General features: G+C 40.4%; 3 protein-coding genes and 1 pseudogene across 5 annotated transcripts; 3 read left to right on the top strand and 1 right to left on the bottom strand.

Moving 5' to 3' along the window:
* Positions 1-33,750: 33,750 nt before the first annotated feature.
* On the top strand, positions 33,751-42,824 carry ANKRD1 (ankyrin repeat domain 1). The gene is made up of 9 exons (XM_060125400.1): positions 33,751-33,907; positions 34,568-34,747; positions 35,665-35,802; positions 35,930-36,037; positions 37,079-37,177; positions 38,703-38,801; positions 38,944-39,042; positions 39,180-39,278; positions 41,979-42,824. The coding sequence occupies exons 1-9, from the start codon at positions 33,881-33,883 to the stop codon at positions 42,087-42,089; spliced, it is 960 nt and encodes a 319-aa protein (XP_059981383.1). The 5' UTR covers positions 33,751-33,880; the 3' UTR covers positions 42,090-42,824.
* Positions 42,825-58,247: 15,423 nt separating this feature from the next.
* Positions 58,248-86,675, bottom strand: RPP30 (ribonuclease P/MRP subunit p30). Its single transcript, XM_060125401.1, has 11 exons — positions 86,569-86,675; positions 85,017-85,072; positions 84,411-84,467; positions 83,130-83,204; positions 80,177-80,248; positions 71,880-71,969; positions 63,499-63,615; positions 62,920-62,949; positions 62,505-62,542; positions 62,039-62,118; positions 58,248-58,543 (listed from the first exon to the last, which is right to left on the bottom strand). The coding sequence occupies exons 1-11, from the start codon at positions 86,648-86,650 to the stop codon at positions 58,434-58,436; spliced, it is 807 nt and encodes a 268-aa protein (XP_059981384.1). The 5' UTR covers positions 86,651-86,675; the 3' UTR covers positions 58,248-58,433.
* A 14,216-nt stretch (positions 86,676-100,891) lies between these two features.
* HTR7 (5-hydroxytryptamine receptor 7) lies at positions 100,892-194,389 on the top strand. 3 transcript variants are annotated; one of them, XR_009536142.1, is made up of 3 exons: positions 100,892-101,740; positions 184,123-185,141; positions 192,694-192,756. XR_009536142.1 is itself a non-coding variant. In XM_060126575.1 (3 exons), the coding sequence occupies exons 1-3, from the start codon at positions 101,196-101,198 to the stop codon at positions 192,734-192,736; spliced, it is 1,347 nt and encodes a 448-aa protein (XP_059982558.1). In that variant the 5' UTR covers positions 100,892-101,195; the 3' UTR covers positions 192,737-194,389. The 3 variants fall into 3 exon arrangements, 2 of the variants coding, with proteins under 2 accessions (XP_059982558.1, XP_059982559.1); XM_060126575.1 differs by having other exon boundaries at positions 184,123-184,881; positions 192,694-194,389; XM_060126576.1 differs by having other exon boundaries at positions 184,123-184,881; positions 191,981-194,389.
* On the top strand, positions 122,083-123,094 carry LOC132507157 (heterogeneous nuclear ribonucleoprotein A1-like; annotated as a pseudogene).
* Positions 194,390-288,358: the final 93,969 nt, after the last annotated feature.

Raw genomic sequence — 288,358 nt, 5'->3', positions numbered from 1 at the left:
GATCCTGCACACGGCAACGAGGATCCCGGGTGCCGCAGCTGGGAGGACCTGGCATAGCCAAATAAATAAACGAATAAATAAATATTTAAAAAAGAAAGAGCGGGGCTTCCCTGGTGGCGCAGTGGTTGAGAGTCCACCTGCCAATGCAGGGGACACGGGTTCGTGCCCTGGTCTGGGAAGATCCCACATGCCGCAGAGCGGCTGGGCCCGTGAGCCATGGCCGCTGAGCCTGCATATCCGGAGCCTGTGCTCCGCAACGGGAGAGGCCACAGCAGTGAGAGGCCCGCGTATCGCCAAAAAAAAAAAAAAAAAAAAAAAAAAAAAGATCATGTAATGTTTTATTAATTGCCTGCCTGGCACATTTTATAACACTTTTCTCCTTACACTTTGGCTGTGCTCTCTTTGACCGCCTCTTTGTATAAGAACACTTTCTACAAGCAAGAGAGATCAGCTTGTTTCTCTTGCTAAGTTATTCAAAATTAATTTTCTAAAATTATGGATAATTTTGGAACATCTATTTTACCTTCACAACTCCTATTTGGTAATAAAGAAAATTCACTTAAAACTTGATAGGCATAGACTTTGGACTAACCAGAACTGTGGCAATAAGAATTCCCCTTCAAAAATGGACCTCATTTTGAGAGATTTTATGTGGCAGTTTTCATAGCCTTCTACATGTATGGTGGCTTGGAATGACCCATGAGTGGGGTCCATATCATTGCTTATCCAGGTAGATTTTCAGACTGGTGTTCTTGGTCACTTAGTGCCATGACCCGAACAGCTGCCCAGTACTTCTGGGTTCAAATTTTCTGATGTTGAAATATGTCCTAGACATAGTTAAGCCATCCTACTTTTCGGATTTATCCTACAGGTAGATTCTTTCCCTTTCTCTACACTCTATATCTCATCCATCAGTAATTCTTGTAGGCTTTTTCTACAAATTATTGCCCCAATTCAACCCCTCCTACAGCTTCACTCTTCTCCTCTATCCTGAGCCACTGTCCTTCCCCTTATGGACAACTGCCTTAGTCTATGGCCTTGCTGCTAGCTGGCTTTATTCTTACTTCCCTGTCATCGGCTGCCTCTTTTCCTAGCATCTGGAATGAACTTTCTAAAGCACAACTCAGCTCCTATCGCTCTCCTGGTTAAACTTCAAATGGCTTTGGGCTGCACTGGGAATAATACGCAGCTCCCTCAGGGTCCCGCCCATTCTGGCCCTGCCTGTTTCTCTGGGCTCACTTCCCTCCACTCCTCCCCCACCCACCGTGCTCCAGCGGCACTGGCCTAATTCCTGCCACTCCAAACGCACCAAGTTTATTCCCAGCGGGGCCTTTGTACTTGCTGTTCCTCTTCCTTAGAATGTGCTTCCCCAGCTCTGTAAGCTGCCTAAGCTCATCCTTGGACTCAAATTCAGTGGCACCTGTCACGAGGCCTCTCCCATGGCCTTATCTCACATAGCACCCTCCCTCCAGGATTTTACCATTTGCTGCTTCTTTACAGAACTTTTTAGTACAGTTCGTATATTTTAATAAATTTTTCCTTCTTTACTGGAACATTGACACTCAAACTGAGATGCACATTTTATTTTGTAGGTTTAATAAATACCTTTCTAAGGGATGAAGGTATAAAGAGTGAGCTTTAAGGGAGCCTTTTTCCAGAGCCTTAATTTCCATATGACTATTGACTGGCAGAGGAGACATCATGCCAGTCCTCCTTTCCCTACTCTCATCACAACTGTGCTTCTCTGCTTTACATGCCATTCATCCATCCTGAATCTCACAATGGGTATAAAAGTCTGGGGCTTGCAGAAAGGGGCAATTGAAATGGATAGTTTAGAGAAAGTAAATGACTTTAATGATAGGATTTAAAGAATCATTTTCTAAGTATTATGATGTCCAATGCTTTGCTTTCAGCTAAATTAAAGGAGGCCAAGGGACTTCCCTGGTGGTACAGTGGTTAAGAATCCGCCTGCCAGTGCAGGGGACACGGGTTTGAGCCCTGGTCTGGGAAGATCCCACATGCCGCGGAGCCACTAAACCCGTGCGCCACAACTACTGAGCCTGCGCTCTAGAGCCCGTGAGCCACGACGACTGAGCCTGAGTGCCACAACTACTGAAGCTCGCGCACCTAGAGCCCGCGCTCTGCAACAAGAGAAGCCACCCAATGAGAAGCCTGCGAACCGCAACGAAGAGTAGCCCCTGCTCGCCACAACTAGAGAAAAGCCCACGCGCAGCAGCAAAGACCCAAGGCAGCCCAAAATAAAAATAAATAAATTTTTTTAAAAAAAGGAGGCCAAGTAATTTTTTCAAAGATCACTAAAAATTATTTTAACGTGGATCACTGTGATTTTCTAAATAAAACTTAGAATATACAAGAATCATATACATATGAATATATAACATATTATATATTAATTATATATTATATTAATTAGAATTATATAAGAACTTAGAGTCCAAATATAAATAAATATAAGACTACAACTGAGAATATAATTGAGTTGAGAAAACAAAATCCTTTCCATTCCCATCTAATTAGTTATGTGAACCAGGTTTATTAATGCGTATGCTTATAAAAACAAAAAGAAGAAATAGAATTGATGTTGAATTCTGTCTCATTCTATCAGTAAGTAATACTCATCCATGAGTATATGAACTAACTGAAAAAAACCAGTCCCATCTATCTCATTAAGAGGAAGCTATTTCATAAAATGTTATTTCTTATGTTTAATAAGTACTTATTATAATTTGTAATATAGTTATGTTGTTTTGATCAATTATGTATTAATATCTATGTAATGTTAACTGAATCCAGATGAAAATTTTAACACTAAGAATTTTATAGTCACAAGAATAAAAAGAATTTCGATTTACAAAAGTATATTTGTTCAAGATAAATATCAATAAAAGACTTTCAAATATAAAAATATATTACATTAGAATGAAATTCTATGGAAGAAATGAAATGGAAATACAAGGAGGAAAAGGAAGAAGTTAAAATTCGTGCCTATTAGAGATGAACCTGTTCATACATTTTAAAAATGGATAATGGCCATATAAATAAAAAGAGTTGGTTGGGCTGCACCCCGCAGGCCTGTAAGGCCTGTGCTTGCCCAGTTTCAAGACCGAAGAAAGAGCCCGGAGTCAGCAACAGAGACATCCATGGTTTAACGAAGTGGGGGAGCTTACACGTCTGAAGCAAGGTCCTGGAGCGACACCCCACTATGTCAGGTAGGACGTGGTGGCAGTCTTCACTCGCGGGGTGGGGGGGGAGGGGAGGTTACCAGTTATAGGGGAATTGACGTCAGGTGGGCTCATTAGTTACCAGGGAAACCAGTAGAGGGGCACGCCCCTCACGGCCCCTTTGATAAGAACAATCACCAGCTGGGGCCTGGGGCAAGTACCTAGGAAGGTCAGTCATGACTAGGGTGTAGGTGAAGCAGGCACTAGTCAGGCAGGAGATGTACAGAGAGCAAGAGAACAGCCAACTTGAGTGGCCTGACTGTACAGACACACAAAATGCTAAAACCTAGCTTCCAAGATTATATTCAGAGGGTGAAGTGTTATTAGGGATTTTATAGACTTTTCGATCTCAATTGGAGCAGAAAACCTTTATTAGATATACTTCTAGGGTGCAATTATCACACATTCAACTCACATGTGTTAAGAAACACCTGTCACCAAGCAGGGGCTGCCTGCCTTTGAAATCCACAATGCTAGCCACACGGTTAGCACTGCAAATCATAACTACAATGAGGTATCACATCACACCGGTCAGGATGGCCATCATCAAAAGGTCTACAAATAACAAATGCTGGAAATGGTGTGGAGAAAGAAGACCCCTCTTACAATGATGGTGGGAATGTAAATTGATGCAGCCACTATGGAGAACAGTATGGAGGTTCCTTTAAAAACTAAACATAGAACTACCATATGACCCTGCAATCGCACTCCTGGACATATATCTGGAAATAAAACATAATTCAAAAAGATACATGCATCCCTATGTTCACTGCAGCACTATTTACAATAGCCAAGACATGGAAGCAACCTAAATGTCCATCAACAGATGAATGGATAAAGAAGATGTGGTATATTTATACAATGGAATGCTACTTAGTCATAAAAATCAATGAAGTAATGCCATTTGCAGCAACATGGATAGACCTAGAGATTATCATAGTCAATGAAGTAAGCCAGATAAAGCCAAATGTCATATATCACTTATATGTGGAATCTAAAAAAAAAAATGATGAAAATGAAATTATATACAAAACAGAAATAGACCCACAGACATAGAAAACAAACTTATGGTTACCAAAGGGGAAAGGGTGGGTGGGATAAATTAGGAGTTTGGGATTAACATATACACACTATTATATATAAAATAGATAACCAATAAGAACCTACTGTATAGCACAGGAAACTATACTCAATATTTTGTAAAAGCCTATAAGGGAAAAGAATCTGAAAAAGAATAGATATATATGTATGTATAACTGAATCACTTTGCTCTACACTTTGCATTAGTTTCCGTACAGCAGAAACTAACACAACATGGGGACTTCCCTGGGGTCCAGTGGTTAAGACTCTGAGCTTCCATGCAGGGGCATGGGTTCGATCCCTGGTCTGGGAACTAAGATCCCACATGCCACATGGCATGGCCAAAAAAAAAAAAAAAAAAGAAAAGAAAGAAAAAGAAAAAACTAACACAACATTGTAAACAACTATACTTCAATTAAAAAAAATAGCAGCCTCATTTTAAAAAAAAGAAATTCATTAGATTAAAAAACCACAAAAATCCTGTGTCTCTGTCAGATCACAGGCAGGAAGGCTCCTTTAAATCAGGGAGGGATCCCTTCTAGGAAAACTAGAAAGGAAGCCTCCCTCTCCTGGCCCACTCTCTTCTTTGCATAAGACAGAGTTTTATGGCATCAGAGTAAAAATGGCTTTAATAGACAATGATTCATCCATCTAATTACCATAGAATATAAGATGCAGATCAGCTTCCCAAAGCAAAGGAATTGTAACTGGTTTATGGCCCCAAACCATTCAGGCACCTAGAGGTACAGTGTGCAGCTTGTTCATATTAGAGGGGTCACTTTGACCAAGCGTGTTAGCAGAGAGCCATATACAAGACTGGCATCACTCCCCCCACTTTACAGCTGTCCTTGTTGAACTGGGCTTTGGTGTTAGGTCATCAATCCACTTCGCAAGATGTTATGAGAAACAGTCCCATGTAAGTTATTAATGCATTGTTGGATTTATTGTAAGAATATTATTGAGGGTGTGATTCACTGTTTCACACAGCATCTTTACAAGGAGCCGAAGGGGGAAATTCCTTTCAATTTTTATCATCAGGGATAGTAATCTTTCTCCTGAGCATTTGCTTAGTTTTCTTCTTCTGAGTCCTCTACTTAATATTAGTGAGCAGATTCCACCCCTGCTGACTACTATGGAGTTTGAGGTGAGTTCGTGGGCCAGCACTAACAAGGATACTGTGTTCATGGCAAGCATTTTGGTATGTATGCTCACCTTACTACTAGTCTTATTTTTTCTTCTCTATGCTAATTTTTTTTCTCTCTACTTTTCTCATACACTGAATTAATCAGGACCCTCAGCTGAGAGTGGCTAGAAACTCAACTTAATCAAGAAAAAAGGGACTATATTAGGTCTACTAAGAAAACCCACGACTTGGTCTAGCTTTAGCCATGGCTGGAACTAAGAATTCAAAAATTCTCATCAGTGGGGACATCCCTGGTGGTCCAGTGGTTAAGACTGCGCTTCCAACGCAGGGGGCAAGGGTTCGATCCCTGGTTGGGGAACTAGGATCCCACATGCCGAGTGGCATGGCCAAAAAATTTTTTTTAATTTTAAAAATTAAAAAATATTCTCATCAGTACTCAGTCTCTTTCCTTCCATCTCTTAGCTTTGCTCTCTTCTATGGTACCTCTGTTCTCAGGCTCCTGCCTCCCCACCTGGTGGCTCCTGGCACCACCAGGCTTATATCACCCTACAGACAGCAATGCCAGTGGAAGAAGAGCTTCTTTTTCCCCATGATTCCAATAAGATCTCAGGAATTGAGTTTCCATGGGGGACTTGGCCAAGCCCCGGAGACCAGACTCATGGAATTCTCATATTGGCCGGGTATAGGAACTTGTGATGAGATGGTACCAGTTCCACCTGAGAGGTAGATAGTTCTCTCCAAGAAAATGTAGATAAATAAGGATACAATGGATATAGGGCAGGGACTTTCCTGGTGGTCCAGTGGTTAAGACTTCACCTTCCAGTGCAGGGGGTGCAGGTTCAATCCCTGGTTGGGGAGCTAAGATCCCACATGCCTTGTGGCCAAAAGGCCAAAACATAAAACAGAAACAGTATTGTAACAAATTCAGTAATGACTTAAAAACAAAAAAAATGGATATAGGGCAGGCAAAAACCAAAACCCCACAGTAACAATTTATATTAAATTTTATTTTTTAAATGGAAGCTTGTGCACTTTCACAAGTTCCCTCATAGCTTTTTAGAACAAAGTGGGGTATTAATAAATACATGGGAAGTCAAATTGTAATTTGATTACAGTTACAGTTGCTTAGTGAACATGAAATCAGAAGGAGGGGAACTGCATGTATGATTCAAATATTTTATGGCTCCAGGCTCTGGGAGCTGAATCATCTGTCTGTACAACCCGGGACAGACCGGTCACAGCTGAGGGTCAGCGCTGGAGACACATTGCAGGTTCTTTCTTCCTGGTTCGTCCTTTACTAGAGCTACAGTTGTCTGACCATCCTTCTGGGTTATAGTAATACCATTCACTCTATGAAGCTTTAGACAAGTCAGTGGAGACAGAACTGCCCAGCCTTGCAGCTTCAGGCCTGGAAGCCAATCTGTCTTTTGCCTGTCTTTGTATACATCTCATCTCATCCATTATGGACTGACTTTATAGTATAACTCAGAGCTTGGGGGGATGCTGAACTTACTGAACATTTACAAGGGAGGCAAAAGATTCCTCTTTTCTTTTCACAAAATGTTGTGTGCAAGGGGTGGTGGGAGGGCAGCTAGCATGCCCTTAGTTGCTGGTGGTGGGTCAGCCTTTGCCCTCAGATGGCTCACGGCCTTAGGTGCGGAGTGGTAGAGATGGATAAAACAATTACACTGAGTTGTGTGTGGTACTCTTAGTATACAGGAAAGGGTAATTCAAGCAGCTTCTCTAGAAATCGTGGAGGAGGCAGTTCGATTTCTCAGGGGACCAACACTTCCTTGGAATCCTATGGAAGGATGCTGTGTGAATTGACATTAGCTCTTGTAATCCATTGTTATAAGGTTGGCTTGAACCTCCACCATTACCTGCCTCCTATTCTTCAACCTGGAAAGGGGGAGAAATCAGGGATAATAGGCATCCATCATTGTCAGTTAATGCCAGGAAGCTTCACAATTACCCAGAATATGGAGGAGACACTCTCTCTGCTCGATAAGGCCAGATTTTTTTTTCACCAGAAACAGGTCCAAAGTTCTGTTCAGAGAAGGAGTAGGAACTCCTCACCCAGGTTACACTGGAGTGGGTATTAGCGGAGGAAAGTTAGTCTTCTGGCTCGCCAATAGTGTGTGATTTTAGATTATTGAGGAGGAAATTAATGGCAACCTGAAATGGAAATTTCCTCCCCCTCCCCCTCCCCTCCCCTCCCCTCCCCCTCCCCACCTTCCCCCTCCCCTCCCCTCCCCTCCCCTCCCCCTCCCCACCTTCCCCCTCCCCCTCCCCACCTTCCCCCTCCCCTCCCCTCCCCTCCCCTCCCCTCCCCTCCCCCTCCCCCTCCCATTCTCTTCTGCTGCATCCCCCTCCCCTCATCCATGGGACCAGAACTCACACTCCTCCAACCTTAACCTTCCACCCTGGAAGATCAGAGAGAACTGGCTGGAGGAGAAAGAGCTGGAGAAGCGGGAGGGTGTCCACGGGAGAGGCCCTGGGTGCCTGCAGGGTGAGGACTTGCTCCTTTCTGGGGTGCAAGGAAATTAGGAGAAGGGGCAAAGCCAGGAGGACGATGCACAAATAACTCTCCTCTTCACCTCTGCCCTGGCCCCCAGCTTTTGCAGCTCCAGATCTCTGAGGCAATAAGTGAACATTTTAGAAAATAACTGCATAGCTCCTTAACGTCCAATACGTATTTATTTTAGGAAAACGGGGCAGCTAACGAGCAGCAGCAGCTCCCTCTCTGTAGGCCACCAGAAAGCCAGAATCATCTAGCTAGACCACAACTCTGGTCCCAACAGTTTCTACTCCCAAGTAATTCCCTAGAGTCACACGTTGTGGGAGAGAAGAGGAGAGACTGCCAGGTACCTGATTTGAACATTCCTAAAGACCTAAAGACAAAGCTTATTCCTTTTTTTTTTTTTTTTTTTTTTTTTGCGGTACGCGGGCCTCTCACTGTTGTGGCCTCTCCCGTTGCGGAGCACAGGCTCCGGACGCGCAGGCTCAGCGGCCATGGCTCACGGGCCCAGCCGCTCCGCGGCATGTGGGATCTTCCCGGACCGGGGCACGAACCCGTGTCCCCTGCATCAGCAGGCGGACCCTCAACCACTGCACCACCAGGGAAGCCCCCAAAGCTTATTCCTTGATTGTCCTTCTCCCTCTCCCCCCAGCAAAGTAACCAGATTTGATGTCTTGCCCAGAGTGAAATCTTAATAAATGATTATAAATATTTTTTGCCAAAATCAAGAAAATGATAAACATTTATGGAACATAGGCTCCCAGCTTGGCACTGTGTCAACAGTGGTGGAGGAGATAGGATGAAGTATTGTAGGTGATAAACACTGCATCTAAAGAGTTAAAGAATATAACACAAATGACACACCACAAGAAAAACTAACCATTCAAGTCTTTATGAGAAAAACTTAGAGAGGTTAAGTATATTCCCAAGGGCACAGAGCTGGTAAGCCATGGAACCAGCATTCTAGCCCTAAGACATCAAAGCATTTTGCCACCAAAGGCAGCAGCGCAGGAGCTCTGTGCCATTCATCAAACTCCAGGCTCCAGGGAGAAGGTTTTTGAAAAATTAGCGTCAAAGCCTGGGCTAGGATCTGGGCCTGTAACTTTTGGCTCAAATTATTGTGAGGTCTGGAAATTATTTCCAAAAAGAAAGAAAGAAAGAAAGAAAGAAAAATGGCCAAAGATGTCTGAATAATAGGCAAAGTTTCACTTTTTCTTACTGAAGTCTCTTTCTCAAATCTTAACGTGGTTAGCAGGTTCTGACACTGTCACTATTTCTAGCCAAACTTTTTAAATGACATCTTTAACTCAACAGGACAACTGTCTCCAGAATCATGAACTAGGGATGTGGGAGTCTTCAGGCCTTGTTCCCATCTTTCAGGGGTTGAAAGTTTTCTTTTTTAAAAATTAATTAATTAATTTATTTATTTTTGGCAGCGTTGGGTCTTCATTGCTGTGCACGGGCTTTCTCTAGTTGCGATGCACGGGCTTCTCATTTCTGTGGCTTCTCTTGTTGCAGAGCACGGGCTCTAGGTGCGCAGTCTCCAGTAGTTGTGGCACACGAGCTCAGTAGTTGTGGCTTGTGGGCTCTAGAGTGCAGGCTCAGTAGTTGTGGCGCACGGGCTTAGTTGCTCTGCGGCACGTGGGATCTTCCCAGACCAGGGCTCAAACCCATGTCCTTTGCCTTGGCAGGCAGATTCTTAACCACTGTGCCACCAGGGAAGCCCAGGGAGTTGAAAGTCTTCAATCAACTCTCCCTTTCTTGTTATTCAGTGCTTTATCTTTTTTTTTCTGGTGTTCCTCAGGCACCTACAATTTAAGCTTCGTAGGCACTCCTTGGCAGCAAAGGCCATTAAAGCCAGAAGCACAGTAATCAAAACTCAAGACTTAGTTTTATTAAGAAAAAGGCTCACTGAGATATTTGCACTTTGTCGTACACTGTGTCATCAGTTTGTCAACGCTGCCTACACCTCCTCCTCAGTAAAAGGGAAGTACAGGCATATCTCTGTTTTATCGTGCTTTGCTTTGTTACATTTTTTACAAATTGAAGGTTTGTGACAACGCTGCGTTGTCAGATGATGGTTAGCATTTTTTATGACTAAAGTATTTTTAAATTAAGGTATGTGCATTTTTCAGACATAATGCTATTGCATACTTAATAGGCTGCAGCGTAGTGTGAATATAATTTTTATATGCACTGGTAAACCAAAAAATTCATGTGACTTGCTTTATTGTGGTGGTTTGGAATTGAACCCACACTGTCTCTGAGGTCTGCCTGTAGATATGCAGACAGAAGCCGAGATAAAAGGCCATGTGCCTGGATAGCTGGTAAGGAGGACTGCCCCAGCCCCTGGGACCAGTCCCCATGGGGTCTGCTGCCCGGCCTCCCCCTGGGTTCCAGGAGATCCCACGTGTCCTTCCAACAAACCCAACTTGTAGTTTTAAGATCATTTTAATAGTCCTGGACAAAGACATCCCTGCTTGTTCCTTCTCCATTTGTCATTGGACTCCTTTAAGAGATTCTATGAGTTACAGTTGACATCTTTGCCGTGACACTCTAGTTTTATGAGTTTACTTACCAGTATGAAGTACAAGTTACTTGATTTTTGCTTTTATTTAATCAGGACATCTATTTGGCTTAACTCACAATGCAATATAACAGTAAGCCAGAGAGTAATTGGGGATATTTGAGATAGGAAAATATTATCTCAGGTTATAAATCTGAATTCTATCTCTAGTCACAAATTGTGAAGGGGATTTCCAGATAGCTAAAAAAAATGACTGGTTTCTTTTATTTATACAACATCAGCACATTCCATCATCTTAACTCTTAAAAATCTGAGCTGGGAAAACCGGGCAGACTAATTCAACGCTAATTTTACAGGTCAGGAAACTGAGTCTTAGAGAGGTTAAAAGTCCCATTAGGCTGCTTGGCCCAGAGAAAGTTATTTTAGGCCAGAATCTCCACCCCTGGCCTTGACATCGGTGGGAAGTGGCTATTTCCACATCTCTGCTGTTGATAGGAATTTCCCTCATTGCCTTGGGCAGGGACCGCTATTTCTGATGTGTGTCCTTAGGGACAGACAGGGCTCTCTTCATGGCAACAACTCATCCTGTACATCATGGGATGTTGCGAAGTATTGATTAAGGTTTTTTTTTTTTTTTCCCTGCTCCTGAGTTTGCTTTATGGAGCAGAGATAATACTATTGAGATCTTAAGTTCTCAGAGCTCCAATTCAAAGAAAGTCCCATTCTGGCTATAGGACCACTCCTCTCACCTGCTACCACCCACCATCATCACCTGTGCAAGACAGGGCCCCATGGGGAGAAGAGATATAAGAGGGGACTGGAATCTGGAAGGAGGTTCCCTTTGAGAAAATGCATCATTTTCAAAGAGAGGCTGCCCCTCTCTCAGGGAGAAGGTCACCCACCATCTCTCCCTCCAGCTAGGGAAGTGAAGCCCCAGATAACTGTCTAAACTCTGGTGGATAGATTGCCATTTCGATCCCTAGAGATGAAAGTCTGCACTGCCTCTTGAGCTACAGACCCACCCCAGTAGTCTGAGCCCTGGGGAGAGATCAGGAGCAGGCGGGGAGGCAAAGAGGGATAAGAACGCCACCCTCAGGTTCTCATTCCCCTAAAGGCACATAAAACGGAGCCCTCTTGCGCCCAAAGTCTCCAAAGGGTAGATGAGAGTGGGCACCAGAGGGAGAACAGGGCTGCCAGGGACCACCATAGTGAAGGGCACAGAGGTGCTTGCCCCAGAAAAATGGGGGAGCTGCTTGGAGCTGAATAACTGCCCACTGGGGGTCATTGTGTCTAGCACGTGTCCAACCCACAGAGAAGGAGCCGGGATCCAGGGAAGGACCTTGCCTGAGCAGCCATATTCAAAGAGGTCGTCTTGTGGCGTCTTCCATCTCCGTACTCCACGTGGAGGTGCCACCATCCCAATTGCTCAGAGGAAACCCTCGGGGTCATCTCTGACTCTCCTCTTTTCCTCACACTCCACCACTTTCCTCGGGGTCATCTCTGACTCTCCTCTTTTCCTCACACTCCACCACTTTTCCAGCAGAAACATTTGGTTGGTTCTACCTTCAAAACACATCCATGCTCTGATCACCTTTCCTCACTTTTCCTTCTACCATCATCAAGCCACAGTCAAATGTCACCTGTCTTACTGCAATAGCTTTCTAGCTGGTCTCTCTCTCTCTGCAATCAATTCTCATCAGAGTGGCCAGAAGATCCCTGTAAAACTTACATCAAGAGCTGTCACTCCCACCATAACATTTTACCTCCGTGAGAGCAAGGACTCAGTTTTGTCTGCTGCATCCCCAGAACATTACCTGGCACGGTGTTAATATTCAATATGTGAACATTAGATATTGTCAGGTGTTATTAGGCATTATGACTGTTAGCTAATAAGTGAGGCATTATCATACTCCTCATTTGTACAGAAGATGCCTGAAATGGCCCAGGATGAGAACTTGGGTCTTTTACCTCTTAATTCTGTGATCCCTCTGATACATTCTGGGAACTTGACTGCTGCGTTCGAGGCAGGAGCTCCAAGTGGGAAGATTCAGACTCAGGTTTTCCCAGATCTCACAGGTCCCAGCTTTCATTGTTAGAGGCCGGAAACTGTACGTTTCTGTTTCTGTGGTTAGGCTACGGCTGCGTCTCCTGCACAGGATGTCAGTTAACCATGGCAGTACTCAGAAAGCAAACTGATGCAAGGTATTTCTTCTCAGGTTCGTCTCGGAGCAGTTCAATTACCAGTGATGAGGACGCCGAAGGAAGGAATAAACTGTTTTCAGCTGTTTTCAGGCGTTCTCATCTGAATCATAGGCTACCAGTCTGTTGGCATGAAATCCTGAAAATCAGAGATAAGGAAGAAATCCATTGTGAACCGAGGGCATTTAACATAGTTCAGTGGAGACTTTTGGTTCTACTAATTATTTGCTCTCTAGACTGTTAAATATAATTACCTGAAAAATCACAAATGTGCACATGAAAAAAAAAGTTTGAGAAGTTTGGTTTAGATCCTCAATGTTTTGAGAGGTTTTTGGTTTTTTGCTAAAACAGACATGTTTTGTTTTGGCTTCATATTAGAAATTATTTTTCACTTAACTGGAAGTCAGATAAATAAGTGTTTTGGTAATCTATTGCTGTATAACTAGCCACCCTTAGACTTAGTGGTCTAAAATAAGGATTTATTTTCCTGATCCTGCATCAGGGTCAGGTCCTAGCCTTTGCTTGCTTCCTTTGTGCCCACACACCCAGCTGTATTCAGTTGGAGACTCAGCTGTGCTTACTTTTTTTCTATAAAGGGTCAGCTATTAAATATTTTAGGTTTCTATGGTCATATGATCTCTGTCACAAATACTCATGTCTGTTATTATAACACAAAAGAAACAATAGACAATTTGTAAACAAGTAAGTGTGGCTATGTTCTAATAAAGCTTTATTTGTGACTCTAAAATTTGCATTTCATATAATTTTCATGAGTCACAAAATATTCTTCTTTTACTGATATTTTCCAAACACTGGAATGGTTAAAACCATTCTTAGCTCATAGGCTATACAAGAAGAGCTGGGCTCGATTTGGTGCAAGGACTGTAGTTTGCCAACCCCTATTTACAAGGTCTGGGATGGTCTCGCTCATATGCCTGGCAGTTGCTGGCTGTTGTCCGGGGCACCTTGGTTTCCCTCCACAAGGCCTCTTATCCTCGGCTTCGGTTCCTGGCTGTCCCAGGGCTGCATTCCAAGTGGGGGAAGACAGAAGCTACAAGGACTCTTGAGGCCTAGGCTCCAGTCCTCAAATATCAACACCGTTATATTCTCTTAGTCAGAGTAAGTCACAAGTCCTGCTCACACTCAAGGATGAGAGAATAGACTCCACCTCTTGTTGAGAGGAACTGTAAAATATTGTGGCCATATTTTTCACTCTACCATAATGAGTAAATGTTATGGGTTAAATTGTGTCTCCCCAAAATTCAAATGTTGAAGTCTTAACTCCTAGTACCTCAGAATACAACCTCATTTGGAAATAGGGTTGTAGCAGATGTAGGTAGTTAAGTTGAAGTCATATTGGAGTAGGGTAAATCATTGGAGTAGAGTGAGTGACCTTATTTGGAAATAGGGTTTGTAGCAGATATAATTAGCTAAGATGAGGTCAGATTGGAATAGGGGATGGGCCCTAATCCCATATGAAATGTCCTTTATCAAAAGGAAAAATTTAGAGACACACATGCGCATGGGGAGATCGCCATGTGAACATGAAGGCAGAGATCAGGGTGATGTGTCTACAAGCCAAGGAACACCAGATTGTCAGTATGTTAGTTTCCTAGGGCTACTATAACGAAGTACCACAAAGTGGGTGGCTTGAAGAACAGAAATTTATTGTGTCATAGTTCTGCAGGCTAGAAGTCTGAGATCAAGGTTTTGGCAGGGTTGGTTTTTTCTGAGGGCTGTGAGGGGGAATCTGTTCCAGGCCTCTCTCTTTGACTTACAGATGGCTGCCTTCTCCCTGTGTCTTCATGTCCTCTTTCTTTTGTGTGCATCTGTGTCCAAATTTTCCCCTCTTATAAAGATACCAGTCATATTGGATTAGGACCCACCCTAATGACCTCCTTTTAACTTGATTAAATTTATAAAGACCCTACCTCTAAATAAGGTCACATTCTGGGGTACTGAGGGTTAAGATGTCAACATATGGACTTAGGGGGAACATAAATCATCCCATAACAGCCAGTAAAACAACAGAAGCTAGGTGAGAGACATGGAACAGTCTTCCTCAAGACCTTCAGAAGGAACGAATCCTGCTGACACCTTGATCTCAGAATTCTACCTTCCAGAATTGTGAGAAAATAAATTTCTACTGTTTAAGCCACTCTGTTTGTGGTACTTTGTGATGGCAGGCCTAGAAAACTAATACAATAACCATAAGTAAAAGGCAATTTTTCAAGAGCTGAAGCTGCAACTAGAAATCAATGACAGGTTATAACACATTGAAGATCTGAAGTTCAGCACTCAGATGCTTCTATTCAAATCTGCTGACAGATAAAAATATTTCAGAAGTCACTTTGAGGGATTTTACATGTGTTAGTTACAAATACCAAGGGTTGGGAATCTTCACATATCACACTTTTTCAAAATAGAAATTCAGGCAATATTCTTGATCTTAATTTATATTCCTACACAAACATGAAAACATAAATTGAAGCAAACCAACAGTCAAATATCAAAATAGGGCTTCCCTGGTGGCGCAGTGGTTGAGAGTCCGCCTGCCGATACAGGGGACACGGGTTCGTGCCCCGGTCCGGGAAGATCCCACATGCCGCGGAGCGGCTAGGCCCGTGAGCCATGGCTGCTGAGCCTGCGCGTCCGGAGCCTGTGCTCCGCAACGGGAGAGGCCACAACAGTGAGAGGCCCGCGTACCGTAAAAAAAGATTAAAAATAAAAATAAAATAAAAAAATAATTAAAATATTTAGGGATAAAAAGGGGTATTTGATAACAGCTAGTCTAACTTCACTTAATAGCTGAGAAAAATGAAGTTCAAAAAATATGAATGATTTATCTAAATCCAGGAAGTTAGTCAAAGTGTTAGGTCATTTCCTGGGACCCACTATGCAAGAACTGTGATTTTTTTTTTTTTTGCGGTACGCAGGCCTCTCACTGTTGTGGCCTCTCCCGTTGCGGAGCACAGGCTCCGGACGCGCAGGCTCAGCGGCCATGGCTCACGGGCCCAGCCGCTCCGCGGCATGTGGGATCTTCCCGGACCGGGGCACGAACCCGCGTCCCCTGCATCGGCAGGTGGACTCTCAACCACTGCGCCACCAGGGAAGCCCTAAGAACTGTGATTTTTAAATTCTTGACCAAGTGCTCTTTCTGCCAGCCAGCTAGCTCATCTCCTTCTTTTAAATTTAACTGAGAAATGTCATATTGCATAATTTCAGTTTAGGGTTTATATATATTTTTACATATATATTCTCATCTTTGTCCCGAATGATAGGATTTATTATCTCAGTTTTATAGGTGAGAAATGGGAGTTCAAGATCACTCAAGATAACCAATTTGGACTTTCCTGGTGGTCCAGTGGCTAAGAATCTGCACTCCCCATGCAGGAGGCCCAGGTTCAATCTGTCTTCAGGGAACTAGATCCCACATGCCGCAACTAAGAGTACGCGTGCTGCAACGAAGATCCTGCGTGTCACAGTGAAGGCCCAGCACAGCCAAATAAATAAATAAATATTTTTTAAAAAAAGATAACCAATTTAAGTGGACAGAACTTGAACTCAGGTCTTCAGATTCCAAACTCGATCCACTTTCTACTACACTTCAGCTGCCTCCCTAATAATGAATGAAGACATCTCAGAATACAAAGCTAATTGGACCACAGAATCAAGGAAATTAGATCTCACCTTAAGTTGTGAAACCAAAGCTTCACTGTAAAAGCTCTATGAGTCAACTTATTTTTTAAACCAATATTTACTTATAAATATATTTTATATATTTTAAATACATATGTATGAATGTACGTTTATATACATATATATTTCTCAAATTCCTGCCCTAAATTTGGTGACAGGGATATGGATTCTCATTTTGTGGCATGAAAGACGAACTAGCATGGAGCGTATCCCATAGTGGGTGGAGTTTTCAAACACTGTTAACCATCGTCATCATATTGCTGTGTTTCCCATACTGTGAGATGTCACCAGTGTATTCACTCCTCAGTTGACCAGAGCACCCTGGTCCTTGAGCATCTGGGCTAAGAGGGAGCTATCAGTATTTTCTCATTTCTCATAACAGCATTACAGAGTTGGGTTTAGTGAAGAGTGTGGGCTTAGGAACCAGCAGACCTGACTTAGACTCTGGCTCTGCCACTTGCTAGCTGGGTCGATATAGCCTAGTTACTTAATCTCTACAAGCCTCAGGGTCCCCATCTATAAAATGAGGACAGCAACTAGAAGTACTAGCACTGTACTCAGCACATGGTTCTCCAATTTGGTCATCAGTATTTTTCATCTAATGCATATTATTAATTGGAGGGCATAGCTAAGCATTAAAGCAATGGAGGACAGGGAATTGGATGGTGACAGCCACTGGTGTTCATTGCTTAATCACACTGCACACCGTCCAGAGCATTTTTATTTTGGAAATTGTTAGCGTATTTTATCCCTGTTATCAGTTAAGGGGTCAAGTTCCTCTTTCTGCTTTGGCTGCTAGAAAATCAGAACCGAATTAGTGACTTAACCCTAATGGCAGGGCAGGACTGGAAGGCCTGTGGATCTTTGACTCGACTTTTCTTTCTTCTTGATTATCATACTGTTCAGTTTGTATTTTTTTTTCTTATCATAGTTTTCATTTTCCATTGTATCAAATGGCTTCTTATAAACGACTTTAAGTCTTTTGTGGGACAAGGTCAGGCATGTAACTAGGTTACTGAAGAATTTTGACTTGTTGGAGTATAAACATGAAACATTTTGATTTCTTTCAATAGCTGTTCCCAAGTTCCAATTATACTCCATCGAATCATTCTTTAGGCTTTAACAGAAGTTAGGTATATTCCATAACCTTCCTGTCACTTTCTGCTGTTACAATTTAGCCTGATACAGTATAAAATTTCAATCTCTTACGTGGTTCAAAGCTCTATACCTTTCCTCCCCACTTGTCAGGGTGCTAAATATATACCGAGGGAACTATACTCAGTATTTTGTAATACCCTATAAAGGAAAAGAATCTGAAAAAAGTAGATATATCTGTATGTATAACTGAATCACTTTGCTGTACACCTGAAACTAACACAACATCGTAAATCAACTATACTTCAATAAATAAAAGAAAAGAAAGAAAAATAAATATATACACAGAGATTTATTGTGAGAATTGGCTCAGGTGATTATGGAGGCTGACAAGTCCCAAGATCTGCAGTGGCAAGCTGGAGACCCAGGGCAGCTGATGGTATAATTCCAGTCCAAGTCTGAGTCTGAAGGCAGGTGAAGACAGATGGATGTCCCAGCTCAAAAACAGTCAGGCGGAGATCAAATTCTCGCTCACTCAGTCTTTTATTCTATTCAGACCTTCAACGGGTTAGATGAGGGCAATCTGCTTTACTCAGTCTATGGATTCAGATGTTAATCTCATCTAGAAGCACCTTCACAGACACACCCAGAATAATGTTTAACCAAATATCTGAGCACCCTGTGGCCCATCAAGTTGACACATAAAATTAGCCATTGCAAGTGGAGAAGAGGAAGGAAGAAACGGAAAACTTGTCTTCACTTAACTAGTTAAGGTCCTCACCTGTTGCGTTGCTAATTATCCAGTTTATGCCACCCCCTGTTCCCCCCGCTGCTGTGTAACTCCCTGACTAAAACATTTGGCTCCAGCTCCATGTCCTCTGCTCCTGGGCTCTCCTTCCATCTCAGCTCCCACTGAAGGTGGCATAGGCAACACCCTCTTGGTGGGTACTTGCACTGGATAGACAGCCCTCTTAGGTGGAATAACAGCAAGATGGCTCAGGCCCAGCTCCCTGCAGTGCACTGTGTCCAGCTGTCCCATGGGCAGCTCAAGCTCATTGCCAGGCCCAGTGGTGGGCATGCAGCTCCAAGTGGTGGATCATTTCTCTGCACCTTCCACATCTCTCCAATCCTCTTTGATGCAGAGACAGAGGAGCTGGTCTGCTGTGAATATCCAGCTGGGGGAAGGAGATGCCAATCTCCTTTTCATGCTTCCTCAATCTCTATACTCAATTCTCTTGGCACCTGCCCTCCTTACCATGTAACATCTTATTACAGGTATAAATTAATGAATAATATTTAATATTATTAATTTATTGGTGATTTCTGGATATTGGAAATGTCAGATAGGGAGATGCTCTGTGTTTTCCTTCTCATAAATTCTAGCTCTGTTCCTGTTTTATTGAACTATTTCTCTCTGTAATACATTGATCACCAGGCCTACCATATTTACTTTGGTCCAGGTACATTTACTTTACCTTAGTTCATTCAATTCAGTTCCATTTCAGTTAGAATCAACTCAATTCAAATTCTGAGAATTCTCAGAATTTCTGAAGCTGGCCTCCATTTCCTCTTCTGTAAAATTATGGGACTGCACAAAATAGATCAGTGGTGTCATAATTGTGGCAAGTGTGCTGCCAATCCTCATTCTGGTGTCCATGCCGACATGACTAATCAATCGTGACACTTTTTTCTTGCCAAGTCTTAATCCATCCTGAGACTATTTTTCAAAACAACCCTTCAGACTAGTAATGCTCAATTGAGTGTAGTTGGCCCAGGAGAAGCCACTCAAAGGACAAGTGAGATGAACCTTGGCCCAAGTCTTGGCTCTGTCAGTTCCCAGGTATGTGACCTTGAAGAAGTCACTTAACCTCATTGAGTCTTAGTCTCTTTTTCTGTTAAAATGGGAACAATAACCTCTAAATCACTAAATTCTAGAAAAAAATCACCTGAGATAATAGATATCAGGCTTTGCAAATGTATAGGGTTTAACAAAGCTAAATAGTTCTTACTACAATGGTCTCCATAATCTTCCCATCTGGGACATTCATTCCTATTGTGGCTTGGAGCCAATTTTCTCCCAGTAGCTGAACTCCTGATGTCAAGTCTAGCCCTGGGACAGGTATTTAAAAATACAGACTGTAAGGTCAGAAGACCTGGGTTTGAATCCCAGATCGCTGTGTGAACAAACTGCTTTAACTCATCAGGCTCAGTTTCTTCATTGTAAAATAGGGAATATTAATCTTATCTGTATAAAAGGATTATTGTGAGATTTAAATGAGCTAATTAAACATTTATCCCATGATGTGGCATATGGTGAATGCTCAGTAAATGGTAATAAATACGCTGGGTTGAGGGGAAGTTCCCATTACAGTTTAGAATTTGTCCTATAGGTGGGAAGTTTCACACCCTACATAGCCCTTCCACAAGACTTAAGAAAACCTTTCTAATCAACTTCATGAGCCATGAATTTAAGGGAAAGGCTTCCCTGTCTTTCTGATTTGGACTCCTCTTTAAAAAAATAAATCACAAAAGGGAAATACAGAAAAATGAAGCTGTACCCTTGACATACTGCACTATAGCCTATCTCCCCTACCCTTCACTGCAGCTGTGTTCTGCAGCTGAAGTTAGTGCTGTCCATTTTGGTCTTTCTGCAGGTTCTGGAAGGATTCAGTAAAAGTGAAATCCCTAAAATACCATAGACGAATGCTTGATTAAGCAAAGTCCTTTAACAAAAAAGTTATTTCCCCATAGGTTGGTTGAACGTTTGTCCATCAGCCTTTTGCTCAAGGAGGACCTTGGAAAAATACTTCTCAGGTGGGTTAAAGCTCAGGCAAACAAAATTATCCTTTATCCTTCACTCTAAAGAACAAGCAATTGCAGTGTTCTAGAATGTTCCTGGCATTAGCTACAGCAAGAAATGAGAGGAATTCTTGACATTTCAGAACTCTGATGTGGCAATTTCTTTGAACATTCTTTTAAAAGGAGGGTGAATTAAAAAAAATAAAGATCTTTCAATAGTTTCATTGTTGTACCTGAGCATTCCTTATCCAGTGGATTTACTCTAATTATCTAAATGATTCTAAGGAAGACAGTTTCCCCTCCAGTAAGGGCACAGCAAAGTGATCCTTATGGAGACATGAATGTAAATTGCTTTGGGATGGAAAATTGACTGAATTTTAACAAGGGGCTGCTGCCAACAGAGAGCCTCTGATGCCTTTTATAAACCAGGATTTGGCTACATCTCTCTGTCTCCTCTTGATCTCAGGAGCCTGGATGTGAGGTGGGCCAGTGTTTGCGATAGTCCTGAGTTTCCTGAGCACTGTGCAGGGTACAATCACTGCTTGGCTACCATGATCTCAACCCTGACTGAAACCCGTTACCGTATTTGGTCATCCTGAATGCTCACGCCATCAACAGAAAATGCATCATAGCAGCAGGGGCAGCAGCACATCCAGAGCAAAAGGCAAAAGTAAGAAGAGGAGGGAGACAGAGAGAGGAAGAGAGAAGGGCAGACAGCCTATGACTGACAGAAATGCACTGAGCTCCATGAAGAGACACGCAGAGAAAAGAACTACCTACTGGCAGACACACAGCGAATGAAAAGCAGAGGCAGAGAGTTAGGCCAGAGAGAGAGGGGAAAAGAGAAAAGAGAACGCAAGGAATGGAAAGGGAGAGATAGAAATAGGACCCAAATTAATATCTGCCTATCTACCTATAGGTATATACATGTATAGACATACACATATACAAATAAAAATACATATGTGTGCGCGTGTGTTCAATCCATCTACACACCAAAAAACCTTGTTTGTCCATCACCTAGTAGGATTTCCATTCTACATTCCCACAGAGTTTGGAAGTATTTATTGTTTTTTGTGTTTTTTTTGCCACGTGGCATGTGGGATCTTAGTTCCCCAGCCAGGGTCCGAACCCTTGCCCCCTGCCGTGGAAGCACAGAGTCTTAACCACTGGACCTCTAGGGAAGTCCTGGAAGTATTTATTGGATTTGGATGTAGAACATAAGGTACCTGTGAGCTCAACTACATTAATTTTCCCTCAAGTGTTCCTAATTTATTCATTGCCTAATTTACACTTACCAGACAAAATACTATAGATTTGCACTTACTAGTTTTAGGTTTCCTTTAATATCAACTCAAATTGTGTCCCCCTCAAAAGACATCATTTAGAACCTAGGTGCCTAGTCCACAAACAACCTTCACCCTCATCAGCCTCTTGACCCCTTTCCTCCACTGGCCCAAGCCCTGATGGAGAAGATGAGGTTTGTTTAAGAACTGAGCACTTTAGTTCCTTACTTTTCCTTACTTGCTTCTCATCTGTGAGAAGCTCTAAGCTACATCCTCACTCTCTTGCCTAAAACATGGTATATATGAGTTGCAGTAACTGGGTTTCTTTCTGTACGTATTTCCATTTCTGGCAGGAAGGGGTTCAATTTTCTGGCATAAATTCCTTTCCTGGATTCATGCCCACAGTCCTGGAAGAGTTTAGCTATCAATCCTTTAAAGTTTGATTGATTTGTCATTTTCTGATGCTGGAATGAGTTTGTTAGGGGAAATTTATGAACGCATTACCCTAACTGGCAAGGGCCTTGAGTGCTTGAGGATTTCCTGAAGAGACACTCCAAGAACCTTCTGTGGCTTTTTGTTTTTCCTTAGGATGTGGTGTGATCTTCACGGTCTATTTGTTATAATGCTTCCCTGACGTAAAACACTGGTAACGCGTAAATAAGCTCTCCCTGAAATACTTTGAATCTTTCCAATCTGGAAGTCTGAGCTTAAGCTCCCTGCTTTAAATACACTGCATACAAATTATCCACTGGAAGAGACAGCAAGTTCCTATCGAGCCCAAAGAGTACTTTTTACTCAAGTGTACCCGTTCTTAGCATGCCTGAGTACACAGATTTGGTCTTTAGAAATTTTGATGCTATGTTGTTGACTGCATAAAAATAACTATTGGTAGAAATAATTGTTGGATGGTGTTTTGCAACCTTCTTTGTCTCACTTAGTGCTTTTTTGCTTTGAATTTATTTTGTCTGATACTAACATTGCCCCTTCTGCGTATTTTGGTAGCATTTACATGGTATCTCTTTGTCCATCCCTTTATTTTCATTCTCTCAATGTCATCCTGATATAAGTGTGTCTCTTACAAAACAGCAGATAGTTTGGTTCATATTGTTATACCCCATATAAGAGCATCTGTCTTTCAAAAGAGGCATTTAACTCATTCATATTTATTGATTTGGACATATTCCTGCCACTTTATTTCACGTTTACACCTATTCATTTACTGACGTGCTTAGCAAATATTTTCTCTGCTTTCTTGTTGTTTCTCAGATATGGAGTCTTTGTAAATTTGTAAATTGCATTTGAGTTGTGGTTGTAACCATAGTGATGTTGATGAATAATGAAAGTGCCGCTTTTGCTAGCATGCCTTGAAGAAAGAATACTTGTCCTGAAGTTAATGATGTCCGAACTTGGTGAATCTTCCTGAGAGTGATTGCCATCGGGGTCGTGCATAGTTGTGATGGGATTTAACTACAATAAAAGTGCTTTGGACTTGGGGTCAGCCTAGGGTTTGAATTTGCCCCTCATGGTCAACACACACACACACACACACACACACACAAACACACACACATTTGTTATGTGACTGTGGATATTTAATTAACCTCTGCACCCACTAATTTCCTCATCTGTAAAAATCCTGAGATGATTGAGGGGATTAACTCAGGGAACAGCGGTAACATGGGAAAGCACTAGGCTTATTGCAGAGTCTTAACAATGTCTATATAAAAATAAAAACTCCATCTCTCTTGGTTTGTGGTGCATTTCCTTTTCGAAGCTGGGGTCTGGTTGGTATGCAGGAAAAGGAGAAGGCATGTGAGCTATGTTATCTGCTTGTCATCACAAGGGGAGCCAAGTGGCAGGCCATGGATTGAAGCACATCCGGAGCACTGGGGTGGGCCTGGGAATTCCACAGTGAAGACTGTGAGATAAGGAAGTGCCAAGGGGGGAAGCTGCTGAATGGCTTGGGCTTCTGCTGACCAGGGCCAGGGTCTTATGGGATGAGAGATGAGGAGGGAATGTGGCTTCCAGAGCCACCAAATAAGGAAGAATGTCATCTCTCTCCATCTCACCCAAGTGTAAATGTCAGCCACCAGAGCAACTCACCCCACACCATCTCAGGAACCCCAAACGTGGTTTTGAAAGGATCTAGGACAAGCTCTGAGCTAAGTGGTACATTAGGAAACGTTTCTTTTAGTTTTCAATATGCTTTCTCACCTCTCAAATTTTTTTTCTGTTTCTTCTTTTGCAAAACATAATTTACCAAGAGGACAGCTGTCCTTTGAAGGCAGGAGTTGCTTTAAACATCACAAAGCTCCTGTGATCCCAGCCCCCTCCCTGCCCCACCTAGTGTGCTCTGCCCAGGTTGGCGGTTCTGATCTGTCACTCACCCAAACTGCTTCCCCAGGGAGCCACTGGGCTGAGCCTCCAGAGGTCATTTCCTTGCCAAACATTCCTTTTCAGTGAGAGGACGTTTTCATCCCCTGGTAAACAATCCCAGTCCACACAAAGCAGAGAGGGGTGCCTGTCCCTCTTCACGCTCTCCACTCAGTCCTGAGCCCATTCCAACCCCAGAGGCGTCAGTCTGCTCTATAAATTCCTTTGTGAAACCTGAGCGCCTGGGCTCCGAAGGGGAGCAAAGATCTTGGAGGGGTTACAGTTTCCCTCCTCTCTAAAGATCTGCTTGTGTTGGCAGCAGAAGGGGATGTTCTTCCAAACAGGCTCTTCCCTTTCTTATGTGAATTCAGTTCACAAAGCACTGCCAGTCTCCTTCTAAGTGGGAGAGGTAAGATCACCTCCTTTGCAGGTCTACACAGGAAAGAGATGACAGGCCTGGGGGGATTTTCTGAGTTAAGAGGGTCTGAACCTCTTTCTCCAACTGTCGCTATTAGGAGGGACATGGCTCCACTTATGGGAGGTGTAGGGTTGGAGGCTGTGTTCAGCCTGAGCTTCACGTGATTTTTTTTTAAGAAAGAGAGAAAAAAAGAACGAAAGAAGGAAGGGAGGGAGGGAGGAAGGGAGGGAGGGAGGGAGGGAGGAAAGGAGAGGAGGAGGGAGGGAGGGAGGAAGGAAAGAAAGAAAGGAGACAGTAAGAGGATAGAAGAAAGAAGAGAAGGAGAAAGAAAAATAAAGAGAAGGATGGAGACATTTTTAGTGGCAGGACTTTCACTGAGCCCCCTAGTCCCTCACCACCAACTCCTCCATTAACTTCCAGTTCATTTTTTGAATTCATATTGTATCATTTCTTAATATATACGTTTCCTTAACCCCAGAATTTAAAAACAAAGTAGTAAACCATCAACTGGTAGAATCTTAGAAAACTCATCTTTGAAAAACAATGTATTGTTTTGGTGGCATTACAGGAGATAAAACGCAGAAAAGAAGTCAGCTGTGGCTCTCCTGTAAGACTTTCCATTTCCCCATTTCCCCGGGGTCTCCTGGAGCTTGTGGTCCAGGAGGTTTTCCCCTGAGTCCACGGGGTGGCTGAACCCGTGTGTGCCGACGGGTGCTACATTTTAATACTCTCATCAGAAACATCTCCGTGTCATTTCCAGTTGGATCGTGGCGAATGGTGAGAAAGCAGGTCATGGGAAAGCCATTCTGGCTGAGTGACTCTTCTTTCCCCCAACCTTCTACCTAGCTGGCAGCACCAGGCTAGCGCTGGAGCCTCCTGAGGGAGCTCAGAACCAGGCTGACAGGCAGGGCGCTGCTGGGCAGACACGCCTGCTCTCTGGCCTCCATCCAGCCCCCTGAGTCCAGGCTGGGGCCACCTTTTTTGTTTGTTTTTCATTAAACAATGTTTATTGAGTGCCTACTATGTGCCAGGGGCTGCTCTAAAGACTTGCGGAACACCAGTGAGAGAAACAGACAAACATACATTCCTTGCTTCATGGAGCTATGTCCTAAGGTTCCTATTTTACTAAGAGATTTTATTTATTTATTTTAAAATTTTGAAAGGGACAGAAACATTGAAATAGTACAGTGAGCACCTGTATACTCTTCACCTAGATTCAACTGTTAATATTTTAAAGCTGTGCTCTTTTTCTTTCCACCTCTCTCTCTCAACACACAGACACACACACACACACACACACACACTTTTTTTGCTGAACCATTTGAAAGCAGGTATCATGACACCTCGCCCCTAAATAATTCAGAATGTATTTCCTAAGAATAAGGACATTCTCCTATACTACCTCAAAATCATTATTACACACAAGAAAACTATCATCAAGTCAAATACAGTGCCTAAAATACAGCCCAAATTCAGATTTCTTTAATTGGCCCCAAAATGTATTTTATGGCTTTTGTTCTTTAAATTACAGGATCCAACCAAAGTTCACACATCTTGTCTGATTGTTCTGTCCCTTTTGTTTCTTTTACTCTAGAACAACTCCCCACTTCTTTTTTGTTTGGTTTTTCAAGTCATTGACATTTTGAGGAGCCTAAGCTAGTTGTCTTGTTGACTGTCCAACATTCTAGATTTGTTGGAATGTTGCCTCATGATTGGATTCAGGTTAAACATTTTTGGTAAGAATATTACATAAGTGATGCTACTTCTTTTTTTTTTTTTTTTTTTTGTAATACGTGGGCCTCTCACTGTTGTGGCCTCTCCCATTGCGGAGCACAGGCTCCGGACGCGCAGGCTCAGCGGCCATGGCTCACAGGCCTAGCCGCTCCGCGGCATGTGGGATCTTCCCGGACCGGGGCATGAACCTGTGTCCCTTGCATCAGCAGGCGGACTCTCAACCGCTGCGCCACCAGGGAAGCCCCCATCATTCTTTTTGACATGACATATCCCAAATTTGGAGAGCAGGAGCCCTTACAGCCGTTACAGCTGCATCTTTGGGCAAGTTCCCCATACTCCATGAGTACCTCCTTGCTTTCCAGCACAGTGTAGTCTGAGCTCATCTTGTACCTTCTCCATTCCAGACCTGGAATCAGCTATTTCTCCAAGAAACGGGAGCCTATATATATTAAAGTGACCAAGGTATAAACCTCTGTATAGGAGGAGACAAAACATGAAATGATACAGTGTGGGCATTTAAATACTTGGAAGGGAATAGACCACTGAATATCAGCTAGCGTGAAGAAAAATAACCAAGATACTTTTAAGCTGGGGATGGAGTACTGGCCTGGAAGTAGGGAGACCTCGACTTGGATCCTGACTCTGTGTGTGATTTGGGATGAAGTACTTAATCTCTTCTGGTGTCACTTGCTCCACTGTGTTTAATTTGGGGACTGGGCTAGACAGTACTGAAACCCTTTCTATGCTCCAAAATTTGATGTCCTGAAGAGTTTAACAATACATAGTTATAAGAAGGGTTTTGAGCCCATAGAGGGGATTGTTCCTGTAAGATTTCAAGGGCAGAAACTTCACCTTTTAGCTTTTTCTCCTCTTGATCTAACAAAACTCATTGTAAATGTGCTCAATCAATGTTTTTGGTGGTGATGATCTTTCCTGAAGCTAGAATGAAACAAACAGACTGAACTGCCAAGATTTAGGTAAACCATAAAAAAAAAAAAAAAAAAACTATGTTAAAGTGAGAGTTTAAGCATTGGGATGTTTACAAAGGGAGGTTTTAATCTTTAAAATAAGAGGGTCCTACCTGCCTAAACCTGGCCCTTCCTGATGGTCAGCAAATGGACTCAATGAGTGCTCAGTGCTTTTCCTGGCCCTCGAGTTCTCTTCTTCCCAAACTTAAGATGTTTTGCAGCATTTTCTCTTTTATTAGGAAACTCCAAACTACACCAAGAAAAATTTTTTTCTAACACTCCTTAAAGTCAGAAACTGTATTTAAAAAATAATTCTCCTCTGCTTTAATAAATGGACTAGAAAGCTTAAATGGACTTTCTTTCCGTTTGCAGTGACAGAAGCACTTATCTCTCACCCCAAGTGGATGTCCTATGTAATTGAATGTGAAGTAATTCCAAAGTTGCATCAAAATCTTTTCAGAGTGTTACTATGACAATCATACTTCTTTTTTAAAAACCACTTCAATGCAAACTCTCCATCATCCCACTGTCCATTCAGTACAATTTCATCGCATGAAGTAAGCTTAGCTTTTCAGAAAGCTTAGGGGCAGGAGGGGGAGTCATTATGCACTCACATTAGCTGCTTCTTCCACACACCCATTCTTCTCCGAGTGGTAACAGGCAGTCCACTCATCTTTATCACCATCTCAGAATGTTGGTTGTTAAAGGCTCTGCCTTCTTAAGACTGGGAATTAGGACAGAAGCCTAAAAGAGAACACACTGAGGAAATAAAGTCACTGACAGCTCTTCCTGCTTATTGATACCTTTCCTGCACGGACTCTGGCAAAAGCAAGAACCTGGGCAGAGATTCTCAGAGGGGAAGGAGGAGGGAAGGAGCCTTATCAATATCTCGAAGGCCTGGGAAACTTTGGAAAAGCATATTGCCATTTCTTTCATTGGTTTGGGCCCCAGGCTGATCTTGACATTTCTATTCATGTTAACAGAGGGTGTGAGATCTTTATGTTTATCAAGTGGGGCATGTCTTAAAAATGGTTGAAATACACTGGGCAAGTGAAGGCTTTACCGGCCATTTCCTGTTTTAGAGGTTTTGGAGAATCAACTTTGTGGTCTGCAAGTGACCTTCACACGTGAGTGTTGTTTATTTTTATCTTTCGATTCAGTGGTTTTGAGACCTCAATAAAACTTTAGGGGCCCAGAAATCATTTTGTTCAAAGTTCTCCTTTGGTAACTTGAGGAGTTGAAGGGACTTGCTCAACTAGTCCCAGGGCAGAGGCAGGATTAAAAGCCAGGTTCCCTAATTCCTCATCCTACACCCTTCATCCTTTACAACTGCATATATATACAACTGCTGCCTTCCCTGACCCTCCTTGGCTTTGTGCCAGAAGCAGCATATTCTATTGCCTGCAGTTTTCCTTAAATAGCTCAGTAAAACTGAAAACTCCACAAGGGCAGGAGAGTTTGTCTCTTGTGTGCATTGGTATATCTCAGCTCTAAAAAAATGTCTGACACATAGTAGGGCCAAATAAATACTGATGAGTAAATTTTATGTGTGTGTGTGTGTGTTTGTTTCCCATAGTCGTAGTAAAGGCAAAGCCTTTCACAATCAGAATTCTGAGACTGGGATAAGGATGGCTTGACTGCCTTCTACATCTTCAAGGATATACGTATGTATATTTACGTACATATTCATTTAAATCTATACCCTGGAGCAGTGTTCTCAATGCTGGGTGGAAATTAGAATCAACTGGAGAGTTTTTTTTTTTTCCAAGATAATACCTGGATATTAAAGCAAAGATTCAGATTTCATTCACCTGGGTTGAGGTCAGGGCATCAGCACCTTTTAAAAGCTTCACAGACGATTCTAAGATACACCCAGCCTTGGAATCACACCCTAGGAAAGGGCACTTCTGAGGTGCCCTAACTGGGAGGTTACACTTGCTGTGGTTAGTTGGCGTTTGAAAGATGCTAATAAGTTGCTCACACTCCAGAGTAGGTCACCCACTTTAACTATCTTTACCTCTAATTAGTATTAGCAGATTATTTGTTATTTAAGAAAGGAGGATTCAAGATATGTGGTTTGGCTAGAAAAGAATGTAAGACTCCTGCCAGGTGTCAACTAAATATTTAGCCTCACTGTGTGTCAGGCACTTTGCTGTGCCCTTTAGAGTCCTAGGCCTATATTCAGTAATAGGAATTGGTCAGATCTTGTGTTGGGTCATCCACGAAAGGTTCTGTCATCTGATTAGACTAGAAAGTTAGCTGAAATCTACTGCTAGAATGCTTTCCTTTGCCTCAAGTAAACTTTTTGCGCCGGGCACTGTCTTAGGATCTAAATGGCCAGGGGCTGCTTCATTGAGTTTACAGAACAGTCACGTGGCTGTGTGTACCTGTTGGCTGACATGAATCCATACGTGTGGCAGAATTTGGCTGGAGACACAATTTACATAATTTACAACAAGGCACCTGCTGCTGTAAGGTGTGGAAGAGAGACCTACAGCCTTCACCTACATCTACCAAAGGAGGCCGCCGATATCTGCAAAAAGGCAGCTTGTACCGGGTTGCTTACAGCAATGTGCATGCACTTTCTATACAGAGCCCTGGATACAGGAGGACTTTGGTCTTGACTCTGTCCCTTTTTTTTTTTTTTTTTTTGCGGTATGCTCATTGTTGTGGCCTCTCCCATTGTGGAGCACAGGCTCCGGACGCGCAGGCTCAGTGGCCATGGCTCACGGGCCTAGCCGCTCCGCGGCATGTGGGATCTTCCCGGCCCGGGGCACGAACCTGTGTCCCCTGCATCAGCAGGTGGACTCTCAACCACTGCGCCACCAGGGAAGCCCTTGACTCTGTCCTTTGAGAGGAGATAAAGGCAGATGCCACAACCCTGCTCAAAATGTCTCAGTACGTGCGACTTTTCAAATGCAGGTGATTCCATCCCTGGTTGGCAGGGGAGGGGAAACAACCTTGAACCTCATTTGCTTCAGCCTTATGACCTCCCTTTGGTATTTCTGAGTGTGTAACTGAGCCTTGGCTTCCTTGTAGGGATACTTGGGTTCCTAGTTGCACCAAGTCAGCTATTTCACTGAGCCAACAGTGGTGAGTAGCAGCTGGGACTGGGAAGGCAATTAGGAGGGACGGCAAAATGAGCAATTACAGGTGCAACAGCAGAACAATGTGGCTTCCAAGTCAGAATCTGGCTACAGTCCCCCAAGTCCTTCCTTTTAGTATCAAGGTGGGTGCTCTAAGGGCAAGGAGTATTAATAACAATAACATTTTTGTGCTATAAAATACTTTGGATTGTAGCAAATAAAAGGACCATTTTGAAACACAGCCTGAATGTCCATAAATAGGAACATGGTTAAATAAGCAAGGGTATGTCCACACAGAGAAATCCGTATAGTTGTTGAAGATAATGAAACAGACTTAACTGTGCTGTTAGAAGATGATCTCTAAGACAAGGATCAAGTGAAACAAATCAAGTACCGAATCAACACTCAGCAAGATTGCAATTAAGCAACCTTCTCTCTGTGTTGTTTTAATTTTCAACAACATATTTATATATTAGTTACACAGTCAAGAAAATATAGTAAAAAGTCTGAGTAGAAGTATAATATCCTAAAATTTGGAAAGACAAAATTGTCTTTGGAGCTGAGCTGTGGCCCACGAACCCTGGTGGTGTCTGGGCATGTCTCTCAAACCCTGGGGGACAGCAATAGGTGCTTTAGGCCCTGCTTCTCTGCCTCTCACTTTCCTCACCTGTAAACAGGGTTATAAGTCTGGTCTTGTTGAAATGCATAAATCCTGAGGGGAGGGGAAAGGTTCGTCAGGTAACTCTGGCCAAGCTCAGGACTATTCCCCTGCTCATTCCAGCCATAGATAGTTGACACTGGGTTGCTAAATCATTCTAGAACCAACTTGCAGGTCTGTTGTCTTAATTCATCTTGGTAAGGAAAGGTTATACCTAGTTTGAGGTTATGATCAAGCCAAATATACAAATTTCAGAACTTATCCCACTAGGGGAACTTTTATGGGAGGGAAGCTCCTGAAAAACAAGTGACAGAGAACTCTCCTCCAGTTGCAAAGTTTGGTTCTCAATTTTGATGAATAAGAATGATTTGAAAATACAATTTTGTCTGATGTGTTGTTAGGGAGCTAAATGTATCTGGAATTTCTTTCTGAAGAGCAAAATCCTCTCATGTTTTATAATGACAAATTATGATTTTCCTCGTCTGAAGATACCCGAGGATCTGGCCAGCTGGCTCCTTCTCTAAGTTCTGCCCATTCCATCAACCCTTCCTCAAGCGTCATCCTCTGCAAAGTTTTAATACTTCTTGGACTCTCCTGCATACAACCAGTCAGGTTTGAGGGGATGATTAATTGACCAGAGGAAGGAATGGGCTTGGTGTGCCATCCCACCCACTTTCACTTCCAGTTTTTGAGGTGATCTGAACACAGAAGTGCCCTTTAATCAGTTTTGGTTGGGCCCTGAGTGGGTCTAGGTATGAAGCACCATGGGAAATCTGCTCTGGCCTCAGTGATTCTCTGCTTCTGATGGATGGAATCCAAACTCTTCAACCTAGCATCCACCAACTAGCTGTGTGTCTGCAGCCAGTGACAACACATTTCTGTGCCTCAGCATCCTCTCTGCAGAATGAAAGCACTGGTCTTGTTTGAACTCTGAGGGCACTAACAGCTCTGGGATTCTATATCCAAGATGCTTAAACAACACACAACCCTTCCCTCAAAGATATCTCCTAAGGCTCCCCTCAGTTTGGGTCAGGCCTGGAACAAAAAGGCATAACACAAATGGTAGGAAAACCTTAAATGGTCACTTCTTATTTAATGAGACCAATGAAAATGGTTATAGCTGTCTCCACCTCAAAGAAAATGCCAGGAAATTTCCTTTAAGTAAAACCTTTTAGGATAGAACTTTAGGAGACCAGAATAGATAACAGGAGTTATTGCGAGGGTCCCTCTTTGCCAGCACTTTGGTTTTGGGGTGTGTGTGTCAATGTCTCATTCTGAAAGTTCCAGAAAAAAATCAGTTCAAGGGGGAAGAGACTGGCAGCCATGTTTGTTGTGTGGGCACGTTTAAGGGAGTGATAAACACTGGTCAACATAACATCCTAATGAACACATTTGTTCCATTCAGACTCTCACTCCCCCACTCCTTTCTTTTACTAAGAAAAATTAGGTTTTAAATGGCTTTGGAGATAGTAATCTCAGTTTCTCCTTGAACTGTAAAGAGACCTAAGTATTTTCACATAATTAAACACCTCAGAGATGAGAAGCCAGAAACAGAGGTCTTTTCACCCCATCCCAAAGTAAAGCTCCTTGCTCCTCTGGCAACCTGTCTCAAGCATTCATGCACCAGAATTACCTGAGTGCTCTGAAAAATACAGATTCCTAGGACTCACCACAAATCAACTCAGAATGCCTGAGGTGGGGCCCAGGGATATGCATTTATTATTATTATTTTTTACTTACTAATTAACTTTATTTTTTTTCCAGGAATTTTAAATTTCCTTTTTTTTCCCCCCACAACTCACCCACACACACTGTATTTTATTTTTACAAGACAAACAAATTGACACCAAGCATTGTAAATGGATGACCGCAACAAAAGCAACAATGATTGCAATTACCAAACACGAAACACACTCATACTATGTCATAATATTGACATTCAGTCCAGGAATCCTCCACTGTAACAGCTCCTTTACTTTGCAGTGAAAATTGATTTGTATATTTTTTGCCTCTGAGTCCTTGTGGGATATTTTTTTTATTAAAACGGAGAGTCACAAAAATTATAATCATCCTCATCAGTTCACTCAGCCCCATATAATTAATTTTTTTTATCTTGATCTTTTGTTAGCACTTTTATGAATTCATCAGTTTTCCATTGACCAGCTCCCACAGGTTAGTCTTTTATCCACAGCACCTGAGCACTTTGGCTCTATGACCTAATCAAGGTTATATTGTTACTAATAACCAGTCTCATATAACCTATCTTGGGACATTTTGGAAACTTTTTGAATAAAAATTGTTCCAGTAAGCATGCTGTTTAAGAAGACAGTAAGCATGTCATGTGCTAATTATGGCCTGTGACACCATAAAATAAAAGTGCATTACTGAATGCTTTCAATTTCTTATAATGATGGGAAGGTGGCATGTCATGGGGCCTTTTTAGCCCCAGACATCACTCCAGAGAATTCCAAACAGATATAGACAAGGGCAATTAGGACCCGGATCCTTTCCTCTCAGGCTGTTTACCCATGGGAATAGGATGTCCTGAAGCAACACTTCCCTCAAGTGACGTGTCGATAAGTCTGGTTATCAGAAAGATATTATTGGTGGTGTGATACGCAGGGCATTTACATTTTCTTGATAGGGTTAGTCATATGAAAGCTGACAAAGAAGGAAAAGGAGCAGTGGTGTGGTGCAATGTCAACAGACAGCTGTCCCCTGGCTTCCCGATAAATAGGATGACTTGCATTGCTGAGCGGTGTGGTCACTGCCAAAGGAATGGCCCTCTCACATTTCTTCCTGATTCACATATTCAGTGGGGTTACTTGTCATCCCCTCCCTCTCCTGCTTCCCAGACACTGAGTCTGGAATGAAACTTCACCTGCCTCTGAGCTGGCCCCGGGTGGGGGCAGGGGTGTTACTTGGGTTCCCAGGTTGGAAGATTAGCTCACCCGGCCCTAGCTATATAAGCTGATCAGAGCAAGGGGGCTCCCCAGGGCCGACTCAACGTTTCAACCCCCAGGAGGAAAACAGACAGAGGAACTTTAGGTCAACATGATGGTTCTGAAAGTAGAAGAGCTGGTATGTAAAGCACATTATTTCTACGAAGTGAAAAATGGGGCAGCCTTGATTTTTATTTGAAAATTGAAATGCCCTTTTCTTTCTTGCATAATGTGCTGGTACTCTGAAAATGTCATATATGGAAAATGGTTGGTTTATGTGATGAAATAAGTGAAACTGGAAAAAGGGAGCTGGCAGTAATGAATTCTCTACATATTTCCTATCTATTATCTTCTCCTTTGCTTTTATTACTAAAGTGTGTAATCATGTATAGTTACCAAAATGCCTTAGGGGAGAAGTTCTATTGCAAGAATATATGTCTGGAAACTATAACTCAAGGCAAGGGATCATCAACCTAAAATGAAAGAATTTTAAATAATCGGTGGGGATGCGGAGGACAGATTGTGATTTTCCTAGGAGAAATGTGATTAAGTAGATTAAAAGTAGATTTAAACATTTCAACCTAACCTAAACCTTGATTTAACCAAGAGAGGGGGACAAGCATCTGAAGGTTATCCTGGAACACTGCAGCAACTCGTTGCTGCCTGAGATAGGAGAATGTGCTGCAATGGAGGCCACTGTCAGCAGGGAGGGAGGGCTGGGGGCTGCCTGCAGCATCTTCTGTGGAGAATGACCCCAGGACAGGCCTGCTACTTCTGACCCTGCCATCTTCCCTTGTAGGTTACAGGGAAGAAGAATGGCAGTGGGGACGCTGGGGAGTTCCTTCCTGAGGATTTCAGAGATGGAGAGTATGAAGCTACTGTCACTTTAGAGAAGCAAGACGACCTGAAAACACTTCCAGCCCACTTTGTGAGCCTGCGGGAGCAACAGTGGAAAACTGAGAAACAGCGAGAGGCAGAGGTAAGACCCTTCCATGAAATTCATGCGTGGGAGGTTGGGGACGGGGCAGAGGATGGAGGTGCCAGACAGGAAGGAGAAGAGAGAGAAACCAAACAAATGCGACCATTCCAAAGATGTTTCTTTACCAGATTCTAACCTATAAAGAGGCAACTTCTATGTGACAGGTTGCAGAAAATAATTCTTTGGCAAGACTATGACCTCTGGATTCCAAATCAATCACTGTATGTTCTGTGACTGTGTTTTGATTGAAAGACTTGGAAAGAGAAATGTGTCCAGTGAATTTCTGATGTCTTACACTGTCTGGTTAATCCCAAACAAGGGAGCCTTCTTTTTCTTAGTAATGTGGTTTGTGGTCCAAGGATCATTGTTTGACTGTGGCCGCTTTCTGTGTTGACAAAATGTGTTGCTGGGTGAATTTTCATTACTTACTAACCACAGATAAAACATGCATTTGTTAGCTGTAGTCCAGGATAGTCTATTTCATGAGCCCTGCTTAGTGGGCCACCTGAAAGACAATGGCATTGAAATTTTAGAGCTTAAAACTTATTAGTGGAGTCTTCTGGGTAAAAAAAAAAAAAAAAAATTCATGAGCATGATACAAAATTCTACAGAAATCTGGGGTTTGTTTATGGAAATAATTACAAAATCATCACTTAGAGACTAGATCCTATCTCCAGTGAAAAGCTGATGCTATGAGAAAGGAAAGTGAAGATGAAGGCAATTAGCGGAAAAATTTGACCCCTAAGTACTTGAATAAGAAATCACTAAATCCAAGTCAAAGACTTATTATAAATTTTTTATCTTTTTGCGCAAACTGTTCACGTACTTAGCTCAGACCTTGCAGATTCTGTTTTGACACAACCAGAATGCTTGTCAGTAGAACTCACTGTATTTTGAAACATGGATTTCTTTTTTAGCTCAAGAAGAAAAAACTAGAACAAAGATCAAAGCTTGAAAATTTAGAAGACCTTGAAATCATCATTCAACTGAAGAAAAGGAAAAAATACAGGAAAACTAAAGTTCCAGTTGTGAAGGAACCTGAACCCGAAATCATCGTAAGGGCTGCTTGGTTTTGCAGTATTACACCTCGGCATTAGGCTACAGGGGAATAAATATCTGTGGAGGGTGTGATTGAATGTTGGAAAACCCATGGTAACTCTCACACTGTTTTTTCGGCTTTAGACAGAACCTGTGGATGTGCCTAGTTTTCTGAAGGCTGCCCTGGAGAATAAACTGCCAGTAGTAGAAAAATTCTTGTCAGACAAGAACAATCCAGATGTCTGTGATGAGGTAAGGCTTATACAAAGCACTGCAAAATCCAGCTCATTAATTTTGTGTTTCTTATGCCTTGCTGCAGCCTTGCTAATCTAGTGCCAAAAATCAATCCACCTGAAACAGTCTCCCCAGCTGTTGCCACATATGCCAATAGCATAACAGGGGAGTGCAGTGGTCCAAAAAAAGAAAATGCTGGATTAGTGCTAGGGATTGCATTGTTTTTTGCACTCTAATATACTTCTGACTGCTTTTTCAGCTTGTCTTCAATTTTTAGATCTTTGGGATAGACTCTTAATATGGCAGGACCAACGAGTCACCAATGGAGAAATATATTATTAGCATTATCTTTGATTGGACTCAAATACATCAGCTCCACACAGGGAATCTGTAGACTGGAGTTCAAGTGCTAGCTCTATCACTACTGGCCTATTTGATTTTTAGCAGCCAATCTGCATTTTCTGGACCTCAGTTTCCTTATCTGAAAATAGAGGGCATTGGAGTGAAATGCCTAAAAGGTGTTCCAGTACGGTCTATTAATCCATTTATATGAAGCCATTTACCAGAAATCACTAACCCTTTTTGTATCCTTTCCCCCATGAATTGGAATAAGGAATCATTTCTGAAGTTGAATGAAAAATGTCTCCCATTTTCCTAAAAATGAATTGAATGCTTTTTGATATTCAACCTATCAACTGTCCCAGATGGAAGAAAACAGCCTGAACTGCATGGCAAATACTACAGACACCATGAAGGCACAAAATACAAGAAAGGGAAATGTCAGCATTTAGGTAGTTTTGAATCTTTAAGCCCATGTGCCTCGATGTAGACCTCGAAGCACTTAGAAATGTATGTTGCAGGAGGCGCAAATCTCAGTTGCAGAATAATTGTTGTAGACGACAAGTTTAGTAAATTTGACATTTCTAATTCATAAAGAAGCACTCAAGTTTCTATCAGCTAGGTCATCAGAGTCCCCAGCTTCATACTTCTTAGAAAGGATTTATGCTCATTTTTATATGCATCGCTCCCTCTCTCTTTCTTAAATCTCTATTTTGACAGTATAAACGGACAGCTCTTCATAGAGCATGCTTAGAAGGACATTTGGCAATTGTGGAGAAGTTAATAGAAGCTGGAGCCCAGATTGAATTCCGTGATATGGTAAATATATTTCTTTGTTTGGAAGTGAGCCAAAGTAAGTAGACTATATGAAACTTGAGGAAACCTACAATGGAAAAGGGGGCTGACTGTATTGAAAATTGATCTGCAAGAACTAGGCAGAAGCTCGTTTCTCCGTACAAAGGGAAGTTGGGAGATGGGACTAGGTCATGTGGGAAGTATTTTCTACACATACTGAAAGGAGAGGAGTGTTCCAGGGAAACGAAGGAAGTGAGAGCTGCTGGACAGAATTCAATAACCTCATCGAAGACTTGGGTCATTATCAAGTCAGTAGCCTTACTGAGAAGTAACGCAGTCAACACTTGCCTTTCAGCCTCCATGTCCTTCCACCATATGTGGCCGCCTGCTCCTGGCCCCTTGGCTGCCAACAGCATCTCAGAATTCTCTAGCTGCACACCTTATATGATAGATGCTGATTGCCATCTGTGAGATTTGGGGCTAGACTGCATACAAAATGAATTTCATCTACGGAAAGTAGCTGCTATTCAGACCTCAGTAATTCAACCACTGTGATTTCTACACAGACCGGTACACAGCATATTTTACGACCTGAAGATTGAGCTGGGAAAATGCTTTATTTAAATACAGCTCAATTTGACTTTTCAGCAAAGTGGAAAAGGGACTGGAAAAGTCCAAAGGAACTGGCCAAAACTGAACCCAAAAGACGTACACACAGAAAAACAAGGAAAGAAACAAAATATAAAGTTTGTATAGAAAGACACAAAAATTCACGAGCATGGGATTTGGAGGGCCAGGGATATACCAGACTTGCTCCTGTGAGTACGTGCAGTGACCACGAGTGCTGGCGGCCAAGGCGCAGAGGGTGTGCTGGCACAAATGGCAGGGGGCCAGCAAGGGATGAGGAGGAACAACAGGGACAGGGAGAGCTGTCAGATCCAGACGAACATCTTTTGGAAGGGACTACTTTTATTCTGCCAGAAGTTTAAAATACATTTGTCTAGAACTTTTGAGTCTACCTGGCAAAAGCGGTTAAAAGTTCCAGGCAGACTGTGGGTTAGAATATCTCTTCTGCCACTTACTAGCTGTGTTTCCTTGGGCAAGAAACTTGAATATTCGGAGCCTTGTTTTTCTCATCTGCAAAACGAGCACAGAATACCCACTTCATAATGTTGCTGGGAGCATCACTGTGTCTGAAGTACGCGGCACTATGTTGGCACGAGGAAATTCCCAATAAATTGTAGTTCTTATCCTCTTTTAAAAAGATTTATTAGGTTTATTAAGAACCTCCTAACGATGCAAATACGCACATAGATACAGACACAGGAGCGCATACACTCACATTCACACACTTAAGACTTTAGCCAAAACATTAGGCAAGAGCCTTCGACTACAATAGTTACAACTGGCAACCTAGACACGGACAGCCCAGTGTCACCCACGGATGCCCTAGCAAACCTGGCGTTCCTGGGCTTTAGAAACGAAGTACTAATTCCTCTGTCTAGGTTCTTCTTTCACTAACTCCTGTCCTTTTACCTTCCCGGTATAGCTTGAATCCACAGCCATTCACTGGGCAAGCCGCGGAGGAAACCTGGATGTCTTAAAACTGTTGCTGAACAAAGGAGCAAAAATCAGTGCGCGGGATAAGGTATTTCTCCTCCTCCTGTCCCCCTCCTTCTTCCCCTCCTCCACCCTGTCCCTCCTCCACTTCTCCCCTTCACACATGCCTTGGGGTCTGGGCAGCCTTTGTCCTCAAGCCCAGGGACACAGCAGGCTCTTGCATTTTGCAGTTGCTCAGCACGGCGCTGCACGTGGCGGTGAGGACCGGCCACTACGAGTGCGCAGAGCATATCATCGCCTGCGAGGCGGAACTCAACGCCAAGGACCGAGTGAGTAGCCCGGCAGAGTTTGGCCTCCTAAAGCTTCACTCATTTACATATTTGGAATAACTGCCCCAGCCGGGCACCCTTGCGGGACCCACTTCCTAGCCTCAGGCCCACCTTGTCTGTTCACTCTGCTTCTCTAGGAAGGAGATACCCCCCTGCATGACGCCGTGAGGCTGAACCGGTACAAGATGATCAGACTCCTGATCATGTATGGCGCCGACCTCAACATCAAGAACTGTGTAAGTGCTCAAGCAAGGGGCCCTGCTTGCCAGCTTTCTAATGAACAGAAATATGGCTCACAGACTTGAAAAGATTCTTACAACGGTAGTGTTGACATTTCAGGGGTCTCTTGATGGTTTAAATGCCCCTGGTCATTCCCATAAGGACATTGCTGAGTTTGGCAAGGACTCAGATCACCTGGTCAGAGATGGGGAAGCCATCGTGACTGCTATGACCTCGGTGCCTAATATAGCCTGTAGTAATTCTTTAAAAATTTGGCCTTGAAGATAAAAGATGGCCAAACCGCCCACGCTTACAGACATAAGCACAGTCTGCCTTGGCCATCCCTGGCTGAGCAAGGTTTGGGGTAGTCAGGAATAAAGACACCCACCATTGCTGAAGTTGTCAAAAATTCCACAGTGGTCAATGCAACCAAAGGCCAAGGAACTCAAATTAATCAACGTCTAATCCAAGTAATTCTGAATAGTCCTCCCCTCCTTACAGCAGCATGACAGGCTACCACTTTTTCCAGGGGGAGCCATGCTTTTGCCTTTTTTTTTTTTCTTTTTTTTTTTTTCGGTACGCGGGCCTCTCACTGTTGCGGCCTCTCCCGCTGCGGAGCACAGGCTCCGGACGCGCAGGCTCAGCGGCCATGGCTCACGGGCCCAGCCGCTCCGCGGCATGTGGGATCTTCCCGGACCGGGGCACGAACCCGTGTCCCCTGCATCGGCAGGCGGACTCTCAACCACTGCGCCACCAGGGAAGCTCCATTGCCTATATTTTTGAGATAATTTCTGTTCATTCTCCTCTTTGGTTTATCTGCACATCCCTCAAAATACTTTCCTGTATTTAGGCCCTGAAAATGCTTGTATAAGTCCCCTTTATAAGTACGTATTAATTAAGCTTCATCTGTAAGCCAGGGAATGTAACCAAATTTTCCTCATGGTCCCAATCCCCACTCAAGCATCATCTAAGCTTTAAAAATATCACTGGGAGGGGGCTTCCCTGGTGGCACAGTGGTTGAGAGTCCACCTGCCAATTCAGGAGACACGGGTTCGTGCCCCGGTCTGGGAAGATCCCACATGCCGTGGAGCGGCTGGATCCGTGAGCCATGGCCGCTGAGCCTGAGCGTCTGGAGCCTGTGCTCCGCAACGGGAGAGGCCACAACAGTGAGAGACCCGCGTACCGCAAAAAAATAAATAAATAAATAAATAATTTAAACTATCAGAAAGAGTAGATTTAATGAAATCCCCAAGGCTGCAGAAAATATGATTTTTTTTTCAGGCAGTGAGAGACACTACCTGCAGAGATAAATAGCGTACAGATTTGGGGAGACTGTGTAAGTAGCCAGGGAATCACGAGATAAATTTCAATACAGAGGAGTTCGAGGAATTCATGAAAGAATAGCTCCAAATATACAAATAGTGCTCAGGGCTCTGAATTATCAGTAAGACCCCAGCATAAAGGTTCTGGAACTGTTAATGTCACTGACCCAATGGATGGATGTTCCCAAAAAAGACCACTAAGCTATTGGACACCATCTTGAAGGGAACTGGAAACAATACATTACTGTATTGTTGTCCAAAACTCTGTCTTCATGTTTGCTGATGAGTGTCCTCAAGGTGCGATGCTACAAGGTGAGAAGGTCCAGAATGAAGGTTGCAGGGCCACTAACTCAAATCCGCACAGGTTCCAGGCAGATGGCATAGATGACTTACATGGTGGCTGCTGGTGCCATGCACACAGCTTACTTAAAGGTAGCAGCCCTTCCCCAACTCGGCCCATTGCTGCTCCGTGAAACCATGGGAATTGTGCTGCCAGGTCTCCCAGTTTTTTCACAGAGATCACAAATTCAGCTGGGAAATCTCTTAATTTCCAACTGTTGCCAATTAATTCCAGGTTTAAAAAAAATCTAAGCTCTGTTTGGGCCAAAACAGGTCTCTAGCTTTATTTGCATCTCAAAGCTGCCAGTCTGCAGTCTCTGGGATAAAGAGAGACTTCTGAATGAATAGAGATGGAAAATTTTAGGACTTCTCAAATTTAAAGACAAGAGTTGAGAGGTGACACAGTTTTAATTGTTGTAAATATCTTGAGATGTATGCTTAAGGTAAAAAACTTTTGGTCTCAAAAGTTATTTATTCATACATCATTGATATCATCTCCAAGAAAAATAAATTTCCTGGGAGAGACCAATGTAAGTTCCGAGCAGCTGTGAAAAATCTACCCCTTGGAGTGGTACTTGTGTACTTAGGCCAAGGTGTTGAAGCAGCTCATTCTCCTCCAGTTTTTATCAATCAGGAATCATTTTCCAAATTGATAGGAAGTGGTTCTTGTCCAAGAGGGATACTACTACCTCCCCACACCCATTTTGCAGGATACTGGGTAAGTATGGAGGCATTTTTTGAGTTTGAAAATGACTTGGCTTACTCTTGCTGTTTAGTGTCTAGGGACTGGGGATTTTTACCACCACCTGGGATATCCCACAGGAAAGAAAACCATTGCTAATCTGAAATGCCAAAAGCATTCCCGTGAGAAACAGTGAAGGGCTGGTTTGAATATAAACTGCAAATCACTCATAATGGAAAACATAAAACACTTCAATAACATACACCTATCCATTACCTCATTAAATACACACACACACACACACACACACACACGAGATGAATTTATAGACGCCTCCCCCCTGGAAGTCAAATTCCCTCCTCTATTTTGATTAGGCTGGGAAGACCCCGATAGATCTGGTGCTACAGTGGCAGAATGGAACCAAAGCAATATTTGACAGCCTCAAAGAGAACTCCTACAAAGCCTCTCGCATAGAGACATTCTGAGGAAAACGACGATAGAAGCTTCCATTGGCTGCTCTTCACCGCCCCAAAGAGCAACTCATCATGAAAACCAGCTTCTCTTTATCAACTGTTGTAAAGCGGCACCTAATTATGTTTTGAGAAAGCACAGGGACGTAGGTATTGACATTTCCCTTAGTGAAACCCACTCTATTTATTTGTATTTATTACTGTTTATTTATTTATTTACTGTGATACCACCGACATTCAGATCCTTTGTGGTCACCCATTTGGAGAACAAGCTTAGTTTCTATGGGATGCATCAGAGCCTCTTCCCATAGGTAGCCCTTAAACTGTGTTAACCAGAAGTGCTGTCAGTGCCGACTTACGTGTCACCTCGCTCATGGAAGATGTTTCAGGGTGTTTTTGAAAGACAAAGGGGATTATTGCAGCCTTCTTTTCTCCTGAATTTTTCATGCTGAAGTGTGAGGCCATGGAAAGCCTGTAGCGACAGGAAAGGAAACAGAATGAAAGTGATTCTGTGAGGACTGTAAAGCCCGCCATTCGACGCCTGGGCCTGGTCATTCCTACTAGGTCGCACGCTGTACGTACCAAGGTAAAGAGAATGTCTTGAGTGTAAGTGGAAGGAGCGGGCCGCTGGGCCGTGCAGAACTGAATGAGTTCAAAAGAGATGAAAGTAACTGCGAATTGTAAATGTGTAAATGTATATTATGCTGTATGTATATTTTATGTTCATAATAAAAGCAAATCCTAACCCTCTTTCCTCCTTTTAGTGAGAATCATGCAAAAAGGCCATTTAGATGGGGTTTTCTTTGTCTTCCAAGCTTTTCATATTAGGAGTGTCCTGTAGAACCGCACCTCTCAGTATTTAACGTGTACACAGATCACCTGAGGATCTTGTTAAAATTCAGATTCCGATTCCTCCAGTGTGGGTGGGGCCTGAGATTCTGCATTTCTGACAAGCCCCCAGGCGATGCAGAAGTGGTGGTATAGCACAGCCACATTGAGCAGCACAGCTGGGAAAACCATAAAGATACCCAGGAGTTCAAGCTTTTTTGGCCCCAGTGATGGGGAGAAAGAGACCTCTGGTGGGCAAAATGATTACTGCAAGTTAAGGTGTTCCCTTAAGATGTTCCCCTGGGGCTTGACTAATCTGAGGATTAACAGTTATTGTGCACACCCGCGGTAATGGCAAAGCCTGCCCACGAGAAAACACACCTGGCCAATGACTGTTGACCTCCAAGGGGAGCTACTTTGCTGCCACGTGCTGGGCCAGGTGCTATGACCTGTGACGAGAAAACCAAACTGTCCCCGTCCTGCCTTCCTGGAATAGATGAATATTAAAGAAATAATCACAGAAATAAATATACGGTAACAATCTGCAGTAAGTATATAAAGAAGTAAAAAGTACGGAGTGCTGAGAGTCTAAGCTGTGGAGGCCCGTCATTCGATGGGGAGGCCGCGGAGAGGGTTTCTACAAAGACTTCTTTGAGGTGGGAACCTTTCAGGGGAGTCTGAAGGATAAACTGGAGTTACTCAAGCACAGTGTTCAGGCAGCAGAGAGAACACAGAAAAGGGCATGGTTATGGGAAAAGTATGAAGGCCAACATGAAACACTCGCACTAGTACCCCTCCCATAAAACACCCCAGATAGGATAAAACTCATAACCTCTTTGCTATGCCTCTAACACTTTGAGAGGGCATGTAGGCACAGTCCATAACCAGAAGATCCTCCAGTTAGCTGATCGTGGAGTTGTGAGGATGGTTTGAAATATTTTTGTACCTTTTCTATCTAGTCTCTGAACAATCTGTAGAGTCCACCTCCTGGGGGCGTCAGGAGCTTCATTCTCTCTGTTATCTCCCTCTCAATCCCCTTCCGCCACCCCCTGCTCTCCCTTGAGGGTCCTGGCTCTAACCCGTCAGATCCTTAAGGCTTGGGGTCCTTCCATTTCTTCCAAGCACCTACAACATAGGCAGCATCTCCACTGCTGCAATGATGTCTCCCACAGCATAGCTTGGGTGTGTTATTATTTACGTGGCTAAGTTTTCTCTTGATGTCTTCCTCAAATTCCCCTCCCCACAAGAGCTGGAAGTAAGGGGTTAAAACACTTTTGTGTTGCTGTATATAAAGATTTGCACTAGTACAGAGGTAGGGGGCATGAGAATCAACATGGAATAAGTCCCATTATAACAAGGCCAACTCAGTGACCTTTGCTAATGGAAAAGATAAACACTTCAGGCAAAATCTTCAAGTTTCTGTCACACTGGCGGTCAACATTTTTTTTTTTTTTTTCGGTACACGGGCCTCTCACTGTTGCGGCCTCTCCCGTTGCAGAGCACAGGTTCCGGACGCACAGGCTCAGCGGCCATGGCTCACGGGCCTAGTCTCTCCGTGGCATGTGGGATCTTCCCGGACCGGGGCACGAACCCGTGTCCCCTGCATCGGCAGGCGGACTCTCAACCACTGCGCCACCAGGGAAGGCCCTGACGGTCAACTTTTATAAGCTCCCTGTCTTCCCACCTAAGCCAGCTCCCACCTAAGCCAGACCCACAGTCTGCGTCTTGTGTCCTTTTACCAGTGAAGGGAATGTCCCACTGGCCGATGGAGACTCTTGGAAGTTGTTCTAGACTTTCCCTTTGCCTCATCCCTCTTTCAACCAACCACCAAGACTTCTTACCAAGCATACTACCTAAGGGGTGCTGTAATCTGTCCACTTCCTCTCATCCTAGGGGCCACTCCCCTAGTTCAGATCACCACAGCAGCTCCCAGATTACTCAAACGCCCTCAGCTCACTTCCCTCCAGTCTGTTCCTCAAGTTGCAGCCAGGGTGATTTTTCTAAAATGCAAATATGATCAAGTCATTCTCCACTTCAAAACTTTTCAGTGGCTGCCCACTTCTCTCAGGATGAAATAAAAGTGCCTTAACGTTTTCTAAAACTCTTGAAATCTGGCTGCCGTTAACTCTTTATTCTCATCTATTTCTCATTACTTTCCTAGCTAAACAGCAAATTTCAACTCTACTGAATTTTCAGTTTCTTAAAAAATCCAGGCACTAGCTTTTGTTCTCATATATTGTGCCAACTCCCTGGAAGGCTCTTCTTCCCACCCCACTGCATCATTTCTCCTCATTCCTCCCCTTCAGGGTAGCTGTATGTCCTCCAGGAAGCCATCCTTAACTCTTACTAAGACTTTGTTAGTCTCAAGTGTGTTCCTGCTGTACTTTTTTTCTCCATGTCATAACATCTGTCATACTGCCTTTATCCCACAAATGAAAAAATTTCCTCTCCCCTTGAACAAGCAATACATGCTCGTTAAGTATTAAGCCAATTATAGAAATGAATGAAGAAAGCAAACATCACCAATAATCCTAATTTAATGACGCTGATTATTTCTGTGCACATTACGTATGGGCACTGTACATTTAGCTTTATAACTCTTTTCAATTGAACAACTTATTCTAGACATCTTTATAAATGGTAGTCTTATGTTTCAATGTACAATGGATCATTTAACCAATCCTATCATTATTGGACATTCAGGTTGTTTCCATTTTCCCATTTTAGACATTGTTGCAATGAATATTCTTATCCATGCATCCTTTACACCTAACCAGTTATTTCTGAAGAAATACATTTATAGAAATACCTATAAGGTTGGTATCAAATTATCCCTTCCACAATGTTATTGCCTTTCCCCACAATCATGAAAATACTCACTTTATAAATGTTTTATTTTTTCAACCCAATTAGCAAAAGAAAGATATATTTTTGATTATTTTCCCTTGATTACTAAAAAAGTTCAGCATCTTCAGGTTTATTGAGCATTTTTCTGGGCCAATCTTCCTTGCTCAATTTTCTATTAAGTCAGGTTCCCTGGAAGCGGTGCTTGAAATAAGGATTCTTGTGGAAGTGATTTCTTGACAGTGGTCTATAAGGGACTGAGGAAGACAGGACAGGGCAAGAGAAGAAAAGAGGCAAAGACATGGTTTAAGAAGTCTCTCCTAAACCTAATCCCATGGGGAGCTCAGGAGCATAAACTGCACCACAGAGGCCAGAAGGCCAGGCTGTAAGGCCCTGCTCAGGCATTCACCATGGGCCAACCTCCAGGGGAGGGTGAGGATAAACAATTAATATCCAACATCTGCAGCAGCTGGAGAAGGGGTACACCAGCCTGGTAAAAAGGATCTGGGGCTTCCCTGGTGGTGCAGTGGTTGGGAGTCCGCCTGCCGATGCAGGGGACACGGGTTTGTGCCCCAGTCCGGGAAGATCCCACATGCCATGGAGCGGCTGGGCCCATGAGCCATGGCCGCTGAGCCTATGCTCCGCAACGGGAGAGGCCACAATGGTGAGAGGCCCGCATACCGCAAAAAAAAAAAAAAAAAAAAAGGATCTGGATGGACACTAGCAGTATTTGTCATGTTGCATATTTGTTTTTTAAAAGCAATTTCTTTAAAGAAGCATATTCCTCTCTGGAATATGCACTGTAAATGTTCCTTCCTAGTTGTTTGTACTTTTCTAACACTAAATTTTTATAGACAAATTGATCAAGCTTTTATGTTTCCTGGCTTTGGTGACCACGTTTAGGTCTTTTCCAATCCAAGCTTATTTTCTTTTTAAATAATTACCTTTTTCTTTAGTATTTTACACTTTAAAAAAATTTAAATCTTTAATCCACCTAAATTTATTATGTGTGTGTACTGGGTATGAGGTAGGGAATGGACTTGTTTTCCCTAAATGACAGAATAACAGCTGACATTTAGTAGGTACATTCTATATGACAGGTTCTGCTCTGGGCCTTCTACAAATTTTAATCCACTTAACCCTTGCAATAATGCCATAGGGAGAAGAGAAGAAGGAAGTGAGGCACAGAGTGGTTACATCACTTGTCCAAGGTTACAGGTAGTTAAGTACTAGCAAGTTGGAATTTTAACACAGGCAGTGTGTCCACAGTCTTTGCACTTAGCTGTACTGTACTGTGCTGTCCTGCCTCTCCTGCCAGGTAACCAGTTGTTCCAACACCACTTACTGAACAATCCATCATTACTTCCTATAACTGAAGTGTTCCGGACTCCCAGCTCTTTCATTCTTCTATATGAATTTCTGTACCAATTATACACTGTTTTAGTTACTAGAGTTCTGTTGTACTCTGTAATACTCAGCTGTACAAGTGTCTTTCATTGTTTTTCTACAAAATTCCCTAGCTATTCTCAAACTTTTTTCTTTCAAAATAGCAAGCCTAAAAAGAAAACCTATACACAAGCAAACAAAAATACATACAGACACTTTTTTTTGGATTTTGTTAAATTCATAGATTAAATCGGGGGAGAATTTGATGTACCACATCTTCCTTCATGTATTCCAGTCTAATTTCCCACGTCACTTTTATTTAACAGTTTTCCTCACAGAGTCCCATCATTTCTTGGTAATTTATGTCTTTGTGATTAGGGCCACGTTTTTTTTTGTTGTTTTTTTTTTTTTTCCATTTTAAAGTAGACTTGTTTTATTTTTTAAAATTTTTATAAATTTTTTAACATCTTTATTGGAGTATAATTGCTTGACAATGGTGTGTTACTTTCTGCTTTATAACAAAGTGAATCAGTTATACATATACATATATCCCCATATCTCTTCCCTCTTGCACCTCCCTCCCTCCCACCCTCCCTATTCCACCCCTCTAGGTGATCACAAAGCACCGAGCTGATCTCCCTGTGCTATGCAGCTGCTTCCCACTATCTATTTTACATTTGGTAGTGTATGTATGTCCATGCCACTCTCTCACTTTCTCCCAGCTTACCCTTCCCCCTCCTCGTATCCTCAAGTCTGTTCTCTAGTAGGTCTGCGTCTTTATTCCAGTCTTGCCCCTAGGTTCTTCATGACCGTTTTTTTTTTTGTTTTTTAGATTCCATGTATATGTGTTAGCATATGGTATTTTTCTCTTTCTGACTTACTTAACTCTGTATGACAGACTCTAGTCACATCCACCTCACTACAAATGATTCAATTTTGTTTCTTTTTATGGCTGAGTAATATTTCATTGTATATATGTGCCACATCTTCTTTATCCATTCATCTGTCTATGGACACTTAGGTTGCTTCCATGTCTTGGCTATTGTAAATAGAGCTGCAATGAACATTGTGGCACATGACTCTTTTCGAATTATGGTTTTCTCAGGGTATATGCCCAGTAGTGCGATTGCTGGGTTATATGGTAGTTCTATTTTTAGTTTTTTAAGGAACCTCCATACTGTTCTCCATAGTGGCTGTATCAATTTACATTCCCACCAACAGTGCAAGAGGGTTCCCTTTTCTCCACACCCTCTCCAGCATTTATTGTTTGTAGATTTCTTGATGATGGCCATTCTGACTGGTGTGAGATGATGTCACATTGTAGTTTTGATTTGCATTTCTCTAATGATTAATGATGTTGAGCATTCTTTCATGTGCTTGTTGGCAATCTGTATATCATCTTTGGAGAAATGTCTATTTAGGTCTTCTGCCCATTAGGTCTTCTGTCTTTTCTTCGTCTTGTTTATGGTTTCCTTTGCTGTGCAAAAGCTTTTAAGTTTCATTAGGTCCCATTTGTTTTTGTTTTTATTTCCATTTCTCTAGGAGGTGGGTCAAAAAGGACCTTACTGTGATTTATCTCATAGAATGTTCTGCCTATGTTTTCCTCTAGGAGTTTGATAGTGTTTGGCCTTACATTTACGTCTTTAATCCATTTTGAGTGTATTTTTATGTATGGTGTTAGGGAGTGTTCTAATTTCATTCTTTTACATGTAGCTGTCCAGTTTTCCCAACACCACTTATTGAAGAGGCTGTCTTTTCTCCACTGTATATTCCTGCCTCCTTTATCAAAGATAAGGTGGCCATATGTGTGTGGGTTTATCTCTGGGCTTTCTTGATCTATATTTCTGTTTTTATGCCAGTACCATACTGTCTTGATGACTGTAGCTTTGTAGTATAGTCTGAACTCAGGGAGCCTGATACCTCCAGCTCCGTTTTTCTTTCTGAAGATTGCTTTGGCTATTCGGGGTCTTTTGTGTTTCCATAAAAATTGTGAAATTTTTTGTTCTACTTCTGTGAAAAATGCCAGTGGTAGTTTGATAGGGGATTGCATTGAATCTGTAGATTGCTTTGGGTAGTAGAGTCATTTTCACAATGTTCATTCTTCCAATGCAAGAACATGGTATATCTCTCCATTTGTTTGTATTATCTTTAATTTCTTTCATCAGTGTCTTATAATTTTCTGTATACAGGTCTTCTGTCTCGTTAGGAAGGTTTATTCCTATTTTACTTTTGTTGCAGTGGTAAATGGGAGTGTTATCTTAATTTCACTTTCAGATTTTTCATCATTAGTGTATAGGAATGCAAGAGATTTCTGTGCATTAATTTTGTATCCTGCACTTTACCAAATTCATTGATTCATTTTAGTAGTTTTCTGGTAGCATCTTTAGGATTCTCTATGTATAGTATCACGTCATCTGCAAACAGTGACAGCTTTAATTCCTTTCCGATTTGGATTCCTTTGTTTCCTTTTCTCTTCGGACTGCTGTGGCTAAAACTTCCAAAACTATGTTGAATAAGAATGGTGAGAGTGGGCAACCTTGTCCCTTTCCTGACCTTAGAGGAAATGGTTTCAGTCTTTCACTAGTGAGAATGACGGTGGCTGTGGGTTTGTCATATACAGCCTTCATTATGTTGAGGTAAGTTCCCTCTACGCCTACTTTCTGGAGGGCTTTTATCATAAATGGGTGTTGAATTTTGTCGAAAGCTTGCTCTGCATCTATTGAGATGATCATATGGTTTTTCTCCTTCAGTTAATATGGTGTATCACATTGATCGACTTGCACATACTGAAGAATCCTTGCGTTCCTGGGATAAACCCCACTTGATCATGGTGTATGATCCTTTTAATGTGCTGTTGGATTCTGTTTGCTAGTATTTTGCTGAGGATTTTTGCATCTATGTTCATCAGTAATACTGGCTTGTAGTTTTCTTTGTGACATCTTTGGTTTTGGTATCAGGGTGATGGTGGCCTCGTAGAGTGAGTTTGGGAGTGTTCCTCCCTCTGCTACATTTTGGAAGAGGTTGAGAAGGATGGGTGTTAGCTCTTCTCTAAATGTTTGATAGAATTTGCCTGCGAAGCCATCTGGTCCTGGGCTTTTGTTTGTTGGAAGATTTTAATCACAGTTTCAATTTCAGTGCTTGTGATTGGTTTCTTTATATTTTCTATTTCTTCCTTGCTCATTCCAAGGCTGAGCATTTCTAAGAATTTGTCCATTTCTTCCAGATTGTCCATTTTATTGGCATACAGTTGCTTGTAGTAATCTCTTATGATCCTTTGTATTTCTGCAGTGTCAGTTGTTACTTCTCCTTTTTCATTTCTAATTCTATTGATTTGAGTCTTCTCCCTTTTTTTCTTGATGAGTCTGGCTAATGGTTTATCAATTTTGTTTATCTTCTTAAAGAACCAGCTTTTAGTTTTATTGGTCTCTGCTATCATTTCCTTCATTTCTTTTGCATTTATTTCTGATCTGATCTTTATGATTTCTTTCCTTTTGCTAACTTTGGGGTGTTTTTTGTTCTTCCTTCTCTAATTGCTTTAGGTGTAAGGTTAGGTTGTTTATTTGAGATGTTTCTTGTTTCTTAAGGTAGGATTGTATTGCTATAAACTTCCCTCTTACAACTGCTTTTGTTGCATCCCATAGGTTTTGGGTCATCGTGTTTTCATTGTCATTTGTTTCTAGGTATTTTTTGATTTCCTCTTTGATTTCTTCATTGATCTCTTGGTTATTAAGTAGTGTATTGTTTAGCCTCCATGTGTTTGTATTTTTTACAGATGTTTTCCTGTAATTGATATCTAGTCTCATAGCGTTGTGGTTGGAAAAGATACTTGATACGATTTCAATTTTCTTAAATTTACCAAGGCTTGTTTTGTGACCCAAGATATGATCTATCCTCGAGAATGTTCCATGAGCACTTGAGAAGAAAGTGTATTCTGTTGTTGTTGGATGGAATGTCAACTATCAATTAAGTCCATCTAGTTTAATGTATCATTTAACGCTTGTGTTTCCTTATTTATTTTCATTTTGCATGATCTGTTCATTGGTGAAAGTGGGGTGTTAAAGTCCCCTACTATGATTGTGTTACTGTAGATTTCCCCTTTTATGGCTGTTAGTATTTGCCTTATGCATTGAGGTGCTCCTATGTTGGGTGCATAAATATTTACAACTGTTATACCTTCTTCTTGGATTCATCTCTTGATCATTATGTAGTGTCCTTCTTTGTCTCTTGAAATAGTCTTTGTTTTAAAGTCTATTTTGTCTGATATGAGAATTGCTACTCCAGCTTTCTTTTGATTTCCATTTGCATGGAATATCTTTTTCCATCCCCTCACTTCCAGTCTGTATGTGTCCCTAGGTCTGAAGTGGGTCTCTTGTAGACAGCATATATACAGGCCTTGTTTTTGTATCCATTCACCCAGTCTGTGTCTTTTGGTTGGAGCATTTAATGCATTTATATTTAAGGTAATTATCGATATGCACGTTCCTAAGACCATTTTCTTAATTGTTTTGGGTTTGTTATTGTAGGTCTTTTCCTTCTCTTGTGTTTCCTGCCTAGAGAAGTTCCTTTAGCATTTGTTGTAAAGCTGGTTTTGTGGTGCTGAATTCTCTTAGCTTTTGCTCGTCTGTAAAGGTTTTAATTTCTCCAACAAATCTGAATGAGATTCTTGCTGGGTAGAGTAATCTTGGTTGTAGGTTTTTCTCCTTCATCACTTTAAATATGTCCTGCCACTCCCTTCTGGCTTGCAGTTTCTGCTGAAAGATCAGCTGCTAACCTTACGGGGATTCCCTTGTGTGTTATTTGTTGTTTTTCCCTTGCTGCTTTTAATATATTTTGTCTTTAATTTTTTTCAGTTTGATTAATGTGTGTCTTGGTGTGTTTCTCCTTGGATTTATCCTGTATGGGACTCTCTGTGCTTCCTGGACTTGATTATATATTTCCTTTCCCGTATTAGGGAAGTTTTCAACTGTAATCTCTTCAAATATTTTCTCAGTCCCTTTCTTCTTCTCTTCTTCTTCTGGGACCCCTATAATTCGAATGTTGGTGCGTTTAATGTTGTCCCAGAGGTCTCTGAGACTGTCCTCAGTTCTTTTCATTCTTCATTCTGCTCTGCGGTAGTTATTTCCACTATTTTATCTTCCAGGTCACTTATCCGTTGTTCTGCCTCAGTTATTCTGCTACTGATCCCTTCTAAAGAATTTTTAATTTCATTTATTGTGTTGTTCATCACTGTTTGCTCTTTAGTTCTTCTAGGTCCTTGTTAAACGTTTCTTGTATTTTTTCCATTCTCTTTCCAAGATTTTGGACCACCTTTACTATCATTATTCTGAATTCTTTTTCAGGTAGACTGCCTATTTCCTCTTCATTTGTTACGTCTGGTGGGTTTTTACCTTGCTCCTTCATCTGCTATGTGTTTTTCTGTCTTATTTTGCTTAACTTACTGTGTTTGGGGTCTCCTTTTCACAGGCTGCAGGTTCGTAGTTCTTGTTTTTGTTGTCTGTCCCCAGTGGCTAAGGTTGGTTCGGTAGGTTGTGTAGGGTTCCTGGTGGAGGGGACTGGTGCCAGTGTTCTGGTGGATGACGCTGGATCTTGTCTTTCTGGTGGGCAGGTCCACGTCTGGTAGTGTGTTTTGGGGTGTTTGTGGCCTTATTATGATTTTAGGCAGCCTCTCTGCTAATGGGTGGGGTTGTGTTCCTGTCTTGCTAGTTGTTTGGCATAGGGTGTCCAGCACTGTAGCTTGCTGGTCATTGAGTGGAGCTGGGTCTTGACATTGAGATGGATATCTCTGGGAGATTTTCGCCATTTGATATTACGTGGAGATGGGAGGTCTCTGGTGGAACAGTGTCCTGAACTTGGCTCTCCCACCTCAGAGGCACAGGCCTGATGCCTGGCTGGAGAACCAAGCGCCTGTCATCCACACGGCTCAGAATAAAAGGGAGAAAAAGAAAGAAAGAAAGAAAGAAGATAAAATAAAGTTATTAAAATAAAAAATAATTATTAAAAAAAGTTTTTTAAATAAAAAGAAAAGAAAGAAGAGAGCAAGCAAATCAAAAAATAAATCCACCAATGATAACAAGCACTAAAACCTATATTGAAAACAAACAACAAAGGACAGACAGAACCCTAGGACAAATGGTAAAACCAAAGGTATACAGACAAAATCACACATAGAAACATACACACTCACAAAAAGAGGAAAAGGGGAAAAAAATATATCGTTGCTCACAAAGTCCACCTCCTCAACTTGGGATGATCGTTTATTCAGGTATTCCAGATGCAGGTACATAAAGTTGATTGTGCAGATTTAATCTGCTGCTCCTGAGGATGTTGGGAGAAATTTCCCTTTCTCTTCTTTGTTTGCAGAGCTCCCGGGGTTCAGCGTTGGATTTGGACCCGCCTCTGTGTGTAGGTCGCCTGAGTGTGTCTGTTCCTGCCCAGACAGGACAGGGTTAAAGAAGCAGCTGCTTTGGGGGCTCTGGCTCACTCAGGACGGGGGGAGGAAGGGGTACAGAATGTGGGGTGAGCCTGCGGAGGCAGAGGCCAGCATGACGCACCAGCCTGATGCGCGCCATGTGTTCTTCTGGGGAAGCTGTCCCTGGATCACGGGACACTGGCAGTGGTGGGCTGCACAGGCTCCCATGAGGGGAGGTGTGGATAGTGACCTGTGCTTGCACACAGGCTTCTTGGTGGCTACAGTAGCAGCCTTAGCGTATCATGCCCATCTCTGGAGTCTGCACTGATAGCCACGGCTCACGCCTGTCTTTGGAGCTCCTTTAAGCTGTGCTCTTAATCCCCTCTCTTCACGCACCCCGAAACAATGGTCTCTTGCCTCTTTGGCAGCTCCAGACTTTTTCCCAGACTCCCTCCCAGCTAGCTGTGGCACACTAGCCCCCTTCAGGCTGTGTTCACGCAGCCAACCCCAGTCCTTTCCCTGGGATCCGACCTCAAAAGCCCAAGCCTCAGCTCCCAGCCCCTGCCCGTCCCGGCAGGTGAGCAGACAGGCCTCTTGGGCTGGTGAGTGCTGGTCAGCACCGATCCTCTGTGCGGGAATTTCTCTGCTTTGCCCTCCGCACCCCTGTTGCTGTGCTCTCCTCCGTGGCTCCAAAGCTTCCCCCCTCCGTCACCCGCATCTCCACCCATGCAGGGTCTTCCTAGTGTGTGGAAACCTTTCCTCTTTCACAGCTCCCTCCCAATGGTGTAGGTCCTGGCTCCATCCTTTTGTCTGTTTTTCCTTTTTTCTTTTGCACTACCCAGGTACGTGGGGAGTTTCTGGCCTTTTGGGAGGTCTGAGGTCTTCTGCCTGCATTCAGTAGGTGTTCTGTAGGAATTGTTCCACATGTAGATGTATTTCTGATGTATTTGTGGGGAGGAAAGTGATCTCCATGTCTTACTCTGCTGCCATCTTGAAGCTCCTCCCTCAGGGGCATCTTTTAAAATGGTATTTTATAACATGTTATTGTTAATGAAAACTACTGGCTTTTGTATTTATTTTATAATTGACCACTTTGCTGAACTTTTACTGAAGGTAATGTCACCTTGTTGCAACTAAACCAGTTCACGTTCTAACAAAAGCAAACTTTAAAGAAGCCCACTTGCTGTTCTTCACTGGTGGCCAGCCATCATGCCCTCCTATTTTGAATAATAGTATAAGACCTGCTCATAAACAGAAAGCAGGCACAACTGCAAATACATAACAAATGTATTTGAAATACAGGTGCTAAAAAGCACCTGTATTTCTATCCTTTACCCAGTTGCTTTTCTTGAGTTTTTCAAGACTCACATTGTGCCATTAACTTTTCCTCCTTTCTAATATAACACGAAAGACCTCAATATCATACCTGGTACAGTTGGGGCTAAAATATAGTCAGCTGGTTGAAAAAGTAGATCATTGTGGGGCATCAAAAAAAAGTTGAACATACATCCCCTTAAACATTTTAAGTTTAAAATATAAATGTACACTCACGTGCCAATCTTTTAAAGAAAGGTCAAAGCCTATCCTTGGAAGTATGGCTCCACTGATGGGAGATCTACAGTTTGTTGAGTTCCAGTCTCTTTAAAGAAAGAAAAGTGATATTTTATTAGGTTTGATTTGCATAATTAGTAATGTTGAGCATCTTTTCATGTGCCTATTGGCTATCGGTACATCTTCCAAAGATATATTGGATATTTTTCAGATCTTCTGCCCATTTTTATTTTATTCACTTATTTATTTTTGGCTGCGTTGGGTCTTCGTTGCTGCATGTGGGGTTTCTCTAGTTGTGGCAAGCGGGGGCTACTCTTGGTTGCAGTGTATGGGCTTATCATTGTGGTGGCTTCTCTTGCTGTGGAGCATGGACTCTAGGCACGTGAGCTTCAGTAGTTGTGGCACATGGGTTCCGTAGTTGTGGCTCACAGGCTCAGTAGTTGTGGCACATGGGCTTAGTCGTTCTGCAGCATGTGGCACCTTCCCGGACCACGGCTCGAACCCATGTCCCCTGCATTGGCAGGTGGATTCTTAACCACTGCGCCACCAGGGAAGCCCCCTCTGCCCATTTTTAAATTGGGTTGTTTGGTATTTGTTGTTGAGTTGTATGAGTTTTTTATATATTTTGGCTATTAACACCTCATCAGATATATGATTTTAAAGTATCTTCCCATTCAGTAGGTAGTTTTTTTTTTTAACCTGACAAAAACTTTTACACACACACACACACACATGTATATTTCCAGATTCTTTTCCTTTATAGGTTATTACAAAATACTGATTATAGTTCCCTGTGCTATACAGTAGGTCCTTGTTGGTTGTCTGTTCGTTTTGTTGATAGTTTCTTTTGCTGTGCAGCTTTTTAGTTTTGCATTTGTTTCCCTTGCCTGAGGAGATATATGTGGAAAGATAATGCTAATACCTATGTCACGCCCGATAGCCTGTTAGAATGGCTATTATCAAAAAGGCAAGAAATAAGAAATGTTATAGAGAGGATGTCAAGAAAAGGGAACCCTCATGTGCTATTGGTAGGAATGTAAATTGGTCCAGTCACTAAGGAAAACACTATGGAGATTCTTCAAAAAATTAAGAATAGAACTACCATATGATCCAGCTATTCCTCTTCTGGGAATTTATCCAAAGAATATGAAAGCACAAATTCGTAAATATATACATACTCCTATGTTCACTACAGCATTACTTATATAGCCAAGATATGGAAAAAACCTAAATGTCCATCAACAAATGAAAGGATAAAGATGTGGGGGGTGTGTGTGTGTGTATATATATATACACACACACACACACACCCCACATATATAAAATGGAATACTACTCAGCCATAAAGTTAGAGGAAATCTTGCCATTTGTGACACCACTGATGGACCTTGAGGGTATTATGCTAAATGAGATAAGTCAGATAGAGACAAATACTATATGATTTCACTCTTATGTGGGGAAAAAAAAAGAAAAAGAACAAACTAAATGAAACAAACACACAGATAAAGAGAACAGAGTAGTTGTTACCAGAGGGGAAGGAGGGATGGGGGGAAAGCAAATTGGGTAAGGAGTCAACCGTATGGTGATGGATGGAAACTTTTGCTGGCAAGCTGTAATGTACACATGAGTTGAATTATAATGTATACACATAAAACAATGTTATAAACAATGTTACCTCAATTTAAAAAAAAAGAAGAAAAAAGAGAACTTATAAAGACTCTCGTAAAGCAATCCAAGTGCAGAATTTCCACTGGATCTCCTCTAAATCTAGTTGTCTTGCTCACAACTATTTTGACAGTTCTTTTTAATGACTCATCTTTTCCAAACGTTTCAAAAGCATTAATTTTCCAGGGAATTCCTTTTTTTCCCCTCCTGGTTCATCAGTTTTTATAATTTTAAATTAACTTATATTAATTTTACAATGCTAAATACAATGGCATAAACAGACTTGTGAATAAACACACACCTAACTTTTGGTGAATCCAAGTGGGGTGAAGGCAGAAGCAAGCTGGCACTCAAGGAAGTGGCAGACTCTGGGTGTGAGGGCTCAGCAGCAGTGGCCATGAGTTTTATGGAGGGAGTGTAGTAGGCTAATCCATCATATTGCTTAAGAAGAAGTAAAAAATGCTTTATTTTTAGAACCATGATGCTTATTATATATACAATATATAAAGAGAAATGAACATATACACATATGTGTGAAATATTCTTCTATTTGTATTTTGTCAAGGGTTTTTATTCTTGTTTAGTTTTCAAAAATCAGGAGTGGACTTTAAATTTTATCAAATGTCTTACAGGCATCTATTAAGATGATTCTGATTTTTCTCACTTGACCTAGTAATATGATAAAGTGTAGTACATTGAAAAGAACTGAAAAATCCTTACATTTCTAGAATAAATCTCACCTGGTTATGGTATACTCTGTTTTACCAATATCTTATTTAAGGATCTAAATTCATAAGTGAGTTTGGTGTAAAGCTTTCTTTTTAAAATTATCTATTCTCTGACACTCAGAACAGTGTTCATATCTTCATTTAAATGATTTTCTTAATATCAATATAGCATAAATGCAGGTATTTACAAAAAAGGCTACTTCTACTTAATATAATGATCCTGCTATTAAAAAAATTATTTCCAAAGTTGATTGAGTCCAGTGCTTTGAGATTTTTACTATAGCAATTAGAAAAATCAGTATTAGGTTTTCAGGGGCTTCCAACTCAAAGGAATCCTATTTCAAGGATATCACGGAGGTAAGAACCAGCAAACGAAGAGGCCAAGTGTGATTTTACGTGCACTTTTCCTTTCCTTCCGCAAATTTTATAGCAATTCCTTTTAGAAAGGACTTGGACTTGACGATTATAATGAAAGGGAGGCTTAAAGCAAGAGTAGATCAACTAAAAGCCAACCCCTTAACATAAGTTTTAAGAGTCCTCAAAATAACCACTTTTTGAGTAGTAAAATTTAAATAAGCCATGTATATCAAGTAAAGCTGAAAAGCACGAACTTTTAAATGAGCAAGAAACATTTTTAAAGAGTCTCTTGAATATTGAAACATCTTATTCAATTATACCTTCCATTTATCACTTAACGGAAAGGATAAATGAACTAGTCTTTGCTTTTCTCTTAAAATATCTAAATTCTTTACGGGGACAGTCTTTTTTTTTTTTTAAATGCTTTACTAGGTTTTGCTATTTTAATGGCTTAAATATAAGACTGCTTTTATAGACTACCGGTATCTAGCTCCAAGTGAAAATAGTGAATCATACGGAGGTTCCGTTTCTGTTGCGGCTGATGGATTCTCAAAAGGCAGAAGGGAGTGTTGACAGAGACGGTGACTCATTTCAGCTCTCACACTTGGCTTTCTTGCAGGCTGGAACAGAATCATCATCTACTTCTGATGTCCGAGGTTTCTTCACCGTGGAAATAATTCCAAAAGCAGTTTTTCTAGTTTCTATAAGACAAACAGGGAAACCAAAGTGCCTGAAGTTAAGCCATGATTTCAAAAGAGGCGGTTTTAACAAGCATCCCCATGTTACTGTGACTTACAGCATGAGTAAATGATGAAACCATAATAAACTGCTATGAGTGTTGATACCATTTACAGTTCTCACCTTGCCCCACGACCAGCTTCTACAAATATCTATATATTTTTAACATCTAGTTCATTCCAAAGGGACTACCCAAAGGGTAAAACTATATAGGGCAGGTTATCTCTAATGGTCTGTCTGAGGCATCTTAGGTAGCCAGAACCCAAGTTTCAGAGCTTGGTACAACACATGCTTAAAGTGTGGTAGAAACACAAATGAATCAAGACAGCAACTACAACAGTCTGCTTCCCTGGTTGTGTGTGTGCTCACTTCATTTTATAGCACAGACCATTCATTATCTGTGTCCCCCACTAGATCATGATTATACCTCTGAAGAATCAATTGTATGGCCAACATCCAACAATGCCTGGTTATTTAACAGGTGTTTAAGAAATACTTGTTGAGTGAACGAGGAATAACGCACATGGTTATTGATCTCTTATATATTGGTGACAATGAACAAAGAAGAATGGGAATTATTAAAAGTTTAGGTCAGGTTGCTAATAGAGTTCAACTTAAATGTAGCTAACTTCTGCTAAAAATGTACTAAGGGGCCAGGCTCTGTGTCATCTACAGAGGATCTTAGGATGCCTAACACAGTACTTCTTCCTACCACACACTGAGATAGCACATCAGGGGCAAATATAATAGGAATGGAGGCACCACAAGAAGTAACTCTGCCTGGATGAATCAGGAAGATATCATGAAAGAAGTGATGCTAAGAATAGGGAAGAAGGAAAAGGAAAGGAGAGGAAAGTGTTCCTTTGCAAAGGCATAGGGAGAGAGGTAAGAAGAATCTAATATACTTAGGGAACGATATGGCCGGTGTAAAGGAGGAGCATGAAAAAATTAGGGGGAAACGAGGCTGGTACTTGTGAAGGGCCACAGTGCCGTGAAAAGAGATTTAAACTGAGTCCTTAGGAAACAGGGAAGGACTGGGGAGGAGAGAAAGAGAGACCCCTTGGATACAAAGGAGATAAAAATCAAAAGGATTTGATAAACATAAATTTAGTTAAGAATTATTTCTTATTTCATGTACAAAAGTCAATTCTAAAAGTTAAGTATTACCTTCTCATTTATCAGGATTAATTTACCAAGTCTACTAAATCTTTGCCAGTTATTTAAAAGCATTTTAATTTATAAAAGGGACAAAACTGCTCTCAAGGTCATTAAAATACCAACATAATCAGAGAACCTCAAAATAAACAGAAATTGCCCGTGATTTCCAAAAAATGTTACATTTAGAGATGTTTATCACTATGATTATGAGTAAACATCTAAAAATCAGTAGAATGAATAAAAAATATAAAAATTAAATTGTGAAAATCAACACTTTGTAACAAAACTAAATGCATTAGTTTCAAAATTATATTAGTTCCATCTCAGAAATATTTTTTTTTACATCACATGAACATTTACTTCTTAATCTAAGACAACGGATTATAAACCGTTGAAAAACAAGACTTTTATAATTATCAGATAAAGTAACTCTTTTAGATCTTGAACCTCTTTCCTCTGTCCCCTCCCCACAACCTCCTTAGAATTGCTATTCATTGGTTTCTAGAATCCCACAGGACCCATCTAACTGTGATGCCTTGTAGCAAGCCTTCCCATGTAGAAGCCCAGCTACTGCATGTCCCAAGTCTTCTGTTTTCCAGGTATCCATTCCTGCACTGCCTTCAACAATTGCTCTCATGATAAGGTTTTCACAACCTCCAAGAATTAACCATCTTCTGGTAGTGCTTCAGTGCAGTGCTGTCCTTCTTAAATGTGGCACTCAGGGTGATAGAGATGCCAGCCACGACTTATCAGTGCAGAGGATAATGATGACACTTTGAATCTTCCTGCCTCAGAATCTTGTATTTCTTCTAATGTAACCTTAGGCTGAATTTGCAATCCTAGTAGACTGAATTTTGAAACTGCTGTCTCAAATTGATCCCAATGTCAACTAAAGTCAGGGTAATTATAACATCCTGTAGATGTGTTGTTACTTCTGCAGGGACAGCAGGCATACACTAGGACTGTCCTGGGCACAACTAGAATGAATGGGAATGCTAAAGTCCACAAGGCTTCTTTTAGTTTAGCTTCTGTAAAAGCCTAGCTTTATATATAACTTATTTTGAACAGCTGAGTTTTTTGAAGCACAGATCTTCATATTTCTCCCTACTAAATTTTAAAAATTAACTTCCCTTCCTTGTCTCAGTCTGTTTTAAACCACTAATTGTTATCCAAAATCTTGAAGATTCCTTATGTTCATTTAAAATAGACAAAAATAATGGCAGAACTACCAGTGTGAACCAACTGTTCCCTAATTTCAAGAAAATCCTGATAAAGTTTTAATTAATTTGGTCATTCCCAGAGCTTATGTGATGGGTCTAGGCTATGTAATACAACAATCTCAAACTAAAAATGTTGAAAACAAAAGCAAAATCATCTAATTCATGGTAATACAGTAACCAGTTCTACGAAGTGGAAATCAGATCACTAAGATCCAGACGCAATACACAAGCTCTCAATAACCTAACTATTCATATGCTAAATCACCCAGTTTATATGTAGCAACCAATTCTGAAGTTTAACATTCATCTGGGTGATATCAAGTCAATTGCTTCCTGACCACTACCACCAGTGCTAAAAATTACAAAGAGAATGAAGATAAAACAGCAGATGAAAAGTGTAAACTTTTTTCTTTTAAAAAGCCTCATTTTTATTCTCCAAAGTCCTAGCATATCAAACACTTCTAGTTCAATTTTTATCATCTGATGAGTAAGAAATTCAGTGCCTTCAAGTAGTGAAATTAAGGTGAGGAGGAAGATATATATAAATGAAATGTGAGTAAAAAATGTGTAGTCTGTGCATAATTGAACAGGTAAACCAAATATGAGAAAATAAGCACAAGTTGTAATAAATGTGAAAAGTTATGATCTGAGTTTGTTAGCAGGATTTTTAAAAACGTATTTGGTGCTTCTGTGTTCCTCATAACTGGCTTAACATATATTTTTCACCGTTCAGTTCTCTAAAACAGTGATTTTCAGCAGGGAAAGCATGTCCCTATGGAGGAAAAAGGGAGATGAGAAGCCTATCAAAATGCAGGCGGGGACACACGTGCAGAACTGGAAAGAACGCATTCAATACTCATTTCTGGAAGGCAAACTATATTCATTCCACAAACTACTGAAAATAAAGCCTGAAGTAAAGGGCGAGAAAGCACTGATGGGTATGGCTAAACAGGTTCAGAAAAGATCCTAATGGAACTCTGAGGAGCAGGATAATGAAAGTAGATATGGCTCAACTGTTTCACAGAAATGACTGGCTCTTAACATGACCACTCGGTGTTTTTCTTGGAAGGACTTGCTCACCTCCGTGCAGAAGCACCGCTCGGCAGTTGGTGGACACTGCGGCCTTGGCGTCACTTTCCGACAGCCCAAACAGCAACCCTCTGGGGGGTCGTTAAAGATTTCAACCCAGCGTCAGCTGAGGACAGGAGACTAACAAAAACATAACTGACAATGCCAGTTCACCAGAGAGAGGCGCTGAGAGAGACACTTTAATTCTATAGTTCTTACTCCAAATGGAACAGGCATTTGAGAAAAGACTCATTTAACTCTAAGCTTTTATAGAGTCCTTCGTTCCCCCTTTTTCTATTTCACCCTTAATCCAGAAAACAAAAGGATGAAGTTTTCACAACCTGATGTAATTTGGTTTTGAAGCTATTAATTGATAAATTTATAGTAAAAGGTTAAAAAATCTTGTTAAAGTATAACATACCAAATTCCAAATTTCCTAAAAGAAAATTTCAATGACTTCTTACTCAGAAAAGGATACAAGTTTGCCACATCGTATGGGCCTCTTATTTCTAAAGGCTAAAATAAAATGAACAAAAAATAGATATGAAAGAAGTTATTCGTAACATTTCAGTGACTTCATCTGCAGTAAATAGGATGCTTAAGTATCTAAAAACAAGGAAGTCAACTGCATAAGTTTAAGTCCTTATAATTTTGATGGGTTACTTACATTTTTGAAAATATAAAAGATCCCTGAAAAGCATTTTGCAACAATTTAAAGGAAAAACTATTTATATAAACAAACTTTGAAGCCCCAAAGGAATGGAGATAAATTTTACTCTTCAGCAATTACAATGAGCAAATGCAATTAAAAACGAAAACACGCAATAAACCTTTATTACATGACTAATTTAACTTGAAAAGGGAAAAAAAAAAGGACTTAATGCCATACTTACCCTTTCAGCAGCACTAGATATAATTACATTCTACGAAATAGAAAGTAATCAATATTAATCTCAGATAAATGTCAAAAAATTGAAGTCTTATAATACAAATAACCAGTAATCAAGTTTTAACATAAATACCAACTTCTAAAGTTAAGGTAAATAAAGTGAAAGGATGAAAGACCTCATGTCAAACTAAAGGCAGCCTAAAATAAGAAACAGAACAAGAAGCCTTCCCAACAGTTCTTAGAAAAGATGCATTAGTTTAAAAAACTAGTTGAAAAGGTCCTATAACCTTAATTCAACTCAATGATGACAACTGTATCTAGATGATTCTTTCACAGTAGGTAAACGGCCAATTCTTTACTGAAAGATAAAGACTTTCAATATAACTTTCCCCCCTCATATTATTCTTCCTTAGGATATTTTTCTTTCTCTTAAAACTTGCAGAGCTCATTGAAATGGGAGAATTTGTTGCTGTGCATTGAGAACTTTCTGCTTTAAGGATATGGGGTCAGCTTGATAACCCCAGTATATTAATAATAATAAACTGCTAGGTTTGAAAAATATCCTAAAATTATGGAACCATACCTTTCCTTTGCAGACCTGCATCAAATTGAGGGCGTTGGAAATTGTGTACCTTCTCATTGTGGAGTCTTTGATAGCGGGGCTATAGACAAGTTCAAAGCCCACACCTCGGTCAATTGCCTTCACAGGAAATGAAGAAAATAAACTGTTAAAGCTAAACACACACTGTCTTACTTTATTTTCACTGAACTTCCCCCTCATCTCACACCCCTCCCCCGCACTGCCCACCTCCTGCATGTCCAGGTACAGCCTTGAATAAAGGCGGATTTGTGCCCGAATGGCACCATCTACAGGAGAAGAAAACAGATCTGTGGCTCTGTCTCAACAGAGTTTATCTTAGCTGTGGGGAAGCTGACTTTATATAAACAGGAATCATCAAGAGGCTGAGGAGAGCAACGTCCTAGTGGGGTGGCAGAAGGGCTACTACTCCATGAATTATCAAAAGGAAACCGGAGATGTGTTCCTTACACGCAGGATAAACTGTTTGCAAACATAGTAAACCAAGTAATTTGACCCAAGAATGAAGAGACAAAGAAATGAGCTGAAAAACGTCCAAAGAACAGGAGTGGAACGCCTCTCGGGTAAGTCATTTATTATGCATATGTTGAAGGAAGAAACTAACGGGCCACAGTTGAGTGCCATGTGCTAGGCACTGTGCTAAGAGTCTTATGTATTTATTTAACCCCTACAATACCTTTAGAAGGCACTGTGGCAGAGACAGCTAACTGCCCGGCTATCTCTTCTCTTCTCCCCTTTTTCTTTACTAACAGAGCCCCTGATCTTAAATGGGGCTCATGGATGCCTGGCAAAGAAGATGAAAGCAACCTGGGCCCTTGACAATTCTGCCAAGCTTACCATACTAGCTTGGCGTTTTACATGAGAAAAAGAAACTTCTTTCTTATTTAAGATGTTCTTAATAGGCAGGCATCCACAGGTAAGAAAACAGCCTGGAAGAAGTGGCAATGGGATCTACTACACTATGCAGCTTCCCTGATGAGTGATTCAAATCTTCATCCATTCACAACAGATAGGTTTTTAAGCCAGCTGTGTGTGGGAATGGGTGAGCAAAAGCTGACATGGTTCCTCTCTTGTAAGAGCTTCCAGTTTAGTGCAGGAGACCATCAAATAATTACACAAAAATCCAAAACTTCCACTGTGCTAAGTGCCATCAAGAAGTCTGGGAGCGGGTGAGGAAGGACTTAATTAACTAGCAGAGAGGAGCGTCTGCAGAGGGAGGGGGCAGTATGTGAAGAAGCTCCAGGGTTGGAGGAAGCATGTAGCATGTAGAGAAGGTCAAAGGCTGGAGAGGAGAGAATGAGGAGAGCCCTGTGGTGGGAGTGGGGGCTGAAGAGGATAGGAACTGCCAAATGGAGACAGAATTAATCTTAACAGCCACACGAAGCATCTAAGGATTTTAGCATGGAGGGGATAATCAGAGTCAGGACGGCAAAGTCGCTTGGTTTCAGTGGTCTAGCAAAGGAGGAAAAGCAGGCAAAGACCAGGCAGGATGGTCCAAGTCTCTGCCTGGCAAACGATTTTCTATTTATTACCCAGAGGATGAGTTGGGACTGGTCCAGCTGTGACTGCTGGAGGTCTACTCCTGCGTGTTACAAGGACTGGAAAAACCTGTCTTCTTCAGATCTGGCAGTCCACCTTATTTAATTCACATGTACTGGCAGATTCCTTCCACTTGCCCTTCCTGAACAAAGACTTCTTTTCTTCTGCCCCACCCCCCAATCTTCCCTTTCCTTAACTTTTCTGCCTGCCTTGAGGTGCCCAGAATTTATTTTAAATTACCCTATATATATGATATTAGTTTAATTAGCATTTACATGCTATTTTCCACACTGCAACCTCCCCGTCTCCCCTTTTCAGACAACTTTTTCCTGCCTCCAATTCTTTGGCTTGTGTTAATTATATCTGGGAATGATGTCTGTTATGATACTCTTTGTGCCATAAATATATATCTCATTCTCCCTGCCTAACTTGTACACTTGAGAGCTGGTATCATGATACTTCTTTGTAACACAGAACTGTCTTTTATACAAAAAGCATTTAATATATTTATATTCTGAGTGAATAAATAGTAGCTTATGGAAAAGAGGTCATGTGATAATGCTGTTCACTATGGATTAGCCATCACAAAAGAAACCAGGGTTAACTTGGCAAACTGAAATTCACAGATAAACCAAAACATGTCCTTTAAGCGTAGTCTCAACTATCCCCCTGGCTATTTCTCTTACCAAAACTACTAATTAGCCAAAGAGGCTTACTTACAGGTATTTCTTTTCCTCATCCCTCTAGTTGCTGAACTAAAACACAAGTCGGTAGGATGGAGAAGAGGGGACATAAAAGACATGGATGACACACAGAACTAGGTGACCAGGTCCCAAAGAATTCTGGAAAATTTGCTGCCCCCCCTCCTTGGGGACCAGATCAAAATACAAACTCCTTTTTTGGGGGTTGGAGAGGGTTAGATGGACATAATTATCCACTTAATTTTTTTTTAAGAAAAAAGTTCTGATTCTGATCTTAGTACATTAATCAAATTCATTTTCAAGCTGGAAACTCTCAGAGAAACTGAAGATAATGTGCTACTGAAGGCTGTGAACATTTCTTTCATAACACCTTATTTAAAATTTTTAGATAGATGAAATAGACTCATTACCTGAGCTCCTGCTTCTAAGCCCATTTTAATGCAAATTGCCTTAAGCTCATCACCTGATTGTTCCTAACAGCCTTTTCATGAAGAATGCCAGTGCCTGCCTGATTGGCTTTTGTTTGCATCTTTGACCAAAGGTTCTGGAGTATGTAGATGATTTCTTTACTAATGAGAAATAACAGTCATAACGATGCTACAAACCAAGAACAGGTGTGTGATATTTGAAAAGAGATGGTGGTGGTAAAATTCCAAGAACTAAGCAAAGCTTAAGAGAAAGGAGAAAGGAAATAGGGGGTTGATTACTGGGACAATACACAGATTCCCTGTTAATTTCATAAAAATTAGTTCTTTATTGAATTCGAAAGGATGATACTGTTGGTGTCATTCCTGGTTTCATTCTTTGAGATAGGTAACTTGTTCATATGATTCACAAATCAAGTAACATAAGAAAGCAAAAAAGCCTTCACTGTATCTCTGCTCCCACTTGCCCCACCCACACCTCCCATAATCACTTTCACTAACTTCTTGTGTCTTTTTCTAGCGTTTCTTCAGATACAAGCAAATATGAATATATATTATTATTTTTCCTCTCTCTTACCCCAAAGGTAGCCTACTACATTCTGGTTCTGACTTGAAGGGTTTTCCACGTCAGCTCCTAACTTCAGCATTGCTTTACAGCTGCAGAGTACTCCACTGCAGAGGTATGGCATTTACCCAAGCCTCTACTGATAGATTTTGGGTTGTTCCAGTCAATCTATAGCATAAACACTAATTTTTTAGTGTTTTGGGGGATTGCTGGATATTATGGGTTCATTGTTTCCCCCCATAAAAGGTTATGTTGGGGTCCTAATCCTCAGTACCTTAGGATGTAACATTAATTGGCAATAGTGTCATTGCAGATGTAATTAGTTAAGATGAGGCCACACTGGGATAGGGCAGACCCCTCATCCAGTAGGACTGGTGTACTTATAAGATGATGGCCATGTGAAGACAGACAGGGAGAAAGAACATGTTGTAAAGACAGAGGTAGAGATCGGAGTTATGCAGTTGCAAGCTAAGGACCAGCAAAGATTACCAGCAAACCATCAAAAGCTAGGAAGAGACAAAGAAGGACTCCCCTAAGGTTTCAGAGGGACCATAACCCCAATAATGTCCTGATTTCAGACTCCCAGTCTCCAGAACAGTGAGCCAATACACTTCTGTTAGTTTAAGCCACCCCATTTGTGGTACTTTGTTATGGTAGCCCCAGGAAACTAATACACTAGGTCAGAGGGTAAAGCATTTATAATTTTGATAGTGGTTGCCAAATTACCCACTGCCCCATAAGGACTGTTCCAATTACACTGCTACCGTCAAAGTATGAGAATGCCTGCTTTCCCACAGCCTCACAAAAGTGTATCATCAAACTTCTGGATTTGTGCCAATCAGATAGGTGATTTTAACGTGAATTTCTCTTAGCATGATGAATTTAAGCATCTTTTCATTTGTTAAAAGGCCATTTGTATTTCCTTTCCTGTGAAATGTCTTTTCCATATTCTTAATCCATTTTTTTGGATTGATCATCTCTCTCTCTTTTTTTTTTAACCTTATCAATTTCTAGGAGCTCTTTATATATTACAGAGATTAGTCACCTGTCTATGATATAAGTGAAACTATTTCTACCAGTCTGTCATTAGTCCTTTTAACTTTGTTTCTGATGGTTTTTTTTTTTTGGCCACACAGACATTTTTTTGGTAGTGACAGGTTTGCTGGCACTGCTCCAAGTACTGGATCAATAAAGTACTTAACATAGTTAGGTTCACAATATGTGTGATGAAAAATAAAGTTTATAGAGCACTCACACCCAACTCAAGGATATATGGCAAGATTCCTGGAACAACCTCACTGCTTCAGATACTATTTACTGGATTTCTCTCAGTGGGGACTAACTGGACCATGAAGACAGAAATGGATTAGGGTTAAAGGAAATGCTGAGGGGAAAACATCGGAAAGAGAGCATAAAACATACAATCACTGGAAATGGCTCAATAAACTTGAAGTTATTGTTGAATGGCACTAACACTGTAAAAAAAAAATCAAAGGTGAAGATACGTGCTGCTTAAAAAAATTCTTCTCAAAACCTGAATTCATAAAGATCATGTTTTAAAATATGAAATTATTCTGTGCGTAACAAAGAGCTCTGCTGTAAAGTAATTTTAAATAGCATTTCCCAGTGGGAAATGACAGCAGGTTTAGAATCAAAGCTTAAGTACAAATCCCAAGTCAACCTTTGAGAGAGACATGTACCTGTTGTGAGCCACAAACTACCCGAGTCTCAATTCCATCACCTGCATCACAGAGGTAATTCACATCTACACCACCCTAAAGCTGCTGGGCTACAGCAGGTGTGAAAGTGCTTAACCCTTAAAATGCTAAATAATTAGAAGCCATCTGGCTATCCAAGAAGAGGAGTTGAATTCAACTTTTTTGAAACCCAACTATTACATGATAAAATGATTCCCATACAACTTACTTAAGACTCCAGAGGAGGTTTGCAGGAGATTTTAGAGGGAATTAACATAATTGAAATTATGGTGAAATTAAGCATGTGGTGAAAATAACAAAAGGATTGAGAGCTGAAAGTTATACATAAGGAGTGCTTTGGTATGTTGTAGCTCCTGGGCCCTCCTTTATAATCCCAACCTTTTTTTTTTTAATAACTTTGTTGAGGGATCATTGACAAATAGAATGCATATATTTAAAGTCTACAACGTGATGATTTGATATACATATACTCTACACTGTAGAATGATTACTGAGATCAAGATAATTAACACATCCACCACTTGACATAGTTAACCATTTTTTTTGTTTTTTTGTTTTTTTGTGTGTGTGGTGATGGTGGTGAGAGTGCCTAGGATACTCTCTCAACTACTTTTGAGTTACAATACTGGACTGTTAACTACAGTCACCCACGCTGTACGTTAGAGCCTCAGAACTTGTTCTTGTTTTAAGTGAAAATCTATACCCTTTGACGTACAATCCCAATCTTCTGAGCTGATAATTCGCACATGGCTTATGGCCTCTAGGTTAAAGGCTAATGAATTAAATATCTTAATGCTCCTATTTCTCACCACCCCATCCAAATTAAGATACCTATACAACTAGTATTATTTACCCTGAACAATAAGGTGGACACTTTTTATTGTATGCTTCTAGCTTTTAATTTAATTTTAATTAATTTAACTTTTAATTCCAGTTTCTCTTACATGAAAAAGAGGTGAATGAATTAATAGGGACTCTTCTGCTTCCTGACCAATTCACACCGCAGCCTACTTCTACACTAGACGAGGGCTAAAAATAATCCTGCACAGCCTTCCCTCTACTCCATCATCTAGTTTTTATTAAACAACATATGTAAAATGTTCATACCAGATTTTTAAAAAAGCAGACACTGTGTTAAGTACTGCCTATCCCTCTCACTTGTCAAATTTTTACTTTTCAGAATTCTTAAATTGAAAAATGTGGGAATGAAGCCAAAAATATCCATCAAAAAATAGCACCTTCAGGAACTTACAGATGGAATCAGAAGGTGGGCTGTACTAGTGCTGCCGCCTCCAGTGCATCTCCTCCTCACGCTGCCCCAATGCCCCACCCCCCCTCACAGTGAATGCTGCCTGCCAAGCCCTGACAACCAGCTAAGGACTAACGGTTCACAGGATTTGGCTGTGTTCCCCAAGCTGTACCCAGACATGCAAAATTAGACATATACTCATTCAATTGACAGATTTTAGGGAAGACCTCTTATAAGCAAGGTATTTGGGTAATGAAAAAAGGACCATGACACATTTGGTGCTCTCTAGAAGCTCACAATCTGGGTTGGACAGCAGGGCACATTCCTAAGAAACCAATCAAAGGACGAAGCCAAAACAGCCACTGGGCAGCTTATCACTGTTGTGGGACATGAGGAATTATGTGCTGTGCACTGCTGTCCATTCCATGGACTTGGCCTTAGCATCACATGCACTATCTCCTCCCAGCCAAGGACACAGTATCGTATGTGGGTTTACTCAGGCAAAGCCATCTAGAAAATGGCCTTCCTAGTTCATTAAGGTGAAGAGAAAAGCAAAACAGTTGTAAGTTTAAGAGCAACTTAAGGAGGGTGCCATCTACATGGAAAATGGACTGGCAGTGTGAAGCTGGTAAAAAGCTTTGGCAACTTCTAGAGACAGACACTACTAGCTCTGGGGAGCAACAACATGTGAGGCCAGTAAGACTGTCATAACCTTGGGAACTGTGTTAGTTTGAGCCTTTTATCATGGTAGCTGGGGCACATCGGAGATCTCATCTGATGGGGAGTCAACCAGGTCTGTCCCATCCCTGTGTCTGGAGAGCTGAACAGCTTCTCCTTCTTCATTTTACCACTTTTAACAACATATATCTCCAATTCTAAAATGTGATGATTAAGGGTCTTTTTTTTTTAGTGTTTACTTATTTAAGTACCGGCAAGAATGTGGGGAAACAAAGATTTGAGCTTAACCAATATTGTTATATGTTCAGTAGTACTCTCATTATTGATCAGAAAAGAGCTGTTTTATAGTTTGCCCTTTAAATATATAACTTTAAAATTCTGAATACTTTTCAAGTACAGCTTTAGTAGCACACACTTAGGGGTAGAACACAAGCCATCTTAAATTTTTCCACACTGCATTCAATTTTTCCATACCATACAGATCATTTTCTCCTCTCACGGTATCTCCCTACTCTCAGCATCAAGCTAATTCCTTAGCAGTGGAGAGGGAAACAAAAATGGAAGAACTTGTGATTCTACAGAGACAAAAGAATAGGGGAGTTATCTATCCTGAAAAATCCATAAATTTTTAATTTTCCAATTCTGACAGGATTGGGGATGTAATCTAGATTGTCTGTCAAACCTTTTTTCTCCTTCAACAGCACTTCTTGAGAATGGGAGAGAGCTTTGGAAGCCTCTATTCTAAAAAAGCATCCTAACTCCTCCCAGGATCTGGTTGTCAATGCAAATAGTTGACAGCTCTGCCAACCTTACAGCTCCCATTGTGAAACAGTATCACTTTTATGATGGAGTAAGACATAAAAAGGTGTGACAGGTGGAAGATAAGGAGTAGAGGAAAACAAGAGAAATTACGTAGAAAGGTAACGAGAAAAATTCTATAGCAGAGGAAGGAGCACAAGATCTGTTGAATGCATGGTCCCCCTCTTAGGTTATCATAAAGGTAACCCTGGGCTTTTGTGTGAGCCAGCACATTTCAATGCAAATTTTAATTCTGCAGAGACCACGCCTACCGTGCTTTCCAGGCCCTGCCCCCTCCAGTCCCTGCCACCCCACCTTTCCCGTTTGCTGGTGCCTTGGGAACCCTCTCTCTATTTTGCCCTACGCCTTTCTTGGCTGCTCTGTCTCCTTAATGTTCAACATTCAGACTGTAAGTGTCCATCATTATTAGCTATCCTCTTAAGAAATTTCCTTCACAAATTTGAGCTTCTAAGGCCTTTCAAACACATCTTGGTAATTCACTGGATATTTTTTATTTTAAGCTTTCTTTTCTACCTTTAGTCAGCTTAGAAAAAAAATCCTCTTTTTAAGTTGCCTATTTATTACTAGCCTTTGTTTTTTCCCCTCTAAGAACAGCAGTTTCTTCTGCCCCTTTTCCAGTGTGTTTACGCACATGTAGAGATTCACATATAGAATGGAAACTGTGACACTCACCACATTAATAGGGGGTCTTTTGAAGTAAAATGGTAGCTTCTCTGTTACAGTTATGCAGACTAAATCCACATCTAAATGTGTACAAGCAACCTGTCAAGAAGAAAAAAACAGGTAAAGCCAAAAGGAAAATTGGCACATGTTAAGAATGGGGTAGGGTCAAACGTGATACAAAGAAATGTAAATAGATATGGCTCACTCCATAGGCATTACACGGTTCTGTGTTCAAATACATCTGTCCCTTTACAAAGTCAATGCTTAGCCATTCCTTCACATTTGGTTTGAATGGTTTAGCTGTAATCTAGCTGAAGCAGAGTGATATGTCTATAGACCATCTCAACAGAGGGTCTAGAGACCCTCTAATTCATGGTCAGCTACATAAGGAGAAGTTGCTAAGAGAGGCTGAGTTTCTGGAAGGTTACTTCAGATTGTTCTAGAAAAAGGAAACTAACTGCTCTGAAATCCAAGAAAAAATAAATAAATAAGCCAAAAGGAATGTATGCATGGTCCACTTACTCCAGAAATTATTTATTTTTATGCCAGCAATTGGCCCACGCCTGTGGCTCCTATCAGTCTATTGACTGGCCAAAGAAATACATGGCACTACTAATGGCATTTTGTTCAAATGCTAATAGAAACAGAGCATCTCCATAAATGGTCAAAGCAGAGCTGTTATAAATCAAATGACACTGAATGCACTTTTTTCAACTTTTAATTTTCCTTTCCTTTGTTCTCATTTTTGCTATTATTTGTTGATACTCTGCATTTACTTCCAAAAGAGATTTGAAGCTGCTTATAAAAAAAGACATGCAAGATAAAATAAATAGATAAGGAAATGAGGATAAAAGGAAAACCAGGGAAGGAACATAAAGCCAGGGAAAGGTTACTAGCGTAACAGTACAGGCCAAAAGACAGGGCTAGAAGCTGCATACCCGTCTCTCATTTTGCCATTATTTGATTTACAGCAATAAAAGGAATTGGCTGTTTTGTACCATGACAAAAATAAGCCTTACTATCAATGCTGGTGTAAATCCAGGCTGCCAGGGTGGCTGTGCTGGCAAACTAACATCCGTGGCATGGACCAAGAGAAAGGGGTCAAGAGGGGGTGACAATGCCCCACAGGGTCAGCTCGACCTTCAGCAGTGACAGGAATGTCACATCTTATCCTTTGTCTTCAGAATCCCCACTTCAGTCGTTCCTACCCCCACCCCAGGGCTCCAGGAAGCAGGTAGTGATCAGAGGCTGCCTGGTTTTAAGACAGTCATAGTAACTTAGTAAGCCTGGGAAATAAGGCTGGTTTGGCAGAAACACTTGGCTCATAAAGAATCTGCCCCATCCCAACTGCTACAGCTGTCCAACTCATAAAAGAGTCATTGAAAATTCGATAAGAATGGATGAAGTAAAGGTCTGAATAGCAGATAAAACATAAAACACGCTCAGCTTCTGTTTGCCATTTTTAAACTACCAGATTGGCAAAGATCAAAAAGTTTAGCAATATACAGGTGACACAAAAATAAACAAACAGGGACTCACAGGGTCTTTAAATCAGTACAGGGTCTTGAAAAGCATTTCAGCAATAGGTATCAAAATTTTATAAGCACACATCAGCAAATTCCTATACGTATAGGAATGTATCCTACAGAGACTAGAAATGCATTCTATAGCCATATACCTTACAAATGCTTGAGGATATTGGTGAAAGGACGGTCGCTGCAACACCAATCACAAAAGACTAGACACAACTAAACATCCCTCAATTTTACTTATAACAAATTATGGTCCCTTTATGCAAGAGAATATGCTGACTCCTTAAACAGAATGAGGTACCTCTCTAGTGGACATTATGGAACCATCTCCGAGACTGCCAGGTGAAAAAACCATGGTATTAGGAAGGAAGGAAGGAAGGAGAGGAAGAGGAGATTGAAGAAAGGAAGGACTAGGTAAAAATACTTCTAAAAAGAAACACAAGAACTGCTAGCAGTGGCTGCCTCTGGAGAAAAGGGAGAGAGCGTTTTGGGTGGGAGGAAGGTGTATTTTTCAGTGCATACCTCTCTGCACTGTATCAATTCATTACTACAAACACAAATTATTTTTCATTTCAAAAAGCTGATTCATTTCTTAAAAGCCTGTTAAACATTCTTCCCCAGAGTAAAGCTAAATTAGGTTACCTTTTTATTTATGTATTGCTCCTTTCTTCCCTCTTTTATATAACAGTAGCTAATTAAAAAATATCCCTTGTGTTGGTTTAAGTACACGCATTATAATAAACTTTCAGTTACAAAGAATGGCTCCACTTGGCTCCCTCTGATACCTCAGACTTAAAATGTTTCAAACCGAATTCTTTTGTTATTTAGCTTTCTATTAATCCAAATGTTCAACTGATACATTTAGATAACTATAAAATAAGAGCTAATGTTCACACTATAATGAAATGCTTTCTAAATCATTAAAAAGATTAAATTATGTCCAAATATATTTGTGATTAAGAATTTGATTATAGTGGTTTTGGCAGGTTGTATATGAATTCATATCAATTGTTCTTAACCTTTTCTTTGGCCAAGGATTCCTATGAGGATTTAAGGAAGGTATTCCCCAAACTGCACATATGCACACATACATTTATCTTTGATTTTATGGAACAAGCGGAATAAGAGAAGGGGGTTCAGTCTCCCCCAACTCCCCTTCATGGATGTCAGGTTAGTACATTCTAATATTTTATTCAAGGGAGAGCCAGGCTTGCCCAGGGAAAAAAGAGATGCCCGTAAATGGGGCCTCCCAAACTAAACTGTTTTAAGAAAAAAAACCTCCCTGAAGAATTTATTTAAAATGGAGATTACCAGGCCCTACTCTCAGCAGTAAATTCAGTAAGCAGGGTCTAATAACCTGCATTCTAACAAAGTTTCCTGGGAAATCTGACACCAGTGGAGCCAGAGCATACCTTAAGAAGAACTGCCTTGAAAGATACGCCTTTTCAGTAGCCTCAGGTGTTAGCAGCATATACTGCAATAATGCTCTGCAGAGAGTAAGGCATGGATTTTGGAAGCAAGAAGAAAACAGAACTTCTATTTTCATTTATTTTTAATTCCTTCCCTTAAAATGTTTTGTTCAGTGTGTGTATATTATTTCATAAAGCACACTGATATAACGGAGCATGCAAATAATTTTTTTTATTGGAGTATAATTGCTTTACACTGGTGTGTTAGTTTCTGCTTTATAACAAAGTGAATCAGTTATACATATACATATATCCCCATATCTCTTCCCTCTTGCTTCTCCCTCCCTCCCTCCTTCCCTATCCCACCCTTCTAACTGGTCACAAAGCACCGAGCTGATCTTCCTGTGCTATGCGACTGCTTCCCACTAGCTATCTATTTTACATTTGGTAGTGTATATATGTCCATGTCACTCTCTCACTTTGTCCCAGCTTACCCTTCCCCCTCCCCGTGTCAAGTCCATTCTCTAGTAGGTCTGCGTCTTTAACCCTGTCTTGTCCCTAGGTTCTTCATGACTTTTTTTTTTTTAGATTCCATATATGTATGTGTTAGCATACGGTATTTGTTTTTCTCTTTCTGACTTACTTCACTCTGTATGACAGACTCTAGGTCCATCCACCTCACTACAAATAACTCAATTTTGTTTTTTTTTTTAACATCTTTATTGGGGTATAATTGCTTTACAATGGTGTGTTAGTTTCTGCTTTATAACAAAGTGAATCAGTTATACATATACATATGTTCCCATATCTCTTCCCTCTTGCGTCTCTCTCCCTCCCACCCTCCCTATCCCACCCCTCCAGGCTGTCACAAAGCACTGAGCCAATATCCCTGTGCCATGCGGCTGCTTCCCACTAGCTATCTACCTTACTACGTTTGTTAGTGTGTATATGTCCATGACTCTCTCTCGCCCCATCACAGCTCACCCTTCCCCCTCCCCATAACCTCAAGTCCGTTCTCTAGGAGGTCTGCGTCTTTATTCCTGCCTTACCCCTAGGTTCTTCATGACATTTTTTTTTCTTAAATTCCATATATATGTGTTAGCATACGGTATTTGTCTTTTTCTTTCTGACTTACTTCACTGTGTATGACAGACTCTAGGTCTATCCACCTCATTACAAATAGCTCAATTTCATTTCTTTTTATGGCTGAGTAATATTCCATTGTATATATGTGCCACAGCTTCTTTATCCATTCATCCGATGATGGGCACTTAGGTTGTTTCCATCTCCGGGCTATTGTAAATAGAGCTGCAATGAACATTGTGGTACATGACTCTTTTTGAATTATGGTTTTCTCAGGGTATATGCCCAGTAGCGGGATTACTGGGTCATATGGTAGTTCTATTTTTAGTTTTTTAAGGAACCTCCATACTGTCCTCCATAGTGGCTGTATCAATTTACATTCCCACCAACAGTGCAAAAGGGTTCCCCTTTCTCCACACCCTCTCCAGCATTTATTGTTTGTAGATTTTTTGATGATGGCCATTCTGACCGGTGTGAGATGATATCTTATTGTAGTTTTGATTTGCATTTCTCTAATGATTAATGATGTTGAGCATTCTTTCATGTGTTTGTTGGCAATCTGTGTATCTTCTTTCGAGAAATGTCTGTTTAGGTCTTCTGCCCATTTTTGGATTGGGCTGTTTGTTTTTTTGATATTGAGCTGCATAAGCTGCTTGTAAATTTTGGAGATGAATCCTTTGTCAGTTGCTTCATTTGGAAATATTTTCTCCCATTCTGAGGGTTATCTTTTTGTCTTGTTTACAGTTTTCTTTGCTGTGCAAAAGCTTTTAAGTTTCATTAGGTCCCATTAGTTTATTTTTGGTTTTATTTCCATTTCTCTAGGAGGTGGGTCAAAAAGGATCTTGCTGTGATTTATGTTAGAGTGTTCTGCCTATGTTTGCCTCTAAGAGTTTGATAGTGTCTGGCCTTACATTTAGGTCTTTAATCCGTTTTGAGTGTTTTTTTGTGTATGGTGTTAGGGAGTGTTCTAATTTCATTCTTTTACATGTAGCTGTCCAGTTTTCCCAGCACCACTTATTGAAGAGGCTGTCTTTTCTCCACTGTATATTCCTGCCTCCTTTATCAAAGATAAGGTGGCCATATGTGTGTGGGTTTATCTCTGGGCTTTCTATCATGTTCCACTGATCTATATTTCTGTTTTTGTGCCAGTACCATACTGTTTTGATTATTGTAGCTTTGTACTATAGTCTGAAGTCCAGGAGCCTGATTCCTCCAGCTCCGTTTTTCTTTCTCAAGATTGCTTTGGCTATTCGGGGTCTTCTGTGTTTCCATACAAGTTATGAAATTACATGCAAATAATTTAAAAGAAAATAAACATACACATATTGGGGATGTCGGATCACTATTTTTTTTAATTGATACAGTACACACTCAAGGTAATTTGGAGACCATTGGACTAAATAACCTGAATTCTCCTCACCCTGTCTTGTCCTGAATGGGAGTAACAATGGAAAAGAATATGAAGAAGAATATATATGTCTATAACTGATTCACTTTGCTGTACAGAAGAAATTAACATAACATTGTAAATCAACTGTACTTCAATAAAAATTTTAAAAAAAATCCTAAATGGGAATAACTAACTCAGAAGCTCCTGAAACTTCTATGTATCTCTCTCTGCCAAATTCCACCATCACCCCCATCCTAAGAAGCCCCAGCCAATGGAATCTGCTTACAGTCTTTCATCTTTGCCTTATCCCCTGGGGTAACTAATGGAGAAAAAGGATTTATCTATGAGATATCTTCCAGATCCTCTGAGTGGAAAAGAGTATGTTATTTCCCATGGAAACAACTCTATTTAAGGTGGTTAGATTTTATACTACTAATTGTTAACATGTGTATAGGAATGCTTTTATAACTCATTTTGGAGACCTTAGTTACAGAATATCGTATCTACGGACACTTGTTTACATTCTAGATAATCAACTTACAAACCAAACAAATAAAATCACTTAACAGAACATAACCTGTTAAGCAACAAACTGCTTGCATCTGACCCAATTCCAAACCATGATATGCTTACAAAAGCTTTATAATTAAAAGAAAAAAGTCTTTTTAAATTGATTTTCTATATAAAACGGGGAGAATGTCAACTTCAACTGAGTCTTAAAGGATGGGTAAGATTTGGAAAAATAACATGTTCTGATTTTAAAAACTGTTTTCTCTGCAGTCAATTCCAAACAAATACTCTGTCAATTATTTATAGCTTTCTTCCATCTTCCAGAATATTTCTGACTGTTCCACCCATCATCATGAATTATGTGTTCACAGTTTTGAATTAAAACTTGTGAATAATCTGAGAAAAACAAGTAATAAGATAAATTCACTAAATCAAATTATAATGTATTCTAAGACTCCAAAGTCCTATCTCTATGACATAACTACCTTAAGTTTAGAGCAAATCATTGAGCCTAAGTCTCAATTTTCTCTTCTACAAAATGGGGATAATAATAGGCCTTTGTCCCAATTATCCCCAGGATTGTTGTTTTCTCTAATCACCAGTAAATGGCTATGGAAATTTTAAGTTGTATGCTCTTCAAAATCCATTCGAAAAACAAGTGTACAATAAAAAACTGGGTACACTACCAACTTTTAGTCTACAGTATAAATGAGTTGTTAATATTTAATAACAAAACTAAATTGCTGTTTAACAAATTTGGACATACCCATGGTCCATTTTAGGGTTTCAGCACTGAATTAGATCCCCTGTGGAACTTAAAAAAAGATACCCAAACTCAACCCCAAACCTACTGGATCAGAATCTCCAACAGTGGAGATCTGAACGTGCCTGATTTTAAAAGGTTCCACAGGGGTCTCTGATGACTAAGAACTACTCAAGCCTACTCCCCGTTTTTCTGAAATGAAATTCTTGAGAATTACTATAATTGAGCATTTTAGAAAAGGAGTCACCAAAAAACAGGAATTCACAGATAACTTGTACTATTTCTCTGCATTAATATAGTAAGTCCCCTACATACAAACCTTCAAATTACGAACTTTCAAAGATACAAACGTGCCCCTGTATGTCAGCTGTTGTACTGTACTACTGTACTTTTCAAGGTACTGTACTGTAAGATTAAAAATGTTTTCATTTTTTGTGTTTGTTAGTTTTTTATTTATTATTTGTGTGAAAAGTATTATAAATCTATTACAGTACAGTACTATATAGCCGATTGTGTTAGTTGGGTACCTAGGCTAACTTTGTTGGACTTACAAACAAATTGGACTTACGAACAAGCTCTTGGAACAGAGCTCATTCGTATATAGGGTACTTAGTGTATAAACAATTAAGAATTGTTAATGTGCCTTGAAAGTGAAATTTGCCACACACGAGTCTCCTTAATCAGCAACTCCATCTACTGGATAAACTTAGGGAAAATCTTATAATTTTAGAACGGACTTTGCTTAAAAACAAATTATGCTGTAAAAGTAAAACATCAAAGACCAGTGCTTTCTTTCCCCCCCCATAATATCCCTTTAGTGGATACACCTTTGGTAGATGGCTACCTAAATAAAGACAACATTCCAAACTTCTTAAAGGAGCTATACCACACTTTACACAGTAAAACATATTCCTGAAAAACTATATTACATTTGATTTTTTCTTTTCTGTGATCACTTACAATGCCCAGTGTGTTCTGTCTCAAGTTGACAAAATGACCATACACATTAAACAATTTTCCCTCCTGAAAAGTCATAGAAATGGCCATTTGAAAAGGACAAAAGAAATTAAATTCATAAAGGTTCTCTTATACAAAAAGGAATAGTATCAGCAGATGGTTGATTCTGAAGGATTTCTAGAAGACCAAAGGCTGATATGATCATGCTGGCATATGGACCACACCTCAGAGCACACAAACGGGAAAGCTAAAACAGAGAAGGAATCTTCTATGCCACAGTAGAACCTTGCTCCCTTCTTCTGTCACAGGCAGCAGCAAATAGTAAGAAGGGCAGAAACTGAAGCGCTTTTAGAGCTAGAAAAGTGATGGACCATCATTTACCAAAGAGAAGTTTCAAACGAATGAATGAAGCAGAGATAAAGAAACAGAAGAAAACTTGATGGACTCTTTTAATCTCAGCCCATCAAATATCTAGCAGAATAAATAAAACAAAACAAAATATGTCACCCAAATACACCCTTGTGCAATTCCAGAACACCAAGTATAAACGAAAAATCCTCAAAGTTTCCAGATGAGATGATACAGGTCACCTACAAAGGTATAACATCAAACTTCTTATATAAAATAATGAGTACTATTTTCTTTTACTATCTGTTACTTACATGAAAAAGTTTTTCTGTCTTTGGAAAAACTGCAACGATATCATACAGCCGGACTCTTGAAGAAGTTGCTCTCTAATAATATAAAAAGAATGTTATCATACTTATGCAACAACAAATGCATATGGAATTCTGACTAATGTCCTGGCTGCACTTATATTTCAATTGTGTAACACTTCTAATATGCCACTGACATTTCTGCTTTGCTTTGTATGTTGTCAGAAAAGACCTCCTCAGCACATGAGACTCCAGATACCAACTTCCATCCCACCAAGGAGGAAGGAATCATCCTTCCTTCCTTCCCACATTGTTATGCTTTAACTGTGTGCCAAACATTTTGTTTGAGATAGAAAAATCAAATTAGATAGCTGCTGCTCTTACAAGCTAGTGGAGGAGCTTGCCAGAAATTTACTGAGCACCTGCTGTGTGTGGGGCACTGGGGATACAAAATCACTTAAGGCATATGTCTGTTCTCAGTGGAACTCACCATTTTTTGGTGAGATAAGAAATACACGTGACTAAGTGTGATGTGATTAGGTTCACAATGAGAATACTGTTAAATACAAATTAAACTGCTAAGCATGCAAGAAAATACCCGAGAGTCCTAAGACAGAAGAAGAGGAATTTATCCGTTAAAGATTGTTTATAAAAGAAAGTCTCAAACTTATATGTGTATGCATGTGAAAAGGCTGGAAAAATATATATTCAAGAGTACAATCTCTGAGTGATGAGATATGGGATATTTCTTCTTTGCCTGTTGGCACCTTTAAAATTTTTTACCTCTTATTCTGCAAAAAGAAAAGTCATGATAAAAATTAGAGGAGGAAAGAGATAGGTTGAAGAGAAGCAGCAGGTACTGTGCTTGAGCAGGTAAGAAAACCTGCTGGGCAGATGTATGCTGAGACAGGGCAGGCTCCAGGTCTCAGAAAAAGTCAGGATCCAGGACTCTTTGTCCTCTGCTTGCCCACTCCCATCTGGAATGTGGACAAATAGGGGCCACCAGGATGTTCATGATAACAAGAGAAAATCAAACTCTTCGTGACCATAAAAAGTCAGCTCCATTTATGTCTCCCTGGGCTTAGATAACCAGAATGCTGCCTGCAGTTGTATAAAATCCCAAAATTTGGCTTTCTGTAATTTCTTTAGCAATGCTAATGTTAGAAAGGAGGCCAGCCCTTCCTTGATTACTCCTGTTCTATGATAGAGGAGGCCATTCCAGCTAAAGATGCAACAGCTCACCTTCTCAGAGATCTCACTTTCTCTCTCCCTCACTGGACCCATCCCATCAGCACCAGGCATTCTCAAGTCTCCATCTAACCAACAAAATCTAGACAGCAGGTTCTCATCCACCAGCCTCCCTATGCCTTCTGTTCCTCCACAGAAGCAATTTTCTCAAGCAAAGTCAGCAGCACACACTGGCTGCATGTTCTCACGTCCCTATCATTTCCGTGGAAATGGCTTTTACTAAGGCAACCAATGACCTCCACGTCATTAGGAGACTTGCCCATTCAACACATGTTTTAGCCCTTCTCTGACTTAACTACTTAGGCACCTTGATGCTGCTGAGCCTTCTCACATTCCTCGTTGTCCACCTACTTCTCAGACAGTCCTGCCTCAGTCTCTAATCCTAGCTCATCCCTCATCCTTTACTCCACCATTAAATACCGAATTTCCTCAGGGCTCTGTCCTAGACCTTCTCTTCCCACATATTCTTACCAAGAAGTCTCATCCAGTCTCATGATTTCAATTACTCTCTACAGGGTGACCACTTCCAAATCAGTATCTTTAATTAGGGTCCCTCTTCTGAGGGTCACACCTTTTTTTCCAACCCCTCCAGCTCCACTGGAACTCTCACAATAACCCATCACGTCTGAAACATGATGATCTAAACTTACTTCTCTTTCTATGTCCCATCTCAGGAAATGGTACCATCTACTTACCTGGCTGCTCAGGCCAAGGCAGGGAGTCATCACCTTCTATCCAATCAACAAATCCATCCAAATCCTATCAATCCTCCCGTCTCCCCCAGCCCCAGTGCCTCTTAAATCCCCTCCTTTATTCATTCTAATCTATTCTCTATAATGCAAACTTCATAATTGTACTCCCTTGGTTAAAACCTTCAAAGGCTTCTTCTAATTGCTCACCCAGACCCACCTCCCTAACCTCATCCCAGGATAGACAGCTCATCAGGCTCAACTCAACTGGTGTTTCATTTTCCAGAATGCATCATGTTTCTTCTTGGATTCAGGACCTTGCATAATCCATCCTGTCTGTGGAAACATTCTCTCCCTCACTTGGCACCTATAACACTGATTCTTCTGGCCCCTGTTTGAACATCAGCTTCCTCGGTGGGCCTCCTGCTGCACATTCCCAGGACATTCCTTATTTGCTACCTCCCACTTTTTAAACATTCCTCCCATTTTTATTTATTTTTAATTTTTAATTTTTTTGCGATACGCGGGCCTCTCACTGTTGCGGCCTCTCCCGTTGCGGAGCACAGGCTCCGGACGCGCAGGCTCAGCGGCCATGGCTCACGGGCCCAGCTGCTCCGCGGCACGTGGGATCCTTCCGGACTGGGGCACGAACCCGTGTCCCCTGCATCGGCAGGTGGACGCTCAACCACTGCGCCACCAGGGAAGCCCCCCTCCCATTTTTAAAAGGATTGTGTCTGTATTATTCATAGCAATATCCCCAGTACCCACCTATGTCTACTTCATGTAAGTTCAATGAAAACCACTTGCTGAAAGATTCTTTAATTGTGGTATTCTTATACATGTGCCATGAGTAGAAGAGATTCTGTTATACTATGTGAATTCTGAGCTAAGGAAAGCAGTCAAGTGTCACACACTGGGGGTCGGGGGAGATGGAACAATGGGAGGAGTTGGAAAAACAATAGTATTCAGCAGAAATCAATACAACTTACAAGGCCAAGAGAGAAGAAAAACAACTAACCTACCAAAACATTGCAGTGAGATGGATCCGAAACGATAATTGTCAGTCTAGTTAAAATCTTAATTGGTTTTGATTTTCCCTGTAATCAAAAAAGCACAAAATAGAAATGACTGATTTTCCTCCTAAGCAGTGAAAGTACTCATTAAAAGGTACTAACAATAAAAGATAGTGAAGATCAGTAAAACCTAGTCCTCACTCTCAAGGAATTTATAATACAGGTGTACCTAGTTTTATTTTGTTTTGCTTTGTTGTGCTTCACTGATATTGCATTTTTTACAAATTGAAGGGTGGCGGCAACCCTGTGTTGAGCAAGTCTATTGGCGCCATTTTCCAACAGCATTCGCTCACTTCATGTCTCTGTGTCATATTTTGGTAATTCTCCCAGTATTTCACACTTTTTCATTATTTTCATATTTGTTATGGTGATCTATGATCAATGCGAACCGGGGCCCTCGCAATGGAAGTGCCGAGTGCTAACCACTGGACTGCCAGGGAATTCCCTGATCACTGATCTTTGATGGTACTATTGTAATTGTTTTCAGTGAAAAAAACCATACCCATATAAGACATCGAACTTAATCAATTGTTGAAACGACAACAAAGGATTCAGAATATTATATAAACTTAGTTGATAAAGCAATGGCAGGGTATGAGAAGACTAACTCCAATTCTGAAAGATCTGCTGTGGGTAAAATACTATCAAACAGCGTTGCATGCTACAGAGAAATCATAGTGAAAGGAAGAGTCCATTCATGCAGCAAACTCACTGTTGTCTTATTTTAAGAAACTGCCGCAGCCACCCCAACCTTCAGAAACCACCACCCTGATCGGTCAGCAGCCTTCAGCACTGAGGCAAGACCCTCCACAGGCAAAAAGATTACAACTTGCTGAAGACTGAGACGACGGTGAGCATTTTTAAGCAATAAAATATTTTAAAATTAAGGTATATACATTGATTTTTTTTTTTTTAGACATAATGCTACTTCACACTTATTGAACTACAGTACAATGTAAGCGTAAATTAATATGCACCAGGAAACCAAAACATTCGTGTGACTCGTTTTATTGTGGTGGTCTGGAACCAGACCTACAATATCTCTGAGGTATACCTGTACAGCCAGAGAAAAAGAGATGTACATAATGTTTCGTGGAAGAGCTGAGTCTTCATGGAAAGCTAAGACTAGTAGACAGAGGAAGGGGCAGTACAGATTAGAGAACCACATATATCACTGGGCATGTCTGAGCTGGATGAATAAGTACTATGTTTCTTAAACAAAACACTTACCTGTACAATTGGCAAAGTTGTAAAGAGTTCAGAAACAGCTACTGGTTTTTCAATTTCCTACAACAAAGAAGAATATTTTTTTAAAAAAGCTAATTTCTGGCACTCAGAAACACTAAATAAGTTGTGTGTATGTGCATGTGTGTGTTTTTTAATGAAGAAAGCTAAAGCAGAGAAGCAGCTTAGAACACCAATGGATAGGAGGGATGAACAATAGTTGTTAGAATGAAACAATCTGTAAGGAACAGTTGTTGGCCTAAAGGGAGATATACATATTTACTAGTATGTTTGGGAGGGAAATCAATTAGTAATGAGTCCATGACAGTACAATAAAAAAGATTAAATATTGTGATTACAGTTTAATGAATAACAATGCACTTTTAAGAAATTATTGAAAGTTACTTAACATCAAATCAACTTTAAGAATCCTTATACCATGCCCTAGCACTTCACAAAAAACTATCATTTGTACAAATACGCATCAGCTCAACTATTAACATTAAAATAAGATAATGAACAAAGAGCGCTCGTCTGTAGCTTCAATATTACCAATATACACAAAGTAACTATAAATGCTGGTTATTATTAACTTAAGAAATTGTATTTTACCTGTTTCTTTTCCTTAAATTCAACAACATGATTGATGGCAACAACTGAATAGCCCACTGAAAAGAAAAATTGAACATTCTTGTTAAATACAACAACCTCTTTTACACATAAGCTCATCCCAATTCATGTCAAGACTAGAAGGTACTAAGAAGAATGGTTATGGGCTCTGGCGTCAGATGGCCCATTTTCAAATCTATGCATTACTACTTAGAAGTTACTTAACCTTAAGTTTCAAGTTCTTCGTCTGCCAAATGGTGATAATAACAGAACTCACCTTATATGACTGGCAGAATTCAATGAGATAACACACAAAGGATGTTTTAGAACAGTGGCTGGCACAGAGTCAGGGCTTTGTTTGACTTTGGTGGTGTATCATTAGCATTATACCAAAGACACTGCGCAACTCCTTTAAACCATCATTCTCCTTCGTGTCCTTTTGTTCATTTTCATCCCATCACATGTATACTTTTTCACCTTCATTCTTACTCGTTTCTTTTGCTTTTTACCCTTTCTACTTCAAAGGCCCTTTTGCTAAGGAGAAATGTAGTCACGACTCCCTCACACCACTGTCCACATACGCCTCTGAGCTACCCACCAAGAGACTGGGAACTCTTTGAAGCCAGGGCCTTGCTTTATCAGCCTCAACACAGCCTTGTTTTGGACATGTGGACTATCAAAAACATGCCTAAATCATGACTCCAATCTTTAAGTTATTTAAACACCAATGGGAACAACAGGATATTAATATTAAAAGCTAATGCATATTAATGCCAAAATAGTGGTCCCCCCTCTCATTAGTTTGTCCAGTTTCCTTCTTTTCTTCCTCCCTCAATTATTTACTGAGCAACCATTACTTAACAGGCCCTGCAGAAACCTCTTTATTTTTAACTCCCTCTATTCCCACGTAGACATTTTACAGTCTAAGGAAAGAGACAGCAGTCGCGATTAACTCCAGTAATTAAAATGGGGGTCTTAACTCTCAGAGCTTTTGCTTCCCTTGGATTCAAGTATGCGTAACATTCTAGCATTTTGGCCATGCTGCTCCCCTCTCACGCTCCTAGTATGTCCTCCGCCCCCACCAACCCTCCCTCTACATAGTATAATTCAAACACTCGCGACCCCATGTCCCTCCCTCACTTCTCGGACCCATAGGTGCACCAGCTTCCTGCATCTGAGTGTCAGAACACTGTCGTGAGACGCAGAAAGGGGCGATATTAAAAGCACTGACGTAGTAGACTATACTTGGAAGCCCTGGCTTCTGCCATCCATCAGCTGTGGGGCCCTATGCAAATTCCCCGCCCTGTCAGGGCCTCAGTTTCCTCAATTCGCAAGAAATAAGGAGCTAGACTGGGTAACAGCTCCCCAGTGCTTTCGAGTTTCCCGCGCCCAGAATCAGAGCGACACCGCAGGGGCCTCAGCTTCCAGGGACAGCCAGGAGACCCCATGAGACGGGAACGAGGCCCGCCCGGGTCCCTCCCGAGCGTGGCCTGACAGTCTGGGGGGACAGAGAGACTGGGCAGGCACCGCGGCCCGCGAAGCCGGGGAGACTCACAGTGAGCAGCATTCTCCACTAGCCCGCGCAGCGCCTTCAGGTCGGAACCCGCCCGCAGGTCCAAATCCGCAAACGCCGCCATGGCGAAATCACGTGATGGCCGCGCGCCTATCTGCGCAGCCGCCGGGCCCGCCCCCTCGGGCATGCCGGGAATTGCAGTTTACCTGCGCGGTCTGCCCCCGCCCCCGCCCCCCCCGACTCCCGTGGACTAAGATTAGCAGGTTCCTCGCTCGCCTTCAAGTACCGGCAGAAATTAGTGTGTGGGAATCTACAGCCTCACTTCAATCCTTCTTCGTCTTCTTCCGAATGAGAATGTTTGGTTTCTCCCGGAGGAGTTCACATCTTCCACCGTTCCTCCTATGAAATAATGTAGAAAGTGATTCTTTCAAAATGTACGTATACAGCATTTATTGAGCGCCTACCGTGAACCAAACCCGTTTGCTAAGGGCCGGAAACGCTTAAAAAGTAGTAGGGAACCCGTTTTTCTTTCCCTCCCCTAAAATCCATTCCGTTGTTTATAAAATGGACTTAACGGGGAAATGGAGGAACTGACCTAAAAGAGAACTGCCCGAGAAAAAGGTCTTTTTGCCCAATCACAACTGGCGGTGCCACAGCACGCTACTCTTTCTTACAGTCAACGCTCTCAGCCACGAGATGACAGGATTCTCTCTAGGATGAGCGGTTAGCTCCAACGCTGGTTTAGCCAAAAACCGGTTAGGCAAGGAGGGGCAAAATTAAAATGTTTTACAGTTTTCCATCTAAGAAATGTACAATCAAATCCCACACATTTGATGTTTCCACATTTTTGAACTTCGTGTAAGTGAACTCTTCTTAAAGACTGATAAATCAGTGATCCGAGAACATAAAACTGTGGAACTATAGTTTACATCAGTGCTCCTCAAACGTCTGTGATGAAGGGCCAGGTCGCTGCCGCCCCCTGCCCCCCCCCCCAATTCTTCTAGGACCAGTACGTGGTCCATTGTGCATTACCAATGGGCAGATCTGTCCTCAAAAGACTAATCTAACATCTGAACTGCTCTGTACTCAGCTGAATAAGAAGAGTCCACTAACTGGGGGCTTGGGCATCCAGACAATGCCTAATGGCTGTGAAAGTTTCTAAACATTTCCAATTTCTGTGCTAACTTGCCACAAACAATACACAGTCTCTGGTCTATAGGGCCACATCTTGATTTGTACTCCTCTTCATGATTTCTTTCTTGGTCTCAGAAGAGAATTTTAAGAGGGATCTGTCCCATATAATAGCATGTAATTCTCCTTTTGGTTTAATTTAGTAAAGACGAAATCTTTTGCTTTCCCAATACTTGGTATTTCCTGGATAAGAACAGAAGAAAAATGTACTTCTGCAAATAGAACGAAGTCATATAAAGCAAACCCTTTGCTTTTCATCAGAAAACCTGGTGTTAATTTCACAGGTCTTCACCTATGACCACAAAATCTAGATTGGCCAGAAATATGTGTGGTGAAGGTGAATAAGATGACTCATTATTTGATGCCAGCATTAGACTACAAAGAGCTTCTTTCTTTGAAAGTCATGGTGCTGTTGCTGTAAACTGTACCCTTTAGACCTCTTTTCTCATCTTCACCCTGGGCTTCGGTGACAAGGAAGAAAAAGGGCAAGAAGGAAAATGGATGGATAACACTTGAGCACTTTACTGAGGGCGAGTCTGTTTGCTAAGTAATTACCTACATGTCTATTTAATTTTCAAAGCAACTGTGAGTTAAGTCCTGCTTTTTAGCAACATCTGCATTTTACATCTGAGTCATCTAAGGCTTAGTTAATCGTGGTAGACCTACATTTGGATCTGGGTAGTTTGGTTCAGTTCTCACTTGGTGTACTGTCTCCTGGGCAAAGCAAGCAGAGAGGAGAGTTGGAGGATGGGAAGGGAGGAGGGAGAGAAGAAGAGGGAAAGGAAGAAGAGAATGGAGGGCTGGAGGAAGAGGAAAGAGGAAGTAGGGAGGGAGAGGGGAGGAAAGGATGGAGATGGAAGAGGGGAGGAGGGATGGGAAGAGGGAAAAGGGACAATGGCATAGGGGAGAGAAGCAGGGAAGAGGGGTCAGAAGTTGGCCTGGGGGGCTGGGTTCCTAGAGCAGAAAGGATCTGGAGTTAGAAGACCTTGGAAATTTCTGACTGGAAGATAATTGTACTGTATAATTACTCTACAGACTTCCTATCTACTGTCTGATTTAATCCTCACAACCAGCCAATATTGTTATTGTTATTCCTATTATATCAAGTAGGAGTCCTGGGCTCAAAGAGGATGACTCTTCAGTTATTTCCTCTTCCTTAGGGAGCTAAGAAAGAGAAAATGGGCTTTAGCATCCAAGGCCATGTTCCAGCCCTTCTGGGTCTTCCTGAGGGCCTCTCTTGGGCTGGCCCCGCAGTGTCAGTGCATGCTCAGTTGGTCTGTGCCCTTATCCTCTTCTGACTTGGCTCACCCTTCCTGAGGGAGCTGAGAAACACTCCTCTGGGCTTCCTGTCCTCTGTCAGCTTAAGGCTGAGGTGGGGCAAGGCAAGAAAGCAATATTATAACATGACTTGCACAGGTGTGTCAAAAACATCTGGCAGGGTCTTCTCTTCCAGATTGAGGGAGAAGTTTGGGAGATTTGGAGGGGATATGGGACAGTTTCCTGGAGGAGGTGATGCTTGAATTAAATTTTGATGCATGAAATCGAGGAGCAACAAGATGCAGAGGTCTGGCATGTATCCAGAACTGGCATAAATTAGGTGGTACTCAGTAAAAAGTTGCAGATTTAATAAATGAACCCATGACCTCTTGTTTACCTTCATACCCATGTCAACCCAGTTGTAGCACTTTTGGATGTATTCAATTACCTAAACACATGGCCAGAAATTCACTGAACTATGCAGGTGGTAGACTGGCATGATACACCAGCAACCCAAATAAAACACCCCCTCTTGTTCCCAATGATGGAGCACTTACTGGAGCTCCTGTGCTGATCAGAAAAAGATGCCCTTCCTCCGACCAGACTCGCGTTTGCCCCGTTTATCACATGGCTGGTAAGTCTGTACAGTGAATCACCTGCCCAGCTTTTCCCAGGGGCCCTGGTAAAGCATACTAGAGGAGTTAATTGCTAAGTCTAGAACTCAAATGGGACTCCACAGGACATCACCAATTCAAGGAGCCTCTCTCAATAATTCCTCCCTCAGAAACTCCCCTTACTGACCTGATAGCATAAGAATTTGTCCATCTTCTAGGCTGTGAGTATCCCTGCTTGCAATGGTAGGGGTTTTTTTTTTTTAAAGTGCAATTAAGATGAAAGTGAATTTTTTTTATATCTATGTGTCTATCAAAAGTTTGAAAACGAAACACAGGTGAAGAAGTCTAGTGTATTATAAAAATTATCATTGTAAAAATAAGGAGTATTCCTACCTTTTTAAGATGCAAAGTGTGCCTGTGACGAAAGAATACAACTTAAGACGTTATTACGAAAGAAATCAAAAGAACTATGATTGGTATCTGAAAAGATGTGTGATGGAAACGGATGGAAAGAAAAGGGCTAAAATTTCAATATGGTGGTTTTTTAATGCAAGTAAAATAAGTGATTGTATTAGTGTCAGGGTCCTCCAGAGAAATAAAACCAAGAGTGTGTGTGTGTGTGTGTGTGTGTGTGTGTGTGTATGTATATATATATCGTGAGAGACAGAGAGAGACAGAGAGAGAGAGAGAGGAATTTTTAAAAAGAAGCGACTTGTGTGATTTTGGAGGCTGACAAGTCCCAAGACCGGCAGTTGGCAGGCGGGAGATCCAGGAGAGCTGATGGTATAGCTCCAGTCTGAAGGCAGGCAGGCTCAAGATTCAGGAAGAGGTGATATTTCAGTTTGAGTCCACTGAAAGGGGAACACCCCTGACTCAGCTTGAAGGCAGTCAGGCAGGAGGAATCCTCTCCTATTAGAGGGTCAATCCTCTTGTTCTATTCAGGTCTTCAACTGATTGGATGAAGCCCACCTACATTATGGAGGTTAATCTGCTTTACTCAATCTACTGGTTCAAATGCTAATCTCATTCAGAAAAAAACTCAAATACACAGCCAGAATGTTTGACACTTATCTGGGCATCCAGTGGCCCAGTCAAGTTGACAGAACCACTGCAGTGATGCTGCCTTGAATTGTTGTGTATTTTTTTTGCGGGGGGAAGTATAGTTGTTTTACAATGTTGTGTTAGTTTCTACTGTACAGCGAAGTGGAGTTCCCTGTGCTATACAGCAAGTTCTCATCAGTTATCTAGTTTATACATATTAGCGTGTATATGTTAATCCCAATCTCCCAGTTCATCCCACCTCCCCTTTCCCCACTTGGTGTTCATACGTTTGTTCTCTACATGTGTGTCTCTATTTCTGCCTTGCAAACTGGTTCATCTGTACCATTTTTCTAGATTTCACAAATATGTGTTAGTATACGATATTTGTTTTTCTCTTTCTGACTTCACTCTGTATGACAGTCTCTAGGTCCATCCATGTCTCTACAAATGACGCAATTTTGTTCCTTTTTATGGCTGAGTAATAATTCCATTGCATATATGTACCACATCTTCTTCATTCGTCAATGGACATTTAGGTTGCTTCCATGACCTGGCTATTGTAAATAGTGCTGCTATGAACATTGGGGTGCATGTGTCTTTTTGAGTTATGGTTTTCTCTGGGTATATGCCCCGTAGTGGGAAATTGTTGTGTATTAAGTGAAGAAAAAAACTGCTCAGGCAACTAAAACTTCGGTTTCTTTTCCTGAAGACTAGTTTGCAAAGAATATTTATAGAAGGCAAAAGAAAGAACAGGTCCTAAACAGAAACTAGCATTTGCAAACTCTATTCTCAGTATGTTGGAAATATAGCTTAGAACTTGCAGGGTAAATTGCATGAAAAAACTAGGTTATTTCTGGCATTTTCTATTACAGTTGATAAGTAAGTAGATATATAAAAGTTGTGTTGAGAATTTTGATATGACTATATATCTTTTGGAAATGGTGCTCAAACAAGGCACATCATTAGGAAGTGGCTTATTTTTGTGTATGGAGAAAAATTTTGAGCGTTTTAAAGTAGACGTGTTAGAATTGGTAACCATGACTACAGATGGGATTCCTGCAGCGGTCAGTGTTAACATCAGATTCATGAAACATAAGCACAATGTGACATTTTGTCAAGACACAGAATTTTAGCCAATTTATTATACTATAGGCCAGAACCACTTTGAGCTTTAAAACTTAAAATCTATACAAATGATAGCCATCATACTTGACCATGACCCACAGTCTGTGCTCAAAATAGCTGTAGTGCATATAGTGGATGCTGAGAAAATTTTGAACTGCTGAAAGAAATTTACTTATTGATGCTATCAAGGAAAAAATTATCCACCTCGGCTCACCAGTGGAGGCTGGACCAGATTTGCTTCTTTTGTCGATGCTATAACCCCTTTAAATACTCTCTCTTCCCACCTTTTGAAAAAGCATATAAACTGATTTGTTCATATATAGCAAAATTGTGTCTTTGGCAAAATGACCTGGCTAGGAATAATCTAGCTCATTTTTGGCATAGAAACTGGTTTCTAGATGTGAAAATTATGGTCTAACCTCATAGTGCAGCACCAATGTGGAGTTGAAGACTGTGATCCAAAAGATACTAAGATTTAAACCCTGAAACTTTATGGCAATCTGCTTAATTTGCCCTTCTCAATTAATATCACTAATGTGATTAAAAATTACAAAAGGAAGTTTTTCTATTTAAGCACCTACATAATAGCCTCAATTTTGCATCTTGGCCCACAAAACCTAAAATATCTACTATCTGTTGTAAACTACAGAAAACGTTGACTGAACCCTTCGTTATTTTTTTAAGTATTTTGTTCAAGTATAGTTGATTTACAGCTGTAAAATTACAGCTGTGTTAATTTCTGCTGTACAGCAAAGTGATTCAGTTATATATATACATATATAGATGTATATATATATATATATACATTCTTTTTCATATTCTTTTCCATTATGGTTTATCACAGGATATTGAATGTAGTTCCCTGTGCTGTACAGTAGGACCTTGTTTTTAGCTGCTCAACCCTCTTTAAATCAGAGGTCCACAACAGTGTTCAGACCCTGTATTCTACCTCTCAGCTAACCCTAGGGGGGCACTTGAAAATTTGTGTGGGTATGTTTTTTTTTTTTTCGCTTGTCATACTAATTTGTTGTTTTAATCTTATCATTGTCACTATAATTGAGAAGTGAGGTGGTTGACACTAGCTTTTAGTGGGAAGAGGCCAGAAGTGTTAACTATGCTGCAGTGAATGAGAAAGTCTCACACAATGAACACTTGTCCCTCATCTTGTATGACTTTTGAATATCAAGCCAGGCATTCACATGGGGTAGAGCCTGCTTATCACTACCTGAGCCTAGAACCTAAATAGGTTTTACATATAAAAGCACGGCAATTTTTTCACAATTTTTATAGGCACAGAACTTTCTAGGAGTATAACTATTGAGTAAATAGAGGGAAGATTGTACTTTTCTTTGCTTGGAACTATGAGAGTTGGTTGGAACTACATATATAAGAGAACTATAAGAGTTGTTCCCAATTTCAAAAAATTATGTCATTGCAGCAACACTACTTTTGTTATTCGAGTTGACAATGCAGCACACGTGTATCACTATGCATTTACAGCAGTCACATTCATGGTGATTCATATATGTACATATTACCAGACGTACCCACACATACATACATACATACATCATCTTATATGCTATCTGATATATGTTAAGTAAGTAAATATATATATGTATTTAGCCCTTACTTCAAAATATTATGCATAAGTTAGAACTATTGACAATATTCAGTTAGTTATCTTAAGTCTATATTTAAACATTTAAAAAATATAAACATATTTGTTATAAGTAGATATAGGCATCTGCTATATTTTTGATACAGTGGTGCCCAAGCATTCATATACTTAAGTACATATTTATTTATTCTCTCCTCTATCGCTACAAAATATTTTATTTAAAAAAAAGGTGCTGTGGACTGAATGTTTGTGTGCCCCCAAATTCATCTGCTGAAATTCTAACCCCAAATGTAATGGTACTTAGAGATGGGGCCTTTGAGAGATAGTTAGGTCATGAGGGTGGAACCCTCATGATGGGATTAGTGCCCTTATAAGAAGAGACATGAGAAAGCTTGCTTCTTCTCTCTTTGATCTCTGCCATATGAGCACATAGCAAGAAGATGACCACCTGCAAACTGAGAAGAGGGTCCTCACCAGAACCTGACTTCCCAGCTCCAGAACTGTGAGAAATAAATTTCTGTTGTTTAAGACACCCAGTCTTTGGTAATGTGCCATAGCAGTCTGAACTGACTAAAACAGGGGGTTCTGAATCTCATAAGTTGAGAATTTGCCTCAAATATAAAATCCATTGTGCAAAGAATTTATCTGTGTTCAGAAGTATTTTTATTTCTGCACAATAGTCTTTGGTTATAAAAATGAATAAAACTAAATATTGCTTCCAGTTGGAGGAATCAAGGTTGGATTCTGTACTGTAGACAACGATGCAAAATAATAATAATACCTGAAACTAACTCTGTACTTTATTTTGGTTCAGGAAAACAATTTATCAAGTTTCCAGTCTAAATCAAAGGAATAGGGACTTCCCTGGTGGCATAGTGGTTAAGAATCCACCTGCCAATGCAGGGGACACAGGTTCAATCCCTGGTCCAGGAAGATCCCACATGTCATGGAGCAACTAAGCCCTTGTGCCACAACTACTGAGCCTGCGCTCTAGAGCCCACAAGCCACAACTGCTGAGCCCGTGCACCACAATTACTGAAGACCGCGCACCTAGAGCCTGTGTGCTCCGCAGCAGGAGAGGCCACCATGATAAGAAGCCCGAGCACTGCAACGAAAAGTGGCCCCCGCTCGCCACAACTAGAGAAAGGCTGTGCACAGCAATGAAGACCCAACGCAGCCAAAAATAAATACATAAATAAAAACTTTTTTTTAAATTTATAAATCAAAGGAATACTGATTTTTAAAAAATCAATTAAATATTTTTATTTCTCAAGTTGTGCATTTTCAATTTAAAATGTAGTCAATAACATAGTTTCCCAACCTTAGCACTGTTGCCATTTTGGGCCAGATAACCCTTTGTTGTGGGAGGTTGTCCTGTGCCTCTAACTACTGATGCCAGTAGCATCCGTCTGGTTTAATAACAGTAGATGTCTCCACACATTGCCAAATGTATCCCGAAGGGCAAAATCCCAGGCCAGTAATATTTAAGTGTTCATGCCAGGTAATTGTAGGGTCAGTGTCTGATTTTTGGGGAGGGTGGTTTTAGAAAGTGAAAGGAATACATTTCCTGACTATAGGGAAGATGTGGTTTGCTTTTCCTCACGTAGTAGGGACCCTCAAGGAAGCGGGCAGACCTATTGCGGGATGGGTGCTCCGTTCACCGAGGGCCATGGACCCTTAGACTCTGGGTGTACAGCCTCAGTCAAGGTTCCCATGCTCCTGAAGGACACAGGAGCAGCAGTACTGCTTCGTGGGATTATGTGGGCTTAGACAACAGGGAGAAACAGAGCAGCCTTGTGGAATGGTCTGCTTTGGGTACAATACTCCAGGTCCATCAGTGGAACCTCAGGGTAGGGCAGGGGAAGAGGGAGCCACAATAATGACGAGTTGAATTGCCCATCAGATAAATAGGGTGGGGGCTCAGAATCATATTTAATTTTAGAAAAATATGACACTTCTTACAGAGTAAAGTTCATATGTACCTTGCATGGCACACGTGATTCTTTATGATTGGCCCCCAAGAAGTCTACCCTCGCCGTTTCCAATGCATTTTATATGATGCAGTTATGGCAAGTGTTCCACATGTTAATGGACCCCTGTTGGCACTGCACTCCCCTTTGCTCCAGTCTGCTGATGAAACTTCTGCCTGAGGGGAAGTGTTAGCTCTGTGAATTCTTTGGTCTCCCCAGGAAGAGCCAATGCTTCTTTCCTCTGGACTCCCACATATTTGTTTCATACTTATGAGGCTTTTCATATTGCACTGTATCTAGTCTGTCTCTTTCACCAGGTAATGAACACCTGCAGAGTGGAGAATTTTGCCTTATTTTTTCATCCCTAGCACTTAGCACAGTGCCTATTAATATATAGCTGGTACATGTTTATTGAATGACTGGATCAGGGATAGTTTTGCCTGGAAATGGGGACATGAACATAATGGCAATTTTCATATCACATTATTTTGAAGACTGTAGAAGGATTCCTAAAATTCTACAGGGGATTAGAAAATGTAGTATAAGATGCAGCCTATCAATTCTTCAATGAAAGACTTTCTTCTTTCTATTCTACTTATCTTTAAATACCACATGTCCCTCTATCTTCTGCCCAGTTCTCTGCTACTCTTTTGAATAAAACTACTCCAAAAGTTGTATGCCCTCCCAGTTGCTATTTTCTCTCTCCTCATGATCTCTCGAACCCATTCTAGTCTACTTTTATTCCTGCCACTTCACTGGAATAGTTCTTTCCTTACTTGGCATTTGGCCGAGTTCATCAATTTCTTCTCCTTGAAACATCTTCCTCCCTTCCCTTTGAGCATCCAATCTCTCTTGGTTTTCCTCCTAACTCAATGGTCTCTCCTCAGTCTTTGTTGGTCTCTCTTCCTCTCCCCAACCTCAGGATGTTGGAGCATCCTAGGGTTAATTCCTCAGGCTTCTTCTCTATCTGCTCTTCTTCTTGAGAGATCTCCTGAACTTGTATCTGACTATATGACATCTCCACTTGGATGTCCAATAGGGTCTCCAACTTAACGTGTCCTTTTTAAAAAGAACTCCTAAAACAATACCTGGCATGTATTAGATGCTCAATAAATACTGACTCAATCGAGTGAATGCTCATATTATCTGTTTTTCTTTAAGGTGAAGGACTTAAGTTTTCTTTCAATTAGTCCTTCAGATTTGGACCATGGAAGCTGACATTGTCCAATTTGTTCCCTGAAAAGAGCTTTCCATGGAAGTTCTCTCTGTGTGGAATTTGTATGAGGAATAGATTCACCACTAGAGGGTGAGCATGTACCACTTATATTTCGAGAAGGTCACGGTAAGAAAAAATGGAGTAATTAGAAAAATAAGTTAAGTGTTCTTGGATCTATCCATTCTCTGATTTTCTGTTCATATTTTCTTGCTGTTGAGGAAAAATTTTAAAGGATACATTTACTTTGTAAAGAGAATGAACATTTTCTAAATGGAACCAAAGGAAAAAAAAATACATTTTTCTAGTTAGCATTAAGGGAAAATGCAAGTGAAAGTATCACAATTAAAGGACACATATATCTGAATCAAAACAAAACTCACCATTCACTTTTAAGATGAGGAATTATTTTAAATCATGAACGACTCTTGGTTATAGGCATTTTTCTACATTTTGACAAACATTTATTGAGCACCTAGTATGTAGCAGGAATAAGAAAATATCCTTGCCTTTGGGGAGTTCACAGTCTGCTGGAAAAGACAGTCATGTAAACATAAAGCGTAATGCACCAGTAAGTGCTATAATAAAGATGTGTAGAAAGTGTTTTAAGAGCCTTCAGAGCCTAGAAAGGATGAGACTAGCCATGGTGAGGGGGATTTCACAGAGATGGGGCCATTCTTATGTCCCAGACTACCATTTATCCCAACTGGGCCTCCCCATATCTCTGTTGACAGTTGCTAGGATGGGTGTTCTGGCTCTGTGCTACTGCTCTACGACCCAGCTGGTACACAGTGTAGGATTTCGATATTTATATACACTAATCTTAGCACTATACCTATCTAAGCACTGTTTTCCTAGTCTTTTCTCATCCAATTCTGGGGTCAACACCCAGATAATTAGCTTAGTTGAGTGAACCAATAGGGTGTACAAGTAAGTAGCTGAAAAACTTTGGAGAAGTGCAAGAGTAGTCCTGTAGAAAGTCAGCCTCATTGGGCATTGGAAATTACCAGAGCCCCAGTCAGCATGACGTTAGTATGCTTAACTGACCAGTGTGTTGCCAATGAATCCTATGGCATAGAAAGCTTTATTTTCCTTGTGTTTCTTAAATTAAATCTAGACTGTCAGAGTATGCTGGTTTATGGGAAAATAAACTCTCCTAAGCTTATGTCCTCCGGCTGGGTATGTGTGGGCCTGCAGAGATATGATTCAGCACATACCTTTAGATGAGCCAGAGGTGTACCTACAGGAAGAAGAGCTTATAAAAAGACAATAATTCTTTTTTTCTTTTCTTTTCTTTTTTTCTTTTGCGGTACGCGGGCCTCACACTGTTGTGGCCTCTCCCGTTGTGGAACACAGGCTCAGCGGTCATGGATCACGGGCCCAGCCGCTCCGCGGCATGTGGGATCTTCCCGGACCGGGGCACAAACTCGTGTCCCCTGCATCGGCAGGAGGACCCTCAACCACTGCGCCACCAGGGAAGCCCAAGACGATAGTTCTTATTGTAGGATGCGGTTACTCTTCTGTACTCACCCAGAACAGTTTTGAGTGCAGGAGATTGCCAGTTGGAAACCTCAGAAAGCTGTCGTTTCAGGTGCCCTCATTGACAATTTTAGGAAAATGCTGTAATAGGAAATGAGAGTCTACCCAAGGTTTGGTACTTTTTAAAATAGCAGAGTTATTTTTTCAATGAAAGAAATCAAAGGGATTAAAAACTAAAGATGTGATTTGATTTAGATGCCAACCCCTCTCTTATTATCTCCAATATAAGAGCCAGAGTAGGGTGGCAGGGGGAGGGGAAAGGCAGCAACACCTTGATACGGATTTTAAAACCCCAGGAAACCAAGGGCAAAACAACACATTTAGGTGAATGTTTAGGTATTTTTATGAATATTTTGTGAAGCTGTATCTTTAGCTTTTTTGTGTGAGAAAATTGTGGAAAAGGATAAATGAGATTTTAATATTTTTATTAAGATATGATTATTTGTTATTCAATGTTAGAGGGAAACAGAATTCCAAATTGTTCTGTCTGGATTTTGGAATGATACAATGATAGATGAAATTTAAACTCAACATAGCAAGGTAATGCTGCAGAAGCTAAGATTTTCAATAACTGTGTTTATGCACTGTGATAGCTTATAAATTAAAAACCTAGCAACTCTTAGGAAATACACTCAGCCATCACCAGGGATAATATAAGTGACTTCTGTATAAAAAGGGGAGTTTGGACCTGATGCTATATTGCAAATGGAAGAGGAAGTAAATTTGAAAGTAGTATTTTACTGATTATTTGGTGCATTTATATGTCTACAATGAAAAAACAAAAGCAAAAAACATCAGAAGCAGCTATGAAACATAAGTGGGCTGGGTAAGGGCTGACCAGAGTGTAGGGGGCAAATTATATTGACTTTAAACTCAAATAAAAAATATTGCTTTTCAAATTCTTTGTATAATTAATTAATGTGGAATATTACTTAAAAGAGCCAAGACATAAAGTAAGCTGACCCTGATTAGAGTACTCAAGGGGGATAAAAAAATGAGAAAAGTCAAAATGAGTTAAAATAAGTTAAAAAGTTAAAATGAGAAAAGTCCCAAGTAGCTTGTGAAATTTGCCACCTTAAGGAATTTTTAAGAGGCCTTGAGACAATTCTAAACCTCAAAAACCAAAAACCTGAGACGTTTCAATGCAGTCATGAGTGATTTTGGACAAGTCATTAAACTTGTCCCAGCCTCTATTTCCCTCTCTGTATTGCAGGGTGAACAAATGGTTTCTCAGATGCCTTCCAGCTACAAACTAGTTTTCTTTTGTCTGAAATTATGTTTAATACTAACTTAAGTAAGGTTGAAGAAATTTCCTCACCCATCCTCTTAACCATGAAATAGTATTTTTTTGTGGTCTACATGTTACGCTGCACTCTTCCTCTGAATGTGTTGATCTGCTTACCCCAGACAGAGGAGAGCCGCTGACATGTTCACAGTAGTGAAAGAGCTGTCAGCATTGGCCCATGATTTAGGGATTTATTTCTTCTACTTAAAAAATTTTTTTTTGGAATGTGTAGAGGGAAGAATATGAACATAGTAATCAGACAAACCTGGGTTTGAAACCTCTTACTTACCAGCTGATTGCAATAGCAACTGTGTTTCCTTATCTGGAAAAACAGGGCTAACACCCACCCTGAAGAATGAAGAGTGTCACCCAGCACTCACGTCAATATATTTTGAGGTTTCTGTTCCTTTTCTTATTTATGATCCGCTAGGGTCTAACTAGAAAAGAAAACAGATTTGATTATTCTTAGTCTTTAGACTAAAGAAATCACTGCTGGCTTCCGATAAAATCTTTAAACAAAATGGAGTGAAATAAGTCTCACACATAATAAAAATCAGCCACTCTGACAGGGTTTCAATACCAAGGGGATTTTAGGCAATAGGCATTAATTAAATCAACATACACACCCAGGATTCTGCAAAACATTTATAACCGGTCATTTCTTCTCTTACGTGCAAGATTTCCAGAATGCCATGGGAGAATTAACCCTCATTTTAATACATTAAGCACTGAAGTCTGAATGTAAAAGCAGCCAAGGTCTATGTTCAGAGCTGAGAGGCCTGTTTCTAGACGCCTGGAGTGTTGGTCACAATGGGTTTAAGTCCTCTGGAGGTCCCTTCCCCAGAGCCCCCATCTCATTCTAGGTGTCAGGACCCGGGCGTCCCTCCCTCTCCCTTTTCTCCTTCTGAGCTCCCACCCCCACCCCCATTCAGCCGCTTCTCTTTTCTCCATCTTCGCTTTCTCCCATCAGTGGTCAAAATAGGAAACGGAAGTATCTGTTTGTTGCTTGGTGGAGTGCTAAGAAAGGTTTATTTTAAATCAAGATTAAAGAAAAAAAAATCCCTCCCCGGGTTCTTCATTTTGCAATGAGTCCGAGCGTCCACGGGCTCCCTAGTCCTCCCCCACCAAACTGTCGTTCACTAGTGAGGAGGTTCGGGTCTGTCGGAGGGAGTGTGAGCCTCCTGCGGAAGATCCCCGGGCAAAGCGGCTCGGGATTCCGGGAGGCACGTGGAGCACCGCCCCCCGCCCAGTGCCGGGGCGCGCGGGAGAGACGGCGGCCCCTGCCCAGCCGGGGAAACCCGTCCCGGAGCCCGGGGCGGGCGGGCAGCGGCCGGCGGCGGCGGCGGCGGCGGCGGCGGCGGCGACGGGGACGCGGCGCGGTTGCCGCAGGGGAGCGGCGGCGGCGGCGGCGGCGGCGGGCGCGAGGGGCGGGGCGCTCTCCGCAACTTCTGCCGCTGCCTCCCGGGCGCTCTCGGCCGAGCCACTCGGCGTCTGCGAGCGGTACGAGCGGTGCGGTGCGGCCAGCCGAGCCCGGCCCGCCGGCCCCCGATCCCGCGCGTCCCGGGGGTCCGTCGGGTGCTGGAGGCGCCTCCCGCAGGGAGTCCCCGGGTGGCCGCGCTCCCGCGTCGTCCGCTGCTGTTGGGGGACCGGGACGTGCGGGCCGCAAGGCCGAGCCGGGGCGCCCTCCAGCGGACTGCGCGGGCCCCATGGCTGGGCCGAGCGGAGCGGAACCGACGAGGTGAAGCCCCCGGGCCGGCAGCCGGAGCGCGTGGCGGGGGCGCCGGCTCCATGGGCAGCGACGCACGGCGGCACGATGATGGACGTTAACAGCAGCGGCCGCCCGGACCTCTACGGGCACCTCCGCTCTTTTCTCCTGCCAGAGGTGGGACGCGGGCTGCCCGACCTGAGCCCCGACGGTGCCGGCCCGGTCGCGGGCTCCTGGGCGCCGCACCTGCTGCACGGGGTCCCTCAGGTGACGGCCAGCCCCGTGCCCACCTGGGACACACTCCCGGACAATGCCTCCGGCTGCGGGGAGCAGATCAACTACGGCAGAGCCGAGAAAGTTGTGATCGGCTCCATCCTGACGCTCATCACGCTGCTGACGATCGCCGGCAACTGCCTGGTGGTGATCTCTGTGTGCTTCGTCAAGAAGCTCCGCCAGCCCTCCAACTACCTGATCGTGTCCCTGGCGCTGGCCGACCTCTCGGTGGCCGTGGCGGTCATGCCCTTCGTGAGCGTCACCGACCTTATCGGGGGCAAGTGGATCTTTGGCCACTTCTTCTGCAACGTCTTTATCGCCATGGACGTCATGTGCTGCACGGCTTCGATCATGACCCTGTGCGTGATCAGCATCGACAGGTAAGGGCCGGGCTGCCCCGTCCCGGGGTCCGCCTGGGGATGTGCTGGCAGCTCAGCCCCACACACTTGCCTTTCTTGGTCGGATAAACCAGACTCCCCTGCGGGAGGAAGGGCTGCGCTTAACCACCCCCCCCACACACACACACACATCAACCCGACACCAACCAAACAACTTCAGTTACAGCGTAGCCTATATACACCTTTAAAAGAAGAGCTCGAAATGTTCTGGTTTACGGTAGTGAGAATTTTAAGACCAAAGTTAAGAGTATTTTAAGCGTTAGAAGTTCCACCAGGGGGTTCCTTGTCTTGGTTTTCATAAGGAAGGGATTTGATCCTCTCTGAGCCTGACAAATCCTTGCTGTGAGCCTGAAAGAATCAGTTCTTTAAGAAATCAGCGGGAGAAGAGCCACCTTGCTTTCCTGATTGCACAAGCTACTTCTCAGGCCAATAAAAAGACCTAGAATGGCCCCAAAATTGGGGGGTCTACATGTTTTAACGTTGCACCTCTATGATTGCTGATTCTGAGTCACATTCTTTTGGAAGTCTGGTTTTACTGTCTGGCAAGTCTGTCTGTATCCTCCAGGCTTACTGGAGCCTTATTCCCTGTCTGAATGGTTGGTTCTAGCATTTCATCATATCCCTTGGGAATCTTCTCTTGAGAACTCCCCCACTGGAGTAATTGAAACAGAGGCTGACTGTCTGTCAGGGATGCTGAGGGAAAAAATTCCTGTCTTGGATGTCAGATTGGAATAGGAGACCTGCAAGGTTTCTTCAGACTCTAGGATTACAAGATTCTGCAGTGGAGCTAGTCGTTGGTCCTAGAAATATTGTGCAGTTGACAACTTGAAGTACGGTCCTAATGCTCTGGCAACAAAACAACTCTCTGCTTCTCTGGAGACTGAAATAGTAAAACCTTAATATTCACAGCTGGAGTTTTGCTAGTGTTTTAAAACCAGCACAGGCTGGTATCCTGTTGTGTTTAATGATACAGAGAAACAGTTGCTTATTTTCTTAGTGGACCTACAGAACCTTTAAACGTGTAGATCTTACAGCAAAGGAGAAGTAATTGATGCCTCCACACTTAAAATGAGAGTGTCTCAAAGGATGGTGTAGCACAAAACTGAGGTTTTCCTCCTTTTCCTCCCTGTAAACACTGCTATATTGTGTGTGTGGGTTTTTTGTTTGTTTGTTTGTTTTATTTTTTAATATTTAACATGTTGTGCTATTTTACTGCTTGGCCAGGGTTTATAGTTACTGAAGGAAGGGGATATTTTCAGGGAAGAAAATTACATTGTATTTACATTTAGTTAAAGATCTAGATTATTTTAAAAAATTGATCCTGCCATTTTGTATGTTATGTTAGGAGCTTCTAATAGCAAACAAGGAATTATTTTTAAGAGTAAAGCATGAACTGCATACGTGAGAATATTAGCTCCAAACTTGACAGCTGAAGTTCTGAATGACTGTAGTTAAGCATGACCACAGATATGCATTTACAGTCTGACTGCAGTCTGGCTGTGGCAACAGGAACTGGGAGAGTGCACTCAATATACACAGTAAGTATATGCTTGAATTATAAGCGTAAAAATCCGACTGTTCATCCAACGAAAACGGTGCTTCTTGCATGAATGGAGTCCTTTTAAATGGAACTTAGTGTAATAAAGCGAATAACAATTTCTGCTGCAAGTAATGCATTTATAAGCTTTTTTCATTTCATAATTGATAAATGATAAGCAAACAGCACAGTGTGCTAATTTGTCTCCTAGGATGACCAGGTTTGGGTGGGACCACGCTGAGATTCCTGTACATGAGCTAAAGGTTTTCTTTACTCATGATGCACATGTGACTTAGCAGCAGCAGGAACATCTCCAATACAGAGATGAGGTTAATCCTTCTTTTTTTTAACATCTTTATTGGAGTATACTTGCTTTACAATGGTGTGTTAGTTTCTGCTGTATCACAAAGTGAATCAGTTATACATATGCATATATCCCCATATTCCCTCCCTCTTGCATCTCCCTCCCACCCTCCCTATCCCACCCCTCTAGGTGGTCATAAAGCACCAAGCTGATCTCCCTGTGCTATGCAGCTGCTTCCCACTTGCTATCTGTTTTACATTTGGTAGTGTATATATGTCAATGCCACTCTCTCACTTCATTCCAGTCCCAGCTTACCCTTCCCCCCCTTGAGAATGTCCTCAAGTCCATTCTCTACGTCTGCGTCTTTATTCCTGCTCTGCCTCTAGGTTCTTCAGAACCATATTTTTTCTTTTTTTAGATTCCATATATATGTGTTAGCATATGGTATTTGTTTTTCTCTTTCTGACTTACTTCACTCTGTATGACAGACTCTAGGTCCATCCACCTTGGCCAGAGCTTCTAATTTCTTTGTCAACTCTATCCTTACGATTGTCACAAATTGTGTTAACATAGGGATGAAGATTCTGTCTCTTAGTTTTTTTATGAGAATTGCCCCATTGGTGAATTCTGCTTAACAGTTATCTTAGAAGATGAATATGTCATTTATTTAGATAAAATGAAGAATTTATAGCATCGGAAGACACAGATTGCCTTTCTTCCAAGAACACACAGAACTAAAAATGAGAAAAAGGAAAATGCATTTGTTATCGGTTGACTGATAAGGTGCATTATTTCTATTTTTTCTTCAGTTCCATTGTGGAATATGGCCAATGATATAAGAATGTGCTAAGAAAATATGAAAAAAGTTTAATCTTCATTCATTCATTTATCCATTCTCTCTCGGGTACCTAATATGTGTTATGCTATACTTCGTGCAGCGTAAGCAAAGATGAATAATAATATTCTGAGCCCATGCTATGTTACAAGAATTTGGTTACCTGTTGGGCATTTAACCTGTCTAAAATGGAACATTTGATTTTTCTTAACCCCTCCGCACCATGCTGGGATGCTTTTCCAGCCTTTTCCAATGGATTTCATGCCCTTCTTCTTCACAGGCTTCAACACTCTGATCCCCACCGTTTATAGTGACCCATGATCATTGAAAAAGTAGCAGCCATTGGATGGAAACTACTTTGTCTTTCCACCACCAAACGATTTTTCCTGCATCTCTACCCTTTGTATTTCCTTCCAGTTAAAAAACAAGAAGACACTGTATCCCAGCAAAGACCAAACCACCTGCACTTCACATCCTATTCCCTCTCACATTCTGGAGGACTTGGTTTTTCCCTTGAGTCCTCATCTCTTCTTTGCCTTCAGTGTTGCCTCTCAACAGGGTCAAGCTTGATATTCCATTTTTAAGAACTCCTTCTTTGGCTTCACTCCTCCCTCCAGTTACTGCTCCACTTCACAGTTAAGCTGCTCAAAGAACTGTGACCACAACCTGACTTTATTTCCTTACTCCTCAGATAGGTGCGTTTGACCCTCACTAGGTCTGCTGTAATACTTTAACTGGCCTTCCTGATTCCACTTCTGTCCAGTCTTCATCCATTGCCTATGAAGAAGCTAGAATGATCTATTTTTTTAAAAATGGTTTTAAGTGAGATAACATTTCCCTGTAGTGAAATGCACAGATATTAAATGTACATTTTGATGAGTTTTGACAAATGTATGTACCCATGTAACCAACACTCCAAATAAGATATAGAATATTTTGTCATCCCGGAAAGTTTCCTTGTGCCCTTTTTAGAATAATCTTTAAACAATAGAAGTCAAATTATCTTTTATATACAGTTTAAAAACATGCAAAACAGTTCTATATATTGTTTAGGTGAACTGACATAAGGAGTCAAAGTATAAAATAGTTCAGAGGAATGGTGAGCACCAAATTCATGAGAGTAGTTATCTCTGGTGGGGTGGGTGGAGGTGTAATCAGGGAGTAACATACATATCAATGATATCGGTCATACTTTGTTTCTTAATCTTGATGCTTGATACAGTCTTGTTATCCTGCATATAACTTTCTGTACTTACGAAATATATTTTCAAACGATTTTTTGAAATACATACAGAAAAGTGAGCAATCCTAAATGTAGAGCTTGATGCATTTCCACTAAGTGAACCCATGGAGGTAATCTGCAGCTAGATCAAGAAATTGAACGTCACCAACCTCCTAGAGGTCCCCTCTTGCTCTTCTCCAGTTTCTAATACTCCCAAAGATAACCATTGTCCTGACTGTTAGCATCATAGATTATTTTTTCTTGGACAAAACCTCATAAAATGGCATCATATAGTGTGTACTCTTAAATCTGGCATCTTTTGCTCGATAATAATGTCTGCTGTGCGATTCATCCATAGTTTTTAGCCTGTCAACGTTTTATTCATTTATTTTTGCTGAGTAATATTCCATTTAATTTGCTTATCAGTTCACCTGTAGATGGACATTTGCATTGTTTCCATTTTCTATATATCACTAACAGTGCTTCTATAAATATTTATTTATGTCATCCTGTGTACATATTGTCATTCCTTTTGGGTAAATATAACACTGGATTATAAGGTACCTTATTGAATTTTAATTCTATATACCCTCCTGACATCTTTTGTGTTATTGTCATGCATTTTAATCTACATATTTTAAAAACCTATTAGATATTATCTTTATTGTTATTTTAAGCAGTCAGTGTTCATTCTTATTTACCCACATGGTTACCTTTTCCACTGCTCTTTATTTTTTCCTATATTATCATGCCTTCGTCTGGGATCATTTTCTTATGCCTGTTAGACTTTCATTAGCATTTTTTAAAGTGAGGGTTTGCTGGTGACAGATCCTCTCAGTTTTTACTTATCTAAAAATGTCTTAATTTTACTATCATTTTGAATGATATTTTCTCTAAGTATGGAATTCTATGTTTGAGTTTTTGTTCAGCACTTTAAAACATTATTCCATTATCTTCAGGCTTCCATCATTTCTGTTGAAAAATTAGTCATTTACCAACATTGTTGTTACTTCTTTGAAGATAATATGTCTTTTTTCCTCTGGCTGCTTTCAGGATTTTCTTTTTGTCTTTAGTTTTTATACATTTTTCTGTGATGTCCCAAGGTTTGGCATTATTGATTATTTTCTGTTGTTTATTTGCTGTCAACCCTGCTGAGGTTCTTAGTAACTTTTGTATTTGTGTATTGATATCTCTAATCAGTTTGCTAGTATCTCTTTAAATACTTTTACTATCCTCTTCTTTCTTCTTCTATGTCTTCAAAGTTACATAATTTAGATTGTTTTACTTTATCACACATGTATCTTACACTCTTTTCTTTCTTTTCCATTTTATATTTTTCTCTGTTCTTCAGCTTTGAAGAATTTTGACCTACCTTCCAATTTATTAATCATCTCTTCTGCTCTGTTTAATAGGTTGTTTGCTCTTATCTATTGAGTTCTTAATTTTAGAGTACTAGAAATTATATTTGATCTTTATTTTTTATTTTTTGCATTTGATCCTTTTTATTGATTGTAACTCTCTGGTGAAATTCTTTGCCTTTTCACTGAATTTCTCCAACTTGCTATTTTACTTCTGAGCATATTAATCATAGTTAGACTCTTTTTCTACCAACTCTAATATCTGAATCACTTGTGGTTTCTTTGTGTGTGATCTCTCCCCCCCCACCCCACCCTCAGCTCTGGGTTTTGGCTTTGTGTCTTGGCATGCTTAATAAACTTTAATTGTATACTCAACATTTTGTATGAAAAACTGTGGATGTTGTATATGATGTTATTCTACTCCAGAGAAAATAACTTCTAGGCAGGCATATTGGGGGACTGATTATTGTAATCCAGTTAGGGACTTAGCTGACTGTAGGCTTTGTTTTGGTTTTGATAAAGCTGTGTCTGCCACTGGCCAATGCCTCTTTCTAGGGTGTAGCTTTCTTGGAACTTCAGCTAAGAGCATAGGGGGTTCTCAATGACTTCTCCCCTTGGCTAGTTCAGAACTCTGTTTCTTTCTCTCCTTAGCAGTGGGAGACTATCAAAACTCTCACTGAAAGTTTTTTGGGAGAGTTCTCCTTGGCTTCTTAGCCTCCTGCCCTGCACAGCTTCAGAATTCAGCAAATGTCTTGAGGGGAATACCAGCCAAGTGTTGGGCATAGTTTTCTGTTCCTTCCTTCTTATTTGGATTTTGGCATCTCAGGTCTCTAATTTTTGTTTTTCTTTCCTCAAGAGACTACCAAAATTTCTTCTGGTATTTTTGCCTCTTAATAGCATTTCTGTTGAGGCTTTTTGCCTGGATCCTCAGCTCCTTACCCCTCACCTAGTTTAGGCAAATGTCCCAAGGGAAAGAGTGGCTGCAGAATTTTGGCTCATCTCTTTGTGGTTCTCTCATTTCTAGGATTTTGTCCCCTCCACTCCTGGTTTTCTCAAAAACTCTGTTACGCCTTTAGGCAGGGGTGTGTGTGTGTGTGTGTGTGTGTGTGTGTGTGTGTGTGTGTGTGTGTGTGTGTGTGTGTGTGTGTGTGTGTGTGTGTATGTATTTGTGCTTTGTCCAGCTTTTCTAGTTGTTTTCAGCAGAAGCATTGGTCTGAAGCATTAAGCAACCCCATCATAGGTAGAAGTGGATGTGTGCCTGAAAGATTTTAAATGTATGCAGATATAGAAATATAATGATGTAAATTTTGTGCTTAAAACCCTTCATTGGCTTTTCATTTCACTAGGAATACAATTCAAAGACTTTAGCACACCTACAAGGTCCCTGATTTATTCCTCCCTTACTTCCCAACAACATTTTGTACTGTATTTCACCTTGCTTTCCATAGTATAGTCATATTGACCTTTTTCAGTTTCTCCATCATGCCAAATTCTTCCTACATCAGGCCTATTCCATGTAAGCCCACCAACTAATATATTTGCAATACTATGATTTCATGTCTGGAGTTCTGTTCCCTAATACATGTTTTTTTGATCCCAACTTGGATAGCTTAAAAGTGTTAAACCCTCTAAGATGGCAACAATTAAAATGTCTGAAAAATACCAAATATTGGCAAGGATGTAGCGCAGAGGGAACTTTCGTACGTTACTAGTGGGACTGTGAATTGGTGAACTACTTTGAAAATAGTTTGCCATTATCATGTAGTGTTGATGATACATACACCCTATGATTCTGGGATTCTATTATTTTACCACTAGGTATATGTCAGAGAGACTCTTGTCACCAAAAGTCTTGTACAAGAATATTTATAATATCCACAAATTTGAAACTCCCAAACTTGAAATAATATATAAGTGTATCCGTAGTAGAATGGATAAATCAATTGTGGAACATTCACAGAATAGAATACTATTGAGTAGTGGTTACCAAACTTGAGCCTGCATCAGAACTATCTGGAGGACTTATTAAAACACAGATTACTGGACCCCATTCCAAGAGTTTCTGGTTCAGTAAGTCTGGGGTGGAGCCCAATTATTTGCATATTTTCATTTAAACAAATTCCCCAATGATTCTGATGCTCCTGGTTTGGGGACCTTACTTAGAAAACTGTTGCTATATAGCAATGAAAATTGTTGTAGTAAAATGAATCTCACATAGTAATGTAAACAATTTTTTATTATAAAAATTTTGAAACTTATTTAAGAGTCAAGAGTATAGTATAAAGAGCCTAATCTATCCATCGCCTAGCTTCAACAGTGATGAGTTTATGACCACCGTATTCAAAGTATACTTTGCAACTCCTCCTTCCTCACAGTATTTTAACTCAGATGTCAGACATCATGTAATTTCACCCATAAATTCTTTGGGGCCACAAACATAATGCTGAGCAGAAGAAGTGGAGTCCAAAAGAACACATGATTCCAGTCATATAAAAATGAAAGAAACAACATTGTTTAGAGACATACATAAGTGTAAATATCGTAAAGAAAAGGAAGGAAGTATACATCACGAGAACAAGGATAGTAGTTAATTACTTCTGGGTGGGCAGGAGGGGTGCTGTGATCAGAGAGGTGTGCTTTTGAGGTGCTGTAATGTTTTATCTCTTGCCTGTAGAGGTAGTTACATGAGGGTTCACTTTAAAAATTACTATTAAAATATTCATGTATATTTTAGGCACTTTCCTACATATGTATTTTGTTTTACATTAAAGGGACAGAAGTATTTATTTGATGACATCTTGTGAGGTGTATATGGATTTACTTCAGATGTATGGTTAATCTGAGCGGATACAGTTATTGTTTTAATGCTCTCAGCATCCATTAGTTTTTAGCCTCATGTTTGAGGGCAGGGGTCATTTTTGGGTTGTCCACAGTTACAGGAACTCCTGTGGCTAACTTGCAAGAGCCATAATCTTGAGTTCTGACTGGTGTCTGGCTGAAGCCTTGCTTCCTTGTCAGGTGCTATGACTCATTTGCTTCGATGATCGGAGTTCTGCTCTTGGCCTTGATTCTGCTGTGATCAGCAGTGCAGGGTGCATTCTGGTTTCTCTGGATCCCCTTTATCTTTGAAGGAAGTCATTCTTGCTCATCTCTAAAATTAATTTTCAGCTTGTATATACACTTTAAGAGTTGATAGAATCCTCTTCTTTCGGTCTTTTTCTCCATCTTGTCACCTGGGCTGTGAGTATGGTGGCTAGAGCTCTGGCCTTCATCTTGGTCAAGACAGACAACCAGAGCCACACTTGGGAAGGAGAAGCAGTGCACTGGGAGGGTAGCCGGGATTCTGGAGGACTGTGGACGCCACAGGATTGCGGGACTCTGACTTCTTACTGATGGATGAACAGATACCATCATGTTGTCTGTCATAACTGCTAAACCTAAGTGCCAGTTTCTTATCTTATGTGCTTATCCTTCACACCATTGTCCATATACACTTCCTAAAACATCATTGTGAGGTGTCACTGTGTCATTCTCCTTTAGGAATAACAACTGCCATTTTTGAGGGTCTTTTGTGCTACGTAAATTTCTAGAGATTCACATAATATCTCATTTAATCTTCACAACACCTTTGTAAGGGCATTTATTGAGGCCTGTGCTGTCATTGAGGTCGGCTGGCCAAAGGTATAGGAGACAGAGTGTGAACATTTTAAATCCCATTCTGTAGATGAGGAAGTTGAGGGAGCACACACATTGTATGTGGCAGGAACACCATCTGAATCAAAAGCCCATATGTGTTCCTCTACATCATTGTAGCCATTGTCTGCTATATAAAGAGAACATTGTTAAGATAGCATTCAAGGCCTCTTGTGACTTGACGCAGCCTTCTTTATAGCCTCAATCTGACTAATCCCATCATAGGCATCCTCCCTTTTAACAAGATGTCAGAACAGAACTAATGTTCTTACCCCCCAAACTTCTTCCTCTTCCAAGGTTCCCATCCCAATAAGTGGCATCAGCCTGCACCCATTTGCTTTGCTAGACATTTAGGTATCACTTTTGAAACTTTCCACCCAGCCCCCCACTGTCACCAGTGCATCGCCAAGTCCTGCTCACTGTCCCTTCACTTTTCTTCTCCCCAGTCCCAGCGCCAGACACTCAAGCCAAGCCTCTGCCATCTTTCACTTGGACCATGCAAAGTAGCCTCCCAGGGCTTTCGTGTATCTACCCTTGCTGCACATTAATGCAGAGTGTGTAACCTTAGCTGCACGTTAGAATCACCTGGGCAATGCTCGGAGCCCATCTCTAGAGATCCTGATATAATTGGTCTGGGTGGACTTTGGCATCAGTATCTTTGAAAATATCCTCCAGATGACTGGAGAAGCCCTGAGTTAGCATGATCTTGTAGAAATGCAAATGCGATTCTATCCATGGTTCCCAAAGTTTACTTGCACATTAGCATCACCTAGGAATCTTCAAAAAATTCCAAAGCCCATACCCAGGCCATACACAAACCCAACTGATGCACAGTCTCTGGGGGTGAGACTCATGCATTATATTCTGGAAGCTCCCTAGGTTAACCCAACGTGCATACAGGTCTGGGTGCTGCTGAACTATGCTGTTCTCCTCTTCAAACTCTTTAATGGGTTAATGAGTTCCCCTGCTCTTGGGATAAGATCCTAAAATTTTAATATGATTTAAAAGATCTTATAATCTGACTTCTGCCTATCTCACTAGATCAGGGGTTGGCAATTTTTTTCCACAAAGAGCTAGATAGTAAATATTTTAGGCTTGTATGCCATATAGTCTCTGTCGCAGCTCCCCAACTCTGCCACTGTAGTGTGAAAGCGGCTATAGACAATATGTAAATGTACGGGCATGGCTGTGTTCCAGTAAAACTTTATTTATGGCTACTGTAATTTGAATTTCATAAGATTTTCACAATGTTATTAAATATTAGTCTTTTTAATTTTTTTCAACTATTTAAAAATATGAAAACATTCTTAGCTGGTGTGTGTGGGGAGGCTATACAAAAACAGGAAGGGACCAGATTTAACCCTGCTGGAGTTTGCCGACTTCTGCCAAAGATTCTGTTAAAGTCAGTTCAATTCTCTAACTATCATGTAGGTCGTCTCTCTTCCTCCCCTGCCCCCCTTCCCCCCCCCCCATATTCTGGCAACTCTGAGCTTCTTTCTATTCCTTGAGATTTTGCAATTCAGGGACTTCACAAGTCTTTTTATTGCCTACTCCCCACCCCACCTTGCTGACACACTTATGTGCCTCTTGGGCTGGTTCATTCTTATCACTCTTCAGACAGGTCCTCAACTAGATGTTACTGCCTCATGGAAGCATTCCAAGAATCCCCAGACTATCTTAGACAGTCTTATAACTCCCTGCATGTTTTCTTTCTTGCACTGACCTCAATTTGTAATGACTGGTTTGTGAAATTAATTGTAATGGATTCATGATTTGTGGGGTCATCCATACAGCAGGCATGGTAGGACCAGGGTCTCTCTTGTTGGAGACTGAATCCCCAGCCCCCAGCATAGTACTTGGCACATAGTAGGTGTTCAGTTAATCCGTGTGGATTGACTGAGGAAGGAAGGAAGGAAGAGAGGGAAGGTGGGTGCCTCTGATTCCCAAATGTCTGGCCTTGCCTCCCTTTTTTTTTTTTTTTTTACTTTTTTTTTTCTTTGCGGTACGCGGGCCTCTCACTGCCGTGGCCTCTCCCATTGTGGAGCACAGGCTCCGGACGCGCAGGCTCCGCGGCCATGGCTCACGGGCCCAGCCGCTCCGCGGCATGTGGGATCTTCTCAGATCGGGGCATGAACCTGTGTCCCCTGCATCGGCAGGTGAACTCTCAACCACTGCGCCACCAGGGAAGCCCTGGCCTTGCCTTCTTATTCTCCAGCTTCTTATGAAATATTCTTCTTGGTGAAGTTTTTTAGGGAAACCAAATTAGAGTCAGGAGATTGTATAATGAAACAGAAGCAGCGTGGAGGCAATGGGACAGTCCCAAGGGGTCGTCCCATCAAGGCATAGTAGGCTGGTGAGTCACTTTCTGCTCTCCACGTGGGTGAGGAACACTGACATAAACAAAGCCCTAGTGATGCAAAAGATTTAGCAGCTTAGAGCCAGGAGTCAGCTCTTTATTGTCATCATTACTGTGCCATGAAGCAGGGTGAAAAGGCAGGCAAAATGAAGCAAAAATCCCAGATCCTTTTCATTTCAATGAACAAAACATATTTCGACCAAGCTCATGCATCCCAGAAGGAAAGCCATAGGTGTCAGGCATGAAGGAGATACCCAAGTAGGGAAGCACAGTAACTGACAGTCGCAATATCATTTATTGAGCACGTACTATGTGCCGGGCCCAGTGCCACGGGATTTATGTGATGCATCTCATTTCATCCCCATGACCACTCTGTGGTTACTCTCATCCCTGCTACTCCTGCAGGATGAGGAAAGGGAGGCTGAGAGAGGTTAAGTAACTTGCCTAAGAGCACACAGGAGGAAAGCAGTGAATCCTGCTTGGCTGAGGGAAGGTCTGACTCCAGCTCAGAGGGCTGTTGGCTTTGTGAACATCATCTCTGAACCATGTCAAGTGATAAGTGTTTTCTCCTGCTGTTCAGACAGGACAGTGATGATGTTAATAATAATTATTATTATATTCATATCAGTCCGTAGTCTCTTATCTAATATCCTTGGGGCCAGATGTGTTTTGTCACATTTTTCTCTAGTGTTCATCCATGGTATCTCCCACTCCAGTCCATCTGTTAGCTTTGGGGTTATGGTCAAGGTGAGGTCGCTGTGGAATGTTAAGATCCACATCTTCATAGTTTTAAGTTAGATGAGTAGGAGGTCCTAACAAAGAGGCCAAGTGTATATACGTGTGTGTGTGTGTGTGAGAGAGAGAGAGAGAGAGAGAGAGAAGAGGGGTGGAGAGAGGGTTAGGTAGGTGGTGGGGATATGGATGGAGAGAGAGAAAGAGAGGGAGGGGAGGTGAGAGGGGGAGAGAGGATCCATGGGCGAGCAAGCTAGAGGAGATGGTGGGGGTGAGATTTATTTACTAAGCAAACCCTTGTTGTTTGCCTACTGGGTATTGAAGTACTGTGGGGATACAAAGCTGAATAAAGACGCAGCCTCGTCCTCAAGAGGTTATCTAGTTGAGCCTAAATTAAGATTATTTTATTCACACACCAGAAAATTTGGACCTTTAAAAAGTTAGGTTGTACATGTTGCTTTGCAGTCAATCCCTGTGCGATATGACCTTTCTTGAAAGAGTTTATGAGTCATTTAGCTTCTGTTTGCAAACAATTGGCTAGTTTGAGCACTTCCATCAATAAAACCCCCAGTACTCTATGGTCTGTTTTTGAACAGCCTTTCTGTGCCTGGAGAGTTCTTGTTAAGGACTGCTGCAAAACGAGGACTGCTAGGTCAGAGCTAAGCGCTCATGCTTCTGATGTTGCCTGTTGAAGTACAGGATGCCAGCCTCTGGGGGCTGAGCAGCTGTGGGACTTTGGGGGAACAGCTCCAGTGCATCTATTTGGGGAGCTTATTTTTGCCCATTTAGCCAGTTTGTATTCTCACTTTCATCCTGGCCTCTGTTCTGATTCAAATTCTGTATTTCTGGGCATTCTGATAATATTTCCCAATCTTTGAAAGAGAGGCAGCTGGATAGCTTTCTTCCTTCCAAATGGTTCTTTCATGTGGAGCATCAGGCAGAACCGTCCACCTAAAGGGGGCTATCAATATTTATAGCCTATCATGGGGAGACTGAAATGGCATGCTTCAATCCATCTAGAATCAATCCAGCCCAGCTGCCTGAATATTTCAGAATTGTATTTTGGGAGATGTATGTTCTATACGTTAGGTTTGAAAAAGTCTCTGATATTCTCAAGAGAAGTCTTTGCAGATTCTCCCGTTTAATAAACAGATTACCTCACGGTTTTATACTTGATAGTTTTCTGAATACTGCCAGGCTCCTACCACTCTGGCTTCCTTTCTGGGTCACAAAGGTGATAGTCCTTTGTTAGCAATTTCTTATTTTTTTTGTATTTTATTTATTTTTTTATACAGCAGCTTCTTATTAGTTATCCATTTTACACATATTAGTGTATATATGTCAATCCCAATCTCCCAATTGATCACAACACCCCTCCCCCGCTGCTTGCCCCACTTGGTGTCCATATATTTGTTCTCTACATCTGTTTCTCTAATTCTGCCCTGCAAACAAGTTCATCTGTACCATTTTTATAGGTTCCACATATATACGTTAAATACGATATTTGTTTTTCTCTTTCTGACTCACTTCATTCTGTATGACAGTCTGTAGATTCATCCACGTCTCTACAAATAACCCAATTTCATTCCTTTTTATGCCTGAGTAATATTCCATTGTATATATGGACCATGTCTTCTTTATCCATTCATCTGTCAATGGGCATTTAGGCTGCTTCCATGACCTGGCTATTGTAAATAGTGCTGCAATGAACACTGGAGTGCATGTGTCTTTTTGAATTATGGTTTTCTCTCGGTATATGCCCAGTAGTGGGATTGCTGGGTCATATGGTAATTCTATTTTTAGTTTTTTAAGGAACCTCCATACTGTTCTCCATAGTGGCTGTATCAATTTACATTCCCATCTACAGTGCAAGAGGGTTCCCTTTTCTCTACACCCTCCCCAGCATTTCTTGTTTGTAGATTTTTTTATGATGCCCATTCTAACTGGTGTGAGGTGATACCTCATTGTAGTTTTGATTTGCATTTCTCTAATAATTAGTGATGTTGAGCAGCTTTTCATGTGCCTCTTGGCCATCTGTATGACTTCTTTGGAGAAATGTCTATTTAGGTCTTCTGCCCATTTTTGGACTGGGTTGTTGGTTCCTTTAGTATTGAGCTGCATGAGCTGTTTATATATTTTGGAAATTAATCCTTTGTCCATTGATTCGTTTGCAAATATTTTTTTTCTTAATTTTTTTTTTTTTTTTTGCAGTATGCAGGCCTCTCACTCTTGTGGCCTCTCCTGTTGCGGAGCACAGGCTCCGGACGCGCAGGCTCAGTGGCCATGGCTCACAGGCCTAGCCGCTCCATGGAATGTGGGATCTTCCCAGACTGGGGCACAAACCCATGTCCCCTGCATCGCCAGGTGGACTCTCAACCACTGCGCCACCAGGGAAGCCCCGTTTGCAAATATTTTCTTCCATTCTGAGGGTTGTCTTTTCATCTTGTTTGTAGTTTCCTTTGCTTTGCAAAAGCTTTTAAGTTCCATTAGGTCCCATTTGTTTATTTTTGTTTTTATTTCCATTACTCTTGAGGTGGATCAAAAGAGATCTTGCTGTGATTTATGTCGAAGAGTGTTCTTATGTTTTCCTTTAAGAGTTTTATAGTATCCAGTCTTACATTTAGGTCTCTAATCCATTTTGAGTTTATTTCTGTGTATGGTGTTAGGGAGTGTTCTAATTTCATTCTTTTACATGTAGCTGTCCAGTTTTCCCAGCACGACTTATTGAAGAGACTGTCTTTTCTCCATTGTATATCCTTACCTCCTTTGTCATAGATTAGTTGACCATAAGTGCGTGGGTTTATCTCTGGGCTTTCTATCCTGTTCCATTGATCTATATTTCTGTTTTTGTGCCAGTACCATGTTGTTTTGATTGCTGTAACTTTGTAGGATAGTCTGAAGTCAGGGCGTCTGATTCCTCCAACTCCGTTTTTTTCCTTCAAGACTGCTTTGGCTATTCGGGGTCTTTTATGTCTCCATACAAATTTTAAGATTTTTTTGTTCTAGTTCTGTAAAAAATGCCATTGATAATTTGATAGGGATTGCATTGAATTTGTGGATTGCTTTGGGTAGTAGTCATTTTTACAATATTGATTCTTCCAATCCAAGAACATGGTATATCTCTCCATCTGTTTGTATCATCTTTAATTTCTTTCATCAGTGTCTTATAGTTTTCTACATACAGGTCTTTTGTCTCCCTAGGTAGGTTTATTCCTAGGTATTTTATTCTTTCTGTTGCAGTGGTAAATGGGAGTGTTTCCTTAATTTCTCTTTCAGATTTTTCATCATTAGTGTATAGGAATTCAAGAAATTTCTGTACATTAATTTTGTATCCTGCAACTTTACCAAATTCATTGGTTAGCTCTAGTAGTTTTCTGGTGGCATCTTTAGGATTCTCTATGTATAGTATCATGTCATCTGCAAACAGTGACAGTTTTACTTCTTCTTTTGCAATTTGTATTCCTTTTATTTCTTTTTCTTCTCTGATTGCCGTGGCTAGGACTTCCAAAACTATGTTGAATAATAGGGGTGAGAGTGGACATCCTTGTCTTGTTCCTGATCTTAGAGGAAATGTTTTCAGTTTTTCACCACTGAGAATGATGTTTGCTCTGGGTTTGTCGTATATGGCCTTTATTATGTTGAGGTAGGTTCCCTCTATGCCCACTTTCTGGAGAGTTTTTATCATAAATGGGTGTTGAATTTTGTCAAAAGCTTTTTCTGCATTTACTGAGATGATGATATGGTTTTTCTTCTTCAGTTTGTTAATATGGTGTTTCACATTGATTGATTTGCATATATTGAAGAATCCTTGCATCCCTGGGATAAATCCCACTTGATCATGGTGTATGATCCTTTTAATGTGTTGTTGGATTCTGTTTGCTAGTATTTTGTTGATGATTTTTGCATCTATATTCATCAGTGATATTGGTCTGTAATTTTCTTTTCTTGTAGTATCTTTGACTGGTTTTGGTATCAGGGTGATGGGGGCCTCCCAGAATGAGTTTGGGAGTGTTCCTTCCTCTGCAGTTTTTTGCAAGAGTTTGAGAAGGATGGGTGTTAGCTCCTCTCTAAATGTTTGATAGAATTCACCTGTGAAGCCATCTGGTCCTGGACTTTTGTTTGTTGGAAGATTTTTAATCACAGTTTCAATTTCAGTGCTTGTGATTTGTCTGTTCATATTTTCTATTTCTTCCTGGTTCAGTCTTGGAAGGTTATACCTTTCTAAGAATTGTCCATTTCTTCCGGGTTGTCCATTTTATTGCCATAGAGTATTGCCATAGAGTTACTTGTAGTAGTCTCTTAGGATGCTTTGTATTTCTGTGGTGTCTGTTGTAACTTCTCCTTTTTCATTACTGATTTTATTGATTTGAGTCTTCTCCCTCTTTTCTTGATGAGTCTGGCTAATGGTTTATCAATTTTGTTTATCTTCTCAAAGAACCAGGTTTAAGTTTTATTGATCTTTGCTATTGTTTTCTTTGTTTCTATTCATTTATTTCTGCTCTGATCTTTATGATTTCTTTCCTTCTGCTAACTTTGGGTTTTGTTTGTTCTTCTTTCTCTAGTTCCCTTAGGTGTAATGTTAGATTGTTTATTTGAGATTTTTCTTGTTTCTTGAGGTAGGCTTGTATTGCTATAAACTTCCCTCTTAGAACTGCTTTTGCTGCATCCCATACATTTTGGATCATTGTGTTTTCATTGTCATTTGTCTCTAGGTATTTTTTGATATCCTCTTTGAGTTCTTCAGTGATCTCTTGGTTATTTAGTAACATATTGTTTAGCCTCCATGTGTTTGTGTTTGTTACAATTTTTTTCCCTGTAATTGATTTCTAATCTCCTAGCGTTGTGGTCAGAAAAGATGCTTGATATGATTTCAATTTTCTTAAATTTACTGAGGCTTTATTTGTGACCCAAGATGTCATCTATCCTGGAGAATGTTTCATGCACACTTGAGAAGAAAGTGTAATCTGTTGTTTTTGGATGGAATGTCCTATAATTATCAATTAAATCTATCTGGTATGTTGTGTCATTTAAAGCTTGTTTCCTCATTAATTTTCTGTTTGGATGATCTGTCCATTGGTGTAAGTGAGGTGTTAAGGTCCCCCACTATTATTGTGTTACTGTTGATTTCCTCTTTCATAGCTGTTAGCAGTTGCCTTATGTATTGAGGTGCTAATATGTTGGGTGCATATATATTTATAACGGTTACATCTTTTTCTTGGATTGATCCCTTGATCATTATGTAGTGTCCTTCCTTGTCTCTTGTAACATTCTTTATTTTAAAGTCTATTTTATCTGATATGAGTATTGCTACTCCAGCTTTCTTTAGATTTCCATTTTCATGGAATATCTTTTTCCCCTCACTTTCTGTCTGTATGTGTCCCTAGGTCAGAAGTGGGTCTCTTGTAGACAGCATATATATGGATCTTGTTTTTGTATCCATTTAGTGAGCCTCTGTCTTTTGGTTGGAGCATTTAATCCATTCACGTTTAAAGTAATTATTCATATGTATGCTCCTCTTACAATTTTCTTACTTGTTTTGGGTTTATTTTTGTAGGTCCTTTTCTTTTGTGTTTCCCACTTAGAGAAATTTCTTTAGCATTTGCTGTAGAGCTGATTTGGTGGTGCTGAATACCTTAGCTTTTACTTGTCTGTAAAGCTTTTGAGTTCTCCATTGAATCTGAATGAGATCTTTGCCAGGTAGAGTAATCTTGGTTGTAGATTCTTCCCTTTCATCACTTTAAATATGTCATGCCACTCCCTTCTGGCTTGTAGAATTTCTGCTGAGAAATCAGCTGTTAACCTTATGGGAGTTCCCTTGTATGTTATTTGTCGTCTTTCCTTTGCTGCTTTCAGTAATTTTTCTTTGTCTTTAATTTTTGCCAGTGTGATTACTGTGTGTCTCGGTGTGTTTCTCCTTGTGTTTATCCTGTATGGGACTCTCTGTGCTTGGGTGGCTATTTCCTTTCCCATCTTAGGGAAGTTTTCGACTATAATCTCTTCAAATATTTTCTTGGGTCCTTTCTCTGTCTCTTCTCCTTCTGGGACCCCTATAACGCGAATGTTGTTGCGTTTAATGTTGTCCCAGAGGTCTCTTAGTCTGTCTTCATTTCTTTTCATTCTTTTTTCTTTATTCTGTTCTGCAGCAGTGAATTCCACCATTCTGTCTTCCCGGTCACTTATCCATTCTTCTGCCTCACTTATTCTGCTGTTGTTTCCTTCTAGTGTATTTTTAATTTCAGTCATTGTATTGTTCACCTCTGTTTGTTCTTTAATTTGTCTAGGTCTTTGTTAAACATTTCTTGCATCTTCTCGGTCTTTGCCTCCATTCTTTTTGCGAGGTCCTGGATCATCTTTACTATCATTATTCTGAATTCTTTTCTGGAAGGTTGCTTATCTGCACTTCATTTAGTTGTTTTTCTGGGGTTTTACCTTGCTCCTTCATGTGGTACATAGCCCTCTGCCTTTTCATTTTGTCTGTCTTCCTGTGAATGTTAGCAATTTCTTGACAGAAAAATTGCCTTTTCTTATTATGGGAGTCCTAGGGGATTCATCTTTTCACATCTTCAGTGTTTATTGATTACTTAATCTTCATTGGTTACTCTTTTATATCCTCAGCAAAAGCAAATAAGGCCTCTGCTGTCTTGAATCTTACATTCTAGTAAGAATAAATAGGCAAGAAACATATAAACACACACACACACACACACACACACACACACACACACAGAGATTCATTAGTAATAAGTGCCACATGGAGAATTAAAACAGAGTGATGTGTTAGAGTGGTTGATCATGGAAGGCCTGTCTGAGGAGGTGACATATACATCATGATGTAAATAATGTGATGGAGCTGCCTATGTGAAGATCAGGAGGAAGAACATTCCAGGCAAAGGCAGCAGCTGGTGCAAAGGCCTTGGGCCAGTGTGATTGGAGTAGAGAGATCAAAGGAAAGCCCAGAAGGAGATGAGAGTAAAGCAGTGGTCACAACTCATATTGGGATTTGGGACAGGTAAAGAGATTGGATTTTATTCTAAATGCAGTGGAGGCCTTGGAGAGTTTGAAGTCTTGGGTGACATGATCTGGTTTGTAATCTTAATAGTTCCTTGTGGTTACTTTGTGGAGAATGAAATGGAAAGTAGTGTGAGTGAAAGCTGGGAGACCAATGGGAAGGCTTCTGTTGTTGTTGAGATAAAAGATGATTGAGAGGAGTGAAGATGGAGCAAAGTGGAGGAGTTCAAGATACGTCTGGGAGGCACACTGGCAGAACTAACTGATGGATTGGATCTGGGGGGTGAGGGACAGAGAAGAAAAAAGGATGACTATGTGCTTTGGGCTCAAGCAACTCAGTCGATGGTTATGCTGTTGATCAAATAAGAGAGTAGCAGAACTGGTGGTGAAAATCAAGAGTTCTATCTTGGTTTTTTAAAAAAATTTATTTTATTGATATATAGTTGATTTACAATGTTGTATTAATTTCTGCTGTACAGCAAAATAATTCTTATATATATATAATACATACACACACACACACACACACACACACACACATTCTTTTCCATTATGGTTTATCACAGGATATTGAATATAGTTCTCTGTGCTATACAATGGAACTTTGTCGTTTATCCATTCTATATATAATAATTTGTATCTGCTAACCCCAAACTCTCAATCCTTCCCTCCCCCCACCCTTGGCAACCACAAGTCTGTTCTCTATGTCTGTTTTGTAGATAAGTTCATTTGTGTCATATTTTAGATTCCACCTATAAGTGATATCATTTGGTATTTGTCTTTCTCTTTCTGACTTCACTTAGTGTGCTAATCTCTAGGTCCATCCATGTTGCTGCATATGGCATTATTTCATTCTTTTTTATGGCTGACCGCTACATTCCATTGTATATATGTACCACATCTTCTTTATCCATTCATCTGTTGATAGACATTTAGGTTGCTTCCACGTCTTGGCTATTGTGAATAGCGCTGCTGTGAATATAGGGGTGCACGTATCTTTTTGAATTATAATTTTGTCTGGATATATGCCCAGGAGTGGGATTGCTGGATCATGTGGCAACTCTATTTTTAGTTTTTTTTTTGAGGCACTTCCATACTATTCTCCATAATGGCTGCACCAATTTACATTCCTACCAACAGTGTAAGAGGGTTCCCTTTTCTCCACACCCTCTCCAGTATTTGTTATTTGTAGACTTTTTAATGATGGCCATTCTGCTTTCTGCCTGTGGACGCCACCGAGTAAGCATCATTGATGTCTCTCCCCAGCTCCACTGCCGTCATGTCTAAGTCAGAGTCTCCCAAAGAGCCCGAACAGCTGCGGAAGCTCTTCGTCGGAGGTTTGAGCTTTGAAACAAGCGATGAGAGCCTGAGGAGCCATTGTGAGCAGTTGGGAGTGTGCACAGACTGTGTGGTAATGAGGGATCCAAGCACCAGGCACTCCAGAGGCTTTCGGGTTGTCACGTATGCCACTGTGGAGAAGGTGGGTGCGGCCATGAAGGCAAGGCCACACAAGGTGGATGGAAGAGTTGGGGAACCAAAGAGGGCCGTCTCAAGAGAAGATTCTCAAAGACCTGGTGCCCACTTAACTGTGAAAAAGATTTTTGTTGGTGGCATTAAAGAAGACACTGAAGAACATCACCTAAGAGATTATTTTGAACAGTATGGAAGTGATTGAAATCATGACTGACCAAGACAGTGGCAAAAAGAGAGGCTTTGCTTTCGTAACCTTTGATGACCATGACTCCATAGACAGGATTGTCAGTCAGAAATACCACACTGTGAATGGCCACAACTGTGAACTAAGGAAAGCCCTATCTCAGCAAGAGATGGCTAGTGCCTCATCCAGCCAAAGAGGTCGAAGTGGTTCTGGAAGCTTTGGTGGTGGTCGTGGAGGGTTTTTTTGTGGGAATGACAGCTTTGGTCATGGAGGAAACTTCAGTGGTCGAGCTGGCTTTGGTGGCAGCCGCGGTGGTGGTGGCTATGGTGGCAGTGGGGATGGCTATAGGATTTGGTAATGATGGGAGCAATTTTGGAGGTGGTGGAGGCTACAATGATTTTGGCATTTACAATAATCAATCTTCAGATTTTGAACCCATAAAAGGAGGAAACTCTGGAGGCAGAAGTGCTGGCCCCTGTGGTGGTGGAGGTCAGTACTTTGCCAAATCATGAAACCAAGGTGGCTATGGCTGTTCCAGCAGCAGCAGGAGCTATGACAGTGGCAGGAGGTTTTGATTAGCGCCAGGAAACAAAGCTTAGCAGGAGAGGAGAGCCAGAGAAGTGACAGGGAAGCTACAGGTTTGTGAACTCAGTCAAGCACAGTGGTGGCAGGGCCTAGCTGCTACAAAGAAGAAGGCATGTTTTAGACAATACTCGTGTATGGGCAAAAAAACTCGAGGACTGTATTTGTGACTAATTGTGTAACAGGTTATTTTAGTTTCTGTTCTGTGGAAAGTGTAAAGCATTCCAACAAAGGGTCTTAATGTAGATTTTTTTTTTTTTTGCGCCCATGCTGTTGATCGTTAAATGTAATAGTCTGATCATGGTGCTGAATAAATGTGTCTTTTAAAAAAAAAAATGATGGCCATTCTGACTGGTGTGAGGTGATCCCTCATTGTTGTTTTGATTTGCATTTCCAAGAGTTCTATTTTGAATGCTAAGTTTGATATCATTAGACATTTGGATATAAGAGTCTCGGGTTCCAGAGAGAAGTCAGGACTGGAGATACAAATTTGGGCTTCATTGGAAATGATATTTAAAACCATAGGGTGGGGTCCAGCTACCCGTCCTTAGCAAGATAAAATGTTTAGAGGTCAAGAGAAGAGGAAGAGCCAGCAAAGTTTAAAAAGGGATGGGCAGTGAAATAGGAACACCTGGAGAGTGCTAGCACAGAAATTAAGGGAAATGTTTTGACAAGGATAGAATATCACCTGTGTCAAATGCTGCTGTAAGATAAAGCTAGAAAAATGGCCAATGAATTGGGTGTCCTTGAAGTCACTGGTGATCTTGAGAAGAGAGGTTTCAGTGAAACAGTGGAATGGAAGCCCCGGTGGAGAGAGGTGAGGAGAGATTGGGAGGAAGGAAGGAGAGATATTGACTAGAAACAGCTCTTTCAAGAAGTTTAGCTACTCACCTGGGAGTCGGGAAACCTGCATTCCAACCCTGTATCTGCTGCGTTGTACCTTCGTGATAATTGTTTATGTGCCTGTCTTAAATTCCATTAGAATGGGCAAGAACTTTGACTTCGATTTTCCTAGCATTTGCAGAGTTCCTGGCACACAGTAGGCGCTGAATCATATTTGTTGAATGAATGGATCAATGGATTAAGGAATATCCTACTAGAGTAGAAACACTTTAGGCTCAAGACAGTGTCTGATTCATCTTCCTCAGGCTCATGTACACTAGTGGGAATGCAAAAATATCCCTGAATGAATAAATGAGTCTGGTAAATTTGGGAGTAGAGTAGGGGAGCTTGGTGTGGAAAGGTCAGGGGTCGGGGCTGTTTAGACCAGGATTCCCGTAGGATTGGGGAAGGGCCCAGAAAGCTCTGTTAAGACAGAAGCCAGGGGACAGGATACAGATTCTGTTTCTGTGACTCCTAACTGTGGCCTTGCGTAAGTCACTGTACCTTATTTCTAAACCTCGTTCCTCATGCATGGTAGAAATATCTCCATGAAGTTAACATAAGGAATAAATGAGATTATATACTTGAGGAGTTTAGCCAAGGGCCTGACTCATATAAAACAACCACTGATTGAGAGCATTGTTATTATTACTAATATTAATATTAATAATAGCTGTGCCAGGGAATTGAGTTCTACCAGCTAGTCAGGGCAGCTCTCTGGGACTGGAAAGTTGTTTGAATGGGAAGGTTCACTGATGCCCTTTCTGAGTCTTTTCTTCTTTCATCCTAAAAGGAAAAAGTATCAATAAATCAAGCTTGCCTTTAGGAAAAGTCTATATGGGGTCTTGATGAGGCTTCAGGGAATGCCAGCCTGCCTGCAAACCACCCTACCTGTCCAGTGATGCCAGAAATAGGGGCCAAGGTCAGTTCCATGATTTCCTTCAGATGCTGCTTGAGGCACGTCAGGGACTTGAGTTCATTCATGCTGAGGTGCGCTCAGTGGGTCGGTCGGGAAGGATAAATGACTGGTACCTTGTATAATGTTGTAGAGAATGGGGAGGGGAGGGTTTGTGGTGCACCGTCACTCCTCAGATAACATCCTAGCTGTCTCCTGCGCTTGCCCTTTCCTCTGTGTACTTCGTATGTGTCACAGGAAGTATAGGGGCTGCTTCTGTTTTCCTGCATATACCATGTCTTCCTTTGCTTCCATGTCCCAGTACATTCTGTTTCCTCTGCCTAGAATGCCCTCCTCTTTTCTGCCTATTTCCCAAGCATTCTTCATGACGCAGCGAAAGTGTCATGGTCTCCAGGAGGCTGTCCCTGACACCTTGGTCTGGCTTAGGTGCTCCTCCCAGGCTCTCCCTGACCACTCTGAGCTTCCTTCTCTATTACCATCAGGCTGAAATGTAGTTGATTATATTTCTCTGTCCCCCACGCATCAAGTGCTGAGGTTCTTGGGGACAGAGACATCTTATTCATCTCTGTTTGCTTCCAGCTTCTGTTGGTATGTGGAAAGTCTCAATAAATATTGGCTGGAGAAGTGAACGAACGAACGAATGAATGAATGAAACTGGCAACAATTGACTATTTAATTGTGTCTTGAGTATGAAACAGGAAGGGAAAATGAAAGAGGGACATAGAAGCCACACCATTTATGACACAGTTCTGCTTCGGCGGGTCTTGTTTCCTTACTCCCTTGAGTGGGTACCTCATCATAGCTGCCAGAGCCTTTTTTCTATATCTTTGAAGGCACAGTTCTGCTTCTCATGGCTTATGAAGATGCTGTGGATTTCATTTCCAGGATGTCCTGTCACCAAGGTCTCCTTGTAAGGAGGGTCAGTATAATAGGGTTTTTACCTGCAGAGCGTATTATATGAGCGTCCCCAGCAGCCTTATTGGGTTAGCTTCCAAGCCCCAGGGGCAAGATTAGACACTGGAGACAGTATGATGGGATGCACTACAGCCACAGATATTTCAGATATACTTGTACAAAAAGAAATCACGTTTTGAATCTAACCTTGCCTCCAGAACCTCTCATTGCTCCATCTTTGGTGAGTCTGAGGCATTTTTCCATTTACATGCTGGTTCCTGTCTTGATTCTTCTTCCAGGGAATAGCTCCTACCCTGGTAAATTCCCAGGAGACTGTTACATTCCCCTCAGATGTCATTTGTGTGTAGCCTTGTGATAGATTATAGAAATGGCTCCCAATTCTTCCCATGTCTGTTGTGCCTTTCAAGTGTGACTTTACAACCCTTCCCATGTTGACTCTTGGCGTGGCCGTCTAACTTGCTTTGGCTGATGGGACTCTAGCAAACATGATGTAGGCAGAGACTTGGAATTCGCCTTCTTTTGCTGGTTTTGGGAACCCTGTGACTGCTATCATGTGAGGAAGCCCAGGCTGGACAACAAGAGACCCAGGGCTTAGTCCTCCGACTTCCCTGGCTGCCAGTTACCATTCAGGTGAATGAAGCCATCCTAAACTACTCAGGCACCAGCAGGTCTACCACCTGACCACAGACATAAGAAAACCCACCCGAGGTGGACTGACGTTGCCTGGCCCAGAACGGCCCCCCTAACCTGCCAATAGGGAGCTGAATAAATGGCTGGTGTTTAAACCACATGGTTTTCGATTAGTTTTTACACAGCAAAGGCTAACCGACAGCAAGCCTTTAGTATTTTGACCCTCCTTTCCCCTGAATTTATGTTCCCATGTTGATTTGTTTGTGTTATAGCACGATGTCCATAATGTTCTCTGGATGACTGTTTATAAGTCTACCTTCCCAGTAGACCTTGGATACTCCAAAAGCAGCAGTGGTGTCTGGAGGGCTAATAGGATTTGCTCACCTAAGGCCTATCCCAGCGCCTGGACCAAGAACGCACTCTGGAAATGTGGACGGGCCAGATGAGAATGTGCAGCTCAGTTGTGATGTCTTTGGGTCTTGGCTTCTGTGTCACCAACAGTCTCTTCACTTATTTCTTCCCCACTCCCCAGCTAGGTATCCAAAACCTGATGTTTGCTATACTCGTGACATTTTGTATTTTCACATTCTCTTTTATAGTTATGGTGGTCTTTTTCCCATCCTTATCCTATCTTTGTGTATCTATAGATAATAAAGTCCCCCAAGTTTTTTAAAAATAGGATTATATAGTCATAAAAGATACTGCCGGAATAAATCCTTTAGATGGAATCCAAGTTTCCTTTTTCTAAATTATAGTTTTCAAATGGCATTACATGATGATTGATTTATATTTTCTTTGATTTTATTTTCAATGTGGAAGATTTATATTTTCAAAATGAACAGTTTTTACACTGAAAGCTATTAATTTCATCTTGTCTAAGGTGATAACTTCAAACAAATTTGTTTAATGTGTAGCTTCGGTAAAAATCTATGATTGATTGTTGGCATTTTGGGAACCGTAGAAAGTCAGTCATATGAAGGAGTCCTTCAGAGTCAGAATGAAGGAAGAGGAAGGTAACTCAGGTAATAGTCATTAACAACTCCCCAAGAAATTTTTGTTGGATAAATGCCCAGTGGAGGATTAAATGTTGCCTTGTATCAGTCAGACTCTGGGCTACATGCTGACCGTCTCTTTGAATCTTCCCAACAGCCCCACGCGGTAGGTTCTATTATCACCATTTTACAAACGAGGAGAGGCTTAGAGAGTTTAATCAGGTTACCCAGAGTCAGAACCTGGAATCAAACTTGGGTGTATCTGATTTCAGCGCTGGCGTCTTAACTCTTATGCTTCACAGAGAAGTGGATAGAAAATGTGGTCTATTCCTTTTAGGTCATGTATCCTCTTTTGAAGATAAAAATCAGATAACATATCTAGACCTTGGAGGTTCATCTAGGAGCATGATATCAGCACCTTGAAATATTCTGTACAGTGATAGCATAGGGACCGACCTTGGTGTGTATGTTGCTCCATACCCATTCCTAACTGCCCAGAAGTTCCAGGTTTGGCATGTCAGTGGTCAAATTAACAGACAAACAGAATCAGTGAGTGCTAAAACTGGAAGGGACCTGTGCTAGTTCCCATCTCCAGGTCTTACTCTCTACCCTTCTCCACTCTGTTCTCTTCCCTGGGAAACTGATACGTTCTTTGACTTCTTGTTGAGTTCAGCCAATGGCAAGTCCAGGGAAGGATATCAAAGGGAGATCCAGCCCTTCCTGCAAGGTGATCACCTTGCACTGATTGTGCCCCTTGATGGGAAGTCACTGCTCCTCTCAAGGTGGCCCTTGCTACATGACTCCTTCCTTTTGGGTCCTGTAACTGCCTCCTTCCCTCCTGCCTTTGGACCTGGGATGGTGATTATTCTTCTGTGGCTGCCCTGTCCTTTGTAGTTTCCCTACCTCCTGCCCATACCTCCGTAAATAGTCACCTTGAATTATCCTAATTTGAGTCTATTTCTTGCTGAGACCCTGATTGATAGAGAATTCTAGAGATTATGTAGTCCAACCTTTACATTCTATAAAGAGAAAACTGAAGCACAGAGAAAGTAAGTACCTGTTGAAACAACTAACTAAGTGGCAGAACCAGAACTTGGAAGGCACACTGGACTGACTTGTCCAGTGACTCCAGCGACAAAAGACAGTGACTGGCACAACATAAGTTGAGGAAGTTGTTCATTTATTTCCCTTTTTTGTAGAGCAACTTTTCTGGGTCACATTTTCCTGTGATGACTTTGGGCCATGTCATTGCTCAACTGCACTTGGGCAACTTCTCAGCTATGACTTTTGCCTTACCTTGGGTGCTCTAGAATAAAAAAATTCATGAAGAGTCTTCTGTGTTTATCTGGTTACAAATTGAAAAGCAGTGTAGGCGGGTGGTTTGTGTGCGATTGTAATTAATGTCTTTCAGGGTAAATGCTTTTTGTTCTTTAGGAAAGGCAGGATTTTCATCAGCTTAATAACATCCACAAACCAATATGGCAGTGAATCAGGTTCTTACCATCAAGGGAAGAATATCATTACACTGTTTATTGATACCAATTATTGAACTGTATTCAAGTTGTAATTACTGAAACTTAGCTTTTGTTAATGCACTAGCACAAGATAAATAGTCAATAAATAAAAGTCTGTTGAATTATTGAATGAATGAATATTCTTATTGTTTAGTGGGAGATGGTTTAAAGTTAGCAGTAGCACCTAATCTGTCTAGAGCAGGGCTTCATTCTTTGACCTCTCAGGTGTTCTCTGTTGGCTATTGAAATCTGATAAATTAATTAAAATTTTATTGACGCCCTTTTTTTTCTTGTTCCTTTTCCATACCTGTGTTGATATAGAAAGAGCACTGCTTTCAGAATGGAAAGGCCCTGCTTTTTGTTCTCATTCTGTGACTTCCTTAGTAACTGTAAGGTATCATTTCACTCTCCCTGTTGTGAAGTTGGGTTGGTAATACCTTTCTCTTAGGGTATTTTGGTGGTAAAAATAAAAATGTATATATGCAAGAGTGCTTTTCTTGTAAGTTGTGGAGATTGTTGCTTTTACTGTAGTATTAGGGTGTTACAGCTGTCCTTTGAAACAACAGACTTGGCAGGACTGTGGGGTCTGTGTTGATGTTTTAAGCCTTGTGTGTACTAGTTCAGATGCTTGGGATCCTCTCCCGGTATCTGTAAAAGTCACTTGTAGTTCTTATGATTCTAAAGAAATAACTCAAGAAAATGATGAGAAACCACATTTCCTATAGTGGATATCCCCCTTTTGTGGGTTGGGTCGTTCTAAGAGCCTCCAAGTCCTTGCTCCAAATAATAATGGTCTGAATTCATGTTCAGTTCCTCTTCTCATCAACTCTTTCCCCCGCAACATCTCTTTCAATGTGTTGGGGTCCTTCTTTCCCTCTTTGCCCACACCCTCCAACAACAAAAACAAAACCTAAAAGCCGTTACTCTCTTTTTTTTTTTTTTTTTTTTTCCCCGCTGTTGTGGCCTCTCCCATTGCGGAGCACAGGCTCCGGACGCGCAGGCTCAGCGGCCATGGCTCACGGGCCCAGCCGCTCCACGGAATGTGGGATCTTCCCAGACCGGGGCACGAACCCGTGTCCCCTGCATCGGCAGGCGGACTCTCAACTACTGCACCACCAGGGAAGCCCAAGCCGTTACTCTCTTAATCTGCCTGGGAACAACTTAAAAGATCTGTATTATTTTATTATGTAGAACAATTTGTTTCCTTTCAGCCCCTTTCTCTCTCATCAGATTAGCCTAGAACCTTCCCTTTCAAGACCTAGAATGACTTTTTCCCCCAGAGGTGAATTCTTCACTTTCTTAGAACACAGAAGCAGCTGGAGTAAATGTTTCCCCCTTTTTCAAAATAGGAGATTTTCCTTCCTGATAAATATAGATGTAGTTATGATTAATAAAATGCAAATTTACTTAAGAGCATTTAAGCTATCATAGCTTTTCGTCATTCTGTATTTTTTCAGACAACCGATACTAAAAGTACAATTACTACTAAGTGTGGGCTTGAAAAATGTTTTGACATTTAAAAGGGGTCCTCATTTTTGAAGGAGGATAGGAATCCCTGGGATATACCTTTTAGATTGTGAGATACTGCCTGCACTCTGTTCCTCCCCAGAACTAGTGGGAAGCTAGCTGGTGCCAGTATAAGTGAGGTTCTTTGAGCAGGATCTAGGGTGGAACTGAGGGGTTTTGTTTCAGGTTTATACAGTGAAGAATAAGGCTGAACTAAAGCTAGTGTCCAGGACAAAAGTGAGCTTGGGAACCACGAGGACAGTTCGAAGCAGGTAGGCCACAGAAGTAGAAACCATATATCAGGTTAAGCCTTCATGGGGCAATTTGGGGTTGTGACTCCAAATTATCCACAAATCATTGGCTGTTTGGGAGAAGTTATGGCGGAATGGGATATGCTGTTCAAAGACAATGTCCCAAACCCAGCAGATCCCTCTTGACTTGGTTCCCAGCCCTAGACACGTCTGCTTGCCATAGTGGATAAAGAAGCAGTATTTGTGAAAAGGAAGTAGGAGAGATTTTCTGGGAGGGAGCGCAATGAACACGTATTTCCATAGTGGTTTTTATTTCATCTTTTCATTGTTGTTTAACAGCTTTAGTGAGGATAATTTACATACCATAAAATTTACGTGTAAAGTACACAGATCAGTGATTTTGAGTGAATTTATGGAGTTGTGTATATATCACCTCGATCCAGTTCTGGAAAATTTTCAGTACATCCCCCAATTCCCTGTGCCCTTATTTCCCATTTCCCATTCCTAGGCAACCAGTCTTCTGCTTTCAGTATCCATAGATTTGCCATTTTTTTTGAAATTTCATGTAAATAGAATCATACAATATGTGGTCTTTTGTGTCTTGCTTCTTTCAGTTGGCATAATATTTTTGAGGTTCATCATCCATACTGTAGTATGTATCAGTAGATCCTTCCTTTTATACACACACACACACACACACACACACACACACACACACACAGACACACAGACACACATATATTTGCAGAATAGTATTCTGTTGAATGGATATACCGTGTTTTGTTTATCCATTCAACAACTGAAGGACATCTGAAATGTTTCTACTTTTTTGGCTGTTATGAACAGTTCTAAGTCCTCGTGTGGATATTGTTTTTATTTTTCTTGGGCAGATAACTATGAGTGGAATTACTAGTAAGAATATGTTTAACTTTCTAAGAAACTATCGAACTATTTTCCAAATTGGTTGTACATTCCCAAAAGCGATGTATGGGAGTCCAGTTTCTTTATGTTCACACGTCTTTTTTGCTTATAGCCACTTTAGTGGGTGTATAGTGGAATTTAGTTGTCATTAAATTTGCATTTTCCTATCCATTCCTGATTTTGAGCAATTTATTAGCCAATCGTGTATTTTCTTTGGTGAGATGTCTATTCAAAACTCCACCCCCCTTTTTAGTTGAATTGTTTGTGGGGTTTTTTTTTTTTTTTTTTTTTGGTACGCGGGCTTGTCACTGCTGTGGCTTCTCCCGTTGCAAAGCACAGGCTCCGGACGTGCAGGCTCAGCGGCCATGGCTCATGGGCCCAGCCGCTCTGCGGCATGTGGGATCCTCCCGGACCAGGGCACGAACCCACGTCCCCTGCATCGGCAGGCGGACTCTCAACCACTGTGCCACTAGGGAAGCCCTGTTTGTGGTTTTATTATTGAATTGTAGGAGTTCTTTATATATTCTGGACACAAGTCCTTTATCAGATATATGATTTGCAGATATTTTCTTTCATCCATATATTTTCTTGATAGTATGTGAATTATTTTATTCATTTATTGTTGGCAAATATTGATGATCACTTACTGTGGAATGGATTCTGTTCAACACTTTGGGAATAGAGAGCAAACAAACCAGACCAAATCCTCGTTCTCACAGAACCTTGGATCTAGTGGAGGGACTCAAACAACACATAAACTAAAAAGTGTAATAGTAAGTAATTTGTGCTTTGCAGCAAATTAAAACATGGTGAGGTGAGTAGAGAAGTGCCTTTTTAGAGTGAGTGGGTCTGGGACACATTTTCTCCAGTACTTGGACATTTGAACAAAGACCTGAATAAAATTAGGCTGTAAACTGCATGGCTGTCTATGCAAAGGGTCCCACTCATAATCTTTACAAATCATGACTCTAAATTTCATTGCTCTGGGACAAAGTCCTAGGTCATGAACACCAGGGATGATATTCAAGATATTTAACTATGACCACTGACCAATTACAGTGGATGTGGGTATTAGGGCTAGATGATGGAGATAGTGGGGGCCACTCAGAGAGCGTGGGGCAGTAGCTGTTTGCCAGCTAGAATGGAAGTATTATATTAACAAGTGGTACAGTCATACCAGTGTATATACCTGGTATGAGATCAGACTTACACTAGACATTGTCATGCAATTTGAGGGAAAGAGGAGTTGAGTCAGGGGAGGGTCTCAAAGTATCAGTGTGGAAGCACCAAGAAGAAACCAACCCAGAGTCTGGCCGGTGGACAGGGGACTTTTAGGGGTCCTGATCCAACGCAGACAGGCATGGAGGCTCAGCACGGCTCGAGGTCTTTCTCTAGAGTATTAACTCACAACCTGGGCTCCTCTGAGAATCATCTGGAGACCTTTTAAAAAGTGTCTGCACCTGGGTCCCAATCCAGGCCAGTCAAATCAGAATATCTGCAGGCGGGGCTTAGGCAGCAAGCATTTTAAAAGCGCCCAGATGATTCTAATGGTATCTACATTGAGAAGCCCTAGGGAGAACCCATTTTGCTTTGAGCAGGATTGCATCCAGTCCTGAAGGAGATAAGTAAAATGAAGATACTGTGGAGCATCTGCAAACATGCCTTCTTGTGTTGCTTGAGGAAAAGCAGAGAGAAGCAGCAGCAGCAACTCCCGTTTTCTGAGCACTCATTAAAGCACATGACTTCATGTAATCCACTAATTATTATCCTGGTAGACTTTGTTCCCTTTATACACGTGAGCAAACTGAGGCTCAGAATCACATGATTACATGTGTGATTACTCAAGATCACACAGTTCATAAGGGGAAGAAGTCTTCCTTTTCAGAGGATGAGCGTTCTTCATGTGACAGTCCTGGAAACCTTCAGTTTCTTATTGCAAACAGAATTGCAAAACCTGAAGTTTGGAAAAGAGGCTTCCATGTTCCCACAACGTATGGCCCAAGAGAACAACGTTAAAAGTCATACTTTGGGGCTTCCCTGGTGGCGCAGTGGTTGAGATTCCGCCTGCCAATACAGGGGACACGGGTTTGTGCCCTGGTCCGGGAAGATCCCACATGCCGCGGAGCGGCTGGGCCCGTGAGCCATGGCCGCTGAGCCTGCGTGTCTGGAGCCTGTGCTCCACAACAGGAGAGGCCACAACAGTGAGGGGCCCACATACCACAAAAAAAAAAAAAAAGTCATACTTTGTATTCTTAGCATATTTTTTTCCATTTTGATTATTGTTATTTTTGGTGTAGTTCTAACAAGATTGCTTATCTGGTTTCCCAGTTGTCAGATTAGAGGCAGAAAATCAGAAAATGGAGAGGAGTTCATCAAGGCAGGAGCATTAAAATGGCACTAAGTTAGAGGCAGAACTTCAGAGTAAAGGAGGAAACAGCTTCCTCCTCTGAGATGAGTGTGTTGAACTGGTTAATCTCTGAGTTCCCTTCCAGCTCTAAAATTCAATGTATTTAAGATAAAGTTTATAAAAAGCTGCCAAAAACACATACAAGAATGAGAAAAACCTAGAAATCTGGACCCAGTCTGGAGGAAATAATCCTAGAGAAACCAATAGCTCTTGAGAGCATGTGAGAGCTGTGTCACAGGCAGCAGAATACTTGATTCTTTGAATGATGGCACTGAGTCATCAGGAAAGCATTAGATTTTGTTCTGCAGATGCTGTTTCAGGATGCAGAGAAAGCACATTACTTTTGAAAGATTTAATTCAAAAATGCTTATCAAAATGTTTGCTGCCCAAACGTGTACTGTTTGAACAAGCTGCTCAGTGGGACATCTTCCTTGATATATTTTCCGTGGTTTTATGGGGGTTTTGTTCCTCAGTGGAATAATTCAGATAGTTACGACAATATCTTGCATCTACTGGTTTATACTAATTCAAAGTATTTTTCCATCCTAGATTCTAGTTGATACTTTGACAAGATTTCTAGTTCTTGTTATGGTGTGTGCTTGGTACGAAGCATTCTTGCAGTGCTTCTCACATGGCTTTATGGTGAGCTGACTATGAGTCTGTTAGACTCACGGCTACTTGAGAGCAAGGACTGGGTCTTCTTCATTTTAGTTTCCTTTGAATATCGATAAATGTGTGTTAGATCAGCGAATCAGCAAATGAATGAACTGCAAAAGGATAAAGTTCCTCAGTGGCCCTGCCCCTAAATCCTGTAGATTTGTCTTTCACAAGGCAGTGTCTCTTGTTTACCTTTCTTTCATGCCCATCACCCCTCCCCTGTTTTTTTATTGCACTCCAAAACAACCACTGAAAAATAAATCCCCACATGCTGGTTGTAGAAAGTTTAGAAAATACATAAATGAATACACGTGAAAAGGAAAAAAAAATCACCAGGAGTCCTGTTATCCAGAAATAACCATCACTGACCGTTAGGGGGTATCCTTCCAGTCTTTTTTCCTAGACATTTCTTATATAACCCAGGTGTCAGCTGCCACTCAGCCTCGTCTCTGAGCTTCCCCAGAAGAATCCACTTGCACAAAAGTATTTATAAGCCATTTCTAATGTCTTGTAAATTTTCTTTGGCAATGGAGTTTTTGTTTTCCTTTTAATCCTCCTCTCGCTTTTGTGGGCTCCCATCTTACTAGATCCTGCCTTCTTCCACCTACCTCTTTCCTAGACTTCTACTATCTTATGGAAGATACTATTTTATTTTTCATTATTCAGAGAACTTTTAAGCTTTTGCGCTCATACCATCAGTTTACTTAGTAAATTGTGGTAGTGGAGGTGGTTGAGGGAGGTGATAATTTTTTTTCTCTTACATATCAATGTCTTTCGAAAGTGGGTTCATGCTTATTTTTCTCCCCCCATTTAAAAAACTGTGGTAGGGTACAAATAAAATTTACCATCTTGACCATTATTAACTGTACACTTCTCTTCATCTTGCAAAACTGAAATTCTGTACCCATTAAATAACTGTCCATTCTTCTCTCTCCTCAGCCCCTGGCAACCACCATTCTATTTTCTGTCTATGAATTTGACAACTGCAGGTACCACATCTGTGTGGAAATCAGACAGCATTTGTCTTTTTGGGAATGTTTTATCTGTCTCAGCATTATGTCCTCAAGGTACATCCATGTTGTAACGTGTCGGAATAACCTTCCTCTTTAAGGCTGGATAATATTTCATTGTATGGATATATCACATCTTGATGCATTCCTCTGTTGATGGACACTTGGGTTGCTTCCACCTTTTGGCTATTGTGAATAATACTGCTTTGAACATGGGTATACACATGTCTCTTCAAGACCCTGCTTTCTGTTCTTTTGGGTGTATAACCAGAAGTGAAATTGCTGGGTTATATGCTAATTCTATTTTAAAATTTTTGAGGAACCACCGTACTATTTTCCACAGCAGCTGCACCATTTTAAATTCTCACTGTAGATAGAATTTTATGTCTTGCTGTTTTCATTTAAAATTATTTTGGGTACAGTTACCCCACAATTAAGTCATTTTTCAAAAGTATGTCTTTTGGAGACTGCATAATTGTGTACCATAATTTATGTAGTTATTTCCCTATTTATTGATATATTCAGGTTATTTCTGGGTTTTGACTGTTATTAAAGAGTATGATGAAAATACTTGTTGGTGTCTTCCTGCCACCGCTGCCGCCACTGTCACTGCCGCTGCTACCGCTGCTGCTGCTGAGGCTGAGGAGTTTGCCGAAGCCCTGGCCTCAGAATCAGCCCAGTCTTACCGCCCGCACTACAGGCACCAGCTCCGGGAGCACTGACCACTCTGACCGGTGCAGAAGCAGGAGCTGCCTCAGCCTGTGGAGCAGCGGGGATGGCGCCGGCTCCCTTTGCCCTCCCTAACCGCTTCCTTTCATCGTCTCAGTCATGGGGAATGTGGCAACCGCCAAGAAAGGCAGCAAGGTGGAGAGCGTTTGCTTTAGACAAGTGTTTTAATACCTCCAAGCTGTACTATAAAACTGAGAAGGATGAATTTGATAAAGAGGCTGTGGTCTTTTCCAGCTTTATAATTCAGTGATTCCCATACACTTATTAAAAGAAAGAAGGTATATTTAAAAAGTAACAAGACTTGAGAATAAATTATAGAAGGCTCTCACAAAATTATGTGGGTAGAGAAGTGGCAAGTGAGCCTCAGTGTGAGCAAATACAAGAAAATGTATTTAGGGAAAATTATTGATCTGTACTTAAAGAATGATGGCCTCTGATCCACCAAAGGGCAGACAGCAGAAGCAAGAAGAACTACAGTCCTGTAGCCTGTGGAACAAAAACCACATTCACAGAAAGACAGAGAAAATGAAAAGGCAGAGGACCATGTACCAGATGAAGGAACATGATAAAACCCCAGAAAAGTAACTAAATGAAGTGGAGATAGGCAACCTTCCAGAAAAAGAATTCAGAATAATGATAGTAAAGATGATCCAGGACCTCGCAAAAAGAATGGAGGCAAAGATTGAGAAGACGCAAGAAATGTTTAACAAAGACCTAGAAGAACTAAAGAACAAACAAACAGAGATGAACAATACAGTAACTGAAAGGAGAAATACACTAGAAGGAATCAATAGCAGAATAACTAAGGCAGAAGAACTGATAAATGACCTGGAAGACAGAATGGTGGATTTCACTGCTGCAGAACAGAATAAAGAAAAAAACAAAGAAAAGAGATGAAGACAGTGTAAGAGAATTCTGGGGCAACATTAAACTCAACAATATTCACATTATAGGGGTCCCAGAAGGAGAAGAGAGAGAAAAAGGACCCAAGAAGATATTTGAAGACATTATAGTTGAAAACTTCTCTAACATGGGAAAGGAAATAGCCACCCAAGTTCAGGAATTGCAGAGAGTCCCAGGCAGGATAAACCCAAGGAGAAACACACCAAGACACATAGTAATCAAACTGAAAAAAATTAAAGACAAAGAAAAATTATTAAAAGCAACAAGGGAAAAATGACAAATAACATTCAAGGGAATTCCCATATGGTTAACAGCTGATTTCTCAGCAGAAACTCTACAAGCCAGAAGGGAGTGGCATGATATATTTAAAGTGATAAAGGGAAGAACCTACAACCAAGATTACTCGACCTGGCAAGGATCTCATTCAGATTTGATGGAAAAATCAAAAGCTTTACAGACAAGCAAAAGCTAAAAGAATTCAGCACCACCAAAACAGTTCTACAACAAATGCTAAAGGAACTTCTCTAAGTGGGAAACACAAGAGAAGAAAAGGACCTACAAAAACAAACCTCAAAAAATTAAGAAAATGGTAATAGGAACTTACATATTGATAATTACCTTACATGTGAATAGATTAAATGCTCCAACCAAAAGACACAGACTTGCTGAATGGATACAAAAACAAGATCCATATATATGCTGTCTACAAGAGACCCACTTCAGGCCTAGGGACACATACAGACTGAAAGTGAGGGGATGGAAAATGATAGTCCATGCAAATGGAAATCAGAAGAAAGCTGGGGTAGCAATACTCATATCAGATAAAATAGACTTTAGTATAAGGAATGTTACAAAAGACAGGCAGGACACTACATAATGATCAAGGGATCGACCCAAGAAAAAGATATAATAATTTAAAATTTTTATGCACCCAACATATGAGCACCTCGATACATAAGGCAGATGCTAAAAACCATGAAAGGGGAAATCGACAGTAACACAATAATAGTAGGGGACTTTAACACCCCACTTACACCAAGGGAAAGATCATCCAAACAGAAAATAAATAAGGAAACACAAGCTTTAAATGACACAAGAGACCAGATAGATTTAATGGATATTTATAGGACATTCCATCCGAAAACAGCAGATTACACTTTCTTCTCAAGTGCACCCAGAACATTCTCCAGGATAGATTACGTCTTGGGTCACAAATCAAGCCTCAGTAAATTTAAGAAAATTGAAATCATATCAAGCATCTTTTCTGACCACAACACTATGAGATTATAAATAAATTACAGGGAAAAAACCCGTAGAAAGCAGAAACACATGGAGTCTAAACAGTATGTTACTAAATAACCAAGAGATCACTGAAGAAATCAAAGGGGAAATCAAAAAATACCTAGAGACAAATGGCAACAAAAACATGACAACCAAAACCTATGGGATGCAGCAAAAGCCGTTCTACGATGGAAGTTTATAGCAATGCAGTCCTACCTCAGGAAACAAGAAAAACCTCAAATAAACAATCTGACCTTACACCTAAAGGAACTAGAGAAAGAAGAACAAACAAAACCCAAAGTTCACAGAAGGAAAGAAACCATAAAGCTCAGAGCAGAAATAAATGAAATAGAAACAAAGAAAACAATAGCAAAGATCAATAAAACTAAAAGGTGGTTCTTTGAGAAGATAAACGAAATTGATAAACCTTCAGCCAAACTATCAAGAAAAGAAGGGAGAGGACTCAAATCAATAAAATTAGAAATGAGAAAGGAGAAGTTACAATGAACATGGAAGAAATACAAAGCATCCTAAGAGACTACTACAAGCAACTCTATGCCAATAAAATGGACAACCTGGAAGAAATGGACAATTCTTAGAAAGGTATAACCTTCCAAAACTGAACCAGGAAGAAATAGAAAATATAAACAGACCAATCACAATCCCTGAAATTGATTAAAACTGTACCAACAAACAAAAGTCCAGGACCAGATGGCTTCACAGGTGAATTCTATCAAACATTTAGAGAGGAGCTAACACCCATCCTTCTCAAACTCTTGCAAAAAACTGCAGAGGAAGGAACACTCCCAAACTCATTTTGTGAGGCCACCATCACCCTGATACCAAAACCAGACAAAGATACTACAAAAAAAAAATTACAGACCAATATCACTGATGAATATAGATGCAAAAATCCTCAACAAAATACTACCAAACAGAATCCAACAACACATTAAAAGGATCATATACCATGATCAAGTGGGATTTATCCCAGGGCTGCAAAGATTCTTCAATATATGCAAATCAATCAATGTGATAAACCACATTAATAAATTGAAGAATAAAAGCCATATCATCTCAATAGATGCAGAAAAAGCTTTTGACAAAATTCAACACCCATTTATGATAAAAACTCTCCAGAAAGTGGGCATAGAGGGAACTTACCTCAACATAATAAAGGCCATATATGAGAAACCCAAAGCAAACATCAAACTTAATGGTGAAAACCTAAAACATTTCCTCTAAGATCAGGAACAAGACAAGGATGTCCACTCTCACCCCTGTTATTCAACATAGTTTTGGAAGTCCTAGCCACGGCATTCAGAGAAGAAAAAGAAATAAAAGGAATACAAATTGGAAAAGAAGAAGTAAAACTGTCACTGTTTGTAGATGACGTGATACTAAACATAGAGAAGCCTAAAGATGCCACCAGAAAACTACTAGAGCTAACCAATGAATTTGGTAAAGTTGCAGGATACAAAATTAATGCACAGAAATCTCTTGCATTCCTATACACTAACAATGAAAGATCAGAAAGAGAAATGAAGGAAATAATCCCAATCACCATTGCAACAAAAAGAATAAAATACTTAGGAATAAACCTATCTATGGAGGTAAAGGACCTGTACTCAGAATATAAGACACTGATGAAAGAAATCAAAGATGACACAAACAGATGGAGAGATATACCATGTTCTTGGATTGGAAGAATCAATATTGTGAAAATGACTATACTACCCAAAGCAATCTGCAGATTCAATGCAATCCCTATCCAATTACCAATGGCATATTTCGCAGAACTAGAACAAAAAATCTTAAAATTTGTATGGAGACAAAATAGACCCTGAATAGCCAAAGCAATCTTGATGGAAAAAAACGGAGCTGGAGGAATCAGGGTCCCTGACTTCAGACTATACTACAAAGCAACAGTAATCAAGACAATATGGTACTGGCACAAAAACAGAAATATAGATTAATGGAACAGGATAGAAAGCCCAGAGATAAACCCACACACCTATGGTCAACTAATCTATGACAAACGAGGCAAGGTTATACAAAGGAGAAAAGACAGTCTCTTCAGTAAGTCGTGTTGGGAAAACTGGACGGCTACATGTAAAAGAATGAAATTAGAACACTCCCTAACACCATACACAAAAATAAACTCAAAATGGATTAAAGACCTAAATGTAAAAACGGACGCTATAAAACTCTTAGAGGAAAACATAGGAAGAACACTCATTGACATAAATCACAGCAAGATCTTTTTTGATCCACCTCCTAGAGTAATGGAAGTAAAAAAAGTGAACAAATGGGATCTAATGAAACTTAAAATCTTTTGCACAGCAAAGGAATCTACAAACAAGACGAAAAGACCACCCCCAGAATGGCAGAAAATATTTGCAAATGAATCAACAGACAAAGGATTAATCTCCAAAATATATAAATAGCTCATGCAGCTCAATATTAAAAAAACAAACACAAACAACCCAATGAAAAAATGGGCAGAGGACCTAAATAGACACTTCTCCAAAGAAGACATACAGATGGCCAAGAGGCACATGAAAAGCTACTCAACATCACTAATTATTAGAGAAATGCAAATCAAAACTACAATGAGGTATTACCTCACACCTGTTAGAATGGGCATCATCACAAAGTCTACAAACAACAAATGCTGGTGAGGGTGTGGAGAAAAGGGAACCCTCTTGCACTGTAGATGGGAATGTAAATTGATACAGCCACTATGGAGAACAGTATGGAGGTTGCTTAAAAAACTAAAAATAGAATTACCGTATGACCCAGCAATCCCACTACTGGGCATATACCCAGAGAAAGCCATAATTCAAAAAGACACATGCATCCCAACGTTCACTGCAGCACTATTTACAATAGCCAGGTCATGGAAGCATTCTAAATGCCTATCGATAGATGAATGAATAAAGAAGGTGAGGTATATATATATATATAATGGAAAGTTACTCAGCCATGAAAAGGAACGAAATTGGGTCATTTGTAGAGACATGGATGGACCTAGAAACTGTCATACGGAGTGAAGTAAGTCAGAAAGAGAAAAACAAATATCGTATATTAACACATATATGTGGAATCTAGAAAAATGGTACAGATGAACCAGTTTGCAAGGCAGAAATAGAGACACAGATGTAGAGAACAAATGGATGGACACTAAGTGGGGAAAGCGGGGGTGGTGATGGTGGTGATGGTGGGATGAATTGGGAGATTGGGATTGACATATGTGCACTAACATGTATAACATAGATAACTACTAGGAACCTGCTCTATAAAAAAATAAAATAAAATTCGAAAATACTTGTTTGCTGCTATGATTATTTTCTCAGGGTAATCTCCTGTAAGTAGAAATTATAGGAGTTTGTTATTTTTAATACTTACTGTATATATTGCCACGTTCTTCGGAAAGATAATACCAGTTTAGTTTCCACCACCAAGAGTATGTGAGAGTATGTTTCATTGAATTCTTGTCAACACTTGGTAGTATCATTTAAAAAAAAATTGTTTTTTAAACTTCGACAATTTAAGAAACAAACATGGCATTCTATTTTATTTTGTCGTTTTGATTAGAGATGTCCTCCTTTTATCATATCTTATCTGGCCTTCTATTTCTTCTTTTGTGAATTGTCTTTGCCTGTGTGTTCATCTTCATTTTACTGATTTGGAAATAACTTTTATTTCTGATTATAAAAATACTGTGTTCATTGTAGAAAATTTGGGGTATACAAAAAATATAAAGGAAGTAAAATTTTACTTTTACGACTTAGAGATAAATACCATTAAAATAGTGAATATTCAAGGCATCTTTTTTCTTTGTATCTCAGTATCTATACTAATTAAAAATTAAGTCATAAGAGCTCTCTATATTTGGAGGCTAATCCCTTTTTTGTCATATATTTTGCAGATATATTTTTCTGATTTATTGTTTGCTTTTTATTTTTGTGTAGTTTTTTTTTTTTTTTTTTTTTTTTTGCGGTACGCGGGCCTCTCACTGTTGTGACCTCTCCCGTTGCGGAGCACAGGCTCCGGACGTGCAGGTTCAGCGGCCATGGCTCACAGGCTCAGCTGCTCCATGGCATGTGGGATCTTCCCGGACCGGGGCACGAACCCATGTCCCCTGCATCAGCAGGCGGACTCTCAACCACTGCACCACCAGGGAAGCCCTGTGTAGTATTTTTAATACTGTCAAAACTATCTTGTTTTATTTCTTAGATTGCGTTTTTGCTTAGGATGTCTTTATCTTTTGATAATTTAAATATTTGTGAATTATTTTAGCTATTTTGTGGATTTTTTTTTTTTTACAGTCAGTTCTTTCATTATTTTCGTTGTTGTAGTAAGGTTTAATACATACTGAGGTCTGTTTCTGGGCTATTATCCTACCTGATTAATTATCAATTCTTATACCACTATCTTGCTGTTAATTTTTTATTATCTGATAAGACCATTTATTTCCTTTCCAAAATTTATTGGCTAAGATCATCTAGGTATTCTTCTAGATGAGCTTTAGAATTACTTGACTCATTTTGAGAAAACAAATATCCTATTATATTTCGAAGATACAATTTCTTTATAAACTTTTACTTTTTAATGACTAATATCTTGCCTGATCATTTTGGGATTATTAATTATGCTTTTAAAAATTATACTTATTTTAAAGTCTCTCCCTGTTTGTTCCAATAATTCTTCCTCTGGTGTTAGGTCTTGTTGAGTTTGGTGATTTTGGTTGTCCCCAAATGTTTTGGAGTTCTTGGTTGTGGACTCATCTTGCCTGTCTGCTAATGGTGTCTCTTTCACTGAAGCAGCCCAGTAATGATAAGGGAGGGAGTATGCATTTCCAGTGGGCTGTTCTACTGGTCGGTGTTTGGGGCACAGGGGTGAGTGGGGAGTGACAGGTTTTGCCTGTCTGTTCCTACTGTGATAACTATCTCCCCTCAGATCACACTATTGGTTGCCCTGGATCCCTCTCCTATATCCATTCTACTTCTTAGCTTAGAACACCCCCAGAAGCTCTACCACATTGTTCAGCAGTCATTTTCTCTGAGTATTTTGGACTGTGGTTCCTTTTTTCATCTTATCCAGTATACTTTCTATCTTTAAGGTATTCCATATGAGTTTTGGTTCACTGAAGGTTCCCCTTCTTGCTTTCCAACACTGTTATGGGTTTTTAAAAAAATACCCTTTTATACATCAAGGAATTAGCATATAAGTGTTAAGGCCACAGTTTACACTGGTCTGCAATTCTGAGCTGATATTATTTTTGTTTTTTAAAAAATTTGTTTTTAATATAATTAAACTTTTCACTAGCAATATATTAGCATGTGTGTATATATATATATTAGATATGTTGACATACAACTATATTATATAAATAAATTTATTTTTTTATTGATTCAGGTACCTGAATCCAAGCCCCAGAACTTTATTTTATTTTTTAAAATTTTTATTGGAGTATAGTTGATTTACAATGTTGTGTTATTTTCAGGTGTACAGCAAAGTGAATCAGTTATATATATACATATATCCACTTTGTTTTCTATGTCTGTAACTATATTTCTGTTTTGTAGATAAGTTCATTTGTACCCCCTTTATAGAGTCCACATATAAGCGATATCATATGATATTTGTCTTTCTCTGTCTGACTTATTTCACTCAGTATGACAATCTCTAGTTTCATTCATGTGGCTGCAAATGGCATTACATTGTTCTTTTTTATGGCTGAGTAATATTCCACTGTATATATGTACCACATCTTCTTTATCCATTCCTCTCTTGATGGACATTTAGGTTGCTTCCATGTCCTGGCTATTGTAAATAGGGCTGCAATGAACATTGGAGTGCATGTATCTTTTCAAATTAATGTTTTCTCCAGATACATGCCCAGGAGTAGGATTGCTGGGTCATATGGTAGTTCTATTTTTAGTTTTTTAAGGAACCTCCATATCGTTCTCCATAGTGGCTGTACCAATTTACATTCCCACCAACAGCGTAGGAGGGTTCCCTTTTCCCCACACCCTCTCCAGCATTTATTGTTTGTAGATTTTTTGATGATGGCCATTCTGGCCTGTGTGAGGTGATATCTCATTGTAGTTTTTTTTTTTTAAATTATTTATTTATTTTTGGCTGTGTTGGGTCTTCGTTTCCATGCGAGAGCTTTCTCTAGTTGTGGCAAGCGGGGGCCACTCTTCATCGCGGTGCTCGAGCCTCTCACTATCACGGCCTCTCTTGTTGCGGATCACAGGATCCAGACGTGCAGGCTCATTACTTGTGGCTCACGGGCCTAGTTGCTCTGCGGCATGTGGGATCTTCCCAGACCAGGACTCGAACCCGTGTCCCCTGCATTGGCAGGCAGATTCTCAACCACTGCGCTACCAGGGAAGCCCTCATTGTAGTTTTGATTTGCATTTCTCTAATAATTAGTGATGTTGAGCATCTTTTTATGTGCTTTTTGGCCATCTGTATGTCTTCTTTGGAGAAATGTCTACTTAGATCTTTTGCCCATGTTTTGATTGGGTTGCTTGTTTTTTTTGATATTGAGCTGCATGAGCTGTTCGTATATTTTGGAGAGTAATCCTTTGTTGGTTGCTTTGGTTGCAAATATTTTCTCCCATTCTGAGGGTTGTCTTTTCATTTTGTTTATGGTTTCCTTTGCTGTGCAACAGCTTTTACGTTTAATTAGGTCCCATTTGTTTATTTTTGTTTTTATTTTCATTACTCTAGGAGGTGGATCAAAAAAGATCTTGCTGCGATTTATGTCAAGGCATGTTCTTCTGCCTATGTTTTCCTCTAAGAGTTTTATAGTGTCTGTTCTTACATTTAGGTCTTTAATCCATTTTGAGTTTATTTTGTGCATGGCCTTAGGGGATGTTCTAATTTCATTATTTTACATGTAGCTGTCCAGCTTTCCCAGCACCACTTATTGAAGAGGCTCTCTTCTCCACTGTATATTCTTGCCTCCTTTGTTATAGATTAGGTGGCCATAGGTGCGTTGGTTTATATCTGGACTTTTTATTCTGTTCCACTAATCTATATTCTGTTTTTGTGCCAGTACCATACTGTTTTGATGACTGTAGCTTTGTAGTATAGTCTGAAGTCAGGGACCCTGATTCCTCCAGCTCCATTTTTCTTTCTCAAGATTGATTTGGCTATTCAGGGTCTTTTGTGTTTCCGTATATATTGTAAATTTTTTTGTTCTAATTCTGTGAAAAATGCCATTGGTAATTTGATAGGGATTGCATTGAATCTGTAGATTCCTTTGGGCAGTATGGTCATTTTCATAAATAAATTAACATTAAACTATACTTGTATTCCTGGGATTAACCTCCTCTGTGGTCATTATGAATGATTCTTTTAGTTTATTTTAAAAATGTTTGTCAATATTTTGTTGTGATTTTCACATATGTACTTCATGACACTAATAATTACTTGTTTAATGGCTAGACTGTAAGTACCAGGAAGACAGAGAACATATTTTTTCTTATGTTTTAGCATAGTGCCTGGTAGATAAGGGATATTAAAATTAAAGACATGGGACTGGTCCATAGTTAATTTCAGCAATTTTTTTTTAATAGGATTTACTCTTTTTTTTTCTTAATTAATTTATTTATTTAGGGCTGTGTTGGGTCTTCGTTTCTGTGCGAGGGCTTTCTCTAGTTGTGGCAAGTGGGGGCCACTCTTCATCACGGTGCGTGGGCCTCTCACTATTGCGGCCTCTCGTTGCGGAGCACAGGCTCCAGACGCGCAGGCTCAGTAGTTGTGGCTCATGGGCCTAGTTGCTCCACGGCATGTGGGATCTTCCCAGACCAGGGCTTGAACCCATGTCCCCTTCATTAGCAGGCAGATTCTCAACCACTGCGCCACCAGGGAAGCCCCTCAGCAATTTGTTTTTAATGGGAGCTCGTTTTCTCAGATATTAGAATTATATTAGATTTATAGAATGAATTGGTTGGTTTTACATCTTTTTGTCCATATTAGAACATCTGGTTCTGGAGCCTTTTTCTTCCCTTTAATTTTTCAGTTTCTTTCACTACTAATTAGTCTCTTTACACTGTGTACTTCTTTGGGGGGGGGTTATCTGTGAAATTTATATTTTCCTATAGACATTTCAGGTCAGCTGAATTGTATACCCTACTTCATCTGAAATTAATATGGCCATCTGCTTTTTTAAAATTAGCGTTTGCCTAGTGACTCTGTTTATCCTTTAACTCTTTGTGATTTTAATAGATGTGTTTATTTTAAGCTATCTCTTGTTGAATATTTTTAAAGATAATCTGAGGGTTCTTGTTAATAGATTGTTTACTTAAGTGATTTTATAAGTCTTACGTCTTTGTTTTTCATGACGGGTGGTTATTTTTGTGGGAAGCAGGGAGTGGCTGCTACTGGAATGTTGGCCAGTTGTCATTTTCTGTGACATTTTCTTGTACAACTCTGAACTTTCTGACTTTGGTTTCCTTCCCTTCGGACTGTTTTGGTTATATCCATCCTGCTGATTTTCCCCAAACACTACTTTGATCATTCATTTCCCCTTTGAGAATCTCCCCGTTGTCTCCAGAATAAACTTAAGACCCCTTAGGTGGTGTTTAGAGCCCTCTAACCATAAGGTGTATCTTCTGTTGTTTCTCATTAAGCCCGTTCACAAATTATTGTTCCGCTGAATGAGTCTTTGTATCCCTCCTACTCCCTCCACAAACCTGCCTTGTAGTTTTTTGTGTTTGAACTTTGTTCAAGATTTTATTCACGTTTGGATATTATTTTCCATGTATCCAGATGCTAGTGAGCATCCTCGGCTCAAGTTGGACCGACTCCACTGAGTCTTCCCTTATTAACAGCAGGAAGTGGGCTTCCCCTCCTGTGTGAGGGAAGGCAGAGAAAGGGACAGGAAGGTGTCCATCGGTAGATATGATCATCTGCATCGTGGTTCTTGGGATGGATGGGGCATTCATGGTGTTCACTGTATTTGTAAAGATAAATAAAATAAATGAAAAGGAGAGTCATACATGGAGCAATGTTGATAATGTGTTATAAATGAAGAATTATGATTATTTCCATCTGGTATGGCTGTAGCCAAAAAAAAGTCTTCTATTTATAGACTTTATCTGTTATCTCCCCAATTAGACATAGAGGTCTTGGAACCAGGGACTTGGTGTTGCCTTATTTTTAATCACCCACTGGACCCTGCAAGAAGATAAGCTTGGCTCGGAAGTCAAGAAACTTAAATATTGGAATCATGCTATCATGTTTATAGTCCTAGCACTGAGAACTTATGTGCTGAACTTGTTTGACACTTAAAAAAGATTTTTTTTTAGTGTTTTTTGAGTTAAAAAATGGTTTCATGCTCAGTTTCATTTCATCCTTTCAACAGAGTCATCTAACCTTTATGGGTCATAGATGCCTTTGAAAATGAGGAATTGGAGTTACATGATTTTATGGTTTCTTCCCTCTTCAAAGTTCTTTAATTTCATGATGTATTTTTTGTAGACTATACCGAAAGCAGACTTGGAGATTTCTCAGGTAAATACCAGAGAATTATAGGGAGCAGCTGTGACTAGATACTTCAAATCTGAAGAATTAAAACTCTTGTCAAATACTGGAATAATTTTCACATTTGTGAGGAAAGATCAAGAAACAGGAGGATTATCAAGCTTCAGTTTACTGGAAATGATAATGATATCTTGACTGAAAGAAAAAACTGGAAGGGAATATCAACAGTTCACTTTAAACATTTTCTCTTTGGGCTCATTAGATATAGGATAAATACCAAATGTACATCTTTATTCTAGGTGCAGTTTTAAGGGCTACAACATATTTTAATTTAAGCTAGCCTTATCTCAGGTTGTTCTCTCTCCTCCCCTCCCCCCTTCAGTGCATGTGAACAAAAAAGTATATACACACACTGGACCATGCATTTTTCTTGAACATTTCCTGAATCTGCTACCTTGAGTCTTTCCATTTAACCCTCCTATTGAATTCTATTCAGTATTCAATGTGCAACTTCAATACTAATTATTTATATAACTTTTCCTTTAACTTCCCAGTTCAAATTGATCATCCCCCAATCTACCTCCTCATTCCTTCAGGTATTATATATAATTACACACACACACACACACACACACACACACTTTGGTGGCACTTCCCGTGTACTGCCTTATTGTAAATGTGCATATGTCTGTCTTTTCTAGATTTAAAGCTTGTGGACAGGTACTTGGTAATATTTTTCTTTGTGTCCCACCTAGGAATCATAATAGTTACTGGCCTATGGTAATTGCTCACTAAAGAGAATAGCTTGGAACAAAGTTTTCTGAACCCCCCCTTTTAAATGAAATATTATGTAAGATTCAAATATGGAGAAGAGATTAAAAGGACATTTTGTTAGTATAAGCTGTTCGTTTGAATTTGCGACATTCGATTACTATAAAGTCATTCAAAAGATCAATGAGGCTGATTTAATAAACTTCCAATAAAATTTGTGTTTATAGAAAACAGTTCTAGTCACATCAATCTAAGCATCCGATTTAATTTTCTCTCTCTTTTCATTCTGTGTCTCTCTGTATCTCTTTCTCTCTCTCATATACACACACACTCTCTCTTTACATGGTATCCAGAAAATCTGGGTTCACACAGATGAGTAGCTGCACATGGTAGTATCTTTTAATAGCTTGCTCTTCAATTTAACTGTTACAGTAGCTCAAAAGAGTAGGAAATGCTCAGTTCAAATTAATATCACAGCAAGTAACAAGTGCATGCAATTATTAATTGTTAAGTGTTCAGTTTAAAGAGTCAATTAATGTGTTCCTTGGCCATCTTAATTTGTCACCATTTAGCAGAAAATACCATATGAATGTATCTTGTCATTTAATTGAGAGGAGCACACGTCTGTTGTGCTGTATTGGCTTGTATGATTTTATGTGAGTAGACATGGGTAGGTCTGAATTTTAGCAAAACAAAACAAGAAAAGACCTGCAGTCTTCTTAATCAGCATCACATTCCCAAGAAGTTCAAATATATCCACAAGGAAACTTTATCATGAGGGCTCCAGAAAAAAGCAGAGGTAACCAGGCAGCACAAATTAAATCATTTGGGGTCTGCTTTTTGTTAAAATTTGATAGAGAACACAAGTGAGTGTGGGTGATACTTTATAGCACAGTTCCAAAAAAATGATTGATATAGTTTAACAATGAAATTTGAACCAAATATTTGCAGAACCCTGGTAGCCATGTTTGACTACTCACACAACTAGGATAAAAGATGTTGGCATTGGAAAGTTTCATCATGTCTAACCCTTTCATTTTTCCAGATAGGAATTGCAATCGTGTGTGAAAGTCTCCAGCACAATGTTTAGTGTCTGCATTAAATGTTTATTTTCTTGAACTAATGACTAAATAAATGAGATAAGAGAAAGAATGGTAAGTGTTAATACTTATTGAATATTTACCATATGCCAGACACTCTGCTAAGTGCTTATAACAAACCTGGGATTGTACTATTATCATTCCCATTTTACAGATAAGAAAACTGAGGCATAAGGAGATCAAGTAACACGTTCAATGTTGCCCAGCTTATACATGGCGGAGCATGGATTTAAATTCTGGCTCTGTGATCTCCCTAAATCCAAACATTTAACCATGGCACTATACCAGCGAGATGCATTTAGCAAGCACAGTGCTTTCTCTAGTGGCTTATTTTTGTTTAATTGTAGCTGATTTTATGCAACCATGCAAGGCTGATCTTTCTGTTTTATTCATCATTTTCATTGAACTACAGTGATTCTTAATTGTCTGTTAACCTTCAGCCGTACATTTGCCAAGAGCATTTAAAGAAAGAGATCATGTCTGGGCACTTGGATTTATAAAGTAGGTTTGATGTTCCCAGTGAGCCTTTCCGCATTCTTTTCAGTTCAGGCAGATGCACTGATGTGTGTGGGGTGTCCTTACTGACAGTTTTATCGTGGGCAGAACAGACAAAAATAGCATTGAAAACCAAAGTCCTTGGTTATTTCTTCTTCTTTACATTTCAGTGATGGTTGATTTTGTAGCTCAGCAGGACTAGTTTTGAAGACCATACGGGAAAAAAAAAAAATCACAAAATCACAAAAAACCACAAAAGGAGAGTCAAAGTAAAGGCCTTGAGAATTGCTGGGTCTTTATGCTGCTTTGAAGAGCTTTTTGTTGTGCAATAATACAAATAGCTTAGAAAGAAGGAAATAATATTTGTTTAAATGATCATTGTTTACTTCTCGTTTCAGTAGTTAGTTAGCTGGTGGATGTACTGAGAAACTTCATAAGGAAGGCCTCATATTCTCTGTGGGAGAAGGATGTCAGTACATAGTTATAGTATGATATGATATGATATGATATAATATGATACGATAATGTTACTTCTCAGGTGCTATAGGATCTCAGTAATGAGAGTGAGCAGCTGGAGGTGGGGCACAGAAGGGAAGAGCTTCACAGTGGAGGTGACACTTGAGCAAGGTATTGAAGGATGAATAGGAGTTTACTAGGTTAGGAAGTGGGGATTAGAAGTGTACAGACTCTTCCTGACATTTGCATTTTGGCCTATGACAGTGTTTCCCAGCATTTTTCATTGACTTCTTCTCTTTCTTTATCTTCACTTTATGTCAGAGGGGAAAAGCAACCACAAGTGACTAACTGAAATAAGATACTCTTATTTTTTCTATTATTTTTGATAAGAGGTCTTAAAAAAGCAGTTAATTCAGTTTGTTTGGTTTAGATAGAACCTTTATTCTTATCTCATACTAATACATTGATATCACAATGTATTAGTAAAAAAAATGTGCAAAGAGAATTGGGTTCCTGCAGAAGTAGACATCAGGAACAGTCATTTTCTTTTGGGCTTTATATCTGGACCCAATTGAATTCTTGGTCTCCAAATGATTGGTTTTATCTGCTTTTCACAAGATTAGTACAGTCTTTTGTGGCTACACATATGTAGGTTCTTCCTGTAAGAATTTGAGATCTTCCTTGTTATGTTGTGTCCATGATCGTGGATTTTTCAGAAGAGCTCTGTTTAAAATGTTCTGCTTTGTTGACCCCTTAAGAATACCACGGATTGATTGGTTTTAGGTTTGGAATGTTAACTTTAAATACTAGGCAACTAGCGTTGGTTATCAAATCAAGCGTGAGGTGTGTAGCATGATGGCAAGGCACCTACATGGAGACATTTTCCTGACATTTTCAGTTTCCTCGTCTGTAAAATGCGAATAATAATGGTACCTCCCTCACGGGGCTGCAATGGAAATTGGGGGAGCTAATGTGTAAAACACTTAGCAGCCGACGGAAGTGTTGGTTCTTCATCCCCATCCCCAGCTGCCGGTGGAAGGTAGTGAGCTTGGTCTGCACTGTTTACTGATGGACCCTAAGCATGCCAGGTAATTGCCGTAACCTTTGGCTGCCTTTGACAATGCCGTCAACCACTCGGTAATATTAGTAGTCTTTCCTGTGCCACTACAACTGGCCATTGTAGCTCCAGGGTAATTTAATAGTAATAGAAGGTGAATCATTTATTCAGTAAATATTTATTGAGTACCCACGACCCAGACTCTGTAGGGGTTGTGAATGGCGATTTACCAAATAACTAGGGTGTGGACCCTGCCCTTGGGAGGGTGCGCTCATTGTTGTAAACAAACAGTAAGGCAGCAGGAGGCCACAGCGAGAGGTAAACTAGTGAAGTGGTTAAAGCGTGCTGATTCTGGAGCCAGGGTGTGTGGGTTCACATCCCAGCTCGTCTGCTTACTAGTTCGCCAGCCAGATACCGTCTCTGTGCCTCAGTTTCCTCATCTGTAAAATGCGAATAATCCTAGTACCTCCCTCGCAGGGCTGCAATGGGGATTGGGTAAGCTAACGTGTGAAACACTTATTACTGCAGCTGATGGAAGTGTTGGCTCTTCATGCCCATCCCCAGCTGCCGGCAGAAGACGGTGAGCTTGGTCTGCACTGTTGACTGAGGGATCCCAAGCATGGCAGGCACATAGTAGGCACTCCTCCTGAATAAATACGTTGAATGATAAGGGAGGGTGTGACGATGGGCTTTGTGAGTCTAGCTGAGTGAGTAAACGATGGAGTTACGGGTCCAACGGGGAGTCAGAAACTTTCTAGTTTACTCAGTTTCTAGATTTCTGTCCTGCTCATTCGGAAGAGAGATCGTTATGATTAAAGAATGCCGTTTTTATGAGAAGGTCTTCCTGAGAAAATGCAACAGCGCAGAAGATGGTTCTTCCCGTGTCCTCTCCTGGAGGGGAAGGAGGGCTCCCAGCGTAACCTTTCACCCCCTGAGGGCATCTTATGCGGGGCTGGCCTCCTGGGGGTTGTTGTGGCCACTCCTGTCATCTGCTTCTTCCCTGCTCTTTCTCTCTACATTGAACAAACATCTTGAAGGTAAATGTCAAGACTAGGAGCTTAATTTGTCACATTGAGTGCAGCTGTGTGTGGAACTGCACTTTGCATTTTAATGTCCTGCTTATTCCAGAAAAGTGGCATTTTACAGATTTCCTGTATTATTCATGAATTTCAAGGCTTTGTGGTTTTAAAAATAAAAGTTCAGGTAATAACCGAGAGTAAAGGGAAGTTAGACTCTGTCAGGGTTTCTCACCCTTTCCCCATCTCATCGCTTTTCCATTTTTTAAGCATTTCCTATCTTGTTCCTATGTCATGTACCCTGAGGTCAGGAACAGACACACATGGAGTGTTAACCCAGGCATCACAGCTGGCCTCTTTATTAGCTTCAAAGTTCCCAAGAGAATGTGTGTGGGAAGAAAAAACATCACTGACCTGCGTAGAGAAATATGAACAGGTCTCTAGCAGCAGGCAAGTATACCCAGCCTTTTCCTGCGGCTGAAGCGGATGAACCTTTCTTAGCTGAGGCCTACCCTCGGCCACTTGGCACTGACAGAGCGTGAAGGCCCCCAAGGCGGTTATCCTGCTTGTTGGGTGTGTGGGCAAACGCTGAGCTGGTGGTCCTCCAGCTGCTTTTCTAAATTATGTGTTTTTAATGAAAACACAGGTTGATTCAGGTTGCAGATCAACCTGGGCAGAATGTGCTGCGGAAGTTCCTCCCCAGAAAGGCCTGGAAGGAGCAGTATTTTGTCTGGAAGCCAGGTGGTGTGAAAGCTCCTCACAGAAAAGCCACATCCCCATGGGCACATGAATCTAGGTTGGGAAGCACACTCCAGGGGCAGGTACATTCTCACGTTGGGTTGCTTAGCAGGCCACACAGTGACTGTTTCCTAGCTCTCCTGGGAAGCGCTGCTGAGGGCTGGAGGACTTTGTGGACCTCTGTACTCAGGGCTCAGTCCTTATCATCAGGCATTACAGTGCACTTTGAAGAGCAGTAAGAAATATTGGGGAAAAAACCCCATGATGTTAAGACTGCGTAAAGAATAAGGATCAACTATAAAAAAAAGTCACAAACAAAAAATGCTGGAGAGGGTGTGGAGAAAAGGGAGCCCTCCTACACTGTTGGTGGGAATGTACATTGGTGCAGCCACTGTGGAGAGTTATCTGTTCTATATATAATAGTTTGCATCTGCTAACCCTAAACTCACAATCCATCCCTCCCCCCTCCCCTTGGCAACCACAAGTCTGTTCTTTATATCTGTGAGTCTGTTTCTGTTTAATAGATAAGTTCATTTGTGAAAACACTATGGGGGTTCCCCCCAGAAACCTAAAAATAGAGTTGCCGTATGATCCAGCAATCCCACTCCTGGGCATGTATCCAGAAAAACAACTATAACTCAAAAAGATACATGCACCCCTATATTCATACGGCAACACTATTTACAATAGCCAAGACATGGAAACAACCTAAATGTCCATCAACAGATGAATGGATAAAGAAGATGTGGTCTATATATAAAATGGAATATTACTCAGCCATAAAAAAGAATGAAATAGGGCTTCCCTGGTGGCGCAGTGGTTGAGAGTCCGCCTGCTGATGTAGGGGACACGGGTTCGTGCCCCGGTCCGGGAAGATCCCACGTGCCGTGGAGCGGCTGGGCCCATGAGCCATGGCCGCTGAGCCTGCGTGTCCGGAGCCTGTGCTCCGCAACAGGAGAGGCCACAACAGTGAGAGGCCCGCGTACCGCAAAAAAAAAAAGAAAAAAAAAAAAAGAATGAAATAATGTCATTTGCGGCAACATGGATGGACCTAGAGATTATGATACCAAGTGAAGTAAGTCAGAGAAAGACAAATATATGATATCACCTATATGTGGAATCTAAAATATGACAAAAATGCACTTATCTATGAAACAGAAACAGACTCACAGACATAGAAAACAAACTTACGGTTACCAAAGGGGAAAGTTGGTGGGGAGGGATAAATTAGGAGTTTGGGATGAGCAGACACAAACTACTGTATATAAAATAGATGAACAACAAGGTCCTACTGTATAACATAGGGAACTATATTCAATATCTTGTCATAACCTATAATTAAAAAAAAATACGTAACTGAATCACTTTGCTGTACCCCAGAAACTAACACAATATTGTAAGTCAACTATACTTCAGTAAAAACAATAAATTAAAAAAATGCCCAAATCCCAAAATTAATGAAAGGAAAAAATACCTGGCCATATACTAGTGAAATATCAGTGATTGCCTGATATAGCATGTATTATTTTTAGAAGTCCTTAAATGATATTAATAAAATACTGTGTATGTTCATTGAAAAACAAAAGGATCCATCTATAGTAAATATTATTTAAAATACATCACAAAAATGGAGGCTGGAAGTTAACACTTTAACCACAGGCAAAGTGTTAGGATTGATGGGGGGAAAATATAGGGGTGCCACTCAGTTATTCAGATAATATTTATTTAGTGGCTATGTACCAGGTAACAAGTCATGTACTATATGGAGGTGTGTGTGTGTGTATCAGAGAGAGAGAAAAAAGAGAGAGAGAAAGAAACAGACAGATGGGGGACCTTATATAGGTGAAAAGGAATTTGCATCTAGGGTTTAAAAATCCCTTAGACTCTTCTTGGCTTTCACCAAGAAGACAGCATTCAATGTGTATGTCTCTGCCACTTCTTCAGTTCGATTACCTCAATTAGATATTTAGGTCTGTCTGAGTGATCAAACACCTTTGATATTTCTTATACCTCTAAGTGATGTCTGTGGGACAGATAAGTCTTTTGCTACAGTTGTTTGTGTGTTTCATTCATTCATTCATCCAACCAATATTTAATGCCTGTCAGCCATTGTACCAGGGTTTGGATTTCGTGCTGATCAAGGAAGAACATGGTTGCTATCCTAATGCATCTTACCTTACTGAGGATCCAAACAAATAAGTGTGTAGTCATGGTCCAGGGTAGTTGATGCTGTGATGAGGAGATGCTCTAGGAGCTCAGAGCAGGGCTCTCAGTAACACTGGAGAGTCTGGAGGAAGCTGCGTCCAAGCTGGTATGTAGAGAATGAGTAGGACTTAGCCTAGGAAAGACTGTGGAGTATTCCAGGCAGAGTAGCATCCAGTGCGATAGCTGGGAGCGTGAGTGTTCCCCAGAGTGGTCAAGAGCACGGACAGCTGATGCATGAGCTGGGCAGTAGAATAGAACTATATGTACTTGTGCTAATGATGCTGAGTCACACAACCAGCTATTACAGATTCTGAATTGAGGCTTTATCCTGACTGATCATCTTGGAGAGTGAGTTAGTTCCACAGAGGACCAAGTAGGAGAGTGGTCAGGTCAGCACACATTAATTCCCATTCCTTCAACAAACCTCTTGGCTTCCTTACACTTTACTGATATTGGCCCAGTTGTGCTCACTACTCCATTTGTGAGAATTCTGGGAATTTTTTTTTAAACTATGTATTAATAGAATTCGTTCTTTTAGCTGCTGTTTATTGAAGACAACCTATGTGCCAGGAACTGTACCAAGGATTTTACAGATGTTCTTATTTAAACCCTGATGTGGTCCTGTAAGGGAGGCGCTGTTATCCCTGTTGTGCAGATGAGGACCAGAGGCTCATAGAGATGTAGAGCAGGGATTCAAACCCAGGCTGTTTATCTCAGAGGCTGGGCTTGGAATCCCAATGCTTGAGCGTCAAAGAAAGAACAACATGGAGGTATTTAGTATGTTTTGCGGGGGCTATTAATGGATCTTTTCAGAGTCCTTTGTGATTAATTTTAAGGTAGTGAAAGCGTTATAGGATGTAGATGGTTATATCCCCTGAGGTGGTTGGCAACATAATTAGATAGTTTTGTGTGTGGTGTATTTTAAGACAGATAATGTATAAAATGCCATACTATTCCACATCATCTCTACAATAGGACTTGTCTTAGTGAGAATGTAATTAATCCCCATCTCTCTGTGTGTAATTTTGTTGTACGTGTCACGAACTAAATTTTCTAGAACTCTTGCTTGAAGTCACAAGATAAAAATAATAATTATACAGTAACCTTTCTCCTCTGGGCAGACCTGGTTGGAAAAATCCATGGTGAAGAGCCAGAGCTTAATGGAAAATGAGAGGAGATAATAAGAGACAACTCAGGCAGAGGTGAGTTTGACGGGGCGCCACAGTATAGCAGGAACATCATGATTACTGAAGCAGATGACGAGGAGAGGGAAACAAACCATTCAAATAATGGGGTGAACAAAATACGGAGTAAATTTTAGCATCAGATTAAAATCCAGGCTATTTCTGGTAGTATTATGGATGGACTAGTTATTCTGTAAAGCCTATCTAATGCAAAACCCTAGAATGCCAGATAAAATTAAAAGGAATATATGTCATTTAAATTGCATGGCTGATATGGCAAGAAAGTGAGAGGAATCCTTATAAGCCTGAAATGGAGAGAAAGCAAGCAGTCAGAGGGGGAAAACCAGCATGGAAGCTGGTGGCCTCCCTTGGGAGAGCTGCTGATTTTTGGCGACCTAGAACCTTGACTGCAAAGACTGCAATATGTAGGCAAAAGATAAACCCTGGGTTTTTACAAAACGGGGAACGAGATTGAAGCTGCCACTCGAATTCAGGACCCTGGCAAGGATGCCCTGTGGGTGTGGGGACTTGCAGGGAGTTAGCAGGGAAATTTGCTTTTCTTAACCCTGGTACTGTATGGTGCAAAATCTCTCTTAAGGATTTGTAACCAGAAGCAGGCACTGATGAGGTTTAGGTTCAAGTTCATACTACTCCTGAGGTGTAAGGAAAACAAACAAAAAACCCCAAACTAGAATTTGGTATAAAGGGATTATGGATTGACAATGCTGCCCGGCCCGGCAGAAATGGAGGCAAATGGTCTCTGGAGAAACACACGTTCATTATAGGCCTCAGAGAGTCCCTGCAGTTAAAGTCCCAGGAAGCCCAGGCTCACAATCACCACATCATAAAACTCCTCGGGAAACCAGGCACTGCTAGCAGACACTACTCACAGCCCAGTTGGGTCTGTAGACTTTAGATGTAATTATAAAATACTGAACCTCAGATACCCATGTTTACTGTTTTTAAAGAAGTAAAAGATGGAATCGAAAGTATGAGCAAGGAACAAAAACGATCAAAACTGACCAGGCAGATTTGTGGGAAGAGGAAATAAAAGGCCCCAGGATGAGTGTTAGAAAATTGTCCGAGCCTCAGATGAGCTCTTGGGAGCCTCAAGAACATGGAAAGGGGCAAGGGTTTGCCTTGTTTTGGAGGATCCTGGTTGAGTCTACTTGGCCATTCCAGGGCACTGTCATAGCGTTGTCAGAGTGCCTTTCCTCTGGAAGGATCCAGGCATCTCATTCCTTGATATCTAGGAAAGGTAATGGGGCGTGATTCTAGGGAGTTAATTACTTAGGAAGTCAGTAATTCTAAAGACTTTTGGAGAGGTCTGTATTGACCATATAGTACTCTTCTGATGTCTTCTGGATTTTCTGTGGAATATGAGCTCAGTTTTCTCATTGTTTCCATAGGAGAATGTCTTAAACTCTTCTTCTCTTTGAAAGATATATTTAAAAGCAAAACTCCAAAAAATTGTGGCTTATTGGTTTGGCTTAAATTCCTTATTCTCACTATTCAGCTTTAAAATAAAGGAGACATAATAGAGACATGTCCGATATATACAGTGAAGAGAAAAAAGCAGGTTGTAGAATTTGTAGGGTATGATCTCATTTATGTGAAAAGATTACATATCAACACGTCTGAATGCGGTATGTGCAGAGACTTTCTAGAAGAATACACTGTTATAGCGATTTCTTCTGAGAGTAGTATTGGGAACCTAGGGTATGGGCAAGGAGACTTTCACTTTTTTTTTTTTTTTTTTGCCGCACGTGGGCCTCTCACTATTGTGGCCTCTCCCATTGCGGAGCACAGGCTCCGGACGCGGAGGCTCAGCGGCCATGGCTCACGGGCCCAGCCGCTCCGCGGCACGTGGGATCTTCCCGGACTGGGGCACGAACCCATGTCCCCTGCATCAGCAGGCGGACTCTCAACCACTGCGCCACCAGGGAAGCCCCGAGACTTTCACTTTTGAATTCATACCTTTTCATATTATTCAAAATTTTTGCTATGGGTCTCATATTACTTTCTAATATAAAAACTGAAAAAGGTTTCAAAATTTAAAATTTCAATCATATATGTAAATATTTATTCCTTGTAAGGGAGTTTTGATTGTCCTTGTTTTCTTCTTCAAGAGTACCAGTGGTACTCTTAGGAGAGAGGGAGAAACTTAAGACATACGGAATCCTACAATGTTCTAGGCACTGGGCTATGTCTGTCTCTCGCTGGGACAAACAACTACAGCACCACCTAAAAAAGTAACAAAAAATCAGATAACTTCCCATAATTCCATTGGATTTTACTTCTTAGATTTACAAATGTAGGGAGCTTGATTTTGTCAGTCTTAGTGGTGATTGACCTTCACACTGGACATGAGTCTGTTCCATTTCCCTGTGGCATTGTGCCTCTCACTATTCCTTCGTACCCCCTGAGCTGCTCTGTGTTTATTCACTTAACCCTTTATTGCACATTGATGAATCCCTACTATGTGCCCCTTCTATACCATGTACTGAATTCCATACTTGAATTTTTAAAAGACAAGTAAAATCTCTTTGGAAGCATGCAATTTTGTGCATAAGACAAATAATAACATGCTGTGACAAGTATAATGATATCAGCACAGTTCTCACTTAGCCTGGGTACCGGGCTGGAGGGTGAGGAATAAGTGATGGGAACGGAAGTTAACCAAGGTCCACTCTGAGGACCTAGAATGTGGAGGTGGAAGAGAACATGGACTGTGTGGCAGGGATTAGCCTTGCTCGCCAGTGTTTCCATCGTCCTCCTTTTGGACACGTGGCGGATTGACTTCCTGTCCCACTTGGTTAGTTAAGGCTACATAATATGCCATAGCCAGTGGAATGTGGGTGGAAGTGACAAGCATTCCTTCTGGGTGGGAGCGCTCATCTGTGGGTGTGGGGCTCCAGAGCACACTTCCCCTGCCACGGGGATGGTGGAAGCATGCCTTGACACAGAGATGCGCCGCTTAGCCACCACTAAGGTGGAGAGCTGGACTGCCGTGTTGCCTGGACTCACAGAAGATGTGACATGAGTGAAAAATAAACAACTGTTGTGATCTTAGAGTTGCTTTTGCTCAGAACATAACCCAGCTTCTTTCAACCAACACAGTATGTGAGAAACAAAAAGCAGGTGTAGGGCAGGAGTAGCCCGCGGTGAGGTTGGAGCAGAAGGCAGGGGTCAGATCACAGCGGGCCTTGGCTGTCGCTTGCTATTTCCTAGCTGGGATGTAACACTGGCCGCTTTCCAAAGTCACATCCGATTTTACTTCTTAGCAGACTCAGAAACGTAGAGAGTTTCGTTTTGTCATTTCTGATGATGTTAGTCCCTCTTCCCCTGTCATTTGTAACCCTCTTCTGTTCCAGCATTCTCTGCTCCAAAGGGGAAGAAAGGGGAAGAGAGCTTGCTGGAATTCTGGGTTTTTAAATTATTATTATTTATTATTATTTAGCGTTTTGGTTGTCTTGGTTCTTCGTTGCTGTGTGCGGGCTTCTCATTGCAGTGGCTTCTCTTGTTGCGGGGAACAGGCTCTAGGCACGCAATCTTCAGTAGTTGAAGTACGCGGGCTCAGTAGTTGCGGCATGCAGGCCCTAGAGCATGCAGGGTTTAGTAGTTGTGGCTCATGGGCTCTAGAGCGCAGGCTCAATAGTTGCGGTGCATGGGCTTAGTTGCGCCACAGGAACTTCCCGGACCAGGGGTCGAACCCGTGTCCCCTGCATTGGCAGGTGGATTCTTAACCACTGCACCTCCAGGGAAGTCCCTGGAATTCTTCTTATGAATCTTCGGGGGCACACACGTTTCCCCAGGGACCATGCTTGGGGGCTGTGCAAGACAACAGCGCCATCAAGTGGCCTGTGTGAAATTCTCCCTCCCACGGGCACTTCACCAGTGTTCCCAGCCAGGATCCGGGTGGCAGCTCTCCCACTTCCAAGTAGAAATTTAGGGGTGCCTGATCTCCTCTCTGACAGGTGGGACAACACCAGCTGCGGGTCACCCAGGAGCAAGGCAAAGGTCAGGTTGCCTGGGGCTGGAGGGAGGGTGTGCTGAAGTCTGGAGGGATATTGCAGTCAAAGCTGAAAAATCAGGTTCAGAGTTGAGCCATATTTGGACGGTGGAAGAAACAGGAAAGCCCTGTGTGAGAGGCGGTGGGTGCGGGCAAGTGGGAAGTGGCCTGGATTAATTATAGAGGTAGAAGGCGAATATCTAGCGTATGTTTCTGTGGGGGACCCCAGTTCGTTTAAAGGGGTCATGTTTGAGCATCCGGAGCCGTGAGGCTTGTCTGGAGTCAGGAGCCCCAGCATGTCCAGTGGTCTCGCCTGCTGGCTGACACGGCTGGCGTAGAAAGAGTCATGCCATCGTCCACATCCTTTGGGATCCATGGTTCAGCTAGTTAGAATCAACTTCAGGGGAATCAGAGGAGGAAAGAACAAGTAGGAATTGTACACTTGGGAGTGTCTGTCCATGGAGGACTTTCCAACATCAAGGGAGGAGGAATTGATGAAGAGGCACGTGTGGATGTGAGGTGGCATTGTTACTTGTCGATACAAATTGTGTCCTCTCATTACTGATCCTATTTGCTTCTCACTTCCTGTTCAGCGGCCACAAAACATAGGGGATCCAGGAGCCAACTCCCTGTTTCCCACAGTAGGAATTCCTTGTGTGCAACTGCCGGTTGTCTTTTCCAATACATTCTACCAGTTTTCTTTATTAACAAGACACTGGTTGGTTTGGATGGCAATGCTTCCACTTGAACTGCTAGCCTCCCGGCCTCTCTTGGCACTAGAGCGGTCATTTTACACAGTCCTGGCCAAGGAGACTGGGATGGAAGTTCTTGGGGGCAGCTCCTGGAGAAGGGCTTACAACTGGACAGTCTTGGTTGGCTTAATCTTTTGCCTTTTGGCCTTTCTCCTGTCTTTTTGCCTGGAATGTGGAAGTTATGCCTCTCTTTGTAGGAGCTATCTTAAGGTCACAAAATAAGTCTGTTAAGAATGGGAATTTAGAAGGATAGGGAATGGGAATTTAGAAGGATAGGTCCCTGATGGCATTGCTAACTGGTACACTCTCACTTACTCTATAAAATAATAGTTATTCTCATTTGCCGTGCTGTAGGGAATTCTGGCCAGACCTCAGCTAAACTAAGACCTCAGATAATTGGATTTTCTTTACATCTCTGTACAAGAATGGCTGTTAGTCAGGATAATAACACCGAAGCTGCACAACTTCTAGAATCATCAAATAAAATTATGTTATAGTAAGTAGACTATACTTATTTAAGTGGAAGTCTGCCTAATATATTTTAGAAAGATTTTTCACAATTAGGAACAAACATTAACTTTAGAATTCAATTAACAAAACCATCTTATTCCCTAAGTATTCTGGTTAATCAGCATTTTTATACCTGATAATTTTATTTTACTCTGCTTAAATGCTGCTTTTAAAATTAAAAAACGATGTTATGTTCTTTCAGCCTATGAGAAGTTCTTTCAACCTATGAGGTGTGAAGTTTATGAAATTACTTACATGACTAAATTAAATTTAGGTCATGAACTTAAAAGAAAGAAAAAATAATTCAGCTTCACATCTTTTTGAAGGTTAATAAAATTTATCCAGTTAACTGCAGGATATAAAGATTGCCAGTATTCTACTTTTTTCAAGTAAATATCCTGAACTAGAGCTAGCCAGCCTACAACTATATGAGTGTGTTTTTTAATTAAAGTATTTGAAACTAAAAAGTTAATCTAAAGAGATAATAGAATGAGACAAGTTCCACCCAACAGATCTCAGTGATACTGGATATTAAAGTTAGCCAGACCTTTTAAAATTAAAATATTTACGAAGTTAAGTCCTCAAATATTAAAGATATGATATAGCATAAGAGACACATTAGAAGGAATACAGAACGAGTGGAAACTATTGTCCCAAACTTCCAGGTCCAGTATGGTAAGCAGTAACTACATGTGGTTAGTGAGAATTGTGATGTGCTGTATGTGTAAAATATACATTAGATTTCAAAGGCTTTTTTACAAGGAAAAGACTGTACAATATCTCATTAAAATTTTTATATTGGTTATATGTGGAAATTATATTTAGGAAATATGGGTTAAATAAAATATTGAATTCAAGCTCACCTATTTCTTTTTACTTCTTTTTTTTTACTAGAAACTTTAAATCTGTGGCTCTCATTATATACTTCTCTTGGCCAGTGCCTGTCTACAATAAGGAATTGAAACAGACTCTCAGAGACATAGGAGAAAGCTTGTGAATAGACAGCATTGTTCTTATAAATGAGGGAAAAATGACATTAAAAAGCTGTCAGAAATTCTTGAAAGAAGTCTGCTTACTAGAATTTTGTGTCCACGGAGTCTCTCCTGCATAGAGCAGCCCGAGTGAATGTCGCAAAATGTAAGTCAGGCCCCATCTCCCCTGCTCAGCCCTCCAAGGGCTTCTCGTCTCATTGAGAATAAATCCGAAGGCCTCATAAGGGCCTGCCAGGCCCCACAAGGTCTGGCTCCTGGCCAGATGTGTCACTCACATCTCCCTTTCTTGCTCACCCGATGATGCTGGCCACTCTGGCCCCTCAGCTGGCTTTTGGACATGGCCGTGTGCTGCTCTCAGGGCCTCTGCATATAGGATTCACTTTCTCTGGATCCTCCTGTGACTCACTCTCACCTGTCTCAGGACTCTGCTCAGATAGGCCTGCCCTCACCTCACCACCTGTCCTCGCCCACTGCACTGTCCTCGCTCTCAATCCCTTTTTAATTCATCTACCTGGCACCTAACACTGCCTGGAAAAGCCACATCCGATTGTTTCCTTGCCTTTAGCACCACCGTATCTCCATTGCCTAGAACAGTAGTGGGAAGCAGGTAGGTTCTCAATAAATACTTGTCAGGCAAATGAATGAATGAAAACACTTTAAGAGAAGCAACCAAAAAAGACGGAAAAAAAGTTTGGAAGGAAATACACCACAGTGTTAATCAGATCTGTTTCTGGGGTGATGAGAGTATGATTGATTTTAACTCTTTTCTGCTACCTCCCCAAGTATGTCCCCTCTTCTTCCTTGTTAAAAGAACCTTATTTTGGGGCTTCCCTGGTGGCGCAGTGGTTGGGGGTACACCTGCCGACGCGAGGGGCGCGGGTTCGTGCCCCGGTCCGGGGTGATCCCGCGTGCCGCGGAGCGGCTGGGCCCGTGGGCCATGGCCCCTGGGCCTGCGCGTCTGGAGCCTGTGCTCCGCGACGGGAGGGGCCGTGGTGGTGGGAGGCCCACGTACCGCAAAAAAAAAAAAAAAAAAAAAAAAAAAAAAAGAACCTTATTTTGTTCAGGTGCCCCCTCTTCTACACGTGGTCATGTTTCACTCAACCACTCATGGTTGTCTCGTGTTTCTATCTGTGATTGGTTTAGGGATAAATATGTGATGTCATTCACAGCTGGAGAGCTTTGAGCAGAAGGCTGTGGAGAAGGCCATCTGGGAGGGTTTTATTGCTTAAAAAGAGATGCTCATGAAGAAACGGTATATCAGAGTCCCACTGGGTTTGGTTTGTGTGTGATGCTTGCAATGGCGGTTGCCATAACCTGTCCATGGAGCTGCCGGTCCCAACACTGAGGATGTCAGAGCGAAAAGATGGAAGGAAACCTGGTCCTGCATGATGTTCTTGGGCTGGCAAATTAAGTACCTCAGAGCCAGCCAACTTTGTGACTTCATGTTTGGGGAGATAATAAATCATTCTCAGTGTTTAGGCCATTTTGAGCTGGTTTTTCTGAAAAAAAATTTTTTTCCTAGCCAAATGTATCTAACTGATCCTCTGTTATAACAAAATTCGAGTGAAGCAGCCTCCAAATTATAAACCTGTCAGACAAAAGTGCAGAAGTCATAATGAGAAATACGGTTGCAGAATCAACCTAAGGAATAGGCTACAGTAGGGACACAATTAGCACAAAATGAGCGCTCAGTACTTGAGAGAAGAACAACTCCAACAAAGAAGAAACACCTTGAATTACCAATATAATTATATAAGCTTGAATCATAAATCTAACACACAAATGTGAAAAAATGATTCTGCTTTTCACATCATCTATGCTGGTCCAGGCACATTTGGAGTCCTGAGTCCAAGTCTGTAGTCATGCTGTAAGATCACTGACAAATTCTACTGAAAAGAAGGATGATTTGTTTTCAGTAGAACTACTATTTTTGTCTGGGAAACTATCCCTACCCCTATTCTTACTCCATGTGTTTTGGTGAAGTGGATGCCCCAGTCTGGGGTGTTGGGTCCTGGCCTGCATCTGTTCAGGGATGGATGTGTGAACTGATCAGAGCCAACAAAACACAGTTAGACATTTTCTGGCTGTGCTGGGGGAAAGCATACACTTTTGAATCAGATTGAACCTTGCAAAATATAACTCTGGAGCTGCTGGACACCATATTGCCATTCGCTGAGCTTGAGAATTAAGCCACGTTGATGGGAATAGAGATGAGAATTGGAGAGAACCCAGATTCTGGTGACATCATTTTGGGCCCCTGGATTGAGACGTGCCTGAAATGTAACCTGAACTTTTTTTTATCTATGAACGCTTACACTTGCCTTCTTGCTTAATCTTGTCTGAGCGTGGAGTTCTGTCATTTCCAATGGAAAGGACCTAACTGAACAAAAGATGTGAAAAGATCACAGATGGCTGCAGTCATTTGAATAGTTGTCATATGGAAAAGATTAAGAATTAGTCTCAGTTGCTCTAAAAGAATAACACCCATGGAAGGGAATCCGTCAAAAGGTACAGTTGTCCTGGACTTAGCGTAGAACTTTTGAAACATTTGTGACCATCCAACAGTGTAGCTGTTTGCTTCAAGCAGCTGTGACTTCTCTTGTCAGTGTATGAATTTAACTAAAAGCTAGTCATGCTCTAAGTGGGAATTTCCATATTGAGTTAGAGTCAGGGCTTCTAAGCTCTTTCCAGCTAGATATTCAATGATTCTCCAGTATAAATGGGAAACAGGGATTATACTAGACCAGGTATATGGATGCGTTTTGTAACTGATTCAGTAGAGAAGTGTGTATTGATCAAGGGGAGGCTCTGGAGAAAAACCCATGTTTGAAACCCAGTTTTGAGCTTTATTAGCTATGTGACATTGGGAGAGTAAGTTAACCTCTCTGAGCCTCAAATTCCCCATTTGTAAAATGGGGATAATACCTACCATTTAGGGTTGTAGGGACTGAATCCAATGCTGTGTATAAGCATTTATCACAGAGCCTGGCATGCTGTATGCTCAGTAGATATCAGCCGGTATTATTCAAATGCTATGAAAACATGAGGCAGAATTATTTTTGCTCTTCTTGTCCTTTTAGCATAATCATTCTGGGGATAAAAGGAAAAAATAAGCCATATTTCATTAAACTTACACAATGGAGGGTGGGTTTATGGGTAGACAAATGTATAAAAAGAACACAATTTTTTTCCCCCATACATGTAGAAAGTAAGCTTATCAGCTATGATTTTTAATTCTGGAAGGTTTTTACTTTAGTGTAAAGACGCATGTCGTGAAACAGGACTAAGGGAAAGAAGAGAATAGAAATAACCTCTGCACTAAAGTTGTAGTGGGTTTTTTTTTGTTTTTTTGGTCATTGAATTTTTAATTCTGTTTCTTTTTCAATAAACTCGTCCCATCTGATGACTTTCCTAGAAAGGGTGAGTATTACCTGGACAAAGCACTTACATAGGCCAACATGAAAATTACAAAAGGAAAAAGGATAAAGAGATTGCAACATTTGATTGAAAAATATTAATAAAAGTCTTATTCCTTTTAAGTAGTTCCCCTCTCTCCTTGGGGGATAAATGTCCCTTTCATATGCCAGATAACCTTTAAATTAAAGTTGTAGTGGGTTTTTAGTGATCAGTGTGCCAAAGGAGGAAGGAAGAGGAGGGGAACGTCTCTCTCTTACTGATGTACGTCGTGTATCCAAGGAGAGGAAGACAGCTAAGCTATTAGACTCTGCGATGGCTCATATAGACTACTAATACTGAATATTATTTCAAACTGATAAGTAATGCCATTTTGTGGGGAAATAATTTTTAAAAATGCAAGAATAAAGGATTAAAATGAAAGACAAGAATAAGTAACCAAATACCTGATGCCTATTTGCTGTTTTAAAGTATTATGTAGATAAGAATAAAATTGTGCTGCTATGATGTGGAGGTTTTGTTTTTAAGAATTTGTCTTAATATCCTGTGAACTTAGGAGGTTATTGAATTATTTGATGGTAATTTTGTCATCAGTTTTCAATTGAGATGCCTTCCCAAATATTATTTTTAAAGATATACTGATTTATGGCTCTTCCCAAGAGGTTTTTCTTAATTCTTTCTTGTATGTTTTAATTTACTTTGAAAATTATTGGTCTTTCTATGTGATATTTTCTTCCTCTTTTCGTTTCTTTCCTCTTTTAATTTCTTTCTCATCTCACGGTCCACAAAAGGGATTTTCAGTTTTACTCATTTCGTTCAAAGCACTGACTCTTGGCATTTGGTGTTTTGCCAACTGGTTCTGATGTTACTGTTGTATTTTTGCTTTGGGTTTTAGAACCTAATTTTTAAAATTCCTTTTGTAGGTTGGAATATATTATATCATTGATTTTCTAATTGCAAAACATCTTTTGTTCATTGTTCTCATAATTATTTAAAGTATGTATTTGGTTATAGTTAGTCATGAGGTATAAAGCTGAGTATGTTTAAAACTTTAAATGAGAAAATGCATTTTGGTAAGTACAGGCTGATCTATATTCTACTCTATTTCAGTGGAAATATGTGAACATTTGTGATGGGCCTAGGTCAGATAAGCAATTGAGTTCAGAAAGAAAATACGTCGGAATTATGTATTCATATGCATACATATATGCTTTTGAAGATGAAATATACTTGCTAGTTGATTGCTTTGGGGGAAGATTCATGGAAATGGGCAAATTAATTATCAACAATAATGAATAGAAAAGAGTATAGAGTAAATTTCATTTGTAACTTTCCATACAATTCATTTAAGGGGAAATGGTGTTTTCAAAATATTAAATAGAGAGACATGTGTCATTCCCAAAGCTATATATGCCATATTTTTCTATGCTTTTTAATAACTTGAATATCGATGAATTTAGACTGCTATGCATGATATTCTTAACGCAGGAGTGAAATGATGTTCAGATTCAAATGGTGCAGCAACTTGGGGTACATTAAGGAAACTTGCCTTCTTGTCTTTTATGCGAGGATGGCTCAAGGACACACACCTTCAGCCGTTGCAGGATTTTTGTGAACTGGGCCCTGGGCTCCAGATAATGGGAGTGTTCTTGGCTAATGGGAAGAAACATCAATTCTGTGCTGTGTGTCAGTGGGACCTTGAGTGGCTGAACACCAGCCTTTGCCAGCCACATCCTTCCTTTTCTTCAAAGGCCAACTGAAGGACAGGTGGCCCCTAAGTTTTAGGGTTCATATCACCAAGATGTTGGAATCGTTTCATCCTTTATATGTCTGGGTGTTCGCATCTGAAGTGTAGATGTCCTTGATTGGTGGGTGGCGTAGGTAAAAATGTTGTTGATACCAGTTGAATTTATTTATCCTATTATTTCTGGATTACTGGATAAATAAACGATGACTAAGCCCTGCCATGGAATGCTATGCAGCTCTGAAAAAGCATGAGGGAGCTCTCAGTGCACTAGTGTGAAAGTATCTCCAGGATATATTGTTAGGTGAAAAATGCAAAGTAGTGCGTCCAGGATGCTGCCTCACGTGTAAGAAAGTGGACGTGAACACGTATTTCTATTTGCTTGCCTTTGTACAAAGAAAAGCTGGAGGAGTGCGCAGGATTCTAATAAAAGTGATACCTATACGAGGATGGAAATAGGATTTGAAGTAAGACTTCTCACTATACACCTAATTATATGTAAAATTTTGAAGTATGTGAAGATGTTACTTATCCAATGAAATAAGTTAACATTAAAAAATTTAAAAAGAAAATATCACCCTGGATGCATGAAGCGAATGGATTAGGAAGGAGGAGAAGAGATATGGAGGGCCGATTTAGAGGCTGTTGTGGTGATCCCTGGAGAGAGAGTGATTCTAGAGTGGTAGCAGTGGAGACAGACAGAAGCGGGTAGGTTTTAGAGGCACTGAGGAGGTAAGACAGGCAGGGCTGTGGCGATAATGGGGAGGGGAATGATGAAAGAGGAGGAGTCAAGGGTGACTCCCAGGTTTCTGGACCACACCCTTAGATGGATTCACGAATCAGGGGAATAGAAGAAGGCTCAGTTGGTGGAGATGATGATACGTGTGCACATGTCGAGATGGGGCCAGACCCATACAAGGTGTTTAATAGAAGTCTGTTGAACAAAGGAGTGAATAAAATATTTCAGAGATAGCAGAGTAGAGACGTGAAGGAGGCAGTTGGATTTGTCAGTCCGGGGCTCCAAGGGGAGGTCTGGGCTAGGGATTCAAATTTTGGGATCACCAGCCAATAGAGGTTTTTGAAGCACTGGTAATTGTGGAGGACAGCTAGGAAATTAGAAATAGAAGAAAAGTGGGGTTGGGACGCAGCCTTGAGGAATTCCGAAACATCAAGGCCCGCTAGTGGAGGACAAGGCAGCAAAGAAGACTGGGCAAGAGTGGGCAGAGGGGTGGGAAAACTGGGAGCATGTGGCAATATTGGACCAAGGAAAGAGTTTCAAGAAGGAGGCAGTGAGGGTATACTGAGAGCTGCAGAGCTATCGGGTATGATGAGGATGGAGAAATGTCCTCGGGATCTAGAGAGGGCATCAGTCATCCCAGCGAGATCCATCTCAGAGGCCTCTTGGGTGAAAGGTGGATTATAGTGGATTGAGAACTGCTTACTTCAGATACTGGCCCACCATCTTCCCTGTCATCCTGGCTTGAAAACAGATGAGCTTCTTCAATTCCTCCTTTATCTTTATCCCTATCCCTCATCCTTACTAAACCATTTTCAAGTTCTGTTTACTCTGTTTCAACATTATCTCTTGCTTCTGTCTTCTTTTCACCATTCGTACTGCCACTTCACCAATTCAGATCCAGCCAGCAATCGCACCAGTGAATTCTACAAACACCTACTGTGTGCTGCTATACTCTGTTGTATGTAGAGATAACTCCCCTCTAGTCTTACTTCCTTTCTCAGATGCTTTGTATTACAGCCCTCTTACTCTCTTATTGGATCGACTCAGGTTACAGTTTTATTTGCCCATTCCTTTCTTTAAAAGGGGGTTCGGAGGAAAGGAAGTCAGCTATATATTTTGAGTGGCTGTTAGGTAGAGAGTGGGGCAAAAGCTTTAGTTACATACATGTTCTCATGTAATCATCATAGTGAATCACAAGATAGATATTCTTTTCCTGTTGCTTTATGTGTGAGGCAGAGAAAGCTCAGGAACGTTGAGGATCTTTTTCAGAATACTTTAGCTAGTTAAAGGGACAGAGCTAGAATTCAAACCAGATGTGCCCAGTGCAAGGTTTAGATTGTTTTCATTGTCTCGAGGTTAACTATCATCAAGCCACTCCAGAGATGGTACCTCTCCATGCAGCCTAAGATAAGGAAGGAGGCAAGGCAGTGCCACAGAAGTTGAGGGTGGAGAGCATTTTGAGAAAGACTGGGCAGTCTGCAATCACACTTCAGGGAGGACAGAAGTCGAGCCTTATCAGAAATGAGAGGGCTTCCCTGGTGGCGCAGTGGTTGAGAGTCCGCCTGCCGATGCAGGGGACATGGGTTCGTGCCCCGGTCTGGGAGGATCCTACATGCCGCGGAGCAGCTGGGCCCATGAGCCATGGCCGCTGAGCCTGCGCGTCCGGAGCCTGTGCTCTGCAGCGGGAGAGGCCACAGCAGTGAGAGGCCTGCGTACCACACAAAACAACAACAACAACAACAACAAAAGTTAGAAATGAGAAAAAAAACAATTAGAATTGACTAAGAGGGAGGTAACCTTTTATAGTAAAATGCTTTTGAGTGATGGGGGTGGAAACCAGATTATTGGGAGAATCAGAAGGAAGTGGGTGGGTAGGAAATAAAAGCAGCTGAGATAGACAAGGTGTTCCATAAAACTGGGGTGAAAAGGAATGAGAACTATGGAGGATTGAATGGAATATAATATAGACACACAGTAGAAACACATGCACCCACCCATACATTTATACCTGTAGGTGGAACAGAATAAACCTGTAGACTTGGAAAGTTAGAGAGAGAGGAAGAGAAATAATTTAGAAGCTGGGCCTTAGAGGAGGGAAGAAAGCACAGGCCCACAGTCAGTGTTCTTTAAATACGTCCTTGCATGGGGAAGGTTTAGATTCTGTTGAATAAAACTTGTGTAGGAAACTCCTGCTTGAGATAACGGGGATCTTCAACTCAAAGGGACATGCCAATCTCAAATTTCAAGGAAAAGCTGAGGTCCAGACACCTAGCCTGGCAGGTAGAGGTGAAAGGGCTTCGAGGTTGTGATCACAATGCAAATCTGTGTTGCAGCTTGCCCCCAACCCCACCCTGAACTCCCTAGTCCCCTCCCCTGCCTTATTTTCCTCCATTGCACTCATAATTATCTGACCCTACTATATGCTTTTACTTATTTATTTATGAGTTTTCTCTCCACCCCACACCAGTTTGTCAGCTTCATAGATTTTTGTCTGTTTCATTCACTACTGTATCTCCGCAGTCCTTAAAGCAGTACCTGGTATACTGCAGATAATAGTCTTTGAATGAATAAATTAATCAGTCAAGATGGAGTCAAAGTCCCAGTGTAGGCATGGAATGGATTTTAGAGTTGCTTCAAACACTAGTGTTTGTGGCTCACTTTTTAGAGGATGCAGGTGTCAAGCTAAAACAGTAGGGTTGGACAGACTCATTCCTAGTGGTGTGGTGAAGGACTTGCCAGCGAATCCAATTTCTAAGGTCACGTGCTAGTTAGGAGAATAAGGCATTGTTACCGCTGTCTCAATTATCTACTGTTGCCTCATAAACCACACTGTAACTTTAGTTATTATTGCTCCTAATTTCCTGGGTCAGGAGCTTGGGCAGAGTTCATGTAGGTGGTTTGTTGACTCCAAAAGGCATCGTGTGGGATTACTCACTTGGCTGCACTCAGCTGGTATCTAGGCTGGACTGAAAGGTCCAAGAAGGCTTCATTTATATGTCTGACTCCCCAGTGCTCCCCCATGTGGCACTGTCTTTCTTAACGGGGTTAGCTTGGGCTTCCTCACAGCATGGTGGACTCCTAAGGGGGAGTTTTCCAAGCAGTGAAGGTGGAAGCTGCCCATCTCTTAAGGCTCAGCCTCAGAAGTTATACAGTATCACTTGCCCCACTCTCTGTTGGTAAACATAAGTCACAAGGTGAGTTTAGAATAAAGGAGAGGGGAAGAGTTTACCTCTCAAAGAGAGAGGGGACAAAGAATACATAGCCATCTTTAGTCCACCGCATCTCATTAGGAGATTATATTGTTAGGATGCTTAGAAGTGGCTTTCTCTCCCAATTTACTTTGCAATCCAAGAGGTTAGTGAGAATTTAGAGAGCACAGATAATTTGCAAACTTTTCTGAGGGATTGAATACGGTTACATTAACAGTTAATTCCAAACTTGCCGAGTTCATGGAGAGATTTGTAAGGAACCAACTGGCAGGTGAGTTAAATGACTGGTTGAAATCATTATTTTTAAAAAGGTCTTGCTATATTTTAGAGAAATAATTTAATTTTTGTGAAAATTAAATGTGCTCATTGTAAAAATTTCAAGCAATTGTAAAAAATACAAATAAAACCACAAATCATCTAAACTCCTTGTGCAGAGAAAAAAAACCATGATAACATTTGGTGAGCGTCATTTTAGTCATCTCTTTGTGCTTATGTCCACTTAGAAGGATGGCTGGCTGTCTGGTCGGCTGACTCTACAGGCAGGTAGATAGAAAGTTGATAGATAAAAACTTATAAGAATGAGATCACACTATACATGTTATTTTCGTGAAATATTGAAACTGAGTTTACTTGAATTTAAAAGAAGAAAAATGAAAAAGAAGGAAGAACTTCAAGTAAGAGCTATTAATTTTAGAGCTAGTAGTTCCTAAAAGATTGTATGAAGGTCATGGGGAAAATATGAAAACCGGTGAGAAATTGGATTTACATAAACTATATATTAAAATTTTAGACAGTATCAATTGTTCCCCACTGTGAAAGTTGACATGGTTAGAATTCTAACGCTGTATGCTACGCTGTTTCCCTCAGCTCCTGATTCTTGTGGTTTATATTGTTTTTACTTTGTGAAATTTACATTCTGTTTTTCTAATATCATTCCCACAGGTGTTAGTTTCTACATTTAAACAGGTTCAGTGATAACCTTGGTTTAGAATCATGGTTCTAAATTCTTCAATTTGATTCATCTTTTGGTTGGATGAATTTTGGTTTCCCCTCACCCCCAAAAGGGATAAACCCATAAAGGGCACTATATCCCCCCAAATTCTTTCATGTTTGAGAAAGTCTCCTTGTTGATTTCATAACCTTAAATAGCAGGTATAATGTTATTGTACACTCACAGCTTTCTAGACTTTTTTAAAGTTTGTCCCGTTACGGATTGATGCTGTTGAGAACCAGCTTGATTTTTTTCCCACCCTTTCATATTCCTCGATTTCTTTTTTCATTTCAGATGTCTGCGTACATCTTTCCACGTTCTGAAGTTCAGTGACTTTACCTGGATAGATCTCGTTGATAATACTTCTGTCATTTTTTCCCCCACAATGTTATGTGTCCCTTGGATCATAACATTCAGCTCTTTCATTAAGGAAAATATCCTTTTTATGTATTGTACCTCTGTTTACCTCTGCACCTCTGTTTTCAATTTTGTTGTTTATGTTTGTTGGGTTCTTTCGTTTCTTTGGGAACACCAGTGATGTTTACGTTGCATTCTCTTTGTATGACTGTTACCTTCTTTCTAATTGCTTGAATGCATTTTTCCCTCTGTGTTTTATTTATTGTTATTACCTCAAGCCTTTACTTCATGCCATTGATTTGCTTTTCAGGTGTGTCTGTTCTATTCCAAGCTGCTTCTAATTTATCTATTAAATCTGCACTGGTGGTGTTTTGGCCTCAGTTTATTTCCTTAACTCTACAGTCCCCTTTTTTTTTCTTTAATTCATTTTATTTATTTATGTTTGGCTGCGTTGGCTCTTTGTCACCGCAAGCGGGTTTTCCCTAGTTGCAGAGAGCGGAGGCTACTCTTCGCTGTGGTGTGCGGGCCCCTCACTGTGATGGCTTCTCTTGCTGCGGAGCACAGGCTCTAGGCGCGTGGGCTTCAGTAATTGTGGCTCGCAGGCTTAGTTGCTCCACGGCCTGTGGGATCTTCCCAGACCAGGACCAGGGCTCAAACCTGTGACTCCTGCATTAGCAGGTGGATTTTTAACCACTGCGCCACGAGGGAAGTCCCTACGGTCCCTTTTTGTGTCTTGTTCTGTTGTTTTAACATCTCATCTTTGAGCCTCTACTGTAGTGATAACATATACTTGTTAAGCTCCTTCACAGTGAAAAGTATTTGTAGGAAAACGGCTTCTCTTCTGAGGGTTGTGTTTTCTTTTTGAACTTTGTTTTTCAACAGTCTTATGCATATTCAGTTGCTTCTTCCACCAGGGTTATTTTTGTAGCATGTTGGTATAGTTACTATATCATTTTTCCCCATCTTGCTCATTCATGGGTTATATAAAGCTTAATGTTTGTTCTGACATAGTGTGGTTGACTTCTTCTTGATATTCAGCCCCATTTGATATCAGTTCATTTTATTCTTTAGACTACCGTTTATTGTATCTACTTCTCCATAGCCTGAAGGTGCAGGGCTGGAGGAAGGGAAGGGAGTAGACGTCACTGCAGCTGAGTGTAGCCTTTAATGGAGGGCTGTTCTTTTTTCTGAATTCTCATTCAATGTCCTGTACCGGAGTACTTTCCACTGAGCTGAGGGTTACCCCTTGTGGACCTTGGTGTATCCCAGTTCAGCCCAGGGTCCTAAAAGAGAGCAAATTCTGGTGGCCCTTCTTACCTTTGCTGAAATGGTATGTTGGGGCTTCTGTTCACCATGGTTTTTCATTACTTTTTTTCAGGCTGGCTTCTTACCACCTCAGTTTGCTTCTCTCCAAATAAGAGGGTACTAGTCCGAATTTTAAGGATTTTATTCACTTACCCTCTTTCTTCAGTACTGCTCCTGGGAGTGAGGTGGGATTAGAAGCCCCTTAGTACAATCATACAACAGAAATATATATATATATTTTTTTTTTTCCCTTCCTGTAATCTTTGAACTTTTTAGCTAAGCTTTTATGCCATTCCTTTGTGGGGTTTTTTGTGGGTTTTTTTGCGGTACGCGGGCCTCTCACTGTTGTGGCCTCTCCCGTTGCGGAGCACAGGCTCTGGAAGCGCAGGCCCAGCAGCCATGGCTCACGGGCCCAGCCGTTCCGCGGCATGTGGGATCTTCCCGGACCCGGGCACGAACCCATGTCCCCTGCATCGGCAGGCGGACTCTCAACCACTGCGCCACCAGGGAAGCCCCATTCCTTTGTTTTATTGTTGTTGGTAAGTTTGGGGCTTACTCTTTGCCTTGCCATTTCTCTGTTTCTCTGAGTGGAAAAATTCTGTGGTGGGAAAATTCAGGGTCTGTTGTAAGTTCAGATACAACTGCAGTGATTAACACCAGGCATAATGTAGGGGTCACTAGTGATCTCCTATACTGTTCATTTTCATGACTTTCTGTAATTACCTAAAAACACTGCTCTGGTAGTTTTTAATAGACATAAAGAGTTTTACATAATAGGTGACTAAAAACCAAGTGGACAGTAAAAGGACCCTTATGTTTTTGCATTAAATGACAGAAAAATTCAGCAGAAAAACCATTGCTTTATGATAGAGTGTAGACAACATTAGTCTCACTGGAAGGCTTGTCTCAACTTGAGTAGGTAGCAAATAGGTCTTTGCTGAGCTCCCTTGGTGGGATATTTTCTGTCTCCTTAGCTTCTCTTATGACCAAGTGTCTGTGGTAGACAGAGTTCTAAGATGGCCCCGAGATTCCCCTTCCCGAGTGTGCATGCTCTGTATACTTCCTTCCCCTTGAATGTCAATGGGCCTGATCTAATCAGGTGAGTGCTTTTCAAAGAGGGTTTAAAGATCAGAGAGGTTGAGAACTGCAGCTGATGCTTGAAGGTGGTAACCTCTGTGAGTTCCGTAGCTACAGGAAAATGAATTCTGCCAACAAACACATGTGCTTGGAAGAGTACTCTGAACCTCATGTGACACCTCAGCCCTGGCCAACACCTTGATTTCAGCCTGGTGAGACCCTGAGTAGAGAACTCAGTTGTGCTGTGTCCAGACTTTTGACCTACAGAACTGTGAGGACACCTACAGGATTGGTGTCAAGTCACTAAACTGTGGTAATTAATTAGGTAGCAACAATATATGAATATTTTAAAAGCGATTTGCTTTATTTTAATTAATTCTGATTCTCTCCCTAAAGGGAAAAGCTCATTTCTTGTTTCATAATTTACTTTTTCAAAGAGGAAGCTTTTGTTCTGCTTTCCACATTTTGTTGAATTTTGTTACTTTTTTGTCCCCACTCCTCTGCCCGCTTCTCTTCCTCAATACTGAGGTCAGAATAGGGATTTTAGATTGTTTACTGGTTTTAACTATAATTACAGCTTGGACACACTGATGAAAATGGTTTAAAAGTATAGTGGAACCCCATTTTGAAAATAGTTTTATGCCACTTGATCATGCTGTATGATCCTTTTAATGTGTTGTTGGGTTCCGTTTGCTAGCACTTTGTTGAGGATTTTTGCTTCAATGTTCATCAGTGATATCGACCTGTAATTTTCTTTTTTTGTGGTATCTTTGTCTGGTTTTGGTATCCGAGTGATGAAATAGATAACTTATAAGGACCTACTGTATAGCACGGGGAACTCTACTCAATACTCTGTAATGACCTATATGGAAAAATAATCTAAAAAAGAGTGGCTATATGTATATGCATAACTGATTCACTTTACTGTGCAACTGAAACTAACACAACATTGTAAATCAGCTATACTCCAATAAAAATAAAAAGTTGTAGAGAACAGGTCAACATCCGGTTCAATGGCATATGTTAAGTCCATGGTGTTTTTTATTTTAAAAATTAACTTTATTTATATATATTCTGAACACTACATAAGTCCTAACTGCACAGCTCACTTAACTTCTACAAAGTGAACATACCTATGTACACACCCAGATAAAGAAATAGAACATTTCCAGAACATGCCCCCTCCCCTCAAGGCAATGACTCTTCTGGCTTCCATCACCATAGGTTAGTTTTGCCTGTTTTGGGACGTTGTGTTCTCTTTTGGCTTTGGCTTCTTTAGCTCAGTGTTATGTTTGCGAGATCATCCATGTTGATGCAGTAGTTGGTTCATTCTTGTTATTTTATAGAATTTGCTGTGTAAACGTACCACAATTTATGTACCCATTCAACCGTTGCAGAATTGTACTTATTTTATTCTTGTAGAATGGGTTGGTTTTATTTGGGGTTATTACCATTAGCACTGCTTTGAACATTCTTATACATGTATTCTGATGAATGTTCGTTGTATATGTAGAAGAATTGCTGGGTCACAGAAGAAAATATATGTGTATTGTTGTTGTTTTTTTTCAGCTTTAGTAGGTGTTAAGAAATGGTTTCCCAAAGTTACATCAGGTTACACTCCCACCAGCAGTGCATGACAATGACAGTTGCTACGTATCTTCACAAAACACTTGGCATTATAATTTATTATTCTTACTGTTATTGTCACCATCATCATTATTTAAAATTTTAACCAGTCTGATGTATGTTGGTATTATCTCAGTGTGTTTTTAATTTGCATTTCCCTCATGACTCGTGATGTTTAATACCTTTCCATGTGTTTATTGAAGCCCAGTAATTTTCAAACTTTGGGTCATGCTCCATTATTGGGTCATAAAATCAAATTAGTGCACTAAGACCAGCATTTATAAACTCTGAAGTAGAATAGCAGGCAGTAGAAGAGAGTGAATTGCAAGTTGTCATGGTAAGTATGGTATATGTTTATACATATGAAACTTTGTTTCAGTTTCATATGTATAAATATATGCGTCTGTATCTATATACCTTCATAGATGTACACCCATATGTATATCAATTTCTTATTTGTATACATAAATATGTATATTGCAACTGTGGGAATTGTATTTCTTGTTGTAAAAATATTCTTATTTCTTATTGTCAGAAAGGTTTATGAAACCCTACTATGTATTACACATTTAAACAAATCTACAACTTGATGAAGACAAAAACCATGCTTACCTCATTTGCATTTAGCACAGTTCTGAAAGATAGAACTCATAACTGAGATATTGGAAATACGATTTGTGACAATTTTGTTAGGCCAAACTGGAAGCACACCATTAAGATGAAATATGAAAAGTAAAAGTAAAGTCCTTCATACAATAAGTGTAAAGTCTTTGTAATTGAATGAAGGAAAGTTACCCTAAAAGTGCATGGGGTAAAGAACCAGAATCATCAGTCCTAAGTACAGAACTCTGAGTCTCCAGACCTCGAAAGAGAATCTGTGGATGGTGGCCCTAGAGTCTGTACGTTTCAGAAGATTCTTGGTGAGTCTGATAATCTGATAATTTCGGGAACCACTGATGTAGGCTGGAGCTTGCAGTGAATTTCACCTGCTGTAAGGGAGGAGGTCCCATGGAAGAGAGATTCTAAGTGTGCAAACCTTTTTTAAGCCTAACATTCCCCAAAACACTGTATTACAGAGTAATTCTACCCAGTTTCCTTTACCCTATAAAGTATTATTCTATAGCAACAAAACTCAGGAGAAGCCATTTAATTAAAGAACCATTATCTATAATTTCTATACAGTTAGGATAGAAGACAGGCAGCGAGTTAATCTGCTTTCCAATCCCTCTCCATGTGTATTTTAACTCCCTAATCCTCTTTTTCTCTAAACCCCCACTATAATGGAACCCCTAATGTGAGCTGCATACATTTTTCAATTATATAATACTTTGGTGCCTTTGTCTCTGAGATTTACTGTACTTTCACATTTGTATGCATTTTAAAGTAAAATTCTGAAGGTTTTATAAGCACAGCACTTTCTAATTAACAGTGAGCATAAAATGCTAGTGTGACAAATGTTAACCATGCATATTAGGGAATATTTAGACTCAATCTAGGTTGCTTCCCCCCACCCTGCCCCGAAAGGTCAGGTTTATACTATCCAAGATTGGGGAGAATGAATTTGTAATTTGGACAAACACTTCCCTGAATACCAATATTACTTTATGTAGTAATTATGGGATTTTAAATGCCAGTGAGTTCTGTTTTCTTTGTGTGAACTTGTGAATGTAATAAAACACTTTTGAAAAGCTAATCGAATAAAACTATCTAAGATTTAATTATCAGCTTCTTACAGATTTTATGCACCAGACCATCTGTGTTGCCAAAATCACTTATGTGACTTAGGACTTAAGAATTCTCTTAAACCTTTCATTTTGTTCTTAGAATTAAAATGGCTTTTTAAAAATTATATAGTTAAAAAAATATGCATAAAAAAGCAAAGAGAAAAAATTTTAAACTAATCAAATCTCTACAACTCAGATAAAATTGCTATTAATATTTTGGTGGCTATTTTCCGAGACATCTCAGTATATATACATGCACACACACCCATACAAACACCTAGTTTTACATAAACAGATTAATAGAATATATGATACTCTGTTTCTTGTCCTTTAGGGCTAGTCATTGTTTTCTATCTACTTTTGGTTGGGTTGTTTTCATATCAGTAAATAGATATATACATCATAATTTTTAATGGTTACATGATATATATACACACACACACACACACTATACTTTAATCTGCTGATAGATATTTAGCTTGCATCTCTTTTCTCCTCTATTATATGTTTAGTTAACATCCTTCCTTGCACGATAATCATTTTGCACCTGTACAATTATATTCCCAGGACAAATTCCTAGAAACCTGACTGAGCCAAAAGGCAAATGTTAATGTATATTAACTATCAAACTGCCCTCCAAAACTGTTATCTCAGTTGAAACTCCTGTCAGCAAAATGATAGAGCACTTGTCCTTATTTTAAAATTTGTATATCTTTAATTATTAATGAAGTTGTACATATTTCCGAGTGCTTATTGGATATTCTTATTTCTTTTTTGTTTAATTGCTTCACTATTTTTGTTGAGATGGTTGTCTTTTTCTTACTGACTTGTAAGAGAGCTGTGAATGTTGAGATATTGTTATTTGGACTGCAAGTTTGTCATTTGACTTAATTCTGTATGTAGTGATTTTTTAAAAATTAAACTAAATGTCATTTATTTATTTAATACAATTTTTGTCAAAAATTTATCGATGCATCATTTGATAGTTTCAAGCTTCTGTATCATGGTTAACAATGACCTTTGGCCGGATTGCAGAAATACCTATATTTCCTCATAGTAGTCTTAGGGTTTAATTTTTTACATGATCATCTTTGATCCATCTGGGATTTATTTTTGAATAAGGAGAAAGATAATTCAGATTTATTTTTACCCCAATTGCTAGCCAGTTGTCAGACTTCATGAATATCTAATCTTTTACTCTGATTTAAAATGACTTGCTTTCTGATATTAAATTCCCTTATATATTTGACTATACTTCTGGGATCTATTTTGTTCTATTGATCTGTCTATTTTTGAATAATTATTATTGAATTTTAATTTCTGTGGCTTTATACTTTTTCTTATAAGCATCCCTTCATTTTTCATCTCTTTCAGATTTTGTCTATTTTTGCTTATTTACTTGATGAACTTAAAAATCATTAGGTCGGACTAACAAAAGAAATGCTAAGATTTTCAGCTAGAGTTATATATTTTTATATTAATTAAGGGAAAATTGGCACTTTTGTAATACTAGATTTTCTTATTAAAAGTTTTTTTTTCTCATGGATTCAGGCATTCCCTTAGGTCTCTCGGTATCATTTTATGTTTTCTTCATATAGGCCCTGGTCATTTAAAAAGATTTTTCTAGATATTTTAATTTTTTGACTGTTGCTGTGAATGAAATTATTTTCTTCCATGATATTTTCTGATTGTTAATCCTTTTTTAGAAAGTTGTTGACTTTTGTTTATTTATTTTATTTCCAGACACTTTAATGAGCACTCATATTTTTTTCTGATCATCTTTTGGTTGATTTTAGCCTTTAAAAGTCCCAGGTGGTATCCAGGAGACTAAAGAAGAAAATATAATTCCCTTTACTGTAAGACATTACTTGAGGCTGTTAGAGGATGGAACCTAAAATAGGGAAGTTTATGGAATATAGTTTGTATATCCAGGAAGGACTGAGTCCTCATCACTGAAATGTAATGTAAGTCAGACTAAATATATTAGGTTGAATAAGTATGTCATTCTTATGAGATTATTTAATACTCTGAGACGTCATTTGATAATTAATTAATCTCTCAGGATTAATCTTTGTAGATTTGATATTACTTATGTGAGCAGGAGAGAGGCTAGATTTAAGTAAGCCTGAAGATATAAGTCCCTATTTAAGTAATGAAAATGTGAAGGATGGAAGGGAAAAAGGAACTGACTTCCTCAAGAATTGGAGTTTACCAGGTTGTGAGTTCCAGGCTTGCTAATTTTTTGTATGACCCCCCCAAATACAATATAATTTATTTTCTTGTCACGAGTAATCCTCCTTCTTCCTCCTTCCAACAAACACCTACAGTATTGCTCTACCTACCTGCCATCCCAACCCCCCAGTAAGTAGATGTAAGATGGTCTGACAGTGCCATCTGGTGGCCACCTAGGAAACCATATGAACTAATCGCTGTCCTTGGACCTCCAACCTGGGTTGGTACAATATCCTGGAAGCCAGGTCCAGGCTTGGGAACAAGCAGTTTATGCCTGTGGCTACAGGCAAAGGGAGAAAATAATCAAAGTCCAAGCCCTGGCAAAGGCTGCCTGGGGAATCTGGGAAGGAGCCCAAAGGCTCCATTCACAGGAGTTGATAGAGAGCAAGGATTAGGTCCAAAAAGGGAGGTTTGCAAAGGAGTTCCAGCAGGAAAAACTTGGAGAGAGCTCCTGAACCAAAGCAAAGAAGGGGAGGTTTTTTTTTTTGGTGGAAACTCTGCATTCAGCCTCAGGGCAGGGATGAGCTTAATTGTGAGCGTGCAGTCAGTTCTAACACCTTTCTTCAGGGCTTTCCTCGTCTACCTTTTTCTTTTTTCTTTTCCTTAATTTTTTTTTTTCCTCATAGCTTAAAACTCAGATAATTTGGCAGTTCCACATAAGGTCGAGGATACTTCACACTTTCCTTCTCTCTATCTTTCCCCTCTTCTTCCCTTGTTCCCTCCTTCCCACTTCCTTTTCTCTTTTCCCTTCCTTTTCAGCTCTTATTCTTGAGTTCTCAGGAGATCCTCCCTCTTTCTCGTCCTTCATTCTATCCAGGAACCAAAACATAATCTTAGTTACAGCTGAAAAACCTAGAGATAGTGCTTGTGAGTCAGCTTTATCAAGAACAAGGGAAGGCAGAGGTGAAATGAAGAACTGGTACCACTAACCCCTGCATCCTTGGGAGGAGGGATCAGAAGTCCCTTCAACGTTACCACGAGGCTCAGTCCTCCCATTCACCCCCTGCATGATCTCCCCATGTGCCTGCATTCACGATTTTTGTTTCTTTTGTTCACTGCCATATTCCCAACATTTAAAACGGCATCTGGCATATAGAAGGAACTCTATTGATACTTGTTGAAGGATGGAATGAATATTCTCACTGTATAAGCAAATCTGGCTTATTCATTTTTTTACCGTATTTCAATTTTGCCTTGTAAGTGTTGCATTGATGCTAATTTTCATTGTGAAAGCATGATTTGCGACTTTTGTGAAATAATTCAAATGTAACATGTGAGGCTATTTCTATCCCAAAAATAATTGTTTTTTAAATTCCAAACCACCAAGTGACCTACTTTCAGAAAATAACTTTTCATGTTTCACGAGTGTATCTTTTATGTACATAAATGAAGTAAAAAACCAACAAAATGGCCAGCTTTTACCTATCTTAGCTTCTCACGTGCTCTTTGAATCCTCCCTCAAAAAGAAGCTAAGACTATTAAATACAGAGGAGAAAACAAATTTGGAAAGCAGAAAAGTACCAAGCATTTGACAGAACATCTTGCCAACTGTGTTTTCTCTGTTTGCTGAGTCTCTTTTGCGTTATAAATCCTTGATAACAGAGACAGAGAAATATCTATTCTCTATACAGAACTAAGCACAGAATTTGCCTAATATTTTTCAGAATTATGCCCTTCCTTGTGATCCTCCTTAGAACTGGAGAGACGAGGCAGGCTGCTTTCGTTTCATAGACTGTTCCTCGGACATAACTCTTGCGTGAGAATTTTCTGGGGATAAAAAAATGATCACTTGCTACTTTCCATTCCAAAACCCTAGGATTTCCTAAATATCTCACAGCTCTCTCTGATCTTAAAGAAGTGCTTTCATTTCAGTGCAAAGGGGAACTGAAAATGAATTCAGAGCTGGCCTGAATTAAGACAACAGAGGAGATCAGTGGGTGTGTAATATCCGAGTGTGGTAGAGCTTGGGTAACTCGCGAGGATGCATCACAACATCCCATCAGGCCTGACATTTTGTTCCTGGCTGATTTCAGTGGCAGTGATCATGGTGGGGGGGAAGGCATATGTTGAATCTATAGTTCATTGACTGCACAGTCTGTGAGAAGCTACAAGGTATGGAAAGAGCATGGACATGCTGGCAGTGCCTTTGGCTGACTGTGTGACCTGGAAAAAAATAGGTAACCTCTCAGAGTCTTAGTTTACCTTTCTATGAAATGGGAATAATGATGCCTACCTGGAAGGGCTGTGTGAAGAAGAGAGCTACTAGGTACACAGCCTAGTCCCTGGCTGGTGGTACTCCCCAGTGGATCTGCTGTGATCACAGCAGTCACGTGTTCTCTTTCCATTTCTCTCCCAGGTACCTTGGGATCACGAGGCCGCTGACGTACCCCGTGAGACAGAACGGGAAGTGCATGGCCAAGATGATCCTCTCTGTCTGGCTTCTGTCCGCCTCCATCACTTTACCACCGCTCTTCGGCTGGGCTCAGAACGTAAATGATGACAAGGTGTGCTTGATCAGCCAGGATTTTGGCTACACGATCTACTCCACCGCAGTGGCGTTTTACATCCCCATGTCCGTCATGCTTTTCATGTACTACCAGATTTACAAGGCCGCCAGGAAGAGCGCCGCCAAACACAAGTTCCCCGGCTTCCCGCGTCCCGTGGAGCCCGACAGCGTCGTCTCCCTGAACGGCATGGTGAAGCTCCAGAAGGAGGTGGAGGAGTGTGCAAACCTTTCGAGACTCCTCAAACATGAACGGAAAAACATCTCCATCTTTAAGAGGGAACAGAAGGCGGCCACCACCTTGGGGATCATCGTCGGGGCCTTCACTGTGTGCTGGTTGCCGTTTTTCCTCCTCTCGACGGCCAGACCCTTCATCTGTGGCACCGCGTGCAGTTGCATCCCGCTGTGGGTGGAGAGGACATTTCTGTGGCTGGGCTATGCAAACTCTCTCATTAACCCCTTTATATATGCCTTCTTCAACCGGGACCTGAGGACCACCTACCGCAGCCTGCTCCAGTGCCAGTACCGGAATATTAACCGGAAGCTCTCGGCCGCAGGCATGCACGAGGCCCTGAAGCTTGCCGAGAGGCCCGAGAGACCTGAGCTTGTGCTGTAAGGTCATTTATCACTGTTTTCCTTCTATCCCCCCAACCCTTATATGGGACTCCTTTTGGAAGCACATCGTAGAAAGCTTCCAGAATCAGTAGCAAGCTTATTTTCTACTAAGCGTATCAGATTTGAATTTAGAATACTGTAGACTCCAGTCTTCCACCCAGTAGAATTCCAAAAGCCAAAGATAGGTTTTTAGTTGGATTGGAAGAAGAGACTGATTCGCTGATGAATTGCAATTGATGTCAGTGCTGACAAGGAAGGTGATGTTTTTTATCCTTTCTCCGTAAATTGGATGTTATTTAGGTCCTTATAGCTCTGATACTTGTAACATTATCATTTTAGTTGCTATTACTCTTAGAGCCAGTAAAACTGTTTTGATGACCTCGTCCTTCACTGGTGGAAATCATGAGGGAGGTGATATTTGGGGTGGGTCTTGAATAGAGAGTAGGATTAAGGGATGGCAGGGGTGGAGGTGGGTTTGGGGCTGCTCAAAGCAGAGGGGACAGCATGAACAGAGGGACACAAAAATGGATGGAGGTGCATAAAGAATCTGGGGTGTGTCTTCAGCAGGACCTAGAAGCTGGGTAGATTGGGGTCAGCTTGGAGGGCAGGTAGGCAAAGTGGGTGTGGGGAGAGAGGAAGGTTTTTGAGCTGGAGTGAGACAAGATATGCCGTATAAATAGGAGAAGGGAAGTGGGTAGGAGACCAATGTAAAAGAGAGGTCTCCTGTCAGGAGGGCCTGCACGAGGAGGGTGGGAGAAGGGCCCGAGTAGTCTGGGGCAGTATGGAATGGTTTGTGTGGGGAGATGCCAGGATGGAGCAAAGTCTTGAAAACTACAGAGCTTTTAGAAAGTACTACCCATCTTTAGGAGCTGGGAATTGATAGAGAGTTGCTGAGTTTGTCAGGGAAGCACTAGTAGCTTTCCAAGAAGCAATTACAGTGGGCATTGGGATCCAAAAAAGGACCACAAAGGGCCAATGGTGATAAGGAAATGGGTTTTACATGTAACACACATATGACTGAATTTGGCACTGTAAAGAAAGAAGGAGACAATATAGCAAAGTTGGCGGGTCCAGTGAAGACCTTGTTTTAAATTTGAGGTAGAGGAGACATCTTCATGTTTGAAAGCTGAGGGGAAGAAACTGGATTGTGGAAATAGAAGGTGCTGGTGAGAGAGAGAGCAGATCAGTGTTGGATGTGAGAGAAGAGTTATCCCTCTTCACTGAACATGGTTCTCTGGAATAGACCAGAGAACCATGGACGGTGGTAGCTTAGAGGGACCTCCTCAGTCATCTTGCCCAATCCCTTCATTTGACAGAAGAGGTAACTGAGTCCTGGCAAGTGAGATATCCCACAGTGATTAGCGTTACCACTGGGTCTACATCCCACATCATGTGAGTCTTGCCTCTATATACTCTCCATATACTAGCCTGCCTTATTTGTGATCCAGATGGCCAGGGAGACCTCTGTGCTCTCAGCTGTCTGAGGGCAACAGGGTCCCGAAGTGCCCTCGTGGATTACAGTAGACTCTAGGGGCTCCCAACCTAGGATACACCCCAAATGACTCTGAAAACCTCAAGGAACTCAGCTTGTTCTCTAACTCATCACCAGGATGAAGGAGGCAGAAACATCTCCTTAATATGGATAAGGGAAACCAGAGATCATCATTTCCTGTCCTAGGAACTCAAAGTTGTAAGACTACAGATATGCTAATTCTTGAGCTGTGAAATAGCTTCACAGGTATTTATTTTTACTTCTATTATATACACTCTTTGGTACATATGAAATTGTTCGCAGTAAAAAATTAGAGTTTTTTTTTTTTAAGAAAGAATACAATCTTAGGTTTCAGAATATATGCAATGAGCAACCTATATCCCCAGGGATCTTTCCAGGCCTATAAGATTCTTACTGAATTGACCACTAGTGTTTGTTCACCAGGACCAGATTCTAAATTCCTTCAGGGAAGGCACTATGTCTTAGTCAAATTTCTGTTTGCAGAATCTAGTACAGTGCCTGACACTGTACTTGATAATAAAAGTAATAATTTCTAACAATTATTGAACACCTACTACATGCTGTCATGGTGTACATCGTTCTACCTGTAAAGTAGGTGCTTCTGGCATCCCCAATTTTCAGAAGAATAACTGAGGCTCAGGAACGTAAAGTAACTTACCTCAGATCACATAGCCCCTAAGTGGTAGGTATAGTATGAATCACTCCAATGCATGTGCTCTTAGCTATGATGCAACACTACTTGTCAAATGACTTGAGTCTGTAGGAGTGAAGAGCTAGTGAATGTTTTGAGCTGGGGATTTTAGCCATCAGCTCTCTAAGAAGACATTTAGAAAAAACTTGTTAATAGAAGTAAGTTAAGTTTATTAGACTTACTGTAGCTTAGGAGGACACCTCCTTGACAGAGACTTGATAGCTTCTCAGATGGAGGGAATAAGCAAAGGATATTGATAGAGTTTTAGAGCTTGGGCTGGGTCATGTTAAGGTAGGGAACTAGTAAGGACTGGGCAGAGGTTATGACATGATAGCTTTGGATTGGTGGGTATAACTAAGTGAGGGCTTTTTTTTTTAACTTTTTATTTTATATTGGAGTATAGCCGATTAACAATGTTGTGATAGTTTTGGGTGCACAGCAAAGGGACTCAACCATACATATACATGTATCCATTCTCCCCCCAAACTCCCCTCCCATCCAGGCACCTCGATGCCAGTATTAATGAGCAAACTATCAGTAAGTCTAATAGTCTTACTATTGATGAGTAAGCTTGTTTAGTTGGTGCACAGTCTTATCTTTTGGAAACAACTGTTTCCTGGAACAAGTACTGGGTGATTTTGCCTGGCCCCAGAGTTGTTTAGCACAGGAGCTGAAAAGCATGTTGGTTTCAGTTCCCAGGAGTAACATGCTGAAAGATGCGTTTGAAGAGAGTCTCCCTGGCAGCAGTGGGAAGGGTGGATAAAATAGAAAGACTGGTGGCCGGGGGTCCAGTTAAGTAGCCAATATAGAAACTAGGAAAGAACCATTGAAATCCTGAACTAGGAAACACCACTCTGTTAGTTTTCCTCCTGTACAGTCAAAGAACTTGAGAATAATTTTATTGATTATTTTAGCTAATAATTCACACATAATTCAGATAGTTTACAAAACGCTAATTTTCAAATGTCACACAAACAGGCTTTCCAGTTTGAAATAATAGTCACCCACATATATTGATGATGCACTCTCACGTATTACACTGAGCACTCCATGTGAATTATGTCACTTAATCCTTATGACTTTATGAGAGGTGGGTTCCTTCATCTCCATTCTGTTGGGGAGGTCAAATAATTTTTTCAGTCATCCATGTGGAGCTGAATTTGAGCACAGGACATCTGTGTTTCAATGTACTTTTAACGTCCACACTACTATGACTTTTATAAAAGCAAATCAGCCAACATAACATCCAAGGATATTTGCCTCTGTGTCTTTAGCTAATGCGGAGTCTTGGGTATTACTTTCCTGTTCATCTAAGACAGGGCTCAGCAAACTTTTTCTGTGAAGGGCCAGATGGTAAATATTTTAGGCTTTGCTAGCCATACGGTCTCCACTGAAACTACTTATTTCTGGCTTTGTAGTGAGCAAGCAGTCCCAGACACAAGTAACCAAATGAGTACGGTGGTGTACCAATAAAACTTTATTTACAAAAACAAGTAGCCAGCTGGGTTTGGCCCACAGGTCATAGTTTGCTCTCCCCTGGCCTCAGAAAATGACTGTGTCCTCATTACATCTCTCTGTTTGAATTTATAATTATTGATCTTATTTATAATTATGGAATGTTAAAATCATTTGGGATGAATGGCCTAAATATTTATTAACTCTAGGAAGTTTCTAATTAGAGAGTTGGAATAGCTGCTATTTAAAAAATTCTATACCAGGCTGCTTTCTTTTCAGTTCCAATGTGGGAGGACTCCTTTTTAAATTCTTGTTTATAACTGTGTCAGGCATTGAGGAGGATACAGAAAACACATGATGTCTTTCCTGCCTTAGTGCATGTATTTCTATTGCACAGACTGCACATAAACACGCACATGCTCATTCACTCTTTTTGTGTTGAGAGCACAGGAAAAGTGGAGACAGGAAAAGCTATAGGATTCAAAAGAGAGGAAAGTAACTCAGTGATTTCCCTAACTGATCAGAGAAGACTTCCGGAAGGATATGGGCTCGAGTACATCTATGAAAGTTAAAGCATTTATAACTAAAGGAGACTAGAGATGGCATTCCACATGAAGGAGACATTTGCTATAGAGGCGTCAGTGTGGGACCTTACGCAAAGGACAGGCTGCCCAAAGCTAAGCATTGTTGTAGGGGAGATTTAGAGATCATAATGGAAAGGTCGAATAAATTAAATTATGAAGGATCTTCCATTCCAGCCCCAGAAATTTGGGATTTTTAGTGTAGATAAGTGGTTCTCAACCTGGGGTGATTTTGCCCCCAGGGGACATTTGACAATGTCTGGAGACATTTTGGTTGTCACACCTGGGGGAGGGGAAGACCTCCTGGCATCTGGTGGGTAGAGGCTGAGGACGTTCCTAAACATCCTGGCTTACACAGGCAGCCCCCAGAGCAAAGAATCACCCAGCCCCAAACGTCCATAGTGCTAAGGTTGAGAAACCCTAGTGTGGGCAGAAGGAAGCCATCAACTGAATCTCTGCAAGTAGGAAAATGGACTCACCAAAGCCATGGAGACTGATTTAGTGGCATCATGTGGAATGAATTAGAAGCTAGAGGCTGGAAGTAAGGCATCTCTTCATTGGCTTGTTTTCTCCAGCAACATTTGAGGGCTTCTTGTGTACAAGGCATGGCGCCAGGAATGTCTGGGATATAAGGATGAATAAGCGACAGTCCTTGCCTCTGGAAGCTCACAGTCCAGTGGGCTGGGTGGCTGTAGATGTGGTGGTGGCTGGTAAAAGACTAGTAACCAGAACTCCCACCATGGTCCATGCTCTGCACAGCTGCATTCAGGTAAACACCAGTTGGATAACCCCAAGCAGTCCTAACTCTACTGGAGTCTCTGGAAGAATAATGTGGCATCCAGTCCATAGCTCACAGCAAACCTTAGAACCCTTTGTCCCCCCACCCTATCTCTCTAGCGCTCACACTTCTTGGCCAACCTAGAGACTCCGGGCTGCTCCCTCCAATCTCTCTAGCTCTTTTCTTCCCCTCTGGCTGCTTGGGTTCTAGTCTCTTTTACTTTTGTCCCTAATTCCACCTTCTTGGCTCTATTTTTTCTCCTATATAATAGTTTTCTTCCTTTCCTGTAAAAACAATCTACTGGATTGTGTATTGCTACTTCCAAATATTTCCCCATTTTCTTGATCAACGTAGTGAGAGGCTCAGGAGTCTGGCAGGCACTCAGGAGTCTTCCTTGGGTAGGGAGTGAATAGAGGGAAAAGGCTATAAATACTTCACTGGTAATTGTAATTCACTAGTCTAAATTACAGTCTTTGTCACCTTTTCACAAGTATTCAAATACTGGTAATATAAAACCAAATGTGATCATGTGATAGAAGCAGGGATTTTTTTTTTTAATTTGATGGCTTTATTTATGGATTTGCTTTGAATCACCATAAATGGCTTTTAAGTGTCACATTTAGATGACTTTTGTTCTTTGACACCATTACTGTGAACAATATTGAATAGCAGTTTCTAAAATACTTCCATATAAAAGAATTTCATGAAATGGTTTTGAAGTAGCTCTGCCTTCCCTTCTCCCTTCTTTTCGTCAATGAGCCTCTTATAATCCCTGTCAATTGCAATTCTAGTGGAATAACCTTGAGTTCCTGCCATGAATTCTGTCAATATGCTGCTCCCTGGTTTGTACTGAAGCTTTGAAGCTCAGGGTGATTCTACCTTTTCTTTACAGAAACCAGTGATTAAAAAAAAAAAAGATGAAACGGGTCCCAGTGGAAATTAGGAAGAAGCTTCAAGCACCTGGATATCTGTGGTGGGATGTTGTCTTAAAGACAGAAACAAACAAAAATGTGGCTGTTTCATAGATTTTCTTTCCCCAGAGTAGTATTTTCCTCATCATTAACTAGCTGGAATTCAGCTCTTTATTTTTTATTAAATCATCAATTAGTACTAATAATAGCTTGTTCGCTTCATGCTTTGTAGTTGCCTACATTTTAACTTTGCAGTCTCTTTCAAGTAGGAAATGCAGGCAATTGACCTCTCTTGATTTTTCTAATATTTTTGTTTGTTCTCTTAGTAGACAGTAAATACACATAGCACAAAATAAAATGAAGCAATACAAACATACCTACGAGAAAAATAAGCCTCGGGGGCCTTAGAAAGAAGATATTCATGGTGGAAATCATGAAGGAGGTGATATTTGGGGTGGGTCTTCAATAAAGAGTAGGATTAAGGGATGGCAGGGGTGGAGGTGGGTCTGGGACGACTCAAAGCAGAGGGGACAGTAGGGACAGAGGGACACAGAAATGGATGGAGGTACATAAAGAACCTGGGGTGTGTCTTCAGCAGGACCTGGAAACTGAGTAAATTGGGGTCAGCTTGGAGGGCAGGTAGGCAAAGTGGGTGTGGGGAGAGAGGAAGGTTTTTGAGCTGGAGTGAGACAAGGTATGCAGTGTAAATAGGGGTTCACAGCAGGAGAAAGGAAATGGGTTGGAGACCAATGTAAAAGTGAGGTCTCCTGTCGGGAGGGCCTGCACGAGGAGGGTGGCATTGAGACTAGGAAAGAGGCCAAGGATGTCTGGACATGTGGAAGTTGACTAGCAGGCGGGTGGTGAGGAAAGGGGGACTTCAGAGGTGGTGCTGGAGCCGGGAGAGATTCAGTAAAGTTCAGGAGCCGTTGTGAGCTGCAGAGGAAGTGCAGCCTCCTCTATGGGAGAAGAGGCAGAGGCCCCAGGCTAAGAATAAGTGTGGAGCCCCACTGGGGACACAGCCTTTTTCCAGTGCCTGCACCTACATACCCAGCAGCCTGGAGCCACGGGTCCGAGCTGAAGCGCGGTGCTTCTCCTCAGGCACCATCACGTGGGGTAAGGCACAAAGCGAGAGGTGGTGTCTTATGGAGAAACTGATCCTGTCACCAGGGAAACCCATCCGACAAGTCTTGACAGCCAAGTGAGAGGGGCACTTTCAATGGGATGGGAAGGCAGAGGCCCTGGACCCTCTAAGACCTGGCTCTCATGCACATGGATATAGTTCGCTAAGTTGAGTCCTGTGATGGTACAGAGGTAGGAGAGTGTGTATCTAGAGGGACTGTGGCTCTACACGAAGGAGAGAGAGACTTCCTCAGCTGTTGGCCAAAACTTCTCCATGACTCATGGCAGTTCTGTGAATCTAGGGAGGAAGGAAGTCAGGGAGGTGGGGTTTCCCGGTCTCTGCACACAGGGTTTACTATAGTGCCCCCTCCTAGGTTTGACGGGGAGAATACTCGCACTGTAGTCAACATTATTATCTTCAAGTATGGCAAGTAGTATTTTGCAAGGATTATTGAGAGTAGAGCCATTTTGGGCTAAAGCTATATTATAAAAGTGAATTTCTAAAGGGTTATCTGGAGCTGATTTGCAAATATATTAAGGCCCTCACAACTTATAGAAGCTGTGAAATGTATGAAAAGAGCCATAGCACTTTTTCTTTCCCCTTAGATGCTCATAACCCCTTAGAAACCACAAATAATTCAAATGACTGAATGCAGTAAATATTAAATCCACCCACCACAAAATGAAAACGCACATTTACAGTTCTGCTAAATCATTTTCTTGCCTCCTTTCTCTCTCTCTCTCTCTCTTTCTCTTTATAGACAAAACTCTGACTACTGTAGAAAAAAAAGTCATGATTCATGATCAAAAGCAGAATAATGGAGATGCAATAAACAAGGCAAGACAGAGGTGGAAACAGAACGAAATCATTTGCTGAGACTTCGGAACGGAATGAGGCTTCTGTCCTTTCTTGGGATGGCTAAAGTGTGACCAGCAAAGTATACCTGCTGTTCAAAGTATATTATGAGGGGGATGGTGACCTCTCCTTTCTTTCCTGTGGATCACTGCTATTGTGCGCAGATGAAAACAGCCCAATCAGCTCGGCAGTGAGCACTCGCACAGAACTGAGTTCCAGAAAGGAAACAGTTTCTGGTGCTTTGCTTCTGTCCAAGTCCGTGCAAGTGAAGAAAGTTCCCATGCACGCTTCCCATGCTTCTGAGTCTAGGCGTTGTGGTGAATATTCAGGAATCATGTATGAGACAGATGTGTTTTTGTTTCTGTTTTTGAGACAGATGTATTTTGTTGTGGGACAGAAGGGTGTTTTCCCCAGCAAACTGCGGTAAGCATAGTGATGAATACGTTGCATGTCCACGTTAGAAAACAGAACCCCGTCATCAGCTACCACAAATGATCTCCCAGAGCAGTGTCTGTTCCGCTTCTGTCAAACAGTTTGGCTTTTTTGCAGGGTCCCTGTGACGTCCCCACCAGTGTACTTTCTTTGTTAACTCGCTTCTCTCATTATGGTGTTAACTCAGGAACATCTCAGGATGGAGAGAATAGTGAAACCTGGATAAAGCTTTTTCTCACACTTGCTCTTCTTCTGGGGGATCCTGAGAGGTGAGGGCGGTTCCTCCTGTGAGGAGTTTTCCCTGGATGAAGAGCGGGGGCTACCTCACCACACCATATATTAACATGATGGTTGGCACAGAACTTGTGACTGTTGTTTACACCTGGGTGCAGTGGGCCCACAGGCTCGTCCCTAACTGTGAGGATTGGGGGAGGAAGTATGGGAATAATGTGGTTTCCATGGAAGACTGTGACGCTTCTGGAGATGGAACATCCACATGTTAATTCTCATTGAGCAGCGTTTTATTAAACTGTGTGCATCGGAGGTCACCTGGGCCAGTGTTAGGAGCCCTCCAGAGTACCATTCTGCTCCTTCTGGAGGATTGGTTTTTGTGTTCTCTGTATCTTAAATCAAATGTGCGCCTGGGCAATTCTGTTCTTCTCCTCTCCCTCTCCCCAAAGTGGTAGACATTCAGGGCAGGGCAGGAAACAGAAAAGATCCCTTTGTAGATAGTATATATTTTTAAAATGATTCTGTGTAATATGTATGAGCTAGGGAGACAGAAAGACAGTAGATCAGAGAAGAGTACCTCTAAGGGGACAAAATGAATACCAACCTTCATTTGACAAAAGAGAACTGAAAGAGAATATTATTTTCCTATAATATATATAGCTGTTCTCTCACAGGATAATGTGGAATTCCAACGTGGATGGTGGATTTCTTCCAACTTTCACTGACATTGCTTCTTACAACACACGGGGAAGGGTCTGCCTTTCTGAAAGGGGAGGTGGGCACTATCCTTTCCAACAAAGCTTGTACAAATTCCTGAACCGCAGATTTGCTAAAGTAACTGTAAATAATTATATTCATAATTTAAATGATTATTTCTGGTCAGATAAATGTTGTTAAATTTGAAAATGTTTTATTACATTACATCAAATAAAGTTTATTTGTAGCTGTAATAAAGCAACTTAAATGACTTTTAATTGAAGGTCTGATGTTATAAATGTCGCTCTACATGGAATAACAGAAGGGCAAACTTTATATATCTGCTACAATCCTAACAGGTAGTTAAGACAGTTCTGTAATTAATTGCATCCATTTTGTAACTTTAAAAAAAAAATAGTGACTCCTTGATTTGATTAATGAGCATTTATTGGGTTCCTGCTACATTCAGCACTGCGGACATCGAGGGAACCAGAATGCGTAAAGTCAGTCCTTCCTTTTGAGGAATTTGCCATGAGAAGGCAGACATTTCTCAGCTTGTCACCATATAGTATAGTAAGTGCTGTAGCGGTTTGTAGGGAACGACATGTTTCTTTCCTGTAGTTTAAGACAGGACATTATGGTTAATTGGGTTGATGCAGGTTTTCATATGTGTTTAATTTTTTTTATTAGGACCTTAGATTTTCATATTGGCTCTTTATCCTGCCTGACTTGAACGCCTGATCCTTGAACTCTCTGCTTCATTCTGGCTACAGAGGCTGGACATTGGACACTGTGCTTTCCATGTATGGCAGCCAAAGGAAAGGAAAAGGTAGAAATTGAGAGAGAATGAGAAAAAATGTCAAACAATTTATACTATTTCACCTATGATATAATTTGTGCCAAAGGTACAGCTTTTGTTTTAACTAAGAATTGGGAAGATCACTGAGATAAACATTTTACGTATATTTTTGGACTGTTCAGCAAGAATGACTATTCTAATCTCTCTTCTCACTCTAGGATATCAGCTATCATCTTTTGGTAAGACTGAATGTTGGGAAAGGATTACTGAGCAGTAATGTACTTGTAAGAGATAACATAGTGACTGTTGCCTTAGTTTGATTCTGTAAATATTAAACAAGAGGCACTCATAGAGCCTAGGTTTTCTGGAAATTGTTTCATAAATTCTTAAAGCGTTTACCATGGTGTTATGTGCTTGAGATGCCTGTAAGTGGTTTTATTTATTTCTGTTTTTCTTTTTTGTTTCTTTTTTGAATTTTTGAATTATATTTTATTTATTTTTTTATACAGTATATTCTTATTAGTTATCCATTTTATATATATATTAGTGTATATATGTCAATTCCAATCTCCCAGTTCATCACACCACCACCCCTACCCCCCACCGCTTTCCCCCCTTGGTGTCCATATGTTTGCTCTCTACATCTGTGTCTCAATTAGTGCCCTGCAAACCGGTTCATCTATACCATTTTTCTAGGTTCCACATATATGCGTTAATATACGATATTTGTTTTTCTCTTTCTGACTTACTTCACTCTATATGACAGTCTAGACTCATCCACGTCTCTACAAATGACCCAATTTCATTCCTTTTTATGTCTGAGTAATATTCCACTGTATATATGTACCACATCTTCTTTATCCATTCATCAGTCGATGGGCATTTAGGTTGCTTCCATGACCTGACTATTGTAAATAGTGCTGCAGTGAACATTGGGATGCATTTCTTTTTGAATTATGGTTTTCTCTGGGTATATGCCCAGTAGTGGGATTACTGGGTCATCATATGGTAACTCTATTTTTAGTTTTTTAAGGAACCTCCATACTGTTCTCCATAGTGGCTGTATCAATTTACATTCCCACCAAGAGTGCAGGAGGGTTCCCTTTTCTCCACACCCTCTCCAGCATTTGTTGTTTGTAGATTTTCTGATGATGCCCATTCTAACTGGTGTGAGGTGATACCTCATTGTAGTTTTGATTTGCACTTCTCTAATAATTAGTGATGTTGAGCAGCTTTTCATGTACTTCTTGGCCATCTGTATGTCTTCTTTGGAGAAATGTCTATTTAGGTCTTCCACCCATTTTTGGATTAGGTTATTCATTTTTTAAAATATTGAGCTGCATAAGCTGTTTATATATTTTGGAGATTAATCCTTTGTCCATTGATTCGTTTGCAAATATTTTCTCCCATTCTGAGGGTTGTCTTTTTGTCTTGTTTGTAGTTTCCTTTGCTTTGCAAAAGCTTTTAAGTTCCATTAGGTCCCATTTGTTTATTTTTGTTTTTCTTTCCATTACTCTAGGAGGTGGATCAAAAAGATCTTGCTGTGGTTTATGTCAAAGAGTGTTCTTCCTATGTTTTCCTCTAAGAATTTTATAGTGTCTGATCTTACATTTAGGTCTTTAATCCATTTTGAGTTTATTTTTGTGTATGGTGTTAGGGAGTGTTTTAATTTCATTCTTTTACATGTAGCTGTCCAGTTTTCCCAGCACCACTTATTGAAGAGACTGTCTTTTCTCCATTGTATATCCTTGCCTCCTTTGTCATAGATTAGTTGGCCATAGGTGTGTAGGTTTATCTCTGGGCTTTCTATCCTGTTCCATTGATCTATATTTCTGTTTTTGTGCCAGTACCATGTTGTTTTGATGGCTGTAGCTTTGTAGTATAGTCTGAAGTCTGGGACCCTGATTCCTCCAGCTCCATTTTTCGTTCTCAAGATTGCTTTGGCTATTCGGGGTCTTTTGTGTTTCCATACAAATTGTGAAACTTTTTGTTCTAGTTCTGTGAAAAATGCCATTGGTAATTTGATAGGGATTGCATTGAATCTGTAGATTGTTTTGGGTAGTATAGTCATTTTCACAATATTGATTCTTCCAATCCAAGAACATGGTGTATCTCTCCATCTGTTTGTATCATCTTTAATTTCTTTCATCAGTGACTTATAGTTTTCTGTATACAGGTCTTTTGTCTCCCTAGGTAGGTTTATTCCTAGGTATTTTATTCTTTTTGTTGCAATGGTAAATGGGAGTGTTTCCTCTCTTTCAGATTTTTCATCATTAGTGTATAGGAATGCAAGGGATTTCTGTGCATTAATTTTGTATCCTTCAACTTTACCAAATTCATTGATTAGCTCTAGTAGTCTTCTGGTGGCATCTTTAGGATTCTCTATGTATAGTATCATGTCATCTGCAAACAGTGACAGTTTTACTTCTTCTTTTGCAATTTGTATTCCTTTTATTTCTTTTTCTTCTCTGATTGCTGGGGCTAGGACTTCCAAAACTATGTTGAATAATAGGGGTGAGAGTAGACATCCTTGTCTTGTTCCTGATCTTTGAGGAAATGCTTTCCGTTTTTCACTATTGAGAATGATGTTTGCTGTTGGTTTGTCGTATATGGCCTTTATTATGTTGAGGTAGGTTCCCTCTATGCCCACTTTCTGGAGAGTTTTTATCATAAATGGGTGTTGAATTTTGTCAACATCTGCATCTGTTGAGATGATCATATGGTTTTTCTTCTTCAATTTGTTAATATGGTGTGTCACATTGATTTGCGTATATTGAAGTATCCTTGCATCCCTGGGAGAAATCCCACTTGATCATGGTATATAATGCTTTTAATGCATTGTTGGATTCTGTTTGCTAGTATTTTCTTGAGCATTTTTGCATCTATATTCATCAGTGATATTGGTCTGTAATTTTCTTTTTTTGTAGTATCTTTGTCTGATTTTGGTATCAGGGTGATGGTGGCCTCATAGAATGAGTTTGGTAGTGTTCCTTCCTCTGCAGTTTTTTGAAGAGTTTGAGAAGAATGGGAGCTAGCTCTTCTCTAAATGATTTATAGAATTCACCTATGAAACCATCTGGTCCTCGACTTTTGTTTGTTGGAAGATTTTTAATCACAGTTTCAATTTTCAGTGCTTGTGATTGGTCTGTTTATATTTTCTATTTCTTCCTGGTTCAGTCTCAGAAGGTTGTGTTTTCTAAGAATTGTCCATTTCTTCCAGGTTGTCCATTTTATTGGCATAGAGTTGCTTGTAGTAATCTCTTAGGATGCTTTATATTTCTGTGGTGTCTGTCGTAACTTCTCCTTTTTCATTTCTAATTTTATTGATTTGAGTCCTCTCCCTCTTTTTCTTGATGAGTCTTGTAAATTTTTTATCAATTTTGTTTTTCTTCTCAAAGAACCAGCTTTAAGTTTTATCGATCTTTGCTGTTGTTTTCTTTGTTTCTATTTCATTTATTTCTGCTCTGATATTTATGATTTCTTTCCTTCTGCTAGCTTTGGGTTTTGTTTGTTCTTCTTTCTCTAGTTCCTTTTGGTGTAAGGTTAGATTGTTTATTTGAGATTTTTCTTGTTTCTTGAGGTAGGCTTGTATTGCTATAAACTTCCCTCTCAGATCTGCTTTTGCTGTGTCCCATAGGTTTTGGATCGTCATGTTTTCATTGTCATTTGTCTCTAGGTATCTTTTGATTTCCCTTTGATTTCTTCATTGATCTCTTGGTTATTTAGTAACGTATTGCTTAGCCTTCGTGTGTTTGTGTTTTCTACATTTTTTTCCCTGTAATTGATTTCTAATCTCATAGCGTTGTGGTCAGAAAAGATGCTTGATATGATTTTGATTTTCTTAAATTTACTGAGGCTTTATTTGTGACCCAAGATGTGATCTATCCTGGAGAATGTTCCATGTGCACTTGAGAAGAAAGTGTAATCTGCTGTTTTTGGATGGAATGTCCTATAAATATCCATTAAATCTATCTGGTCTGTTGTGTCATTTAAAGCTTGTGTTTTCTTATTAATTTTCTTTTTGGATAATCTGTCCATTGGTGTAGGTGAGGTGTTAAGGTCCCCCACTATTATTGTGTTACTGTCGATTTCCTCTTTTATAGCTGTTAGCAGTTGCCTTATGTATTGAGGTGCTCCTATATTGGGTGCATATATATTTATAATTGTTACATCTTCTTCTTGGATCGATCCCTTGATCATTGTGTAGTGTCCTTCCTTGTCTCTTGTAACATTCTTTATTTTAAAGTCTATTTTATCTTATATGAGTATTGCTACTCCAGCTTTCTTTTGATTTTCATTTGCATGGAATATCTTTTTCCATCCCCTCACTTTCAGTCTGTATGTGTCCCTAGGTCTGAAGTGGGTCTCTTGTAGACAGCATATAGATGGGTCTTGTTTTCGTATCCATTCAGCAAGCCTGTGTCTTTTGGTTGGAGCATTTAATCCATTCACTTTTAAGGTAATTATCTATACGTATGTTCCTATTACCATTTTCTTAATTGTTTTGGGTTTGTTTTTGGAGGTCCTTTTCTTCTCTTGTGTTTCCCACTTAGAGAAGTTCCTTCAGCATTTGTTGTAGAGCTGGTTTGGTGGTGCTGAATTGTCTTAGCTTTTGCTTGTCTGTAAAGATTTTGATTTCTCCATTGAATCTTAATGAGATCCTTGCCGGTTAGAGTAATATTGGTTGTAGGTCTTTCCTTTCATCACTTTAAATATGTCATGCCACTTGCCTTCTGGCTTGTAGAGTTTTTGCTGAGAAATAAGCTGTTAACCTTATGGGAGTTCCCTTGTATGTTATTTGTCATTTTTCCCTTGCTGCTTTCAATAATTTTTCTTGGTCTTTAATTTTCACCAATTTGATTACTACGTGTCTCGGTGTGTTTCTCCTTGTGTTTATCCTTCCTGGGACTCTCTTCACTTCCTGGATTGGGTGGCTATTTCCTTTCCCATGTTAGGGAAGTTTTCGACTATCATGTTTTCAAATATTTTCTTGGCTCCTTTCTCTCTCTCCTCTCCTTCTGGGTCCCCTATAATGCAAATTTTGTTGCATTTACTGTTGTCCCAGAGGTCTCTTAGGCTGTCTTCATTTCTTTTCATTCTGTTTTCTTTATTCTGTTCCGCAGCAGTGAATTCCACCATTCTGTCGTCCAAGTCACTTATCCGTTCTTCTGCCTCAGTTATTCTGCTATTGATTCCCTCTAGTGTATTTTTCATTTCAGTTATTGTATTGTTCATCTCTGTTTGTTTGTTCTTTAATTCTTCTAGGTCCTTGTTAAACATTTCTTGCATCTTCCCTATCTTTGCCTCCATTCTTTTTCCGAGGTCCTGGATCATCTTCACTATCATTATTCTGAATTCTTTTTCTGGAAGGTTGCCTATCTCCACTTCATTTAGTTGTTTTTCTCCATCTGGTACATAGCCCTTTGCCTTTTCATCTTGTCTATGTTTCTGTGAATGTGGCTGTTGTTCCACAGGCTGCAGGACTGTAGTTCTTCTTGCTTCTGCTGTCTGCCTTCTGGTGGATTAGGCTATCTAAGAGCCTTGTGCAGGTTTCCTGATGGGAGGGACTGGTGGTGGGTAGAGCTGGCTGTTGCTCTGGTAGCCAGAGCTCAGTAAAACTTTAATCCTCTCGCCTGATGATGGGTTGGGCTGGGTTCCCTCCCTTTTGGTTCTTTGGCCTGAGGCGACCCTACACTGGAGGCTACCTGGGCTCTTTGTTGGGGCTAATGGCAGACTCTGGGAGGGCTTACACCAAGGAGTACTTCCCAGAACTTCTCCTGCCAGTGTCCTTGTCCTCACGATGAGACACAGCCACCCCCCACCTCTGCAGGAGACCCTCCAACACTAGCAGGTAGGTCTGGTTCAGTCTCCTATGGGGGTCACTGCTTGTTCCCCTGTGTCCTGATGCGCACACTACTTTGTGTGTGCCCTCCAAGAGTGGAGTCTCTGTTTCCCCCAGTCCTGTCAAAGTCCTGTAATCAAATCCCGCTAGCCTTCAAAGTCTGATTCTCTAGGAATTCCTCCTCCCGTTGCCAGACCCCCAGGTTGGGAAGCCTGACGTGGGGCTCAGAACCTTCACTCCAGTGGGTGGACTTCTGTGGTATAAGTTTTCTCCAGTTTGTGAGTCACCCACCCAGCAGTTATGGGATTTGATTTTATTGTGATTGCGCCCCTGCTACCATCTCATTATGGATTCTCCTTTGTCTTTGGGTGTGGGATATCTTTTTGGTGAGTTCCAGTGTCTTCCTGTCTATGATTGTTCAGCAGTTAGCTGTGATTCCGGTGCTCTCGCAAAAGGGAGTGAGAGCACGTCCTTCTACTCTGCCATCTTGAACCAATCTCTGCAAATGGTATTATCTCATTCTTTTTTATGGCTGAGTAATATTCTAGTGTGTGTGGGTGTGTATCACATCTTTATGCATTCATCTGTTGGTGCACACTTAGGTTGTTTCCATGTCTTGGCTATTTTAAATAGTGCTACTGTGAACATTGGGGTGGATGTATCTTTTCAAATTAGAGTTTTTGTCTTTTCCAGTTTATGTGCTTAGGAGTGGGATTGGTGAGTCATATAGTAGCTCTATTTTTAGTTTGGTAGCTATATTTTTACTTTCCTAAGGAATCTCCATACTGTTTTCCATAGTGGTTATATCAATTTACATTTCCACCAGCAGTGTAGGAGAGTTTCCTTGTCTCCACACCCTCTCCAGCATTTATTCTTTGTAGACTTTTTTAAAAATTAATGTATTTTATTTATTTATTTTTGGCTGCCTTGGGTCTTCATTGCTGCACGTGGTCTTTCTCTAGTTGTGGCGAGTGGGGGCTACTCTTCGTTGTGCACTGGCTTCTCATTGCGGTGGCTTCTCTTGTGGAACATGGGCTCTAGGTTTCTGGGCTTCACCAGTTGTGGCACACAGGCTCAGTAGTTGTGGCTCGCGGGCTCAGTTACTCCGTGGCATGTGGAATCTTCCTGGACCAGAGCTCGAACTCATGTCCCCTGCATTGGCAGGCGGATTCTTTTTTTTTTTTTTTTTTTTTTTTGCAGTACATGGGCCTCTCACTGTTGTGGCCTCTCCCGTTGCAGAGCACAGGCTCCAGACACGCAGGCTCAGCGGCCATGGCTCATGGGCCTAGCCACTCCATGGCATGTGGGATCTTCCCAGACCGGGACATAAACCTGTGTCCCCTGCATCGACAGGCGGACTCTCAACCACTGCGCCACCAGGGAAGTCCCTCTTTGTAGACTTTTTGATGATGGCCACTCTGACCGGTGTGAGATGATACCTCATTGTGGTTTTGATTTGCATTTCTCTAATAATTAGTGATGTTGAGCATCTTTTCATGTGCTTGCTGGCCATCTGTATGTCTTCCTTGGAGAAATGTCTATTAGGTCTTCTGCCCATTTTTTGATTGGGTTGTTTGGGCTTTTTTTTTTTTTTTACATTGAGTTGTGTAAGTTGTTAGTATATTTTGGAAATTAACCCCTTGTCAGTTGCATTGTTTGCAAATACTTTCTCCCATTCTGTAGGTTGTTTTTTCTTTTTGTTGATAGTTTTCTTTGCTGTGCAAAAGCTTTTAAGTTTGAATAGGTACCATGTACTTTTTTTTGTTTTTATTTCTTTTCCTTGGGAGACTGATCTATGAAAATATTGCTATGATTTATGTCCAAGAAAGTTTTGCCTATATTCTCTTCTAGGAGTTTTATGGTATCATGTATTATATTTAGGTCTTTAAACCATTTTGAGTTTATTTTTGTGTATGGTGTGAGGGTGTGCACTAACTTCATTGAGTTACATGCGGCTGTCCAGCTTTCCTAATACCACTTGCTGAAGAGACAGTCTTTTCTCTATTGTATATTCTTGCCTCCTTTGTCTAAGATTGATTGACCATAGGTTTATAGGTTTCTTTCTGGGCTCTCTATTCTGTTCTGTTGAATCTATATGTCTTTTTTTTTGTGCCAATACCACACTTTTTTTTTCTTTTTTTAATGGGGGTATAGTTGTTTTACAGTGTTGTGTTAGTTTCTGGTGTACAGAGAAATGAAGTAGAGTTTCCTGTGCTATACCTCAGGTTCTCATTAGTTATCTGTTTTATACATATTAGTGCATATATGTCAATCCCAATCACCCAGTTCATCCCACCCCACCCTTTCCCCCCTTGGTGTCCATACATTTGTTCTCTATATCTGTGTCTCTATTTCTGCCTTGCAAACTGGTTCATCTGTACCATTTTTCTAGATTCCACATATATGTGTTAATATAGCATATTTGTTTTTCTCTTTCTGATTTACTTCATCTGTATGACAGTCTCTAGGTCCATCCACATCTTTACAAATGACCCAATTTTGTTCCTTTTTATGGCTGAGTAATATTCCATTATATATATGTACCACATCTTCTTTACCCATTTGTCTGTCGATGGGCATTTAAGTTGCTTTCATGACCTGGCTATTGTAAATAGTGCTGCAATGAACATTGGGGTGCATGGGTCTTTTTGAATTACTGTTTTCTCTAAGTATATGCCCAGTAGTACCACACTGCTTTGATTACTGTAGCTTTGTAGTATTACAAAAAAGGAAAATTACAGGCCAATACGTTTGATGAATATAGATGTAAATATCCTCCACAAAATTTTAGCAAACCGAATCCAGCAATACATAAAAAGGATCATACACCATGATCAAGTTGGATTCATTCCAGGGCAGCAAGGATGGTTCAACATATATAGATCAATCAGTGTGATACATCACATTAATAAAAAAAAGACAAAACCACATGATCATTTCAATAGATGCAGAAAAAGCATTTGATAAAATTCAACGTCTATTCATGACAAAAAGTCTCACCAAAGTAGGTATAGAGGGAACATATCTCAACATAATAAAAGCTATTTATGACAAACTCACAGGCAACATAATACTCAACAGTGAAAAGCTGAAAGCCTTCCTGCTAAAATCTGAAACAATACAAGGGTGTCCACTCTTACCACTTCTATTCAACATAGTATTGGAAGTGCTAATGACAGCAGTAAGGCAAGAAAAAGAAATCAAAGGTATCCAAATTGGAAGGGAAGAGGTAAGTTGTCATTATCTGCAGATGACATGATACTGTATAGAGAAAACCCTAAAGACTCCAGACAAAACTATTAGAAATAATAAATGAATTCTGCAAGGTAGCAGGATAAAAGATTAATATACAGAAATCTGTTGCATTTCTTTACACTAACAATGAAATATCAGAAAGAGAAAGTAAAAAACAATCTTGTTTAAAATCACTTCAAAAACAATAAAATACCTAGGAATAAACCTAAAAAAGGAGGTAAAAGACCCATGTGCTGAGAACTATAAAACATGGATAAATATTTCTTAATAGGAAGGAAGGAAAAAAAGGAGAGAGGGAAAGAAGGAGGGAAAGAGAAGGAGGAAAGCCAACGTTGACTTGGTATTCTTTTTAATTTTCAGATGAGGAAATCCAGGAGACTTGGTATAATCAAGTGACACGTGCAGTGAGTGGGCAGGAAGGAGCTGGAATTAAGCTTTCTTATGTGCAACTTAGGGCGGGCCCTCCGCTACATGGTGCTGCATCTTTAGCATGAGTTTCTCATGTCAGGAGAGTGACCTTTTCTTAATTTTCTGCACTAGTGAAGCAGTGCCATGTATGTGTTACGGTCCATATGTTGAAACTTGTTTATCTACAGCTAGCCAGATGGTCCCTAACAGCTTACAAAGAAGCCATTTGGAAACTTTCAGCAAGTCAGCACATTTTGAAAGCACTGGGAGTAATGCATATTGTGATGTCATTTCTTACTCCAAGCAAAGTAAATCCAAAAAGGAAGGCCTTGTTAGTATTACATGTGAAGCATGCAGACCTTGGGATCTCATGCCCAGAGACAGAAGTTTATTTAATTGGGTGTCTCTTTCAGCTTGCTTTGTCTACACTTTCTCTGGAGAAAAAAAGTAATTTCTTAACTTAAAACACTTTGCTTTTTAAGCTCCTGCTGGCTAAATACATTTAAAAAAAGAAGACAAAACCAAAACCCTGCTTATACAATGCAAGCAAGAGAGATGTGATGTGATCATCAATAAAAATCTAAAAGCAAAATTTATGATGTCTAATCCAAAACAGAAAGGGAGAGAGGTTGATAACTTATCAGAAGTACACTTAACAGATAACAGTTATTCTGGGCATTTGACACTTTACAAAAACCTGAGAAGGAATTAAGACATCTTGTAACTATGGCTCCCTGAACAGACACATGAGATCTTGGATTCTATTCAAACTATATAATTTGTGCTCAGAGATTATGGAACAAAAGGAAGGTAGTGGACAAGAAATACTCAGGAGACAATAAAGAAATGAAAGACTAATCCATCCATGTTTCTTCCTCTAAGAAATTCATTTATTCATCCATTCACTCATTCAATCACATAAGTATTTATTAATATGTCAGAGGTTATCTAAACAGTAGAACTAAGTGGTAAGACAGAAATGCATTCCATTCTTGTGAAGCTAAATGTTTAGCGAGGAAGCTGAAATGTTACACAAATGATTATAATAAATTATGATGTCTACTGTGATAAGGCACATGCAGGGAGTTCAAAAAGAAATGCATACTTCAATACATTTATATAAATATTTAAATCTCAGTGGAGGAGAGAAGTGATAATTCAAAATAGCAGATGGCAAGAACTATCTAGAATTCATTTTTGTTATGTATTATATATTTTTAGTGCCAAATTACCTTTCTTAATTACATTTTGATTGGGCTATTATTAAAATGTTCTTTAGACCTACACAGTCTCACAGTGGGAGAGATGGTGCAGAGCTATGAGGAGAGGCAGGAAAACATCAGTGGAGATATAAAAGTTTGTCATGGATGATTCACAAGTGAATAATCCACCCATAGGTAAACGAGATATACTATATACACAGAGAATTACAGACCTAGAGAAGCTCATGGCTGATCTAATACAACCCCCTCCTGGTTAGCAAGTGAGAACATGGTAAACTAGAGCTGTTTTGTCTGAAGTTGTTGACAAAATGTGATATAGAGCAGTGCTTTGCAAACTATCTTTGGTGAAGGAATGTTTTTTAAATCTGTGACACAGCTATGCATTTAAAAATATAATAAAAATGATTATTACAAGAAAAATGAAGTGAAAAAACCTACAAAATATAAGTTCAATTTTTTTCCTTATTAAGTTCAATAGATGTAAAACTGCATTTCAGTAAATATGGTCAGAGCAAACATCACGTGGAGGAAAAGAAATGAATCACAGAACTGACCATCATCCACTGAGAGTGTGCAGTTACTCAATTAGGGAAAGCCTAGCACTTCCCCAGCTGAGAAATGACTGTAGCATAACCATGACATGTGCAGAACACCAAGTGTGCAAGGCACGTATGCAAGGCAGGACGCAACACATGTGATGAGCGTGATATAGGGAGAGTGTACTGATGGGGCGGGTGAGGAACAGCTCACCCCTGAGAACTATCCCTGGGGTAGTAGAAGTGCAGAGAAGTTACCCACAGTCACAAATCACAGCCTTTAAACAACTGAACTTTCCCCACTTCTGTGTTTCTGCTCTTTAATTATCTACAATTGAATTGAATCCAGAATGCTGACCCAAAGGCATGGAAAACTGTTTAATTTTTTGAATGATTCTGTTAACTGAATTGTTCTTAAATAAGGCAAAGAAAGAGACTGAATTTTGATAGAATGTCAGCCACAGAGTTTGAAGGCGAAGGGCTCTGATACTAGAAATGTTAATTCTAACATTAGCCGTACCACCTTATATCTTAAACCCAGTGTTTTCTGAACTTCACTCTGAATAAGAATGATCCAGGGAGCTTCTTAAACGTAAAGATTCCTGGGCCCCATTTACAGAAATTCTGATTCATTATACCCTGGGGGGCAGTGGAGGGTGCCTAACAGGTGATTCTGGTACAGCTCATCCAGGTGCCAAATGTTGAGAATCGCTGTTCCCACAGATGCCGGAAAACTGAATCATCTAGCTGATTCTGTGTGCAATTAGTATGGAAAGCACGATGAGTGTGAAATAATATTTAAATCATTTGTATATGGTTACAGAATCTTGTCAGAGGAATACACAGGATTCTCACAAACTCTCTTGTAAGTACCCTTTAGGATTCCATGCTACTGTTGGTACCAAAAATCCAGCAAGCTTGTGGAAGGAAATAACCCACAGGCCATCTTAGACAGTTTTCAGTTATATTTAAAGACATGGGTTTTAAGTTTAAGTGCAGACCTGGCTAATTCCTACATTATTGAGGAATTCCTGGCGTAAACTAATCAATATCGGTGCTAGCACAGGGTCGGCTAAGAATCAGTGCATCATATTTCTGTCCCCATGGCCAAGCAGCTGATCAGAATGTTGTCAACAAAACAAAGAGTTGGTCTTTGTCAAATATGTGTTGAATATTAGCCATTGAGAGTGAGATGTTGACCTGGCCAAGATCCAGGCTTTCACCATCGTGTGTGTGTGTGTGTGTGTGTGTGTGTGTGTGTGTGTGTGTGTATGTGTGTGTGTGTGTGTGTGTGTGTGTGTGTGTGTGTGTTATGGCAGCGATTGATACAGCTTACATTAATTGAGTGTTTTTTACTCACCAGTCATTCTGCTAATCCTCAAAACAACCCTAAAAGGTCTTATCTCCATTTTTTGGGTAAGGGGACTGAGGTTTACGGAGCTCAAGGACATTAACTTGTAAGTAATAAATGTGAGCTTTCCAGCTGATGTGTACTCTTCCTTACATTCTCCCTTCCACAAAATGCATCTCACTGGTTACTGACTGTTTTTGTGGGCCTGGAAATATGCATCTGAACTCAGAGGGGACTCACTCTTGCTTCTCCAAATACTTCATCTTACACTGAATACCCAGAAGCAGTTGTTCAAGGTTAAATCCCAGATCATGGTGAAGGGAACAAAGGTTGTGATTCCTGCTTCCAAATCCTTTTCTTGGAGTCCTGCATTTCTAGGTACCTAGTATCTCAGTGCTTTCTTCTGGTTATCCCTTTCTATTGCAGCCTGCCTGTGATGGTTAATTTTGTGTATTAATTTGACTGGATCATGGGGTGTCCATATATTTGGCTGAATGTTTTTTCAGGGTGTTTCTGGATGAGATTTGAAGCCATAGATTGAGTAAAGCAGATTGCCCTCCCCAACGTGGGTGGGCTTCATCCAATCCATTGAGGGCCTAAATAGAACAAAAAGATGGCGGGTGGGAAAATTCACTCTATGCCTGACTACTTGAGCTGAGACATCAGTCTTCTCCTGCATTTGAAATGGGACCATCAGCCCTCTGGTTTTCAGGCCTTTGGACTCAGACTGAACTGCATCACCAGCTTTTCTGGGTTTCCAGCTTGCAGATCGTAGATCGAGGGACTTCTCCACCTCCGTAATCACGTGAGCAATTCCTTATAATAAATCTCTTTATATATGTATGTGTATAAAACTCTCTGTCTCTATATATGTATAGATATTGACATAGATATCTATATATATGCATATATATATCTCAATAGGATATTGGTTGATATGTATGTAAATATATATATATGATGTATGTATATTAAAAACCTATATATATAATATATATAAAATAACACTGGTTCTGTTTCTCTGGAGAACCCCAATACACTGCCCTAACTGCTATTGCCCTTTAATGTGTGCCTTTCTATAGTCTCCTTATTAAAACTTAACTCACCTGTGTCCCATTCTCTCATCTTTTGCTGTCTCTTTATGGTCAGCCAGTTGGTCAAATAGATTAATCCATTATTCAGAGGCAATGTCCCCTTCTTACAAGATACATTCTTTGGATCAATGTCTGAACCTGAGAGAGTGTTTATAGAAATTTCAGACAGTGTTGGCAATAGTAGCTCAAATCAGAAATCAGACCTTTTTCAGTTACTTACAGACCCCCCACGGTCCCTTGCAGCTGAAAGCAAGCTGTTAACCAAATCCATCTACGCCATGGGCCAGGTCTCTCTCCCGCTCCATTGGAGCTGAGAACTGAGAGAATTCCCTAGCTTTTTAAAGCAAAGACAAATGAGGGTAATTAGGTAATAGCTGAGGTTTGTCAGGAAGATTTGGCCAGTTGCCCCCAGTCCTGGTCTTTGGGAGATCTGCACCTGTGAGACAGCTTTGACTGCTTTTTCTGGCTCAAGAGAGCAATTCTATTGAGGAATGTTGCCTCTCATCCCCGTCACTCCATCGACTTTCTCATCAATGGTTCTGAATGGAATGTTAGAATATATTTTAGACGTGGAGATAAAATTAACACCTGAAACTATTTCTGGGTGCATAGTCAAAGATGACTCTTTATACTTGTTTGCTTGGCTCTTAGAAATTTAATTGTAGCAAGCTTTTAAATATTGGCTTTTAACTTATCTGCAAAAATAAAAAAATTTAGTAAATTAAATCAATTAAGGGAACATTTGGCCTAATTCCCAATCATCCATTTGGATCATGCAAAGCACAGATCTTTGGGATGTAAACTATCTCTTCAACATTATAACATGAACTGTAGTGGAGCGTGAGCTTTTATAGCAACACTACCTAATATAGGCTGAGGTAAAATGTTTTCATTTCCATTTCACCACAGCAAAGATAAAAAAGGGCACTCATTTATTTAATTTATCTACCATTGGTGAGGAAAGCTGAGAAAAAGACATGTTTTCTTGAAAAATATCTTAACCAGAGTTTTAGAACGATCTTATTAGACAAGTTTGAGTTTCTGAAAGAAGTTAGTTTGAATTGGGTTTCTGACATGAGCACCTAGGAGGATCCTGCCTTATAGAGAAGCTCTGCTGAAAGAATATTGCAGAGGCTCTCCCAGTCTATTTCTAGGGTCTCAAAGTTCAGATTTTTGAAAGCGAACATTTTGCATCACCAGCCACATTGTATAATATTTTATATTTCTCTACCTACTAATTATGACATAAAATGTATGTATCAAACATGGCATATGTGGACAATTGGAATTCCTGGGACTATTTGCCCAGGGTCACTGTTGCAGGTAGGTTTTCTAGACCTGAATGATCTTAAGTCGGGGCCAAATGATATAAAGATAAACCTATTTTTTAATCTTCCATGTTTATTAATCCATTCACAAATGAAAGTAGACAACCATCAGAATGGGATTGTTTTACAGATAATTCTCATTTTCAGTACATTTTCTTTTTAACTCTGAAATGTTAAAGAATTATCTTGCTGGAGGAGGTCTTTTTTTTTTTAGATGTTGGGGGTAGGAGTTTATTATTTAATTAATTTATTTTTGCTGTGTTGGGTCTTAGTTTCTGTGCGAGGGCTTTCTGTAGTTGTGGCAAGCAGGGGCCACTCTTCATCGTGGTGTGCGAGCCTCTCACTATTGCGGCCTCTCTTGTTGCAGAGCACAGGCTCCAGACGCGCAGGCTCAGTAGTTGTGGCTCACGGGCCCAGTTGCTCCGCGGCATGTGGGATCCTCCCAGACCAGGGCTCGAACCCGTGTCCCCTGCATTGGCAGGCAGATTCTCAACCACTGTGCCACCAGGGAAGCCCCTGGAGGAGGTCTTGTTCAAGGGAGGTGGGCACCTTTGGCAAAATGGAACATCACAGCTAATCTTTAGGAGACACTATAAATACCCTGAGGGAAGAAAGTTAAGTAACAACTGCTGCAGTTGTGGAAACAGAGATCTTTGCACATAGAGGATTCTTGTAATATGGGAAAGAGACAAGTTAGTGGAGAAAGAGGGAGTTGCAAGAGCTCTTTCAGTATAAACAGTACACGGTGCGCCAAAGCTCTGGCTCTCCTAATGATCTTTTTAATCCCTTTTTTGGGAATATAATCTATTTTTCCTTGACATTTCAATAATTAGAATTATTGAAAAAACAGGATTCATAATTGTTGAAATTAACTTGACAGTCACCTTTGAAATAATGTTTTACTCAAAAAAGTGTTAACTGCATTTTTATAAGGCAGTTTCCACAACCAATTAGAGTCTGCATGCTCTATTTTGGTAAGTTTCAGAAGAATCAGTAACGTGTCAAATGAAAGCAAGAACATGTCCCTTTACCCATTTCTACTTGCAAAGAATATGCCTAGTTTTCAGTGCCGTGTACCACTGGTGTATCTGGCAGAATTGAAATGGCTAAAATTTTTAAGCAGATTTCAAGGTGATTTAGGAGGTTCTGGCTTGCTTCCCACCAGTAAGACACAGAGATATGGCTAAGAGTGGGCTCATGCCTAAAAGTGTTCAACGAATAGGCTCACCTAAGTAGGTTTAAAACTATGAAACCTAGGTGTCCCCAGACTTCAGGGAGCTCCCCTCTCCTTTGAGACCCCGAGTCACATACGGCAGCAGAGGTTCCCCAGGTATCTGAGACTCCACGAAGAAATCATCCATGTCCTGTCCATTCTGATTCTTATTGATCCCTTCAGTCAGCTGTTTCTGTGTGAGCATTCTCCATCCTGCTTAGGTCATTTCTTGCTTTGGCAACAGTCTCTCCTTCCTGCTGCTCTTGTATTTCTGCTACACAACAAGGGTAGGTTTGGGCCTTGCCTATGTTATAGATGAGATCAGGCTGTAACACCAAGCAGACATAACTGAAAGTGTGTTTGTAGCACAAGGGCATTACAACAGAAAATATTACAGTGGATCACGCCCATAGAGCCCAGTGGCCATGCCTCTCTACAGGAGGGAATTTGCCTGATGTCTCCCCGCTTAGCTTCCAGCTTCACCAGCCTACCTCCCCACAGTGGGAAGGCCTTGGACAGGCCAGTCTCTGTTCATCCTGTTAACGTGTAAAGTGAAGTCACTTCTAAAGCTGTGTTTAATCTATTCTAAGATGCCGTTAGTTGTAAAATGCAGCATTATTCTATATACCTCTTGACCAGTCAGGGACTTATTTACAAAGGCACTAATTACAAAGGTGTAGAGCAACCAGAAAGGAAAGTGTAGAAACCTAGGGCTAACATCTGAGGAACTGTCACTACCTTAGTATAAAAGAAAGAGGGATGCGGGATGTTACATAAACCTGGAAGGGGAGCGAATTGTAGAGCGACAGCCTGAGTCAGGAGCTCACAGGCAGAGAACAGGTAAGTGAATGCTCCGTCCGCCTGCCCTCCCTCCCTCCCACCCTCCCACCCATCTCCTGCTGGGCCTCTCCACTGGTCCAACCCAACCTGAAGCCAGTGGGCACAGGAGCACGTCTATGCGCTTCACAAGGAGAAGTGTGGGAAGTGGACCCGAACGGGCGAATGGAAGACATCTCTGCAACAGACACCAAGACAGAATAAATTCTGCCAATTAAATTATGAGACACTGCTCCCTTATCACTTGAAAGTTTTATTTTACAACCTATTGAAAGAGTTCTGTTAGACATAAAGAAAGGGATTTGTTTTTATCATGTAGTACTTTTCTGGATTTAAGATAACTTTACTTTTTTTTTTTTTTTTTCCGGTACACGGGCCTTGTCACTGCTGTGGCCTCTCCCGTTGTGGAGCACAGGCTCCGGACGCACAGGCTCAGCAGCCATGGCTCACGGGCCCAGCCGCTCCATGGCATGTGGGATCCTCCCGGACCGGGGCACGAACCCGTGTCCCCTGCATCGGCAGGCGGACTCTCAACCACTGCGCCACCAGGGAAGCCCGATAACTTTACATTTTAATGCTAAACGCAAGTATAATCTTTTTGAGAACATTTTGTGGCAGATATTTTTTTCCCCAAAGGTGATCACGGTAATAACTCTTTTCCCACATGTGCTTCTAGAAGCTTACTACTGCCGCATTAAGAGGGGAAGTTTAGTTTCTCATTCCTTGAATCTAGGCTAGTTTGTGACTTGCGTGTAACCAGTGGAAAGCATCCGATGTGGCACTGCATGACTCCTGAAGCCAGGTCTGAAAAAGATGATACAAATTCCACCTCGTTTGCTGGAATATTTGCTCTAGAGCCCAGAGCTTCCATGTTAGCAGTCTGGCTGGTCTGTGGCCGCCATGCTGCAAGGAAGCCCAAACTATTCTAACTCAGAAGGATCACATGGAGAAGCCCCGAGACTAGCAAAGAGAGAAAGATGCTTTGTCAGTTTCCAGGTGCTCCTGCACCCTCCACCTCTGCTGTTCTGATTCCAGCCGCTATGGGACTGCAGTCTCATGAGAGATTTCTTAACCAGAAGCATCCGATCAAGCTCTTCCTGAATTCCTGGCCCACGGAAGCTGTGAGAGATAATAAAATGATGGTTGTTTTAAGCCATTAAGTCTTGAGGTGATTAGTTATGTAGCAACAGTAACCAAAGCAATTTTAAATGCCAGTTATGCTCAACAGATGTAGTACCAGTGATGTCTGCAATTAACTGAAGTGATGACAATATGAATAACTATAACCACGTTTGCACATACACAGGCACTGACAGCTATGTCATGTCAGCCTCCTGGCCAACAGCAATTGTGAGATGCCATATATTTTAAGATGGCTCCTAGTGAGAAAAAAATGTGCAGTTTGGTATTGAAGAAATGTGGTACTGTTGGTGTAGAGGGAGGGACAGAACCAAAAGGGTTGGGGAACTGGTTGGCAAGGTGACTTATTTTGGAAAAGCTTAATATTTTATAGTTAAGAGGGTACATGCTCATTTAGCAAGTAAATAAATAAAAATCAAATGAGAAAAAAACCATTAAGACCATAAAATCACCAAATCTCACCATCCAGAGATAAACTTCCAGATTTGTAAATGTACATGGACACATGTATAGATATGTGGACATATGCTTTATAAATGAATTCATCCTTTACTGCAGCCTACGTTTTTCCCCACTCAGAAATGTGCTGATTTCGTGTTTCCACCCCAAAAGATAAAAAACTACAGCCTTAAATTTTAATGGTAGCCAAGTGTCTCATTTACTTGACCAATCACCTAGTGACGGACATTTTGTTGTGTTTTGTTTTTTCAGTTTTGCTTTTATCATTATTAAAACAATGGGCATGTTTACGGATTTTCCCCCCTATGCTGTAACTATGTCTTTGTGGAGAATTTCTACATATGAGATCTTGGATTGAATGAGTTGTGCCATTATAATTGTGATATGGATTGATAAAAACGCCTTCCAGAAAGGTATCCATTCATACTCCGATCAGAAGTTTTGGAAAAATGCCAGTTTTTTTTCCCCTTTGCCAGTGAAGGAGTTCAGAGCATGTCACCCCAAAATACGCAGATTTGGCATATTGCTTATTTTGCATTAAAGGCACGTGAGAAACAGCAGAGGCAAGATGGGCATTCAGACCCTCCTTTTTATTCCTGAAAGCAGGAGATAAAACTCCCATGGGAAAGGTGTGATCTCTGTGCCAGGAAAGAGGAAGACGTTCTTATCACCAGAGACATGGAACTGAGACAGAAAGAACTCTGTACAAACAGACCTTGTTCAAATAATTCTTACCTTCCTTTACCCTCTCTACAGTGTTCAGTTACTTTTCCACAATTGCTTCTTTTTTTCAACCTAATATAAAAGCATGTAGGTTCTGCCATTTCTTTGGGTCTTCATTCCTTATGAGGGTTCCTGTGTCATGTAAAACTTAATTTAAATGTGTATACTTTTCTCCTGTTAATCTGTCTATGTCAGTTTAATTCTCAGGCCCAGCCAACAATAGTAAGAGGGTGGAGGTAAAAATTTGCCTCTTCTAGACCAACACTTGATTCACCTGATGCCAATCTTATGGTTTAAAAAGATTTGTTTTTTGTTGTTCTTTTTTTATTTTAGAAAATAATGAAACTGAACATCTTTTCATACTTTTCATCCATTTAATTTGTTCTTTCATGAATTGATTATTCATAGTCTTTGACCATTTTTCTTTTTATAGTTGATTTGTAAGAGCTCTTCATCCTGTAGTAGTAATTCTTTGTCCATCCTGTGTGTTACTAGTTTTTTCTAAGTTTTTTACACTTCTATAATTGTGTTATTTTGTTTTTGTTTTTGCTGCCAGGAAGTACTTAATTTCTATGTAAGTGCATTTTCTTTTATGGTTTCTGGCTTTGGTGTCAAGTTAGGAAAGACTTGTTGCACTTTATTGTTATTAAAAATGTGTACTCAGACTTTTGTTTCACTTTTGACATTTATTAAAAATTTTAATCTACCTGGAATTGAATTCATGAGATGTAATTTCTCCCTTAAGTTGCCAGTTGTCCCAAATTATTTAGTGAATAGCAAATCTTTCCCCTGTGATTTGAAATGCCACATTTATCATACACTTGTTGGAGGAGGTCATGGTGAGGACGTGACTACTAGTTGACCTGCAAGCTGGACCCCGGGCAATCAGAGACTTCTTGCCCCCTCCCCTATCCTCGGAATGCATGTACCACCTACTCTGCCCACCTAGAAGCCCTTCAAGGACACAACTTTGAGAGAGTATTGTGTTGTTGAGACCATCTGGACTGTATGCATGACTGAACCCAGTTAAGGCCTCTGTATAAACTTTTAAGATTCTGGGGGGCAGGTGCAGAGAGCTACTCATCTTGCAGCCACCCATGGCAAGCATCGTTAAGTTCCCTTCCTTATTAAACCTGCCACCCACCAATAGGGAGTGGCTTGCCTCCTCATGGAGGGATGGGGGGGACAGTTTCAAATGTCACCCAGGAAGCTCCTGAGTTTGCAAACCAACAACACTAAGCTTTCATAATACTTGAGTCTGTTTCTGTGATTTTCTATTCCCTCACCGCCCCGCTTCACAGTCTGTATTTTCCTATGCCAATACCATCCATGTTGTTGCTGTTGTTGTTATTACTATTACTGCTAAATACAAGATGTTACTATCTAATAGGGAAAGTGTGTGTCCCCTCCCTACCTCTCCTTTGTTATGGTCTTTGCAGATGAACTTGAAAGTAATTTTTGTCATGTTGTAAAATAATCCTGTTGGATGTTTATTGCAATTTCATATAATTTGTAGTCTATTTTAAAGAGAAGTGACATCTTTACAACACCAAATCTTTCTGTCCAGAAGCAAGGTATGTCTTTAAATTCATTTTTATTGAGGTATAATTGATAAAGCATTATATTAGTTTCAGGTGTACAACATAATGATTTGATATTTATATACATTGTGAAATGATCACCATAGTTGTATGAATTCTTTATATATTTTGGATATTAAACCCTTATCAGATGTGTGATTTGCAAATATTTTCTCTTATGCAATATGTTGCCTTTTGATTTTGTTGATTGCTGCATTTGTTGTGCAGAAGCTTTGTAATTTGATGTAGTCCCAGTTTATTTTTGCTTTTGTTACTCTTGCTTTTAGTATGAGATTTAAAAATCATTGCCAAGACCTATGTATTTCAAGAAGCTTACTGACTATGTTTTATTCTAGAAGCTTTATGGTTTCAGGTCTTATGTTCAAGTCTTTAATCCATTTTGAGTTAATATTTGTGCATTGGTAGAGTTTTATAACTTGTATTACTGTATATTTCTTTTCAATTATTTTTCTATTTGATTTTCTTTGTTTTTAGTTGTTGTAAACATGGTAGTTTTCTCACTAGTTATCACTGGTAAACGAAAAGACTGACTGCATTTTTGTATATTTATTTTAAAACTAGCTACCTTACTGATACTCTTAATAGTTCCAAAAGTTTTACAGTTTGTTTTCCTGGCGTTTATGAGTATAAAATTATATTAGCTGGAAATTATGATAATTTTGCATCCTCCCTTCAAGGATGTATACCTCTTATTTCATTTCCTTGATTAATTGCATTGTCTCAAATGTTCAGAATAGTACTAAATAATTGCGACGATCTAAGAAATCCTTATTTCTGACTTTAATGGAAACATTTCCATTATTTATCCACTAAATACTGGCCTTAAATTTTCAATATGTATTTATCTTATACATTCAGGCATTATCCATTCCATCCAACTTCACAAATTTTTTAAAAAATCAGGAAAAGATTTGGAATTAAATGTTTTTGGCAGCTAAAAGAGTATGTTAACTTATTTACTTATATCAAATTATCCTTGCTATCTAGAATGAATTACACTTATTCATGATCTACTATCCTTTCAGTGTCTTATCCAATTCTATTTACTAACATTTTGTTTAGGATTTTTTTTGTTGACATTCATAAGTAAGATAGGTCAGTAGCTTTCTTTTAGTTTAGTAAGATTTGGCAATAGTGTAATGTTGTTTGTACCATGTATTTGGAATATTTCCTTTTCCTTTAAACTGTTCCAGGACTCAGTAACAAAATTTATTCTGTATAGATGTTTAAAATTTGCTCACAAAATTATTCTATGAGGACTTTTTGATAAGTGGCTTTTAAAAGCTTTTTCATTTTCTTCTTTCAAGTTAAGAAAGACTTGTTTCAGTCTAATTTTATTAAAAGTGTTCACTCCTACTTTTGTATTGCTTTGTTAAAATTTTATATTGTGAATTAATTTTGTGCCTGTTTTTCTTTAAATATATATATTATATTATATTTTGGGTTAAATACTAATTAAACATTTTATGCTAACATTTTGATAAAGAATGTATTTCAAGCAACACAAGTTGGACAACAATAACAAAATACTTGCCTGAGTTGGCCACAGCTGAGGTAAATTTTACCCAGTGACAGTTATTCCAATTTCACAGTTGTATATTATTGTATAAGAATTGCCCAAGGAAGGGAAAAACAACAAATAACACACAAGGGAATCCCCATAAGGTTAACAGCTCATCTTTCAGCAGAAACTGCAAGCCAGAAGGGAGTGGCAGGACATATTTAAAGTGATGAAGGAGAAAAACCTACAACCAAGATTACTCTACCCAGCAAGGATCTCATTCAGATTTGATAGAGAAATTAAAACCTTTACAGACAAGCAAAAGCTAAGAGAATTCAGCACCAACAAACCAGCTTTACAACAAATGCTGAAGGAACTTCTCTAGGCAGGCAACACAAGAGAAGGAAAAGACCTACAATAACAAACCCAAAACAATTAAGAAAATGGGAATAGGAACATACATATCAATAATTACCTTAAATGTAAATGGATTAAATGCTTCAACCAAAAGATGTAGACTGGCTGAATGGATACAGAAACAAGACCCGTATATATGCTGTCTACAAGAGACCCACTTCAGACCTAGGGACACATACAGACTGAAAAGTGAGGGGATGGAAAAAGATATTCCATGAAAATGGAAATCAAAAGAAAGCTGGAGTAGCAGTTCTCATATCAGACAAAACAGACTTTAAAATAAAGACTATTAGAAGAGACAAGGACACTACATAATGATCAAGGGCTCGATCCAAGAAGAAGATATAACAATTGTAAATATTTATGCACCCAGCATAGGAGAACCTCAATACCTCAATAAAGTAAATGCTAACAGCCATAAAAGGGGAAATCAACAGTAACACAATTATAGTAGGGGACTTTAACACCCCACTTTCACCAATGGACAGATCATCCAAAATGAAAATAAATAAGGAAACACAAGCTTTAAATGACACATTAAACAAGATGGACTTAATTGATATTTATAGGACATTCCATCCAAAAACAACAGAATATACATTCTTCTCAAGTGCTCACGGAACATTCTCCAGGATAGATCATATCTTGGGTCACAAATGAAGCCTTGGTAAATTTAAGAAAATTGAAATCGTATCAAGTATCTTTTCCGTTCACAACGCTATGAGACGAGGTTCCTTAAAAAACTAAAAATAGAACTACCATATGACCCAGCAATCCCACTACTGGTCATATACCCTGAGAAAACCATAATTAAAAAGAGTCATGTACCACAATGTTCATTGCAGCACTATTTACAATAGCCAGGACATGGAAGCAACCTAAGTGCCCATTGACAGATGAATGAATAAAGAAGATGTGGCACAAATATACAATGGAATATTACTCAGCCATAAAAAGAAACGAAATTGAGTTATTTGTAGTGAGGTGGATGGACCTAGAGTCTGTCATACAGAGTGAAGTAAGTCAGAAAGAGAAAAACAAATACCGTATGCTAACACATATATATGGAATCTAAGATTAAAAAAAAAAAGGTCATGAAGAACCTAGGGGCAAGATGGGAATAAAGACACAGACCTACTAGAGAATGGACTTGAGGACATGGGGATGGGGAAGGGTAAGCTGTGACAAAGTGAGAGAGTGGCATGGACATATATACACTACCAAACGTAAAATCGATAGCTAGTGAGAAGCAGCTGCCTAGCACAGGGAGATCAGCTCGGTGCTTTGTGACCACCTAGAAGGGTGGGATAGGGAGGGTGGGAGGGAGGGAGACGCAAGAGGGAAGAGATACGGGAACATATATATATGTATAACTGATTCCCATTGTTATAAAGCAGAAACTAACCCACCATTGTAAAGCAATTATACTCCAATAAAGATGTTAAAAAAAAAGGGCGAGATCTTTACAATGATAAAGTGTTATTAAAAGTTGGTTATTATATGTCAATAAAGTGTAATGCTGTAGATGAAAAAAAAAAAAAGAATTGCCCAAGGTATGCAGGGCTCAAAAAACCTTTTCCTCTTTTTGGAAATTAAAAAGAAAAATTCTCTTTATCTTTCTTTTTGGGATACATGAATATCTGTATGCCAGATTTTCCTATTTTCTTTCCTAAACCAAGAAGACAAACCAACCCTCTATGAAAGAATTTGTCTTCATGCAACAGCAAAACCTCATGGGCAATTTCATAAAGACCAGACTGACTTATGTGGGCAGACCTTAATGGCCTGGTGCTTCACGGAGGTTAAGAGATGTCCCAGTGTGGAGGAAAAGAGACACGAATAAAAGAGAGAGGACCAAGAATGGCTTCCACTGAAACTGAGATCTGAATTGACCATGACCAAAAGCAAATAAGTGATTGAAGGCTCACTAAGGATATGACACAACTTTTCTTGCCATCCTATTGCAACTGAGACACAGCGTTCTAGAAAACTCACACTGTATCTAAAGTTTCTGGAAGGATTTCCTCACTTATGATTAGATTCATCACCTAACTTTAACACTAGGCTGTGTGATGAGTGCTTTCTTGTGTTTGCTATTACTTATAATGTTGAAAACACAATTTCTGAAGCTGAAATGGAATGTTTATGATGTGAAAAGATTTTGTATGGGTCTTTAAATGACTGAAATACATAATTAGGGTTAAAATACTTTTTAAAAATATATTTGGTCTAGGCATTTGGTTTAGGAAAATTATTGGAAATAAGGTAAAGATTTATGTACACATCAGTTTATCTCAACATTATTTCTGTAACATTTATAAAACCATCATCCAAAAGTGGTGCTATAAGTGAAGAAACACAGATGAGTAATAATAACAAAGGAACATAATTCAAAGAGAGTTCAAATTCTGTATTAGGGTCCTTTGATTATAAGCAACAAAAAATAACTGTAGCTAACTTAGGCAGCAAAGGAATTTGTTGTAAGGATGTGGGTAGATTATGGATATGAAGGAAAAGTCGAATATCTAGTTCTTGTAAAAGACAGTTCCCAGGCTACGGTGGTCCCCCTTGCAGGAAGGAATGGTTCCTGCATTCCTTGGAAGGAATGGTTATTACAGGGCACTGTCATCAGAATGAACCAGCCCCAAATGTTTTCCATCTTTTTGTCACTTTACTCAAGATTCAAATAATTGGGAAGGAAGGAGATTCCGAATAGCCTTACTTGGGCCCTGTCTACCATTTGGCCAAGAGAACACAGATACCTTGAGTAACAGTTTCATCAAGACTTCAGAGAATAGGAAGTGATAACAGAGACTAGCCATCTCTGGGACACAATAAACTACATTCTCAATTTCCCTTGCAGCTAGATGGGGGCTACCTGACTGAATTTTGGAAAACAGAACGGAGCAAAAGCGATGTACTCCACCTCCAGGTCTGACCCATTAAACCTCCTGCCGAGGCCTTGGTGCTCTCTCTGCTTCCTTACCTCCAGGCAGGATGTAGAAGGACCAGTGCAAGACTCGGAGACCCTGTGGGATGTCAGATCCACCATATAGAAGGAGTTGAGTTCCTGTGTCACCACCTGAAGTTCACCCACTGAACACCCCAAAGGACATTGACGTGAGCGAGTCCTAAACTTTAATGATGTTAAACCACTGAGATTTGGGGGCTGTTTGTTTCAGAAGCTAGGATTCCCTAATCCTAAAGGATGAATGTTGGGCAGGCAAAGAAACCCACCTGATTCACTTCAATTTCTGTACTTACATTTTAAGAACACAGTGAAGAGGCTACACAGACCACTGCAATACTTTTTACCTCCCACATCTCTTGTCCTCTAAAATTCTCAGAAAATCCCTCTTGCACTCCTAGCGCCCACACACCTCTTGTTCTTCAACTTCAGCTTCACCTCTTTCCTTCTCAATCTGCATCACAAAAGCTCAGACTCAACAGGCAAAATAGAGCTCCCCTCTGAGGGTGGGAGAGAGAGAGAAACAAAACAGCTGTCAAGTAATGGGGAAAGACTGGGAAAAGTCATACATTAAGAATACTGGAAAAAAAAAAAAAGAATACTGTAGGGCTTCCCTGGTGGCGCAGTGGTTGAGAGTCCGCCTGCTGATGCAGGGGACACGGGTTCGTGCCCCGGTCCAGGAAGATCCCACATGCCGCGAAGCGGCTGGGCCCGTGAGCCATGGCCGCTGAGCCTGCGCGTCCGGAGCCTGTGCTCCGCAACGGGAGAGGCCACAACAGTGAGAGGCCCGCGTACCGCAAAAAAAAAAAAAGAAAAAGAATACTGTAATATTTATGACAGTGAAAATTTGGAAACCACCTAAATGTCAAACAATAGGAAAATGGTTAAATAAATTATGTCATACTTGTTACTGGTTATACGAACAAGATAGTCCCAATGCTCATGGAGCTTATAGTCTAACAGCCATTAACAATAAACATGTTTTGGAAATATAGTTAATAATATGTTGGGCTGCACCCCGCAGGCCTACGAGGCCTGTGCTTGCCCAGCTTCAAGAACAAAGAGCGAGCTCGGAGTCAGCAACAGAGACATCAGTGATTTAATGGAGGGGGGAGCTTACACGTGTGAAGCAAGGTCCTGGAGCAACACCCCACCACGTGCAGCGAATGATGGGCAGGACGCTGCGGCAGTCTTCGCTGGGGGTTGGTGGGGGAGAGGTTACCAGTTATAAGGAGAATTGATGTCAGGTGGGCTCATTAGTTACCAGGGAAACTAGCAGAAGGGCACGCCCCTCCCGGCCCCTTTGATAAGAACAATCACCAGCTGGGGCCTGGGGCAAGTACATAGGAAGGTCAGTCAGGTGAGTAAGATATAGGAGAAGCAGGCCACTGGTCGGGCAGGGGAAGTTCTGAGAGCGAGAGAACAGCCATCTTGAGTGGCCTGACCGTACATAATACAAAAAGAAAACTAATGGCACAATTTCAAGTGAAAACTTCCAGGTAAGAAGCTGCATTTGCATATATAGTAGTAAAATCCTAATTGAAGAAAAGCTTATATGTGTAAGTCCTTGTGTATGTATGTATACGTGTGTATACCAAACTGTTAAAGTGGTTATTACTGAATATTGACATTATGATTTTTATTTCCTTTTTTATACTATTCTATATTTTCAAAATGTTAATGATAAGTATTTTTTTAATAGTAAGTGCGATTTACAGCCTATTCTTTTCCCTTTCCTTATAATTTTCTGCATAGAATGTATAACTGGAAAAAAGCATCAATTAATTCACAGTATTGATATCACTGTGTATTGAGAGACTGTCTGCAGAAGTGGCTTCCTAATTTAGTAGACTTTTACCTCCAATAGATCTGTAGACCTGAATATATGTGTCTGTGTGTATGTGTGTGTGTGTATGTATTTATATCATAAATGGATTTTTACAACAAAATGGATTATTCCCGAAGTGCAGTTTGAATATGCTTTCCCAGACTGTCGCCATGGACTCTAATGAGATTGAGCTTACCTGCCCTTCAAAATACAGGCAATAGAATTTCATCAGATGGCTTTTAAGCGAGCAAATTCATGTCCTTAAAGTATGGAGATGTAATAACACTAGGCTATCCCGTTCAAATTTATTTAGTAAATTTGCTTTGCTTTCTTCTTGTCAATATGGAAATCTGTAGAGATATTAAAATGTAATTTATGTTGTGCTTAAAGAAAATAACTGTTGCTCAATACAATACAAAGCCATTGAATGCTAACACCATGCCCCTCCTTGAACTACCAAATACCATTGAGAGGAGTGAGTGAATTCTCAGAGGTGATTTTAATTTAGATTACTAAAAGATTTCCATAGATATAGAAGTTTGAGTTGATTAAACTTTAAACTTATCTGATTATAGCACTTATTATATTATGGTTGAAATTACAGGAAAGTACTTCAATTCATTGGATAATTATGAATGAATAGGGAAAGTACTTCAATTCATTGGATAATTATAAATGAATAGGGAAGGATATGACGTAGAAAATTTGTTCCAATTATTTAAGTGATAACTATATGAAGGAAATTAAGAAACTGAAGTTGTCTCAACGTATCAAATTGCCAGGCAGAAGCTTTGAAGATGAATGGCTTCATGGTGCCTATGATGCCTAATTATCTTCTGAGATGTTGTTTCCTTAGTTTAAGAGATAAAAAGATAAAGATAAAAACATGCAAATTCAACTAATAGAAAGGCTGACCTATTGAATATTATGTGTCTCTAGCTTATTTCCTTAGCTGTTTTTAGAGAAGTCCCCCAGCAAAAGTGTCGTTAGGTGTCCTAAACAGATCTTCCTCACAGAGCTTTTCTTTGTTTGCAGCTATTCTGTAGTTAGCCTCCCTGATTAATGAGCATGATTAGTGGACAGTTACACATTTAAAGCACTGACATCCACAGAGGATGTTTAATAGTGATCCCTGTTTTCAACTTAAACTCAATCTGGGAGTTATGGTTCTTTCCCCAAAGCTAAGAAATGAAACTTCCTTTATGCTGTAAAATGAATCAGCACAGGGACGTGGACTCACGTGGGTAGAAGAGCTAGGGAGAGGGCATCTTTTGGGGGAAAACCCATTTAAATATTTTCTGCCTGTCCATGTGCTTAAGTTAACTGTATTGTAAAACTGTACATGGATCTTGTTACAAATTGGGATTAGTCATTCTCATAAAATCGTTGGCATCTCCATAAAGGCATGTCTTAAAGAACTGTTCCATCTATTGTAACAGACAAATATCTGCTCTGGATGCTCACCCACTGTCTATAGACAGAGGAGAAGACAGTTTTAAAGCTCTTTCTTTAATTCACAATCACTGCTTCCCTAGCCAGTCTCCCATCAGTGAAGCAATGCTCAGCTCCCAGTGATAGCCTGATATTGAGCAATTTGTATGCTTACATTCCTAATATCTCTTGCTGTCATCTCTTCAGGCTTCATCCTTTTCTCAGATACCAGGGGGAAGTTAAGTTTGAAATCAATTGATAATGTCAAGCATGACTATAAGTTGGTTTCACAGAGATAGTAGGAAATAAAGTTCTTAAATAATACAGGTCAGTGAGAGTATAAGATTGGCAACTTATATTCTTAGGGCAGAAGTAGCCTTCTTTCCTTCCTTCCTTCCTTCCTTCTCTTCCTTCTGTACCTTACCTTATTCTATATAGGACTTGAGAAAATTTCTATTCACTCATTCTAAGCCTTCCTAAACTGCATGGCTATAAAGAGGAGAGGTGTGCCACCTCTGTCTATTTTGGTATTTTATTTTCTCCAATACCTGCGGGAGGAAGAGGATGACTTATGTTCCTTCTGCACCTTAGTAGGGTCTATCCAGAGTTGGGTTTGGCAAATCAACCAATACTTCATTGTTTCTTCAAACTGGCACTTTTAAGGCAAATTTATAATAACAGTTAAGTAGGATTTTTTTGGTTCCCCTCCTATTCGCTCAGAGTTTAAAATGAGTTATTTTAGGGCTTCCCTGGTGGCGCAGTGGTTGAGAGTCCGCCTGCCGATGCAGGGGACGCGGGTTCGTGACCCGGTCTGGGAAGATCCCACATGCCGCGGAGCGGCTGGGCCCGTGAGCCGTGGCCGCTGAGCCTGCGCGTCCGGAGCCTGTGCTCTGCAGCGGGAGAGGCCACAACAGTGAGAGGCCCGCGTACCGAAAAAAAAAAAAACCCACAAAAACAAAATGAGGAATGAGCGCTTCCCTGGTGGCTCAGTGGTTGAGAGTCTGCCTGCCGGTGCAGGGGACATGGGTTCGTGCGTGACCCGGTCCGGGAAGATCCCACATGCCGCGGAGCGGCTGGGCCCGTGAGCCATGGCCGCTGAGCCTGTGCGTCCGGAGCCTGTGCTCCGCAGCGGGAGAGGCCACAGCAGTGAGAGGCCCGCGTACCGCAAAAAAAAAAAAAAGAGTTATTTTATTTAAGCCCCCAAATAATCTTATCATTAAGATTTTATTATCTCCATTTTTCTCCTATGGAGACACAGAGGCATAGAGAGATTAAGTCACTGGTCCAAGATCTCAGGAGTGATGGGAGCAGTGTTTAAACTGACTTGAAACTCAATGCTGTAAACCCCCAAGCTCCCTCTGCACATACACTGTGAATTGTAATCAAAATGTGCTAAATATTTAAGCCAAACTTAGGGAGTTTCTGGTTAAATACTTGTAAAAGCATTTTTACTCCTCTTTCCTCCCTTAAAACTCACCTAAAAAAAAAAAAAAAAACCTCACCTAAAGTGGCAAAAAGAATGAAAAACAGGGGGGGAAATCCCTTATATTCAATGAAACAATAAAATGGCCCCAACTGCAACCTGCCCCAAACTGCCCCAGATTTCTCTCAAATGTCCCAAACCTAAAGACTCATCCTATAATTCTTTAGATTCCCAGGATATCTTCTATGCTATGACAGGACACAGGTCCCTAAGTGAGGAATGCCCTATGGAGACCCAGGTTAATAGTTCTTCTCACTGGCAGTGATGCCATCTCTAAAAGAAAAGTCTCACTGACATTCCTTTTTTTTTTTTTTTTGCGAGTTTAATTCTCTTTTTTATTGAGATACAGTTGCTTTACAATATTATATAAATTTCAGGTGTACAAGATAGTGATTCACAATTTTTAAAGATTATACTCCATTTATAGTTATTATAAAATATTGGCCATATTCCCTGTACAGTATATCCTTGCAGCCTATTTATTTTAAACACAGTGGACTGTACCTCTCACATATGAGGAAACTGAGGTCCAGAGAGGTTAAAGTGTCGATGTTTACCCTGGGAGTAAGGAAGTAAAAGGTAGAGCTGAGATCAGAGTCTAGGATATTCCTCTTGTCTAAATCCATCCAAACAGCAGCAGGATAAAGGAGAGCGGGGAAGCTGTTTTTCACCTACTCATAACCTAGAAAGGACTTGATGGACAGCGGCACTAACCCTCAGAGACAAAGGGGAGACATCCTCCCAGGGCAAAGCATTAGGTCTCCCACCTCTGGACCTGCCCTCTGGCAGATTTCAGCAACCACACCCTCCTCCCTGACCTTGATGTCCCCGTCCGCACCGCCCCCCTCCCCACCGCTTCTCAGCTCCTGGTCTGAGTCAGTTGGGGCTTCTGAATTCCTAGGAATGGCAAGAGGAAGCACTTGGGAAGGAGCAGAGCAGTCAGGGCTGTGATTTGAATCCTTCTTCAGCTTTTGACTTTTCCATGTAGGTACTAGAAGTATGAGTCAGGAGGATAAATGTGCGTAATCAGAGCTTAATTGATTGTCTAACCAGTGGCACAGATCAGTTCTGAAATTCTGCAGTACTCAAGCTCTAAATCCCAATACTAGAGTTTCTTATACACTTAACTCTGCCTCCTGCATAATTCTGAGTATGAGTCATCCCCTTTCTCCCTCTCCCAAGCATCCCTTTCAGTTACACATCTTTTGGTTCTAACTCATTTTGCCCCTGCCTATCCCTGGGTTTATTATTTACCAGCAGTTTTCATTGCCATTTCAGTATTTCACTGGGGATGAGAAAATATTCCACTGTGATGCTGAACAGCACTGAGCAGAAGTGTTAACCTCCATGAATTTTCACTCCACACGAAGGCTGGAGAAAGATAGAGGGGTCTGCCTGTAGCTGAAAGTGATGGGTCCACAGCAGGGGCTGTATATATTCCAATCTCTTTGGTAATCTATATGTTTCATCAGCCAGGAATGTTGGCGATGAGCACCGTTTCAAAGTGGATGAAGGTGTCCAGATGGCTGTTTCCTTTCATTCTGATTAAAACTGTTAGCTTAACATATGCACCAGAGCTCCCAGCCCACCATATAAATTGAGATAGACTCAGTGAGACTGTGTCCACAGCCATGAACCTGAACTGACTTTGTGGATTGCTCTAGATGGCTCTCCCCTGTCCACATTATTCCTTAGCTAATAGTTGGCTCCATTTAAAGAAGACTCACTATTTCCATTTTAAAGGGTAGAAAAAAATACATCACAAAAAGAATCAACCCCCAAAAATTACCAACAGAAAGGAAGAGTTCAGACAAATAAGTGTACATATTTTTAAAGAAATTGCATTGTGTTTTCCAAAAGAGAGCTCAAAGGGTTCTGTGAAGAGACTATAATACATCAAGCAGGAAATGAATAGTGTGTCAGTAGAATTTAGGGAAGAACTGCAAGGAAACAAAATCATTACAGAGATGAAGCACACTTCAGAAGTGGCAAGAGTAAAGGACACAGTGCTGAAAACACAGCCAGAGGTAAAAGTGGTGAATAGGCTTGAGGAATCACAAAGACAAAAAGGAAAAGACAGAGATATTAAAAAGGGTATATGGGAATTCCCTGGTGGTCCAGTGGTTAGGACTCAGTGCTTTCACTGCTGAGGGCCCAGGTTCAGTTCCTGGTAGAAGAACTGAGATCCTACAGTGTGGCCAAAGAAAAAAAAGAAAAGAAAGGTATAAAAAAAGTGGTCAGATTGGAAGACAGAGAAAGCATAATCAACAAAAGTAGAATTGATTTTCTGAAGAAGAGAACAATAAATGGAAGAGAAAAAGTATTCCAACATATCATTTATGCATTCAAGGAGTATTGATTGCATACTTACATAACTCTAGACATAAAGGAAAAATTATCGAGTAAAAATATAATAGAAGACAACTTTTTTGAACTAAATAAAAACATGAAGTTACAGATAAAAAAGACACAGTTTATCCTAGGAAGAGAAAAATAACAACCTTGATAGTTAAGGCACATCTAGGAGAAATTACTATATTTTAGGAATAAAGGAAATTCAGTGGTCAGAAAATTTAGATCTTATACAAGGGAAAAATATGTTTGATCCCAACTTTCTTAACGGGACCAGTCAGTGTCTGAAGACAATGGAACAGTATCTACCAATATCAAGTGGCTTGGTTATGCAAGTGGAAAGGTGAAAAACAGACATTCTAAATCACGTGGTATCTGTGATCCAATCTTGAAAAATCTACAGGATGACAAAATGTAGTACATCAAGAGATAGATGATGATGTCATGATTTGTGGAGTAGTGGTGAAACTCATGGAATTAGAGACCAAACAGCTATGAGGAATATGACCACAGAACAGACTGTAATATTATAAACTTTGACAATGTAAAATAATTATGTAACTAATAAAAAGTGGGAATTGAGGGAGGGATGGTGGGAGAAAGTATGGTGTTAATTTCCATATCTTTTAAGAAGGGAATGACTAGGCATTAACTAAACTTAAAATAAGTAATTAAGAAAGGATCTTAGCATAGTTTAAAAAAATAACTCTATGTCTTTTTGTTTGGGTTCCTTTTTATAAATTAACTCTCAGAAGTATTGATTTGAGATTTAGTAATTTTTCAGTTCTTTGGTAACTTCCGGCAAATTTCAAGAACACTGAATTTATAGTGAAAAATTTTATCTTGCTTAAGAGATAGGTTTTAACATGATCCCAGAATGTGAATATTACATGTAATCAAAATTTTCTTTGAAAATCTCAGAAAGTGTGTGGCAGTGAAGGTCACTTTTGCTTAGTAAGTTCAGCACGGCCAATTTAATCTCCAGCTTTGGAAGAAATCATTGTTTCCTCATTAGAGTACTAGGTAAGGTAGTAAGTTTGTGTTTGGAGGCATATTATGCAAACAGTATGTCCTCTTGAATGCCAAAGCTTGTATTCAGTTCAGCGAGATACTTGCCCTACGGAGGTACATTGTCCTTGACTGTGAATGAGGAACAGATAGAAATGTCTCTCATGCTCCTTAAGTGAAAGGGAAGGTAGGTTGAAATGTCTGTACTATGTAAATTTTTAATTTTCCTCTCTGTCTCTTTCTCTCTCTTTATATAAGTGTATGGTTGTATATGTGTAAGTGAAAGAAATGCTTAGTGTTGACTTTAAAAAAAGCGTAAGATTTGTGAGTTTAAGTTTTATTCAGGGTCTTGCTGAGGACTAGAGCCTGAGAGTCAGCTACTCAGTAGCTCTGAGGAAACTGCTCCAAGAAGGTAGGGGAGGAACGAGTTTATACATGATTTTTGGTTAGGAAATTCATGCCGTCAAGCATACATCTTAGTAAAAGATTGCTGCTAATCGTGAGGAACAGATATCTCAGATGAATGATTTTAGTGCTTTTCTGTGTATGGGAAGATGTGAGAATCTGGGGTCATTGAAATTCTTCCTGAAGTATGCATCTAACTATTGAAGGGCTTGCTTCTCAGGAAGCACAGAGTGCCTCGTCGTGTTTTTCATCCTGAATTCCTTTCTGGGTTTGCTGTTGGTGGTCAGCTGCAGTGGGTTCTGACTTAGCCCTTGTAGAACTGAGTGGTGAGTAATGTTCTTTGTCTTAGCAATCTTAATTTTTGCTGTATCCACATTAGATAATGTGACTCCGTGGAAATATTTTAATGAAAACAGCAGGTAGAGTAAGTTCATTTTGCAAAAGTTTTCTTTCTTTCACTCTCTCTTCCTCCCCTCCCTCCCTCCCTTCTTTCCTTCCTTCCTTCCTTTGTCTTTTATTTTTGCTTGCTTGCTTGCTTCCTCTTTCTATCTTTTATCTATTTGTTTTGTATCTGTGTACATCCTTCTGTTCATCCAACCATGCATACAGTTATGTGTGTGACATATATGTGTATGTGTGTGTGTGTACTTAGATGTGTGTGCTTGTATATATATATATATGTTTATATATATATGTGTATATATATATAGATATAGATATAGACATATCTGATTTACCTGAAATGATGTCTACAATGTGGTAGCAATGCTAATCTCCAGTAGGTGGGATTTGGGTACTTTTTTATCGTCTTTTTTTCTACCATTCAGTATTTCTAGAATTGTTTCATGAGAATGTATACATTTATGGAACTATTAGTCATTCTTTTCTACTCTCTATACATAAAGAATTATACAAAATTGACTCCTAACATGTTATGCCATTATATCTACAGGTAGACCTGCACAAACGCTGCATTTTGTACTTAGATCCATAGGGAGCTGGCAAAAGCTGATGTGCCAAAGAACAGGGTCTTGGTGTCTCTCCGTACTCCATCTCTTCACCTGTTAGCCATCTCTGCTGGTTTCTCCTTTGGAGCAATCAGTTCCCAAAGATTTGCTGATTGTGCTGCTCCTTGGGCTGTCATCTTGGAGGCGACCTACTCTCACTGGGGACCATTCGCTGTCTGCTTGTCGTTATCAGCTTTCTAATCTTCTCTTTGTTCCCTCACTTTCTTCTTTCACTTTGCTTTTATGCTGCTCTCTGCTTCTTTCCTCCCTGCTTTCCTTCCTTTTCTCCCTACTCTTTCTATGATGCCATGCATTCTGTGCTATGGCCTCGATTTATTTCATTTGGACTTTCTTTTCTATTTTCTCACTCATGGGGTGGGGCTCTTCATGGCACTCCTAAGGGTAGTTTGTTATTTTGCCCAGGAGGAACTGATATAGTGGACTCTGCCATCAGTCTATCTCTTTCCAAAAAAGCACTCTCTATCCTGGTTCTCAGGAACAACTGAAAGCATCTTTAGTAGAAGCTACAGGACATGGGATCAAGGAAGAAAGGCAAATCGATTCCGCCAAACATTCTTATCCCAGGTGCAGGCATTGCCCAGGGAAAAGAATCAGATTTGAGAACATTATGCTGTAGTCCTATTTCCTTCATCTTTCTTCTTAGGCATATACATATGTATCTGACTCACTTTACACCTAAAACTAACACAACATTGTAAATCAACTATACTCCAATATAAAATAAAAATTCAAAAGACTAAACAAACAAAACATTGTATCTTAAACATATTGTTTCTCCCTTCTTATCTCTGCTCTCTCTTCCATGAATTCCCAACAGACATTTTTGGAACTCATGTAATTTTTCTTGCCTCTTTACTTTTTCATGTTTTTATCTCTTTATCTCTTTGTGCTGTTTTTTTTTTTTTCTTTTGCGGTACGCGGGCCCCTCACCGCCGCGGAGCACAGGCCCCGGACGCGCAGGCCTAGCGGCCATGGCCCACGGGCCCAGACGTTCCGCGGCATGTGGATCCCCCTGGACCGGGGCACGAACCCGCGTCCCCTGCATCGGCAGGCGGACTCTCAACCACTGCGCCACCAGGGAAGCCCTCTTTGTGCTGTTTTATGTGAGACTCATCTGGGGAAGCATCAGCATTCAAGCTAATGTGGTTTTTGGGAGTGTTCATTTCCTCGCAGGCTGTCGGGCTGAGGGCCTCAATTTCTTTTCAGCTTTGGCCAGAGGCTACCTTCAGCTTCTTCTTGCCTGGCCCTTTCCATATGGCAGCTCACAATATGGCAGATTTCTTCTTAAAAGAAAGCAACAGAGAGAGAGACTCCTGGTAAGATGGGCTAGTTTTATGTACACACAGTCACCTACATTCTGTTACCTTTGGCATGTTCTCTTGATTAAAATCAAGTCACAGGACCCACCCACAGAAAGCATGGGAATCATGGGTTCACCCTAGATTCTGTCTGTCACGGACACCTCTATAATTTAATGCAAAATGAACCTACATAACCACTAAAAATAGAGTGTTGCCTGTACCCTTTAAGTTCTTTTTGTACCCCTTCCCAATCATTTTTTCCCTTCTCCCTAACGATAACTACTCTGTAAAACAATCTCATTTTTTCAAAGAAAACATATTTATTTATATTCCACCTAGGAATGCATCCCTAAACAGTATGGATCAGTATGGGCTATTTTATTTATTATTTTGTTCGACTTCTGATTTATTTTAAGGATACAGAAAAAGAACTTAAAACTTTTATTCCCACTAGTCCCCTACTGCCAGGCATAACATCTTCCAGACACAACATGAGGGAATTCACTCATGCATAATAACTTTTTTTCATTATGACCACTGCATCTTCCTGACCCTAGCAGCTCTACGTGGCACATGGTACTGTAGCATGAGCAGTGTAATTTATTTCTTCCCCATATTACATTGAGGTATATACACTCTTTTTTTTTTTTTTTTATTCGGTACGCGGGCCTCTCACTGTTGTGGCCTCTCCCGTTGTGGAGCACAGGCTCCGGATGCACAGGCTCAGCAGCCATGGCTCACGGGCCCAGCCGCTTCGCGGCATGTGGGATCTTCCCGGACCGGGGCACGAACCCGCGTCCCCTGCATCGGCAGGCGGACTCTCAACCACTGTGCCACCAGGGAAGCCCGAGGTATATACACTCTTATCGGTCAGTTTGTCCTGTTGGTTTGTGTAGATGTTAAAGTTCTCTATGCTTTGTTCTCTTACAAGTGTTAACTAGAACACTTTTGATAGGGTCAGAACTCAATCTTTTTTTTTTCTTTATTGAAGTATAGTTGATTTACAATGTTGTGTTAGTTTCAGGTGTACAGCAAAGTGATTCAGTTATATGTATGTATATATATATTCTTTTTCAGATTCTTTTGCATTATGGGTTATTACAAGGTATTGGATATAGTTCCCTGTGCTATTCAGTAGGTTCTTGTTGTTTATCTATTTTACATATAGTAGTGTGTATCTGCTAATCCCAAACTCCTAATACACCCCCTCCCTCGTTTTCCCCTTTGGTAACTGTAAGATTTTTTTCTATGTCTGTGAGTCTGTTTCTGTTTTGTAAATAAGTTCATTTGTATCATTTTTAAGATTCCACAAAGAAGTGATATCATATGATATTTATCTTTCTCCCTCTGACTTACTTCACTTAGCATGATATTACTCAGCCATAAAAAAGAATGAAATAATGCCATTTGCAGCAATATGGATGGACCTAGAAATTATCACACTAAAAATCAGCTATTTTAAATGGAACCATCTTTTTTAAAGTGTTCCAGGTTTGCTTTATTTAGCTCAACATTAGGTTTGTGAGATTCACCTAGGTTCAGTGTGTAGCTTTATCTTGTTCGTTTTTATTGTGTTACAATAGTTCATTGTATGAACACATCACACTTTGTCAAGTTTACTATTGATGGACATTGGCTTATTCCAGTTTGAAGCAACTGTAAATAATGGTGCAAGGAACATTCTTGCCCTATGTGTACGCTTACACTCATTTATGTGGGATATCTATCTAGAAGTGGAATTCCTGGGTCATAAGGTCTGCATATTTTCAATTTTAGTAGTTATGTCAAACTGTTTTCCAGAGTGGTTCTTCCAATTTACACCCTCCACCAGTAGTGGGTGAGAATTCCTTCTGCTTCCCATCCTGACCAATAGCTTGTATTGTCAAGTTTTTTTAAAAAATTGTTTTTACTTTTAGCCCTTCTAGTAGGTATATAGTAGTACCTCATGTGACTTTAATTTGCATTTCTCTGATCATTGATGAGGTTTCATGTGTTTGTATATGGTTATCAGCATTTTGGATAGACTTTTCATATAGTACCTGTTCAAATTTCTTGTTCATTTTTCTGTTGAGTCGTCTGACGTTTTCTCATTCATTCGTAGGGATAATTTTCTTTTTAAATGTCCATTAGACATGAGCACTTTGTCAGTTATAAATAATATTAAGAACTTCTCCCACTCCATGGGTTATCTTCTTACTATCTTAAAGGTGTCTTGATTTTAATTTATTCAAATTTGTCAGAGTTTTCCTTGATAGTTACCATTTTGTGTGTCAGGTTTAAGAAGTCTTTCCTTTTCCTTAAACCATGAAAATATTCTCTTCATTACCTTCTAGGAGCTTTATTTTTGGCCTTTGCATTTAGATCTACAGTTTACCTCGAAATCATTTTTCTGTATGGTGTGAATTAGGGGGTTATGTTTCTTTTATTATAAATGGATTTACAACTGTGCTGGGACCATTTATTGTAAGTAATATCCTTTCCCCACTACTCTGCCATGTTATCTTTGTCATAAATCAAATTTCCATAAGTGTATGGGTCTGTTTCTGGGCTCTCTATACTTATACTTTCTGCTCTTTCTATCTTTTCATCAATACTGCAGTCTAATTTTTTAAAATAAGCTTTATTTTTTAGAGCAGTTTTAGGTTCTTAGCACAACTGAGTGGAAAGAACAGAGATTTCCCATATACCCCTTGGCCCTCACACATGCATAGCCTCCCCTATTATCAACATCTCCTACTACAGTGGTACATTTGTTACAATTGATGAACCTACACTGATACATTATTATTAACTAAGGTCCATAGTTTACATTAAGGTTCATTCTATGTGTTGTATAGGTCTATGGATTTTGACAAATGCATAAAGTTATGTATCTACCCTATAGTATCATACAGAATACTTTCACTGACCTAAAAATTCCCTGTGCTCCACCAATTCATCCTTTTTTCCTTCCCACCCCAAGCCCTAGGAAACCACTGATCCTTTTGCTGTCTCCATAGTTTTACCTTTTCCAGAATATCATATGGTATGGAATCCCACAGTATGTAGCCTTTTCAGACTGGCTTCTTTCATTTAGCAACATGCATTTAAGGTTCCTCTGTGTCTTTTCATGGCATGATAGCTTATTCTTGTTTAGCACTGAATAATATCCCATTGTCTGGATGGACCGCAGTTTATTTATCCATTCACCTACTGAGGAACGTATTGGTTGCTTCCAAGTTTTGGCAATTATGAATGAAGCTGTTAGAACCATCCACGTGTAGGTTTTTGTGTGGACATAAGTTTGCAACTCCTTTGGGCAAATACCAAGAAGTGCCATTGCTGAATCATATGATTAGGGTGTGTTTAGTTTTGTAAGAAAATGCCAAACTGTCTTGCAAAGTGGCTGCACCATTTTGTATTCCCACCAGCAATAAATAAGAGTCCCTGTTGCTTTACATCCTTGCTAGTATTTGGTGTTGTCAGTTTTCTGGATTTTGGCTATTCTAGTAGGTGTGTAGTGCTATTCCATTGTTGTTTCAATTTGCATTTCCCTGACGACATACGATATGAAGCATCTTTTATATTGCTAATTTGCCATCTGTGTATCTTCTTCGACAAGGTGTCTGTTAAGGTCTTTGGTCCAGTTTTTAATTGGGTCATTAGTTTTCTTATTGTGCACAATCTAATTTAATGTAGCTTTCTATCTTCATAAATAAAGTCTCCTACCTTGTTTCTTTTATAAAACCCCCGCACCAAACCCAGCCATTAAAAATAAGTTACTAGGTTTGTTTTGCCAATATATTGTTTAGGATTTCTTGTGTCTGTGTTCAGGACTGAGGTTTTGCTTGTAACTTTCTTTCTTGCAGTGTCTCTCAAGTTTTGATAATAAAGCCATTATGGAATTGTTACCGAAAGCAAGTTCACATGCCTGATGCACAGTGAGGCCAAACAAACTGAAACATTGAAGTTTCAAGCAGAGAAAGTTTATTGCAGGGCCAAGAAAGGAGAATGGGTGGCTCATGCTCAAAAGACCTGAACGCCCCAGTGGGTTTCAGGGAAGAAGGTTTTATAGGCAAATTTTGGGTTGCAGGGAGTCTAACTCTCCTCTGACTGGTTGGTGGTGAGGTAACAGGGTGGTGTTCCAGGAATCTCAATCATTAGCCTTCTAGTTCCAACCAGTTTGGGGTCCATGTTCTTGTGTTTAGCCTGTAGTTACCATCCTCCACCTGGGTGGGGGCCATAGTTCCTGTATAAGAACTCAGAGGTATGTAGCAGATTGCTATGAACGTCTGCCAAAGAGGAACTAGGACCCCACCCCACCGCTGCATTATCACTTTTCTGTGTTCCCTCACTCCTCTAGTTGCTAACTGTTTGAACCTGCCCTTTGTAACTCAGAGAAGGTCTAGGAGGCTGAAGCCTTTTTCCTACAAACAAGAAATGGGGAGCACAGAAAGGCCTGTATATATACTTGGGAGGGCCCCATAGGGTCCTACATGGTTTCAGAATCATAAAATGAATTGGGTCGTGTTCACACTTTGTGTATATTCTTTGGTAATATTTTCCTGTGAGCCAACTTTCTGTGAGCCTTGTGGGGTTACAAGGTTTTTAATTACAGAGTCAGACTTTTAAATTGTTAGTAGACTGCAAATTTACTATACCTTCTGTATCAGTTTTTGTAAGTCTTATTTTATAGGAATTTATTTAATTCATCTCTTAAAAAAATTTTTTTTTTTAATTTCTTTATTTTTTTGGCTGTGTTGGGTTTTCATTGCTTGCTCTAGTTGTGGTGAGTGGGGACTACTCTTCACTGCAGTGCACGGGCTTCTCATTGCGGTGGCTTCTCTTGTTGCAGAGCAAGGGCTCTAGGTGTGCGGGCTTCAGTAGTTGTGGCTCGCGGGCTCTAGAGCGCAGGCTCAGTAGTTGTGGCGTACGGGCTTAGCTGCTCCGCGGCATGTGGGATCTTCCCAGACCAGGGCTTGAACCCGTGTCCCCTGCATTGCCAGGCAGACTCCTAACCACTGCACCACCAGGGAAGTCCCCATCTCTCTTTTTTTTTTTTTTAGTTGACTAATATCTCCAAGAGTTGATAAGTTTATTCCTTTTTTTAAAGCACACACATTTTGGCTTGGTTGATATTTTTTATTGTATGTATTATTTCTAGTTCATTAATTTTGTTATCTTCCATCTTCTATTTATCTTCATTTGGTAGATTTTTGTAATTTCTTGAGATGGATGTTAGGATGTTTATCTCATTGATTTTCAGTCTTTCCTCTTTTCTAATACATGCTTTAAAATTATAAATTTGCCTCTAGTTGTTTTTCATAAGTTTTGATATGTCATTTAAAAAACAATTTACATACCTTCAAATTTCCATTTGAATTTTTTTTCTTTGACTCCGAGGTTACTGAAAAGTGGTATTTCTGAAGTTGCAAACAAATGAGAATTCTCTCTTATCTTTTTGTTATGGATTTCTTTGTAGAAATAATTGTTTGCAAAAATAACATTAGGTGATAGTATCTTCCTCCAGTGAAGATCTAAGTTTGCTTTTGCTAGGCATCTGGGGACATAGGAATCCAAGATAAGCTTCAGAGGTTGATATGATTCGAAGCTGAGCTGCAGGCTCTGTGAAAGCCTATTGATTTCTAGGAAACTCCTACTCCTTGAGTGTAGCTCCTCAGGCCCTAGAACAAAGCTAGGGGCATTCACCGGTCTTCACCTTTGGCATGCCCTGGACTTAACTACCTAGCTCTTTTAGACCATTTTGCTCCCACCTCTCAGTTTTCTCCTGGAATGGGCAAACACTCATAGCAGAACAGCATCCTCCAACACTCTTGGACCACCAATTATCCCAGAATCTTTGCGTCACACTCCTCAATATCCTGTGAGCTCTCCAGTGTTCCTAAGCAGATGTGTTTGACATTCCACCCTGCTTCTCTAATTGTCCCTGGTGGAAGGGTTTGTCTGTTTTCCTTAGTCTGTAATTATTGAAAGTGGAAATTTTATTTAGTTCTATTTCATGTCAGGTCAATTTTGATAGTAACTTGTTCTTGTCTTATACTTAAGAAGAAGCCTCTTTTATTTCTTTAAATATATTAAACATACTTATTTTGTATTCTGTATCTGATAATTCCAATACCTGAAGTTTTGTGGATTTGATTCTATAGGTTTTTTTTTTTCCCCCCAGTTGTTGAATTTTTACTATAGTGTCTTCTTACCTCATAAGATTAGGCATATTTTTTCATTGTGTGCTCAATTTCCTGGGAACTTTATCTTAAATTCTTTGAGTCCTCTGCCTAAAATATGTTAATACAGAAAGGATTTTCTTTTGCTAATGCCATGTTCCTGGGGGCATAACAAACCTAAACCACTTTAAACTAAAATTTTAGTTTAGGCTTTCCTGGGCCACACAGGCTACTTGAGTTTTAGCCCCAAATTTGCCTGGTTATGAACTTATGATTAGGAATTCTAAGGAGCCTTTTCCCCAGCTCTTTCCACGGCCAAGGCCAAGGGAGTCAGGCATTCCTGTCCTCTCCTTCAAGGGTGAAAATCCTTGGTGGGGGGAGCGGTTCCAGGTCTCTGACTGACCTCTTATCTTATTCTCATAGGTTTGTTTCCAGCCTCCGTATGCCTGTTAAATCCCAGCTGTAGACCTCCCAGGATTAATGGTAGATTGGTGCTTACATTTTTTTCTTTTTGTATTTTCTTTTTTTTTTTTTAACATCTTTATTGGAGTATAATTGCTTTACAATGGTATGTTAGTTTCAGCTTCACAACAAAATGAATCAGTTATATATATACATATATTCCCATATCTCTTCCCGCTTGCGTCTCCCTCCCTCCCACCCTCCCTATCCCACCCCTCCAGGCGGTCACAAAGCACCGAGCTGATCTCCCTGTGCTATGCGGCTGCTTCCCACTAGCTAACTACCTTACTTTTGGTAGTGTATATATGTCCATGCCTCTTTATCGCTTTGTCACCGTTTACCCTTCCCCCTCCCCATAGCCTCAAGTCCATTCTCTAGTAAGTCTGTGTCTTTATTCCTGTTTCACCCCTAGGTTTTTCATGACATTTTTTTTTAAAATTCCATATATATGTGTTAGCATACGGTATTTGTCTCTCTCTTTCTGACTTACTTTTGACCCGTATTTCTTCTTTCCCCACAAGCTCAGCTATAAATTTTTAAAGGTTTTAAAAGATTTCATCCAGAGTTTTAAATTTTAGGGCTGTTTCAGGAGCAGTGTCCATAAAAATCTGCCCACTGATCAGAAGTCTCCCCGCTTGTCATTCTATACTTTGTGATTCTAAAATGACTTTGTTACTGATTATTACATTATGGTTATGCTTGTTACACAACACTCCTTCCCTATCTACACTTGCCTGGGGTCTATAGGAGTCCAATACATTTTGACCAAAAGGAGGGGGGTACAGCCATTAGTCTGGATGTTTATACATCACACAGGTCACACATTTAGGTGACTGATTAGATCCTTCATCACTAAAATGTGCAGTGCTGTTTAGATACATCAGTAGTTTGCACGTCCTGATTTGCTGCTATCATTTTAGATATATCAATAAATATGAATAATTCATTTATTTGGATTTTGGTGCATCTTGTCATCTCACTGCTGCTCTTTCTTTTCTGTAAAGATGCCAAGAGGGGAGGCATTATTTTAGAACTAGATGTTAGTATAAGGGTATGGCTAAGCTACCGTGGCATGAAATTCTGATTATAATCAATTCCTTTCTTGGCATATCCTCCTGAGGATGGGATTACATAGCAGAGGACATTAGCATCACCACTTACACTGGTGCATCTATTTTGGAGCATTAAGAAAAATGCAGAATCCAAAGAATAATTTGGAATTGTTAAGGAGTTTACTTGCTGGGTGATTTCTGTTACAATGTTTTAATCCCATTTTATCCACAAGGAATCTCATACTAGTAATCAAATGACTTACTGATTTATTGAGAAGTACCATAAACTAGGAGAAAATAGAAGCAAACCCATTAGTTCTTAGGGATCAACCAAGCTTCTTCCTAGAATTTTGTTCATATAGTTTCTAAATAATGAGAGATGTGCTCAGTTCACAGCAGCGAGGCCCATAACGTGTATTTCTCTGCTTGTTCTACACGTTGAAATAAAATGGAGGACTTCCCTGGTAGCGCAGTGGTTAAGAATCCACCTGCCGATGCAGAGGACACGGGTTCGAGCCCTGGTCTGGGAAGATCCCACATGCTGCGGAGCAACACAGCCCGTGTGCCACAGCTACTGGCCCGTGAGCCACAACTACTGAGCCTGCATGCCACAACTACAGAAGCCCGCGCGCCTAGAGCTCGTGCTCCGCAACAAGAGAAGCCACGACAATGAGAAGCCCGTGCACCACAATGAAGAGTTGCCCCCGCTTGCCGCAACTAGAGAAAGCCCTCATGCAGCAAAGAAAACCCAATGCAGCCAAAAATAAAATATAAATAAATAAATAAATAAAATGGAAACATATTCAGTAACATCCATCTGAGGTCAACAAAGCACAATGAGCAGAAGACCTAAATAGACATTTCTCCAAGGAAGATATACAGACTGCCAAGAAACACATGAAATGATGCTCAACATCACAAATCATTAGAGAAATGCAAATCAAAACCACAATGAGGTATCACCTCACACCAGTCAGAATGGCCATCATCAAAAAATCTACAAACAATAAATGCTGAAGAGGGTGTGGAGAAAAGGGAACACTTTTGCACTGTTGGTGGGAATGTAAATGATACAGCCACCATGGAGGACAGTATGGAGGTTTCTTAAAAAACTAAAAATAGAACTACCATATGACCCAGCAATCCCACTACTGGGCATATACCCTGAGAAAACCATAATTCAAAGAGTCATGTACCACAATGTTCATTGCAGCACTATTTACAATAGCCAGGACATGGAAGCAACCTGTGTCCATCGACAGATGAATGGATAAAGAAGATGTGGCACATATATACAATGGAATATTACTCAGCCATAAAAAGAAATGAAATTATTTGTAGTGAGGTGGATGGACCTAGAGTCTGTCATACAGAGTGAAGTAAGTCAGAAAGAGAAAAACAAATACTGTATGCTAACACATAGATATGGAATCTAAAAAAAGAAAAAAAAAGATTCTGATGAACCTAGGGGCAGGACAGAAATAAAGACACAGACGTAGAGAATGGACTTGAGGACATGGGAGGGGGAAGGGTAAGCTGGGACGAAGTGAAAGAGTAGCACTGACATATATACACTACCAAACGTAAAATAGCTAGCTAGTGGGAAGCAGCTGCATAGCACAGGGAGATCAGCTTGGTGCCTTGTGACCACCTAGAGGGGTGGGATAGAGAGGGTGGGAGGGAGACGCAAGAAGGAGGAGATATGGGGATATATGTATATGTATAGCTGATTCACTTTGTTATAAAGCAGAAATTAACACACCATTGTAAAGCAACTATACTCCAATAAAGATGTTTTAAAAAAAGTAAACATTTAAAATAAAATTTGAAAAAGGAAAAAAAAAGCACAATGAGCACTAGAACAAATTTGTTATTGTTCTAAGCTCACTGGTTTCCACAAATATTATCCCCCTTATATGAAAATGAGAGACCATAGTAATTCACCTTAAGAAGGAGGTGAGGGATTGGGGATTATATTCAGGAATGAAGATAGATTTGGCTCAGACCACCCACGCTCTGCTGGTTGAACTAGCCCACACTTCCTCTGATGATGATAATAAGAAGAGTAACAATTAAACAGACTTACGTTACTGTAGCATTTTGTAATGTGCAAAGAGGTTTTTTTTTTTTTGCCGTACGCGGGCCTCTCACTGTTGTGGCCCCTCCCGTTGCAGAGCACAGGCTCCGGACGCGCAGGCTCAGCGGCCATGGCTCACGGGCTCAACCGCTCCGCGGGATGTGGGATCTTCCCGGACCGGGGCACGAACCCGCATCCCCTGTATCGGCAGGCGGACTCTCAAACACTGCGCCACCAGGGAAGCCCGCAAAGGGATTTTTATTTACCTTCTCTTAATCTGATCCTACCAAGAGCCCCTTGAAGTTGAAGAGGCAAGGATTATGAATTCCTCCTTTTACAAAGGAGGAAACCAAGGCTTAGGGAGATTCCATGACACACCTGAGACTGAAATCCAAATATCCTGATTCTCAGCAGAGTGTCCTGTCCCTCCACCAGTCTAGTGATTTGGCAGGACTCTTGCTGCTGCAGGAGGAGAATGCAAACAAAACTAAGGGAGCGTTTTGGCCACATGACCTTGACGTGGTCTGTGACATGATTCCCTGACACTCTTATGTTATGAATTTCCTGGGGATTCTCATGTTATAACCTCTCTGTGCTTCACCAATACCTTGAGCCTTAATTATTTTGGAATAAAACAAACACATCAACAACTTCTCCTAGAAGGTATTTGGTGAATGCAATGACTGGAGGGTTTGGAAAAGTGAGAGGGAGGGATGCTTTGGAAGATTTTTCTTTTATCTTTTGTTTATTTCTGTTATTAATCCAGTTAATCTTGTTTCCTTGCTTCTCAATGGTATGAAGTTCTCTGGAATATTCCTCCTGTTTCTTGTCTCTCTCTCTCTTTTTTTTTTTATCCTGCTGTTGGTTGACAGTGGATGGAGGTGGCCGACATCCTGGAGCACAGTGAAGTGACAAATAGCATTTCCTGAAGAAACTTTAGCCACGTGATGTGAGGGTTTGACATCTTTTCCTTCTCTTGTATGAAGATCTAAGCTCTCCCGTCATTGACTTTTCTAAGCCCTTTTCGGGTTTTGCCTTACTGATCTATGTCCAAGAGGAGATTAGCTTCCTGACACATTAACTTAGGAATTGTCCATTAGAGGGATTCAGAGTGGCAACAGAAGACAGCGCCCAGGCACTCATCAGACTATTGATTTAGCATGTTTGAACCAAATGTTTCCAGTTCTCATTGAATTTGTTTTCTTTTTTTCTTTTATTTTCTTTTCTCTTTCTTCCTTTTTTTAAAAAAAAAAATAATAATGGGTTCTTCTCTTTTTCAACTACCATATCCAACCTGTATGGCCCACCTTTTCAAGGATGTATTTCCATTCCTGTCTCTGGAGCCCACTGCCATTGCCCTGGTTCAGGCTTGTGCAGTTCTCAAATGCATCAATCCATCAACGTTCTAACAGGTCTCTTTGCCTTCATTTTGGCTCCTCTCCCACCTGCCCTTCCTTGTGCTCTCCAAGAGGGATTGTTATAAAATGCAGTTCTTATTATGGTATTCCCTATTCAGACTCTTTCACCATCGTCTCCTTATAATTTTCACTAGTTTAGCACAGAAGACTTTCCGGATGTTGGCTCTTACTTCCTTTAGAGCTTCATTTCTCACTCAGGTACCCTGTGTCCAGACAAACTAAATCACTTGCAGTTGCCTGAAGATGCCATGGTATTTGCTTCCTTTGACCTTCATATCTGTGCAGTTCCATGTCCCTTACGTCCTTGTCCACCTCATGCACCTGGCTGGCTTTCTCACATCCTCGCAACTCCAGAGAAGCCTGGTTTTCTCTGGCTAGCTTCCCCTGCCTCTTCTCTCCCCCAGCCAGCTTAGATGCCACCACTTTCACCTGCCGTCCAGCCTCACTTGTCCCACAGCACATGTCGCCTGGGACTCTAGTCACCTGTGAACTTGTCTGTCTTTCCCACGAACCTGTAGATTCTTTTTTTTTTAATATATTTTATTATTTATTTATTTATTTAATTTATTTTTGGCTGTATTGGCTCTTTGTTGTTGGGTCTTCGTTGCTGTGCACAGGCTTTCTCTAGTTGCGGTGAGTGGGGGCTATCCTTTGTTGTGGTGCACGGGCTTCACATTAAGGTTGCTTCTCTTGTGGCGGAGCACGGGCTCTAAGCGCACGGGCTTCAGTAGTTGTGGCTCGCGCGCTCTAGAGCTCAGGCTCAGTAGTTGTGGCTTGCAAGCTTAGTTGCTCCATGGCATGTGGGATCTTCCCGGACCAGGGCTCGAACCCATGTCCCCTGCATTGGCAGGCAGATTCTTAACCACTGCACCACCAGGGAAGTCCTGAATCTGTAGATTCTTGAAGGAAGGAGCTGTGTCTTATTTGACTTGGCATCTGTAGTAACTCTCTAGGTTCTTTTACATGATAGGCACTTAAAGATTGAGAATGAGCAAAAAAATGACCCCAGAGATATCCTGGAGAAGTTACGTTAATTGTGCCATGTCAGGGGTAACCCTGCTGCACACCCAGGTGCTGGACTGATTCTAGAACTTTCACAGTCAAGGATGATGTGGCAGTGTGGGCATGAGAACTGGTTCAGCTTCTGCCTGTTTATGCCAAGTGGCTGCCCACGTGTTATGACTCAGGGACAAGCAGGGTCTCTCTCCCTCCTGCTAGCTCCAGATGCCTGGAACTGTGCTGTGAATGCAATATTTCCCCAGGAGAGTCATTGCCCCATTAAGATTTCATCTTTAAATGTCAAATACAACGGAAGTATGAGTGGCCATAAAGGTGTTCATACCGATTCTTTAGACAACTGAACTAGTGAGAGACTCCTTGAAAAAGTAATCCCTAATGCCACACAACTAACAGTGACATCTGGGCTAGAACCTCAGTGTCTTGGCCTTCTGTTCGGGTGTTCCCTGTGATATGATTCTGCTGTCCTTCTCAGTTCTATGTGTGGAAGTATGACCTAGCATGGTGACTGCAGTGGGCTCCGTACTTCTGAGTCAGGAGGTCTGTGCAGATTTGGGAATCTCCATTCAGCATCACGCTCTGGGGAATTTTGATGCAGGTTGGAGGTGTAAAGCTAAGCTTATGAGAGTGAAGAAGTTCCCTCCCAGGATTAATCCCCTCTCAGGTAGTTTGTGCATCTATTGGGTAACTTACATCTGCCAGGTAGGCTTATAGGGGTAGAAATATGTGAGAAGGGCAAGGATTATCATCTGCTGCCTTGTGCTTTTTATGTAAAATGTTATTTATTTACTTTTTTTAAAAAAGAGCAGAATTGGGCTCTACCATCTACTTGGAAACAGTAGAAGTAAGTAGAAGTAAGTGGAATAGCAGTGCCCTCAGGGCTCGGCTCCTGGATGTTCTCTCGGGCCAGTCCCAGCCCGTGGAGTCTTGGGGAGCAGAAGTTGATCGCTTTCCAAGCCTCTGTGGTTGGGGCTATTTTCAGCTTGCCTCTGGGTTTCCTGTGTTCTATCCACACGTGAATCACAGAAGGGAGTGGTACCTTATCACTTGCCACAGCATTTCTAACCTTACTTCAGAGTTTCCCAATATTGTTGAAAATGGTTCCTCTTTCTTCTAACTAGAAGATTTTCTTTTAAAAAAGGAGTCTGGACTGGTTTCTTCTGAACATATGAAACTTTCAAATTAAGTAGAAAGCTGTTTAAGACGTCTTGCTTAGGGCTTCCCTGGTGGCACAGTGGTTGCGAGTCCGCCTGCCGATGCAGGGGACATGGGTTCGTGCCCCGGTGCAGGAAGGTCCCGCATGCCGCGGAGCGACTGGGCCTGTGAGCCATGGCCACTGAGCCTGCGCGTCCGGAGCCTGCGCTCCATAACGGGAGAGGCCACAACAGTGAGAAGCTGCATACTGCAAAAAAAAAAAAAAAAAAAGTCTTGCTTATAGACCAGAGGGAGCTCTTTTGAGCTGCGCTCAGTATTGGTGTTGAGTGCAGTCCTTACAGGGTGATCATTTTGTTCTAACACTGAAGAGTGCATGAATTTATCACTTCAAGCTTCAGGGACCTTAATGAAAATCTGATCCAACCATTATATTTTACAAGTGAGGAAATGAAGGCCAAGCAGCAGAGGATAGAATAAGAGGGTATTAGGTGCCTATGAATAAAGGGTGCCCTGAATGGGAAGAAAGGCATCACGTTTTAAAAGGCATTTGTGATTCTCTGATTGACCAATTTCACAGGCTTTCGTCCATCAGGGTTGCAGCCCACAAGACAGTGACACATCACTGGACAAGTTGGTTCTGAGATTCTCCAGGGTTTTGAATCCAGGCGCTCTCTCGATGGCTCTCTGAGCATTTTACTTTGATCTTGTCTTTGTTCATAAACACGTGATATAGAGAAAGGGAGGGCCTGTGATTTAGAAGGGCAGCAATTCTGGGCACATTCATAATTCACTTCTTCTGAGGGGAGGAGTTTGGGGTTTCAGCTAATAGTGGAATCATTTATCTTTGTCAGAGAAGGGAAGCCTTGTTTCAATTTACCCTGGGTCTCAGTGTTAGATATATGTATATATATTCACACACACTATATGTATGATATATGTATATATATACTACATGTATGCATGCATATTAGTATATATATTCATACACATTAGCACATATATATATGTTTACACACATACACACATACACACACACACACACACACACACACACACACTGTCTTTCTGGCCCTGAGGTTGTGCATGTTGCCTGATTTTATGGTGTCAGTGTCTCTTGTCATCTCTGTTGAGGACACCCCACTCTAAATTTCAATCCAGTGGAAACTAGACTCTCTCTCTGCCTCTCAGTGACTTTTTAGGAAAGGACCATGCTAAGGGAGCTAAATTAGACACCAGGGGCACTCAGACATTGATCTCTTATTAAGTCTCCCAAAAGGATCATTTTGATATCCCACCCTTAGTGGAGATAACATTTTATCTCCTTACCAAAAGAACAGGAATTTTAAAAACATTTCATCAACTATGTCTTTAAAGGTGATAGTAAAAAAAAAAAAAAAAAAAAAAGCTTTCAGTGTAAACTAAATCTACAATAGCCTTTAATGCTTTTCTCTTTTTCCCTTCCTTTGCTTTTTCTTCTTTTAACATCTTTATTGGAGTATAATTGCTTCACAATGTTCTGTTAGTTTCTGCTGTAAAACAAAGTGAATCAGCTGTATGTATACATCTATCCCCATATCCCCTCCCTCTTGCATCTCCCTCCCACCCTCCCTATCCCACCCCCCTGGGTGGTCACAAAGCACCAAGCTGATCTCCCTGTGCTATGCGGCTGCTTCCCACTAGCTATCTGTTTTATATTTGGTAGTGTATATATGTCCATGCCACTCTCCCACTTCATCCCAGCTTACCCTTCCCCCTCCCCATGTCCTGAAGTGCATTCTCTACATCTTTATTCCTGTCCTGCCCCTAGGTTCTTCAGAACCATTGTTTTTTTAGATTCCGTATATATGTGTTAGCATACGGTATTTGTGTTTCTCTTTCTGACTTACTTCACTCTGTATGACAGACTCTGGGTCCATCCAACTCACTACAAATAACTCAGTTTCATTTCTTTTTAGGGCTGAGTAATAGTCCATTGTATATATGTGCCACATCTTCTTTATTCATTCATCTATTGATGGACACTTAGGTTGCTTCCATGTCCTGGCTATTGTAAATAATGCTGCAATGAACATTGTGGTACATGTCCCTTATTGAATTACGGTTTTCTCAGGGCATATGCCCAGTAGTGGGATTTCTGGGTCGTATGGTAGTTCTATTTTTAGTTTTTTAAGAAACGTACATACTGTTCTCCATAGTGGCTGTATCAATTTACATTCCCTCCAACAGTGAAAGAGGCTTCCCCTTTCTCCACACCCTCTCCAGCATTTATCGTTTGTAGATATTTTGATGATGGCGTATCTGACTGGTGTGAGGTGATACCTCATTGTGGTTTTGATTTGCATTTCTCTAATGATTCGTGATGTTGAGCATCCTTTCATGTGTTTGTTGGCAATCTGTATATCTTCTTTGGAGAAATGTGTATTTAGATCTTCTGCCCATTTTTAGATTGGGTTGTTTGTTTTTTTGATATTGAGCTGCATGACTGCTTGTATATTTTGGAGATTAATCCCTTGTCAGTTTCTTCATTTGCAAATATTTTCTCCCATTCTGAGTGTTGTTTTTATATCTTATTTATGGTTTCCTTTGCTGTGCAAAAGATTTTAAGTTTTATTATGTCCCATTTGTTTATTTTTGACTTTATTTCTATTTCTCTAGGAGGTGGGTCAAAAATAATCTTGCTGTGATTTATGTCACAGTTGGTTCTGCCTATGTTTTCCTCTAATAGTTCGATAGTGTCTGGCCTTACATTTAGGTCTTTAATCCATTTTGAGTTTATTTTTGTGTATGGTGTTAGGGAGTGTTCTAATTTCATTCTTTTACCTGTAGCTGTCCAGTTTTCACAGCACCACTTATTGAAGAGGCTGTCTTTTCTCCATTGTATATTCTTGCCTCCTTTGTCAAAGATAAGGTGAGCGAAAAATGCCAATGGTAGTTTGATAGGGATTGCACTGAATCTGTAGATTGCTTTGGGTAGTATAGTTATTTTCACAATGTTGTTTCTTCCAATCCAAGAACATGGTATATCTCTCCGTCTGTTTGTATCATCTTTAATTTCTTTCATCAGTGTCTTATAGTTTTCTGCATACAGGTCTTTTGTCTCCCTAGGTAGGTTTATTCCTAGGTATTTTATTCTTTTTGTTGCAGTGGTAAATGGGAGAGTTTCCCTAATTTCTCTTTCAGATTTTTCATCATTTCTGTATAGGTATGCAAGAGATTTCTGAGCATTAATTTTGTATCCTGCGACTTTACCAGATTCATTGATTAGGTCTAGTAGTTTTCTTGTAGCATCTTTAGGATTCTCAATGAATACTATCATGTCAACTGCAAACAGTGACAGTTTTAATTCTTCTTTTCTGATTTGTATTCCTTTTTTTTCTTCTCTGGTTGCTCTGGCTAAAACTTCCAAAACTATGTTGAATAATAGTGGTGAGAGTGCGCAACCTTGTCTTGTTCCTGATCTTAGAGGAAATGGTTTCTGTTTTTCACCATTGAGAATGACGTTGGCTGTGGGTTTGTCATATACGGTCTTTATTATGTTGAGGAAAGTTCCCTCTATGCCTACTTTCTGCAGGGTTTTTATCATAAATGGGTGTTGAATGTTGTCAGAAGTTTTTTCTGCATCTATTGAGATTATCATATGGTTTTTATCCTCAGTTTGTTAATATGGTGTATCACATTGATTGATTTGCATATATTGAAGAATCCTTGCATTCCTGGGATAAACTCCACTTGATCATGGTGTATGATCCTTCTAATGTGCTGTTGGATTCTGTTTGCTGTATTTTGTTGAGGATTTTTGCATCTATGTTCATCAGTGATATTGGCCTGTAGTTTTCTTTTTTTGTGACATCTTTGTCTGGTTTTGGTATCAGGGTGATGGTGGCATCATAGAATAAGTTCGGGAGTATTCCTCCCTCTGCTATATTTTGTACGAGCTTGAGAAGGATAGGTGTTAGATCTTCTCTAAATGTTTGATAAAATTCACCTGTGAAGCCATCTGATCCTGGGCTTTTGTTTGTTGGAAGATTTTTTTTTTTTTTTTTTTTTTGGTATGCGGGCCTCTCACTGTTGTGGCCTCTCCCGTTGTGGAGCACGGGCTCCGGATGCGCAGGCCCAGTGGCCATGGCTCACGGGCCCAGCCGCTCCGCACATGTGGGATCTTCCCGGACCGGGGCATGAACCCGTGCCCCCTGCATCGGCAGGCGGACTCTCAACCACTGTGCCACCAGGGAAGCCCTGTTGGAAGATTTTTAATCACAGTTTCAATTTCAGGGCTTGTGATTGGTCTGTTCATATATTCTATTTCTTGCTGGTTCAGTCTTGGAAGGTTGTACTTTTCTAAGAATTTGTCCATTTCTTCCAGGTTGTCCATTTTATTGGCATATAGTTGTTTATAGTAGTCTCTCATGATCCTTTGTATTTCTGCAGTGTCAGTTGTTACTTCTCCTTTTTCATTTCTAATTCTGTTGATTTGAGTTTTCTCCCTTTTTTTCTTGATGAGTCTGCTAATGGTTTATCAATTTTGTTTATCTTCTTAAAGAACCAGCTTTTAGTTTTATTGATCTTTGCTATCGTTTCCTTCATTTCTTTTTCATTTATTTCCTATCTGATCTTTATGATTACTTTCCTTCTGCTAACTTTTGGGGGTTTTTTGTTCTTTCTTCTCTAATTGCTTTAGGTGTAAGGTTAGGTTGTTTATTTGAGTTGTTTCTTGTTTCTTGAAGTAGGACTGTATTGCTCTAAACTTCCCTCTTAGAACTGCTTTTGCTGCATCCCGTAGGTTTTGGGTCATTATGTTTTCATTGTCATTTGTTTCTAAGTATTTTTTGATTTCCTCTTTGCTTTCTTCAGTGATTTATTGGTTATTTAGTAGTGTATTGTTTAGCCTCCATGTGTTTGTATTTTTTACAGTTTTTTTCCTGTAGTTGATATCTCGTCTAATAGCGTTGAGGTTGGAAAAGATACTTGATATGATTCCAATTTTCTTAAATTTACCAAGGCTTGATATGTGACCCAAGATATGATCTGTCCTGGAGAATGTTCCATGATCACTTGAGAAGAAACTGTATTCTGTTGTTTTTGGATGGAATGACCTATAAGCATCAAGTCTATCTGGTCTTATGTGTCATTTAAACCTTGTGTTTCCTTATTTATTTTCATTTTGGATGACCTGTCCATTGGTGCAAGTGGGGTGTAAAGTCCCCTACTATGATTGTATTACTGTTGATTTCCCCTTTTATGGCTGTTAGCACTTACTTTATGTATTGAGGTGCTCCTATGCTGGGTGCATAAATATTTACAGTTGTTATGTCTTCTTCTTGGATTGATCCCTTGATCATTATGTGGTGTTCTTCTTTGTCTCTTGTAATAGTCTTTATTTTAAAGTCTATTTTGTCTGATATGGGAATTGCTACTCCAGCTTTCTTTTGATTTCCATTTGCATGGAATAGCTTTTTCGATCCCCTCACTTTCTGTCTGTGTGTGTCCCTAGTTCTGAAATGGGTCTCTTGTAGACAGCATATATATGGGTCTTGTTTTTGTATCCATTCAGCCAGTCTATGTCTTTTGGTTGAAGCATTTAATCCATTTACCTTTAAGATAGTTATCAGTATGTATGTTCCTATTACTATTTTCTTAATTGGTTTGGATTTGTTATTGTAGGCCTTTTCCATCTCTTGTGTTTCCCACCTAGAGAAGTTCCTTTAGCATTTGTTGTAAAGCTGGTTTGGTGATGCTGAATTCTCTTAGCTTTTGCTTGTCTGTAAAGGTTTTGATTTCGCCGTCAAATCTGAATGAGATCCTTGTTGGGTAGAGTAATGTTGGTTGTAGGCTTTTCCCTTTCATGTCTTTAAATATGTCCTGCCACTCCCTTCTGGCTTGCAGAGTTTCTGCTGAAAGATCAGCTGTTCACCTTATGGGGTTTCCCTTGTATTTTATTTGTTGCTTTTCCCTTGCTGCTTTTAATATGTTTTCTTTGAATTTAATTTTTGATAGTTTGATAATATGTGTCTTGTCATTTTTCTCCTTGTATTCATCCTGTTTGGGACTCTCTGTGCTTCCTGGACTTGATTGACTATTCCCTTTCCCATGTTAAGGAAGTTTTCAACTATAATCTCTTCAAATATTTTCTCAGACCGTTTCTTTTCCTCCTCTTCCTCTGGAACCTCTATAATTCGAATGTTGGTGCATTTAATATTGTCCCAGAGGTCTCTGAGACTGTCCTCAATTCTTTTCATTCTTTTTTCTTTATTCTGCTCTTATTACAGTTATTTCCACTATTTTATCTTCCAGGTCACTTATCCATTCTTCTGTGTCAGTTATTCTGCTATTGATTCCTTCTAGAGTATTTTTTTTCTTTTTTTTTGCCGTTCGCTGGCCTGTCACTGTTGTGGCCTCTCCCGTTGCGGAGCACAGGCTCCGGACGCGCAGGCTCAGCGGCCATGGCTCATGGGCCCAGCCGCTCCGCAGCATGTGGGATCTTCCCAGACTGGGGCATGAACCCGTATCCCCTGCATCGGCAGGCGGACTCTCAACCACTGCCCCACCAGGGAAGCCCCCTTCTAGAGTATTTTTGATTTACTTTATTATGTTGTTCATCATTGTTTGCTCTTTAGTTCTTCTAGGTTCTTGTTAAATGTTTCTTGTATTTTCTCCATTCTATTTCTGAGATTTTGGATCATGTTTACTATCATTACTCTCAATTCTTTTTCACTTAGACTGCCCATTTACTCTTCATTCATTTGGTCTGGTGGGTGTTTACCTTGCTCCTTCTTCTGCTGCATATTTCTCTGTCTTCTCATTTTGTTAATTTTCTGTGTTTGTGGTCTTCTTTTCACAGGCTAAAGGTTCATAGTTCCCTTATTTCTGGTATCTGTCCCCAGTGTGTGAGGTTTGTTCAGTGCCTTGTACAGGCTTCCTGGTGGAGGGGACTGGTGCCTGTGTTCTGATGGGTGGGGCTGGATCTTGTCCTTCTGGTGGGCAGGGTTGTGTCCGGTGGTGTGTTTTGGAATGTCTGTGAACTTAGTATGATTTTAGGCAGCCTCTCTGCAAATTGGTTGGTTTGTGTTCCTTTTTAGCTAGTTGTTTGACCTGGGGCGTCCAGCACTGGAGCTTGCTGGCCGTTAGGTGGAGCTGGGTCTTAATGTTAAGATGAAGAGCTCTGGGAGAGCTCTCACGAATTGATATTATGTGGGGATGGGAGGTTTCTGGTGGTCCAATGTTCTGGACTCGGCCCTCCCACCTCAGAGGGTCAGGTCTGACACCTAGCTGGAGCACCAAGGCCCTACTAGCCACATGGCTCAGAAGAAAAGGAAGAAAGAAAAAAAAATGAACACACAAAACCCTAGGACAAATGGTAAAAGCAAACCTAAACAGACAAAATCACACAAAGAAGCATACAGATACAAACCCACAAAAAGAGAAAAAGGAAAAACAGTAAATAAAAAATAAATTAAAAATACAAAAAAATAAAATAAAAGGAAGAGAGCAACCAAACCAATAAACAAATCCACCAATTATAATAAGCATTAAAAACTAAACTAAGATAAACATAAAACCAGAAACAAATTAGATGCAGAAAGCAAACCCCAAGTCTACAGTTGCTCCCAAAGTCCACCACCTCAATTTTGGGAACATTCATTGTCTATTCAGGTATTCTGCAGATGCAGGGTTTATCAAGTTGATTGTGGGGATTTAATCTGCTGCTTCTGAGGCTGCTGGGAGAAATTTCCCTTTCTCTTCTTTGTTATCACAGCTCCTGGGGTTCAGCTTTGGTTTTGGGCCCACCTCTACATGTAGGCCACCATCAGGAGTCTATTCCCTGCCCAGACAGGAGGAGGTTAAAGCAGCTGCTGATTAGGGCTCTCTTGCTCACTCAGGCTGGAAGAGGGAGGGGTATGGTAGTATAGTTGGAATGCAGGGTGAGCCTGCAGCAGCAGAGGCTGGCATGACATTGCAACAGCCTGAGGCGCACTGTGTTTTCTTCTGGGGAAGTTGTCCCTGGATCTCGGGACCCTGGCAGTGGCATGCTGCACAGGTCCCAGGGGGGTGTGGGTAGTGACCTGTGCTTGCACATAGGATTCTTGATGGCAGTGGCAGCAGCATTAGTGGTTCATGCCCATCTCTGGGATCTGAGCTGATAGCTGCGGCTCACGCCCATCTCTGGAGCTCGCTTAGGCAGTGCTCTGCCTTCTGTGGGCATGTGGGGAAGGAATCCCTTTTCCTCATGCACCTGGAAACAATGGTCTCTTGCCTCTTTGGCCGGTCCAGACGTTTTCCTGGACTCCCTCCTGGCTGTGGTGCACTAGCCCCTTCAGGGTGTCTTCACACAGCCAACCCTGGTCTTCTCCCTGGGATCCGACCTCCGAAGCCTGAGCCTCAGCTCCCAGCCCCCGCCCGCCCTGGCGGGTGAGCAGACAAGCCTCTCAGGCTGGTGAGTGTTGGTCAGCACTGATCCTCTCTGCAGGAATCTGTCTGCCTTGCCCTCCGCACCCCTGTTGCTGCGCTCTCCTCTGTGGCTCTGAAGCTTCCCCTCTGCCGCCCACCCCCTGTCTCTGCCTGCGAAGGGGCTTCCTAGTGTGTGGAAACTTTTCCTCCTTCACAACTCCCTCCCAGAGGTGCAGGTCCCGTCCCTATTCTTTTGTCTCTGTTTTTTCTTTTGCCCTACCCAGGTACGTGGGGAGTTTCTTGCATTTTGGGAAGTCTGAGGTCTTCTGCCAGCATTCAGTAGGTGTTCTGTAGGAGTTGTTCCACATGTAGATGTATTTTTGATGTATTTGTGGGGAGGAAGGTGATCTCCGCGTCTTACTCCTCCGCCATCCTCCTCCCCCATCTTGAAGGTCTCTCCCGCTTTCCTTCTTATTTAAAATTAATTGTCTTAGAGTCAAAGACTCTTCCCAGTGAATAGACAGCATGAGCTGACTTACTGTGCAGTGTCAGGGCATTCCTCAGCTGTTCACCTCTATTAACCAATCGCATTCCCTCAGTGATCTGTGGTTTGCTCCCGTCTCTCCTTCAAGGCTCTGCTCAAACCTCCCCTTAAAAAGCAAGGCCTTCCCAGGCTGTTCTTAATAAAACAATGATCCCTGACTGCCCCTTCTCAGCACTCCCTATTCTCCTTCCGTCCTTGCATTTTCTTATCGCCAACCACTCTATTTGTTGGTTTGATGGTTGTCATCTGGCTCCACTAGAAATTGAACTCCCTAAGGATAGGGATTTTTGTGTGCTTTGTTCACTGCTGTGTCCTTAGCACTGAGACTCTCTGATGCATAGCAGTTGCTCAATGAATGTTTGTTGAATGAAATGTACAAGCAAATGAAATACTTAAATAAAGTACTGCTATTTAGTACTTTAACTTAATAGCAAAAAAAAAAAAAACATGTAAACAAAAGCTGAGCATATGCTATCTCCTGCTTCTAGCACTCCTGGATTCCATCTTCTAGGATAGAAGAAAAGAAAGTAAGGCACTTACCAGTGTGGGACCAGAGTCTGTGTTAGACAAATAGGTTACGGACAAAAAAAGATAGGGAACACTATACTGTCTCTTGTAACTAGGAAACAGAGGGTTGGGTCTGGGGATGCAAAACAGCTTAAGGACTGTGGCTCTCTCTCACTCTTCAGCTCTTTTCTGAGCTTCTACGGTATGTCTTGGCCTCCTTCTTCTAGTGCCATCACAGGGCAGAGGGCATGGCTGCTGGGAGCTCTGGGATTGTATCATTACAGCTTTCAATCAAGGGGGGAAAAGGAGTATTTTTTTCACTGTCTGCATGTAAAACTCTAGAAAATAACTCCAACTGGTCTAATTTGGCCCAACTCCTCCAACTAGGATCTAAGCTCCAAGAAAGCAGGAACTTTTTCATTTTTTGCTCACTGCTGAATTCCAAGATCTTAGAATAGCTCATGGCACAAAATAGGCACTCAATAAATAATTACTGAAGGGGTGAATGAATCACTATGACCAGGAGCAGGACACTGATTGGCACCTGTGCTCTAAGCAGAGAGGATGGGGCAGGTGTTGTTCCCCCCGTGCCCCACCAAAAATATTAACTCAGGGAAGGAAGGGATACTGGGCAGCTAAAATATTAGGTGCCTATCTTAGAGTATAAAGTCTTTTTTTTTCAGTCAGAAGTGGTGATTTTCCATTAATCTTAGAGTCCCTTCCTGGGAGAGAACAGTCTTTGGTTGAAGGGATTAAGCATTAAGGTTGAAATGAACTGTGGGCTTCTTCCAGTTATAAGCATGATGGGACAAAATGCCATTGTTTCTAGGTGCATAACTTTTACAGAAACAAAAGGATTAAAATGTAAAGGGACTGAAGGATGAATACATAGGCAAACAGATGAAGTTAGTTAACAATATTCACACTTGATTTTTAAAAATTTAAATGTAGGAAGGAATAGATGCAGTACATTTTCATAGATTGAAAGAATGAAAAGTCCTTCATGAGCAACTCCACAGCATTTACTAAAAATTTCTAAAATTGTTCGTATTTTTTGACCAGCAAAACTAGGAATTTTTCTAATTTTTCTAGATTTTCAGAAATCTCTTCTAAGGAAATAATAAGCGATGTACAAAAAGTGTATGTAAGGTCACAATTACATTTACTTATAATAGAAAAAGAACCTCACAACTGTTAAAAAGTGGGAATTAAATAATCTATGGTGTATTTATATATAGAATAAGATAAAAATCATGTTTTAGGACACTAATAACACAGGAAATTGCTCACAATATACTGTTAATTGAAAAATGCATGATTGTGGATCCTGATGTAGAATATGATTCCATTTTTATAAAAAAGAAAACCATCATGTTAACAGTGTGGTTCTCTTGACAGAGAATATTAAAGCATTACTGGTGGATTTGATTTTATTTTCTTCTTTGTGCTTTTTTGTGAATTTTGAATATTTACAGTAAACATGTATTTGTTTTGTAATAACATTAAACATAAAAATATTTGTTCTTCAATCTTCTTTGTATATAAAGCTTAAATAGCTAACCAATCTTACGAAGTACTCCTAGTTATATTCAACGTCCTGACATTTATAGAGAGACATTTTAAAATGCATGTATCCTGTGGACCTTTTATTTATTTTTGGTTGGAGGAATTTGATCCTGCAGCATTTGTTTTTGCAATAACTGCCCATTTCTCCACTTTTTAAATGATCTGCACTGAAATTTCCTGCAAGAAAAAGATGTGTAGAAGTTACTGCAGGGAGCCCACAGTAAATGTATCTGGATGTGAAACTTTAAATGTAACAAAAGTGTTGATTTGCTTTTGCTTATAAAATCAACCACCAAATGGGATGCTAGCAAGTACTGTGAACAGCTCAACAACGGGATCTATGGATAGAATTAGAACAATGTGGGAGGAAAGTGAAAGGTGATTTCAAGAGGACTGGTTAATTAAAGGAGTAGCAGAATGGCACCATGCAGGTGGGAAATCAGGAACATTTCTTATTTTCATGCAAACAGACTTGGGGAAAAGAGACAAAAACTAAACAGAAACAGAGCAAATCCACTGGATTACTCAGGAAAATGTTTTCCTAAATCTGTCTTCAGTGCACCAGAGTGATTCCACAGGTCAAAATGTTGTACAGTTTAATTCAACCCAGAAAAAAGGCTTAGTGTCGCTACTGATTCGTTTTTTATGTTTAGTCCTTAAAGATACCCCAACTTTTATTTTAATTAGTGTGTTTTATTGATGGTAATGGTTTCGTGTTTGTATAACAAAACGTTGACAGAAAACAATATGTTGTTTACCTGGCAGAAGAATAAAGCAGGCAGAAAAAATTGTGGAGGACTAGTCATTCAAGAATGGATGTAGACTTAAATTAGTGAAAATTGCAGCAAAAATCTTCATTAAGATTTTAATCACCTTGGGCTTCCCTGGTGGCGCAGTGGTTGAGAGTCTGCCTGCCAATGCAGGGGACGCGGGTTCGTGCCCCGGTCCGGGAGGATCCCACATGCCGTGGAGTGGCTGGGCCCGTGAGCCGTGGCCACTGAGCCTGCGTGTCTGGAGCCTGTGCTCCGCAACGGGAGAGGCCACAACAGTGAGAGGCCCGCGTACCGCAAAAAAAAAAAAAAAGATTTTAATCACCTTAATTTTGCAAGGACTTACCATAGTTTCAGCAAGAAAGCTTGAACTCAAAAGAAGATAGATTACTCAAAATAGGTTTCCAAAAAAGAAAAAAAAAGGTTTCTTGTAGGGAACTTAAGGAAACAACAATATGGGAGGACTGTTTTGCTCAGAATAGTTGAAAAGTTGGAAATCTCTGTATGTTTAGTAACAGAGCAGTGGTTATATGGTACATTATGATATAGTCACTCTCTGTGATATAAGTATTAAAATGATGGTTAATAACACTCTGAGGGAGCATATAAATATTTACACCCTAATGTTAGTTAGAAATCAGAACATTAAATTATATATATAGATAGACACCCATGTATATTTATAAATAGCATATAAGGAAACATTCTAGTACATACTAGAAAAATCAATGGAAGGAAACATTCTAGTACGTACTCCATTTCATTATTTTTTTCTTATCCATGCTAATAATATCAATTAGGATAGTGGTGTTTTATTTTTCATTTTCCAAAGTTTCCATATTGTGATTATATGAAAAATAACTTAAAAATATTTACTCATATTCATCTCTAAAATTTAAAAAAATTGCTCTGAGTCAACTCCTCTAATTATCCTTCTAAGATTAAGCTGACCTTATGTTAATTTTCTTATTTTGTAAAACATAACAAAAAGTATCAAGTTTATTATATTTTTAACATTGGCGTGGAATATTATTGTTTCCCAAGGATTCTAAATTTATTTTAAGACACAGACATTTTTTTTCTACTTAGGATTAGATGAGGTAATACATTTGGAAATTATTTAAAAAATAAAAACACTATAAACATGAAAGCTACTCTTACCATCATCTCTGTTATTCATGGTATAAGATTGTGAATACAGTAGATACAAGCTCAATAAATGCTTATTTGATGGATGAGTGAACTCATGAAGGCTAATGGCAACTGAGCCAAAAGACGGTTTTTCCTGGGTGCTTAAGGACTGGGTAACGTTAAGTGATAATTGCATTACAGAGTTGTCTGTAAGGGGGATACAAGGATCTTCCCAAATCCAAATTTATATCTGGTTTAACCTGAGTTGAAGGGAATGTCAAAGGAAGCTTGTATTGAACGAGTCCTTTAAAGGCCATCTAAGGGCAGCGTGGAGGGTGGGAGGTTAGATCTGTTCACCTACATAGAGGAGGGTAGGACGGAAAGAAGAGTAGTGTGGGCTCATAGGAACTGCAATTCTTTAATTATTTTTATTTAGCAGTACTTGGAAGAGCCAAGTCTGTCTCCACAGGCCGTATCCATGAGAAGATGCCGGAGCTGTCCATCACGACAAACTCTCCCTGCTCACCAGCAAAGGCTGCAGCCAAGATTGATGTCAAAGTCCCCCGTCTGTTAAGAGTGGAGTTGAGGTAACCACCTGGATAAGATGGATTTTAAATTTTGGTTATCTATTTAGGATAAAGAATCTACCTACCTGGATAGGATTTACTGGACTATTTGAAAACCGAGTCTGTCAGGTGAGGCCTAGACAGAAACTGGCCTATTTGAAAAACTTAGTTTAACGAGGAAAAGGATACCTCACATTAAGGAACAAAACGTATTTATGAGGTTACACGTTTGTTACAGAAACGACCCTTCTTCAACAGGTGTGAGGTCACATTTCTCCTTAGTGACCAAATTTGACTGCCTGTAGAAATTCCACTGGTTTCCAGGTTTCCCTATGTTGGTATTTCTGGGACTTCTGGGAAATGCTCACATTACAGATATCGGTCATGGTTCTTGTTGCCACCTCTGCCCTCTGTCAGTTCATTTCCTGCCAACTCGCCCCCAGCCTGCTGCTTCCCAGCCCTCTTCGTCCTGCAGCTGGATGGCCCTTGACTGTTTTCCCCAGGTGGGCACAGTCACTTCCCTTAACCCCCCATAACTGCCTGTTAGATGGTCTGAGGCTTTATGAAGACTTCGGGGTTTCAGAAGGGAATAACAACAAAGAGAATGCAAAAAGGATTCCAGGTGCGGCAGGGTTCAAAGCCCCTCCATGAGGTCATCTACAAGGTGTACCTTTTTCCCCAACTCCCCTTTCAGTGGGGTCCCCAGCCTGCTGCCTAACCGTCCGTAGTGCAGTGCCCTTGAGCACGTTCTTACCTAGAGTCTAGCCCCCCTGCCATAAAGACCTCCAAACATTCATGTTCCCTACCTCTCCTTCCAAGATGACTAGAGATATTCATTCCCTGTAGAGAAAACTCCACAAGAAGAAGGTTTTCTCTGAAGGCTCTAGAATAAACCAGAAGTCTGAAGTTTGAGCATATTCGTGTTCCTAATTCAGTTTTTCATGACACCAACTGTGCAATGAAGAACCCAGGCCCAGCATGGACAGCACCAGTCCTGGCCTGTTCCTTTTTACCTTCTCTCTTGCACTGTAGGTGAAGAGAGCATCAGGACTCCACTCAGGCTCCTCTGTGATGCTGGCTCTTCCATCCCATCTTTGCAACTCCTGGACACAAATGCTAACAGAGACACACTTTACTCTGCCACATGCACTCGTGTATATGAATACAGCATTATAAATCACACTTAGAGAAGAAATGTTTCTCTGTTGGCTATATAAACTATAGAAACATAGATCTGTTCAAAGATCTGACCAATTTACATTTCTAGACAGACCCCAGATTGCTTCTGGGTTTACATTTAGGTCTTCTCCAGAGCCAATGGGTGGGCATTGCACAACCAAAGGACCCGCTCAAGTGGGTTTTCACAAAACTAAAGAACAGTCATCAAAAGCTCAAGCCACTACCTTTGAAGAGGGAGTCTGCCTGCAACTCTTCCAGCTTGAAAATAAAATATACTAAAGAAGAATTATGAGGAAAAACTAATCCTACCAAGTATTAAAATGCATAATAAAGTTAGAGTAAGTAAGTCAGTTTATAATCAAGGTGTAAATAAAAAATCAGTGAAACAGCCTACAGATTCTAGAAATAGACCTGCATATGTTTTCAGACTAGACATGCTGGATAGTATTTGAAATCACTAAGGCAAAATTACATCATATAATAAATTATTTTTGGACAACTGGAAACAATCCTTATGTCATGTCTTATACCAAAATAAATTCCAAATTATTAAAACATTTATACTTAAAGAATTAAGTAATGAAAACGCTAGAAGAAAATACCAGTACTTAAAAAAATAATTTTGGAGTGGGGAAGCTCCTGGGGTGTGACATAAAACCCAGAAGTTATGAAGCACAAAGTTGACAAATTGGGTTACGTTTAAAAATGTATAAAACTTTAGTATTTTAATAATACTTGTAAACAAAGTAAAAAAATTCAAAGATCAAAGTGGGAAAAAATGTGGATGCAAATGATAAAGATATTGTCATTTCCTATATATGTACATCATCTTACAAATCCAGAAGAGTAACTGAACAGTCCAAAAGAAAATGAGTCAAGGATATGAATAAGCAGTTCATGGAGGAAATGTGTTTCTGTAAAACTAAGGCATTATAAATGCACACTGAAGATTTATTGTGAGTAGGGATATTCCCAATTTTATTCATAATTAAAGCAATGGAGATTAAAACAATAAAATCCCATTTTCAGTTAGTGGTGAATACTGGGCGTGGGCCAAGCTGTGGAAAAGCAAACACTTTACCTTTAACTATTGTTGAGATCAATCTGACTTCATCTGTCAGAATTTACAAGGTACATACTTTTTAAGCCTAGGATTCCACTTCGAAGATCCGCGTGCACAGCTACACAAATATATGTGTACAAACAATTTAACTGCAGCATGGCTGGTAACAACAAACAACAGAAAGTCACCTAACAGTCTCTTAGGAGAGGATTCATTAAATTACAGTCTGCCCAAGCAATGTTCAGTTCTTAAGAAGAACAAATTAGATCTGAGCATACCGATATGGAAAAATGTCCAAATACATTAAGTTTAAAAAGCAAGCATTGGAACAGTGTGCTCTGTGTGATCCCCATTTGAATATTTAAAAAATTATTATCTACAGAATCAGTTGCATATGTATAAATCATTTCTTAAAGGATATAAGGATATAAGGAGAGGAATTTTACCTTTCATCATATACCATTCTGCATTATTGAAGATTTTACTCTGAATATGTAATATTTTTACAATATGTAGCGAATCTAATCTTTGGGACCAGTCTTGGCCAGGGCAGCCCATTATGTAGAGGAGCTCTAGGTTGACAAAGCTGGATGGGGTACAAAGCACATGGGATCACTCCAGAAAGAATGACTTCTTACCGCCTGCCACTCTAAGGAATACAGTGTCACCAAGAACGTTTGGTTAGCACTGAGGTGAAATGGGACAGTCTCTAAGTCACACAATTCCCATCTTTCCTCTTCTCTCAGCTGTGGCGCGGTGCAGAGGGTGGTCCCTGGCACAGGTCTTCCTCTCTGGGTTCTCTGGGGAGCCAGCTCTGCCCTAGGTTTGTGCTACCTTGTCATCGTACCCCGGGTCTCCCCATCCTCTTGAAAAACAAAAAGATGGTACAAGAGAGTAGCCGTTGTAATTGAGAAGACTCCTTAGCTTCCTCTGCTAGGCTACGGCATTAAGATTCTGGAAAGGTAAGAAGCCTTCCATGTCTAATTACTATAAATGTTCTTATGCTTTAGAAAACATTAGCTTAATGACAACAGCTTGAGAATTGCTCAGGGAGTGTTAGGAAAAATGAGAAATTTTCGACACAGCCCACATTTATTATCACTAGGGGAAGGAAGGACTTACAGAAGGAACTCTGGAATTTGACAGCTCTTGAATGTTTTTTGTCTTTCTTCTTTCTCCTTCTCTGGGAGGCCAGACATAATCCTTTCAGCTGAGTTTTCATAACTGCCTGAGGACGTGGCTGTTGAATATTTTTTTCAGCTTGCTTTCTTTTTCTTCTACACCCAAAGCAGCGTTTAGGCCCCAGTCAATGGTGTGCAAATGATAGGATTCCCATGACAGGATGAGAGGCTAAGGACCTGGAAAATGTCATTAATGATAAGTCACTGCCCTCAGGGACAAGCTGGAAGGGAGCCCAGTTCAACTTGGCAAGAGAGGAGGGTAGCCTGAGCCCCACTGGGCAGAGCGAGCAGCTGCCTCTGGCCAGCACATTTCCTCAGTCCAGAGGTATGTCCTCGAGAAGTCAGTCTTCATAGCTACGGTAACGATTCGAGGTGCACAGCTCCCACTGGGTGGGAAGATGCTAGGGTGTGCAAGCCAGATGCCGTGCGTGTGTTAGGGGGTGTATATGTGGGCTGCGGACGGGAAAAACTGGGACCAGTTGTATTATTTCTCCTCTGGACTTCCCAAGCAGGCTCCCTGTTCAGGTGGCTTGTCTGGGAAGGACTAAATCCTCAGTCCCTCTCAATGCGATGCAGTGATGTACCTACATGGTCACCTGCAGAGCGTGTGTGGTGTGTGTGTGTGTGTGTATGTGAGAGAGAGAGGGAGAGGGAGAGACAGACACACGGTAAAAGAAAACGATAGAGCTAGAGATACTCTGAGAAAAAGAGGCTTGAGCTTCATGTGAACTAGTTCAGACAAAGGAATTTTTGCCATATGTTTGTCAGGTAAGAGCTTCCATTTTATGCAAACTCTCTGTTAATTAGGGTATAAGCTAACTTCTGATAAAACGGTTGTCTGTATTTGTTTCTGAACTCAAAGGGTATTCTCCTAACCATCTCATTGGTATGGCATGATTGGTGACAGTGGAGTGTCAGAGCGAAGGAATTGAGAGCTTCTGCTTCTCACTTCAGCCTGAGTCCTCTCCTCCCTAGAAGGTTCTCTGGGAAGGGGCAACCATATGGAACATGCAGAAAGTAAGCTGAGAAAAAAGCTACATGTTTGCAAGGGGGTTTGGGCTTGAGCTCTCAGTTCATAGAACCCTGGGAAAGCTAATGGGACTGTATCAGCCTAATTTTTAATTCCCCCCCAGCTGGTTATACCCAGTCTATCACATCCGCAGAAGCAGGGGTACGGAACTACAGAGCGAGGGAGGAGAGAGAGACTGTAAGGAAAAATGCAGTTGTTTCACAATCCGAGGCCTAAAATAGCGGAGGCTGCAGATGGGCTTGAGCTCTGCTGTGGACAGGGAACAAGGGAGGGCAGAGTGGTATGGAAAACAAGCCTTGGGCCAACTTTCCACTTCATCTGCATGGCTAAGAGCAGGAAAGGGAGCTACGGCCAAGTGCATCCCACTCCCAAGTGGGCATTTGACTGCACGGAGACCCCCGCTCAGCAGTGAAAGTGCCGCTATCAGTATCTTGGAGTCTGATCATCAGACCAGTCTGAGATGTCACTCCTGTTTCCAGTGGTGTTTGCAATGGGAAGGGAAGAAGCCAGTGTGTGTATGGGATGGGGGGTGGGGAGGGTAGAAGAAGGAACCTTAGAGCTTGAGGTTTGTGGAGGACCTCAGAAATCATCTCGTCCAAACCACACGTGTTGGAGATGAGGAAATATATTGAAATGAAGTGAATTCTACCAGCAGATCCAGGATTAGAACCAACGTCTTTGGCCTGGAAACCCTTCTAGTTGCCCTAAACCACTTGCAGCTGTGAAAACCACTGAGGTGACTCTGCAAATCTCAGGAAGAAAGAGCCTTGTTGGGAAATCATGTGCTGCACGAGTCCACCTCACACTCTGGACCACTTTTTAGAGACCCATCATAAAAACGAATATCCCACTAATGGACAGGCTACCCCACAGTTTAAGAATCACAACATTGCTTTTATGATGTGAATTTATATGTTTATAAGGATATTTTTTCTGAGCATGTCACATAGTTCTGGATACTGTAGAGAAGAATTGTTATTAAAATAGAGCTAGTGATGGCTCTTTTTCTTTTAAGTTTGGGCTTTGAGACCAGGCCCACTGAAGTATATAAGAAATCAACTACTGTATGAAACATGGTGGTTTTAAAAGCTCACAACTGCTTTTTCACAAACCAGTGTCCTCATTTAGCAAACCCGTGGAGATGGATAAGGTAGACTCTTCCCAACTTAATGACTGTTCTTCAGAATAATTTCATAAAAATAGACCTAGTGCAGCCCAATTATTTCCACTCTTGTCTGAAAAGCAAGTGCAAGGTCTGAAGCATGCCTTCAGGAACTAGTCCTGGGGGGTGGAATTAGTGTTGCTATGATTCTCTTGTATTTTTGATTATGAAACCTATTTATGAAAATACAGGCAGACCTCAGAGATACTGCAGGTTTGGTTTCAGGCCATCACAATAAAGCAAATATTGCAAAAAAGCAAGTCACGTGAATTTTTTAGTTTCCCAGTGTATATAAAATTATGTTTACATTATACTGTAGTCTATTACCTGTGAAATAGCATTGTGTCTAAAAAAATGTATCTACCTTAATTAAAAAATCCTTTATTGCTAAAAAATTAGACTATTATCTAAGCCTTCAGCAAGTCAAAATCTTTTTTGCTGGTGGAGGGTTTGAAATATTGTGAGAATTAGCAAAACGTGATCAGATGCTGTTGGAACAATGGTGCTGATAGACTTGCTCAATGCAGGATTGCCACAGACCTTCAGTTTGTAAGAAACACAGTATCTGTGAAGTGAAATGAAGTGAAACGCAATAAAGTGAGGTATGCCTGTAAATGGAAAAGGTGTTGGAGGAAAAGCCATGAGTTGGGAGAAGTTGATGAGTGAGGAAAACTTACTATATGTAAGCAGTTGATCTAAAACTGGACCATGATACAAACACAACAAAATCATTATAAGTAGAGACTCCAGGATTTTAGAGTTCTGTTGGAACCCGTTGATCTCTAGAGAGATCAAGATCTAGCTTATTCCTCATTTGACAGACTATTTGGGGTACACCTTCATTTTGTTGGTATACATAGAGAGGTCATGAAGTTGTCCTCCTATATGATAATATCTGTTACTGTATATTAGTCAGAAAATGAGATCCTACACCCCTACTTGCTCCAATTGTAAGGGTCAAGATTTTACCATCTGCTGAATTCAACAGTAGGAAACATGAAGTGGTAGCATGAGAAATCTTAGACTTCAAATCCAGATTTCAGGGTTTAAGTTCTGAACTTGCCACTTCTTAGATAAGGAACCTTGGGCAAGTTAACTTTTGCCTTGCGGTTTTCCCAGTTGGAAAATAGGGTCTGTTTTTACCAATGTCAGAGAATAGGTGTGATGATTAAATGAGAGAACGTGGGCATAAACGTGCTTAACAAAGAGCTTGGCACATGGGAAACTCAGTGAGTGATGGTAGTTAAATATACTAGCTTCTGGGACATTATATGCATTTTAAAATAGTAGCTTCATTTCTCTTCCTTTCCTCCTTGAATCCAAGGGTCTGCTTCTCTTAGGATCACATTGCTAGTGGTAGCAATCATCATTGTACGCTTGTTAAATGGTTTGATAGGCAAAACATGTTTTTCATATTTTATGGCCCTTATCACCATATAAGCACAAATATTTTCTGTGACTAAGATGCTCTCAGTACAGGAAACAAAATTCCTGACGGGGACCAAGATAATCTAAGAGGCTTCTCCATATGTTATCAGAATAACATGTTAGATTGAAATCTTCAGAATATGGAAAAGTCAAGAGTTCTTTTCTTTATTAAAGTTATTTGGGAAGGTGGTCTGAGAGTAACATCAATGAGGACCCCAGCCTAGCAGCAAGCTAATTATTTCTGGAAACTACATAAATCCTTTCATTTAGTGAAACGTATTCTCATTATGAGCGTAACACGACTGACTTGCCAGCGCCATGGTGATGAGCCCCACTCTTGCCAAAGCTCCCTTGGCACATTGCTAGAAGAGATCACAATTCTTCTGAGAGGTTCAGTATCACATGGAGGATACACATAGACTGTTTGAAAGACAAATTGGTGGGCTTCCCTGGTGGCGCAGTGGTTGAGAATCCGCCTGCCAATGCAGGGGAAACGGGTTCGAGCCCTGGTCTGGGAAGATCCCACATGCCGCGGAGCAACTGGGCCCGTGAGCCACAACTACTGAGCCTGCGCGTCTGGAGCCTGTGCTCCGCAACAAGAGAGCCCGCGATAGTGAGAAGCCCGCGCACTGCGATGAAGAGTGGCCCCCGCTTACCACAACTAGAGAAAGCCCTCGCACAGAAACGAAGACCCAACACAGCAAAAATAAAATAAATAAATAAATTTAAAAAGAATAACAACCCAAGCCAAGCTGTAGGATGTTATTTGAAATTCAAAATAGATTAAGTCTCAGGAAGATAAATAAACCAAGTGCCCACTGTTTTTTTTTTTTTAAAAAAAAAGAAAGACAAATTGGTAATCATCTAATCCGTGTGCTGTGAGCCTTTTAAAAAATTACATGGAGGAGGCGCCTAGAATGAAAAAGTATTCAGCCTCTTCCCATTCTACTCTTCCTAGCCATTTATTAGGCATTTCCTGTATGCCAGGTACTCTGCTAGCCTTTAAAAAATATTATCTAATATAATTCTTACAACAACTCTGGTATGAATTATTCTCTTGATTTTAAAGATGAGGAAACAGGAGGTTAAGAGAGGTTCAAAATGCAGCTCATAAATGGTGGAGTTCAGATTTGAATTTAAGTCTGACCCCAAAGACCAGTTACACTAAATTACTTTGCAAGTGGGTTTGTGGTACATGGGTGGGCAGAGGCCTTTACCTTTAACCTGTGGTCAGATGCTGGTCTTATAGTCAACAAGTCCTGTGGCTACTGAAATTGTCTTAGAGGTATGCGTTTGGACAAAGATTTTCCTTGGCTGCTATGTTTCAGGTTGCATATCCTGCAGAAGTTCTAGAATAAATTGGAATAGGAGTCTTACCTGGTTGCCTCAAAGCAGGAATGGAACCAGACTCACAGGGAACTCTGTTGTCCCAACTCATTCATTTACCAGCGTTTAGGCGGTGTATTCAGTGCCTACTCTCTGCTAGGCAACTGCAACACATTTGTGAGCAAGATACATAAGGCTCCAGCTCTCCTTACACTCTGGTTTATATTTTAGGCTCTGAAAATTCCAGAATCGTGCTGGATTTCCAAAGAGGAATGGCATTTGCCAGTATGAAACTCTGTAGTGGAGATAGTCCAATGATTTGATTGCTTTTGTAGACTACAATATTTCTTCTCTATTCCTCGAGTCTAAGTGAATGTCAGGAATACTGAAAAAGTTGAAACTGACATGTTTCTATCAACAAATCCATATTGTTTGGATGCAGAGGGATAAAACAGGTTTAGAAATCACCCACCCTCCAGATATGCTGCTCTGCTTGTATCATTTGTGACCTATGTTGGTGCTTTGGGTATTCATTGGATTCTTAATGTGTCAGAACTGTAAGTGCAAATGCAGATCTCGACTCTTGTTTATTTCTGCCCTGGAAGGTCAGATAAACATGTCCAAAGGTTCTCTGCTAGACAAACATTATACTTGTTATAAAGAGTCTTTTTTCAGTAACAGAAACAATGGCCCCCTCCAAAAACCAAACAAAAGCCCCCAGAACTGGGTTTTCTGAAATCTACCCCTCCCATGAACCCCCAGGCAAGTATGTAGCTGACCATTTCTTTCTTTATCTCTGAGGCCTGGAAGAGGAGGGCAGTCAGCATAAAACTTCTACTCTGAGAGGAGGCTGGAACACAGTGGCTAAACTCAGGAATTCTGAAGCTGGAATGCCTGAGTCCAAACGTTCGGCTCTGCCTCTAACCAGCTGTGTGACCTTGGCAAGTTACTTAACCTCTCTGTGCTTCAATATTCTCCTCTATAAAATGTGGATGATAAGAAGAGTACCTACCTCATTGTTGCCCTGTGAAGACTAAAGGAGTTAAAACATGTAAGTCATTTAGAAAGGTGCCTGGCACACAGTGAGTGTTCAAAGGTAGCTATTATTGATTATGAGGTTCATTGTGTTGTGAATCTTCTTAATGTGTCCTCCCAGACAAATACCCATGAGTCCCTACAACAAGCCACGTACTTAGGACTAGTCTGAGAATTCTCTGACCTGCTGTATTCAATAAACCACAGGACATGTCCGTGAGATGCTTCCATCTGGAGGGTCAAGGGGCAGATGGGGGTAGGAGAAGGGAGAGAAATAGTGTGTTGCTTTCTGTTGCCAGCACTAAATGGACCCTTGTTTAAAAGCTTGGGAGTCTAGAATCCTTCATTATAGTAGCCTCATCATTTGGGGAGGAAAGTAGGAAGTAAAACACAAGCTAAGGAGCTATACATTTTCCTTGTTGCATGTATTGGAACTTGAGGCCATTTGTTCGCTAGAATTTACCTAGGACTTAAAATGTGGCAAATTCTATTTTGGAAACCGAGGTCTGTATAGTGGTTTAGGTAAAAGTCTCACTTAAAATTCATAAGACATTTGCACCTAGTGAGGGAAGCAGTATGTAACTGTATTTAAAAGCTACTGCTCTTTCTAAATTGTGCTTTTAAATGTTCCAGGAGCAAAGGCCCCAGTAAGGAATCATTTTTGCTAAGCACAGCTAAGCCAGAGAGGTCAAGTGGTGTAGCAGGCAACTCCTGGGCCCGGGGAGGAGGGCTAGTTGAATGAATCAGCAACTTGGTTCCTTCATGAGTTTTTAGGTTGAGTCATGATTAATGGCTAGAATAGCCATTTGGGGGAAACTCTTGGGGATTTCAAAAGTCTCAATTTTCCTCTTTCTGATGCAGAAAAAGAAATAGAGTATGGAATCACCACAGGTAACACAACCCCCAGGAACAGATAGCAGTTTTCTTCACCCATAGTATGAATATTTAGTGAGAACTAGCCTCAATTTAACTCTGTCAGCAGGAGGACACACCCTGTGTTATATAACACGCAAACTACAAATAGTTAGGAGAGGAGCCCTGGCCTCAGGCATGGAATTATTTCTTTTTTTGAGAAAATAAAAATTTTCCTAAACCAAGGTTTAGTTAAGTGACGATGGAAACAAAATTTAGTGGCAAGAGGTACTATTTTTCACCTATCTTTGTTTCAATATTATTTCAAAATACAGTCAGCCCTCCCTAACCGCAGGTTTCGCGGGTAAGGAGGGAGGAGGGACTGTACTCGGCCATTTTCTAATATATCAGGCACTTGAACATGCATGGATTTGGGTATCCATGAGGGGCCCTGGAACTAATCCCCTACGGATACCGAGGGACAACTGTACCTGCTCATCATGTGATCTTAGGTAAGTTACGTTCCTCTCAGTGCCTTAGTTTCTTAATATGTAAAATGAGATTAATAGTAGCATCTATTGCATGGGGGTCTTGTGAGGATTAAATTAACTGACACATGCAAAATGCTTAAAATAGTGCCTGCTCGCTCACAGTATTTGCTTTTGTTGCTATTACAATATACATTTATGTTTAATAAGTACTGTGTTTAGATGACCAAATACATTATTCTTCTCATAGTTCCTCTGAAGAGAAAAATCATCAAGCAGTGTGGAAGTACACTTTATCTCATTTTCCTCTGTCAACCATGCCGAATGGGGACCTACTTGGTCTGGTCCACACACCCACAGCAGACTAGGCTTTGGAGAGGAAGGGAGTAGTCTGGGTAGGGCTGATCTTTTATTTTTCAACCTATTCAGCAATGGCAAACATCTCTCACACACAAAGACAAACTCTAACTGAATGATTTGTTTATTTATCCGCATCACTTATTCCCACAAGTATTTGGAATGGCATTAGAAAACCACTCTAGACTGTTACGTATGTATCCTGCTTGGGATGTTAGACGAGGATCTTAACTTTAGAAATTCAGTAGCACCATAAGGATAGATGCAAAACTCACCTCTCCTGTATCTATAATAATTCTCTACTTATTGTTCCTGGAGAGACACACAGGTTGCACTGTTCCTGTCACATCTGTCTTGAAAGAATGTTTGAAAGATGAAAATGGTAAAATAGCTGAGAAAATATCCAAGTGGTATCCTGATTAAGCAGACCACTGAGCCAGTTTTTGTTTAATGGAAGCAGAAGTAAGCTCTTTTCTGCTTATATCAAGGCTTCCTATAAAATGATCAAACATCCTTGTTTTCACCTTCTTGTCCCAGCTTCTTTGAGGTTTGGGCTCCTACCGAGAGCAGCATAACATAGGGAGAGGGAGTCCTATTTTTCTCAGAATGATGAAAGGAAAATAAGATGGTGAGTCAGCCGGCCAGCAGGCGGCTACTGCGTAGGGAACACTCGGTACTGCTCGCCCTCTTCTCCACCTGGTATCCTGGCTGTTCCTGAATTAGCTCCTATTGCTGCCTACAATGCAACAGACTTGATAGAGGGGTTCTAGGCTCACCCCACCTCCCTCATCTCCTGAAATTCTTGACATTGACTGTCCTCTATGGCTAACTCAGAAATATCAGAAACTGCATGAAGAGCATGGCTACTCTAAGAAGGGACTAGAAGCCTGGAACTCCCCCTGCCCAGGGCCCCATAATGATGCAGTAGAAAAAGTTGACAAAGAGGCCTTTGACTTAGGAGAGAAGAGATGTTACCTCATAGTGATGCATTAAAACGACAGAGCTGAGTGTTCCTGCCACCAGTGCAGAATTAGAATGGTCAGAGTTAAATGGGATAGAAGGACGTGTAGGGAGATAGCCAAGAGGAAAGAGTAATTATGCACAGTTGGTCAGTGTAATTGCATTTATACAGTCTGGAAGGTTTGCCACCGAGCCGTGCGGGGTACCTCCACCCAGCCTTTCTCAACTGAACACAGAAAAGGATTTGGGTGCCGATTTTCTCAGATTCCCTAAGGATAATATAGAACATTCTAGATGAATAAGAGAGACATTAATTTATGACATACAGTGGATGCCTTAGGGCAATAAATCTTAATTTTCTCAGGTTAAGAAAGTGTCCCCACTGTTCTTGGCATAGCATGTTTCAAAGATGGGGCTAGTAATATAGACAGCCCATGGTTGGGGATGCCTCTTTGGTCAGGGGGTAGGATATGTTTTCTTCAACCCCTCGACTCAGTTCAGGTTTGGGCATATATATAATTGTGAAATGCCATTCATTCATTCACTCAACAAGTAACTGAATCTCTTGCCCTTTTCTAGGTGCTGTGCCAAGAGCGGGAGTTAGCATGGTAAACAAGAAACAGACAAACACAGGTAAATGATACGCTATGTTGGGGAAAAACTCCAAGGGACCAGGAGGGGGAAAAATAATGGGTTTGGGAGTGTGGATGGTGGGTGTGTCAGGAGGTAGGCATACTTTAAAGAGGGATGTTCCTAAACATACAAACATCGCCTCAGCTTGGTAGAGTCACCTATCTGGCAGGTGGTGGTAACCATTTACGCAATGTTTATGCATTTATGCAGAGAAAAAAATGTTACCTCACTGCTTCACAGTTATTTCATAAACACAGACAGTTCCTTCTCAGGATCTCTGCCATGGTGCTGGGAATCTCTGCATTGCCAGCACATAAGAGAGGGCCTGGGACATAGCAGGCATGCAATAATGTTCAATAACATTAATGGATAAATGAAAGGGACTTTTAGAACCATAGGATGTTGAATCTGTGGTGTCATAGAATAAGTCAGTTCCACATTTTCTCTACTTATTGTTGATTTTTTGGCAATAATAAAGCATTTTCATTTTTTCTTGATCTTATTTTCTGAAATCAAAAAAAATCACAGAGAATGTAAACTCCTGAAAAAAGTTGCATTTCTCTTCCATATAAAAGGGGAAAAAATCCTCAGGTTTCTGGTGTAGTGAGTATTATGTGTGTGTTGATTTTTGCCTGTGTTGCTTCAATTCCTGTCCTGTACTTCTGTGGCGATATGGCATTGGATATCTGACCTTAGAATGCTTTCCAAAACATTCTACCAATTTATTCCTATATTTATAAAGAAGAACCTTGCAATATTTTAGAGCTTTTTCTTTAAACAACTCTAAAGCTTACTTGTGACATAATTTTCTCCTTTACCACTAAAAGAGCTATGCCAAGTGTATGAAATGATCATTTTGACATTTCTTGAATTTCTTTTACAAGAAAAGTTATATATTTATTACTCTGGTAGAATTATACCTAAATAATTAAATTCTAGAAGATCAATAGTTTGAGACATCAGTAGGACTGGGTGATGGTAAAATTTTATGTGTCAATTTGGCTAGACTATGGTGCCCAGTTGTTTGATCGAACCCTGCTTTAGATACTGTTGTGAAGGTACTTTGTGGATGTGATTAACATGTACAGTTCCAGTTGACTTCAGGTAAAAGAGATTACCCTTTATAATGTGACTGGGACTCATATAATCACTTAAGACCTTAAAAAACAGAAACTGAGGTTTCAAGAAAAGAAGGAATTCTGCCTTAAGACTGGAACATAGAAATCTTGCCAGAGTTTCCAGCCTGCTGGCCTGCCCTGTAGATTTTGGATTCAAGACTACAGCATCACCTCTTGCCTGAATTTCTAGGTTGCTGGTCTGCCCTAGGGACTTCTTTTTAATTGAAGTATACTTCACTAACAATATTATATTAGGGATTTTAGGCTTACCAACTCGCATAATTGAATAAGCCAATTCCTTAAAATAAATCTTTCCATATATATAAAATAGGATATACCATATATAGGTAAATACCACACATAGGATATATATATGTGTGTGTGTGTATCTCCTATATCTATATCTGTCCATGTTTCTCCATGTATATGGATATACACATATACATATATTTATGGATTCATATACATATATTTATGGATACATATATATATATATGAATGATTCTGCTTCTCAGAAGAACTCTGACTGTTGCAGACTGTTAGGTTTGACTGTTTGATTCTTCTCTCCTGCAATCCAGTTGGACCAGGGAAAAATTGGTAACAGTTTCTAGATTTCTACTGCTCTGATGTGAGAGCAGAGAGATTAAAAAGGAAACCAAGGCAGTGTCCCACTCTTAAAGCTGCCCCCTCCCGAAAGGAAAAAAATTTGGTGCTGGGGAGAGGAACACTGAGTACACCCATTCATTTGATTCATTTTGTTGTATATTTGGCAAAACAGAAAAATATGGGTAAGATTTTGAATCTTCCTAAACCATCATACGGGTCTGGCAGGTATTCTGTGAGTCATGGGCCTGTCCTGGAGGGAGTGGCGGTGCTTCAGTATTTCTCTATATGATGGGGCTCAAGGGGCACTGTCACTCGCGGCATTCATCTCATGACAGCATTTTTGTCATCTCTAGTACATGATGTGAAATGATGTGAAGAGGAAAACTAGAAAAGGTATAGTGGATATAGTTCTAGAGTCACAGATTCAAATATTTTGTAGCTAAGATTGATTTTGAGATATTTCTTGGTATTGGGGTATTGGTACTTGTTCTATTTTGTTCTGTTGCCCTAGCTTGTATCTGTAATAGAACCAGCCAAACATCTGGAGATTCCAAAGGTTGATATCCAGCTGGTTGCATATATCATTGGTTGTATATCTCATTGTAGTATATACCATTTTTCACCACTATCCATCACTTCACTCACTGATGGTAACAAAATGTCTCCTAAATAGCTAGAACCAAGATTCAGAAGCAGAGTTTCTGTTTCTCCTCCATCCTCTCATCAATTTCACGTCATCCCACCCTGGACCTTCCATCCTGCAGCAGCATTTTTTCCTTTCTTGTCCCATGTTCTGTCAACCTGGGTGGCAGGGTTAGCTCCATACTCTGTCCCTTTGTTCTTAGGATTTTATTTCCATTCCCTTTTCCCCAAGACCAACTTTACTCCACATTTCTAGTAGCATACATTTTACCTACCTCTCGTGTAATTCATTTTTCTTGTATTTATATAAGATCTAAATAGACCCTGAAATCTTGATCACTGAAAGGCTGGGTTGGGGAAGGATAGTGTAATTCAGGTCGTGGAGTTTCATTCCAATTTTACAGAAGATAAATGGGGTTACATGTCTTTCCCAGGACACACAACTCCTACTGCTTAAACTTATACCTGGTCACTATTCTCTAACTTGATTGCTGACATCAGCACAAAAATGTTGATGTTTTATTATTCTAGAGTATGGAAGATTGCTTGAATTGTCTCTCCTAGATCCTTGGGCTGTGACAAAGTGAGAGAGTGGCATGGACATATATACACTATCAGATGTAAAATAGATAGCTAGTGGGAAGCAGCCGCATAGCACAGGGAGATCAGCTCGGTGCTTTGTGGCCACCTAGAGGGGTGGGATAGGGAGGGTGGGAGGGAGGGAGATGCAAGAAGGAAGAGATATGGGAACATATGTATATGTATGTTCTTTGTTATAAAGCAGAAACTAACACACCATTGTAAAGCAATTATACTCCGATAAAGATGTTAAAAAAAAAAGAATGAATAATAGAACTAAAATGAATCTTAAGATATCTAATAGACCTCACTGCTTTCAGGTAGTTTCTAGACCAGAAATGGCAAAACAAGTTTAGACTCATATAAATAGTCTAATTAATTGCAGATGACTGCCTGAAAGCCTATGTTGATATGAATTCTGTGATCAAATCCAGGCTCTGGATTTGCCATGATTGATTAGTGATGTCTGACACGGGCAAGGGATAGGAAAGTGCTGATACTCCTGATACATAACTTCCATTCCTGGTTAAAATCAGCAGAGATGGAGAATTACTTCTTCAGTTTAAAATGACTTCACACAATGAGAAAGGGTTCCTGGTGAGCAAAGGCAGGGGAAAATTTATCTTGCTACAGAGAAAAGAGGATGTTGACAAATAGCCATATTTTTTGAGTATGATAACTTTTCCAAAAATGTGCTAAAATAGAACAGTACTCTTGAGATGATTATATGGACTGTGAGAGAAACTTTAAAGCCTAATAGAATGCCTTTGCTTGTTTTCCTAGCTCAGAAGGACACAATACTTAGAGTGAAAATATGAAGTCAATGAAAATTGGCATTCTTCACAATTGAGGGAAGTTGATCTTTCCATGGTCAGAAAACATTCTTAAATTGGACTTTCAGTACTCTAAATTTAAACATAAATTTAAAAAAATACTGTTTTCCATTTAATGGAAAATCCATTTCCTCATAAAAACAGAACTTGCTGTTCTTGGTTCAGATAGCTTCAGAGACAGTTTTTTTTTTTGTTTGTTTTAAAATATGGTTACCCTATACTTAGCTTAGAAATAAACAGAAGCCAAAATAAATTTCTTTCAGAGACGTTAGCCTGGAAATATGATTCTGTTGTGGCTAAGGTCCAACAAAACATCTGAAGGACTAATGATGTCTTTGTAAATGCAGGCAAATGGATTTACAACCCCCTTCATAAAACGTGCATAGTGACAGCAATAATAATCACACCTACTTTTTGAATAATAAGCCACCATTTATTATCATTTATTATTATATGCCTGCTTGCTTCCTGACTTCCTTCTTTCCTTTCTTCCTCTCCCCTCCCCTCCCAGCTCTTCCTCTTCTTGTTTCCACAAATACTGAGTTCCTATTATGTTTCAGGAACTATATAATACTCAGGATATGATGACATTGGGTTTCCAGATAGACAAGGATTCTGACTTCACAGAATTTACACTCTCGTGGGGAAAGCAGGGTATTCATTAAGTATTAACAATGATGTGTTGTGTCAGGATGGGCTGAAATGTCTATCTGTATCCTTTTTGGTGGACAAAGGGGAAATTTGGGGACTAGAAAAGAGTGATTTCAGTGTGCAGCTATTTATTGCTTACTACTATGAGGAAGGGAGAGGACAAATGGATACTGTTTTGCAAGGAATTGGGTTAAATTCATATTAATAAGAGAAATCAAACTTTAAAAAAGTATATAGACCAGACATAGAGAACAGACTCGTGGTTGCCAAGTGTCGGGGAGGAGGAGGGAGAGGGGTGGACTGGGAGTTTGGGGTTGGTAGATACAAACTATTACATTTGGAATGGATAAGCAACAAGGTCCTACTGTATAGCACAGGGAACGATATTCAGTATCCTGTGATAAACCATATGGAGAAGAATATGAATAAAAGAATGTCTCTGTGTGTTTAACTGAGTCACGGCTGTACAGCAGAGATTGCCACAACTTGTAAATCAACTCTACTTCAATTTAAAAAAAAGAAAAAAATGTATATAGACCAGATATCTTGATCTTTAGAAAGAAATTTACCTTTATCGTGGTAAGTTCTGTGCTGTCAGCTGGGTTTGATTCTGCTGTAATGTGGGGACTGCCAGGAAGTGGCTCCAGACGTCCTCACTTTCTCTCTAATCCCTACGTATAGGTCTCCCTTGATTTCAGCAGGGTGGTTGAGGGTGATGAACGTTATTGTGCTATTGGATGTTAATTGTTATCAATATTTTTACTAAACAAATTAGTCTGTCATGACTCTAGCTATAGCTTAAAGAGTTTTAATCAAAACAGCATACATTTGTGGTTTTTCAAAGCTGTATCTCAGTTTAAAAAACACAATGGAGGACTATTACAACATTGAAGATGAACAATCAAAGCCCTTAGTTTCTTTAAAAGGGAGGAGGTGGTTGTCAATGATGAAACAATGAATACTTCTTGGGTTGGTGCAATTTAAAAATATCCAAATATCTCAAGACATAAAACCTGTGTGCTTCTATCTTTTACTCCATGGACTTGTGTGAACTGGGATTTCTACATAATGCCATAGTGAAAATAAATATAAGAATAATCTTGGTACTGTACCAGAATCAGAAATATTCCTAACAGTTAGAGGCTTTGTAATAAAAGAAAAAGCCACTTCTTTTAGTAAAATATTTTATATCCAAAATTTATAACAAAAATGTAAGATTAAATATATAATTTTGATCTTAATAAATTAAGATGATGTAAGTCTCTAATATTTTTGTTACTTCATAAAGTAAAATATGCTGAACATTTCTAGCATCAATTTAACACATCTGAATGACTTTTCTTCTTTTTTTAAAATTATGTTCATTCAATCATGGATTATGTCATATAAGCGCCTATCTCAATGTGTTCAATGAACTACCTGTTTTTTTGTTTGTTTGTTTGTTTTTGTGGTACGCGGGCCTCTCACTGCTGTGGCTTCTCCCGTTGCGGAGCACAGGCTCTGGACGCGCAGGCTCAGCGGCCATGGCTCACGGGCCCTCGCCGCTCCGCGGCACGTGGGATCTTCCCGGACCAGGACACGAACCCGTGTCCCCTGCATCAGCAGGCGGACTCTCAACCACTGCGCCATCAGGGAAGCCCAATGAACTACCTTTTAATCAAATACCATGGTCAGATGAGTGGTGGTGGCTAGTGGTGGGGAGGATGCTGCTTTAGAATGAAGGCTCTTCAGTAGGAGAGTAAGACTACTAGTTTCATAAGTGTGATGCAGTGGGATTAGAAGAAGCTTAGAAAGAGTAAACAATTAAACATTTTAATCATGCAGTTATTGGAGTAGCAACATAGAGGAATGAAACCAGTCCTTGATGGGGCCCATTGGTGGAGAAATCTAATCAAGCAGCACACACCTGAGGTTGGCCGGTTCCTTCCCTCTTATGGCTAATGTATCACAGGTGGAAAGTTGCAACCCTATAGAAAGTTACGGAGAAAGATTATGCAGCAAAGTAGGCCAGGGCCCTGGAAGGAGAGATGTTGGAGTTCAAATTTATGCTTCTTATGCTCTCGACCTGTGTCTCACCACCTCAAGTTGGAGTTGGGAAGGATGACCTCTTAATTCTTTCATTTTATACCTTCCTTTGGAACAATGCAATCCATTGAAAATAAACAAATGCATCTTTTAAGAACCATTTTACTAATAAAATTAAAATCTGAACTTGTTACATAGTTTTTGCATTTGAACTTCACCTGGCATTTCCTTCCTGTTCTTCTTCCTTGATTCCGTTCCCTGCCACATGGTAATGCAAAATGCTAACCTTGTATATATCTTTCCATGCTTAAGTAGCTCTCTTGCATGTTTCTTTTTGTCATTGTTTTAGAAAATGAGATATTATTCCCATTTCAGTGCATTTGGATTTTATCAATTAATAATTCCTATGGAAATTTCTCTAGGATAATTGGGTTTTCTAGGTATAGAGACATATATCAGGAATAACATATTATTTTTTTTCTTTTTTAATGCTCACATTCATTGTTTTACTTTTTTTTACTTACTGGATTTTCTAGATGCTTCATGGAAATAATAAAGAATGTTGGTATTATATATCATTTCCTCTGTAATACTGGTTAATTTAAAATAGTATATGACATTAGGATATCATATCAGCATCTGTTGATATGATATAAATATTTTGACGTGTCATCAAATTCTGTTTGCAAAAATTTAGTTTTGGCATCTATGTTCACGAGGAGAATTGGTTCATTATTCACTCAAAAGTTGTTTATTGAACACCTGTTTTATGTCATGTATCAGTCTGGGTACTAAGGTTGTAGTATTTAAGCATAAACATCCCTGTCCTTATTGAGTTTATATCTAAGGGAAAGGGCTCTTTCTCGTTCTCCTCCCCCTCCTCCTCCATCCCTTCTTCTTCCTTCTCCTCTTCCTCTTTTTCTTCTTCTTTTTTGTTTAATACCTTTACCAGTTTTGATGTTAGAATAATTTTATCTTCCAAAATTTAACTGAAGAAATTTTCATCTTCTTCCTAGGAATGGAATAGATTAAATAAATATTTGTCTGTTCTTTAAAAGATAGCAATACATGGCTATGACCCCATCTGGTGTTGATGCGTTTTTGAATGGTGGATTTTTAATCTCCTTTCCAGTTTTATGATGATTGGAATATTTGAGTTTTCCATTTTTTCTTAGGTCAGTTTAAAGAATTTGTGTTTTCAGGAAAAGCGTTTTCAAATGTGTTTTGAATGCATCGTAAACAGTTTCGTGATATATTCTCTTACAATTCTTTTAATTGCTCCTACATCTGTGGTTATATTTCCTTTCTCACCTCTAATATTGCTTTACTTTTGCTCTTGTTTTTTCTTATTCAAGGGCCTGATGGAAAAAATTATCTATTTTTTTCCTCCAAAGAACCAGTTTGTGGATTTCTTTATCTTTTTTCAATCCTTTCTTTTTCTGTTTTCTATTTTATTAGTTTCAGTTTTTATCTTTATTCTCTCATCATTGCTTCTTGGTTCATTTTATGGTTCTTTTTTTCCAATTTCTTAAGATTAGTACTTAGCCCCTTTGCATTATTCTTTCTTACTCATTCTTCTTTAATAATAAAGGCATTTAAGGCTATAACATTTCTATGAAGTAGAGCTTTCCCTTTATCCCATAGATTCTGAATAAATGGTTCTCTCGTTGCTTTCTAGATGATACTGATTTCTCTTTTATTGTACTTTTTTGATCTAAGACTTACTAGAAATATGTTTCTAAATTTTTCAGTGGTAATTCTTGTCACTTATTTCAAGTTTCATTGGTGTATGATCAAAAAGACATAGTTTGTAAAAATCTTCATTTTTGGAATCCATTAAGTTTTTGAATCGAGTACATGATTAACTTTTCAACGTGTTCCATTGATATACAAGAAAAATTGTATCCTCTATTTGATTGTAAATGTTCATGCAGAGACTCAGTGGTGTGCTGATAAATGTTTAACAACCAAATCTCTAAATACGATTTGTAGCACTTGTAGCATTTGTTTTTCATGGTGTATATACTCCCACCATGACCTATTTCTAGTTACTAATGTGACATCACTGAATATGAAGATGGGAAGAGATACTCACAATTGGCTTCCAAAAGCTGGTACAAACTAGTTCCTCTACCCTACCACATAATTTATTAAATCAACCTTATTGACCGTATTATTAAATTTTTCTGTAACCTTAACTAACTTTTGACCACTAGGTTCTGAAAGAATTGTATTGAAGTTTCCTATTTCAATTGTGTTTTTCAAGTTTTCTTTGTATATCTAATAGTTTTTGATTCACATATTTAGCTGCCATTTTTTTAGTATGTATAGTTTGTAGTGATTTAGCTAAATTCCTCAATTATACTTTTTATCACAACATAGTGATTCTTTCAATCGTATATAATGTTTTAGCCTTAATTTCCACCTTATATGTTATTAATGTTGCCATTTCTGTTTTCTTGTCTGGTATCTCCTTGCTGATCCTTTTATTTTCCATCTTCTTTACCACTTCAACTTAAATGCAAGTTTGCAAATAACAAAATGTATACAACGTAATCCAACAGTCTTTATATTTTAATAGGACACTTCAGTCTGTTCACATTCAATGTAATGACTTTATTTCTTCAATCTTTGCATTTCATTAGTCATTTTCTTATTTCTTCTGTTTCCTTTTTCTTAACCTAGCTGGTTTAAGCTTATATTCATTCTATTTCTTTCCCTTTGTTAAATTGGAATTTCTTGTGTATTTTTCTCTTTTAGTAATGGTTGTCTTCCACCAGATGAATAAACCCTGACTTGGTGTGCACTCATTGTTTGATGCTGTTTCTCCAGTTCTCCCTGCCCTACAGGATGAGACCATTAAAATACTTTCACTTCTCTCACCTTTCTTTCCCCTCTTGCTACCATTAATCTTTTGGAATGCTTTTCATTTTTCCAAATGCCTAGATTTTGTTATCACAATTTAGTACCTATTAGAGTTTTCCTTAGAGTATGTCCCTGCTATTTCAAAAGCCTTCTTTACCCCTTAGGTAAGCAATATCATGTAGTTTATCCTCATCTTTTTATGTCTGTATCTTCAACTGTCGATCTCTATCCATCTTTATGTACAAATACATCATGTTTATTTTGTTCACTGCTCTTTTATCTTTCTCTTTTTCCATCTTTCGGTCAGTTTTTGGTTTCACTTATTATTTGGTTAATGTTCCTGAGTATTTTCCTTAGATGGAATATATAGGTGATTCACTCTCTGGGGTCTTGCACATCCTGAAAGGGCAATCATAGCTTGATAGGGCATAGAATTAAGTTGCAGTCTTTGCTCTTAGCTGTAGATTTGATTCTACTGTTTAACTTCCAATGTTATAAATGCTAGTCTGATTTTTTTCTTCCTGTGTAGGTAGTAGTTGTTATTGTTGTTTTGCTTGGGAGCTTGTAAGATATCTCTCTTTATCCTTAAGAGATCAAAAACTTTATTACAGCATGCCTCAGTGTCTCTTTTTCTTATTCCTGTCCTTGAAATCAGAGAGCCCTTTCAATCTGCAGACCAAAGTCTTCCATTATCTCAGAAACACTTTTCCTTTTATTTGTCTAAATACTACCTCCTCTCATCTATCTCCCTTTATCCTTCTAAAATATCTGTTATTCATATATTAGGTCTCCTGGATATAGACTCTAAGTCTCTGAAATTTTTCTTCATGATTTCCATTTCTATAGTTTTTTCCTCAAGTGTTTGGGGTATTTCTTGCAGGCCATTTTCTAGGCTACTAATTCTGGTTTCAATATGGATCCTCCACAAAAAAGTGAAATGCTACTTTTGTTTGATAAAATTTCTCCTTTAAATTTATCCAGAGTTCCAGAGCATGGATGGATTTTGAAGTCACAGAACAGGTGTTGGAACCCTAGTTCATCCCTTATTAGCTTGTGACCTTGGACAACGTACTTGCTCTCTTAAAGCTCAGTTTCCTCATCTATGAGGAAGGGATTGATTTCACCCACTTAACTATAATAATGATTAAAAAATAGGAAATAAAGAGATTTTTTCCAAGGTATTGGAACCTAAAGTATGTTCCATAAATATTTCAGTGTATCATTTGATTAAGCATCAATATCAACTAATATAAAATTGAAGCATGTGGGAGGAAATCATAAGGCTTTTCTCAACATTAAGTTTGTGTTTTTATGTATTTTTTGGTGGCCTTTGCATAAAAAGCTTTTAAACTTTGCTAATAAATCATAATGTCTTACATTTGTATAGCACTTGACAGTTTATCTATAGCCCTGTGCTTGAAAACTGGTATTATTATTATAATGCAACTGCTGTGGTAAACAATTTTCCAAAGATTACCTGGCAAACAGGTGGTATAGACTGCACTCATTCTCTGGTCTGAAAACATTTCTCCTTTTGAGAGTCAATGCCACAAACATCAATAACTGAGTTTTTAAAAATATAATCATCAGTTTCTGGTGGGATTTTATTCATTCAGTTATGTATACAAGGAATAGAAATGAAAATATATGCAGAAGCATCTTACTATATACCATACATTGTTTTGAGTGCTAAGGAGAAAATTGTGAACGAAAACAGATGATTTTTCTGCTCTCGTGAAGTTTACAGTCTAGTGAGAGAGAGATACATTAATCAAAAAATCATATACATACATGTAAACTTACCACTGAGAAGAAGTACATATGACAAGATGATTTTACATTTTTAGGAAGGTTAGAAAAGGCTCCCTGAGGAAATGATGATCAGGTGAGATCAGAAGGAAGAGTTCTGTTAGCCAGGCAAAGGAGGGTTAAGTGGGGAGAGGAGCCTTCAAGACAGAGGGAATAGTATACACAAAGGCCCTGTGTCAGGAGGAAGCCTTTCAGATTGAGAGACTGAAATCACACCAGTGTCACCAGAATGAGAGTGAAGGGGAGTGTGTGAAGGGAGGCTGCAGGGGACCAGAAGATGCAGGATCCTGAGAGGCATGTTAAATACTTTGGTCTTTACCTTAGAGTAATAGGTCACCAGCTAGAGTTTTAAGAGGAGTATGTGTGTGGTGTGTGTGTGTATGTGTGAGCTGATTGGCACACATCTCTCTGGCTGAGGTGGGAAGAAGGGATTAGAAGAAGGCCAGAGTGGACACAGGTAAACCAGCCACCTGACTGGTTTGAAGAAGTCCAAATGAGGGACAATGGTGACTTGGAGCAGGAGGTGGCAGTGAAGACAGAGGGAAAGGGGCAGATTTGTGAGGTAATTAGGAGGTCAAAGAAATAGGACCTGATGATGAATTATATATAGAGGCTGAGGTAGAGAGACTTGCCAGTATTAGCTCTAAATTTCTAGCTTGAATAGCTGGGGGATGGTAAATGCACTTATTGTTTTAAGGAATTCCAAGAGAATGCCAGATTTGGGGAGATTAAGGTTATGAATTTGGTTGAGTATATTCAATTTGACACCATATAGAGATATGAGTTTCACTTGGCTACATATGTCAGATGTAGGAGTAGTCTGGGCTGGAGATAAAACATGTTGAGTCACCTACTGTAAATGGTTATTGGTGTCGTGGGTGTAGTTGGAATGATTAATAAGATTCCATCTCTTGTACTTTCTCAGACATTTATTTCTGGAACTCTTTTGACCACTTTATTTAGGAGATTGAGGAGCAGGGGCCAGCATGACATCCTACATCGCCAGGATTAGCTGCATCTCCACAGACACTGGTAGAGAGTGCCTAGGAGCCTGTCTGCACCAACACTTGCATCGTAGAACTGTGAGGTAAGGAAAGCAGGTAGACTAGATGGCCCAGTCCTATGAGGAGAGGATGCATACTCAGATACTATACTGTGAAGAAGGAGGGAATAGGAGAACACTGAAATTGAAGAAAGAGGGAAAAACTGCTGAGAGGGAGTTTGAGTAGACTATTCGCTCAAATGAAGTTTTACACTGAAGGAGGCTTTTTAAAACTTGAAACTAAATAACCTTGAATTGTCATATTTATTTCCTTTTTCCACTATTGGTGGGAATGAGAGCCCCATAAAGATGTGATTAGTTATGGGACAAAAAGGACTTTTGTTTTGTTTTTGTTGCACATGTGAATTGTATTGCACATATCAGTGCCCTGCCTCACCGTAATTTAAATTGTCTGACCCATAAGCTTGTTATGGACCTCACTGGATCTTGTAGATTTACTGAGCTAGTTAGTGGCAGAGCTGGAGGAAACCCAAGCTCTTTCCACCATGTTTCCTCTCAAGAACTATAATTAGATAAAGTTTGTATTCCTTTAAAATTTATTCTCCTGGGTGTTTTATATCCATGCCATGTATTAATTCAGTCATATAAGTACTTGTTTTGATCTATAAATAGTTTTCACTTTTGTGTATTTTTGTGTATGTGCAGCTAGTAATTGGGCTTTGATATATGTATATATATATATACACACACACATATTATGCATTATACAATGTCATATGAGATATTATATAAGTTATACACTATAAATTATATAATTTATATAATGTATGTGTTGTATATGTATAATACTATGTATTCTATATGTATTACATAGTATCTCTCTATATATATACTTTCTGGATTTAGTTCCCATGAGTCCAGAAGTGGTAGCTGGGCTACTCAGTCAGCAGTTTCTACCATCTAATAGCAGCAAAATCCAGAAGGATGAGGTAATCTCAGCTGCATTTATTTTTATTTTTACTATTATTTTTTAATAGATCTTTATTGGAGTATAACTGCTTCGCAATACTGCGCTAGCCTCTGTCACCCAACAAAGTGAATCAGCCACATGCACACATACATCCCCATATCCACTCCCTCTCGAGCCTCCCTCCCACCCTCTCTATCCCACCCCTCTAGGCGGTCACAAAGCACCCAGCTGATCTCCCTGTGCTATGCGGCTGCTTCCCACTAGCTATCTATTTTACATACGGTAGTGTATATATGTCGATGCTACTCACACTTCGCCCCAGCTTCCCCCTCCCCTACAGTGTCCTCAAGTCCATTCTCTACGTCTATGTCTTTATTCCTGTCCTGCCACTAGGTTCATCAGGAAATTTTTTTTTTAGATTCCATATATATGTGTTAGCATACGGTATTTGTTTTTCTCTTTCTGACCAGTCTCTAGGTCCATTCACCTCACTACAAATAACTCAGTTTCGTTTCTTTTTATGGCTGAGTAATATTCCATTGTATATATGTGCCACATCTTCTTTATCCATTCATCTGTGAATGGACACTTGGGTTGGACAGCTGCGTTTAGATTGCAAACACAGCACAGCAAAAACTTGACTGTAGAGGACAGCTGTCTCTACTCCTCACCTCGTGTGAAGGGACTGAACAGGAAATGAACAGCTTCAAGAGGCCTGGCCTTGCGAACATAAATCCGTAAGTTCATCATTACCATCATTCTTCAAGCGTGCGTCCAACTAGCTCATCAGTGTGCACCTGAAATATCCACTACATGACCTTTCAGCAGACTCTGGGGGCTGGTTCAGGGAATAATGATCCAGCCCGGCCTCAGCCAGCTGTCTGCACCCAACTCAGCTCTCTTCAGACTAACGGTGAAATCTTGGAGAAACAGAACGCCAGTGTTGAGATTTTTATTCCAGATCACACAGCCAGTGACTCAGGACATGTTTTACGCCGAGATTCATACTCTAGCCATGGTCCACACTGCCTCTTGTGGGGCAGTGATTAAAAACCAGGGCATGGGAGCCAGACAGTCCTGGATTCAAATCTTCTACTTTCAAGCTGCTTGGAAAAGCTAACTAGCATATTTGAACTTCAGTTTGCTTGTCTGGAAATCGGAGATGATAATAGTTGTATCATGGAGTTATTATGAGGAATAACTGCGATAGCAAAGGCCACATGCCCTTGGCACTACATCTGAAATGTAGTTAGGACTCAATAAATAGCACTTTATTGATGGTGCTGGTTTTTTTTTTTGTTTTTTTTTTTTTTGCTGTTATTTCCTTTAGAGGAATATTCCTCAGAAACTGCCATAAAAGTTCCAAATTCTTAAAGAAATCAACACCTGACTTACAGCTCTCTGTAAATGACTTTTGGTGCCAATAGTAAGTATAAACCATGTGGGTTCTGCACGAAGCACTTCAGTTGAAAGTTCCCCCTCAGGATGGGTTTAGCATACCACTCTTCGGGTGCAACATGAATTTCCTCAGCTAGTTTAAGCACTGACCTTTTAATATTTTCACTAAGGGAAATGGAGATAAATAACACAATTTGAATCTGATAAACCCCTGGGAGATCAAGGAGGGTAATATTGTTGCTGACAAGTTAGTAAAATCACAAGTACCCTGAGAAATTATATATGGGCTCTAATCCTCATCCAGGGCTAATGTCCAGAATCTTCTGAAATAGGCATTGCATACTAAGGAAGCTTCTTGCTGCAACTCTTTTTGGTTTTTTGCGGTACGCGGGCCTCTCACTGTTGTGGCCTCTCCCGTTGCGGAGCACAGGCTCCGGACGCGCAGGCTCAGCAGACATGGCTCACGGGCCCAGCTGCTCCGCGGCATGTGGGATCTTCCCGGACCGGGGCACGAACCCGTGTCCCCTGCATCGGCAGGCGGACTCTCAACCACTGCGCCACCAGGGAAGCCCTTTGCTGCAACTCTTGCGGGGCATGGTGGTAAACACCATTGATCTGAATGTCTGTTCAGGTCCTCTTTTCTGAGAACTGTGTACCCTACTCTGATGCAAGAAACCGGATACCTCAGTGAGGCTGTGTGGGTCAAAAACAATATGGGCTGTGCAAAGGAAGAGACTACCTGGCTTAGAGCTTGTCCCCTGGCTGCACTGGATAAAGGCTGTCTCCATGGTGCTTAGTGAGGAGGAACTGGATACTGACATCAGAACCCAAAGGGCATTTCTGTTCCACTGTGTACTGGCTGGTATCATCACCATCATATTTGTCTTTACTAACAGCACCATCTTCACCGAATCCTCATAAAGGTGAAAACAAAACCTAACCTTATCGAACCAAAGGAAATCGACTTAATTCCAGCAAGGGTGCTGACACCCAATGTAGGAAACTCTGGTAAGTAGTTGCCCTGCCCTCTCACAGAAAACAGTTCCATGAGGCTTCCTTCTGTCTCTGTGTGGGAAGTATCACTCTTTTAAAGCAGAACCCAACCCTGGCTTGGTCTCAAAACCCTAAGGAGATTAGACTTCCCTTGATATTTCTGAAGCATGTTTGGAGTTTAATTTAATTGCATTTAATTGGGCCTCAGAATAGCTCCAGATTTCTGGGACAGTCCCGGAGCCCACTTCGGCTTCTGCCCGCAGGAATTTCCTTAAACTGAGTCCCTTGTGGTTTCAGTCCAGCAGCTTCCTGGAATAACAGAGCCCACCAGAGCCATTTCTTTTCCTCCTAGAGATGATGAAAGGGCAGGCTGCTGAGAGAGGCTCTCCTCCCTCCCATTTTCACTGCCACCTTGTATCTAAGACTGTGTTTCTCAACCCTATCAGACCCAACACCTAATTAAAGCAAACATTTGGTAATGTCCTCTTTACTATCCTAAAGGAAGATACCCATTCACACAATTAAAACGTTAATGTAACATTTTAGTGTTAATATAAAGGAGAAATAAAAAGAAAACAATTTCTGCTAAAGTGATATATGTATTTCAATATGTAAATTTTCAAACAACCACAGTGGAAGACCTAATGAAGACATTCTATACCAGGCATTTATATATAGAACCTCTGTAAATGCAGAGACTACAAGTGCGAGCTCACACAGTCTAAGATCCAAAAACTACCATCCGTGTTGCTCTAAGTCATGATACTGTGCAGAATGGTGAACGGCTTGTGGAAATTTCAAACGATGAAACCTCTTTGGTTTTCCTGGCGGTTGTTGTTTCTGCAGAATTAATAGCTTGCAGAAGATACTTTGTGTTTCTGTGTAACACAGCACTGTGTTCTAGGCTCTGATAAGTCTGCCCAGATTTTGCTCGTCATGGCTCTCTGGAGTGATGTGTAAAAAGCGTGTGGAATGGAGGATAATTGTTTGGTAGGTGGGACCCTGCCAGGTGTTGTGGGACGTCTGGCAATTCTTGCCTCTCCCCATTACTGTGAGAACCAAAAGTATTGGTTGGACAAATTCTCTTTGAGGATTTCAAACGTTGGCATTTAAATCTGCACAACTCAACTCATAACCCACACTGCTCTTCTTAGTGATGTAAGCAGTATGCTGGTAACTTTGCAAAGAGTGATAGAGATTTGTCTTCTTATTTTAATAGCCTTTCTAGGCTGCTGGCCTGTGTTCAGGTTGGAGTCCAATCCCCAGGGCATTTTCCTCAGTACTAGCCCCTGATAAAAGTGCATTTCCATTCCAACCCCCGGCCTAACGTCTGCCCCCTGCCCTCCCTGGTGGGGCTCTGTTTCACATGACCACACACAGGCTGAGATGGCTAAGACCTGTCATCCAGGCCAAGCCTTAAGGACGGGGCCCTTCCGTCATTTGCCCTCTCCCTTCCAGGAGAAGCCTTCTGACTAATAATATTAAGTTCTTTTTCTCTAGTCATGAATCTTTCTCTAGAAAGAGCCTATTAGCCACCAAAAAATTGAGCCCAATGGCATGAGCAGACAAATGGAATTAAAAGTAGGTCAGGACTGGTATGTTCCAGCTGTCGTTTCCGGCAGTGGAGGAACGACAGGCACTTGAATTTAAAGAGAATGGGGCGCCTGTCAGCAGTGTTTC

This window comes from Lagenorhynchus albirostris, chromosome 16, assembly GCF_949774975.1.
Source record: "Lagenorhynchus albirostris chromosome 16, mLagAlb1.1, whole genome shotgun sequence".
NCBI lineage: Eukaryota > Metazoa > Chordata > Mammalia > Artiodactyla > Delphinidae > Lagenorhynchus > Lagenorhynchus albirostris.
Note: the sequence above shows the minus strand (reverse complement) of the source record. Positions and strands in the feature narration are given on the sequence as shown.

Coding starts and splice junctions, on each gene's coding strand:
- ANKRD1 (XM_060125400.1), top strand. CDS start 33,881: ATGATGGTTCTGAAAGTAGAAGAGCTG. Junction 35,803..35,929: donor AACCTGAACCCGAAATCATC/GTAAGGGCTGCT, acceptor TTTCGGCTTTAG/ACAGAACCTGTGGATGTGCC. Junction 38,802..38,943: donor AAATCAGTGCGCGGGATAAG/GTATTTCTCCTC, acceptor TGCATTTTGCAG/TTGCTCAGCACGGCGCTGCA.
- RPP30 (XM_060125401.1), bottom strand. CDS start 86,650: ATGGCGGCGTTTGCGGATTTGGACCTGCGGGCGGGTTCCGACCTGAAG. Junction 85,073..86,568: donor AGTGGAGAATGCTGCTCACT/GTGAGTCTCCCC, acceptor TTTTCTTTTCAG/TGGGCTATTCAGTTGTTGCC. Junction 83,205..84,410: donor CAACTTTGCCAATTGTACAG/GTAAGTGTTTTG, acceptor TTTTGATTACAG/GGAAAATCAAAACCAATTAA.
- HTR7 (XM_060126576.1), top strand. CDS start 101,196: ATGATGGACGTTAACAGCAGCGGCCGCCCGGACCTCTACGGGCACCTC. Junction 101,741..184,122: donor TGCGTGATCAGCATCGACAG/GTAAGGGCCGGG, acceptor TTTCTCTCCCAG/GTACCTTGGGATCACGAGGC. Junction 184,882..191,980: donor GAGAGACCTGAGCTTGTGCT/GTAAGGTCATTT, acceptor TCCTGTCACCAG/GGAAACCCATCCGACAAGTC.